This window comes from Saimiri boliviensis, chromosome 14, assembly GCF_048565385.1.
Source record: "Saimiri boliviensis isolate mSaiBol1 chromosome 14, mSaiBol1.pri, whole genome shotgun sequence".
Classification (NCBI taxonomy): domain Eukaryota; kingdom Metazoa; phylum Chordata; class Mammalia; order Primates; family Cebidae; genus Saimiri; species Saimiri boliviensis.
In genome coordinates this window covers 44,123,137-44,343,700 of record NC_133462.1, presented here as the reverse complement: position 1 = coordinate 44,343,700, position 220,564 = coordinate 44,123,137, and the positions used below count along the sequence as shown (strand labels likewise).

The 220,564-nt window shown below is 58.0% G+C and overlaps 10 protein-coding genes across 28 annotated transcripts; 5 read left to right on the top strand and 5 right to left on the bottom strand.

Annotated features, from left to right (window-relative positions):
- The first annotated feature begins 26,240 nt into the window (after positions 1-26,240).
- Positions 26,241-95,886, top strand: DOT1L (DOT1 like histone lysine methyltransferase). Of its 13 annotated transcripts, none has more exons than XM_039465565.2 (30): positions 26,254-26,569; positions 44,440-44,589; positions 44,992-45,035; positions 48,714-48,788; positions 52,521-52,584; positions 53,321-53,549; positions 57,754-57,848; positions 58,251-58,313; positions 65,020-65,075; positions 67,787-67,866; positions 71,772-71,840; positions 72,606-72,712; positions 73,912-73,953; positions 75,107-75,217; positions 75,323-75,557; positions 75,763-75,876; positions 76,343-76,434; positions 77,995-78,096; positions 78,304-78,441; positions 78,872-78,997; positions 80,665-81,149; positions 81,348-81,483; positions 82,156-82,302; positions 83,957-84,071; positions 86,061-86,647; positions 87,043-87,248; positions 89,365-89,429; positions 89,989-91,209; positions 91,394-92,030; positions 93,339-95,886. In XM_039465565.2, exons 1-29 carry the CDS (start codon positions 26,489-26,491, stop codon positions 91,993-91,995), a joined length of 5,637 nt encoding a protein of 1,878 aa, XP_039321499.1. In that variant the 5' UTR covers positions 26,254-26,488; the 3' UTR covers positions 91,996-92,030; positions 93,339-95,886. The 13 variants fall into 13 exon arrangements, with proteins under 13 accessions (XP_039321510.1, XP_039321499.1, XP_039321501.1 ...); XM_039465570.2 differs by having other exon boundaries at positions 26,255-26,569; positions 89,989-90,933; positions 91,105-91,209; positions 91,394-95,886; XM_039465567.2 differs by having other exon boundaries at positions 86,064-86,647; positions 91,394-95,886.
- Positions 94,163-100,039, bottom strand: PLEKHJ1 (pleckstrin homology domain containing J1). Of its 4 annotated transcripts, none has more exons than XM_010339251.3 (7): positions 99,797-100,039; positions 99,561-99,628; positions 99,399-99,465; positions 97,379-97,469; positions 97,226-97,289; positions 97,074-97,133; positions 94,163-96,858 (listed from the first exon to the last, which is right to left on the bottom strand). In XM_010339251.3, the coding sequence occupies exons 1-7, from the start codon at positions 99,933-99,935 to the stop codon at positions 96,757-96,759; spliced, it is 591 nt and encodes a 196-aa protein (XP_010337553.2). In that variant the 5' UTR covers positions 99,936-100,039; the 3' UTR covers positions 94,163-96,756. The 4 variants fall into 4 exon arrangements, with proteins under 4 accessions (XP_010337553.2, XP_074240939.1, XP_074240940.1 ...); XM_074384838.1 differs by having other exon boundaries at positions 99,842-100,035; XM_003928604.4 differs by lacking the exon at positions 94,163-96,858 and having other exon boundaries at positions 96,960-97,133; positions 99,842-100,032.
- A 38-nt stretch (positions 100,040-100,077) lies between these two features.
- SF3A2 (splicing factor 3a subunit 2) lies at positions 100,078-113,275 on the top strand. Of its 2 annotated transcripts, none has more exons than XM_074384837.1 (9): positions 100,078-100,330; positions 107,965-108,127; positions 109,153-109,224; positions 109,341-109,387; positions 110,033-110,142; positions 111,397-111,446; positions 111,530-111,670; positions 112,227-112,295; positions 112,391-113,275. In XM_074384837.1, exons 2-9 carry the CDS (start codon positions 108,002-108,004, stop codon positions 113,168-113,170), a joined length of 1,395 nt encoding a protein of 464 aa, XP_074240938.1. In that variant the 5' UTR covers positions 100,078-100,330; positions 107,965-108,001; the 3' UTR covers positions 113,171-113,275. The 2 variants fall into 2 exon arrangements, with proteins under 2 accessions (XP_074240938.1, XP_039321512.1); XM_039465578.2 differs by lacking the exon at positions 100,078-100,330 and adding an exon at positions 100,384-100,557.
- An 88-nt stretch (positions 113,276-113,363) lies between these two features.
- AMH (anti-Mullerian hormone) lies at positions 113,364-116,630 on the top strand. Of its 2 annotated transcripts, XM_039465580.2 has the most exons (5): positions 113,364-114,314; positions 114,899-115,041; positions 115,222-115,330; positions 115,417-115,576; positions 115,667-116,630. In XM_039465580.2, the coding sequence occupies exons 1-5, from the start codon at positions 113,903-113,905 to the stop codon at positions 116,517-116,519; spliced, it is 1,677 nt and encodes a 558-aa protein (XP_039321514.1). In that variant the 5' UTR covers positions 113,364-113,902; the 3' UTR covers positions 116,520-116,630. The 2 variants fall into 2 exon arrangements, with proteins under 2 accessions (XP_039321514.1, XP_074240937.1); XM_074384836.1 differs by having other exon boundaries at positions 114,899-115,330.
- A 171-nt stretch (positions 116,631-116,801) lies between these two features.
- On the bottom strand, positions 116,802-122,624 carry JSRP1 (junctional sarcoplasmic reticulum protein 1). The gene is made up of 7 exons (XM_039465579.2): positions 122,572-122,624; positions 121,403-121,537; positions 119,302-119,345; positions 119,031-119,157; positions 118,493-118,666; positions 117,476-117,567; positions 116,802-117,347 (listed from the first exon to the last, which is right to left on the bottom strand). The coding sequence occupies exons 2-7, from the start codon at positions 121,500-121,502 to the stop codon at positions 116,880-116,882; spliced, it is 1,005 nt and encodes a 334-aa protein (XP_039321513.1). The 5' UTR covers positions 121,503-121,537; positions 122,572-122,624; the 3' UTR covers positions 116,802-116,879.
- A 9,159-nt stretch (positions 122,625-131,783) lies between these two features.
- Positions 131,784-135,597, top strand: OAZ1 (ornithine decarboxylase antizyme 1). The gene is given in 6 exon segments (XM_039465581.2): positions 131,784-132,019; positions 133,492-133,549; positions 133,551-133,637; positions 133,940-134,112; positions 134,844-134,929; positions 135,091-135,597. Coding segments are annotated over 6 exon segments (684 nt in total). The 5' UTR covers positions 131,784-131,873; the 3' UTR covers positions 135,225-135,597.
- A 1,086-nt stretch (positions 135,598-136,683) lies between these two features.
- On the bottom strand, positions 136,684-144,062 carry PEAK3 (PEAK family member 3). Its single transcript, XM_010339419.3, is given in 5 exon segments — positions 136,684-138,640; positions 140,512-140,804; positions 140,807-141,040; positions 143,318-143,403; positions 143,953-144,062. Coding segments are annotated over 4 exon segments (1,383 nt in total). The 5' UTR covers positions 143,400-143,403; positions 143,953-144,062; the 3' UTR covers positions 136,684-137,866.
- A 5,485-nt stretch (positions 144,063-149,547) lies between these two features.
- LINGO3 (leucine rich repeat and Ig domain containing 3) lies at positions 149,548-173,144 on the bottom strand. Its single transcript, XM_074384832.1, has 2 exons — positions 173,046-173,144; positions 149,548-154,763 (listed from the first exon to the last, which is right to left on the bottom strand). The coding sequence occupies exon 2, from the start codon at positions 154,715-154,717 to the stop codon at positions 152,939-152,941; it is 1,779 nt and encodes a 592-aa protein (XP_074240933.1). The 5' UTR covers positions 154,718-154,763; positions 173,046-173,144; the 3' UTR covers positions 149,548-152,938.
- Positions 173,145-186,206: 13,062 nt separating this feature from the next.
- On the bottom strand, positions 186,207-191,432 carry LSM7 (LSM7 homolog, U6 small nuclear RNA and mRNA degradation associated). Its single transcript, XM_010339262.3, has 4 exons — positions 191,352-191,432; positions 191,178-191,268; positions 187,881-187,952; positions 186,207-186,575 (listed from the first exon to the last, which is right to left on the bottom strand). The coding sequence occupies exons 1-4, from the start codon at positions 191,355-191,357 to the stop codon at positions 186,433-186,435; spliced, it is 312 nt and encodes a 103-aa protein (XP_010337564.1). The 5' UTR covers positions 191,358-191,432; the 3' UTR covers positions 186,207-186,432.
- On the top strand, positions 191,419-212,667 carry SPPL2B (signal peptide peptidase like 2B). Of its 2 annotated transcripts, none has more exons than XM_003928606.4 (15): positions 191,419-191,577; positions 197,124-197,243; positions 199,743-199,925; positions 201,022-201,111; positions 201,344-201,483; positions 202,133-202,275; positions 202,387-202,483; positions 203,192-203,308; positions 205,444-205,525; positions 206,178-206,252; positions 206,485-206,547; positions 206,675-206,774; positions 207,352-207,429; positions 210,023-210,183; positions 210,941-212,667. In XM_003928606.4, exons 1-15 carry the CDS (start codon positions 191,428-191,430, stop codon positions 211,202-211,204), a joined length of 1,863 nt encoding a protein of 620 aa, XP_003928655.4. In that variant the 5' UTR covers positions 191,419-191,427; the 3' UTR covers positions 211,205-212,667. The 2 variants fall into 2 exon arrangements, with proteins under 2 accessions (XP_003928655.4, XP_010337563.1); XM_010339261.3 differs by having other exon boundaries at positions 210,023-210,246; positions 210,941-211,023.
- The last annotated feature ends 7,897 nt before the right edge of the window (positions 212,668-220,564 follow it).

Genomic DNA, 220,564 nt, shown 5'->3' with positions numbered 1-220,564 from the left:
CTGACAGGTATGGGCGGGACGCACACGTGGAGCTTGCCGGCAAGTTCCCGGGGAAGACTGGAGCTCCGCCTTTCCTGAATGTAAAAGCTGACGCGGCCTGAGAGCCTCCAAACCCAACGCGTGGGCGAGGGGGACGGATCCTGTGGTTCCCGCAGCCTCACAACATCTTGTGAAATGAGCAGGGCAGAGATTAACATGCCCACAGAAAGAAAATGAGGCCAAGGACGGTACTTCAACATTGTCATTCATTCATTAAACGTTTATCGAGGGCCCATTGTGTGCCAATCACGCAGCAGTGAATGAGAGGTACTGAGTCCTTGCCCTCCAAGATACATCATTAAGATTGTAAAAAAACTTTCGAGGCTTGGCCAGGCGTGGTAGCTCACGCCTGTAATCCCAGGACTTTGGGAGGTCGAGGCAGGAGGATCACTTGAGGTCAGGAATTAGAGACCTGCATGACCAGCATGGTGAAACCTCATCTCTACTAAAAATATGAAAATTAGCTGGGCGTAGTGGCAGGCTCCCAGCTGCTTGGGAGGCTGAAGCAGGACAATCACTTGAACCCGGGAGGCAGACGTTGCAGTGAGCCGCAACTGCACCACTACATTCCAGCCTGGGTGACAGAGTGAGACTGGCACATCCATGCACGTGCACACACACACACACACACACACACACAAACTTTGGATACCAAGGCACGAGGATCACCTAAGCTCAGGAGTTCGAGACCACACTGGCGACATAGTGAGACCTCAGCTCTGCGCGCGCGCGTGCACACACACACACACACACACACACACTAGCCAGGCATGATAGTGCACACCTTTGGTCCCCGCTACAGTAGAGGCTGAGGCAGGAGGACCACTGGAGCACAGGAGGTCAAGGCTACGGAAAGTTATGATTTTGCCACTGCAATTCAGCCTTAGCAACAAGAGTGAGAATCTGTCTTTAAAAAGAGAGAGAGAGAGGGCTGGGCACGGTGGCTTATGCCTGTAATCCCAGCACTTTGGGAGGCCGAGGCGGGCAGATCACCTGAGGTCAGAAGTTCGAGACCAGTCTGGCCAACTGGTCTCTAAAACCCAGTCTCTAAAATAAAATTTTTTTTTAAGTATAAAAAATAAAAAAAAAAGAGAGAGAAACTAACAGCAATAAAAACTGGGGTAAAATATTTACAACAAGGCCGAGCGCGGTGGCTCACACCTGTAATCCCAGCATTTTGGGAGGCCAAGGCAGGTAGATCACGAGGCCAAGAGATCGAGACCATCCTGGTCAACATGGTGAAACCCCATCTCTACTAAAAATACAAAAAATTAGCTGGGCATGGTGGCCCGTGCCTGTAGTCCCAGCTACTCAGGAGGCTGAGGCAGGAGAATTGCCTGAACCCAGGAGGCGGAGGTTGCGGTGAGCTGCATTGCACTCCAGCCTGGGTAACAAGAGCAAAATTCCGTCTCAAAAAAAAAAAAAAAAAAAAAAAAAAAAAGATATTTACAACACATATATCTGACAAATAACTTACATCCTGGCACACAGGATGGCTGACATCTGTAATCCCAGAGTTTAGGGAGGATCACTGGAGCCCAGGAGATGAAGGCCAGCCAGGGCAATATAGTCAGACTCCTCATCTTAAAAAAAAGGGGTGGTGGGCAGGGAGGCCAGGCACAGTGATTCATGCCTGTTATCCCAGCACTTTGGGAGGCCTAGAGAGACGGATCACTTGAGGTCAGGAGTTTGAGACCAGCCTCCCCAACATGATGAAACCCCATGTCTACTAAAAACACAACAAATTAACCAGACATGCTGGAGGGCACCTGTAAGCCCAGCTACTCAGGAGTCTGAGGCAGGAGAATTGCTTGAACCCAGGAGGAGGAGGTTGCAGTGAGCCAATATCACACCACTGCACTCCAGCCTGGGTGACAGAGTGAGATTCTGTCTCAAAAAAAAAAAAAAAAAATCAATCGGGCATGGTGGTGGGTGCCTATAATGCCAGCTACTGGGGAGGCTGACGCAGAAGAATCGCTTGAACCCAGGAGTGAAGGTTGCAGTGAGCTGAGATTGCCCCATTGTACTCCAGCTTGGGTGACAGAGTAAGATTCTGTCTCAACGGTGGCTCACGCCTATAATTCCAGCACTTTGGGAAGCCGAGGTGAGTGGATCATGAGGTCAAGAGATCGAGACCATCCTGGTCAACAGGTGAAACCCCGTCTCTACTAAAAATACAAAAATCAACTGGGCATGGTGGTGCGTGCCTGTAATCCCAGCTACTCGGGAGGCTGAGGTAGGAGAATTGCTTGAACCCAGGAGGCGGAGGTTGCGGTGAGCCGAGATCGCGCCATTGCACTCCAGCCTGGGTAACAAGAGCGAAACTCCGTCTCAAAAAAAAGAAAAAAAAAAAAGATTCTGTCTCAAACAAATAAAAAAAAAGGGATTGTTGGGCATGGCGGCTCCATATCTTTAGTGAATGAATTCATGCATTTCTATTGGGGTCAGTAGAGGAAGAGCTGGATGATAAAATATATGTGCACTAGCATTGGAAGCTGCTGACACACAGTTTCCTGATGTCCTCATGAGTTCCTTTTGTACCCCACCCCCGAGAGGGAGTCTTGCTCTGTCGCCCAGGCTGGAGTGCAGTGGCGTGATCTCGGCTCACTGTAACCTCTGCCTCCCAGGCTCAAGTGATTCTCCTGCCTAAGCCTCCCCAGTAGTTCAAATTAGAGGGGTAGGCCACCACACCCGGCTAGTTTTTGTATTCTTTTTTTTTTTTTTTGAGATGGAGTTTTGCTCTTGTTACCCAGGCTGGAGTGCAATGGCGCGATCTCGGCTCACCGCAACCTCCGCCTCCTGGGTTCAGGCAATTCTCCTGCCTCAGCCTCCCAAGTACCTGGGACTACAGGTGTGTGCCACCACACCCAGCTAATTTTTGTATTTTATTTTTTAGTAGAGACAGGGTTTCACAATGTTGGCCAGGCTGGTCTCAATCTCTTGACCTCGTGATCCACCCGTCTCAGCCTCCCAAAGTGCTGGGATTACAGGCTTGAGCCACCGCGCCCGGCTTTTTTTTTTTTAAGACGGAGTTTCGCTCTTGTTACTCAGGCTGGAGTGCAATGGCGGAATCTTGGCTCACCGCAACCTCCACCTCCTGGGTTCAGGCAATTCTCCTGCCTCAGCCTCCTGAGTAGCTGGGATTACAGGCACTCGCCACCATGCCCAGCTAATTTTTTGTATTTTTAGTAGAGACGGGGTTTAACCATGTTGACCAGGATGGTTTCGATCTTTTGACCTCGTGTTCCACCCGCCTCGGCCTCCCAAAGTGCTGGGATTACAGGCGTGAGCACCGAGCCCGGCCATTACTTTTTTTTTATTTTATTTTTTTAAAGACAGGGTTTCACCATATTGGCCAGGCTGGTCTTGATCTCTTGACCTCGTGATCCACCTGCCTCGGCCTCCCAAAGTGCTGGGATTACAGGCATGAGCCACCACGCCCGGCCACACATGGGTTCTTTAGTCCTCAGGCAAAGGCCTTGGGGAAACGAAATCTCTCTCTGACTTTCTGCCCTTCTTTCCCTACCTGAGGCAGGACTCTGATTGGGAGCCCAAAGACCTCATTCCAGAGAGGGTCATGCCCCATGCCCTGGAGGAAGTAAAGCTGCACAGAGACCAGGAGGAATCTGGACACACAGGGCCCACCGGGTTCCATCTACTAATACGAGATCTCACTAATTTTGGGCATAATCACATTTCTTCATGATTGTGAATCACGCCTATTTATTGAATCCACCATTAAAACCCAAAAGGACACCAGGTGGGGAAGCTCCCAATCACCCCCTCCCCCCATTGGGATACAAGTTCCAACCTGAGTCCCAGCTACTTGGGAGGCTGAGGCAGGAGAACTGCAAGAATCCGGGAGGCAGAGGTTGCAGTGAGCCAAGATCGCACCACTGCACTCCAGCCTGGGTGGCAGAGCAAAACTCCATCTCAAAAAAAAAAAAAAAAAAAAAAAAAAAAATTATGGGCTGGGCGCGGTGGCTCATGCCTGTAATCCCAGCACTTTGGGAGACCGAGGCGGGTAGATCACGAGGTCAGAGATCAAGACCATCCTGGTCAACATGGTGAAACCCCGTCTCTACTAAAAATACAAAAAAATTAGCTGGGCATGGTGGCGCGTGTCTGTAATCCCAGCTACTCAGGAGGCTGAGGCAGGAGAATTGCCTGAACCCAGGAGGCGGAGGTTACGGTGAGTGAAGATCGCGCCATCGCACTCCAGCCTGGGTAACAAGAGCAAAACTCCATCTTAAAAAAAAAAAAAAATAGGCCAGGCACGGTGGCTCAAGCCTGTAATCTCAAAAACAAACAAACAAACAAAACTTAGCCAGCCGTGGCGCATGCCCATAGTCCCAGCTACTGGGAAGACCTAGGTGAGAGGATCGCTTGAAACCAGGAGGCGGAGGCTGCAGTGAGTGGAGATGACACCATTGCACTCCAGGTGGACACAGAGTGAGACCCTGTTTCCAAAAAAAAAAAAAAAAATTCTTCTTAGGTTGGATGCAGTGGCTCACACCTCCTTTGGGAGGCCAAGCACTTGGGGTCAGGAGTTCAATACCAGCCTGGCCAGAGAGCCAAGATCAGCCTGGGTGACAGAGGGACACTCTGTCTCAAAAAAACACAAAACAAAAAAAAAACAGCCTGGCTCGGTGGCTCATGCCTGTAATCCTAGCACCTTGGGAGGCCAAGGCAGGCGATCACATGGTCAGGAGATTCAGACCATGCTGGCTAACACAGTGAAACCCTGCCTCTATTAAAAATAAACAAAACAGGCCGGGCGCAGTGGCTCAAGCCTGTAATCCCAGCACTTTGGGAGGCCGAGGCAGGTGGATCACGAGGTCAAGAGATCGAGACCATCCTGGTCAACATGGTGAAACCCCGTCTCTACTAAAATACAAAAAAAATTAGCTGGGCATGGTGGCGTGTGCCTGTAATCCCAGCTACTCAGGAGGCTGGGGCAGGAGAATTGCCTGAACCCAGGACACGGAGGTTGCGGTGAGCCGAGATCGCGCCATTGCACTCCAGCCTGGGTAACAAGAGCAAAACTCCGTCTCCAAAAAAAAAAAAAATAAATTAAAAAATAAATAAATAAATAAACAAAACAGGCTGGGCATGGTGGCTCAAGCCTGTAATCCCAGCACTTTGGGAGGCCGAGGCCGGTGGATCACGAGGTCAAGAAATCAAGACCATCCTGGCCAAATGGTGAAACCCCATCTCTACTAAAAAGACAAAAATTAGCTGGGTGTGGTGGCGCGCACCTGTAGTCCCAGCTACTCAGGAGGCTGAGGCAGGAGAATTGCCTGAACCCAGGAGACAGACATTGCAGTGAGCCGAGATTGTGCCACTGCAGTCCAGCCTGGCATCTGGCAACAGAGTGTAACTCTGTCTAAATAAATAAATAAATAACCAACCAACCAGCCTGGCCAACGTGGTGAAACCCTGTCTTTAATAATTACTGAAATAATCCACCCATAATTAACTGCCAGCCTGCACAAAGTCCGATGTTCTTTATTTTTTTATGAGACAGAGTCTCACTCTGTTGCCTAAGCTGGAATTCAGTGACTCCATCACAGCCCACTGCAACCTCTGCCTTTTGGGTTCCTGTGATCCTCCCACCTCAGCTTCCTGAGCAGCTGGGATCTCAGGCACCTGCCACCAGATGGAGCTAATTTTTGTTTGTGTGTTTGCGTATTTATTTATTTATTTGAGACAGCGTGCAGTAGCAAGATCTCAGCTCGCTGCAACCTCTGCCTCCCAGGTTCAAGCGATTTTCCTGCCTCAGGCATCCAAGTAGCTGAGATTATAGACACCTGCCGCCACGCCCAGCTAATTTTTGTATTTTTAGTAGAGACAGCGTTTCACCATATCGGCCAGGCTGGTCTCCAACTTCTGACCTCAGGTGATCGCCCTGCCTCAGCTTCCCAATGTGTTGGGATTACAAGCATGAGCCAATTTTTGTATTTTTAGTAGAGATAGGTTTTGCCGTGTTGCCCAGGCTGGTCTTGAACTCCTAGACTCAAGGCATCCACAGGCAAATTCACAAGGAAAAGTGGTCAATAAAAAGTTAGTAGCTAGGGGTTAAAAAAAAGTTAGTAAAGGTTGGGCGCGGTGGCTCACGCCTATAATCCTAGCACTTTGGGAGGCCGAGGCGGGTGGATCACTCGAGGTCAAGGATAGAGACCATCCTGGTCAACATGGTGAAACCCCGTCTCTACTGGGCAAAAATTAGCGGGGCATGGTGGCACTCACTTGTAGTCCCAGCTACTCAGGAGGCTGAAGCAGGAGACTCACTTGAACCGAGAGGTGGAGGTTGCAGTGAGCTGAAATGGTGCCACTGCACTCCAGCCTGGGCAATACAGTGAGATTTCCTCTCAAAAAATTTAAATAAAATAAAAGCTGGGTGCAGTGGCTCATGTCTGTAATCTCAGCACTTTGGAAGGCTGAGGTGGGTGGATCACTTGAGGTCAATAGATCGAGACCATCCTGGTCAACATGGTGAAACCCCGTCTCTACTAAAAATACAAAAAATTAGCTGAGCATGGTGGTGCATGCCTCTAATCCCAGCTACTCAGGAGGCTGAGGCAGGAGAATTGCCTGAACCCAGGAGGCGGAGGTTTCGGTGAGCCGAGATCGCGCCATTGCACTCCAGTCTGGGTAACAAGAGCAAAACTCCGTCTCAAAATAAATAAATAAATAAAATACTTGGCCGGGCACAGTGGCTCACATCTGTAATCCAAGCACTTTGGAGGCTAAGGCGGGCGGATCACCTGAGGTCGGGAGTTCAAGACCAGCCTGACCAACATGGTGAAACCCCGTTTTTATTTATTTATTTTTTTATTTTTATTTTTATTTTTATTTTTATTTTTATTTTTATTTATTTTATTTTATTTTTATTTTTATTTATTTTTTTTTTTTGAGATGGAGTTTCGCTCTTGTTACCCAGGCTGGAGTGCAATGGCGCAATCTCGGCTCACAGCAACCTCCGCCTCCTGGGTTCAGGCAATTCTCCTGCCTCAGCCTCCTAAGTAGCTGGGATTACAGGCATGCGCCACCACGCCCAGCTAGTTTTTTGTATTTTTAGTAGAGACGGGGTTTCATCATGTTGACCAGGATGGTCTCGATCTCTCGACCTCGTGATCCACCCCCCTCGGCCTCCCAAAGTGCTGGGATTACAGGCTTGAGCCACCGCGCCCGGCATATTTTTTTTTTTTTTTTTTTGAGACAGAGTTTCGCTCTTGTTACCCAGGCTGGAGTGCAATGGCGCAATCTCGGCTCACAGCAACCTCCGCCTCCTGGGTTCAGACAATTCTCCTGCCTCAGCCTCCTGAGTAGCTGGGATTACAGGCACATGCCACCATGCCCAGCTAATTTTTCTATTTTTAGTAGAGACGGGGTTTCACCATGTTGACCAGGATGGTCTCGATCTCTTGACCTTGTGATCCACCCGCCTCGGCCTCCCAAAGTACTGGGATTACAGGCTTGAGCCACCGCGCCCGGCTATTTTTTTTATTTTTTATTTTTATTTATTTATTTTTTTTGAGACGGAGTTTCGCTCTTGTTACCCAGGCTGGAGTGCAATGGCGCGATCTCGGCTCACCACAACCTCCGCCTCCTGGGCTCAGGCAATTCTCCTGCCTCAGCCTCCTGAGTAGCTGGGATTACAGGCACGCGCCACCATGCCCAACTAATTTTTTTGTATTTTTAGTAGAGACGGGGTTTCACCATGTTGACCAGGATGGTCTCGATCTCTCGACCTTGTGATCCACCCTCCTCGGCCTCCCAAAGTGCTGGGAATACAGGCTTGAGCCACCGCGCCCGGCTGAAACCCCGTTTTTAAATAAAAAAAGAAAAAAAAATACAAAAAAAAAAATTAGCCAGACGTGGTGTCGCAAGCCTATAATCCCACCTACTCAGGAGGCTGAGGCAGGAGAGTTGCTGGAACCTGGGAGGTGGAGGTTGCAGTGAGCCGCAATCGAACCAGTGCACTGCAGCCTGGGTGACAAGAGAGAGACTCCATCTCAAAAAGTAAAATAAAGCCAGGCGCAGTGGCTCACACCTGTAATCCCAGTACATTGGGAGGCCGAGGCAAGTGGATCATGAGGTCAGGAGTTTGAGACCAGCCAGGCCAAAGTAGTGAAACCTGGTCTCTATTAAATATACGAAAATTAACTGGGCATGGTGGCAGGTGCCTATAATCCCAGCTACTTGGGAGTAGCTGAGGCAGGAAAATCACTTGAACCTGAGAGGTGGAGGTTGCAGTGAGCTGAGATCTCCCCATTGCCCTCCAGCCTGGGCAACAGGAGCAAAACTCCTTCTTAAAAAAAGAAGAAACGGCCGGGTGTAGTGGCTCATGCCTGTAATCCAAGCACTTTGGAGGCCAAGGTTGGCGGATCACCTGAGGTCGGGAGCTCAAGACCAGCCTGACCAATATGGTGAAACCCTGTATTAAAAAAAAAAAAAAAAAAAAAAAGGCCGGGCGCGGTGGCTCAAGCCTGTAATCCCAGCACTTTGGGAGGCCGAGGCGGATGGATCACGAGGTCAAGAGATCGAGACCATCCTGGTCAACATGGTGAAACCCCGTCTCTACTAAAAATACAAAAAAATTAGCTGGTCATGGTGGCGCATGCCTGTAATCTCAGCTACTCAGGAGGCTGAGGCAGGAGAATTGCCTGAACCCAGGAGGCGGAGGTTGCGGTGAGCCAAGATCGTGCCGTTGCACTCCAGCCTGGGTAACCAGAGCGAAACTCCTCAAAAAAAAAAAAAAAAATTAATTCCCCGTCACACTCCCTGCCCCTTTCCCACTGGAGTTCTTCCCTTGTTATTTTCCAACCCATTGTATTTTCTGGTTAGTTATTTTGTTTATTATTAGTCTCCACTTCCTGCTCCCACCTGAATGCAAATTCAGTGGTATCGGGATTTTTGTCTTTTTGTTTGCTGTATGAGTGGGCATTTAAAAAATGTTTAACTTGGTGAAAAACAAAGAAAGGTTTTTTTTTTTTTTTTTTTTTGGCGATGGAGTTTTGCTCTTGTTACCCAGGCTGGAGTGCAATGGCGTGATCTTGGCTCACCGCAACCTCCGCCTCCTGGGTTCAGGCAATTCTCCTGCCTCAGCCTTCCGAGTAGCTGGGATTACAGGCACATGCCACCATGCCCAGCTAATTTTTTGTATTTTTAGTAGAGACGGGGTTTCACCATGTTGACCAGGATGGTCTCGACCTCTTAACCTCGTGATCCACCCGCCTCGGCCTCCCAAAGTGCTGGGATTACAGGCTTGAGCCACCGCGCCCGGCCTTTTGTTTGTTTTTTTGTGTTTTTTTGAGACGGAGTTTCACTGTTTCGCTCTTGTTACCCAGGCTGGAGTGCAATGGTGCGATCTCGGCTCACGGCAACCTCTGCCTCCTGGGTTCAGGCAATTCTCCTGCCTCAGCCTCCTGAGTAGCTGGGATTACAGGCACATGCAACCATGCCCAGCTGATTTTTTGTATTTTTAGTAGAGACGGGGTTTCACCATGTTGACCAGGATGGTCTCGATCTCTTGACCTCGTGATCCACCCGCCTCGGCCTCCCAAAGTGCTGGGATTACAGGCTTGAGCCACCGCGCCCGGCTCAGAAAGGTTTTTTTAACAAGAGCGCTGATTTTTTGATCACTGGGCGTTCATGGGCTGGCTGCAACCTCCAGGGCAGACAGCAGAGGGCAGTGCTCTCCAGGCTCAAACAGAGAAGCTTCTCCCTGGACTGTTCCTGGCCTGCAGCCCTGAGCTCTGGCACGTGGCAGGAGATCAGGACATCTGTCATCAGTCCCAACTCCAGCACGAATCAGTTCCCTTGTCCCTAAATGATCCATCCTTTCATCTATCCGTCCACCTCTCCATCCACCCAGCCACATATCAAATCATCCATTCATACATGTATGCATCTACCCACCCACAATCCGTCAATCCACCAACCCACTCATCCATCCATCCACCTACCCACCCACCCACTAACCTATCCATCCATCCATCCATCCATCCATCCACCCACCCATCCACCTATCCACCACCCACCCATTCATCCACCCAAACACTAACCCATCCATCCACCCACCCATCCACCCATCGACAGCCTTCGTTGAAAAAAAATATCCACCTACCCATCCATCCCCATCCACCCACCAGCCCACCCATCTATCCTTCCACTCATCCACGCATCCATTCATCAACATACTAAGTATCTACCGTGTGCTACTTTGGCAAGGAGCAGTAACAGAGAACAAAGCCGTAGGCAGGAGAAGGATTGGGGAGAAGTGGTCCAGGTAGGTGGCAGAGCAAAGGGAAGACTTTGCTGAAGTTCGTCATGTGGAGGAGCAGAGAGGAGACTGGCGGGGCGTGGTGGCACCTGCCTGTAGTCCCAGCCACTCAGGAGGCTACTACTCCTGGTGGGGATGGAGGAAGTCGAGCTTGGTGGGTTGATAAGAGCCAAAAATCAGACATAATTTTACAGAAGCATTCATTTAACAACAATGGTGTACCCCAAATGTGTTCTTTTTTTTTTTTTCCCCTCAACTGCTCAGCAAAAAAAAATTTTTTTTTTTTTTGAGACGGAGTTTCGCTCTTGTTACCCAGGCTGGAGTGCAATGGCGCGATCTCGGCTCACCGCAGCCTCCGCCTCCTGGGTTCAAGCAATTCTCCTGCCTCAGCCTCCCGAGTAGCCGGGACTACAGGCGTGTGCCACCATGCCCAGCTAATTTTTGTATTTTTAGTAGAGACGGGGTTTCACCATGTTGACCAGGATGGTCTCGATCTCTTGACCTCGTGATCCACCCGCCTCAGCCTCCCAAAGTGCTGGGATTACAGGCGTGAGCCACCGCGCCCAGCAAACCCTGCCTTAAAAAAAAAAAAAAAAAAGGCCGGGCACGGTGGCTCACGCCTGTAGTCCCGGCTACTCGGGAGGCTGACGCAGGAGAATTGCTTGAACCCAGGAGGCGGAGGCTGCGGTGAGCCGAGATCGCGCCATTGCACTCCAGCCAGGGTAACAAGAGCGAAACTCCGTCTCAAAAAATTAAAATAAAAATAAAAAATAAAAAAATAAAAATAAAAGGCAGGGTTTCATCATGTTGGCCAGGCTGGTCTTGAACTCCTAACCTCAGGTGATCCACATGCCTCGGCCTCCCAAACTGCTGAGATTACAGGCATGAGCCACCGTGCCCGGCCAAAAAACAATTTTTTTTTTTTTTTTTGAGACGGAGTTTCTCTCTTATTACCCAGGCTGGAGTGCAATGGCACGATCTCGGCTCACCGCAACCTCCGCCTCCTGGGTTCAGGCAATTCTCCTGCCTCAGCCTCCTGAGTAGCTGGGATTACAGGCACGCGCCACCATGCCCGGCTAATTTTTTTTTTTTTATTTTTAGTAGAGACGGGGTTTCACCATGTTGACCAAGATGGTCTCGATCTCTTGACCTCATGATCCACCCGCCTCGGCCTTCCAAAGTGCTAGGATTACAGGTTTGAGCCACCGAGCTCGGCTTTTTTTTTTTTTTTTTTTTTTTTTTTTTTTTTTTTTTGAGACGGAGTTTCGCCCTTGTTACCCAGGCTGGAGTGCAATGGCGCGATCTTGGCTCACCGCAACCTCGGCCTCCTGGGCTCCGGCAATTCTCCTGCCTCAGCCTCCTGAGTAGCTGGGATTACAGGCACGTGCCACCATGCCCAGCTAATTTTTTGCACTTTTAGTAGAGACGGGGTTTCACCATGTTGACCAGGATGGTCTCAATCTCTCGACCTCGTGATCCACCCGCCTCAGCCTCCCAAAGTGCTGGGATTACAGGCTTGAGCCACCGCGCCCGGCGCTTTTTTTTTTTTTTTTTTGAGGCGGAGTTTTTTGCTCTTGTTACCCAGGCTGGAGTGCAATGGCATGATCTCGGCTCACCGCAACCTCCGCCTCCTGGGTTCAGGCTATTCTCCTGCCTCAGCCTCCAGAGGAGCTGGGATTACAGGTGCCCACCACTACACCTGGCTTATTTATTTATTTATATTTTTATTTAAATTCATTAATTAATTTGTTTTTTTTATTTTGAAATGGAGTCTTGCTCTGTCACCAGGCTGGAGTGCAGTGGCGCAATCTCGGCTCACTGCAACCTCCACCTCCTGGGTTCGAGTGATTCTCCTGCCTCAGCCTCCCCAGTAGCTGGGACTACAGGCGTGGGCCACCATGTCCAGCTAATTTTGTATTTTTATTAGAGATGGGGTTTCCATGTTGGCTAGGATAATCTCGATCTCTTGACCTCGTGATCCACCCGCCTTGGCTTCCCAAAGTGCTGAGATAACAGGCGTGAGCTACTGCACCGGGTCGACATTTTTTTTTTTCTTTTTCGAGGTGGAGTCTTGCTCTGTCCCCAAGGCTGGAGTGCAATGGCATGACCTCAGCTCACTGCAACTTTCGCCTCCCGGGTTCAAGTGATTCTTCTTCCTGAGCCTCCCACGTAGCTGGGATTACAGGCATGTGCCCCCGCACTGAGCTAGGTTTCGTATTTTTCGTTGAGATGGTGTGTCACTGTATTGGCCAGGCTGCTCTCGAGTTCCTGACCTCGTGATCTCGTGATCTGCCTGCCTTGGCCCCCAACAATGCTGGAATTACAGGCATGAGCCACCGTACCCGGCCTGGTTTTTTGTTTTTGTTGTTTTTAGAGACAGGGTCTTACTCTGTTGCCCACGTTGTAGTGCAATGGCACCATTGTAAGTCACTACAGCATCAATGGCTGGGCTCAAGCAGGGCCCAGCCAATTTTTTTTTTTTTTGAGACGGAGTTTCGCTCTTGTTACCCAGGCTGGAGTGCAATGGTGCGATCTCAGCTCACCGCAACCTCCGCCTCCCGGGTTCAGGCAATTCTCCTGCCTCAGTCTCCTGAGTAGCTGGGATTACAGGCACGCGCCACCATGCCCAGCTAATTTTTTGTATTTTTAGTAGAGACGGAGTTTCACCATGTTGACCAGGATGGTCTCGATTTCTCGACCTCGTGATCCACCCACCTCGGCCTCCCAAAGTGCTGGGATTACAGGCGTGAGCCACCGCGCCCGGCCTTTTTTTTTTTTTTTTTTGAGATCGTCTTGCTCTGCTTGTTGCCAGGCACCAGGCTGGAGTACAATGGCACGATCTCGGCTCACTGTGACCCCAGCCTCCTGGGTTCAGGCAATTCTTCTGCCTCAGCCTCCTGAGTAGCTGGGACTACAGGCGTGCACCACCATGCCCAGCTAATTTTTGTATTTTTTTTTTTTTTTTTTTTTTTTTGAGACAGAGTTTCGCTCTTGCTACCCAGGCTGGAGTGCAATGGCGCGATCTCGGCTCACCGCAACCTCTGCCTCCTGGGTTCAGGCAATTCTCCTGCCTCAGCCTCCTGAGTAGCTGGGATTACAGGCACGTGCCACCATGCCCAGCTCATTTTTTGTATTTTTTTTTTTTTTTTTTGAGACGGAGTTTCGCTCCTGTTACCCAGGCTGGAGTGCAATGGCGCGATCTCGGCTCACCGCAACCTCCGCCCCCTGGGTTCAGGCAATTCTCCTGCCTCAGCCTCCTCAGTAGCTGGTATTACAGGTACGCGCCACCACGCCCAGCTAGTTTTTTGTATTTTTAGTAGAGACGGGGTTTCACCATGTTGACCAGGATGGTCTCGATCTCCTGACCTCGTGATCCACCCGCCTCAGCCTCCCAAAGTGCTGGGATTACATGTATTTTTTAGTAGAGAGAGGGTTTCACCATGTTGGCCAGGATGGTTTCGATCTCTTGACCTCGTGATCCGTCCGCCGCAGCCTCCCAAAGTGCTGGGATGACAGGCGTGAGCCACCGTGCCCAGCCAATTTTTATTTTATTTTATTTTATTTTATTTTTTTGAGACGGAGTTTCGCTCTTGTTACCCAGGCTGGAGTGCAATGGCGCGATCTCGGCTCACTGCAACCTCCGCCTCCTGGGTTCAGGCGATTCTCCTGCCTCAGCCTCCCGAGTAGCTGGGATTACAGGCACGCGCCACCACGCCCAGCTGATTTTTTTGTATTTTTAGTAGAGACGGGGTTTCACCATGTTGACCAGGATGGTCTCGATCTCTTGACCTCGTGATCCACCTGCCTTGGCCTCCCAAAGTGCTGGGATGACAGGCTTGAGCCACCGCGCCCAGCCTTATTTTATTTTTTGAGACAGAGTCTCACTCTGTTGCCCAGGCTGGAGTGCAGTGGTACAGTCTTGGCTCACTGCAACCTCTGCCTCCCTGGTTCAAGCCATTCTCCTGCCTCAGCCTCCTGAGTAGCCACCACTGCACCCAGCACCAACCAAAATTCCTAATCTCATAGCTAATCTGTTAGTCCTGAAAAGGCGTTCTAGTCCCCAGGCAAGAAGGGGGTTTGTTTGGGGAAAGAACTGTTATCGTCTTTGTTTCAGAGTTAAAACACAAACTAAGTTACTCCCCAAATTAGTTTGGGCGAAGCCCAGGAATGAAGGCCCGTTTTGATGTTAGAAGCAAGGTGGATATACCTGGGTCAGATACCTTTCACTGTTAAAACTTTCTGTTGTAGGCCGGGCGCGGTGGCTCAAGCCTGTAATCCCAGCACTTTGGGAGGCCGAGGCGGGTGGATCACAAGGTCGAGAGATCGAGACCATCCTGGTCAACATGGTGAAACCTCGTCTCTACTAAAAGTGCAAAAAATTAGCTGGGCATGGTGGCGCGTGCCTGTAATCCCAGCTACTCAGGAGGCTGAGGCAGGAGAATTGCCTGAGCCCAGGAGGCGGAGGTTGCGGTGAGCCGAGATCGCGCCATTGCACTCCAGCCTGGGTAACAGGGGCGAAACTCCGTCTCAAAAAAAAAAAAAAAAGTCAGTCTTGGTGGCTCACACCTATAATCCCAGCACTACTTTAGGAGGCCAAGGCAGGTGGATCACCTGAGGTCAGGAGTTCAAGACCAACCTGGCCAAACATAGTGAAACCTTGTCTCCAGGAAAAATACAAAAAAATTAGCTGAGCCTAGTGGCGAAAGCCTGTAATCCGAGAGGCTGAGGCAAGAGAATTGCTTGAACCCAGGAGGTTGCGGTGAGCCGAGATCAGGCCACTGCACTCCAGTCTGGGGGACACAGTGAGACTCTGTCTCAAAAAACAAAAAAGGTGAAGAGTTACAGGTGGTCACATCTGGAGTCCAGTTCAACCTCCATCCGTTCTGAGCAGTGTGTACGAGGGGCACAGGCAACGGTCCATTCATCCCCAAAGTGTGTGCGCCCAGATGCCCCTTGCTAGGTCATCCTGAGGATACAGACTATAGACAGCCTGCTCACACAGGATCCTGGAGGGATTAGCTGCTCAGAATGTTAGTGCAGGGTCTCTTCCCTGGGGAACCGTGGACATCAGGGCCAGATTGTTCTCTGGGTGGGGCTGTCTTGGTCACTGCAGGGTGCTGAGCAGTGTCCCTGACCTCCACCCAGTCCATGCCAGGAGCTTCCCTGCCGCCTAGCTGTGACAACCACAGATGTCCCCAGACATCGCCCAGCATTTCCTGGGGACAGAATCACCCTGGTTGAGACCCCTGGGTTGGGGGATTCCAAGGGCCTCCAAGAGACTGCGTCCCGTGGTCCTCTGCCCTGTTGAAGTCCCAGGAGGCTGCCCACATTGAAATCCACGCCCTGAGTGGGGAGGGAGAGAGGAGGTCAGTCCCAGGAGCTGGGGTCCCCCTGGTTTACACAGTCTGCCCTGTCAGGAGTTTCTCCTACTTTATAAGTGGAGGTAAAATTAGGGAATTATGGTTTCAGAGTCATGCCGCTGGAGACCTCCCCAATTCCTCCTAGGAATAACATCCTCTTTTTTTTTTAGATGGAGTCTCATCCTGTCGCCCAGGCTGGAGTGCAATGGCTCGATTTCTGCTCACTGCAACCTCTGCCTCCTGGATTCAAGTGATTCTCCTGCCTCAGCCTCCTGAGTTGTTGGGATTACAAGCACATGCCACGGCCCCCAACTAATTTTTTTGTATCTTTAGTAGAGACGGGGTTTCACCATGCTGGCCAGGCTAGTTTCGAAATCCTGACCTGGTGATCCACCGGCCTCAGCCTCCCAAAGTGCTGGGATTACAGGCGTGAGCCACCGCGCCCAGTGAACAGCCTTTCTTTTTTCCAAATAATTAACGTGGATTTTCCATCTCTGTGGACTTCGGCAGCCCTGGGGCTGGATGGTTCTCTGGGGTAGGGTGTCCTGGGCACTACAGGGGGCTGAGCAGTGTCCCTGGCTTCCAACCGCTCCATGGCAGGAGCACCCTCACCATATGGAACGACCACAAATATCCTCAGACATTGTCCCATGTCCCCTGAGGGTAGCATTGCCCCAGCATGAGACCCCTGTGTTCAGGCCACCTGCTTATTGTTTAATTTCCTGCAGGTAAAGCTGCCCTAGCAGGGAGCCGTGGCTCACGCCTGTAGTTCCAGCACTTTGGGAATCAGACAGAAGATTGCTTGAGCCCAGGAATTTGAGACTGGCCTGGGCAACAGAGTGAGATCTTGTCCCTACAAAACATATTTTGTTTTATTTTTGTTTTTCTCTCTGCGTATATTTTTTGAGTCAGAGTCTCACTCTCTCACCCAGGCTGGAGTGCAGTGACGCGATCTCAGCTCACTCTGTCCGCTGCCTCCCGGGTTCAAGTGATTCTCTTGCCTCAGCCTCCTGAGTAGCTGGGACTACAGGCATCTGCCACCACACCTGGCTAATTTTTTGTGTTTTTAGTAGAGATGGGGTTTCACCATGTTGGCCTGGCTGGTCTTGAACTCCTGACCTCATGATCTGCCCACTTCGGCCTCTCAAAGTGCTGGGATGACAGGTCTGAGCTGCCATAACAGGCAAAAAAATCCTGTGTTTTAAAACTGTCGCTGGGCGCGGTGGCTCAAGCCTGTAATCCCAGCACTTTGGGAGGCCGAGGCGGGTGGATCACAAGGTCAAGAGATCGAGACCATCTTGGTCAACATGGTGAAACCCCGTCTCTACTAAAAATACAAAAAAAATAGCTGGGCATGGTGGCACGTGCCTGTAATCCCAGCTACTCGGGAGGCTGAGGCAGGAGAATTGCCTGAACCCAGGAGGCGGAGGTTGCGGTGAGCCGAGATCGCGCCATTGCACTCCAGCCTGGGTAACAAGAGCGAAACTCCGTCTCAAAAAAAAAAAAAAAAACAAAAAACTGTCGCCACAAAAGTCACAGGATGATGTAAGTCTGTCACAAGCTGAGAAACCGTCTTTGTGCTTGCTACAAGCTGATAAATGACCTCAGTGCTGAAACTCCCTCACGCCCCCTTGCCCACTGTCAACTCCTCGTTTTTTTTTTTTTTTTTTTTTTTTTTTTTTTTGAGACGGAGTTTCACTCTTGTTACCCAGTCTGGAGTGCAATGGTGCGATCTTGGCTCACTGCAACCTCCGCCTCCTGGGTTTAGGCAATTCTCCTGCCTCAGCCTCCTGAGTAGCTGGGATGACAGGCACACACCACCATGCCCAGCTAATTTTTGTATTTTTAGTAGAGACAGAGTTTCACCTTGTTGACCAGGATGGTCTCGATCTCTTGACCTCGTGATCTACCCGCCTGGGCTCCCAAAGTGCTGGGATTACAGGCGTGAGCCACCGCGCCCGGCCCTTGTATTGTTTTTTGAGATGGAGTCTTGCTTTGTGCCCAGGCTGGAGTGCAGTGGCACGGTATCAGCTCACTGCAACCTTCACCTCCCTGGTTCAAGCAGGCAACACGGTGAACTCTGTCTCTACTAAAAATACAAAAAATTAGTCGGACATGGTGGTGGGCGCCTGTAACCCCCAGCTACTCGGGAGGCTGAGGCAGGAGAATTGCTTGAACCAGGGAGGCAGAGTGGTCAATATCTCACCAATGCACTCCAGCCTGGCCACAGAGAAAGAATCTGTCTCAAAACAAAACAAAAACGGGCGGTTTGAATGGGGTGGGAAGGGCGTGAGGGAGGTTTTTTTTTTGTGTGTGGAGGAGCTGTGTGTGAGGGAGTTTTAGCACTGAGATCATCTATCAGCTTGTTACAAGCACAGAGACGGTTTGTCAGCTTGGGACAGACTCAAACCATCCTGGGACTTTTGTGGCGGCAGTTTTTTTAAACTTTTTTTATTTTTTTGAGACAGAGTTTCGCTCTTGTGACCCAGGCTGGAGTGCAGTGGTGTGATCTCGGCTCACCGCAACCTCAGTCTCCTGGGTTCAAGCAATTCTCCTGTGTGGCGGCAGTTTTTTTTAAAAAAAACAGGGTTTTGGCCGGGCTCAGTGACTCAGGCCTGTAATCTCAGTACATCGTACTTTGGGAGGCTGAGGTGGGAGGATCACAAGGTCAGGAGTTCGAGACCAGTCTGGCCAACGTGGTGAAAACCCGTGTCTACTAAAAATACAAAAATTAGCTGGGCGTACTGCAACCCCAGCGTGTTTGCAACCCCAGCTACTCGGGAGGCTGAGGCAGGAGAATTGCTTCAACCCAGGAGCGGAGGTTGCAGTAAGCCGAGACGGCACCACCGCACTCCTGCCAGGGAGAGAAGAGCGAGACTCTACCTAAAAAAAAAACCAAAAAACCAGGCCGGGCGTGGTGGCTCACACCTGTAATCCCAGCACTTCGGGAGGCCGAGGTGGGTGGATCACGAGGTCAAGAGATCGAGACCATCCTGGTCAACATGGTGAAGCCCCGTCTCCACTAAAAATACAAAAAAAAAAAATAGCTGGGCATGGTGGCACGTGCCTGTAATCCCAGCTACTCAGGAGGCTGAGGCAGGAGAATTGCCTGAACCCAGGAGGCGGAGGTTGCAGTGAGCCGAGATCGCGCCATTGCACTCCAGCCTAGGTAACAAGAGCGAAACTCTGTCTCAAAAAAACACAAAACAACAAAAAAACCAGGATTTTACAGGTATGTGTAAAACAGGAGTTTGAAAGTATGTGTAACAAACAGTTGTTTTCCGTGATTTCCCCAATCTGCCCTGGGGGCTGTAATCAGGCTTTGCTTAATCGGACTGTGTGTGGCTGCCTGGCTGCGGCTCCTAGATACGGAGAGTTGAGGATTGCAGCTGTAGAGCATGCGGGGTGGGGGGTGGGGGGAGGTGGGGTAATGGGGGGTGTGGGGAGGTGGTGGGGGGTGTCAGCCTGCTCATATCGGGTTTTCTGAGGCAGCTTGTCCCGAACACTGACCATAAGCAATTTCCAGGTCTTAGGCTCCCAAAGTGCTGGGATTCCAGGCGTGAGCCACCCCGCCTGGCGGCTAGAAAGTTATTTTGGACTAATCTCCTGCATTAGGGCCCCACAACCCAGACTAAAAGTCAAAATGCGCCCTGAGGCTCCCGGTTGCTGTGAAAGGAACAGAAAATCCTTTACTTTCACTCTGGCAAGAGGAAAATATTAAGCTGAGAGCTGAGTCCTGCAAGAAGCTGCCTTTTCTTTCCTTCCTGAGCTGATCCCTCCAGTTAAGAGGTTACACATCTCCACAGGTAGCTACTCCATGCTCACCTCATCTACTGAGTGCCAGAGGAAAACCCAACTGACCATACCCTGCTTCCTGTCTCCTGTAACCTGTGGATGACCACACCCTCCCTCTTTCCCCTTAGACCGCTTTTCCCACGTTAAATATTGAAGTCCTAAGAGAGACTCGGGGGCTCCTGCCTGTAATCCCCACACTTCTGGAGGCTTCAGTGGGTGGATCACCTGAGGTCGGGAGTTCAAGAGCAGCCTGGCCAACATGGTGAAACCCTGTCTCTACTAACACAAACACACAGGCTGGATGCGGTGGCTCACACCTGTAATCCCAGCACTCTGGGAGGCCGAGGCGGGCGGATCATGAGGTTAGGAGTTCAAGACGAGCCTGGACAACATGGTGAAACTGCGTCTCTACTAAAAATTCAAAAATTAGCCGAGGTTGGTGACACCTGTAATCCCGGCTACTCAGAAGGCTAAATACAAAATTAGCCACCATGCCCAGCTAGTTTTGTATTTTTTAGTAGAGACGGGGGTTTCACCATGTTGGTCAGGCTGGTTTTGAACTCCTGACCTCAGGTAACCTGCCTGCCTCAGACTGCCAAAGTGCTGGGATTACAGGCGTGAACCACTGTGTCTGGCTCTATCTGTATTTTTTTTTTTTTGAGATGGAGTTTTCACTCTTTTTTTTTTTTTTTTTTTGGGACGGAGTTTCACTCTTGTTACCCAGGCTGGAGTGCAATGGCGCGATCTCGGCTCACCGCAACCGCCTCCTGGGTTCAGGCAATTCTCCTGCCTCAGCCTCCTGAGTAGCTGGGATTACAGGCACGCGCCACCATGCCCAGTTGATTTTCTGTATTTTTAGTAGAGTCGGGGTTTCACCATGTTGACCAGGATGGTCTCGATCTCTCGACCTCGTGATCTACCCTCCTCGGCCTCCCAAAGTGCTGGGATTACAGGCGTAAGCCACCGCGCCCAGCCAATTTTTTGTATTTTTTTTTTTTTTTTTTTTTTTGAGACGGAGTTTCGATCTTGTTACCCAGGCTGGAGTGCAATGGCGCGATCTCGGCTCACCGCAACCTCCGCCTCCTGGGTTCAGGCAATTCTCCTGCCTCAGCCTCCTGAGTAGCTGGGATTACAGGCATGTGCCACCATGCTCAGCTAATTTTTTTGTATTTTTAGTAGAGACGGGGTTTCACTATGTTGACCAGGATGGTCTCGATCTCTTGACCTCGTGATCTGCCCGCCTTGGCCTCCCAAAGTGCTGGGATTACAGGCGTGAGCCACCGTGCCCAGCCTCTGTATTTTTTTTTAAAGGCTGGGCACGGTGGGTCACTCTTATAATCCCAGCACTTTGGGACGCTTAGGCGGGCAGATTGCTTTAGGCCAGGATTTCGAGACCAGCCTGGCCCATTTGACAGAACGCTGTCTCTACTAAAAATACAAAAATTACCTAGGCGTGGTGGTGCATGCCTATAATCCCAGCTTCTTGGGAGGCTGACGCACGAAAATTGCTTAAATCCAGGACACAGAGCTTGCAGTGAGCCAAGATAGTGCCATTGCACTCCAGTCTGGGTGACAGAGCAAGACTCTGTCTCAATGAAAAATAAATAAATAAATAAAAAGGCCAGGTGAGGTGGCTCACGCCTGTGATCCCAGCATTTTGGGAGGCCAAGGTGGACAGATCACCTGAGGTTGGGAGTTGGAGACCAGCCTGACCAGCATGGAGAAACCTTGTCTTTACTAAAAATATAAAAAATTAGCCAGGCGTGGTGGCACATACCTGTAATCTCAGCTACTCAGGAGGCTGAGGCAGGAGAATTGTTTGAACCCGGGAGGCGGAGGTTGCAGTAACCCAAGATCACACCATTGCACTCCAGCCTTGGCAACAAGAGCCAAACTCCATTTCAAAAAAAAAAAAGTAATCTTGGCCGGGTGCAATGGCTCATACCTGTAATCCCAGCACTTTGGGAGGCTGAGGCAGGCGGATCACAAGGTCAGTAGTTCGAGACCAGCCTGGCCAATATGGTGAAACCCTGTCTCTACTAAAAATACAAAAAAATTAGCTGGGTGTGGTGGTTCACGCCTGTAATCCCAGCTACTAGGGAGGCTGAGGTAGGAGAATTGCTTGAACCTGGGAGGTGGAGGTTGCAGTGAGTCGAGATTGTGCCATTGCACTCCAGCCAGCCTGGGGGACAGAGTGAGAGTCTGTCTCCAGATAACAACAACAAAAAAAGTCATCTTTGGATAGATTAAGGCTTGCTTCAAATAATTTTTGGTTTATATCACCAAATCCTAACTCAGTTTTATCCTGTCTTCCCTAGAAATCAGGAGAGTGGTAACAGACAAATTTCCCAAATAGTCCAGTTTCAACAGGCATGATCATAAAGGGGTTTTTGGCCGGGTGCAGTGGCTCAAGCCTGTAATCCCAGCAGTTTGGGAGGCCGAGGCGGGTAGATCACGAGGTCAAGAGATGGAGACCATCCTGGTCAACATGGTGAAATCCCGTCTCTACTAAAAATACAAAAAATTAGCTGGGCATGGTGGCACGTGCCTGTAATCCCAGCTACTCAGGAGGCTGAGGCAGGAGAATTGCCTGAACCCAGGAGGCGGAGATTGTGGTGAGCCGAGATCGCGCCATTGCACTCCAGCCTGGGTAACAAGAGTGAAACTCCGTCTCAAAAAAAATAAATAAATAAATAAAAATAAATAAATAAACAGGTTTTTGGGCCAGACGCAGTGGCTCATGTCTGTAATCCCAGCACTTGGGAAGTCAAGGTGGGTGGCTCACCTTAGATCAGGAGTTCAAGAGCAGCCTGACTAACATGGAGAAACCCCGCCTCTATTAAAGATACAAAATTAGCTGGGTGTGGTGGCGCATGCCTGTAATTCCAGCTACTCAGGAGGCTGAGACAGGAGACTTGCTTGAACCTAGGAGGCGAGGTTGTACCCTCTCTCTTGAGCAGAGAGATCTCCACATTGCACCTCAGCCTGGGCGACGAGCAAAACTCCATCTCAAAAATAAATTTAAAAAGGGGCTTTTGTTGTTGTTTAGACAGAGTCTTGCTCTGTTGCCCAGGCTGGCGTGCAATGGCGGGATCTCAGCTCACCACAACCTCCACCTCCCAGGTTCAAGAGATTCTCCTGCCTCATCCTCCTGAGTAGCTGGAATTACAGGAGCCCGTCAGCATGCATGGCTAGTTTTTGTATTTTTAGTAGAGACGGTGTCTCACCATATTGGTCAGGCTGGTCTCCATCTCTTGACCTCGTGATTCATGGGCCTCAGCCTCTCCAAGTGCTGGGATTACAGGCGTGAGCCACTGCACCCAGCCTAAATTTTATTTTTCTTAGAGATGGGGTCTTGCTATGTTGCCCAGGCTGGTCTTAAACCCCCGATCTTTTTTTTTTTTTTTTTTTGAGATGGAGTCTCTGTCACCCAGGCTGGAGTGCAATAGCACAATCTCAGCTCACTGAAACCTCCGCCTCCTGGGTTCAGGGGATTCTCTGCCTCAGTCTCCCTTGTAGCTGGGATTACAAGTGCCTGCCACCACACCCAGGTAATTTTTAAAATTTTTAGTAGAGACAGGGTTTCACCATGTTTGACAGGATGGTCTTGATCTTTTGACCTCATGATCTGCCCACCTTGGCTTCCCAAAGTGTTGGGATTACAGGCGGGAGCTAGCGTGCCCCGCTAAACCCCTAGTCTTTTTTTTTTTTTTTTGAGACGGAGTTTCGCTCTTGTTACCCAGGCTGGAGTGCAATGGCACGATCTCGGCTCACCGCAACCTCCGCCTCCTGGGTTCAGGCAATTCTCCTGCCTCAGCCTCCTGAGTAGCTTGGATTACAGGCATATGCCACCATGCCCAGCTACTTAAACCTCTAGTCTTAAGTCATCCTTCGACAGGGACCTCCGAAAATACTGGGGTTACAGGTGTGAGCCAACACACCAGCCGAAGCGGTTTGTAGCTCAGAGAGAGCGAGGGTGTGATCGGTGGCTCAATTTAATGTCTGTCTGGGCCTCATAATGAAAAAGAACTTGCATTCCTCAGATAAATGATGTCCTTTTCTTCCCGCAAGGAAAAAATGTCTAGGTCAAAATAAAAATGTAGAGATGAATCTCTCAAGCGAATGTTTTATTTGGCAAGAGAGAATTGCAATTTGAGGCATACATGAGACCAAAGAGGTTGGGGGCTTTATAAAAAAAAGAAGAACGCCTGTAATCTCAGCACTTCTGGAGGCCGAGGTTGGCAGATCACCTGAGGTCGGGAGTTCAAGACCAGTCTGACCAACATGGAGAAATCCCATCTCTACTAAAAATACAAAATTAGCAGGGCGTGGTGGCATATGACTGTAATCCCAGCTACTCTGGAGACTGAGGCAGAAGAATCCCTTGAACCTGGGAGGTGGTGGCTGCAGTCAGCCTAGATTGTGCTATTGGATTCCAGCCTGGGCGATAGAGCCAGAGCCAGAATGTCTCAAAAAACAGACCAAAAACCAACCAACCAACCAAACAAATAAAAAAACAGTAAAAGGGACTGTTGTGCTTGACACTCAAAGGCTTTAATCACCAGGTGCTGTGGCAGTGACTGTGGGACTCCACTGCTGAGCGGAAGAAAGCCTCAGAGGTCAAGTGACGCTCCCAAGGTCACCCAGCATGGAAGGGGTGGGGCAGGGCTGGAACTTGGCCAGGCTAGGAGGGTGTTGGTCTTTCCTGGGGACTTGGGGAGGTGCTGGTGGTGAAACTGCCTTTGCAAAATGACAGCTGCAATACTGAAAGAGCTCTGTCTAACCCAGCTGACTCTCACTTCTAACCTCCATGCTGTCCTTGTTCACACCTGGGCATAGGCTGAACTCACTTTGGAAGAAACTTCGTTTATTTTTTTTTTGTTTTTGTTTTTTTACTTTTTTTTTTCAGTCCCCGTAGAGACTGCCAAAACTTGCCAATGCTGACTATATTTCAGGTCATCATGGCGGGGTATTGGTGGTGCATGCCTATAATCCCAGCTATTCAGGAGGCTGAGACAGGAGGCTGGCTTGAACCTGGGAAGCGGAGGTTACGGTGAGCCGAGGGTTAGGGTTAGGGTTAAGCGGAAAAGTTTTCAGTTAGCCATAATCGCGTCTCATTTAAACCTCATTGGCGGCCGGGCGCGGTGGCTCATGCCTGTAATTCCAGCACTTTGGGAGGCCAAGGCGGGTGGATCACGAGGTCGAGAGATCGAGACCATCCTGGTCAACATGGTGAAATCCCGTCTCTACTAAAAATACAAAAATTAGCTGGGCGTGGTGGCGTGTGCCTGTAATCCCAGCTACTCAGGAGGCTGAGGCAGGAGAATTGCTTGAACCCAGGAGGTGGAGGTGGTGGTGAGCCGAGACCGAGCCAGCCATCGCACTCCAGCCTGGGTAACAAGAGCGAAACTCCATCTCAAAAACAAACAAACAAACAAACAAAAAACCTCATTGGCTATACGATATTGCCACTGTGCAAGGCTGTTTTATTTATTTATTTTTGGTGACAGAGTCTCCCTCTGTCGCCCAGATTGGAGTGCAGTGGTGTCATCTCGGCTTACTGCAACCTCCGCTGCCTCCTGGGTTCAAGTATGACCCCAACTCTTCTCTCAGTTGCTTCCTTTATCCCCAGCCCCCTTCAACCTCCCAATTTGTCCTTATGTCCACCAGGGGAATTTATTTTATTTATTTATTTATTTATTTATTTATTTATTTATTTATTTATTTATTGTTTTGAGATGGAGTCTCGCTCTGTCACCCAGGCTGGAGTACAGTGGCTCGATCTTGGCTCACTGCAACATCCGCCTCCCGGATTCAAGTGATTCTCCTGCGTCAGCCGCCGGAGTAGCTGGGATTACAGGCGCCCACCACCACGACCGGCTAATTTTTGTATTTTTAGTAGAGACGGGGTTTTACCATATTGGCCAGGGTGTTCTCAAACTCCTGACCTCGAGTCTATCCACCCGCCTCGGCCTCCCAAACTTCTAGGATTATAGGCGTGAGCTACCACGCCTGGCCCAAATACTAGATCTAATTCATTTTTTTTTTTTGAGATAGAGTTTCGCTCTTGTTACCCAGGCTGGAGTGCAATGGCGCGATCTCGGCTCACCGCAACCTCCGCCTCCTGGCTTCAGGCAATTCTCCTGCCTCAGCCTCCTGAGTAGCTGGGATTACAGGCACGCGCCACCATGCCCAGCTAATTTTTGTATTTTTAGTAGAGACGGGGTTTCACCTTGTTGACCAGGATGGTCTTGATCTCTCGACCTCGTGATCCACCCACCTCGGCCTCCCAAAGTGCTGGAATTATAGGCGTCAGCCACCTCGCCCGGCCTCATTTTTTTTTTTTTTAATTCAATAAACAGCATTGTGGTCGAATGAGTCCTGGGCTTGGAGTTTGAGCGGGTCCTGGACCGTGGCTCTTACAGAAAATGAGGATTTTTGGTTTTACTTAGCAGTGTGTGAGTAGGTGTTCGGCCTCCTACTCCTCGAATGGGATTCGAACTCGCTACCACAGGGGCCCGCCCACAGGATCTCCCCGGGTCCCCGCTTCGGGCCGGCGAGTGGGGGGAGGGGACGGCCGAGGGCAACCGAGGACGTGCGTGCGTGCGTGGATTCGGGCGGGCGGGCGAGTCCACGGGGCGGGGCGCCGGGGGGGTGGCGCGCGCGGGGCTGCCGGTTGGGCGGCGGGCGCGCGCCGGCCTCTTCGCTCCGGGACCCCCCTCGCGCGCGCGGCGAGTGGTTCCGCCCGGCCCCCGGCTCATTGTGCTCGCCTCACGCCGGCCCAAGATGGCGGCGGCGCTGGAGGCCCTGGGCCTGTGACCACAAAGAGGGAGCCGGGGGCCGGACCGGAGCGCGGCGGTGGCGGCGGCGGCGGCCGAGGCCGAGGCCAGGCCCCCTCCCCTCAGCCTCCCGCCCCTCCCTCCCGCCCGCCCTCCTCCGCCCACCGGCGGCCCCGCCCCTCCCCCAACCGCCCGCCTAGCATGGTGCGGCGGCCGCGCGCGCGGACATGGGGGAGAAGCTGGAGCTGAGGCTCAAGTCGCCCGTGGGGGCCGAGCCCGCCGTCTACCCGTGGCCGCTACCGGTCTACGTGAGTGCCGCTCCCCCGCCGTCCCTCCCTCCCGGCCTCCCCTTCCCCGCCGCCCCCGGGGACGCCCCAGCTCTCGTAGCCGCGCGCGCCGGTCCCCCCTGCGGAACAGAGCTCCTGAACTGTCGCTGCCCGGGACCACCGTTGCTTCCCCGCCGAGGGCCCGGCGGCCGTTTCCCCCAGGGTGGGAGCCCCTCGTGCCCGGCGTGGGAGCAGGAGCCGGCGCCCCCCGAGCCCGGCCGCGCTGCCGTTGCCCCCGCCGGGCTGTCCCGGGCGCGGAACGGGAGGGGTTTTTCGTGCCAGCCGCGTTTTGACGGGAAGCCCGGCCGCCCGGCTCGTTCCCGGCGCTGTCAGTGTGCTCCGCTGCCTCGTTTCGCTTTTTGAGGGCACCCTTTCCTGTCCCCGCTCCTCTTTTTACAATCAGGCGTTTGCCCCACTCTTGTTACTCGGGCACTGCGGGCCCGACCCTGGGAAGGTGGGAAATACCGTTCCCTTGAGTGGTCGGGAGCGGTCTGACCTTTGGAAATTGGGAATTTTTGCCCCCCTCGTCTTGATCGGGTGTGGGCTTCCTTGGCCCTGGGAAATTAGGAATCTGACCTTTTAATCGTAGTGGGTGGGACTGGCTTGACCCTTGGAAATGGGGAGTTCTTTCTGTCCCCCGATCGTAAGTGGGCAGGACTGGGCTGACCCCCGGGAGTTAGGTTAATTTTGTCTCCTTCATCTTGGTGACCGTTGGAAAATGACAGGCTGGGTGGAATGTTACAGAGGCACCCCCCCCCGCCACCCCCAGTGGCTCCAGAAACTCGCGTGCGGCTCCCGGGGTGCGCGTCCCGGCGTGGTCCCTGGGGAGGCGGGGCGCGTGCGTCTGCGCTTGGGACCCTCTGGTCAGGCTGCGGGCCGGGCAGGGATCGTTTTAGGTGAAAAGTGAAGCAGGCAATGTCGGCCAGCGTGTCTGGGTCTAGTGTTTTGGGGGACGCGCCTGCGGGGCCCGCCCGGGCATCCCCGCGCGCGCAGGGACTCCCGCGCGCGCGCTCGGCTTGTGTCAGTTTTTGGAAACGTGCTTGCCGGGGGCGGGGTCAGGACGCTGCGAGCGCTAGGGAACCCGGGCTGGCTCTGGGCCCTGGGTCCCTGCGAGCGGGAGGGAGGCAGCGCGGTTTCCAGCCTGGCCGCACGTCTCGTGCGCGCTTGTCTTGCTCCTGGAGCTGGCGGGGTCGGGCCATGGGGCTCTGGCTTCTCCGGTTGGGCGGCTTTAGTTGTGCCCCTGAGCAGCCTGAGTCGGGATCCGGACTGGGAGACGTCCTAGGACAGAAACTGAATGCAAGGCAGCGCTTCTGTGACTCGACTGGTTTCCTCCCTCTAACGTTCAAACTCCAGAGCCCTTCCAACCTCCACTTCTCTGTTGGGCTCTCATCGTTGTAGGTGGTACAAGGCGTCTGATCTTTTTTTTTCTTTTTTTCTTTTTTTTGAGACGGAGTTTCGCTCTTATTGCCCAGGCTGGAGTGCAATGGCGCTATCTCTGCTCACTGCAACCTCTGCCTCCCGGGTTCAGGCAATTCTCCTGCCTCAGCCTCCTGAGTAGCTGGGATTACAGGGACGCGCCACCATGCCCAGATAATTGTATTTTTTTTTTTTTTTTTTTTTGAGACAGGGTTTCGCTCTTGTTACCCAGGCTGGAGTGCAATGGCGCGATCTCGGCTCACCGCAACCTCCGCCTCCTGGCTTCAGGCAATTCTCCTGCCTCAGCCTCCTGAGTAGCTGGGATTACAGGCACGCGCCACCATGCCCAGCTAATTTTTTGCACCTTTAGTAGAGACGGGGTTTCACCATGTTGACCAGGATGGTCTCGATCTCTTGACCTTGTGATCCACCCGCCTCGGCCTCCCAAAGTGCTGGGATTACAGGCTTGAGCCACCGAGCCCGGCTATAGCTAATTGTATTTTTAGTAGAGACGGGGTTTCACCATGTTGACCAGGGTGGTCTCGATCTCTTAACCTCGTGATCCACCCGCCTCGGCCTCCCAAAGTGCTGGGATTACAGGCGTGAGCCACCGCGCCCGGCTGCGTCTGATCTTAACATTATTATTATTATTTGTATTATTATTATTTTTTGAGATGGAGTCTTGCTCTGTCAACAGGCTGGAGTGCAGTGGCGCAGTCTTGACTCACAGCAACCTCTGCCTCCCAGGTTCAAGCGATACTCCTGCCTCACCCTCCCTAGTAGCTAGGACTACAGGCAAGTGCCTGGCTAATTTTTGTATTTTTTTGTAGAGACCGGGTTTTACTATGTTGGCCAGGCTTGTCTCAAACTTCTCACCTCAAGTGATCCACACACCTCGGCCTCACATTTATAAGCGTGAGCCAACCCGCCCGGCCTCACATTTATTTTTATTTATTTATTTTTCAAGTCAGGGTTTCACTCTTGTTGCCCAGGCTGGAGCGCAATGGCTGTCTCTCCACTCACTGCGACCTCCGCCTTCCCTGTTCAAGGGATTCTTCTGCTTCATCCCCTGTGTAGCTGGGATTATAGCACTACCACGCCCGGCTAATTTTGTATTTTTAGTAGAGGTGGGGTTTCTCCATGTTAGTCAGGCTGGTCTCAAACTCCCAACCTCAGGTGATCCGCCTGCTTTGACCTCCCAAAGTGCTGAGATTATAGATGTGAGCCACCACGCCTGGCCTCGCATTTATTTTTATATCTTCCTCTTTTAGTTTACCTAGGGCGTTGTTGATTGTTTGCAGGGTACAGTTCTACACGTTTGACAAATGGGCCGGGTGGTGGCCTGACCGGCGCTGCCGCCCGGGTTCAGAGCCCCCAGCTTCCCTGTGCGCCCCTGTCCTCAGCCTGCCTGGGAGTTCTGGGCTGTTGCCTGTCTAGCCTTACCCATAGTTATACCCTTCTCAGAAAGTTGGGTAAATGGAATCAGCTGGACTTTGCCTTTTGGTCCTGGTGGCTTTCAGGCGGCAAAATCCATGTTGCTGCAGTTTTCAGAAGTTACCCTGTGTTTTTTGCTGACTGTAAATCCACTGGACGGTTGGAACACAGATTGTTTATCCGTTTGCCTGCAGGTCACAGGACCGTGGGCTGTTTCCAGTCCTTGGTGATTAGAATGAAGCCTTGCTAAACTCCGCTGGCGGGATTTTTTGTGGAAGTCAGCGTTCAAATGGCAAGGCTCTCACGAGCGGACTGCCTGTGTGTGCTAAGTGTCTGTTTAAATCTCTGCATCCTAACAGTTACCATTTGTCGGTGCTGAGAAACCCACTGGACCCTGATGTTAGGGCCTGGGGGCGTGGTCTTGCCAGGTGCCTGTCGTCTTTTCCCTGATAGTGAAAGTTGAAGTGAAGGCAGCCCTCCCACGCCGCCCCAGTGTGACCCTGCCTGGCCAGCGCCCCATCGTAAATAGCAAGGGTGAGGACTGGCGGAGCGGGCTTTCTAGGGGTGGGCGGGCCTGTGCTGCTGGGCCGCGTCTTTCCCTTGCCCTCGCTGGCCGGGCCCTGGCTTGGCAGGGTGTGCTGCCCTGGTTCCCTTTTCGTCCCATTCCTGCTCTGGTTGGCCCGCTGCCGGGCCCAGCATGTTCATTCGCCCAAGTGCCAGAGGCAGCCTTCCGACAGCTCGCCGTGAGTGACGCTTGTCATATTCTGAGTTCCTGTTTAAGAATTTTGCTTTCTCACAAGAAGTGAGGGGCAGTTCTGATTTTTTTTTTTTTTTTTTGAGATGGAGTTTTGCTCTTGTTGCCAAGGCTGAAGTGCAGTGGTGCAGTCTCGGCTCACTGCAACCTCCGCCTCCCAGGTTCAAACAATTTTCCTGCCTCAGCCTCCCCAGTAGTTGGGATTACAGGCATGCGCCACCACGCCCACCTAAGTTTGTATTTTTAGTAGAGACAGGGTTTCTCCTGTTGGTCAGGCTGATCTCAAACTCCCAACCTCAGGTGACCTGCCGCCTTGGCCTCCCAAAGTGCTGGGATTACAGGCGTGAAGCCACCTTGCCTGGCCCTCGGTTCTGATTTTCGTGTGAAGAAAGTGGACTGTTGGAGGAGTGTATAGTCTCAGGGTCTGAGGACTGATGACCACACATTTGAAATGGCAGCACATTTACTCATGATTCATGATTCATTCCAGCAGCACTTACTGAATGCTCCATGTGGTGGGGGCACAGGGGACAACGGGCCAGTATGCTTCTTCCCCCCGTGTTTAGTCTCAAGAAACCTGTCGAATAGACAGGGCGGCTGCAGGGGCTTGTGCCTGTAGTCCCTACACTTTGGGAAGCCAAGGTGGGAAGATCGCTTGAGCCCATTAGTTTGGGAACCAGCCTGGGTAACATAAGGAGAACCCCCTTCTAAACAGTGAGGTTAAGTAGATTATAAATAGGAGTTCAGCAGAGATGCTGTACTGAGGAGGTCAACCGAGGTCCCCAGGGAGGGGCTGCCACTTCTGCCCTGGGGAACCTGTGGGTGGCTGCTTGGAGGAGGGGCTGTCCGGAGGAGGAAACAGAAATAGCCTACTGTCCACAGTCGGAAATGAGCAGTTTGGAAGGGATTTGCCCTATTGACGAACACAAGGGGGAGGAAGGGCGATTTTTGTTCTTACATGGCCTTGGAGTTCCTGGATAGCTGCTTTTCGCAGCTGGGTGTGGCATTTCTTTTTTCTTTTTTCTTTCTTTCTTTTCTTTTTTTTTTTTTTTTTCTTTTGAGACGGAGTTTCGCTCTTGTTACCCAGGCTGGAGTGCAATGGCGCGATCTCGGCTCACCGCAACCTCCGCCTCCTGGGTTCAGGCAATTCTCCTGCCTCAGCCTCCTGAGTAGCTGGGATTACAGGCACGCGCCACCATACCCAGCTAATTTTTGTATTTTTAGTAGAGACGGGGTTTCACCATGTTGACCAGGATGGTCTCGATCTCTTGACCTCGTGATCTACCCGCCTCGGCCTCCCAAAGTGCTGGGATTACAGGCGTGAGCCACTGTGCCCGGCCTCTTTTTTTTCTTTTTTGAGTCTCACTTTGTTGCCAGGGTGGAGTGCGGTGGCATGATCTTGGCTCACTGCAGCCTCTGCCTCCTGAGTTCAGGCGATTCTCCTGCCTCAGCCTCTCCAGTAGATGGGATTACAGGCGCGCACCACCGTACCGGCTAATTTTTTTTTTTTTTTTGAGACGGAGTTTCGCTCTTGTTACCCAGGCTGGAGTGCAATGGCGCGATCTCGGCTCACCGCAACCTCCGCCTCCCGGGTTCAGGCGATTCTCCTGCCTCAGCCTCCTGAGTAGCTGGGATTACAGGCACGTGCCACCATGCCCAGCTAATTTTTTGTATTTTTAGTAGAGACAGAGTTTCACCATGTTGACCAGGATGGTCTCGATCTCTCAACCTCGTGATCCACCTGCCTCGGCCTCCCAAAGTGCTGGGATTACAGGCTTGAGCCACTGCGCCCGGCCGTACCGGCTAATTTTTTATGTTTTTAGTAGAGACAGGGTTTCACTATGTTGGCTAGGCTGGTCTTGAACTCCTGACCTCGTAGTCTGCCCGCCTTGGCCTCCCAAAGTGCTGGAATTACAGGCATGAGCCACTGCGCCCTGCCCGGCATGGCATTTCTAGGGCAGGATGGCGCTGCTCTTCTTCTGGTGGGAAGGACACAAGTGGCATTTTTGGTTGTTTGCGTGGAAAGAACCTGTAAGGGCCATGGAGCGGGACCTTCCCTTTGGTGACTCACACGCTGTGGGCGGGCAGGGGCGGCCCCTACTGGCCAAGGGTCCTGACTCTCCGACTCCCATTAATGAGTGAGAGCACCATCCGCCTGACAGCCTGGCCCCAAGCCCGCTGTGGGCGGCGGCGAGTGGGCAGCCAGCAGTGAGTAACAGCCAGGGGTGGGGTGAGTCGTTCCCACCGTGACTCATAAGGTATTTTCTGCAGCTGACCTCTCGGCATGAGTGTTCTGAGTTCCTGAGTAAATCTCGCCTCCGCCGGAGGCAGATTAACCTTGAGGCAGCTATGTGTGAGTAAAGGATTCAGTTTAAAAAGGAAGGAATATTAGAAAAAAACCCGGTGCTTAATTTTATGACAAATGCACACTGCTCTGTTCCTGGTGGCCTAAAAAAGGTTGCAGGGGGTGCTGGCCGGGGGTTGTCCAGAAACTCTGCAGATGATACAGGGACACTCCAGCCCAGCTTCTGGGGAGGTTTTTTTTTTTTGAGGACAGAGTCTCACTGGTTTCCCAGGCTGGAATGCAGTGGCCCAATCTTGGCTCACTGCAGCCTCCGCCTCCCAGGTTCGGGCGGTCCTCCTGCCTCAGCCTCCTGAGTAGCTGGGATTACAGGCACGTACTGCTACGCCTTTTTTGTATTTTGTAAAGACATGATGTCCTTATCTTGCCTAGGCTGGTCTGAAACTCCTGGGCTCAAGTGGTCCTCCCACCTCTGCCTCCTAAAGTGCTGGGATTGTGGGGGTGAGTCACGGTGCCCATCTCTTTTTTCCTTTAAAAATCTGCTTGTAGGCCAGGCGCAGCGCTCATGCCTGTAATCCCAGCACTTTGGGAGGTTGAGGAGGGTGGATCACCTGAGTTCAGGAGTTAAAGACCAGCCTGACCAACATGGTGAAACCTCATCTCTACTAAAAATACAGAATTAGCCGGGCGTGGTGGCGAATGCCTCTAATCTCAGCACTCGGGAGGCTAAGGCAGGAGAATCCCTTGAACCTGGGTTGTGATGAGTTGAGATCATGCCATTGCACTCTAGCCTGGGTGACAAGAGGGAAACTCGGTCTCAAAAAAAAAAAATCTGCTTGTAACTGCCACTCATGGGAATGTAAATTCCGAGTAATTTGAGTCTGTGCTGCCAGGTTGCAGTCCTGAAACATTGCCCAGATAAATGCTCTGCTCATGTAGGACCTCTGCTTCAGTTCCTTTCCTTTAGCTCCACAGTGTGAATCTACAATTATCTCAAAATAAAAAGATTAATTTAAAAACACATGGCTTGGGCCGGGCGCGGTGGCTCAAGCCTGTAATCCCAGCACTTTGGGAGGCTGAGGCGGGTGGATCACGAGGTCGAGAGATCGAGACCATCCTGGTCAACATGGTGAAACCCCGTCTCTACTAAAAATACAAAAAATTAGCTGGGCATGGTGGTGTGTGCCTGTAATCCCAGCTACTCAGGAGGCTGAGGCAGGAGAATTGCCTGAACCCAGGAGGCAGAGGTTGCGGTGAGCCGAGATCGCGCCATTGCACTCTAGCCTGGGTAACAAGAGCGAAACTCGTCTCCAAAAAAGAAAACAAAAACAAAAACAAAAAAACATGGCTGGCCGTCCAGGCACGGTGGCTCACGCCTGTAATCTCAGCACTTTGGGAGACCGAAGTGGGAGGAGCACCTGAGGTCAGGAGTTTGAGACCAGCCCTGGCCGACATGGTGAAACCCGTCTTTACTAAAAATACAAAAAGGTAAAAAAAAAAAAAAAAAAAGTAGCTGGATGTGGTGACAGGTGCCTGTGATCCCAGCTACTGTGGAGGCTGAGACAGGAGACTCACTTGAACCTGGGAGGGGGAGGTTGCAGTGAGCTGAGATCAAGCCATTTGCACTCCAGCCTGGGTGACAGAGACTCTGTCTCAAACAAAATTAGATAAAGGCAGGAAGAATTTGTGTTACAGTAATATTAGCCATTGATGGCTGTACGATGTTTTTGGTGTCACAGATTCCAGGAACAGGAAGATAGTGGTGGAGACCGGGAGGCAGGAACACATAGATGCCTTTCCACTCTGACCCCTGGTGTGGTTGGGAGGCGTGGCTGACAGCCCTGCTCTTGTTTCTCTGGGCCTGATAAATTTTGCATGCCTTACTGGGCACAGACAGCTTGGAGCTATTTTCTCTTCCAGCACTGTGGTGTATAGGAAAATCCCCAGTGCGGTTCTTCCTGCTCCTCCAGCAGTCAACACAGAAGCCTTCTGTAACTCGCTACGTGGGGCTTTTCCTGCGTACCAAGGAATTTATCAGTTCTGTTTCCAACTGCATATCCCTGATGCAGCTCACTTCCAACACATCTACCTGGAGACAGGCTCGTATCCCACAGGCTGAAGGCTCAGTCCCCAAGACTCCCCGACTTTCCATGCCAGTTAGAGGCCCCAGGTTGTGGCCTGTGCTTCTGAGTGAGTGGCTAAAAATCTGGGTTCCCGTCACCCCTTCCTGGGTTTGGTTATATTGCCTCAGTGGCTGACAGCACTCAGGGAAACACTTAGGTCCTCTGGTTAATGCTAAAAGATCCCTAGGATGCCCATGAATACTGATAAATAGACCCTCAGGGCAAGGCGTGGGGAAGGGCGTGTCATTCTCCATAAGTCTCCCAGAACCTGTCCTTTTGGATGTTACTGATCTTAATGTTATTTTTGAAATAGGGTCTGTTGCCCAGGCTGGAGTGCAGTGGTGTGATCTCTGCTCACTGTAATCTCCGCCTCCCGGAGTGAAGTGATTCTCCTGCTTCAGGCTCCTGAGTAGCTTGGATTACAGGCGTGAGCCACCATGCCCGGCTCAATTTTGTATTTTTTTGTCAAGGTGGGGTCTGGGTGTGGTGTTGCCCCAGGCTGGCAGTCACTTTGAGAACACTTTTTCCTCCAGCTTTGGGCTTCAGCCTCAGGCAGTGTGGTGGAGCCTGAGGTGCTGCCGGAGGGGGGCCCCAGTGCAGTCCTGCGGGAAGACTGCGAGAATGCTGTGGCCCTGGGTGGTCTTTTTCCTGGAGGATCCTGATGTTTGAGAGCTCTTCTGGTCCCTATTTGCACCGAGCTCCCCTCTTCCTGCCTTGCAGGCAGAAAGAATGAAATCCTGGCCCTGGGAGGTTCAAACAGCAGTTCTGGGGCGGAGGTGGCTCTGCCCCCAGGGGACACCTGGTGGCGTCAGGAGACCTTTGCGGTTGTCACCCCGGGGTGGGGGAAGCCCAGGGATGTTGCTCAGCACCCACAGGGCTCGGGACAGCCCCACCACCCAGGGCAGGCGCCAGATGGAGACACGAGAGCTGTGACTTCCGCCGCCTTGGGTGTCACTCGGAGTTTGTGTCGACGACGTCGCTGGGGTCAGCCCGCCTTTATTTCCTGGGTGCTTCCTGGGACCCTGCGTGTTCGGTAAGCCCTGACCAAGATCCAGGCTTGCTCCGTGCAGTCCCCGCCCACTGAGGAAACTGTCGCCCTGAGGAAAGGACCTGAGGCCAAGTTCACCTACAGTTTATTTGCGCCACGTTCCTGGACTACAGCTCTGGATACCCAAATTCAGGTTCCAGGATCGTATGCGCAGCGGCTGCCGGTTGGGGCTTCTCCGAGAAAAGAAGGGGCAGCTTCTGCCTGGAAATGGCAGGAGTGATCTCGGGCGCCGTATCCTTCCTGGCATGTCACCCTCCAGGGACGTGAAGATGACAGACGGTCACGTTGTGCAAATGGCGGTAACCTTGTAGGTAATTCGTCAGCTGGCGTGGAAACGGCAGGGCCGGAAAGAAGCAGCAAACCAGCGCGGGCCGTGGCGGGGGCTGGCGGCTGGCTCGGAGGCTCTCCGGGCCTGTCGAGTTCTGCACATCACGCAGCTCCCACTGCTCGGAGCTTTTCTTTCTCAGTTTTATTTTTTGGAGACAGGGTCTCAGTCTTTTTGGTCCAGGCTGGAGTTTAGTGGTGCAGTGTTGGCTCACTGCAGCCCCTGCCTTCCGGGTTCAGGCCATTCTGCCGAAGCCTCCCGAGTAGCCGGGATTGCAGGTGCACCCGGCCTCTTCCTTGGTTGGTTGCGGCAGACAGGCGTGTGCTGACTGGCTGCGTTTGCATCCTGCGCTCCAGCAGGAGAGACGGTCTGGCCCAGGGCTTAGAGGTGGCCTTGCTGGAGAGGGCTTGGGGGAGTGAAGGGGTGCGGGGCAGGTGCCTCACCCAGTCAGGGGCTCTGCAGTGGCTGTACTTTTGTTTCTCCTTTTTTTTTTTTTTCTGAAATAACAGCCTTATTGCAACAATTCACATATCACAAAGTTCTCCCGTTTTAAGTATATGCTTCAGTGGTTTTTAGTTTATTCACAGTTTGTGCAGTTATCACTACTGTCTAATTCCAGAACATTCTCATCACCCCTAGAGGAAGCGCTGCCCGCCTCAGCACTCCTTGGCCTCAGGCTAGAGGGTCGGTGGCTTATGACGGCTAGAAGAGTTCTGGCCTGTGCATCCAGCCTCCCTCCTGTGACGCTTTGCTGCTAGAAAAAGAGGGTCCGGATGCAGACCCCAAGAGAGGCTAGAACTCGGGGTGACCTGCAGATTACGGTGAGAGCAGCAGGTTTATAAGAAGCCTCGAAGCTGCTCCCTTACAGAGCAGGGCTCCCTGGCAGAGCAGGGTGTCCTCACGGAGCAGGAGGAGGGTGCCTGTTCTTCCTCAGCGTCTCTGTGTGTGAGAAACGGCTGGGGCTGTGGTTCAACCTGGAACATGCCTCTACATGCTCACAAGAGGCTAGCAGGGTGGCGCATCTGACCCCCTCAGCCCAGCCTGCCCACCAGCCCTCAGTACAGTGGGCATGCGTTGCGAGGGCTGCCCCGGAGGAGTCTCCTAGAGCTGTGGATGCTCTGTGGTCGTCCTCAGTGGTTGGCTTAGAATGTGACTCATAAGTGTGACCCTTCCAGGAGCCTTGCGGGTGCCTAGCTACGAACTTTAAGATGGAGTCACTCTGGTCATGTTTTATTAAACCAGTGTCCTGGTGAGCAAAGCTTCCTCTCACAGCTTCACAGCAGCCTGTGTGGGTGGCCTCGGCCCCTCCTGAGCACCTCCAGTGTTAAGTTGCTTTGCATGTTTACAGGGAGCTCCTGTGGTTGCTGGGTAGCTCAGGCAGGCTGTTTGTTTGTTTGAGACGAGCTTTCTGTCGCCCAGGATGGAGTATTGGAATGTCATGGTGTGATCGTAACTTACTGCAACCGTGAACACCCTGGGTCAGGCGATCCTCCCACCTCAGCGTGCCGCTGTGCCCGGCTGGCTGGGGCTGTTGGAGGTGGGCTAGTTATTATCAAGTCGTCTGAAGTCTTGTCAACCATCCTTGGTTTTAGCTGTCGCCCGGAGCTCTCGGGTGGCACTGTTCTTCTGCCCAGGTCTGAGTCTCCTTTTCACACTGTCTTCTGTCTTGCAGACAGGTGCTCAGCCAGGAAGCAGCATGCTCTGACGTACGGGCCGAGCTCTGCTGTGAGTTAGCTGCAAGGTCTTGGGCCAGGCCCTGTGTGGACTTTGGGTTTAGGGTCAAGTCTAAAAATGCTCGGTCAGGTCAATCATGGTGGCTCACACCAGCATTTTGGGAGTCCAAGGTGGGCGGATCACCTGAGGTCAGGAGTTTGAGACCAGCCTGACCAACATGGAGAAACCCCATCTCTACTAAAAATATGAAGTTAGGCAGGCATGGTGGCACATGCCTGTAATCCTAGCTACTCAGTAGGCTAAGGCAGGAGGATCACTTGAACTCTGGAGGGGGAGGTTGCGGTGAGCCCAGATCATGCTATTGCACTTCAGCCTGGGCAACAAGAGCGAAAGTCCTGTCTCAAAAAAAAAAAAAAAAAAGGCTGGGTACAGTTGCTCACGCCTGTAATCCCATCACTTCGGGAGGCCAAGGCAGGTGGATCACCTGAGGTCAGGAGTTTGAGACCATCCTGGTCAATGTCATGAAACCCTGTCTCCACTTTAAAAAAAAAAAAAAAAAGGGCCGGGCGCGGTGGCTCAAGCCTGTAATCCCAGCACTTTGGGAGGCCGAGGCGGGTGGATCACGAGGTCGAGAGATCGAGACCATCCTGGTCAACATGGTGAAACCCCGTCTCTACTAAAAATACAAAAAATTAGCTGGGCATGGTGGCGCGTGCCTGTAATCCCAGCTACTCAGGAGGCTGAGGCAGGAGAATTGCCTGAACCCAGGAGGCGGAAGTTGCGGTGAGCCGAGATCGCGCCGTTGCACTCCAGCCTGGGTAACGAGCGGAACTCCGTCTCAAAAAAAAAAAAAAAGAAAGAAAAGAAAATGCAAAAATTAGCTGAGGGTGGTGGTGCATGCCTGTAATCCCAGTTACTCAGGGGATAAGACTGGAGAATTGCTTGAATCAGGAAGTTGAAGATTGCCTTGAGCCAAGATTGCACCACTGCATTCCAGTCTGATGACAGAATGAGACTCCCTTTCAAAAAAAACCAAAACAACAAAAAAACAAGGAAACAACCCACAAAAATTAGCCAGGTATGGTGGCGTGTGCCTGTAGTCCCAGCTGCTCAGGTGATAGTCCCAGCGGTAGAAGAATTGCTTGAACCTGGGAAGTGGAGGTTGCAGTGAACCGAGATCCCACCAACACACTCCAGCCTGCGCAACAGAGCGAGACTCCATCTCCTGCCCCCCGCCCCGCAAAAAAAGTCCTCTGTCACCTAAGAAGGTGGAATTAGGTCCTGTGAAGTAAGGCTGCAGAAACACCCCATAAGCCGCCTGTGTGATTTTACTATTTCTAGTAGCCACATATTTGAAAAGTTGGAGATAGGGTCTTGCTGCTCACCCAGGCTGGGATGCAGTGGTGCGACCACAGCTCACTGCAGCTTGGAACTCCTCGGCTCCAGATCCTCTCCCTCAGCCTTCCAAACAGCTGATGATGCCGTGCACACCCCCATGCCCAGCTAGTGAAACCAAAACGTCGGGTTGCGTGTGGGGGCTCACGCCTGTAATCCTAGCACTTCGGGAGGCCAAGGTGAGCGGACCGCGTGAGCGCAGGAGTTTGAGAGCAGTCTGGGCAACAATATTTGTACTAAAATACAAAAATTGGCCAGGTGTCGCGGTATATGCAGTAGTGCAGCTACTTGGGAGGCTGAGGCAGGAGAATTTTGCTTGAATCCAGGAGGCAGAGGTTGCAGTGAGCTGAGATCACCACACTGCACTCCAGCCTCGGGGACAGAGTGAGATGCCATCTCCAAAAAACAAAAGTTTTTTGAAGAGACAGGGATCTCAGTATGTTGTTCAGGTGGGATTACAGGCGTGAGCCACTGTGTCTGGCCTCTTCTTTAATTTTTAAATGTTTTTTATGTTTTTTTTTTTTTTTTGAGACGGAGTCTCGCTCTTGTTACCCAGGCTGGAGTGCAATGGTGCGATCTCGGCTCACCGCAACCTCCGCCTCCTGGGTTCAGGCAATTCTCCTGCCTCAGCCTCCTGAGTAGCTGGGATTACAGGCACGCGCTACCATGCCCAGCTAATTTTTTGTATTTTTGGTAGAGACGGGGTTTCACCATGTTGACCAGGATGGTCTCGATCTCTTGACCTCGTGATCCACCCGCCTTGGCCTCCCAAAGTGTTGGGATTACAGGCTTGAGCCACCGCGCCCGGCATGTTTTTTATGTTTTTAGAGTAGAGATCTAGCCGTGTTGCCCAGGTTGGAGCGCAGAGACGATGATGGTTCACTGAGGCCTTAAATTCCTGGGCTCCAGTGATCTTCCTGCTTCAGCCTCCAAGGCGCTGGGACACCAGGTGTGGGCCACTGCATCAGGCCAAGGAGATAACTTTTTGTAACATATCTAACCAAGTATAACCAGAATATTATCATTTTATCGTGTAATTAGAAAATTGTTCCTGCTGGGTGTTGTGGCGCACGTCTGTAATTCTAGCACTTTGGGAGGCCGAGGCAGGTGGATCACCTGAGGTCAGGAGTTTGAGACCAGCCTGGCCAACATGGTGAAACCTCATCTCTACTAATAATACGAAACTTAGCTGGGCATGGTGGCACACATGTAAGCCTCTAATCCCAGCTGCTTGAGAGGCTGAGGCAAGAGATTCGCTTGAACCTGGGAGGTGGAGGTTGCAATAAGCATAATGCATTCTAGCCCGAGTGACAAGAGTGAAACATTCTCAAAAAAAAAAAAAAAAAAAAAAAAAAAAAGTTTTTCCCCACGTGATTTGACTGCGTGGGTGTGTGCGAGTGTATGTGTGGTTGTTTCCTGTATATTTTGCGCTCTGAACAGCTCCATCCTGCCAGCCACACGTTGGGTGATCTGTACGCCTCTCTGTGGGGGTCTTCTTTCTGTAGACCCCCACGGAGTGCTGTGGGATACTGCAGGGTTCATCTGGAAGCGCTGGGTTCTGCGCATCTGGAGTGAGACCCAGAGGGCTGGCCTCCTCCCTTCTGGTCAGGGGCTGGGGGCGGGAGGGTCGCCAGGCCTGCTGCCTCCCGTTGGGGTCCTGCTCCCTCCCGTTGGGGTCCTGCTTCTGCGACGAGGACGAGACGTCTTTCCTCCTGCTCACAGTCAGGACCCATGGCAGGGTTCCCGTCTCCCTCCTCAAGCTGGAATTCCAGCCTGCTGCGGTCCCTGTGGTTCCTGTCTCTCCACAGCGTCTTCCCTGGTGATCATTTGACCGAGGGCCCTGCCTCCCCTGGTTTTGGGGTTTTTTTGTCACAGGGAGTCACTGTCTCAGAGTGGTGGCTGCGGGAGCTGCAGGTCCGGCTGAGTGTTTTCGGCTGTGGTCTGTGCATCCTGAGGCTGCGCAGGTCGGAGGGGGCTGTGTGGGGGTCTGGCTGAGTTCCTCTTCCCAGGATTCACAGCCAGGCGCTTCTCATAGGTTCTGGGCTTTACTGGGGCAGAGAACGTTCCCGGGAGCTGATGACTCACGGGTGTGAGGGCTGGGAACACTCTGATTTACTGGGGTGTCACCTGCCCTGGCCTGCTCTCCTTGGCAGTGTGACATTATTTTAGGGGCTGCATAAGTGTTCTAAAAATGAGTGCCCCACAGAAGCAGTAGCAGGGTGAACTCGCCTCTGTAGCTGCCGTGAGCCGGGCCCTTTGCCCTGCTGCCTGTACCGCCATGGTGCCTCGTTCCCTGTCATTCAGCTGGGGAAACTGTCCTTACTAGGCAGTGCGCCCTGAGTTACTGCCCCCGTCCCCTCCTTCCTTGTGCTGCCTCCTGTCTAGAGCTACCTTGTGGTGTGGGCTGCTGTGTAGACCAAGGGCTGGGGTCCTGGGCTTTGTGCAGACTTCACCAGGCTTTTCTGAATCCCGAAGGCCTAGTGGTGACCTTCCCTCTCATGGTGGGTGGGGAGGACCCCTGACTGAGAGTGGACATCTAGGAAAAGGAGTCTTGGCTCTGAGGCCTTTCCAGCACAGGCCTGTTCCTGGAGGGCCCAGGGAACAAGCGGAGCCGGCCACAGAGCTTGGGTGTCCGTCCCAGGGCCCATGGCTGGAGCAGCGCGGTTGCCTCATAGTCCTGGGGTGTGGGGTGGGAGCCTTTGTGCGGAAGAGCCCGGCGCTGGCTTCCAGCTCTCTGTTGGAGTTCTTTTATTTATTTATATTTTATTTATTTTTGTTATTTATTTTGAGATGGGGTATTGCTCTGTTGCAGTGGCTGTTCACAGGTTTGATCCCACTACTGATCGGCGTAGAGTTTTGACCTGCTCCGTTTCCGACCTGGGTCGGGTCACCCCTCCTTAGGCAACGTGGTGGTCCCCGGCTCCCGGAAGGTCACCATATTGATGCCGAACTCAGTGCGGACACCCAGTCGGCATAGTGCACTATGGCCCAGAACTCCTGGGCTGAAGCAATCCTCCAGCCTCAGCCTCCCAAGTAGCTGGGACTACAGGCATGCGCCACCCTGCCTGGCCCGGCCTTTTTTTTTTTTTGAGGTGGAATTTCGCCCTTGTTGCTGAGGCTGGAGTGCAGTGGCGCAGTCTCGGCTCACTGACACTTCTACTTCCCGGGTTTAAGCGACCCTCCTGCCTCATCCTCCCAAGTAGCTGGGGTTGCAGGCTTGTGCCACCACACTTGGCTACTTTCGTATTTTTAGTAGAGACGCGGTTTCTCCATGTTGGTCAGGCTGGTCTCGAACTCCTGACCTCAGGATCCACCCACCTTAGCCTCCCAAAGTGCAGGGATTACATGTGTGAGCCATCATGCCTGGCTCGTGTTGGAGTTTTTTAGCCACCTGTCAGCAAGGGGCCGCATTTTCACTTTGCCTGGGCCCTTGAGTTCCACTGCTCCCTCACCACCCTCTCCTGCTCTGCTCTCTTCTCTGCCCTGCCCGGCTCCTGCCTCCTCCCTTTTCTTTTTATATCCCTCTGCTGCCCAGATTGAAAGTGAAGTGGTGCAATCTGGGCTCACTGCAAGCACTGCTTCCTGGGTTCAGGAGATTCTCCTGTCTCACCCACCAAGTAGGTCACATCACAGGTGTGTGCCACCACATCTAGCTAAAATTTTTTTTTTTTTTTTTTTTTTTTTTTTTTTTTTTTTTTAAGAGATGGAGGAGTTTTGCTCTTTTTTTTTTTTTTTTTTCTCTTTTGAGTCTTGCTCTGTCGCCAGGCGCCAGGCTGAGTGCAGTGGGGCAGTCTCGGCTCACTGTATCCTTTGCCTCCTGGGTTCAGGCAATTCTCCTGTCTCAGCCTCCCGAGTAGCTGGGACTACAGGCGCACACCACCAAACCCAGCTAATTTTTGTATTTTTTAGTAGAGATGGGATTTCACCATGTTGGCTGGGATGCTCTCAATCTATTGACCTCGTGATACATGCACGTTGGCCTCCCAAAGTGCTGGGATTACAAGCGTGAGCCCCTGTGCCCGGCTGGAGTTTTACTCTTGTTGCCCAGGCTGGAGTGGAATGGCATGATCTTGGCTCACCTCCACCTCCACCTCTTGGGTTCAAGCAATTTCCCTGCCTCAGCCTCCCAAGTAGCTGGAATTACAGGTGTGCACCACCAGGCCCAGCTAATTTTGAATTTTTAGTAGAGCCGGGGTTTCTCCATGTTGGTCAGGCTGGTCTTGAACTCCTAAACTCAGGTGATCCACCTGCCTCAGTCTCCCAAAATGTTGGGATTATAGACGTGAGCCAGTGTGCCTGGCCACTGTGTGTGTGTGTGTGTGTGTGTGTGTGTGTGTGTGTGTGTGTGTGTGTTTTGTAGAGATAGGGTTTCGTCATGTCTTTGAGAGGCCAAGGTGGACAGCTCGCTTGAGGCCAGGAGTTGGAGTCCAGCCTGGCCAACGTGGTGAAACCTTGTCTCTGCAAAAAAAGAAAAAGAAAAACCAAAAACCACTTCACTTTAAAATGTTTTCTCTGAGACAGTTTCTCTTTTGTTGCCCAGGAAGCTGTAGTGCAGTGGCATGATCTTGGCTTACCTCAGCCTCTACCTCCTGGGTTCAAGCGATTCTCCTGCCTCAGCCTCCTGAGTAGCTGGGGTTACAGGCATGCCCCACTATGGCTAGCTAATTCTGTATTTTTATTAGAGACAGGGTTTCTCCATGTTGGTCTTGCTGGTCTTGAGCCTCCAACCTCAGGTGATCCGCCCTCCTTGGCTTCCCAAAGTGCTGAGATTACAGGCATGGGCCACTGCACCCGGCCTGAAATGGTTTTAGACTTAAGAAAATGTTGCAAAACACCACACAGAGAGTTTTCACGGAGCCCACTTCGCTTCCTTGCAGCACCCCGATCTGAACCAGGAGGCGTCCCCAGCCCAGCACCGCCGTGAGCCCTCGTCTTTCCTGTCTCCCCCATCCTGGCTGGTCCCTTCCTGCATAAGGAAAGCCAGGGGTCTCCCGTCGTCTGGACTTTGGAGGAGAGCCAACCGGGGGCTCTGTCACAGTCGGGCCAGGCTGGTCTTCTCTGTGTTATGCTGAGGTTCTGCGTCCTGGCAGGAGCCCCGCAGATGGGGCTGGGCCTTGGGAGGCTCGTGGCGTCTGCATGTCTCACTGTGGTGACGCTGGCCTTGCATTTTGTCAGGTGGCGTCCACAGGTGCCCCGTTGGTTGGTTTTCTTCTGCCCTGGGCGAGGCATGCTGAGGCTTCGAGGCTGCCTGGGCCGCCTCTACGGTTCGCCGTGGACCTCAGCCTCCTGCAGCTGTGATTACTACAGTGGTTGCCTGATGGTGATTTTTTTAAAAAGTGTTTATTTTTATAAAAAAGACATGTGCTCTTGCTGTTTCTTAGGCCGGTCCTGTGGAATCAGGCCCCATGGAGGCTCCATCACCTGCAGTCACGTACCGGGCCTTTGCAGAAGCAGGATTCCCAGCCAGGCTGGAGCTCCCAGGCTGGAGCGGTTCCTGGTGGGCCTGTGGAGCGTGTCCTCAGGGGCTCGGGGTGTGTGGAGGAATCATCTGACCTCCAGGGAGAAAAGGGGGAGACACGTGGAGTGGAGCTTGGGGCGGCCGTTTGCTAAAGGGTGGGAGAGGAGCAGGGTGGGGGCTATAGACTCCACCCCAGGCCTCTCCCTATTCGCTGCCTGTGGTAGGACACGGCGTGCCAGGAATAGGTCCCCAGCAAGGTCCGTGTTCCCTGTGTGGTCCAGGGTCTAGGAGTGTCTCTGGTGGTCCCGGCTGGGCGGTGGGCTTGTCTGGTGGTCCTGGCTGGGTGGTGGGCTTGAGAGCTACACCAGTTGGGGAATGAGACGGGAAGTTGGCGGCGGTGCTGGTCCGGCAAGAAGCAGTGGGGTCCCAGGGGTAAAGGATGGCTCTGCGTCTCTGACCTTTCTCTCTCTTTCAGGACAAACATCACGATGCTGCTCATGAAATCATCGAGACCATCCGGTGAGTGCAGGCCCGAGGGCCCGTCATGGGGTGTCTTCAGTGCTGTGGACACCCGTGCTCTGCAGACTCTGGGGCGGCTCCCGAGGGGGAGGCTCCTGGAGGTGTTGCAAAGCCGAGCGGGGTCTTCTCCCAGCTCCCTTCCTGGCCAGTTGGTGTAGAAGTCCTGAGTTGGGGCGTCCAGCGGGGCCTCCAGGGGCACTGCCCTGCCTTCTTCTGCCTTCTTGTTAGTCTCTGCCCTGTGGGCTTTGCGCTGAGCTTCACTCTCACGCGCCCTCAGTGGCCTCCTGTGTCTGTGTCCCAGGGGTACAGAGAGGTGCATTCCGGGGGCGACTTGGATGGGCAGGAGGAGGAGGCCGCCCCATCCTTGTGAGCTCCCAGCCTGGGTTCCGGAGTCTGCGGTGACAGCACAGGGAGGCCTTCCAGGGTGCCGCTCTGCTGCCCACTGGGAAGCTGCCCATGGTGACTGGCATTCTGTGTGTCTCAGGTGCTCAGAGGCGCAACCCTCATTGTGTCCACCTGTAGGGAGACCACATGTGTCTGTGGGGCCCTGGCGTCTTGCTGGGCTGCTCCTCAGCATGCTCTGCTCTGAGGCCACCGTCCGTGCACACGCCCAGCATCTGCCCAGGCCTGCAACTGTCACGAGGGCCATGCCGAGCTCCTCTTGGCCTGTGGCTCTGTGCCAGGCCCCTGGCTCCCAAGGCCCTGTGGTTCACTGTTGGGGCCGGGCGGCATCCCCTGGCCAAGCTGTTGGAGGATGAAGAAAAACCATTGTTGTCTAAGTCGGCCAGAGTGGGCCTCACCCAGGGTCCATGCTTAGAATGTGCGATCTGCTTTTTTTTAAGTCACCATCTGTGGACCAGGCAGTGGAGTAGGGGCTCCTTTGTTCTTTGTAAAAGAAGCCTGGTGTTATGGTTGGAGGGAGGGTTCTGCATCAGGCAGCTGGGCCACGGCCCAGCCTCAGCCCAGCTGCAGTGTGCTCCTGGGAGCCGGCTGCCTCGCTGTGCCTGGGTTTCTGTTGTCTGCATTCAGGGGCCGAGATCGTGCTGGCCCATTACTGTCCTGTGCGTTTTTCCGTGCCTGCCCACGCCAGGCTGCTCAGATCTCTGTCCTGGTTCCTTTGGTGCATTGCAGTGACTCATTTTAGAGTGAAGCAGCTTTTCCTCCCTGGGACGTGCCACCGTGCAGTTTCCTCATGTTTTTAAGGGATTGTGGGGTGTGTTTGTAAGGGATGTTGGTCTGCCATTTCTTTTATTTTCTTTTTTTTCTTTTCTTTCTTTTTTTTTTTTTTTTTTTGAGACGGAGTTTTGCTCTTATTACCCAGGCTGGAGTGCAATGGTGCGATCTCGGCTTACCGCAACTTCCGCCTCCTGGGTTCAGGCGATTCTCCTGCCTCAGCCTCCTGAGTAGCTGGGATTACAGGCACACGCCACCACGCCCAGCTGATTTTTTTGTATTTTTAGTAGAGACGGGATTTCACCATGTTGATCAGGATGGTCTTGATCTCTTGACCTCGTGATCCACCCACCTCGGCCTCCCAAAGTGCTGGGATTACAGGCTTGAGCCACCATGCCCGGCCCTTATTTCTTTTATTGTCTTGACTTTTTTCCCAGTCCTTTGTGTGTCTACAGTTTTAGTGTCAGGGTGACGCTGGCTGCATGAAACTCTGAAGAAGTTTCCGTAGGTTTAGTGTTACATCTTGTAAGGGTTTGAGAGAATTCACCAGTGAAGCCATCAGGGCCTGGAGCCGTCTTTGTGGGAAGTAAAATCTTTCTCAGGTGCAGAGCTTTTGGAGATGTCATTTCTTCTTGTGTCCGTTTTGGTTTGGTAATTTGTGTCCTTCAGCTCTTGGGATGCCTTTTTCAGCTCTTGGGATGTGTTCCTTTCATTGAGGCTGTTGGATTTATTGGCATACCCTCTCCTCTCCTCCCCTTTCCCCCTCCCTCCTTTTTTGAGAGACTCTTGCTCTGTTTCCCATGCTGGAGTACAACGGTGAGATCTCAGCTCATTGCAACCTCCACCTTTCAGGTTCAAGCGAATCTTCTGCCTCAGCCTTCCGAGTAGCTGGGACTACAGGCGTGTGCCACCGTGCCTGACTAATTTTTGGGTTTCGTTGGCCAGACCTCCGTTGAACTCCTGACTACAAGTGATCCGCCCATCTTGGCCTTTGAAAGTGCTGGTGCTATAGGCCTGGCCCAATTTTCTTAGTGTCACTGATTTTCCTCACTGCCTGTAAGTTCTGTAGGGACAGCACCCCTTTCATGATAATTTTCAGTGTCGTATCAGGACCCAAGTGAGGTGGAAGCATTGTGATGCGCTGGTATGTGGCCATCTCTGGGTCTGTAGCCCCTCTGGCTGGTTTTTTCCTGGCAGTGTTTGTTGATGAAGCTCAGCCTATTTTGGGATTAGTTAATTCTTCAAATTACAGTTGTCTTCAGCTTTTTTTTTTTTTTTTTTGAGGCGGAGTTTCACTCTTGTTACCCAGGCTAGAGTGCAATGGCGCGATCTCGGCTCACCGCAACCTCCGCCTCCTGGTTCAGGCAATTCTCCTGCCTCAGCCTCCTGAGTAGCTGGGATTACAGGCACGCCCCACCATGCCCAGCTAATTTTTTGTATTTTTAGTAGAGACAGGGTTTCACCATGTTGACCAGGATGGTCTCGATCTCTTGACCTCGTGATCCACCCGCCTCGGCCTCCCAAAGTGCTGGGGATTACAGGCTTGAGCCACCGCGCCCGGCCTGTCTTCAGCTTTTTGTCAGCCAGTTGCTTTTCAAACTCTGATGTGGCCAGTGGCTTCCTAGACCATTGCTGTAGCGTGTGAGTTCACTTAGCTCCCCAGAGCCACCCATATGTGACCTTGAAGCCACGTGAAATCTGTGTGACTCATTAACAGCTTCATGGTAAACATCATAGCCTTTGTTTTGAAGTCACACCTCCTTTCTCACTCCACTTTGAGTGGAATGGTGGGGATGTTTATTTTCTGCTCGAGAGGACGCAGTGCTTAAAAGCAGGTGTGGGCCGGGCGCGGTGGCTCACACTTGTAATCCTAGCACTTTGGGAGGCTGTGGCAGGCAGATCATGAGGTCAGGAGTTCGAGACCAGCCTGGCCGACACAGTGAAACCCTGTCTCTACTAAAAAATATAAAAATTAGACCGGGCGCGGTGGCTCACGCCTGTAATCCCAGCATTTGGGAGGCCGAGGCGGGTGGATCACGAGGTCAAGAGATCGAGACCATCCTGGTCAACATGGTGAAACCCCGTCTCTACTAAAAATACAAAAATTAGCTGGGCATGGTGGCGCACGCCTGTAGTCCCAGCTACTGGGAAGGCTGAGGCAGGAGAATTGCTTGAACCCAGGAGGCGGAGGTTGTGGTGAGCCGAGATCTCGCCATTGCACTCCAGCCTGGGTAACAAGAGCAAAACTCCGTCTAAAAAAAAAAAAAAAAAAAAAAATATATATATATATATATATATATATATATATATAAATTAGCTGGCTGTGGTGGCACACGCCTGTAGTTCCAGCTACTCGGGAGGCTGAGGCAGGAGAATCACTTGAACCCAGGAGGTGGAGGTTTCAGTGAGCTGAGATCGCAACACTGCACTCCAGTGGGGCGACAGAGCGAGACTCCATCTCAAACAAGCAAACCCCTCATGATTGTTTCTGCTGCTGTATTTCAGATGGGTCTGTGAAGAAATCCCGGATCTCAAGCTCGCTATGGAGAATTACGTTTTAATTGACTATGACACCAAAAGGTAAGCAGAGTCCTGCCCGGCTGCTCCTCTCCCAGGACAGGCTCGGCTGCTGGGGAGGGTGGGACGACGCAGCCTATAATTAGCTCTTCTTAGATGCTGCGAGCTGATCTGAAATTTCCTTTTAGAGTTGGCTGTGGCCACCATCAAGTTATTTTGGTAGGAAATGTTTATCAACTCTTGGCAAAGGCGGTCAGAGCCAGGACAGAATTGGAAACTCCGGTTGTGGAAAGTGGAATTGGCATGTGTGGAGTCAGCCCGCGTTAGTAATCGCACTTTTTATAGCTGGGGGCTGACGGCCAGAAGTCCGCGTTCCTGCTCGGGGCCGTGTGGCTGGCCAGGCCTGGGCGGCCTTAGGCTCCTTGGCAGCTCTGTTTGGATCTCAGTTGGGTTTGGTCTCCCTGAGTCTCCAGCCCTGTGGCTGCCTTAGCAGGCGTTAGCAGTGCTCCCTGGCGGCTCCTGGGGCTTTGAGGAGGGTCTTGTGGGTGGAGAGGGGCAGGGCTGTCTCTGGAATGCTGGCTGGGAAGTGCTTTGTTTTTCTTTGAGTAGGAAGACATTCCAGGCTCCAGCCTTTTTCAGCTCTTGGGAGGTCCGAAATCAACAGTGTTGTCCTCCCTCGAGAGCTCTGCTCCACCGAGAGTCAAACCCGGGGCCCTTGACGCCCTCACGGGCTGAGCACGCCCTGCCTGCTCTCCGGCCTCACGGGCGTGTGGCAGGGACTCTCTGTCTGCCATCAGGGTCTCAGCCTTGGTACACCTGGAGGGCCTGTGCCTCTCCCTCGAGCCCTGCTGCCCCACAAGCGGAGAAGCACATTGCGCTCACTTGGGGCTCAGCTGCTGGCAGAGGTCCTCCGTGCTGACCTGCTGCTGTGGACGTTACGCCACTTGCCCTGCACGTTGGGACCTCCTGTGACCCCTCCTCAGACGTGATGGTGTGCTGGGCTCTTCCTGGTGTGATGTGGCATGCAGATGAACAGCCACGTGGCAGGGTGCACAGAGGGGGTCTGCAGGGCCACACAGAGCTGTCTCCGTGGGGGCGGGATGCACCAGCCCGGAAGCGCTCTGCATCCTGTATTTTTGGGTTTCTTGTCGGCCTCTCTGAGGCCTTGCTGATGTCCGTGGAGTGGGGATTCACTAACCCGGAAGCGCTCCACATCCTGTCCTGGGTTTCACGTGAGCTTCTTGGAGGCCTGGCTGATGACTGCCTCCATCTCCAGTTCCCTGTCTAAGCCTCTTACTGCAGCTTGGGCTTTACCCCACCCAGGGGGCCCCCACAAGTTGCCTCCTTAGAACAGAAGATGCTCCTGTCACCTGGCAGTTCCCAGGAAGCAGGAGCTCTGTCAGGCACTGGAGACGCCTCGGGTGGGTAGTGTCCGGACTGACCCCTTTGGTGGTAACCCAGGGGTTGCTGTGCCTTGCCTCACTTGTGTGTGGCTGGCCTGTGCCTTGGCTCTGAGCAGCAAGTGTGTCCGACGCTGTGCTCACGGCGCCCTGGCACGTGGGTGTGTGGCATCCTTCCCCTTCTCAAGGCTAAAAAGACATCAGGGACCGGCTGGGTGGTGGGCGGTCCTCATTCTCTCTCCATGCCCCTGAAATGCTGGCAGGGGCACCTAAGGGACTGAGCCATTAGGGCGTCAGGCCAAGGGCAGCCCTGGTCTCTCCTGTATCTGCATTTGTACCTCCTGCCAGGACATGTCTCCCAGGGAGTGCCTAGAGGTACTTTGGGAGGGATGTGGTTGTCAGCCGAAGATGAGTGTGGAAGTTGGCGGCCAGTACTTCTCCTGGGGCTGTGGGGAGGGCGGGAGGCAGTGGGCTGGCTCTGCCACCACGTCCTTCTTCCCGTGGCGGGAAGCTCTGCCACCGCGTCCTTCTTCCCGTGGCGGGAGGCTCTGCCACCGCGTCCTTCTTCCCGTGGCGGGAGGCTCTGCCACCGCGTCCTTCTTCCCGTGGCGGGAGGCTCTGCCACCGCGTCCTTCTTCCCGTGGCGGGAGGCTCTGCCACCGCGTCCTTCTTCCCGTGGCGGGAGGCTCTGCCACCGCGTCCTTCTTCCCGTGGCGGGAGGCTCTGCCACCGCGTCCTTCCTCCCGTGGCGGGAGGCTCTGCCACCGCGTCCTTCTTCCCGTGGCGGGAGGCTCTGCCACCGCGTCCTTCTTCCCGTGGCGGGAGGCTCTGCCACTGCGTCCTTCTCCTTCCCATGGCGGGAGGCAGGCCCTGGCCAGATGCTGCTCCCAGACCCAGGCCCACCCCACCTGCTGGCCCATCGCTCTGCCTGGGCTGCCTCCGCCCTGTGTCCTTCATGCTCCACGTGATCCCGGTTCCATGTGGCTGTGCCTCCCAGGGCTGTTGCAGGGCCTTGTGCTTGGCGTTTACTGCTCTTAAGTTCTCTTGCTTTATCCTTTGAGCTGCTGGTTAAGGAAAGTGTGACCTCAGCCTTAGTGCTCGGGTTTTCCTGTGAGGAAGGCAGTGTGTGAACTTTGGACACCTGCAGTGCCCAGGTTAATTCAGGGCAGCCAGGGTGGAGCAGGAAGAGCATGGGGCTGGGGCTGGGGCGGGAGGAGGTGGAGGAAAGAGCCCCCAGCCCCCTGCCCTCCCACAGCTGCAGACCCCCGGGCGCTGGGGACGTGGACATGGGGGTCAGGTCGTTCTCTGGGAGGACCATCCTGGACACTGCAGAGTGCCAAGCAGTCCCTGCCCCCGTCTTTTGCTTGCTTCGCCACATTCCTGGGGTCCCTGGTGAGAGCCACCGTGTTTTACAGTGTTCCCAGGACAGGCCACCCTCCTCCTCCTGTCTCTCAGTCTTCTCTGGCACCTCATGAGGAGGTGGGACGGACGCCGTTGCCCGCGTTTTGCTGATGGGCCTGGCAGCCTAGGAAGACTAGGTCCAGAGCGGACAGACTGGGCTAGGCTGACCCCAAAGCGGGCCTGTCCCCGACCCCCCCGAGCCCAGGCCTGGCTGGGCAGCGTGGCCCACGTTTCCTATGGCTCACGTGCCCCCCGGACATTGGGTACTCCCTGCTGCCAGGTGGGCTCTGCCCTGGAGGGCTGTTGGGCACACGAACTTGGGTAGTGAAGGCTGGCCCTGTGGCCCAGGGCTCGGGGCAGAACTGCTGCCAGTGGAGGCGGGGGCTGAGTCTCACTGTGGTCCCTGTGTGCTGTGTCTGACGTGACGCACTGCTCATACATGAAAGAGTTGGGGCTTCAGAGGGATGTACACACAGAGCAGTGTGGGCAGGGTCGGGGGGCACCGACTGACCTTTCTGTAGTGCTCCCTCCTCCTGCACCTGCCCGGGCAGAGGCCTGCTGCTCCCCAGGACTGCGGCTGTTCCTCTGCCTCTAGTGCGGGTGGCTCTCCCCAGCCAGGGGAAGGAAGACCCTGTAAGGCCAGACCCATGGGTTCCCACTCTGGGGGGCTGGCCTTGGTCCCCCTTGAGCCCTCTTCCTCTCCTCACGCCTCTAGCTCACCTGGACCTGGGCTTTGCGCTGGTGCCTGGGCAGGTGCAGCTGCCTCAGGGTCCAGTGCTTCCTTGCACGGGATTCTGGGGGTCCCCTTGCCTGTGCCCAGACCTGAGGTCCCCTGCATCAGGCTGGAAAGCCAGGCTTCTGCTGGAGGAGTCTGGGCCAGCTGGCTGTTGGGCGGGGACCACACCTCGGAGCCTGCCCTGTCCGCGTGCCATCCCCTCTGTGCTCGGAGCTGGTTCTGGCCCGTATGACCAGGCCCTTCCCTTGCTTTTTTCAGCTTCGAGAGCATGCAGAGGCTCTGTGACAAGTACAACCGTGCCATCGACAGCATCCACCAGCTGGTAAGTGGCTCGCCCTGCCCCGGGGAGGGGTCAGCAGTGCCTGGCTCCCAGACCCCTGACGTCATCTTCTAGGGGCACAGGGCTCCCCCTTATAGCCCTTGGGCATTGGAACGTGCAGCGAGGGGGCCTGTGGCCTGTGGGTGAGTGGGGGTGCTGCTGAGGCCGGGCTGTGTGCCTGTCGGCTGGGCGAGCTGCACACTGTAGCCATGTGGCATCGCAGAGCTGTCTATGGTTTGTGTGCTGAGGCAGGGCCCTGAGGCTGTGATGTCCGCACACGCCTCTGCAGCCCTGGGCGGTCCCCGAGGGCCCCAGCAGAGGCGCGGTCCTCCCTGGGCCATGTGAGTGCGGCCTTCCCCTAGGACCTCCCCCATGCTGCCCACCTTCCTCAGGTGGGATGCGGCCTGGGCTGCACCCTGGGGCTCCCCGGTCCTGCCATGTCTTGTGAAGCTTTCCTCACAAAGGATGGGGGACACACCAGCTGGGGTGTAGCGGGGAGTGTGCTGCTTCCCGTGTTCTAGAAAGCGCTGTGGTCCCTGGTGTGTGAGGGCAGGAAGCTCTTAAAGGTCTTGCTGTGGAGGGAGGCCCTGGTGGGGACAGCATGGCCTCACTGGGCCCTCCTGAGTGGGGCTGGCGAGGCTGCTTCCACTGGGAAAGGGCCCAGGGCTCGGGCAGAGGGGCTGGGGCGGCCTGTGGCCAGGCGGTTCATGTGGCGTGGCCGGCCACCCTGCGTCCGCAGTGGAAGGGCACCACGCAGCCCATGAAGCTGAACACGCGGCCGTCCACCGGGCTCCTGCGCCACATCCTGCAGCAGGTCTACAACCACTCGGTGACCGACCCTGAGAAGCTCAACAACTACGAGCCCTTCTCCCCCGAGGTGTACGGGGAGACCTCCTTTGACCTGGTGGCCCAGATGATCGACGAGATCAAGATGACCGACGACGACCTGTTTGTGGACCTGGGGAGCGGTGAGTGTCGCCTGCCACGCGCTCAGGCACAAGCTCTGTGCCTGCCCATGCCTGCTTGGAGAAGAGTTGAACAGGGTCTGGCGATGCTGGCGTAGACGGCGCTTCCTTCCCCACCCCTCTGCCCTGCTGTGGTTCCGTTCGTTTTCCCGGCTCCGACCTTCCTGGAGCCCGGGGCTCTACCCAGAGGGAAGAAATCAGGGAACCCAGCGGTTCCCAGACTGTCCCCCTCCTTCCAGGTGCCTGGAGACTACTTTTCCCCTGCTCCCTGCCAGCAGGGGAGCAAGACCTGTGTACCCTCTGCGCTCACTCCCAGGAGCTGTGCTCTTTAGCCTGGGCCCCAGCCACGCCTGCAGCCTGCAGCTGGCAGCGGCCCCTTCCCGGGCACATCTGCTCCCTCCACAGCAACTGGAAAGGTCCCGTGCAGAGGAATACCCCAGGTCCCTGGGGCTCCTGGAGGGCCTTGTGCCCTCCCTGCATCCCCAGCCTCCCTCGGTACCCCTACGTCTGGGCCATGTCCTGCCCCTCCCAGGTTAGGGCTCAGGGTGGTCTCGGCAAGTCCCCACAGACCACCTTCCAGCTACTGGCATTGTTTCAGCCTCTCCCTGCACTGAGACTCTGACAGGCTCTGCTTGTGAGGTGTCATCCCCTCTTGCAGCACAGTAGGGCTCCTTGAGGCAGGGCCCCAGGTGTGGGTTCATGGCTCTGTCTTCAGTACCCATGTGGCCTGAACGAGGCACAGGTGAGCGGTCAGCACATGAATAGCCACGTTAGCCTGATTTCTTTCTTTCTTTTTTTTTTCTTTTTTTTTTTGTTTGTTTGTTTGATTGATTGATTGATTTCTTTCTTTCTTTCTTTTTTTTTTTTTTGAGACGGAGTCTCACTTTGTCACCCAGGCTGGAGTGCAATGGCTCGATCTCGGCTCACTGCAACCTCCGTCCCCTGAGTTCAAGTGATTCTCCTGCCTCAGCCTCCCGAGTAGCTGGGACTACAGGCGTATACCACCACGCCTGGCTAATGTTTTTTTTCAATAGAGATGGGGGTTTCACTGTGTTAGCCAGGATGGTCTCAATCTCCTGAACTTGTGATCCGCCCACCTCAGCCGCCTAAAGTGCTGGGATTACAGGCGTGAGCCACCATGCCTGGCTAGCCTGATTAATTTCTGATAGGACGCAGGGCTGACTGGGTCACCAGCTGTCAAGGGTTAGGCGGTGGAGGCCCCTTCTCCGCAGTGTCTAGGCTGTCACTGGGCCCCTCGAAGCTCAGTGGACATGTAAACGTGTGCCTGTAGGTGTGTGAGCCCCGCTTCCAACAGTTCTAGCTCTGATGTAGGGGAGGGGGGCCCTGAGGGTAGGGACCAAGAGGACTTTGCAAAGACTGGACGTGGTGGCTCATGCCTGTAATCTTAGCAGTTAGAAGGCTGAGATGGAAGGATCGCTTGAGGCCAGGAGTTCAAGACCCACTTGGTCCGCATAGCAAGACTCCCATCTCTGTCTGTCTTTCTATCTGACAGAGTCTTGTTCTGTCATCAGGCTGGAATGCAGTGGCATGATCTTGGCTCACTGCAACCTCCGACTCTCTGGTTCAAGTGATTCTCCTGCCTCAGCCTCCCAAGTAGCAAGGACTACAGGTGTGCCCCGCCACGCCCAGCTCATTTTTGTATTTTTAGTAGATAAGGGGTTTCACCATGTTGGCCAGGATGGTCTCGATCTCTTGACCACATGATCTGTCCGCCTTGGCCTCCCAAAGTGCTGGGATTACAGGCATGAGCCACTGTGCCCGGTCTTTTTTTAAATGTTTTTTAAAATTTTTAACTTTTATTTATTTTTTAAATAAAGACGGGGTTTCACCATGTTGGTCAGGCTGGTCTTGAACTCCCGACCCCAGGTGATCCGCCCGCCTTGGCCTCGAAAGTGTTTGGATTACAGGCGTGAGCCACCATGCCTGGCCTTTTTTTTTTTTTTTTTTGAGACGGAGTTTTGCTCTTTTTACCCAGGTTGGAGTGCAGTGGCGCAATCTCGGCTCACCGCAACCTCCGCCTCCTGGGTTCAGGCAATTCTCCTGCCTCAGCCTCCTGAGTAGCTGGAATTACAGGCACGCACAACCATGCCCAGCTAATGTTTTGTGTTTTTAGTAGAGACGGGGTTTCACCTTGTTGACCAGGATGGTCTCGATCTCTTGACCTCGTGATCCACCCGCCTCGGCCTCCCAAAGTGCTGGGATTACAGGCTTGAGCCACCGCACCTGGCCCTGGCCTTTTTTTATTTTTTATTTTCAAGCTAAAAAACCTACAATAAAATAATGAGTATTGGTTGGGTGCAGCGGCTCACACTTGTAATCCTGGCACTTTGGAAGGCTGAGGTGAGTGACCTCCTCATCCGAGGTTAAGTATTTGAGACCAGGTGGCTAATCTGGTGAAACCTAGTCTTTACTAAAAAGAAAAAAAATTAGCCGGGTGTGGTGGCGGGTGCATATACTGCTACGGGGAGGCTGAGGCATGAGAATCGCTTGAACCTGGGAGGCAGAGGTTGCAGTGAGCCGAGATCGTGCCGGGTGGGTTCTGCGTGTAATCCCAGTGCTTTGGGAGGGTGAAGTTGGAGGGCCACTTGAGTCCGGTTTAAAACCAGTCTAGGTGACATAGTGAGACCCCATCTCTACTACAGAGAGCAAAGGATGAGCTGGGTGTGGTGGTGCTGGCTTGCGGTCGCAGCTGTTCGGGAGCTGAGGTGGGAGGGTTGCTTGAGCCCAAGAGGTGGAGGAGACTGCAGTGAGCCAGCATCACACCATGGCAGTGCAGCCCCCTGGGGAACAGGACCAGACCCTCTGTCAAAAAAACCAAAAACATTAAAAAGGCTCCTGTGTTTTAGACCATGTCCTAGCACTCGTTGGCGAAGCTCCGGCCTTCTTTCTGTGTGCCTCCCTCCCTGCTGGTGTGGTGCCCGTCTGTGCCTCCCTCCCCGCTGGTGTGGTGCCCGTCTGTGCCTCCCTCCCCGCTGGTGTGGTGCCCGTCTGTGCCTCCCTCCCCGCTGGTGTGGTGCCTGTTTCTCCCTTCCCGCTGGTGTGGTGCCCGTCTGTGCCTCCCTCCCCGCTGGTGTGGTGCCCGTCTGTGCCTCCCTCCCCGCTGGTGTGGTGCCCGTCTGTGCCTCCCTTCCCGCTGGTGTGGTGCCCGTCTGTGCCTCCCTCCCCGCTGGTGTGGTGCCCGTCTGTGCCTCCCTCCCCGCTGGTGTGGTGCCCGTCTGTGCCTCCCTTCCCGCTGGTGTGGTGCCTGTTTCTCCCTTCCCGCTGGTGTGGTGCCCGTCTGTGCCTCCCTCGCCGCTGGTGTGGTGCCTGTTTCTCCCTTCCCGCTGGTGTGGTGCCCGTCTGTGCCTCCCTTCCCGCTGGTGTGGTGCCCGTCTGTTTCTCCCTTCCCGCTGGTGTGGTGCCCGTCTGTGCCTCCCTTCCCTCTTGTGTAATGGTCACCGTCTGTGCCTTCCTTCCTGCTGGTGTGGTAATGGCGGTCTGTGCCCATCGTGGTCGTGCCCTGGTTCATGCTCAGTCTCTGGAGGGCAGAGCTGCTTAGCAGGGGAGGAGAGGGGTCTTGATGCCCCTGGTGTGTGTAGCTGCTTCCGCCATCCTATTGCTGACGCATCTACAGCCCCAGTTCCCTCCTCCTCCCTCAGAACTGGGTACTGCGTTGTGCACTGATGCTGTGAAACCACAGTGGCTGGGAGCCTGTCCTGGCTGCAGGGCGCTCCTCACTGCCTCTCCCACCCCACGTCGAGCCTAAGATCCCACTCATGATTCTTCCTGGGCACCATCAGATTTCATTATCCATGTTGCTATGTGTCTCTGTGGTGGTGACGCAGGGATGATTTGGGGTGGGCAGGAGCCTTTCCAGACCTGCCGAGTCTCAGGCAGCCCTGTCTGTCTGAACATTGAATCCCACATGGGGCTCTTAGATTCAAGATGGAATCTGGTTCTGGGGGCCACCAACTCATGTTCATGGATGATGTGTTATAATGGCTGTTTGCTCACGGGGGCTTTGCTTGGGGCCTGGTCTTTGTCATGTATCCTAAGTGACCTCGGAGCATCGCGTGTGTGAGGAGACCCGTGGCCTCCCCTGTGGGTCTCCGTGGCCGTGATTTTGTGGCCTGTGTCCCTGAGCTGGCATGGCCTCCCAGATGACGTCCGAGCGTGTGTTGTATCTGATGGATCTCTCTGATCACAGGTGTGGGCCAGGTTGTGCTCCAGGTCGCTGCCGCCACCAACTGCAAACATCACTATGGCGTCGAGAAAGCAGACATCCCGGCCAAGTATGCGGAGGTGAGCGGGGCTGCAGGCTGCCGCGTGTTGGAGGCAGGGGACTCTCAGAGAAGGCGACGCCCTGGGTTCCTGTCTCCCACTGCTGTGAGACTTCGAGTCTGGGTGGTATTCTTTCCAGGCTTGAGATGTGGCTGCCTGCAGGGTGTGCCTGTGAGTGCAGTGCCCGGGCGCCCTCAAGGCTCATCCCAGGCCGGCCCTCCAGGCCTGCCCCAGCGTCGTGGGGGCGGCTCCGAGCCCGTTTCACGCAGCGTGCCACCAGTGAGGCAGGAGGTGCTCGGCTCCACCTTGTGGCACAATCCGCCGACAAGCGCCCAGGGTGGTTTGGGCACCGGTGTGGGCAGACACGTTGAGGCCCCGCTGCCCTGTAAGTTTGTAACGGGCGTTTGGTTTCTTTCTTTCCAGACCATGGACCGCGAGTTCAGGAAGTGGATGAAATGGTATGGAAAAAAGCATGCAGAATACACAGTGAGTGCCATCGCTCCGCCCCTCCCATCACTGGCCCCGTCCCCGCCCCGCCCCCTTCCAGCCCCTCCTTTCTGACCACTGTTGGCACGTGGCTGTTGGCACATGGTGCCCCCTGTGGAGTCCTCTCTGGTTGTCGTAGGGCTGCCTGGGCATGGCACCTCTGTTGGCGCCATCCCTCTTGTTCTCTCTGATATGGCCTCTGTCCCTTGGCAGCCTGTGGTGCACAGAGGTGGTGCAGGAAACGGGCTTGGGGCTCTACGGAGCGGAGGCCTGTGGGGCCGGCCAGGTTGTAGGTCGGCTGCAGCGTCCTTGGGGTGTCATGCCTCACTGAGGACAGCGTTGTTTGGACGGGTTCCTGGTCCTCGGTGCCATGTTCTTCATGACAAGCCCGCGACCTTGGGGTGGGCAGTGTTCTCTCTGCCCTTGCCAAGGAAGCTGTTCCTCCCGCGATCCTGTGGATGGTGCCTGCATGTGGCTGGCCTCTGTGGGGTTTCTCCCGTGGACCCTGTGGATAGTGCCCGCATGTGGCCGGTCCCTGTGGGGCATGCGCTCCTTGTTCTATGTCTGGCTGAGTGGCGGTGGGAAGAGGATGCTCTTTAGAGAGCAGGAAGGTTGGTTTTCCCGGTCCATGGGGTGATTACTGGGCCAGAGCTTCTAGGAGCAGCTGCCACTCTTGCGTCGTCCTCAGACCTCTTCCCAGCCCATGCTGAGTCCTTAGACCCCAGGCTCCGCCCTGGACCTTTCCACACAGCGGCTGGCTTGCAGAACTGGCTCCTTCCTCCACCTGTGTTCTCTCCCTCCCAGTCCTGGTCGCTCAGGCACTCACCTGTGGTGTGGGCTGACAGCGCCCAGCCTCTCAGCAACGCCCTTGACCTGCGGATTCCATCCGTGCCACGCCCTCGTGCGGTATGGCTTGGTGCTGGTGACCTGTGGATTCCATCCGTGCCATGCCCCCGTGCGGTATGGCTTGGTGCTGCTGCAGCTGCTCCTGTGATGTGGATTGGTGGCAGGTTGGAGTCTGGAGGCTGCGGGAAGGAGGATGCTTCCTGCTCTAGACCTGGAGCCCCTGGAGCACAGGGCAGCCCCAGAGCCTGTAGCCCCTCGAATCCCCAGGAGCCTCCCTGAGAAGTTGGAAGGAGTGCTGGGCAGGGCGAGTACCGGGTCACCACCTTGGGAGGAGATGGCCCAGGGGTTTAACTGCCCACAGAGCAGCTTATGATGGAATGTGGCAAGGCCTGATCTCAGGTGGCCCTGATGACAGTTCCCGGGTGGAATCTGCAGGTTTGCAGAAGCAGCAGAATCAGACTCCCCAGGGGTCCTGTTGTCCATCGATTTTCTCAGTTCAGAGGGATGCCTGATGGACACAGGCGGCTTACAGGTCCAGCCCCCTGCCTGGCAGGGCTGCCCAGTGTCTGCCTCTCTGCCGGGTGGGTGGAGGCATGGCTGGGGCTGTCTGTTGGGAGCTCCCTGCTGAGGTACCCTCTGTGGGCCTGTCTGTTGGGCCTCCCTCAGATCGCTGTGAGGCCTCGGCCTTCCTGCCATTGCCACCACCTCACAGGGAGAAGGAGGCATTGAGCGGGTGAGTGGGTATGTGTCCTGCCCAGTGTGTGCCCCGGCACCCAGCTCAGACCCCTCCACACTATCCCCTAGCACAAGTGAAGGCTAGAGTCAGGGCACTGGGACCCGACCCCTGGTGTACCTGACCAGGATCAGGAGCCTTTGCTGGCTGGTTCTGCCCCAGGTTTCCTGGCTGTGGTGGTCGGAGCAGATCCACCTGGGTGGGGAAACGGATGCATGGTCCAGGCGTGTCTGTTTTCGCTGCGGGGCTGACACGGGCTCTGGTGGCAGGGACACCGGGGTCAGGCAGTGTCCCTGTTTGCCTCCTCAGGGAGGGAGTTGGCTGGAAACATTTTTAGAGGCAGGGCTCCCCGGTCCTCCAGGCTGGAGTGCAGTGTTGTGATCGTAGTTCATTGCAGCTGTGAACTCCTGGGCTCCAGCGATCCTCCCACCTCATCCTCCTGAGTAACTGGGACTGTAGCCATTAACCACCACTCCTGGCTAATTAAAAAAAAATTGGGTCATACCTGTAATCCCAGCACTTCAGGAGGCTGAGGCCAGGTGGATCACTGAGGTCAGGTAGATCACTAAGGTCAGGAACTCAAGACCAGCTTGGCTATCATGCTGAAACCCTGTCTCTACTAAAAATACAAAACTGGTTGGGCATGGTGGTGCACGTCTGTAGTCCCAGCTATGTGGGAGGCTGAGGCAGAAGAATCATTTGAACCTGGGGAGCGGAGGCTACAGTGAGCCGAGATCGTACCACTGCTCTCTGCCTTGGGCGATAGAGCCAGACTCCATCTCACCAAAAAATAAATAAATAAATAAATAAACAAACAAACAAACAAACATACCAACGGAGTCTCACTGTGTTGGCCAGGTTGGCCTCAAACTCCTGGGTTCAAGCGATCCTCCTACCTTGGCCTCCTTAAAGTGCTGGGATGACAGGCGTGAGCGTGCTCAGCTGCCCCTATGTCTTTTTTTTTTTTTTCCCCGAGACGGAGTTTCGCTCTTGTTACCCAGGCTGGAGTGCAATGGCGCGATCTCGGCTCACCGCAACCTCCGCCTCCTGGGTTCAGGCAATTCTCCTGCCTCAGCCTCCCGAGTAGCTGGGATTACAGGCACACGCCGCCATGCCTAGCTAATTTTTTGTATTTTTTTAGTAGAGATGGGGTTTCACCATGTTCACCAGGATGGTCTCGATCTCTTGACCTCGTGATCCACCCGCCTCGGCCTCCCAAAGTGCTGGGATTACAGGCTTGAGCCACCGCATCCAGCCTGCCCCTATGTCTTCTTGGGGCTTGACACCCCATTTCTTTCTTTTTTTTTTTTTTGAGACAGAGTTTCGCTCTTGTTGCCCAGTCTGGAGTGCAATGGCGCGATCTCAGCTCACCGCAACTTCTGCCTCCTGGGTTCAGGCAGTTCTCCTGCCTCAGCCTCCTGAGTAGCTGGGATTACAGGCACGCGCCACCATGCCCAACTAATTTTTAGTATTTTTAGTAGAGACGGGGTTTCACCATGTTGACCAGGATGGTCTCGATCTCTTGACTTTGTGATCCACCCGCCTCAGCCTCCCAAAGTGCTGGGATTACAGGCTTGAGCCACCGCGCCCGGCTCAACACCCCATTTCTTTTCATTGCTGCATAGTATTCCATAGTCTGGATATGCCACAGTTAATTCACCCACTTACTTGCTGAGGACATCTTGGCTGCTTCCGTGATTTGGCGGTTATGAACAACACCGCCGTAAAGATCCGTGCGTCGGTTTCTGTGTGGACGTAAGAGCTGCACTCCTGTGGGCAGAGAGCAAGCAGCACGATTGCTGGATCGTGTGGAGAACACTGCCAGACTGCCTCTCAGTGTGTCTGTACGAGCTGCGTCACCCCCAGCAGTGAACAGGAGCTCCTGCTGCCCCAGGTTCTGGCCAGCACCTGGGAGGTCACTGATGCTTTATCTGCAGCCCTGCTGTGACGTGGGTCCTCGAGTTCTTGTCGATTCCTGGGGGTTTTCTGCGTTGACGGTTGTGTTGTCGGCGAGCATGGACCACTTTGCCTTTTCCTTCACAGCCCGTGTCCATTTCCTCCCCCTTTCCCGTCCCCTCGTGCTGGCTGGCATTTCCCAGGCAATGTGAGTTGTCGGGGCAAGACGGTTACCCTTCCCTGCACTGCTCCTGGTGGGCAGCTGAGCCCCTGGCTGCGGAGCGCCGTGGTAGTGGCCGGCTTGTGTGGACGGTCTTCGTCAGGTGGGTGACGCGCCCTCGGCCCCGAGTTTGCGGTGTGTGCTGGTTTGGTGCTGTTTCTGGTGTCGGCTCGATGCCGTGCTTTCCATTCCTCACCCGGTTGCTGTGATGGGTTTCAAGTGTTGGCTTGGCCTCCGTCAGCCTGGAATACATCCCCTTCGATGGGCCTGGGATCCTGTGTATCCGAGGCGGGATTCTGCTGGCTGATGCTCCGCTGAGGGGTTTTCTGCCGGGCCGGAGCCGTGGTCTGCAGTGCTCCCTCGCAGACGCGCCTGGCTGGTTTGGCCTCCAGGTGGCGCTCCCTCGGCTTCTGTTCCACTGTTCTTTGCTTTGATTGGGACTTGCACCCTCAGCGCTGTGGGCCCAGCTCTCCTTCCCTTTCTCGTGGTGGTTGTTCCGGAGTCCCCTGCCCTCTGCGGAAGCTGTGTGGTGCCGTGGGCCCTGTGTCCACCTGCACTCTGGTGGGAAGTTCCCCCATGGGTTCTTGGCTGTGGCAGGAGAGCCACGCAGGTCCTGGCACAGAGGGTGAAAACCCTCACCATGGTTTCCGGTGACAGCCAGGGGGCCCCACGGTGCCTTCCTCCGTGAGGTCAGGCTGGGCTGTGCCTTGCTTAGGAAAGGATAGGTGTGAGGTGGTGGGGCCACCCCGACACTGCTCCCCCTCCTGCCTCATGTTGTCATCGTTGGGATCAGCGCCCCACCCGCTGGGGCCTGGGTCCCCGACATGGCTGAGGCGCGTGTCTCGTGTGGCGCAGGCACTCCTGGCGTGGAGCTGCTTTTCTGGTCAGGATTCCATGCATGTTTTAGGTGTGTGTGGTCATGCCAGCGGCTCCTGAGGTGTGCCAGGAACATGATTTGGGGGAAAGGATGGCATTCCTCATGGCTTGGGCAACACTCCTCAGAACCTGGTGGTAGGGAAGGCGGGTGTCAGCGTCGGCCTCTGCCTCTGGCATCTGTCCTGCTGCGGAGGGTGGGTCAGAGAGGCTCTGCCTGACCACTTGGTGCCCTTTTTGGTGGGCACTTCACTCCGATGTTGGAAGAAACCCTTGGAGGGGCTTGGCCGTGTTCTGCTTGACAGGCTCCAGGTCCTACTACCTGAAGCACTGTCACAGGAAGGCTCCCGGAAGACCCAGCTACCCAGTTCCTATGGGGATCGCGGACTCCAGAGGGAAGCAGCGCTTGCCCGGGAGCCACGGTGCTTGCAGGAGCAGCTTTGGCTCCAGAGCCTCTGGTCATTGAGCATGGGGGTCCCAGGGCAGGTTTCTGGTCCCAGGCCTGCGATGTGGGCCTGGATCTGCTTGGTGCTGCTAAGGACTTGGAATTTGAATTATTTCCTCGGTGGCTGGTCCACGGGGAATGAGGGGTGTTGAGAGGGTCAGTCCGTCAGATGTGGAGAGGGAGGAGATGGGCGTGGAGGGCGGCTCAGGAGGGCGGCTCAGGAGGGCCAGCCTGTGCCCCTCCCATCCCGTCCCCTCCTTCCTGGGGCTTTCCCGGCCCTGGAGAGTGGAGGACGTGCAGCTGCTCCTGGCCGGGGCGGGCAGCCCTGTCCTCTGGATCTGGGTCTGCATGGACGGGTGGCCCTGTCCTCCCAGCCTGGGGTGTGTCCTTCTGTCTCTGGGCCTGGATGGGTGGGTCACCCTGTTGCTTGGGGCAAAGGCTTGCTTGTGGGACCTTCTCTGCTCAGGGACTCCCTCCCCATCCTGAGAGAGACTCTGGGTGGGGCACCAGGCCTGTGGCTGCGGTATAAAAAGGAGTGTCCTTTGTCCTCCCTCGGCCCTTGGGTTCAGGCATGGGCTTCTACCCTGACTGAGGTGCCCTCACCCCCAACTTCTCCAGTCCCCAGCAGGAATCCCCTTCCTGTCTCTGGGTGGGCCTGTCCTGGACATTTCACAGAAATGGGATCACACACTGTCCCCAAGGTGCATCCGTGCTGTGGCTGGGTCGGTGCCTGGCTCCTGCTCCCGGCCGGGTCCCGTCCCAGCGTGTGGATGGCCATGCGGTGCTGTGTTGGTCTTTCAGCTGCTGATGGACAGCTGGCTGCTTCGGCCTTCTGGCTGTGGCAGGTGGTGTTGGCTTTTGCAGGATTTGTGTCCGGGCCTTTGCTTGGACGTGTTTTTGTCTCTCCTGGGTGTGTTACCTGGGAACGGAGGTGGTAGTGTCTTTGAAGGATTTAAAAGGAGGTGTCTTGGTTGTCCAGGTGCTTGGACAGCTAGGGTGATAAGAGCTTTTTTCTCCTGGACGGTGCTTGGTCTTGAGGTCTGGAGGTAGGCTGGCATTGGGCTGCCGCTGGCCTTGGTATGAGCGTGGCATGGAGCTGTGGGGACAGCGCTGCTCTTACTGGGCCATCGGTGCTCAGGGCAGATGCCCATGGGGACAGGTGGCTCAGCTTCCCCATGCGCGTGTTTCCTGTGGTTGCTGAGGAGGGACAGAGCTCGGCGTGGGGCTTTCCCGGCCTCGCCGTGTTGCTGCCTGTTGCGCAGGGTGCCCGCCCCCAGCACCCCCAGCCTCCCTCAGGCCCTACCTGGAACCCAGCATGGTGGAGACTGCAGGTCCTGCCTCAGGGCGCCCCTGCTGGCCGCCTCCTGTCCTCTGATTTGGAGGAGCCTTCAGTGTGTGGCCTGTAGGTGTGTGTGGGTGTGGCCGCAGTCACCTTTGCCGGGCCTGGCCTCCCTCAGTGGATGCTGGAGCACGGGGACCTGTCCCGGCTTCTCGGGAGGCCCTGCCTGTCCTCTGCGTGTCCCTCTCACCTGCCCTCTGCCTGCAGCTCCCAGGGCTGCGCTGACAGCACCGGGTCTCCTGCTCCTCCCTGCGAGCGGAGCTGGACTCATTCCATTCTTTTCTTCACAGCGGCTGGGCGGTCTGGGGTGTCCAGGAGATGGGCGTCCACGCTCACGCCTGTCCTCTCTTTCAGTTGGAGAGAGGCGATTTCCTCTCGGAAGAGTGGAGGGAGCGAATTGCCAACACGAGGTATGGCCGGCATGGGGTGTGCAGGGCATGTGGGGTGCGCTCATGGGCGGTCGGGGGCCATGGCACTGGGGACCAGGGACGGGCCCTCTCTTCTGCACTGATTGTGGCAGAAAAGAGGTCGGCGGGGACAGCAGGGGCACCTTTCCCTCACACTGGGTCCCTGTGAGCCTGCAAAGCAGATGTGCCCGGCGGGTGGGGCCCTCAGAGTCCCAGCAGCCCCTGTCGGCATGAGCCTGCTCCCGCTGCCTGGCCCCTTGACTTCAGGACACTGTGGGCCCCTCTCGCCTGGGTCCTGGGCTTCCTCCCCACTCAGGCATGGTCTGGGGGTCTTCCTGTCTCTCTGTCTTTGCATCCTGAAGTAGCTGTCACCCATACAATGGAATGAGTGGTGCTGGAGGGAGCGGCCCCTCCTGATCCCAAGCCATCCCTGCCCGGCCCGGGCTTGCCCCTCTGCTCCCTCACACCTGGGCCCGGGAGCTCAGGGCACTGTCCAGGTCTGTTCCCACCGCCGCCTGTTTGTCCTGGTAGCTGGTGGCGGCTGGCTCTGTGGGAGTGAGCTGGGCCACTGTGCTCTCCACCAGGCAGCCTGTGTATGGCTATGGTGCCCCACTGTATCCACCAGGGACCCTAGAGGTCCAAAGGCGCTTGTGGGGGATGCTGGGGAGGTGGGGTCAGCAGCTGGCCAGGCCCTGTTCCCCAAGTCCCGCCATCCTCCCTGCCCCCCTCGTCCTCCCTGCCCCCCTCTTCCTTCCCACTGCCTCGCTTCTTCTGTCTTCCGTGTGTCCCCCTTCCTCCTGAGTGTGCTCGTGGCTTGTGGTTGAGTGTCCCCCATGGACAGGGTTTTGGGTATAAGTAGAAAATGAGGGTTTCTTGGCCAGGCATGGTGGCTCACGCCTGTGATCCCAGCACTTTGGGAGGCCAAGGTGGACAGATCATGAGGTCAGAGATCAAGGCCATTCTGATTAACATGGTGTAAAACTCTGTCTCTACTACAAATACAAAAATTAGCTGGGTGTAGGGTACATGCCTTTAATTCCAGCTACTCGGAAGGCTGAGGGAGAATCGTTTGAACCCAAGAGGCGGAGGTTGCAGTGAGTCCAGAATGCGCCACTGCACTACATCCTGGCAACGGAGTGAGACTCCATCTCAAAAAACAAAAAAGGCTGGGTGCAGGGGCTCACGCCTGTAATCCCAACACTTTGAGAGGCCGAGGCGGGCGGATCACCTGAGGTTGGGAGTTTGAGGGCAGCCCAACCAACATGGAGAAACTCTGTCTCTACTAAACATAAAAAATGAGCCGGGCATGGTGGCACATGCCTGTAATACCAGCTACTCAGGAGGCTGAGGCCAGAGAATTGCTTGAACCCGGGAGGTGGAGGTTGCGGTGAGCCGAGATCTTGCCATTGCATTCCAGCCTCGGTAACAAGAGCGAAACTGTCTCAAAAACAAAAACAAAACCAATCAAAAGAAAATAGGAGTTTCTTTTCCCAAAAGTTTCCTGGGTTTGCTGTTTTGTGTGAACTTGCTTTGGGTTGGGGCACTGTGCCCGCCGACGGGTGTTCTGCCCTCTGGAGGGAGTCGTGCTGACCCTGCGGTGTCCCCATCCCGTGGGGCTGTGGTGGGAGCGCAGGGCGATCCACAGTCAGGCCGTGATTGCTGTTTTGTAAGAAAGTCTGGAGAAGTCAAGAGGTTTCCTGGCATCCCATTGACATCTGGGCTCGGCCCGGACTCTCACAGTTCCTCTCCAGGAGCTGCCACTCACTGCCTTATCCGGCAGCCCCGGCCCTGGGCTCAGCCCGCTCTAGCTCCAGGCAAAGTGTGCAGGCCTTGACCAGGAGGGGTCCCTACCCCAGGCTGCCCACTGGTTACAGGACCTTGTACTCTGTCTGGCCTCAGCCTGTTTTCCCTTACCCGTGTCTGACCCGAGATGGCGGTGGCTGTGGAGGTGGCCTCGTGGAGCATCCTTCTCTGAACACCAGGTTCCCCCGGTGTTTCTGGCTCGTGCCTCTCACCTGCCTTGGCCACCTGAGCTCAGTCAGCTTCACTTCTAGCCTTCCTAAGTTCAGTCCTGAGTGAGGATACAGGGCCCCACGACCGTCATTTGGGGACAGTGGTCTGGGAGAGCAATGCTGGGCCTGGAAGGGAGCCGTTGGTTCCCCCGTCATTGCCAGGGTGTCTGAAACGCTGCGAGGACGCCTCGTCCGGGCCCACCGTCCGCAGTCTCTACAGCAGTTGAGTGGGAGCCTCTGCTTTGCACTCTCTGTTGCAGGGTAGCCCCTGCTGGGCCTCTGCTCCTGGCCACCGCCTTCTTCCCTCAGCCTGTGGGTTCGTCACGGCTGCTCTTCCCACCCCGTGAACCTTCCCCAACCGCTGGACTCCAAAACCACCGAGATTCGAAACAAGTGACTTGGCCACGAAGCCTGCCCCCTCTGATTTCAACTCCCTTCAAAAGAGGCCGAATTTGCCTTTTCCTTGCACCTGAAACCTACACCATGAGTTCGGCCGCGTGGGCTCGGCCTTGTGAGCTCAGCTGCGTGGGCTCGGCCTTGTGAGCTAGGTCGTGCGGGCTCAACTGCGTGGTCTTGGCTGCGTGGGCTCAGCTCTGGAGGTGGCGGGCGGGTGTGGGCAGGGCCTGGCGCTGGCAGCAGTAGCTGCTGGCTGCGCCCGTGAGCCGAGCTTTCATGACACTGAACTGGAGTATTGTTTTGCAGTGTTATATTTGTGAATAACTTTGCCTTTGGTCCTGAGGTGGATCACCAGCTGAAGGAGCGGTTTGCAAACATGAAGGAAGGTAAGGCGCCCTCCTCGTTGGTCCGTGTTGTGACATGGTTGAGGAAGGGTGGCCTGGGGGTCCCCGCAGGGTGTCCTGCAGAAGGCAGCTCAGACTTGGGGTCCTTAGTCCCCCAGGAGCCAGGCGTTCTTTCTTCATTCTTTTTTTTCTTTTTTTCTTGACACAGTCTTGCTCGGTCACCCAGGCTGGAGTGCAGTGACATAATCTTGGTTCACTGCAGCCTTTGCCTCCCAGGTTCAAGCGTTTCTCCTGCCTCAGCATCCCAAGTAGCTGGGACTACAGGTGTGCACCACCACGTCCAGCTAATTTTTGTTTTTATTTTACTTTATCTTTCATTTTTTGAAACGGAGTCTCACTGTATCCCCCAGGCTGGAGGGCAGTGGTATAATCTCAGCTCACTGCAACCTCTGCCTCCTGGCTTCAAGCAATTCTCCTGCCTAAGCCTCCCGAGTAGCTGGGATTACAGGTGCCCACCACCACACCCGGCTAATTATTGTATTTTTGGTAGTGATGAGGTTTCACCATGTTGGCCAGGCTGGTCTCGAACTCCTAACCTCAGGTGATCCGCCTGCCTCGGCCTCCCAAAGTGCTGGGATTACAGGCGTCAGCCACTGCGCCTGGCGCTGGAAGCTTCTTGAGTTGAGCCTGCAACTCGCTTAAGGCCAGCTGACCACCGAGGGGCAATAGTCCCCTTTATTCTTGACCCAAGCACGTGGTGCTCGGCATTCATACTGAGCAGGAGTGAGGCTCTCAGGTGTTCTATTTTCTCCCTCTGGGGAAAGGTCGCCAGGCCCGTGCAGAGCCCTTGACACTGTGTTCTGAACCTCAGGCCCTGGCGTAGTTTCAGGAGCAGCCAACTGAACCTGCTGCCTGGATTCCAGTCTTGCAGACCAGGGTGGGACCCAGACCACAATGTGTGGACTGCCCCTTCCCCTAAACATGGAGACTGAGCGTGCCGTTGCTCCCTAGCCCCCGCCAGCCCTCTGGCAGGACGCAGGGCAGGCTTGGGGTCGTTTTGAGGAGATTGCGCTGCCTCCCTCCCAGGCTCTTTGCCAAGCCCTGCAGAAGCGTCACCTCATATTGTACTGGGAGACGTGGCTTCCACAGCCACCGCTGGGCTCGGAGATGGGCGCTCTGGGGGTGCCCCCTCTCTCTTCCGACTGCTTCCCAGCCCTCCACTCCAGGGAGACCTCCAGAGGCCAGGGAAGAAAGGAGGTCTCCCTGGAGTGAGGGAGGTCTTCCAAACAAAACCCAGAGGGTCCGTGGCTGCCTTCAGCACTGCCCCACGGCCATGGGGGTTTGAGGGGTGCTTGTGTGCCTGTGTCTGTGCATGCCTGTGTCTGTGTCTGTGTGTGTGTGCGCCTGTGTGCCTGCCTGTCTGCGCATGCCTGCGTCTGCATGTCTGTGCCTGTGTGCATGCCTCTGTGTCGGTGTGCATGCTGGCGTGTGTGCGCGCCCCGTGCCTCTGTGTCTGCGTACGTGTCTGCTTGTGTGTCTGTGTGCATGCAGGCCTGCGTGTCTCTGTGTGCGTCTGTGTGCCTTGCGAGTTTATTTGCATATCTGTGTGTGTGCGCGTGTGGCGATGGTGTTTCTGAATTCTCTTAGAGCTCCACGAGGACACCATGCTTTCCCGCCCAGTTACTCCCACACCTCAGGAACGCTCCAGCCTCCCTGAACCCTGCGGCCCCATGCGGAAAGGCAGCCTTGGCTTCCTCAGCTCCTGTCACCTCCTCTGTGGTTTCCATCCCCGCTGCCCTAGAATGCTTCTTTCGGCTGTATCTTGCCAGCTTTCTCTGCATGCTCAGCCGCAGTGGCTTGGTCAGGGTACTGCGGTGGTGTCTCCTGTCCGGACCCTCCCCCGAGGGGCTCTGATCACCCTACACGTGCCCGTGAGCACCTGTCAGCCTGGCTCTGCAGCCATTAGTTGTGACCCCGCTCATGTCTGAGGTCCTGTCTTAGGGATCCTGGCATAACCTGTGTGTGTAGCCTGGCCCTGGAATCACCCTTCCTGCTTCTCCCGAAGGGAGTGGCGCCTGCAAAGCCAGGCCTTGGCCGGCTCGGCGTCCAGGAGAGTAGAGCTGCAGAGCTGTGAGGGGCTCTGCGTGCGCCTGTACGTGTGGATCCGTTTTGACTTTTCCAACTCAGATGTCGTGTTATTTTCTTTATATGTACAGAAACAGAGACTGTTTCTTTCAACACTGCAGAGTTTGGCTCCTAAGAGCATTAGCACGAGGTTCTCCCTGCAGCACACACGAGCTAGCCCCAGAGCGACTGTCCACAGTGGCCCTGGCACCCCGCAGCAGCCTTGCAGAGGGAGGCTGCAGGCTTCCTTCCAGCCTGTCTGCACCTGTTGCTGACAGGACAGTTCGAATCCCTCGGGTTAGAGGTATTGGAAGGAATGCTTCTGCATGGCTGGCGACAGTTGATATCCACAGTTGGGTTCTGTTCCTGTTTCTGTACGTCTTGGGGGTTTGCCCTTCTTCCTGCCTCTCAGACCTAGGTTTTTTGTTTTTGTTGGTTTTTTTTTTTGAGACATGGTCTCCATCCTTGGCCCACGCTGGAGTGCAGTGGTGTGATCATAGCTCCCTGCAGCCTTGGCCTCTGGGCTCAAGTGATCTTTCTGCCTCAGCCTCCCAAGTAGCCAGGATCACAGACCTGCACCACCATGCCCAGCTAATTTTTAATTTTAATTTTTTTGTAAACATGGGGTCTCTCTGTGTTGCCCAGGCTGGTCTGGACCTTCCCAGCCAGTCTCTCTGCCATCTCCCGTAGTGCTGGGTTTACAGGTGTGAGCCTCTGCGCCTGGCAGCACAGTGTCGGCTGGCCTTGCCTTCCTCACTTAACAGGAGATCCCGGGAATCACGCCGGACAGCGTGGGCTCCTTTTCTGGCCACATCTCGTAGCGGTGGCTGCCCAGGCACTTCTGCAGCCGAGTCCCCAGCCAGGCCGAGTCACCCCCGCTTCAGGAGGCTCCTCTGTAGAGCCCACTCCACCCGGGGAGATGCTGGCTCAGGGTTCAGGCTGCTGGGACTTTTGTGAGGACTTGAAAATTTTTATTTTTGAGATGGAGTCTTGTTTTGTTGTTCAGGCTAGAGTGCAATGGTGCGATCCAGCTGACTGCAACGTCTGCCTCCTGGGTTCAGGAGATTCTCCTGTCTACCCTCCTGAGTAGCTGGGATTACAGGTGTGCGCCACCACGCCTGGCTAACTTTCTTGTATTTGTGGTAGAGACAGGGTCTCACCATGTTGCTAAGGCTGGTGTTGAACTCCTGACCTCAGGTGATTTACCTGCCTAGGCTTCCCAAAGTGTTGGGGTTATAGGCGTGAGCCATTGCGCCCAGCTGAGAAGGTTTTTTAAAGAAACGTTATTTGTAGGAGACCAGGCGCAGTGGATCACTTGAGGCCAGGAGTGCCAGACCAGCTTGGCCAACATGGTGAAACCCTGTCTCTACTAAAAAAAACCCAAAAATTGGCCAGGTGCAGTGGCACATGCCTGTAATCCCAGCGCTTTGGGAGGCCAAGGGCAGGCAGATCACGAGGTCAGGAGATTGAGACCATCCTGGTCAACATGGAGAAACCTGTTTCTACTAAAAATACAAAATTAGTTGGGCGTGGTGGTGCATGCCTGTAGTCTCAGCAGGGGAATCGCTTGAACCAGGGAGGCAGAGGTTACAGTGAGCCCAGAGACTCTGTCTCCATTAAAAAAAAAGTTCCTTGTAGGATAGGCTTAAGCTTGGAAGGTGTTCCATAGTTTTGCTTGTAGGCAGGTGGACGGGACTCGGAGCGCAGTGTGTGCGTGCGTCTGTGTGTGTTCTGTGGCGTCATTCCTTCTCTGTCACCTTGATTGGTGTCTGCACTTCCGTTTCCTCTCCCCTGTGTGGCAGTAAGCAGCGTCTGTGTTTCAGGTGGCAGAATCGTGTCCTCGAAACCCTTTGCACCTCTAAACTTCAGAATAAACAGTAGAAACTTGAGTGGTAAGGAGCTTTCCCGTTGTTAATTACTAACATGGGTGATTCTAAGCATCTGACACGCCTTATTCCCAGGTCCCTCCCCCTCGGCCCCGTGGACATTGAGGCTGGATCCTTTTATGGGGTGGGGCCATCCTGGGCACTGCCGGGTGCTGAGCGACGTCCCTGGCCTCCACCCACTTTATGCCGGAAGCACCCTGGTCATGACAACCACAAATGTCCCCAGACAGCACTGTGTGTCCTGGGGGCCGGAGTCACACCTGGGGGAGGCCTGTGGCTTCGAGGGGAGGAGTGAAGGATTTAAGGTACTCTTGCGGACAGGGACGGCCCCTCGGGGGAAAGTAGCTGTAGCCGGCCCCTCCTGCGCCCCCTGCCAGCCTCGTGCATGGCGTGCTCTGTCGGGTCCTGGTCCCTGTCCCTGAGGAGTGCCTGCCCGGGAGGTGCCTGTGTTGCTGGGTGCTGGCCAGGTGCAGCCACCATCTAAGTTGCCTCCAGATCACCTCCCCCTCCTTTCCCATTCCACTCAGCTGGGCTTGTGGCCGTTCTTCTGAGGCTAGAGGTGCCCAGGCCAGGTGCTGCTCCAGGGTGTGCCTCCCTGGCCCGGCAGTTGAGGCGGCCTCCCTGGGCCGCTGTGGCCTGACTCAGTGTGGGAGCAGAGGGAGGACGTGTGCAGCTCAGGGTTCTATCCCCTGGCTCGCCCTTGGTGGGTGAGGTGGGCGTCGAGGGGCTGCGGGCGGGCTGGGGCCTCACCTTGGTCTGTGGCTCCCACAGACATCGGCACCATCATGCGTGTGGTGGAGCTGTCGCCCCTCAAGGGCTCGGTGTCGTGGACGGGGAAGCCAGTCTCGTACTACCTGCACACTATCGACCGCACCATAGTGAGTATCCGGCCCCACCCCGGCCGCAGGGCCGCCCTCGCCTCCCCCCAACCGCGTCGCACCTCCCGCCTTCTCACGGGCCTCTGAGACCCTCACCCCAGAGCCCCGAATGCCCCGCGCCTGCCGCCCCGAGCCCGGGCCCAGCTGCTCAAGGACTCTTGGCACTGCTGGCACCGCAGGACCCGTGAGGTTCTCCCAGCCACCGGGCATGTCGTGGGTGAGGGCTGAGCCCTTGTCTGCTCCCAGCCCCTGGGGTAGGGTGGTGCCATGGCAGATGCGTGGCCGTAAGGGTCCTGGCCACCACATCCAGAGGCCCCTGTGAACGGGAATCCCACGTCCGTTTCCCAGTTCCTTCGATGTCAGAGGGTCCAGTTGGTGGAGACGCTAGGGTCCATGGGTGGGGGCTGGGGTGCCTCTTCCCTCCCTGTGCTTCCCGGTGTCCTCTGATGCGGCCCTGGGCCAGCATGGGGCCTGCCTCCCTCTCATGGTGCTTCCCCGACGGCCCCTTTGCGCGGGTTCCCCGAGCCTCCTGTCGAGGAAGGTGTGGCCCTCGACGCTGGGAGGCTTTCCCTGGTCTCTTTCCCGTCCTTTGGTTGGGCACTGAGTTTCTGTTTTTTTTGGGGTCTCGGTGGTTTTCCTCACTGTGGTGCTGGTGTGTCCAGACCCTCACTGTCGGGTGCTTGGAGCCTCCACCTCGGCCTTCCTGGGGAGCACTGATGCAGCCTCGGGCCAACCGCCCTGGGCAGATGCACCCCGCCCCTCCCACTGCTCCCCTGAGGGCCCTGGGACGAGAGGCAAGGTGAGCGGAGGTTGAGGCTCTGGGGGCTGTGCCCCCCGTGCGCCCCCCCCCAACCCCGGCAGTGCTGCTCAGCTCGGCCCCTCGCCTTCCTGGGAGGCGGGTGCGGTGTGTCAGTGCACCCTCTTCCAGAACTCACATCCCAGGCCTATGTCCGTCCTGATGGCTTAAAGCAGCCCCACCCCAGCTGGCGTGTGCTGGTGAATTGGGGGTGATGTCTGGCCATAGCTGGGTCAGTCACATCTGAGTTTGCTGCCGGGGGCTCCAGCTGCATGCCTGGTGTCCCCAGGTACCAGAACAGCCTGCCCCGCTCTCTGAGGAGCGGATGTTACCTGGGTGTCCAGGCAAATCCGAGCAGAGATTGGGACTCCCTTCTAATGAGGTTTCTCTTTCTTCTTTTTAGCTTGAAAACTATTTTTCTAGTCTGAAAAACCCAAAACTCAGGGTAAGTTTGTGTATTTTCTCCGACGTGGGAGAGGCAGAGCGCGTGGTGGGTTCCCAAGCCGTGATGAGCGCAGCCCTGCCCCCTCCCGCCACTCCTTCCGTCCTCCCCGGCCTCCTCCCACCTTTCCCCCGCTTCTCTCTCCCCATTGAGCCTCTGTCTCTGTGCTTTGCCTTGTCTTTGATGGTCTGGCCTGGGCCATCCTTTTCCTTGTTGATACCCATTTTGGGGGAGGTGGCTGGGTTAGTTCTGGCGATGGGGTGAGTTGCACTACAGGGCTGGGTGGTGAATGGCCTGTGCGCTCTGCTGGCCGCTTTCTCGTGAGGCCTGGGGGGGCCGCACGTTGCACTTGTACCCCCTCGATGTCGAGTACCGCTCCCGTGCCGCCACCACTCTGCGCTTCTGAGGCAGGCTGTTCCCCCCTTTTGCATTGGTGCGAAGCCTGTCTTGGGAGCTGCAGTGACGGCCCTGCCACTGGTGCTTCTGCAGCTTCAGACTCACCTGCTTATTTGCCGCCAAAGCTGAGAGGCTATTTGTCCAAGCGTCCTTTCCTTTTGGAGGGTCAGAGGAGATCAGTGTGCGGAGAACCCCACCCACAAACAGCTGTGTCACTACCTGGACTTGTAGCTGGGCCTGGGCCGTAACCTGGCCTCAGAGCGTGGTACCCCTTGGGGGTCCCGTGTCCTGCCCACTGTGCTCAGGGGGATGCAAGTCTTCTCTGGAGAGCAGGGAACAGCCCAAGGTGGCTGGTGCGTCCTGTGTTCTCCCCGTGTGTCACAGCATCCCACGCGTGGGCGTTGGCGCCTTTCACTGAGAGGAGAGAGGGCAGGGGAGGCTGTGGGCTGCGGCTGCTGGGTCCTGCTGCCTGAGGCTCCTCTCGTCTCGTTTCTTGGATGTGGCTCTTTCTCTCCGTGGCCCACAGTCAGACCTCTTACTGACGGGGGTGTGTGATCCTGGGAGTGGCTGTGAATACAGTCATCTGTGTCCATGGGTCACGTCCTGGCCTATGGGGCCCCAGGTAGCCCACTGCTGTCTCTGGGCCTCAGCTTAGAGTTGGGCCTGTGGCCCCCTCGAGTCTGAGCTCCGCGTGCCCCTGGGTGCAGGAGGGCTGTGGGCAGTACCGGGGCTCCCCGGGGCTCACTTACTCTCCTTCCAGGAGGAACAGGAGGCAGCCCGGCGCCGCCAGCAGCGCGAGAGCAAGAGCAGCGCGGCCACGCCCACCAAGGGTCCCGAGGGCAAGGCGGCCGGCCCTGCCGAGGCCCCCATGGTGAGCCTCACCTGCCACCGCCGCTGGAGGGCACTGCCCTGACGTGGGAGACCCCATCGGTGGGAGGCTTTGCGCTCACCCCTCCCCTCCCCGTGGGTCCTCCAGGACTCTGGTGCTGAGGAAGAGAAGGCGGGAGCAGCCACCGTGAAGAAGCCGTCTCCCTCCAAGGCCCGCAAGAAGAAGCTGAACAAGAAGGGGAGGAAGATGGCCGGCCGCAAACGTGGGCGCCCCAAGAAGATGAACACTGCGAACCCCGAGCGGAAGCCCAAGAAGAACCAAACTGCACTGGATCTCCTGCACGCGCAGACCGTGTCTCAGACGGCGGCCTCCTCACCCCAGGGTGAGTCACCCCTACCCCAGGGCGCCCCCTCTCCCCGAGTGCGGAGGCCTAGGGGCCCCTCTGCTGGGACGCCGCCCTCCTGAGCCCTGGGTATCTGGGGGGTCCTGGGAGCCTCTCTGGTGTGGCTATGCCTTCGGGGCGGCCCCGTCCTAAGGGGTACTGGGCACTTGCCCCATGCTGACGCCTGCCCACTGCTCTGCCCCAGATGCCTACAGGTCCCCTCACAGCCCGTTCTACCAGCTACCTCCAAGCGTGCAGCGGCACTCCCCCAACCCGCTGCTGGTGGCGCCCACCCCGCCTGCGCTGCAGAAGCTGCTAGGTGAGTTCGCGAGCACGAAGGGGCCAGCGGAGGAGGCTGGGCTTGGGGCGGTCCCGGGAGGACCATGGGTCGTGACTCTGACCTTGCGGCAGCCCTCATGACCCCCGTGCTTGACCCCACTGAGGTTCACCCAGGGTTGGGGGCTGCCTGCTGCAGGGGTCAGGAGAGGCTGAGATAAAGCTCGTGGGTTGTTTGAGGTTTCACTCTGGAGACGCTGGGTGACACTTGGGACATCTGTGGTTGTCATGACTGGATGGTGCTGCTGCCCCGGGGTGGGTGCTGGCTAGGGATGTTGCTCAGGGCCCTGCACTGCCCTGCGAGGTGGACATTCGGCGGAGCAGGGGTCGGGGCGTGTGGTGTGGGCCCCGCGGGCTCTGCCAGGCTCCTGCCTCCTGAGCGCCTGCCTGGCCCTGTGCTGTTCCTCACGGCTGCCCTCGCCTCACCTGTGCTGCGCCTCTCTCCCCAGAGTCCTTCAGGATCCAGTACCTGCAGTTCCTGGCATACACGAAGACCCCCCAGTACAAGGCCAGCCTGCAGGAGCTGCTGGGCCAGGAGAAGGTGGGTCCCGGCCCCCCGATTCCTCCTGCTCGCACGGAGGCAGGCCGGTTCCTGTTCCTGGGCGTCCGTTCCCACAGCAGAGGCCCTGGAGCACAGGCCTGAGTGGCTCCCTCCTCCCCTCAGCTGCTGCGAGAAACAAACTCACCTGTTTTAAACCCAAAGAATGGACTGAGAGACCAAGAGAACAGCGAATCGGGACTCTTCATGTGGTTTTGCCAGATCCGGTGTCTCAGGGCCACACCCAGCAGTGTCAGCCAGTGTGTACCCCAGTCCTCCCGGGCATCGCCTGGTGCTTGTTGGGCAGGCGCTTTAGGTGTTTTCTCTAGGGTTGTCTTGCTGCATTTTGTCGCTGCCCACAATGCATTGCAATCCTAGTCAGCTCAGGGGCTCTTCGAGTAGCTGACTCGTGGCCTGAGTGGGGGCAGGCTCGTAAGAACGGGCAAAGCAGGCTACTGAACGTTCATCTTACGTTCATCTTACTCCACTTCTTTGGTTTGAGCGAGGCAACTAAGCAGGGGAGGGGGCTGGCGAGGCCGAGAAGCAGGCATCAGATCCAAGCAGGGGCCTAGTATATGCTGTCTCCTGTGGTGTCCTGACCTAAGCCAATTCAAGGCACTTCGTCTTGGAAATGGACCACTGTATACATGATTTCCTGCACCTGAGGTCCCCGCTGTGGGGCACCCCCCACACCCCTGATCTCCCCCAGGGAGCTGTGGAGGACCTGCCTCAGTGCGGAGCTAGGGCCAGGCTATGGGTGGAAGTTCTGGCGGCCCAGAGGCAGCTCCAGAAGCCACTGGAGCCATGAGAGCGCCTGTCTCTGAGCCCTGGTTTGCATTTTGGACTTAGGTTTTGCTTCAAAAAAGCTTACAGGGCCGGACGCAGTGGCTTGCGCCTGTAATCCCAGCACTTTGGGAGGCTGAGGCAGGCGGATCATGAGGTCAGGAGTTTGAGACCAGTCTGTCCAACATGGTGAAACCCCGTCTCTACTAAAAATACAGAAATTAGCTGGGCATAGTGGTGGGCGCCTGTAATCGCGGCTACTCTGGAGGCTGAGGCAGGAGAATCACTTGAACCCGGGAGGCGGCGGTTACAGTTACCTGAGATCGCACCATTGCACTTTAGCCTGGGTGACAGAGGCTTCGTCTCAAAAATCGAAAGCCTCCAGGGTGCTTTGAGCACAGGCACACACATCGCTTCCTGTAGCTGACAGCAGGCCCGGCCGGGGCTATGTTCTTGGCCGCTGTCTGGGTGTTGTCCCATGGCAGTAGCTCCTGGCTCTTCCCTTCAGGGCACTGCAGCAGGCCTCCTTGCAGATCAGTGTCCAAAGTCCATCTCCTGGTATTGCCTTGGGGCAAACTCCCTAGATGCCGGCTTCCCTCTGCAGTGAACCAGATGCAGAGCTGGTCCCTCCCACCGCAGCCTGAGTGTTACTGGGCATCTCAGCCCAGTGTAGGTCCCCTCAGGCGTGTCTGTCCTTGAGCGCATCTGCAGGGAGGCGTGACAGGCAGGGCGTGGGCCTTGGCTGCGGGCCCTCAGTCACCTGCCCCATCTGTCCTGCAGGAGAAGAATGCCCAGCTCCTAGGCACAGCTCAGCAGCTCCTCAGCCACTGCCAGGCCCAGAAGGAGGAGATCAGGAGGCTGTTCCAGCAGAAATTGGATGAGGTAGTGGCTCCCGGAGGGTTGATGGCAGCTGGGGCGCAGCCTGGGGCGGCCTTCCTGTGGCTCAGCCTGGGGCGATCTTCCTGTGGCTCCTGTCTGGGCCTCTGTCCTGCTATTTCTCCTGGGCTGGGCTGCAGGGGTTTCCATGCCTGGGGCTTCCTTCGCGCTGGAGGCCACCAGCGTGACCGCTAACCCACCCCGTGTCCCCAGCTGGGTGTGAAGGCGCTGACCTACAACGACCTGATTCAAGCGCAGAAGGAGATCTCCGCCCATAACCAGCAGCTGCGGGAGCAGTCGGAGCAGCTGGAGCAGGACAACCGCACGCTCCGCAGTCAGAGCCTGCAGCTGGTGGGGGCCGCCGTGCCGGGACAGGGACATAGAGGGAGCCAGAGGGACCCCGCCTGGGCGGGTGTGTCCTCTGTGCGGGTGGGGGGCTCTGGAAGGCCGCCTCTGTTGTGGGGTTGGTTCCCAGACGCATCGCAAGACCTGTGAAAGCTGTGGAGCCTGTCACAGCAGGCCAGCTGTGGCAGGCTTGAGGTGTGGGGTCCCGTGAGCACCCCGTGCCGTAGTGTGGGTGCCAGAGCTGCCTCATCTGTCTGTGGGGGCCACAGTCGTCACTGGTTCCCCATCCTCAGCCTGCTATCCCAGAAGCAGCTTCTGTTCCCTAAGCACACAAGCTGTTGGCTGAGGCTGGCCCAGGGAGCCCTTGCCCTGAGGGTGCGCATTGTGCCGGGCTGCCAGTCAGCCAGTTGACGCTGTCCCGTCCCTGTCCTGTCAGCTCAAGGCTCGCTGCGAGGAGCTGCAGCTGGACTGGGCCACACTGTCCCTGGAGAAGCTGCTGAAGGAGAAGCAGGCCCTGAAGAGCCAGATCTCGGAGAAGCAGAGGCACTGCCTGGAGCTGCAGGTGGGCTGGGCGCGGCTGCACTCCGTGGTGCCCAGGAGGCTCCCGTCGGCTTCCCTGTGACCGCATTGAGGCCCTGGGGTGGTTGTGGATGTAGCAGCCTAGGAAGAGGATGGAGGAGGCTTGTGGACCCTTCTCTCCTGGGCTGCAGGCTGGCCGTGTGGACGGCTGCGCCTCACTCTGGCCCTCAGCGCTCTGGGGCACCTCGGGTGTGCTCAGCTGAGTGCACAGCGTTCTTGGCTTCCTCCTTCCTGACTGCCTCTGCAACAGTCATGGGCAGAATTTGCTCTAGAAAATAGCTGGAACAGATCATGGGCTCATGTTTGTAATTCCAGCACTTTGGGAGGCTGAGTTGGGTGGATCACTTTGAGGTTGGAGACTAGCCTGGCCAACACAGTGGGACCCTGGCTCTCCCAAAAATGCAAAAGTTAGCCGGGTGTGGTGGGACGTGCCTATAGTCCCAGCTACCGGGGAGGCTGAGGCAGGAAAGTTAGCCGGGTGTGGTGGTCCATGCCTATAGTCCAGGCTACTGGGAAGGCTGAGGCAGGAAAGTTAACGGGGTGTGGTGGTGCGTGCCTATAGTCCCAGCTACCGGGGAGACTGAGGCAGGAAGATCATTTGAGTCTGGGCGGGGGAGGCTGCAGGGAACTGAGATTTTGCGACTGCATTCCAGCTGGGGTGACAGAGCCAGGCCCTGTCTGAAAAATAAAATAGCTCATACTTTCTGACGCCGAGAAACGCGTTTGTGGAGGCCGCGTAGAGGAAGCACGGAGCAGGACGTGTGGCAGAAAGGTGCTCTCCTCCCGGGCAGGAGCTCGCGCGCCGTGCCCATCGCTGCCCTGCAGTCTGGAAAGCAGCAGGTCTCGGGCTTTGTTCTCACAGCCCTGTGCCTTCTAGGCTGTGTCCGCTGAGCTTACCTGTCCCCAGCGTGGTTTCACCGCTGATGGACATGGTGCCTTGTCGCCAGCCCTCTGTTGCCCTTTCAAAGGCCTTCACCAAAGCCTTGCTGCGAGGCTGCCCTGAGAGGCAGGAGCCCACACATGCTGGCATTGGGAAGCACCACCCACATGCGGCCTAGCTGCTTGCTCACGTGTGTGGCCCTGGCGAGCCTCACTAGCATACCTTAGAGAAACAGAGGTCGTGACCTTGTTCCCACAGCCAGGCCGCATGGAGTAGAGGCCTTGGGAGGAGCATATTTGGCTTCTAACCCTTTTTGTCATAATCTTTTTTCTGCAATAAACGATATGTGTTTGTTAAAAAAAAGGAAAGCAGAGAAACAGAACAGGCAAACCAAAAGGAAAAAGCGCTTCCCAGACTCAGCGCCAGGGGAAGCACTGCCACGCTCCAGTGGCGTGTCCTGCCACGGGTGTCTGCGTGTTTCACACTTAGAGTCTATTTTAAGAGACCAGAGCGCTCTGTATCTTCCTGTTACTCTTTTTGGAGAGTGTGTTTCCATGTCGATGGAAGCCATCCTCGGCCCTCCACGTTGCTTAATTTGACGTCCCCGAGCTTCCCAACCCCGCCTGCAGGTGTTTGGTGGTTTCGGTTTTTCCATCCCACATGAGCACCAGGGTCCTGGCCGCCCCTCCGGGGGTCCGTCTGTGGCACAGCCCCAGGTCCCTGGTGTGGGCCCAGGCGGGGCGGGTCTGACGCCGCCTCTCCTTCTGCAGATCAGCATCGTGGAGCTGGAAAAGAGCCAGCGGCAGCAGGAGCTCCTGCAGCTCAAGTCCTGCGTGCCACCGGATGACACCCTGGCCCTGCACTTGCGCGGGAAGGGTGCCCTGGGCCGCGAGCTCGAGTCTGACGCCGGTCGGCTGCATCTGGAGCTGGACTGCGCCAAGTTCTCGCTGCCTCACTTGAGCAGCATGAGCCCAGAGCTCTCCATGAATGGCCATGCTGCCAGCTATGAGCTGTGCAGCGCGCTGAGCCGGCCCTCGCCCAAGCAGGACACGCCCCAGTACCTGGCCTCACCCTTAGACCAGGAGGTGGTACCCTGCACCCCTAGCCACGGCGGCCGGCCGCGCGTGGAGAAACTGTCTGGCTTGGCTGTGCCCGACTACACCAGGCTGTCCCCGGCCAAGATCGTGCTGAGGCGGCACCTCAGCCAGGACCACACGTTGCCAGGCAGGCCAGCTGCCAGCGAGCTGCACCCGAGGTAAGTGCCCTGGCAGGTGGGGGTCTGCGCCTGGTGCCTGCGGACTCCGCCTGGTGCACTTGGGCTGTTGGAGGTCTCTGCAGGAGGCCATCTGTTGAGGAGACTAAGGTGGGGAGGTGTTGGGCCAGGCTGCTGCCCCTGAGCACCAGCCGGGGGCACCGAGTGGCCCTTCAGAGTGACTGCAGCTTCTCATTCCAGAGCTGAGCACACCAAGGAGAATGGCCTTCCCTACCAGAGCCCCAGTGTGCCCAGCAGCATGAAGCTGAGCCCCCAGGACCCGCGGCCCCCATCCCCTGGGACCCTGCAGCTTGCTGGAGAGAAGAGCAGTGAGAAGGTGTGGGCTGCAGCCCCCACCCGGTGCTCATGGGGGTGCTCAGCAGAGGCAGCCCTGGCGACTTGCTAGCAGGGGGCTTGTCTTGGTTGACCTTGGGGCACAGTGAGGGACTGGGGCTGCCCAGAGGACCTCGTGGCTGAGTTGGGGGGGCAGCCAGTAAGGACAGGTCACAGGTGACGCTGGGCAGGTGCCATGGAGGGTATAGGGTTTGTCGGGGTGTCCCTGATGCCCTGCTATTCTCAGTGATGGGTGGTGAGGGCTGGTGGAAACTCAGAGCCCAGTTTGGGAGGCTGCTGCCCATGAGGACTGCCTGGGGGCACTGGCCTGTGAGTGCAGGGATGGATGGTGATGTTGCATGGACTTGGCAATGATGGATACAGGCCCAGGCAGGCTCAGTGGCCCCACAGGTGACAGCCCACCAAGCTGGGCGGGCAGGCTGGAGGGAACACATGGGCATGGCTTTCAGACACGACACCAGGAACGTGCTATGCCTCTGGAGTGACCCAGAGCTGGTGTCCAGGAGTTCCCGACTGTGTGGGGCAGGTTGTGGGGCCTTGGCAGCCTGGGGGTGGTCTTGAGAGAGCAGCCGCAGGCCCCTGTGTCATGGCTGTGGTTCCTGTGTCCTGGAGGGGTGTGTTGACCTGCGGCCGGGGGTCCGGCGTTCGTCCGCAGGGCCTGAGAGAGCGTGCCTACGGCAGCGGCGGGGAGCCTATCACCAGCCTCCCCATCAGCATCCCGCTCAGCACCGTGCAGCCCAACAAGCTCCCGGTCAGCATCCCCCTGGCCAGCGTGGTGCTGCCCAGCCGCGCCGAGAGGGCGGTGAGTGCTTCCCAGGAAGGTCCCCAAGGGCCACATCGAGGCCAAACGGCGTGGGGTTCCCGAGCGCCGACTCGCTCGTGAGAAGTCACAGGTTGTTAACCGTTGTGTGTGAGACGGTGCAGTGAAGGGGGCCGTGCACAGCCGGTGCGGCCGCTCAGCTCTGTGCCGTTATCGCCAGCCTTCTGCTTTTGGGTAAAAGGTGGGTGCGCAGGTCGTTGAGGAGGAGCTCAGAGGCCCAGCCTGGCTGCCAGCCCCCTCCTCACGGGGCCCCGTTGCCTGTTGTAGCCCCTGTCGTCACGGCCGCTCCTGGGTTCTCCCACACCACACTGTGCCCTCAGAGAATCTCATCCTGTGGAGCATGGGTGGGGTTTTCTGGGCATTAAGCTCTTTCTTTTTTAAAAATTTTGTGTTTCAGGTGTACGTTTTCATGGTTTTTAGCTTTTTTTTTTTTTTTTTTTTTTGAGATGGAGGCTTGCCCTGTCACCCAGACTGGAGTGCAATTGTGTGATCTTGGCTCACTGCAACCTCCACCTCCCAGGTTCAAGTGATTCTCCTGCCTCAGCCTCCCAAGTAGCCGAGATTACAGGTGCCTGCCACCATGCCCAGCTAATTTTTGTATTTTTTGTAGAGATGGGGTTTCACCATCTTGGCCTGTCTGGTCTTGAACTCCTGACGTCAGGTGATCCACTGGTCTTGGCCTCTCAAAGTCCTGGGATTATAGGCATGAGCTACCACACCTGGCCAATTTTTGTATTTTTCATAGAGGTGTGGTTTCACCATGTTGGTCAGGCTGGTCTCGAACTCCTAGCCCTCAAGCAATCCACTTGGCTCAGCCACCCACAGTGCTGGGATTCCAGGCATGAGCTCCGGCACCCAGCCGGGTTTTCTATTTTTATACACCTCTGTCTAATTCCGGGGCATTTTTTTCACCCCAGAAGCAGCGTTACTCTGCTCAGTGCTCACTCCTTAGCTGAGTTGTCATCTGAGAACAGGAGGGTGGGAGGCCACTGAGCCATAGGCTTTCCTTGTGACGTCTCTGAGATCACAGGGGCAGAGAGGACCTCACTTAGAGGTGACTTGGCGCGTGATGGCATTCCCCGTGTAGATGGAGTGTGCTGTCGTCATCCCAGCCCAGCTGATGGGCACCGAGCTGGATCCACGTTTTGGCAGTTGTGAATCCTTGTGCTGCGAGTGTTGGGTCCAGGGTTTTGTGTGGATGTAGGCTTGTTCTTTGGCCCAGGGTCACTCTGTGGACCTTTTTTGAACCTGCAGTGTGGCGGGTTGTGGCGGCTGGTGGGTGTGTTCTCGCGTGGCAATCCTCCCCCAACGTGACTGCTGACATTTGTCTGTGCTGCTCAGAGAAAGCAGCCCGTTTCCCTGTTGAGGGTGGGTGGGGGTTCTTTGGGTTGTGCCCAGTACCCCTGTCCCACAGCCGGGACTCCCACCTCCTGACCTCCCTGCCTCAGGCCTGCCGCCCCATTCACACGCTGGTGCCACCCACCCTGGCTGTGCCACCCACCCGGGGCCCTGCTGCAGTCCTTCACCCGCTGCCCTCTTCCCACCCCGGACTGGACAGTGACCCCGGCCAGCTGCATTCACTGTTTCCAGCTGGGTTCTGGGCCTCCCCCTGACACACTGGCTTTTCTCTCTGCAGAGAAGCACCCCCAGTCCTGTGCTGCAGCCCCGAGACCCCTCGTCCACACTTGAAAAGCATATTGGTGCTAATGCCCACAGTGCTGGGAGCAAAAGCCTTGCCCTGGCCCCCGCAGGTAACGTCCCTCCTGTGTCCTACCCTCGGGACTTTGCTGCTGCCGCTGCTCTTCAGAGCAGGAGGGCTGGGTGCTGGGAGCGGAACGGGGCTTCCCGGGGTGATCATAGGGCCATCCTAGACCGCTGGGCCTCCTTCCCAGCATCCTTTCCTTTCTCACAAGCTGGGATGAAGCTCGGGCTCAGCTTCGGCCATGATGCCCTCAGGCCTGCGTCTCCCGACACTGACACCTCACACCTGTCTGTATTGATTCCGCCGTGGGGTCAGCCCCAGCCCTGTTGGGGCTCCTGCAGTCGCAGCTGGGAGGCCCCTGACTCAGTGCACAGTGGCACATGGCCGTGGGCCTCCATGCTGGCGGCAGCGTGGTTTCGGGTTCCATGACCAGTCTCTGCTGGTAGACCAGTTTCTGTAAAGAGTCAGAGGGGGCCGGGCGCGGTGGCTCACGCCTGTAATCCCAGCACTTTGGGAGGCCGAGGCGGGTGGATCACGAGGTAAAGAGATCGAGACCATCCTGGTCAACATGGTGAAACCCCGTCTCTACTAAAAATACAAAAAGTTAGCTGGGCATGGTGGTGCGTGTCTAATCCCAGCTACTCAGGAGGCTGAGGCAGGAGAATTGCCTGAACCCAGGAGGCGGAGGTTGTGGTGAGCCGAGATCGTGCCATTGCACTCCAGCCTGGGTAACAAGAGCGAAACTCCGTCTCAAAGAAAAAAAAAAAAAAAAAAAGCCAGAGGGGATGCTGCACTGGCCTCTGTCATGACCGTGCAGGCCTGTCTAGTGTGGAAGCCACAGAGACACTTGTCAGTGAGTGTGGGAGACACTTGTCAGTGAGTGTGGCTGTGTACCAATGAAACTACTTAAAACAGTGGAGGGCTCAGGCTCTCAGGCTCGTCTGCTGGCCCGGTGTTGACATGTGGCATGATGTGGCATCTACTTTTTTAGGAGTAAAAAGTAAAATGTGACCCACACCTGTAAGCCCAGCACTTGGGGAGGGAGAGGTGGGCGGATCACCTGTGAGACTGGCCTGGCCAAAAATGTGAAACCCCGTCTACTAAAAATACAAAAATTAGCCTGGTGTGGTGATGGTCACTTGTAATCCCAGCTAGTCGAGAGGCTGAGGCAGGAAAATTACTTAATCCTGGGAGGCGGAGGTTGCAGTGAGCCGAGATGATCCCTCTGCACTCCAGCCTGGATGACAAAGAGGGAAACTCCGTCCCAAAACCGAAACAAACAGCACAGCAGTAGCAAAGTGCAGGACGCACGGCTGCTGTCGGGACCGGAGGCTCCAGCGTGGCTGGGCGGCATCACATTTGACTGTGTGAGGGCCCTGGAGAGGCCACCCAAGCCCGGCAGCTCTGCTCTGGCAGGCTTGTGCCCTTGAGATGAGGTCTGGTCTGTGAGAGGCAGTGACAGTATCGGGAGGTGTTCACCTGGGTCACAAACAGGCGTCTAACTCCAGCCACCCTTTGTCCCAGGTGGTCCCAGAAGTGCACTGCTCACTGTAGGCTGGGAAGGGCGGCCTTAGCCTTCAGGGCAGCCATAGCTTGGAGGGTCCAAACTGAGTTGTCATCTGAGAACAGGAGGGTGGGAGGCCACTGAGCCATAGGCTTTCCTTGTGGCATCTCTGAGATCACAGAGGCAGAGGGGACCTCACTTAGAGGTGCCCAGCTCAGCCACACCGGGCTTCTTGAGGGGAGGTAGCATCTCAGCCGAGACCTGCAGGGCACAGGCAGCCCAGATGAATGGGAGGAGGCACAGGTCAGCCCTGAGCCCTGAGGTTGCCCACAGAGTCTTCTGGTTCCACCGCAGAGAGGCCGTTTCAGCCTCCTAGCCCTGTTCCCTGCTTCACCGCCTCTCCTGGAGCACACAGAGCTCCTAGAGGAAGGTACTCCCACAGCCTGGCTTCCTCTTCGGCCAAGGTGGGGCCCGGCATCTCCCCTGTGGACTGAGGCTGTCCTGCATCCCCTGAGACCCCCATGTCCTTCCCAGCAGGCTTCTCCTATGCTGGCTCAGTGGCCATCAGCGGGACCCTGGCAGGCAGCCCAGCCTCTCTCGCCCCTGGAGCCGAGCCAGCCACCTTGGATGAATCCTCCGGCTCTGGGAGTCTTTTTGCCACTGTGGGGTCCCGCAGCTCCACGCCACAGCATCCCCTGCTGCTGGCACAGCCCCGGAACTCGCGCCCGGCCTCTCCCGCCCACCAGCTCTCCTCCAGTCCCCGGCTCGGTGGGGCTGCCCACGGCCCGCTCCCCGAGGCCAGCAAGGGGGACCTGCCCTCCGATTCCGGCTTCTCAGATCCGGAGAGCGAGGCCAAGAGGAGGATCGTGTTCACCATCGCCACCGGCGCGGGCGGTACCAAGCAGTCGCCTTCCAGCAAGCACAGCCCCCTGACCGCCAGCACCCGCGGGGATTGTGCGCCAAGCCACGGCCAGGACAACCGCAAGCGTGGCCGGCGGAAGCGAGCGTCAACGGGGACGCCCAGCTTGACCACAGGCGTGTCCCCCAAGCGCCGAGCCCTGCCATCTGTCGCCGGCCTCTTCACGCAGCCTTCAGGGTCTCCTCTAAACCTCAACTCCATGGTAAGGATGGGGACTGACCAGAGGGAGGTGGGGGGCCATGACTGAGGCAGGTCGTCCGTCCCCCACCATGTGCGGCTGTGGCAGCCTGGGAAGAGGCGGTCGACAGCTGCCCCTGGGCTTCAGAGCAGCGCTGAGCTGCCTGAAAGCTTCATCCTCGGCGGTGGGGCCTTGGTGGAGGTGGGCACACGAGGAGTGGGCGTGGGGGGCTCTGGGCTTGGGGGTGGTATGTGAGGACCAGAAGGAACCAGGACTTAGGCGGCACTGGCCACTGGGCAGGGCATCCGTTTCCTCAGGAACCTCTGGGGTACAGGCAGGAGCCTCCTGGGTCGTGGGACTCTCCTGCCTTGGGATCCTCGCCTGTGCTGTGTGCATCCACTGTGTCTGTCTGCCATCAGGTCAATAACATCAACCAGCCCCTGGAGATTACGGCCATCTCGTCCCCTGAGACCTCCCTGAAGAGCTCCCCTGTGCCCTACCAGGACCACGATCAGCCCCCCGTGCTCAAGAAAGAGCGGCCCCTGAGCCAGACCAATGGGGCGCACTACTCCCCGCTCACCTCCGACGAGGAGCCAGGCTCTGAGGATGAGCCCAGCAGCGCCCGGCAAGTCCTGGGTCCCTTCTGGGGGCAGGGCCCAGCAGCAGGGGAAGGAGGCGTGCACTCACCATGTGTGGGTGGGGAGGGCCAGAAGACTTCGAGGGGGTGCCCTGGAGGGGAGAGAGACATCTGTTTTGTGAGGGGCCTCCCTGCAGGTCCTGGGCTCTGTTCTGGGCAGGGCCGGCCTCCTGAGCCATTTAGGGTGGGGTCCTGGCACACGAGCAGGGACACCCGTAAGAAGAGGCCACACTGTCCAGGCAAGGTGGCTCACGCCTGTCATCTCAGCCCTTCGGGAGGCCAAGGTGGGCAGATCACCTGAGGTCAGGAGTTCCAAATAGCCTTATTAACATGGAGAAACCCTGTCTCAACTAAAAAGAAATTAGCTGGGCGTGGTGACGCACACCTGTGATTCCAGCTACTCGGGAGGCTGAGGCTGGAGAATCACATGAACCTGGAGGCGGAGCTTGCAGTGAACCAAGATTCTGCATTGCACTCCAGCCTGAGCAACAAGGCAGCTAAACTCTGTCTCAGAAAAAAAAAAAATGCCAAGCTCAGTAGGAGCTGAGCGCAGCAGGAGAGACCTTTCAGCAGTGAGGCGTTTGGGGCTCATCTGCACGCCCTACTCGGTGTATTAGAGCAGCTTTACTGAACTTCACCTGTCATATCCCCCATTTAAAGCGTGCATTTCAGAGGTCTTTGGTATGTCTGCGTTACCACTGTTGACCTTCCATCCTCTCCAAAGGAAATCTTACCCCTTGAAACACTCACCCCCCATCCCCTCCCCAGAGCCCCTGGCACTACCCATCCTACCTTCTGTCTCTGTGACTGAGGGCTCGAGGGACCTCCGAGGAGTGGAACCACAGAGGGTGTGTCTGTTGGGGTCTGGCATCTCTCCCTGATCCTCAAGGTGACTGGAGGTGCCTCGCCATCCATCCGCCTGTTGCTGGGCTTGGCATTCTTGGCGGTTGTGAGCGGTGCTACTGTGGCCGTGGGTGTGCGTGTTGTGTTTGAAAGTGAGTTTCCAGGTGCCTGGGCGGAGGAGCTGGGTGGCCCAGCCCTTGTGCTCCTCAGCAGCCGCACCATTCTACCTGCCGCCATGGGCACACGCGGGGCTAAGGTCCCCACATCCTTGCCACAATGAATTTCTGTGTTTGATTCTAGCCGTCTGAGTTGTTGCGAAGTGGTATCACATTGCAGGGTTTTTGCTTTTTTTTTTTTTTTGAGACGGAGTCTTAACTCTTGTCACCCAAGCTGGAGTGCGGTGGCACAGTCTCAGCTCACTGCAACCTCCACCTCCTGGGTTCAGGTGATCCTCCTGCCTCAGCCTCCCGAGTAGCTCTCGCTGCAGGTGTGTGCCACCACCATGCCTAGTTCATTTTTTTGTTTTACAGAGATGGCATTTGGCCATATTGCCCAGGCTGGTCTGAAACTTCTGGCCTCAAGCAGCCGGTCTGCCTCTGCCTCCCGGCCTGCTGGGATTGTAGGCGTGCACCATCGCAGCCAGCCCTGAGAGCTCTTGGTGGTGTTTAGAGTTAGTTCATTTTGCTCCGCTCCAAACACGCATGCCCGTTAAATAGAAAACATCCGAGCACGTGGGTGCTCTTTGCGTTGGGGTTGCTCAGCTTAGTGTTTGCAGAGTCTTTGGGGATTCTGGTGTCCCTGCTGTGTTCTTGGGACTCTGGATGAAACCAGCCCCGTGAAGTGTGTGGGTGGACGTGGCTCTGCGCGCCGGCCTGCGAGGCGGTGGCATCGTTTGCCCCCCGAGGCACCGAGGTCTGGAGGGCAGCAGAGGGAGGTGGGAAGAGAGCTCTGGCTGGACGCACACGCTTCCCGGGTGCTGGGAAGTGGCTTCTCCCATTCACCTGCCATGCTCGGGCTCTTGGCCCCTTGTCCCAGCAGAGGCCCTGGAGCCTCTGCCAGGACAGTGCCCTTCTGGCGCAGTGTGGGTGGACCCCAGGGCCCAGCTGCACAGTCCGGGCCCGACCCGGGGTGGCTGCGTGGATCCCCTGTCCGGCCCAGGTGCTGCTGCGTCCCCCAACTCCTGGCTGTTCACCGTCAGCACTAGCGTCGCTCTTAGTGTGCACCTGGGTTTCAAGCATTAATGACGTTTCTTTCTTAACAGAATTGAGAGAAAAATTGCAACAATCTCCTTAGAAAGCAAATCTCCCCCCAAAACCTTGGAAAACGGTGAGTAGCAAGTGCTCTGGGACGCGGCCAGGCCTGTCCATTTGGCCGTTAGTGCTGCCAACACTGGGGGCGCTGGGCTTCTTGAACTGCCTCCGGGAGGGCCCCCGGGCACATGCCACACTCTTGCAGTGGGTGCTCACCTGCGGGGGTTGCCACCTTGGGTACCTTGTTCTTTTTGGACCCTGACCTTCCCCCGAGAGGTGTCTGCTTTCATCCTCTGTTGTGCCTGCATCCTCTGTGAGGTCCCTGGCCTGCTCAGGGACGACCCCACCCTCCGAATTTACCCCAGAGCTAAGGGTGAGCTCATCCCGCCCGGGCTCCTCTGACACCCTCTTGAGCTGCCTTGGTCCAGTCCCATCCACTCCCGTCTCATCCTGTGCTGTGCCCCGCCTGTCCCGTTTCACCCTGCCTGTGCCATCCCATCCCACCTCATCCCCTCCCCTCCGGCCCGCCCCAGCCCGGCCTGCTTGGCGTCTTGCGTGTCCGTGGCAGCCGTCTGTGGAGTCGCTCGTGCTGTGGCAGCAGCCCTGGTTAGCCTCATGGCTTTCTTCCTTGCCAGGTGGTGGCGTGGCAGGAAGGAGGCCCGCGCCGGCCGGCGAGCCGGTCAACAGCAGCAAGTGGAAGTCCACCTTCTCACCCATCTCCGACATCGGCCTGGCCAAGGCCGCGGACAGCCCCCTGCAGGCCGGCCCCACCCTGAGCCAGAGCTCCCTGTTCGCGTTCCGGCCTGCCCTGGAGGAGACCCCCGCCGATGCCAAGCTGGCCGCCCACCCCAGGAAAGGCTTTCCCAGCTCCCTGTCAGGGGCCGACGGACTCAGCCCCAGCACCAACCCTGCGAACGGCTGCACCTTCGGCGGGGGCCTGGCCGCCGAGCTGAGTTCACACAGCTTCAGTGATGGTGCTTCTCTCACCCACAAGGGCCCCGAGGCGGCCGGCCTGAGCTCCCCGCTGGGCTTCCCCTCGCAGCGCGCCAAGGAGGCCTCGGACGCCAACCCTTTCCTGAGCAAGAGGCAGCTAGACGGCCTGGCCGGGCTGAAGGGCGAGGGTGGCCGCGGCAAGGAGGTTGGGGAGGGAGGCCTGCCGCTGTGCGGCCCCGCGGACAAAACCCCGCTGCCCGCTGGCAAGGCCGCCAAGGCCCGGGACCGTGAGCTCGACCTCAAGAACGGCCACAACCTCTTCATCTCCGCGGCCACCGTGCCCCCTGGGGGCCTCCTCAGCGGCCCCGTCCTGGCCCCGGCGGCGTCCTCTGCAGGCGGGGCAGGGTCCTCTGCCCAGACGCACCGGCCCTTCCTGGGCCCGTTCCCGCCAGGGCCGCAGTTCACGCTGGGCCCCATGGCCCTGCAGGCCAACCTGGGCTCCGTGGCCGGCTCCTCCGTGCTGCAGTCGCTCTTCAGCTCTGTGCCGGCCGCCGCCGGCCTGGTGCACGTGTCGTCCGCTGCCACCAGACTCACCAACTCGCACGCCATGGGCAGCTTTTCCGGGGTGGCAGGCAGCACAGTTGGAGGTAGGTCGCCTTCCTCTGCAGGTGTCCTTCCCCGCCCTCTGGGCCAGGAGCTGAGCAGCTGGTCCCCACCGTCTGGGCACGGTCCGGAATCCAGTCCTGCGGGGAGAGCGCTCCCGCTGAGTCCGTGTGTCTCGGGTTCTCTGGTTATAACGGCGTCCCTCTCGTTTTCAGAAGGCCACGGTGCGCAGGGTCACCAGGGCATTCCTTTCTCCCGTGGAGGTCACCTGTTAGGTGTGGCCGCCCGGGCTCTGGCAAGGCTCTGGGAGCTGGTGTTGGGTAAGAGCGAGTCCCCGCAGTGCCTGCCCGGACCGGGCGGAGGAGCCTCGGGGCTGCTGCTTGCGCTGGGTGCCCGCACGCCGGCGCCGCCGATCCGCTTCCCTTCGTGAGCCTGCGGCTGCTGCTCTGCGCTTGACTGGATGCTGCCGCCTGTTGAAGCTGCCTTTTTCTCTCCTGTTTGCAGGTGTCTTTAACCACGCGGTGCCTTCCGCCTCTGCTCATCCGTTTGGAGCCCGTGTCGGCCGCGGGGCTGCGTGTGGCAGTGCCACGCTGGGCCCGAGCCCGCTGCAGGCGGCGGCCAGCGCCTCGGCCTCTTCCTTTCAGGCCCCGGCCTCGGTTGAGACCCGGCCGCCCCCTCCGCCTCCGCCTCCCCCGCTGCCCCCGCCTGCGCACCTGGGCCGGCCCCCCGCGGGGCCTCCCGTCCTCCACGCTCTCTCACCTAACGCCGCCTTGCCTCCTCCCCCGACGCTGCTGGCCTCTAACCCTGAGCCCGTGCTTCTGCAGAGCCTCGCGTCCCTCCCGCCTAACCAAGTTTTCTTGCCCCCCGCCTCTGCTGCCTCTCTGCCGCCTGCTAACGCCTCTTTGTCTATCAAGCTCACCTCCCTCCCGCACAAGGGCGCCCGCCCCTCCTTCACGGTGCACCACCAGCCCCTGCCCCGGCTGGCCCTGGCACAGGCCGCACCCGGGATCCCGCAGGCCAGCGCCACGGGGCCGTCCGCTGTGTGGGTGTCCCTTGGCATGCCGCCTCCTTATGCCGCGCACCTTTCAGGGGTTAAGCCGCGATAAAGACCTTGCTTAGCTAGCAGTGCGTATTGTGTAAGGTAAGGCCAGAGCCCCACGCGGTGGCTCCCTCCAGACACTGAACTGTCCTTCCTTTGGCAGAGAAGACAGCCACAGGGCTCGGCAGAAGGGCCGGGGGTCCTGAGGAGGGACTGCAGGACGGGTACCGGCCGTGGCGTGGCCTGAGCGTGTTGGCTTCCAGCTGCCTGCAGCTGGGTCCCTGCGGTGATGCCGCGGGTCCGAGGCCAGCCCTGAGGGCAGCTGTGCCAGCCCCTGTGGGTGAGGCTCACGGGTGCTGTGCCAGGGATGGGTGCAGCCCCTCAGGGGGCTGGGAGTGGCCTCCAGGGCTCCATCTGCACCAGGCCCAGGTCACTTGGGACAGGTGGCGTGGTGCGGTGCTGACATCCCATTGCAGAGGCCCTGGGAAGCCAGGTTGACAGGACGGATGCCTCTGGTCAGGGCTGTCTGGCTGGTGGCCTCGGATACCTCTCATAGGGAGCCGGTGAGGCCCCTGGTATCCCACCTGCCTGGGGGGCTGATGGGTTCCCCCTGGGGCTGAGAGGCAAGCTCTGTGCCTTGTGTGATGGGGCTGCCCCTGGGACACGGCTGATGGTGGCCGCACTGCTCTGTGGCTGTGGCCGAAAGCCGAGGGCTTCCAGCCGCTCAGATGTCGGCACCGAGGCGTACAGGCTAGTGTAGACAGCGCCCGCCTTTGCACCAGAGGAAGTGGGAGGCAGGAGTGAGTTTGTGGCCGTGAGGCCTTCAGGGAACATCCCGTCCACTCCTCCTCCGAGAGGTGGTGGAAACTGGCTGCTGACCCCCGAGGGCAGGTGGCCCTCTGTGCCCTCCCAGGACATGGCGTGCCGGGCAACAAAGTGCAAAGGTGCCCTCTGCTTGCCCCTGACCACCTGCCTCGGGGGGCCCTGGGACGCAGGCCTTCACGGGCAAGTCCACATCTCGCTGGGCAAGGAGAGGTGGTCTGGGAGCGGAGGCGGAGGCAGGGCCAAGTGTACTGAAGTGGAAGTAGGAGCGGGCCTGGCGGGTCAGTGCGGGCACCTGTGGGCTGGACAGGTACAGGTCTCACAGGTCCCACAGGAGATGAGCTGCAGGTGGCTTTAGTGGGACTCGGCTGTGCGTCTCTGGAGGAAGGCCGGAGCCTGGCTGGCGTGGCCAGGGGTCGGGCTCCCTGGGCCTGCTGTGGTTGGAGGGGCTGGCGCCCTGCCCGTCACAGGTGCTGGCCCCAGGTGGCGAGTTTGCTCGTGGGAGGCCTCGGTCCCCGGCCCGGGTGAGTGTCGGGCTCCCCAGGCTTGAGGGTGACAGACTGCCCTTCCCGCTGTGCCCTCCTGCAGGTAACTAGGATTTCTACCTCAACCGCGAGACCTATGCAAGGACGGTGTGGACCAACTGCGCCCGCGGCCCCCGCCCGCCGGCCTCCCCCGACGGCAGAGCGAGGACGACGGGAGCTCCACTGTGAATCGGCGGCAGCGCCAGGAGGCTGGGGCTGGTCCAGTTTGTACTGTCGATAGTTTTAGATAAAGTATTTATCGTTTTTTAAAAAGTATAAACAATTCTGACTTATTTTATTCCATCTAAGTGGTAAAAGGCAACTTATTGAGAAATATAAATATCTATATATGAGAGCTCTATATAAAGACACGTGTCTGCAGGGCGGGCCCGCCAGCGGATTCGCCGACAGCCTGCCCCGGTGCTATCTCGTCCCCAGGCCCGCGCCTGCCTCCGCCCGCTTGGTGCTGACTAGACGCTGACGCCGCCGAACCCGGTCCTCGGAAACGCCGCCCGGCCGGCTCCCCCGACGACGCACTGCTCCCGTACCAAAGGCAGGCCCGCCGCTGCCACATTCCTCGGAGGCCTCGCGGCCCGCGCCCCTCCCCGAGCCCCTGGCGCCTGCCTTGAGCGCTCCGCCCCCGCCCCGTCACTGTGAACCCCGGACTGTTCACCCTGCGTGGAGGGCCCGCGCCGCGTCGCTGCGATGGTGCTGTGAGGACGGCCGGCGCCGGACAAGTGCATTTACTTTTGTATTTCTCGGCTTCCGTGGCTCGCCGCGCGCCCTGCGACGCGGGCAGGCCTGTCGAGGGTTCCCTGGTGTTTCTGTACAGGAGAGTCACACTAAGGAGTGGCAGTATTTTATAGAGATGTGATAAGAATTTATAAATTTCATAGATTTGACAGCTTTTATTTTTAGACGGTATAATGCACAGTGAAGAGGAAAGAAAGGCGAGGGGAAAACCTTATTTATTCAGAGTGTACAAAATGGCCGCAGGGTCAGCCCCCCCCCACCACCACCACTCAAGTTGCAGCCCACTGTGGTCCAGACAGCCGCCTGAGCTTCTGCCTGGCCCACGTCCCTTCCTGTCAGGGTCCTGCCTGGCACCCGGCCCTCCAAGTGGGTGTGCCGGGGCCGGGGTGTGCTGCTGAAGCCTGGCCTCTCCGGCCCTAGGCCCTGGGATGACATCTGTCCCCCATTCTGCAGTCTTGGGGGTGCCTGGGACTGGGTGTGGAAGCAGAGGGCGAGGCCAGGCTGTGGCGGGCGGGCAGAGCCACTCAGGTGCTTGTGGAGCCCCGAGCGGTCAGTGCCTGGCCTGTCCGGCAGTGCCGTCTCCACGCACTCCCTGGAGGGTGGGATGTGGGAGCCCTAGCTCCCTGCACACAGGACCCAGGCTGTCACACCCGTTGAGCCCACCTCCTCAAGTTGCTGCTGTGAGAGGACAAAGGGCAGCCCTTCCCCAGGTGTCACAGAACCACCCTCCAGGGAGCTGCCAGCCCTGCATTCTGGTCCCCACCACGTCTTCCTACCACGTGGCCTCCGGAGAGGGAGCCACGGAGGAAAGCCTCCTGTGGTTGCTGGGTGGGGGCAGTCCTGTGTGGGAGGGCCTGGAAGACCCCTGCTTGTGTCTGCTGGGGGGGTGCTGCCTCCCTCTGGCCCCCAACAACCTGTCTCTCAGACCCCTGGCCCCCCAACATAGCTGAGTTTTGCAGATGGTGCTCCAAACCCGTCCTTCCCACCCCCACGTTGGTGCTCTCAGCTTGAAGGTGCTGTGCCTCTGCCCGAGCCCAGCCTTCAGGACAGGTAGCCCGCTCCGTGCCGCCACCGGCCGGAAATGCTCCAGGGTTGACGGCAGAGAAGGCATGGAGTCCCCTGGTCTAGAACAAGACAGACTCTTGAAACACTGTATCACTTCTGCCTCCCCCCAGGGGATAGTGGCTGCCGGGATGCCACTGTGGCTCCTGCCCACGTACACCACCGCGTGTTCAGGACACGCACTGGGTCTCGGAGCCACTGGCCCAGGCAGAAGTCTCCTTGAGCCCCCTGGGGCACATGTGAACTAGCGTACTGCTGCCCGCAGACGCCCTCCCGTTCTGAGCCCTGGGCCATGTCCTCCTCAGACACTCCCAGACGGGGGTTGGTGGCGGTTGACAGTGGAAGCTCCTGCTGGTGCATGGCCTGAGCTTCCATGGGCAGCCGGCGGGGACCTGCTGCTGCTGACCATGGGCGGGCGGCGCCTGGGAGCGGCTGTTGCTCAGGAATTGATAGGAACCCTGATGACTACGACGCCCCCGCCTTGGCCCGTGAGGCACGCTCGGTGACTTATTTAAGACTTGCCCCTTAATTTATCCGCCCCAGGATGCGTCAGTCTGTTCAGTGGTCAGCAGGGCCCCCTCCCCCGTCATCAGTGGTCAGCCCCCCACGCGCTGCTGCTCTGTGTCGGCCCTTGTCTGTTGCCCTCGGGAGGCTCTGCTGTCTTCTTGGTGAACTGTGTTTGGATTGCGCACATTGTCACGGTCTGCCCCTGGGCTGTGGGCGCCCCTTCCTCTGGGCACCCCTGCATTCTGCTTCCCCATCTCTAGACGCTGTAATAAACAGACCATTTCCACTTGGACCTGTGTGAGCGGCAGCCTTTCTTCGGGTGGCCTCAGGTGCGTCCTGGCGGCAAGGGAGTCTTCGCTGAAGCCGGGGATGCAGGGTCTAGGGGTGCTCTTAGCAGAAGCTCTGAGGGCTGACACCAGAAGGCCCTGTCTCGGGGAGGCCTGAGCCTGATGGCATCAGGCTGCGGGCAGACTGCCTTCGGATGAACGCAAAACCAGATCTGCAGGCCCGACAACACAGGCAAAGTCCTTTGCCCCCTCAGAGGGACAAAGCCAGCCCAGGCCCCATCCACACTTGGGGTGGGGGGGGGCAACGAATGCCAGGGTGGGGACCACAGGACTCCCAGTACCACACAGCGGCCCCATTCTCCCGGGCCTGGGTCTCAGCCTCCACCTGTCGGGGCTTGGGTTTCAGGCCTCCCCTCGGCACAGGAGACCCAGCCCCGACCTCTCAAGACCCCAAGCCTTGCTTCCCTGGGGTGTGGACTTCCCAGCTGCCCCTCCCTTCTCCTCTACTGCACCACCATCCACTGTGAAAAAGAGGTACCTTTATTTGAACAGGACAAGCACTTCCCCAGCCCACAGCCGGGGCTCCTGTCTGCAGGAGAATTCACAGCTGGTGGGGGGACTCAGCCCCCACGCCATTCACAGCTTCATCTGGCCCTGTACATTCATTCAGTGCAGGGCGGAGGGGCCACACAGCCGAAGGCCTGCCAGACACTGGATGCACAGAACTCAGGCGTGGCATCGTGGGAGCGTGCACGTCCCGGCAGCAGCACGTAGCACCAGGTGCCAGGCCAGTCGGGTGGGTCCTGGGGCCCCGAAGAGGGCGGCCTGCTGGGCAGTTTCACAAAACGCAGCGCCTGCCCACACCCACCAGCTTCAGGCTTTGGATGTCTCCAAACCAAAAACCTCCCGCTGCAAATCCAGGTGTGACGGCTGGGTGTGGGGGCTCGTGCCTGTGGTCCCAGCCGACTTGGGAAGCTGAGGCAAGAGGATCAAATGAGCCCAGGTCAAGGCCACAGTGAGCTATGGCACCACTGCACTAGCCGGGGCAACAGTGAGGCCCTGACTCAAAAAAAAAAAAAAAAAAAAAAAAAAAAACAAAACAAAAATCCAGGCATGGCCAATCGACTCAGGGCTGGGCAAAGGCCAGTCCCACCCAGCTCAACGCCAACCACCATGCCCTGCACTCATGCCTGCAAGCCACTCAGCTGGAACCTGGCCTCCTCGGATATACCGAACTGCTCCAGGGGGTCCTGTGGGGTGGACAGATGGCCATGAGCCAGGGCCAGAGGACTCCCTCTGCCACCCACAGCCTCACTCTGGCCACCCAAAGCCCTGTACACACCTTGCCTGTCACCTTCTGGATTTCGTTCCTGTAGAAGATGAGGCTTCTCCGCATGAACTCATAGCTGGAGAAGTGGGAGACACGGGGGTCAGAGGCCTGCACTGCATGGCTGCTGTGCCCACCCCAGCTGTGCCCATGGCCGCCTGGCCCCACCTGGCCCGACGGAGAGCCTCCATCCACTCCTGACACTGCTCCTCGCTGCTGCACTCAAAGTGATACTTCCTCTCGGGGTCCTCGACGAAGCCTGGGGAGGGAGCACCCATGTCAGTCCTGCCCACAACCACAGGGACAGCTTCCAATTGCCAGTGCCCAAAACCACTCCCTTATGGCCCCCACAAAGATGTGTTCACGTCCTGACCCCCAGAACCTAGAGGAGCGTGGCCCCATTTGGAAATAGGGCCTCTGCAAATGAACTAGTTAAAATGAGGTTGTCGCCGGGTGCAGTGGCTGACGCCTGTGATCCCAGCGCTTTGAGAGGCAGAGGTGGGAGGACTGCTTGAGCTCAGACCGTCTCTGCAAAACAAAAATCAGCTGGGTGTGGTGGTGGGGCCTTGTAGTCCCAGACATTCAGGAAGCAGAGGTGGAAGGATGGCTTGAGGCTACAGTCACTTGTAATTACGCCATGCCACTCCAGTCTGGGTAACGAGATCCCGTCTCAAAAATAAAATCAAGAGGGCTGGGTGCTGTGGCTGATGGCTGTAATCCCAGCATTTCAGAGGCTCAGGCAGGCGGATCACCTGAGGTTGTGAAATCGAGACAAGCCTGGCCAACATGATGAAACCCTGTCTCTGCTAAAAATACAAAAATTAGCTGGGCATGGTGGCAGCCATGTATAATTCCAGCTACTTTGGAGGCTGAGGCAGGAGAATTGCTTCAACCCGGGAGGCAGAAATGCAGTGAGCTGAGATGGTGCCACTGTACTCCAGCCTGGGCGACAGAACAAGACCCTGTCACAAGAAATGAAATAAAACAGGGTTGTCAGGATAGGCCCTCAATTCTGTTTGGCGTCTGTGTAGTAGGGGAAACGTGGACCCAGACGCGATGCAGGGAGCACAAGGTGAGGATGGAGGCAGGGGTGAGGTGATGCCTCCACAAACCAAGGAGGCTGGAAGATGCTGGCCATCACCAGGAACTGGGATCCTTTCTGATACTGAAGCCACCTGGCCTGTGGAATTTTGACAGCCACTCTGGCAAACTCCATCTTTCCCCGAAGATGGGAATCTCTTAAAACCCAGGAGAGACCGGGCGTGGTGGCTCACGCCTGTAATCCAAGCAAGCACTTTGGAGGCCAAGGCAGGCGGATCACCTGAGGTCGGGAGTTCAAGACCAGCCTGACCAACACGGTGAAACTCCGCCTTTAAAAAAAAAGGCCGGGCGCGGTGGCTCAAGCCTGTAATCCTAGCACTTTGGGAGGCCGAAGGGGGTGGATCACAAGGTGAAGAAATCGAGACCATCCTGGTCAACATGGTGAAACCTTGTCTCTACTAAAAATACAAAACATTAGCTGGGCGTGGTGGCGCGTGCCTGTAATCCCAGCTACTCAGGAGGCTGAGGCAGGAGAACTGCTTGAACCTAGGAGGCGGAGGTTGCGGTGAGCCGAGATCGCGCCATTGCACTCCAGCCTGGGTAACAACAACAACAAAAAAACACAGGAGAGACCGGTCGCGGTGGCTCACGCCTGTAATCCAAGCAAGCACTTTGGAGGCCAAGGCGGATCACCTGAGGTCGGGAGTTCAATACCAGCCTGACCAACGTTGTGAAAATCCCATCTTTAAAAAAAAAAAAAAAATCCAGGAGAGCCACACCCCTCTCACTCCCCGACCCCCACGTGGGGTTTCCATCCCAGGGCCATACAACAATGTAGACCCATGCTAACCACGACAGCTGGGGAAACGCTGTGCATGCTGGCGTGAGTACAGCCTGGGCCCACAGGAAGAAAGAGCAGACTCTGGGAGAGACCCAAGATTCAGTGGACTTGGCAGGTGGGCAGGGCGGTGCCCGCCAGAAGGACCTGACCTTGAGCTGGCTGTGGACAACGCACTCTTGTGTCTGGGGAGGGTGGCGCCAAGCTGGGGACACAGAGGCGGCCTTGGGCGCCTGGGGAGGGGACAGTGCGGCGCTGCGGGTGCCCCGGGCTGCTGGAGGCGCCGCTGGCCTCTCCAGCCGCACTCACTGATGGAGAAGGTGCCGGGCTCTTCCCGGGTGACTCTGCAGCGCTCCAGCAGCAGGGCTCCGACGGGCTGGAGGAGACACGGGCGCCAGGACGCGGCGGTGAGCGCCCAGCCTCCCGCAGGGCGCAGCCTGGCACCCGCCCGCGCGCCCGGGGCGCCCCTACCTCGGCCTCGTCTGTCCGGAAGTAGAAGAGGAAATTCACCACGAGCTTCACCAGCCGCCGCTTCAGCACTGCGAGCACAGCGCACGCTCAGGGGCGCAGGGAGTCCCCGCCCGGATCCCCGCCCTCCACCCCCAGCGCCCTCACCCGGAGCCCTGACCCGGTCTCCCGCCCAGGCCCGGACCTCGGCCCCCGCCTCCAGTCCCTAGCACCGTCCCGGTCTCCCGGGTCCCGCTCACCGCTGCCCAACCTAGCACCGTCCCGGTCTCCCGGGTCCCGCTCACCGCTGCCCTTCTTGGGGCCCCTCATGCCCAGCTCGGCCGCCATCTCGGCCGGCTGCCGGGACAGCGCCTGCAGCTCCTTCTCGTTGTACCGCATTGTTCCGCGGGGAACGGTAACCCGTGCCGCGCCCTCGCGGCCGCCGTCCCCGCTCGCGCCGGGGCCGGCGCCAAAAATGTCCCAGGGCGCAGACGCGGAAGCGCTGGGGCTAGTGCGCCTGCGCGCCTTGGGCCGGCCATGTCGCCCATCCCCGCAGGGTGACGCTGGCGACCCAGGGAGGTGGGTGTACCGGTTGGTTCGGGAGACGGGCCGTCGTTCCTAAGTTAACTGAAATACACCGGACCAAGGTGGAGCAAAATCAACGCACCCCCCGCGATGGCTGGCGCCCCTTCTTAGAACGGCCAGGCGCAGGCGGAGGGAGCGATAACATCTCCCGGAGAGAATCAGCCGCGCTCTAGCGAAAGTTGGGCCCACGCGCCCGCCGCGGACCCAGGGTTCGTTGGAAGCGTTCTGCGCACGCGCGCTTTGTTTTCCAGGCCGCACTTTCAGACCCGCCACCTTCAGCCCTCTGCCTCGCGCCGCCGGGCGGGCCGGGCATGCGCACACGAGAGGCCCCGCCCCATTTGCCCCGGAAGTGCTTTCTTTGCCCGCGACGCGCGTGCGCCGAACGAAATCGCGGCGGTGGCGGATCAAGGTGGTGATAGCGCGGCCTTGGGCTCTGGTGAGAGCGTCGGTCGACGGGGACTGGGGGTTCACTGGAGGGGAGCGGACGTGGGAGAGAGGCGCTTGCGACGGGTCGCGGGCTGAGGGGCGGGCAGCGGGTTCGCGCCCCTTCCTCCTCCCTTGAGCGTCCGGCCTTGTGCGTTTGCAGGCCCCGCGCTGGGCGGGCCCGCTCGGAACTCTTATTTCCAAACACCTGTTGGGGGTCCGAGCACCGGACCTCACGCGTGTAATCCCAGCGCTCAGGGAGGCCTCGGCCGGAGGATCGCTCGAGGCCAGGAGTTCGAGACCAGCCTGGACAACACAGGGTGACTTCTCATCTCTACAAAAAAATTTTAAAAATTAGCCAGGAGTGGTGGTTGCGCTTGTAGTCCCAGCTCGTAGTCCCAGCTGCCCGAGAGGATCGCTTGAGCCCAGGATGTCGAGACTGCAGTGAGCATGATCGCATCACTGCACTTCAGCCTGGGCAACATAGCGAGACCCCATCACTGCAAATTTTTTTTTTAAAAGATTAGCCGGGCGTGGTGGCGGGCGCCTGTAGTCCCAGCCACTCTGGAGGCTGAAGCGGGAAGACCGCTTGAGCCCAGGAGATCGAGGCTGCAGTGAGCTGTGATTGCGCCACTGCACTCCAGCCTGGGCGACAGAGCAAGATCCTATTTCATAAAATAAAAAATAAACAACCAAGACTCGTTGGGGTCGGATCAGGATCGCGGCCGAAATGGTTTGGGTCGCCTTTGTTGTAACCCAGAACGCTTCTGCATGCTAATCTATACCTATTAGTTGACTGGGGCTGTCTGATGTAACTCCTTTCAGCTTCAGTTCCTTTAAAACGGGAGTGGGGCCGGGCGCGGTGGCTCAAGCCTGTAATCCCAGCACTTTGGGAGGCCGAGGTGGGTGGATCACAAGGTCGAGAGATCGAGACCATCTTGGTCAACATGGTGAAACCCCGTCTCTACTAAAAATACAAAACAGCTGGGCATGGTGGCGCGTCCCTGTAATCCCAGCTACTCAGGAGGCTGAGGCAGGAGAATTGCCTGAACCCAGGAGGCGGAGGTTGCGGTGAGCCAAGATCGCGCCATTGCACTCCAGCCTGGGTAACAGGAGCAAAACTCCGTCTCAAAAAAAAAAAAAAAAAAAAAAAAAAGCACAGGAGTGACAGCGTCAGCACCATGCCGAAGGCGACCAGAAAACCTTAGCTGGCCCCATTTTGCAGGTCACCTCAGGCAGTTAGATGCCTGTGACCGTTACTCCTGTGTGTCCTTGGACGGCACCAAACAGCTACGGGAGTTGTGGAAAATAGGTTGTTTGCTAGGTTTAAGGAGAGAATGCTGTTGCCACCAAAAACTAAGATCTGATCAGTGGTCCAGCTCCAGGCCCCAGGCCTTTCCTCAATTCTTAAGTGCGTTTCCCCCGTCTTTTTTTTTTTTTTTTTTTTTTTTTTTGAGACAGAGTTTTGCTCTGTCACCCGGGCTGGAGTGCAGTGGTACAGTCGCACGCCGCTCCCTGAAGCCTCAAACTTCCGTTCTCAGGCCATCCTTCCGCCTCAGCCTCCTGAGTAGCTGGGACTGCAGACACTCACCACCATACCCGCCTAATTTTTGTATATTTTGTAGAGACTGGGTTTTGCGTTGTTGCCCAGGCTGGTCTGGTACTCCTGACCTCAGGTGATCGCCTGCCTCGGCCTCCTAAAGTGCTAAGATTACAGGCATGAGCCATCATGCCCGGCTCGGCTAATTATTTTATATTTTTGTAGAGATGGGGTTTTGCCATGCTGGTCGGACTGTCCCCTAGTCTTTTTTTTTTTTTGAGACGGAGTTTCGCTCTTGTTACCCAGGCTGGAGTGCAATGGCGCAATCTCGGCTCACCGCAACCTCCGCCTCCTGGGTTCAGGCAATTCTCCCGCCTCAGCCTCCTGAGTAGCTGGGATTACAGGCACGCGCCACCATGCCGAGCTAATTTTTTGTATTTTTTTTTTTTAGTAGAGACAGGGTTTTACCATGTTGACCAGGATGGTCTCGATCTCTTGACCTCGTGATCCACCCGCCTTGGCGGGTGCTGGGATGACAGGCTTGAGCCACCGCACCCAGCTGTCCCCTGGTCTTTACCTTTGTAAATAACACACTTCTTCCCGGATTGATCTGCTGATTTCATGTCAGGGTGGTTGAGACTGCCTCCCTTCCGTCCAGCCCCTGCACCTTCACCTTCACCTTCACATCTTGAATGAGCTTATGTTGTGAGCCGGGAGTAGGTCTGGTTGTGTTTTCTAAATAAGATGCAAACATTGCTGGTTGCTGAAACAAGTAATATGTTCAGCTGGGCTTTACTTTTATCACTCTTTCTTCCCTTAAAGCTAATTAGGTAGGTTTTTTTTTTTTTTACCATTAGCCTGGTTTTCTTTTTTTTTTTTTTTGAGACAGAGCCTTGCTCCGCTGCCAGGCTGGAGTGCAGTGGTGCTATCTCGGCTCTCTCTCTGCAGCCTCTGCCTCCTGGGTTCAAGCAATTCCCCCGCCGCAGCCTCCCGTAGCCTGGTTTTCTTTTACCTCTTTGTGGTGGTCCTCACAGAGCCCCAACATGTCACACACCTATCAGTTGTATTTCGCACAGGTGTAAATCAATCCATCTCTCCGTCACCACTTTCCTCCACGACCCGCGTTATCCCCTCCTCCAGGTGGGACTGGTTGTTGTGCTCCGCCCTAGAGATGGGGCTGTTGTCCCAGAGTGTCCGGTCCTTGCTGCCTGGGGCCTGCCTCGATGTCTCCAGTGTGGCCATTCCTTCCTCTCCATGCTGTCAGAGCAGAACATCTGGTAGCTTTTGAAGAAACAGATGATTGTTTTGTTGAGGGAGTGGTCCTTGATTGTCTGAAAATGAGTTTATTTATCATAGGAATTTGGTGGGGTATAACAATCTAGATTGAAAATCTGTATTTGTAGATGGGGCACAGTGGCTCACGCCTGTAACTCCAGCACTTTGGGAGGCTGAGGTGGGTGGATCACCTGACTTTGGAGTTCAAGACCAGACTGGCCAACTTCACGAAACCCGATCACTCTAAAAATGCAAACATTAGCCAGGTGTGGTGTTGCACGCCTGTAATCCCAGCTACTCGGGAGGGTGAGGCAGGAGAATCGCTTGAACCCTGGAGGCGGAGGTTGTAGTGATCCCAGATTGCACTGCTGCCCTCCAGCCTGGGTGACAGAGTGAGAACTCATCTGGAAAAAAAAAGAGAGAGAGAGACGAAGGAAGGAAGGGAAGGAAGGAGAAAATCTGTGTGTGTTCACAACCGTGAAAGCTCTGTTCTCAGTGCTGTTCTCAAAAGATGGCCAGGACGCTGGCTTCTGACGGCCGGGGCTGTTCTCTGTCTGGCAGAAACCTCACATTCTTCTTGGAGTGAGATTTCCTGATTTCCCTGTTGACCAGGGTGGGTCCTTGCTGTCTGGACAGTTTGGTTCTTTTAGTCCTGGGTTTTGTTTTTGTTTTGAATTTTCTCATTAACGTTCTTTTACTGTTTCTTTGATAAGGTTTTTCGTGTTTTATTTTGTGGGGTATTCTTTTGTTCCCCCTCCAGAGTGTCGTCTGGGTTCTTGCTTTTCCTCCTGTGTTTTCAACTTCTGGCTTTCTTTGTGAAAGCTGTGTCTGGCTCGGCTTCAGACTCCTTGAGGGGATCTTTTTGTTTGCATCGTCCCGTCTGTATTTTATATGGAATTTTTTGTTTAGATTGTCCCGTCTGTGTTTTTCTTCATTCTTTTTCTCTTTTTTGTTTTCTTCTAGAGCTCCAGGAACACTGATAGATTGTCCTGTCTGTATTTTTCAAGGGCAGCTTTTTGGTTGAATTCAGGTTGTTATCATTTAGCGCCCTGTTCTGGTTTTCCGGTGCGTCAACTTCCCCGAGGACAGAGGAGGGTGTCCGGGATCTCACGTTGGGGTTCCCATCCAGTCTCTTTGTTCTCGGAGGCGTGTGTTTCTCTTTAAGAACAAAGCGGCTGGCAGCCCTGTGTGAGCTCTGCTCCTCATCCGGAGAGACCTGCCCAGTGGCCCGGCGAGGAGTGGGGCTTTTCTTTGAGGTGTGGGGGCCCTGAATGTCAGTATTTGAGAATTCTTCCTCTGGCACTGTTTCCCCAGAAAAGACTCCTGGCCTCCCCCTGGGTGGGGGTTTGGGCTAGGTGGAACCCCAGGGGTTCCTGCTGCCCAGTCGGCAGGACTCAGCCCCGTCTTCAGCTTGCCCCGGGGCCCCTTGCTCTGCTGGGCCTGCCTCCCTAACTGCCGAGGACCTTATATGCCACTTCTGGGAGGAACATTCTGATCTACCACAGGGTGGTGGGGGATCGGAGCGTGTGGCCTTCCCTAGGGCGCTGCCCCATCTCAGCTGCTGAGGGGGACGGTGCGGGTGTCGAGTGCCCGTGATGGCCAGGCTTGGGTTCGGACGGTTTCTGGTTTTTGGATCAGAGTTTATTATGTGGTGAGCGCTTGAGTACTGATCTGGGTTTCCAAGGGCCAGTCAGACTCCACAGGTGCCCCTGTGACAGTTGGAGCTCGTGTCCTGAGGCAGCCATGGGCCACTTGAGTGTTCCATCTGGCTGGTTTAAGAAGTACCTGGGCAGACAGACACGGTGGCTCACAGCTGTAATCCCAGCACTTTGGGAGGCCGAGGTGGGTGCATCATGAGGTCAGGAGATAGAGACCATCTCGCTGTAACACAGTGAAACCCCGTCTCTACTAAAAATACAAAAAATTAGCTGGGCATGGTGGCATACGCCTGTAGTCCCGGCTACTCGGGAGGCTGAGGCAGGAGAATCGCTTGAATCCAGGAGGCAGAGGTTGCAGTGAGCCAAGATCATGCCACTGCACTCCAGCCTCAGTGACAGAGTGAGACTCCGTCTCAAAAAACAAAGGAAAAAGAAGTAGCACCTGGGCTCCCCCTAGATCGATTTGAACTCTTGGCTTCGTTCGCATTTAGCATCTGAGTTTCTTTTCCAGGTCCGTCCAGCCACTGAGTCATTAAAACGTTCTGGAAATGTCACTAAAATGTGAGGGGTTAATAAGTGTATGAGGATACGTTGGTGGCTCTTGCTGTGGCCACCTGCAGCTGTCCTGGCCCAGAAGCTGGGCGCCTCTTCATGCTTGGAGGAGCAAAGCGCAGGCCACTCCTGCGACAGAGCTCCATTCCTCCTGGGCCCTGGGGCCTCCGAAGACACGTCCTGTCCTCTGCTCTTCTGTCTGCCAGCAGCCTCTGGCACTGGCCATGAGGATGCCACGGCACTGTGGGGGAGAGCACAGGCTTGGGGGTAGAGACCAGTGATGGCTCTGCAGAGCTCAGCCTCAGAATGGCAGCGTGGTCCCGGAGAGGCCACGGCCAGGGCCAGCGGGGCATTCTCATAATGCTGAATTCCTTCCTCATGAAAAGAATAGGCCATCCTCCTGGGAGAGTGGAGCGCTTGATGACTCGGAGATCTGGGGGTGTGCCTCCCAGCACCAGGCCCCTCCTGGGTTCTTGGGGTACATCTGTGAAAGGCGGCCAATTCCCTGCCTTCCCGCACGGTCCCCGGCGGGGGCTTCTCGGCACTGAGGTGCATGGAGGACGGGTTTGTGCGGGTGGAGACGCAGGTGCCGCCTGGGCCTGGCGGGAGGCTGCTCGCGGGGCTCCCCAGGCTCATCCCTGCTGTGAGTTTCATGCCCCTTGACCAGGAAATGCTTGAATGTCCTCCAGAGAGAAATGAGGCACGTCACGAATATGTCCAGGCGGCACCCACTAATCCCGCCCGGCCTGTGGGCCAGGCAGAGACAGAGCCTCCCAGGCAGCCGTGGCTGGTGCTGCAGCGGGGACTGTGGCTGACGGCCCCAGCGCCAGCACGGTGGGGTGCGGTTCCCCGGTCCTGAAGAACGCGTGGCCAAGAAGCCCGAGGCAGGGAGGGTCCCGCGGGCCAGAGGGTGGCGTTCCCGGCAGAGGACAGTCCTTCCGGCGCCGCCGTCTCCGTTTTCACATTGGAATGTTCTTTGTGAAGGGATAGCGATGGTCATGATGGTGGTTTCTTGAAGTTGACGTGACAATATGTAATGACGGGCATCTCTAGGTGGGCTTTTGGGGTGCCTGAACTCCCTGTGATACTGCAGTGAGCTCGGCAGCCCATCCCACCGGTCCCACACTTGATCATTGTCATAAACTTGTCTGGGGAATAAAAACTGGGTGGGGAGGGTCCTGGGCCCCCATAGATGAGGAGTGACCTCAGGTCCCACCACAGGTCAGCAGCACAGCTGGCCTGTACCTCCGCGTGCACCCGCACACCTGTGGCCGCTGCGACAGATCACCGCAGACACGGCAGTTCCGGTGACGCGGCTGCATCCGCTTCTGGATCTGGGGCCAGGAATCCAAACAGTCCACGAGGCTCCATCCCTTCTGCGAGCAGAACTCTTCCCGCCTTTCCACATGTCCTCCTTGTTCACAGCCACAGCCCAGCCTCTCTGCCCCTCAGCCTCCCCCTCCTCTCAAGAGGATGCTGTGCTTCCTTTTCCTGCCGTGCGAGGCGATGGGTTCACAGGTCCCAGGGATTCCCATGTGGACGTCTTTGGGGGGCAATGAATGATTCACTCGGTCTCCTGGGTCCCGTCTCTGAGCTCACCCAAGGCCTTTAAACCAGGGCCCGGGGCAGGTGTCGAGCAGGTAGGGGAACAGCGGCAGGAGAGAGAGGAAGCTGCGTGGAGCCTGAGCGTGTGGAACAGCGGCAGAGGGCTGCGTCGGGAGGCGGGTGTTTGGGACTCAGGAGAGCCCTCTGCGCCACGGGCAGATGTGGCTGATCTCCCGGGTGTTACCCAGTGAGGACTGGAAGATCCCCGTCTCCCTCGCCATCCAGAAAATTCACTCACAGCCGATTCCGAGAGAGAGAACTCAGGCTGGGACAAGTAAGCGTAGCCAACCCCAGAGGGAGCTGAGAGGAAGGCAGAACACTGGGGGCTTGGGCAGTCCCGATGGCTTCCTGGAGGTGGTGACTCGGTGAGAATTTGGCCTCGTCTTCCCTGGTTGTGCCTTGTCTGGCTCCCCGTCGCCATTTCAGGTCTACAGGCCTTGGCAGTCTGGGCTGGAACGGCTTCCCCTCCACCCTCCTGCGCCGTCAGTTGGACGCAGGCTCCAGCTTCCTCATGTCTGTGCCTGGCCCACAGTGGGCCCCGGCCCCCTGGCTGAGACTCAGTGCACTAGCGGGTGGTCCCCTCAGGGCTGCTGAGAGCTTGGCGCTGGGAGTACAGGGGGAGGAGCAGTCTTGCTCCCCCCGACCTGACGGCCCAGCCCCGGGAGGTCGCAGCAGCAGCCCCGCGTTCTAGCCGTCCCCTTCACTCTCCTCCTGGCCTCCACAAGCTGGGTACCCGGGGAGGTCCCAGCAGCAGCCCCGCCTTCTGAGCCATCTTCACACTTCTCCACAGGTGTCTCCCAGTCTGCTGAAGCCCGGAGGCCAACACCATGGACTTCCAGCATCGCCCTGGGGGCAAGACCGGGAGCGGGGGCGTGGCCTCCTCCTCCGAGAGCAACCGTGACCGCAGGGAACGCCTCCGGCAGCTGGCCCTGGAGACCATCGACATCAACAAGGTGGGCGGCCGACCGGGCTGGGCCATGCAGCCCCAGGGCCACCGAGCAGCCGCCGCTTCCGTCTGGCCACCTCAGACCGCAGACCCTCTGTGACTCTGAGCCCCGGGTGGAAATGGTTTGCTCTGTACCAAGCCCCCTTTTGGGCATCATTCAGTTTTTGGAAATGGGGAGAGCTGATGTCGGTCCAGTGAGATGCAGTGAAGGCTTTGATTTTACCTTGTGCCGAGGCAGAGGGAGCCGGGTCCCCCGCAGCACTGTGGACGTCCCGGCTGCAGCACTCTGGGCTGGGGGCGTCCCGGGCACTGCAGGCTGCCAAGCAGCATCCCTGGTCCCCACCTGCTCCGTGCCAGGAGCTCCGCCATCAGGACAAACACAGATGTCCCCAGACATCGCCCGGGTCCCTGTGAGGGTGGGTCCCCAGCCGAGACCCTGCCAGCGTGCGCTTCCTTAGACTTTGAACTCCACCAGGATCCCCCAGGGCCGTGTTCCCTGACGTGCCCCACGGGCCTGGCCTGCAACGTAGTCTGTGTGACTTTCCTTGTCTTCCAGATGAAATCACGGTGGAGGGGTGCCAAGCCGCAGGGGTGGAGTTAGGGTTTGAACTCCAGGGTCTGAGAGGGGCAGTGTGTGCCCGCCTGCCCCAGCTCAGGGCCTGCGGATGCGTGTGGCCATCCGTGTCACCCATTTGCTTTTCTCATGCCTGTGTCTGCCTTGTGCTGACCCCTGGCATAGAGGCTTGGGCAGCGGACGGCTCCCTGCATCAGGCGTGACGGGCGCTGCTGTCCTGGCTCTATGTCCGTGTCTCAGAACCTCCAGGAAGGTGGTGCCGGGGCTCCCTGGGAACCCCTGCTGCTCAAAGCCTAGGCCACAGCCCCAGGTGGCCACACGCGTGCTCACGAGGCCCCTCGCCAGATCCGTCAGGGACAGCCAGGCCTCCACAGAAAGGGGGTCCCGCCTCTGAGGGCCCCGACCACAGAGTAGGCCATGATCTTCTGTCTAACAGGATACCTGTTCTTCCCCTCCAGGACCCATATTTCATGAAAAACCACTTGGGCTCCTATGAATGCAAGCTCTGCCTGACACTTCACAACAACGAGGTGCGGCCGGCTTCGGGTTTGGGGATTGGGGTGGGCTGAGTGGCTGACAGCTGGGGGACTGCCCTGTGTCTGTCCCCTCGGTCTCAAGTCACGTGTGTTTCCTTTCCACTCCCCAGGGGAGCTACCTGGCACATACCCAGGGGAAGAAGCACCAGACCAACCTGTGAGTACCTCCCCCCCGTCTCATGCCTGCTGCTCCAGCAGCTCCAATCTCCATGAGCCCTCCGGGCCACGGCTCTGCAGCGGGGAACCAGCCTGGCCTGGGCCTCCCTGGGCACTGGAGTAAGGTCTCTGGGGAGCATTAGGGAACATAGGCTGTATTGCTGAGGTGGGCGGATCACCTGAGGTCAGGAGTTCGAGACCAGCCTGGCCAGCATGGTGAAGTTCCATCTCTGCTAAAAATACAAAATTTAGCTTGGCACGGCAGTGCACAGCTGTAATTCCAGCTACTCTGGGGGCTGAGGCGGGAAAATCTTGAACCTTTGAGGTGGAGGTTGTGGTGAACCAAGATGGTGCCATTACACTCCAGCCTGGACAACCAGAGTGAAATTCCGTCTCAAAAAAAAGAAGAAAGCAGAGGCGTGGGGTTGTGGGAGGGGCCCCAGGCAGGGACGGTGAGCAGCATGACAGGAAGAGAACATCCCTGTCCCACCCCTGTCCTGGTCCAAACCCCAGGGCCCCTCCCTGGCCCCTGGCCCTCATCCCTGGGTTTGTAGTGAGCTCTGAGGTCGGGGCTGCCGGTCCCTGGGCCCGTGTCCCTGGCGCCTGTGCGTGGAGGGCTCCAGCGCCATGTCCATCCTGCCCGCAGGGCTCGGCGAGCGGCCAAGGAAGCCAAGGAGGCCCCCGCACAGCCCGCGCCCGAGAAGGTCAAGGTGGAGGTGAAGAAGTTTGTGAAGATCGGCCGTCCGGGCTACAAAGGTGAGTCTGCCCCCGCGTGAATGGGTTCTTTGGGCTCCGGCGCGGGAGCCACAGCCCGAGACCCTCATCCCTGAGCTGCTGTTTTATGCTTGGTGACCATCCCTCACCCGCCTGCAGCGTCTGGCGCTGTGTCTGGGAGCCATCAGGCTGGGCCCGATAAGCACCTGTCTCACCCGGTGGCCCCTTTCCCAGCAGAGGCCCGGCCTGTGCCCTCCTTGCCCAGCCACCTCTGTGCCTGGGGCTCCTGGTGTGTGAGTGGTGGCCCCTCTGTGCCTTGCAGTCCAGTGTTGTGGAAGCTTCTGGGAATTCTTGCCAAGCAAAAGAGTGGAAGTGGGGCTGTGGTGAGCCTGACACCTCTCCCGTTAACCTTGAAACTGGTTCCACTCCTCTTAGCCTCAGAAGGAAGAGGATGGGGAGAAGCGGCTGTTGGGGGCAGCTCCCTCTGGGACCCTCAGCAGTGGAAATGGTTGCCGGTGACCTGGTTCAGAAAGCTGGGAAGCAACAGAGTAGAAGATAGAGATGTGTGTCCGTAGGGGTCGGGAAGGCGGGCAGGCTCCCCGCCACGTGTTCTTCACAGAAGGTGGGGACGTCCTGTGTGCCCGGCCTCCTGGCAGCAGCCTGTAGGGCAGAGGCCCGGGGCAGGTGCACTGGATGGCGAGGGCAGCTAGAGTGGCGGCCCCGGGCCGGGAGGCCCTGACAGGTCCTGGGCTTGGGCTCAGGGCAGTGGGGAGACAGGGAGCTTGTGTGTGCACATGCTGGAGGCTGCGGAGAGCCGGGGGGCCCGGCAGGGACTCGGCAGCCCCCCAGCAGCCGCTCCTGGGGTCCAGGCGGCTGAGCTCTGGTGGGAAGGGTGTCCTCCCTCGATCACCCCACACACCCTGTGGGCCATGTTCAGGCAGCCCCGCTTGAATCCCAGAGCAGGGTGGTGAAAGGCCCTTCCCGCTCGGTGACCCTGACACTGGCTGGTCGTGTCCCAGCACCTGGGGTGAAGGGCTCTGGGGATGGGGACAAAGGAGCACCCACCTCGGTCCCTGCCTGAGTGACCCCGCAGGTAGCTCAGCCTTGGCACACCTGTGCCTTCCCTATAGCAGTGTCCCAGACACCGAGAGCACGGGCACCGAGTCCAGCGGCTGCCTGGAGCCCCAGGGCCTCCCCCAGGGTCCTGCCCTCTCAGTGGGTGGCACTAGCCCGGTCCAGGTCCCTCAGCTTCAGGGAGGGCAAGCGGCTGGGACCTGAGAACCTTCTGTGTTGCAGTGACCAAGCAGAGGGACTCGGAGATGGGCCAGCAGAGCCTCCTCTTCCAGGTGAGCTCAGGGGTCTGGGCGTGGGGGGCGGCCACAGGTGTCCGTCCGACAGGCGGCCCTGCCACCCGGCTGTGTCTCCGCAGATCGACTACCCTGAGATCGCTGAGGGCATCATGCCGCGCCACCGCTTCATGTCTGCCTACGAGCAGCGGATCGAGCCCCCGGACCGGCGCTGGCAGTACCTGCTGATGGCCGCCGAGCCCTACGAGACCATCGCCTTCAAGGTAGCGTGGCTGTGGGGTCCCGGGCCCCCTGAGACATGGGAGCCAGAAAGGTCTGTGCAGGCTGCGCAGGGCGCCCCTCCCATCAGGCTTCCTGGCTTTGGGGGAGGGCGCCTTCTTGGACTGCACAGTGCCCATGGAGAAGGGAGAGCCGGCAGGGCTGAGCGCCGGGCAGTGAGACCTTCGCCAGGTGATCCCCGTTCCTGGGCCATGCTTTTGGGGGGCTTCCTTCTCCAGGTGACCTCCGTTCCCGAGCCAGGCTATTGGGGGGCGTCCCGAAGCCTGCGCCCACGCCTGGCCAGGGCAGCCGTCACTAAACAATGTAGACAGTGACTGCGCAGCGGGGGGCTGGCAGCGAGCTGGCATTGAGGCCAGCTCTGTTTCACTCCAGACTGAACCCTGTGTCAGGAGGGTCGTGTCAGGCCAGGGCCTTCCGCTGGGCTCCCAGGGTGTGGCCAGGCCAGAGCGGCTGGGGCCTCAGGCTGCGTTGACCTCCCTGCCCGATGGTGGTCCTGAGGTCGCAGGGACCAGGAGCCCTCTCTGTCCCCTGCCCTCCCAGGTGCCAAGCAGAGAGATCGATAAGGCAGAGGGCAAGTTCTGGACCCACTGGAACCGGGAGACCAAGCAGGTCAGTGGCTGGCCTGGGCACCTCGACTCCCGCCCGCCCGGGCCCTGGCAGCCCAGTCCCCAGCCGCGCCTGCTGAGCCTTTCTCGTCTCTCTAGTTCTTTCTCCAGTTCCACTTTAAAATGGAGAAGCCCCCGGCTCCACCCAGCCTCCCTGCTGGACCCCCTGGGGTGAAGCGGCCTCCACCCCCGCTGATGAATGGTCTGCCCCCTCGGCCACCGCTGCCTGAGTCTTTGCCACCACCCCCACCAGGAGGCCTGCCCCTGCCACCCATGCCCCCCACGGGGCCTGCGCCCTCAGGGCCCCCAGGACCACCCCAGCTACCCCCGCCAGCTCCAGGGGTCCACCCCCCGGCCCCAGTGGTGCACCCCCCCACATCTGGGGTCCATCCTCCAGCTCCTGGGGTCCACCCCCCAGCTCCTGGCGTCCATCCCCCAGCCCCTGTGGTCCACCCACCAACCTCTGGGGTCCACCCCCCAGCCCCTGGAGTCCACCCTCCAGCCCCTGGGGTTCACCCACCAGCACCTGGGGTTCACCCACCAGCCCCTGGAGTCCACCCACCAGCCCCGGGGGTCCACCCTCCCCCATCAGCAGGAGTTCACCCCCAGGCCCCAGGGGTGCACCCAGCAGCCCCGGCTGTTCACCCTCAGGCCCCAGGGGTGCACCCACCAGCCCCAGGGATGCACCCTCAGGCCCCAGGGGTCCACCCCCAACCTCCCGGAGTCCATCCGTCAGCTCCTGGGGTCCACCCTCAGCCTCCTGGAGTTCACCCCTCAAATCCTGGGGTACACCCCCCAACTCCCATGCCCCCAATGCTGAGGCCCCCACTCCCCTCCGAAGGCCCAGGGAACATACCTCCCCCTCCCCCAACCAACTGAGAAGCTGCTCCCTTCCCAGCAATCCCGGCCCAGGTGCTCCTGCCTCTCCCGTGGAGGGAAGGCTGCTCTTTTGTACTGTCCCGGCTCATTAAACGGCCTCCCCCAGCCCTGAGTGCATGGATTCCGCAGCGCCGCCCGCCTGTGTGAATGCTGTGTGGGAGGGCCAGGCACGGCGCCATCCCGCATTTAGGCGACTGGGGAGGGCCTGGGCCCACCTAAGAGGCAGCTGTGCCCTGAAGGTAGCCTGGTGGAGGACAGACCCCACCAGCCAGCTAGGGGTACGTCTGGGGTCGGGTCCTGAGGAGGGAAGAGCAGAGACTCGAAGATACCGTGGGGGTCTCCAGTTAGCCCACTAGGGGTGGGGAGGGTGAACAGGGGACAGGGAGCCCCTGCTGACTTGGGACCCTCCTTCTCGAGGCCCAGCACCCAGGACGTCTGGTTCCCTGCCCCCCAGCGCTGTATGGTCTGGCTGCACTCCTGTGCTTTCTGGGCACGGGCCCTCAAGGACAGCGTGTTGACACATTAGGCCCCGCTCTATCACTACCGGGGAGGGAGATAGGCTGCCGGCGACAGAAAGGGACCTTTGAGAAGGCCACTTTGCCTGGAGTGTGGGCGCCGGGCACTGTCCCCAAGGTCACCGCAGAGGAGATACGGCCCGTCCGCCTGCACAAACACCACACCTTCCACTTGGCTCACTTAAGGCAGGCAACCCAGCCCCTCGCATCACCCACAATGCGGGGCCTGCCTCTCGCCCACCTGGCCCTGGTGCTGTCTGCCCTGGGGGCTCTGCTAGGGACTGAGACCCTCGGAGCAGAGGAGCCAGCTGTGGCCCCTGGTGGCCTCATCTTTGGAGAAGACGTGGACTGGCCGCCAGGCAGCCCCCAAGAACCTCTGTGCCTAGTGGCACTGGGTAGGGACAGCAACGGCAGCGGCACCCCCCTGCGGGTGGTGGGGACTTTGAGAGGCTATGAGCAGGCCTTCCTGGGAGCTGTGCAGCAGGCCCGCTGGGGCCCCCAAGACCTGGCCACCTTCGGGGTCTGCAGCCCCGGCGACAGGCAGGCTGCCCTGCTCTCTCTGCAGCGGCTAGGGGCCTGGCTGCGGGGCCCTGGTGGGCAGCGCCTGGTGGTCCTGCACCTGGAGGAAGGTATGTGGGGCCCAGCCCTGAGCTTGGCACGGCCAACCTGGTGGTCCTAGGGGAGATTGGGGGCTAGCAGAGCCCCCACCCTGAGCCAGGAGGCTGTGGTCTTGCTCCTGGGTCGGCTGTGGTTCTGTGGCCTGGGAGGTGGGCACCACTCTGTCCTGTCCCTGAAGCCCAGTTCTCAGACCTGTGCCTGCCACAGTACCAGAGACAGGTGTGCCCATCTCGCCACCCACGAAGAAGCCGCAGGGCACAGGGACCTTCCTCCCCACAGCTCCATGCCCAGGCAGCCTGTTCTCAGGCCCACTACCCTGGGAGACTCCCTAGGGGGAAGGGCTTCATTGGGAGCCCCAACCCAGAGACCGCAGAGGGGGGGCAGCCCCACCCACAGCCTCAGACTCGGCCCCTGCCCGCCCGGTTGTCACTGCTCCCTGGCTGCAGGAAGGCAGCAAAGAGAGGCGCCCTCATACCCCCTCGGGTCCCCTGACCAGCGGCCAGAGCGGCAGGGATGGACCCCAAAGGCTTCCAGAGGGATGTGGAAGGATCCTGGCCTTCAATGGCTTAGGTGTGTCCTGCTGTCCTGGCTGCAGTGACGTGGGAGCCGACACCCTCGCTCAGATTCCAGGAGCCCCCGCCTGGAGGAGCTAGCCCCCCGGAGCTGGCGCTGCTGGTGCTGTACCCTGGGCCTGGCCCCGAGGTCACTGTGACGAGGGCTGGGCTGCTGGGTTCCCAGGTACCGGGAGTTTCATGGGGCACTTTCCCGGAGGCAGCAGGGGTGTGGGTTTGTTGCAGGGTCCATGGTGCTGAGAGCAACTTACAACCAGTGGCGAGGGGAGGAAGGGGGCGGGTCGGGGCGGGTCGAGCCAGACTCGGTGAGCCTCCACCCAGCTGGGCTGAGCCCTGCTCTCCGCAGAGCCTCTGCCCGTCCCGGGACACTCACTACCTGGTGTTGGCGGTGGACCGCCCCGCGGGAGCCTGGCGCGGCTCCGGGTTGGCCTTGACCATGCAGCCTCGAGGAGAGGGTAGGTCCGCGTGGAGAGGGACAGGGCGCTAGGTCGGCTGTCCCCGGCCCCCAGCCCCTGAGCCAGCCCCCGCCCACCCACCGCAGGCGCCCCCCTAAGTACCGCCCGGCTGAAGGCGCTGCTATTCGGCGACGACCGCCGCTGCTTCACGCGGATGACCCCGGCCCTGCTCCTGCTGCCGCGGTCCGAGCCCGCGCCGCTGCCCGCGCACGGCCAGCTGGACACCGTGCCCCTCCCTCCACCCAGGTGCGCGCAGGCCCGGGGGCATGGGACAGGAGCAGGCGGGCGTGGCGAGGCCTCGCGCCCGCCCCCAACTTTCCCCACTGCGGGTTCCAGGCCATCCGCGGAGCTCGAGGAGTCGCCGCCCAGCGCAGACCCCTTCCTGGAGACGCTCACGCGCCTGGTGCGGGCGCTGAGGGGCTCCCCGGCCCGGGCCTCGGTGCCGCGCCTGGCCCTGGACCCGGATGCGCTGGCGGGCTTCCCGCAGGGTCTGGTCAACCTGTCCGACCCCGCGGCGCTGGAGCGCCTGCTCGACGGCGAGGAGCCGCTGCTGCTGCTGCTGCCGCCCGCCGCGGCCACCGCCTCCGGGGACCCCGCGCCCCTGCAGGAACCCACGTCGGCGCCCTGGGCCACGGCCCTAGTGCGCCGCGTGACCGCCGAGCTGCAGGCGGCGGCTGCCGAGCTGCGCGGCCTCCCGGGTCTGCCTCCAGCCGCAGCCCCGCTGCTGGCGCGCCTTCTCGCGCTCTGCCCAGGCGGCCCCGGCGGTCCCCTGCGAGCGCTGCTGCTCCTGAAGGCGCTGCAGGGGCTGCGCGCGGAGTGGCGCGGCTGGGATCCGCGCGGACCGGGGCGGGCGCAGCGCAGCGCGGGGGCCACCGCCGCCGACGGGCCGTGCTCGCTGCACGAGCTCAGCGTGGACCTCCGCGCCGAGCGCTCGGTACTCATCCCCGAGACCTACCAGGCCAACAATTGCCAGGGCGCGTGCGGCTGGCCGCAGTCCGACCGCAACCCGCGCTATGGCAACCACGTGGTGCTGCTGCTGAAGATGCAGGCCCGCGGGGCCGTCCTGGCGCGCCCTCCCTGCTGCGTGCCCACCGCCTACGCCGGTAAGCTGCTTATCAGCCTGTCGGAGGAGCGCATCAGCGCGCACCACGTGCCCAACATGGTGGCCACCGAGTGTGGCTGCCGGTGACCCCTGCGCCGCGCGGGCCCCTGTCCCGAGGGGCCGGAGGCGCCCCAGCTCGCACCCCTTCCCATATTTATTCCGCCCCCAAGCATGCCCCCAATAAAGACCAGCAAGTGACCGGTGGGGTGTCCTTGCGTGTTAGGGAGCCGGATGGCCTCTCCTCCCGCGCACGCCCGGGTCCGCCCCATCGGCGCTCACTGTCTCTCCCCTGCCTGAAGCGCCCCACCACCGTCTTTGAGGCCTCGGACTCGGTGCCGGGTCCGGGCGTAAAGGAGCAGGTGACTCGGCGACCGCAGCACTCGCTTTATTTCGCCAGAGCCGCCGGGCGTCGAGAAGGGGGTCCCTGGGCTGGTGCGCGGGGCTGGCTCAGTCCCGCCCCTTGCCTGCGCGGAGCTTCAGGCTACTCCGAGGCCGCTCCTCCTGGTCCGGACGCCGCGGGGAGACCCAGACCTGCCTCTTCCTGGGCTCCGCGTCGCTGGAGTGCCGCGCCCACGGCCTGTGGCTCCCTTCGCGCGACTCCCAGCGCCGGGGAAGGGCTTCCCGGGGCTCCCTGGCTGCCCGTGGCTTTTCCTCCTTCCGCGGCCTCTCTTTTTTCGGCCGCTCCTCCTTCCGCGGCTTCTCCTTCCGCGGCTTCCCTTCTCTCCGAGGCCTCTCCTTGGGCCCCCGGTCGTCGAGGGGTGCTCTGTCCTCCCCGGCGGCCCCTCCGGTGGCCTCACCAGGCTCCCCTTCGTCCTTCTCTGCAGCCTCCCGACTCCTGGGAACCTTGGGTCTGGCCTCTGCCTCGGCCGGGGGCGCGGGCGGCACGGCTGGGGGCGCCGAGGCCTCCAACTTCGGCTGCAAGGCAGACACAGTGGGGTTCTGGGGTGAGCGTCCCCCTTCCCCCCCGGCCCGGGCTCCTTCCGGGAGGGGAAGGATGGGGATGAAGGCCTCACTGTCTGCGGTCACTGGAAGGAAGCGCTTACCAGCGGCGACGATGGCTCCCTCGGGGCCGAGCTTGGTAGGACCCAGGGCTCGGGCGCAGGCGCATGGACTGCAGCCTCCCCAGCCACGGCGTCTACAGCGACAGGGTCAGGACCCGAGTCAGCCGGGCCGAGGCTCGGACCACACTGTTCGTCCTCCCTCGCCCCTAGAGCCCCCCCTCCCCAGACAGGTGGAGTGAGGCTCCCCCGGCTACGGCCGAGGCCAAGGATGCCCCCAGCCATGGGAAGGGACTCCAGGACTCTGCGGAGCGCCCCTCCTCCGACCCTCGCTCTTTCTTTTCTATTTATTTATTTATTCTGAGACGGAATATCGCTCTTGTTGCCCAGGCTGGAGTGCAATGGCACGATCTCCGCTCACCGCAACCTCCGCCTCCTGGGGGCAAGCGATTCTCACGACTCATCCTCCCGAGTATCTGGGATTACAGGCGCCTGCCTCCACGCCCAGCTGATATTTTTGTACTTTTGGTAGAGGCGGAGTTTCCCCAAGTTGGTCAGGCTGGTCTTGAACTCCCGGCCTGAGGCGATCCACCCGCCTCCGGCTCCCAAAGTGCTGGGATGACAGGCGTGAGCCACCGCGCCCGGCCGGAACCTCGCTCTTTCAATTGGTTATTCTCCCCTCGAGGCTGTGGGAGACCCCTAGCAAGGGAGGGGTCACAGGAGTTGCCCCGGGAGGCGCTCGCGAGCCGAGCCATCCCCAAAGAGGGCGCAGGAGGACGGCGGCGGAACGCTCCGCGGGAGGACGGGGTGCGTGAGGTCCATCCGGAAGCCAGAACCTCCTCGCGGCGGGGGGAATGGGCCCCGCGCGAGGTCCACCGGGGTGACAGGGGCGCGCGAGGTCCGTCACTTAAGGGAAGCGGCACCAACTATGGGGGCGCGCAAGACCCAGCCCCGAGAAGGCGGCGCCCAGACCCCACCCTCGCGACCCAGGGCCCTTCCCTGGAGGAGACAGCGCGCAGGTGGACCCCAGCCCTGCCCCACCCCTGGGGAGCCCGCGCTCACCGCGGCACAGCTGAAAAGCCGAGCCCAGCAGCGCCACCAGCGAGGCGAGCACCAGGCACTGGTTGAGCGACAAGTCTCCCCAGGGCAGCTCCTCGCTCGGGGCCGGGGGCGGCGGCGGCGGCTGCGGGGGCGGCGCGCTCTGCGCCTTCTTGCGCGCGGGGACGCTCCGAGGGCCTGCGGGGGTAAGTGCGCACTGCGCTGTGACCGCTGGTTCCGCGCCGCCCCTTCCCCGCCAAGAGGGAGGCCCGCGCCCTGAACCCGGCCCTGGGCGCAGGTGAACCCAGCCTCGGGTGCCCCGCAGCTGCCTGGGGATGCCCAGAGTTTCTGGAAGAGAACTTCCCAGAGCTGAGTGGCTTAGCGGGTATTAGCAGGAATTAGTGGAGGCTCTCGGCCCGTTTCCTCCTGCCTGCCACACTTCGACACCACTCAACCAGGACACCCCCCACCCTTCCCCATATCCAAGGACCCAGCTCCCGGTCCTGGGCCTCACACCAGTCGCACCCACCCCACACCGCACCCAGGCCTCTTGCAAACTCACTGGCCCCGGCTTTCAGCCTCTCCTTCCCCGTTCCTGGGGTCCCTTTGGCGGCAGGTTCTTTTTCCTTTTCCGTCTTCTTCGGCCTGGTGTCCACACTGCGACCCTCAGCCCTCGGCTCCTGAGAGTCCTGTGGGAACCATGAGACTTTCTGCCTGTTTCCTTCCAGTGCCAAAGCCTCCCCGTGGGCTTTTGAAACCTTCCTCCCTTGGCCAGCGTGCCCCCAACTCTCCAGACCTCCTGGGTTAAAGGCTGAGGGGTCCCAGCTACTCACAAGGGACAGGCTCCCGTTCCCGGAGTCAGCCAGCCTGGGTGTCCCTGTGGAAACAGAGGGAGAGTCAAGGTTGTGGGGGCCCCCAGGCCAATCCCACCCTCTCCCCCGGCTCTGCTGGGTGATGTGCTGGTGACTATCCCCATCTTATAGATAAGAAAGTAGGCGGAGGCCAGGCCTGGTGGCTCACACCTGGAATCCCAGCACTTTGGGAGGCTGAGATGGGAGGATCACCTGAGGTCAGGAGTTTCAGAGCACCCTGGGCAACACAGTGAGACCCCATCTGTGCAAAAACAATTTTTTTTTTTTTTTTTTTTTTTTTTTAAAGAAAATAGCGGCCAGATGCAGTGGCTCACACTTGTAATCCCAACACTTTGGGAGGCCGAAGCGGGTGGATCACCTGAGGTCATGAGTTCAAGACCAGCCTGGCCAACGTGGTGAAACCCCATCTCTACTAAAAATTCAAATATTAGCTGGGCATAGTGGCACATGCCTATAAACCCAGCTACTCAGGAGGCTGAGGCAGGAGAATCGCTTGAACCTGGGAGGTGGAGGTTGCAGTGAGCCAAGATTGTGCTGTGCTGCTGCACACCAGCCTGCATGACAGAGACTTTGTCTCAAAAAATAAATAAATAAATAAATAAAATAAAAATAAAAGAAAATAGCCAAGCATGGTGGCACACCTGTGGCCCCAGCTACTTGGGAGACTGAGGCAGGAGGCTCGCTTGAGTCTGGGAGGTTGACGCTGCAGTGAGCTATGATCATACTACTGCACTCCAGCATGGAAGACAGAGTGAGACTCTGTCTCAAAATAATAATTAATAATAAAAATATAGCCAGGCGCGGTGGCTCAATCCTGTCATCCCAGCACTTTGGGAGGCCGAGGCGGGTGGATCACGAGGTCGAGAGATCGAGACCATCCTGGTCAACGTGGTGAAACCTCGTCTCTACTAAAAATACAAAAAATTAGCTGGGCATGGTGGCGCGTGCCTGTAATCCCAGCTACTCAGGAGGCTGAGGCAGGAGAATTGCTTGAACCCAGGAGGCGGAGGTTGTCGTGAGCCGAGATCACGCCATTGCACTCCAGCCTGGGTAACAAGAGCAAAACTCCGTCTCAAAAAAAAAAAAATAAAATAAAATAAAATAATAATAATAATAATAATAATATATTAAAAATACAAAGAGGCCAGGCGCGGTGGCTCACGCCTGTAATCCCAGCACTTTGGGAGGCCGAGGCGGGTGGATCACGAGGTCAAGAGATCGAGACCAGCCTGGTCAACATGGTGAAACCCCGTCTCTACTAAAAATATAGGGCTGGGCGCGGTGGCTCAAGCCTGTAATCCCAGTACTTTGGGAGGCCAGGGCGGGTGGATCACGAGGTCAAGAGATCGAGACCATCCTGGTCAACATGGTGAAACCCCGTCTCTACTAAAAATACAAAAAAAAAATTAGCTGGGCATGGTGGTGCATGTCTGTAGTCCCAGCTACTCAGGAGGCTGAGGCAGGAGAATTGCCTGAACCCAGGAGGCGGAGGTTGCGGTGAGCAGAGATTGCGCCATTGCACTACAGCATGGGTAACAAGAGCGAAACTCCGTCTCAAAAATAAATAAATAAATAAATAAAAATAAATTAAAAAAATATAAAAAAATTAGCTGGGCATGGTGGCGCGTGCCTGTAATCCCAGCTACTCAGGAGGCTGAGGCAGGAGAATTGCCTGAACCCAGGAGGCGGAGGTTGCGGTGAGCCGAGATCACGCCATTGCACTCCAGCCTGGGTAACAAGAGGGAAACTCCGTCTCAAAAAAAAAAACCAAAAAAACAAAAAACAAAGAAAGCAGACAGGCTGGGAGACAGCTTTGCCTGAAGACGCACAGGACTTCAGTGGCAACGTGGGATTCGAATCTAGTTCTGTGAGGCCCAGCACGTGGTATCCTTGGGGTTCCTTACAGACCCCTGAGGCAGCAATGAGGGCCAAGGGTTGAACGTGGGAGCACAGTGGAAGCCAGTCCCGGGTGGGAGGCTGAGCTCTGCTCTCTGAAGATGGGCCCCCCAGCTCAAGGGGGCCACCAGCGAGGGGCTTCCTCCCGCCAGCGCCACAAGGGTACCTGGATCCCTGTCCTGGGACTTGGCCAGCGCCGAGTGGTCCTCCAGGGCCTGGCAGCTGCCCAGGCCCCCATCCAGCTCCTCCCAGGCTCTGGTTGTCATGGAGACGGCCGGAGCAGCAGCAGGTCCAGGCCAGGCTGGGAGGGGTGGGAGCAAAGCCTTGCCTTTACCGAGCCCCTGCACGGGCCTAGGCCTGACCTGTGGACCAACAGGCCCCGTCCTCCCCCACGCCCAGCCTGTGATCTCTGCCTGGAGCACCCCTCACTCGGCAAAGACGAGGCTTGGCGCCCACAGGCACCTCCCTGACCCTGCATGCCTGCCCTGGGGCCCCTCCCTCGAGCCCAGCCTCGCAGGGGCCCCTTATCCATCAGCACAGCAGCCATGGCTGTCCTGGCCCAGAAAGGGCAGGAGCTCCCACAAGGCCACAAAGCACTGAGTCCAAGACGCAACCGAACCGAGACTCTTGGCCCCAGCGCCAGCTCATGTTCTCTGAGACCAGGGACTATTTTTATCTGGTGCCAGAGGCCAGCGGGACAGGCTAACAGGTGCCCCTGCCCCTCCCAGGCCTCTGCTCTCATGGGGTCCCCCTCTGAGCCATCCTGACCTGCCATTTTGGGCACCCACATCCCCCCCTTGTGACCCCGTAAGGCTACAGGCTCAGGCCCCAGCAGCAGAACCATCCTGGCTCTGGCGGTGACAGGCAGGGCAGGGGAGGAGGGTCCCGAGAGGAGGGCCCTGGGAGGAGGGTCCCGGGAGGGCTTCTGATCCTGACACACAGTGGCTGCCTCACTGTTCCACTAACTCCGTTCCCATATGACAGATGAGACAGAGCCATGGGCTGGAGGTCGCAAGGGACTTCAAGTCAGACCCAAAGCCGTATTCTTCAGGGTCACCATGGGCTCCGGCTGCTGGAATCATGGTGCCCCTGTCTCTAGGCTGAAAAACCACCCACCCCTGGGGCTCCAAGACCTGGAAGGGGCCTGTCACGTGGTGGTGGGGGAGGGGCCCGACAAACAAGGGAGGCTGGTGTGCGGGCCCCCAGATGTGTGTGGGGGCAGCTCCAGTAGTAGGGGACTCTCACGGTCCTCCGCAACACCCTCCCACACCCCAGGAGCCCACACCTCTGCCCGGGACTCCCCCAGCCTCACTTCCTCACCGCAGCCTCACTCACCCGCAGCCGCTGCGAGGAGTCTTGGGGACAGGATGGAGGTGGGGAGGGTGGCCCCGTGATGGATGGCAACAGGTGGCCAGAGACCTCGGGAAGGCCAATCAGCATGGCCGCCGGAGTGAGGTCACTGCCGGGGAGTCCCCCACCCGTCCCTGCCATCCCAGCAGGGAAGGGGTTGCTGTTAGCGCTTACCATTGCCCCACCAGGGAGAGGTGGCGCCGGCAGCTGGGACTTCGGGCGGGCACCACCACACCAGGCTGATTTTTGTATTTTTAGTAGAGACGGGGTTTCATCATGTTGGCCAGGCTGGTCTCGAACTCCTGGGCTCGGGTGATCCGCCCACCTGGGCCTCCTAAAGTTCTAGGATGACAGTAGGATTACAGGTGTGAGCCGCCATGCCCGGTCTCCACACCTAACTTTTCCAAAGTGACGGCACAGTACTATCTACCCAGCAACCATCTGGGAGCCTTCCTGCTTCTCTTTATCCAACTTGTCATTTTCCAATTGCTTTTTAAATTTTTTTTATTGCCAGCCTAGCGGGTGTCAACGGCATGATGTCATTGTGGTTTTGATTTGCATTTCCTTGGTCAAAATAAATAGCTTTTTTCTTTTCTCCTGGCTCACTGCAACCTCCACCTCCAGGGTCCTTGTTCAAGCGATTTATTCTCCTGCCTCAGCCTCCCAAGCAGCTGGGATTATGGGAGCACGCCACCGTGCCCAGCTAATTTTTATATTTTTAGTAGAGACGGGGTTTTACCATGTTGGTTAGGCTGGTGTGGAATTCCTGACCTCTTGATCCACCCGCCTCAGCCTCCCACAGTGCTGGGATTACAAGCGTGAGCCACCTCCCCGGGTACCTTTTTTTTTTGTTTTTTAAAGACAAGGTCTCCATATGTTAGCAAGGTGTTGGAAATAGATGCTCGGTGCCACAAAGAAAAATCAGCACTGAGACAAAGGATCTTTCAGCAACAGAATGTTTACTTCCTGGACTGCAGGAAGGGGACCCTCATTAGCCATGTTGCCACGAGAGTCCAATGAACAAAGGAAAAGCAGACAGATTTCTCCCTTACACATTTGGGGTTGTCCTCACTGCTGTGTCTGATCTCCGTTGGCTGGACCCAGACCCTACAATTTAAACTAAAACCTGATTGGCTAACAACTTAAAACTTTCCTAAACAGGTAAAAGGCGTGGAGAGCTGGGACATGCCTGTGAGCACGTCCTGCACAGATATCCTGGTTAAAGTACAAGGACATAGAGTGTACTACGTGCCTGTAAGCGTGGCGTGTCTAACAGCTACGTAGGACAGGGCTTCACAAAGTTATTAGCACACTTATTCTTTAACAAGAAGGGGAACTTTAAAAAGGAACTTTTCTACTTCCCACACAAGGCTAGTCTTAAACTCCTGGCCCCAAGCAATCCTCCCGCCTTGGCCTCCCAAAATGCTGGGATCACAGGCGTGAGCCAACATGCCCAGCCTCAACAGCATTTTCATCTGCTTGTTCTCATACTGTCTCCCCTCCGGCTCCTTTCCTGGAAGGCTCAGGCCTCCCAGAAGCAAAGCCTGGATGCAGGGCCTCTGTGGGGCTTTTTTTTTTTTTTTTTTTTTTGAGACAGAGTCTGCCCAGGATGGAGTGCAGTGGTGCGATCTCAGTTCACTGCAACCTCTGCCTCCCAGGTCCAAGTGATTCTGCTGCCTCAGCCTCCTGAGTAGCTGGGATTACAGGTGTGCAAACACCACACCCAGCTAATTTTTATATTTTTAGTAGAGACGCGATTTTATCATGCTGGCCAGGCTGGTCTCAAACTCCTGACCTCAGGTGATCCTCCAGCCTCGGCCTACCAAAGTGCCGGGATTACATGAGTGAGCCACCATGACTGGCCTAGTTTTGCTAATTTTGTGAAGAACAGTGTCATCTGAGGGCACTGACTCTCTGCTCAGGTTCTGACTCTGACTCCACAGCTGCCTGGCTGTGGCTCAGTTTCTTTTCCCGTAAAATGGAAATATAATGGCGATCCCACCTCTTGGGTGTCTTGTGAGTATAAAGCCAGGCATGGGGACAGGTGTCTTGAATTCTTGGACTCAAGCTATCCTCCCACCTCTGCCTCCCTAAGAGCTGGGGATTATAGGTGTGAGTCACCATGCCTGGCCAGTTTTGTTTTCTTTAAAGAAATAGGGCTGGGTGTGGTGGCTCACGCCTGTAAATCCAGCATTTTGGGAGGCTGAGGCCAGTGGATCACTTGAGGATGGGAGTTTGGAAGCATCCTGGGCAGCATAGCAAAACCCTGTCTGTACAAGAAAAAGAAAAAAAAAAGAAAAAGAGAAGAAAAACAAGAAAGGTCAAACTCCGTGAAAATAGAGACACGGGCCGGGTGCGGTGGCTCACGCCTGTAATACCAGCACTTTGGGAGGCCGAGGTGTTTGTATTACCTAAGGTCAGGAGTTCAAGACCAGCCTGGACATCATGGTGAAACCCTATCGTTTTTAAAAACAAAACAAAACAAAACAAAACAAAAAACGGTGGCTCACGCCTGTAATCCCAGCACTTTGGGAGGCCGAGGCGGGTGGATCACGAGGTCAAGAGATCGAGACCATCCTGGTCAACATGATGAAACCCCGTCTCTACTAAAAATACAAAAATTAGCTGGGCATGGTGGTGCATGCCTGTAATCCCAGCACTTTGGGAGGCCGAGGCGGGCGGATCACCTGAGGTCGGGAGTTCAAGACCAGCCTGACCAACATGGAGAAACCCCGTCTCTACTAAAAACACAAAAAATTAGCTGGGCATGGTGGTGCATGCCTGTAATCCCAGCTATTTGGGAGGCTGAGGCAGGAGAATTACTTGAACCCAGGAGGCAGAGGTTGCAGTGAGCTAAGGTTGTGCCATTGCACTCCAGGCTGGGTAACAAGAGGAAAACTCCATCCCAAACAAAAACGAAAACAAAAAATATATGTATGGCTGGACGTGGTGCCTCACGCCTGTAATCCAAGCACTTTGGAGGCCAAGGCGGGTGGATCACCTGAGTTCGGGAGTTCAAGACCAGCCTGACCAACATGGTGAAACCCGGTCTTTAAAAAAAAAAAAAAGGCCAGGTGCAGTGGCTCACGCCTGTAATCCCACACTTTGGGAGGCCGAGGCAGGTGGATCACAAGGTCAAGAGATCGAGACCATCCCGGTCAACATGGTGAAACCCTGTCTCTACTAAAAATACAAAAAAAAAGGCCGGGCGCGGTGGCTCAAGCCTGTAATCCCAGCACTTTGGGAGGCCGAGGCGGGTGGATCACGAGGTCGAGAGATTGAGACCAACCTGGTCAACATGGTGAAACCCCGTCTCTACTAAAAATACAAAAAAATTAGCTGGGCATGGTGGCGCATGCCTATAATCCCAGCTACTCAGGAGGCTGAGGCAGGAGAATTGCCCGAACCCAGGAGGCGGAGGTTGCGGTGAGCCGAGATCGCGCCATTGCACTCCAGCCTGGGTAACAAGAGTGAAACTCCGTCTCAAAAAAAAAAAAAAAAGGGGGCCAGGTTTGGTGGCTCACACCTGTAATCCAAGCACTTTGGAGGCCAAGGTGGGCGGATCACCTGAGGTCAGGAGTTCAAGACCAGCCTGACCAACATGGTGAAACCCCGTTTAAAAAAAAAAAAAAAGTCAGGTGTGGTGATGGTCGCCTGTAGTCCCAACTGCTTGGGGGGCTGAGGCAGGAGAATCGCTTGAACCCGAAAGGCAGAGGTTGGAGTGAACCGAGATCTTGCCACTGCACTCCAGCCTGGGGAACAGAGCAAGACTCCATCACAAAAAAAAAAAAAAAGGAAAAAAGAAAAAAACCTAAGTACAGTAAAGGGAAAAACAGCAACCTGCCCATGATAAGGCCTCGCTTTTCCGTGTGTGTTTGCACAGCTCGTCTTGAGGTTGCCCGCACAGCCATGGGTCCCTCTTTATCACCCAGCGGCAGACGCCCTGGCGGCTCTGTGGCCAAACCCCAGCCCTGCGCAGCCTCCCGTGGCCGGAGCTCATGGCGGGCTGCTCCGAGCACGTTAAAAATGGGCAGTTCCTGTTTACTCCCCCTTTTCTTCCCCACAACGTTTGCTGAAAAGGGTTCAAAGGCCCTCTGAGTTTTTCTTCAAGAGGCAACACCGGGACACAGAGCCAGGCTTGAACACGAGGCCAGCCTGCGGCACACGGAGAAAAGGAGGCCCAAATCCTTCCTGGTTTTCCTACTTTCTTTCCTTTTTCTTTTTTCTTTCTTTCTTTTTTTTTTTTTAGAGACAGGGTTTCTCCATGTTGGTCAGGCTGGTCTCGAACTCCCGACCTCAGGTGATCCTCCCACTTCGGCCTCCCAAAGTGCTGGGATTATAGGCGTGAGTCACCACGCCCAGCCTCCTTTTCTTTTTGTTTTTTTTTTGAGACAGGGTCTTGGTCTGCCACCCAGGCTGGAGTGCAGTGGTGGGATCACAGCTCACTGCAGCCTCGACCTCCTGGGCTCCAGTGATCCTCTCGGCTCAGCCTCCTGAGTAGCTGGGACCACAGGTTCCCACCCCAAGCCCAGCTAATTAAAATTGTTTTTTGGCTGGGCGCAGTGGCTCACGCCTACAATCCCACCATTTTGGGAGGCTGAGGCAGGCAGATCACGAGGGCAGGAGATTGAGACCATCCTGGCCAACATGATGAAACCCCACCTCTACTTAAAAAATACAAAAATTAGCCAGGCGTGATGGTGCGCGCCTGTAGTCCCAGCTACTGGGAAGGCTGAGGCAGAATCACTTGAACACAGGAGGTGGAGGTTGCAGTGAGCTGAGATTGCGTCACTGCACTCCAGCTTGGGTGACAGATTAAGACTCCATCTAAAAAAAACATTAATTGAAAAATTTTTGGGCTGGGCGCGGTGGCTCAAGCCTGTAATCCCAGCACTTTGGGAGGCCAAGGCGGGTGGATCACGAGGTCGAGATATCGAGACCATTCTGGTCAACATGGTGAAACCTCGTCTCTACTAAAAATACACACACACACACACAAAATTAGCTGGGCATGGTAGCGCATGCCTGTAATCCCAGCTACTCAGGAGGCTGAGGCAGGAGAATTGCCTGAACCCAGGAGGCGGAGGTTGCGGTGAGCCGAGATCGCGCCATTGCACTCCAGCCTGGGTAACAAGAGCGAAACTCCGTCGCAAAAAAAAAAAAAAAATTTTTTTTTTTTAAATTCCTAGAAATTTTCAGAATTCTCAACAAAGTGAGAAGCCAGAGACGGGGGTCTGGCTATGTTGGCCAGGCTGGTCTCCAACTGCTGCCTCAAGCAATCCTCTTCCTTCAGTCTCCCAAAATGCTGGGACTACACTCGTGAACCACCACTCCTGGCCCCAATCCTCCTCCTCCCTTTTTTTTTTTTTTTAAATCAGTCTTGCTCTGTCACCCAGGCTGGAGTGCAATGGTGCAATCTCGGCCTGCTGCAACCTCCACCTCCTGGGTTCCAGCGATTCTCCTGCCTCAGCCTCTGGAGTACCTGGGATTACAGGCACCCAACGCCATGCCCCATTCATTTTTGTATTTTTAGTAGAGATGGGGTTTTACCACGTTGGTCAGGCTGGTCTCAAATTCCTGACCTCATGATCTGCCCGCCTCGGCCTCTCAAAGTGCTGGGATTACAGGCATGGGCCACCACGCCTGGCTAATTTTGTATTTTCAGTAGAGATGAGGTTTCTCCATGTTGGTCAGGCTGTCTTGAATTTCCAACCTCAGGTGATCCATCTCTGTTGGCCTCGCAAAGTGCTGGAATTACAGGTGTGAGCCAGGGTGCCTGGCCAACCCCAGCTGGTCTTGAACTCCTGAGCTCAAGTGATCTTGCCTCTGCCCAGAAAAGTGCATGCCGGGCCCACATATCCTTTTTGAAATCAGAGTTGGCCGGGTGCGGTGGCTCACGCTTGTCATCCCAGCACTTTGGGAGGCTGAGGCGGGCAGATCACGAGATCAGGAGTTCGAGACCAGCCTGATCAACGTGGTGAAACCCCGTCTCTACTAAAAATACAAGAATTAGCCAGGCGTGGTGGCATACGCCTGTAATCCCAGCTACCTGGGAGGCTGAGATAGCAGAATCGCTCAAACCTGAGAAGCAGAGGTTGCAGTGAGCAGCTGAGATCATTTCACTGCACTCCAGCCTGGGGAACAGAGTGAGACTGTTTCATAACCAAATAAATCAATAAATCAATAAATCAGAGTCATACTCTCTGCCTCCTCTGCCAGCATCTATCCCCTCAGCCTTGATTTCAGAGAAGACCCAGGGATGGGTTCTCCATTCTTGACCATCCCACATGCTCTCCTGTCCCTTTCAGACAGTTCAAGCCTCACCACCTCCAGGAAGCCCTCCCTGATGTGCCTCTGTCTCTCCCTGCTGTCTGTGGGCCCCTCACTAGTCACAGACTCCCCAGCTCCCAGCAAAGCATCTCCCACCCTGGTTCCTTGGAGCGCAGCCAGGTGGATCAGCAGGGTGCATTTGTTCATCCTAGTGCTCACCCACCGTGGCCCGGCCAGTGTGGGGGTGGCTGTTCCAGAAGCCTCACAGCGCTGGCAGGCGGCCATGAGTTAGAGGCAGACAGGAGGAGGAAGTGAGAGCTGCTGCAGTCCGGGCGGAAGGACGGGGCTCCCTGCTCGTGGCCGTTCTGGAAATCGCATCCCGCCTTGTCATTTTGGGGTGCGATTGCCTCTGTTCCCAGAGGAAGTTCTCATGTCCTTGGGGGCGTGACTCTGCCTCCAAGGGACTTTGGGTGATGTTTGGGATATTTCCCGTTGTCATGGCTGAGGGTGCCACTGGCGTGGAGTGGGTGGAGGCCAGGGACACTGCTCAGCACCCTGCAGTGTCCAGGACTGCCCATCCCAGAGAACCATCCAAGCCCAATGTCCATGGGGCTGAGGGAGGAGACCCGTCTGTCCTCTGCTCACACCAGACACCAGCATAAACTCCCAATTGGGCAATCGGTTTAAACCAGGAGGACCCCAGCTCCTGGGATTCTTCTCCTGTCTCCCTCCCCATTCAAGGTGTGGATTTCTTTTCTTTCTTTCTTTTTTTGAGACGGAGTCTCGCCCCATAGCCCAGGCTGAAGTGCAGTGGCGAGATCTTGGTTCACCCTAACCTCCGCTTCCCGGGTTCAAGAGATTCTCCTGCCTCAGCCTCCTGAGTAGCTGGGATTACAGGCGCGCGCCACCACGCCCAGCTAATTTTCGTGTTTTTAGTAGAGACGGGGTTTTGCCATGTTGGCCAGGTTGGTCTTGGGCTCCTGACCTTGTGTTCCCCTCCCCACCCCCACCTCGGCCTCCCAAGAGTGCTGAGATTACACTTGTGAGCCACTTCGCCTGGCCAGGGTGCACTTCGGCTTACTGGGACTTCAACAGGGCAGAGGAGCATGGGACGAAGAGTCCCTTGGAGGCCCGTGGAATCCCCTAACCCTGGGGGTCTCACCCAGGATGATTCTGCCCCCCACTAAGGGACACTGGGTGATGTCTGGGGATACTTCACGACCGGGAGTGCTCGTGGCATGGTGGGTGGAGGCCAGGGACGCCGCTCAGCACCCTGCAGTGACCAGGATGGCCCCAAATGTGAACAGCAGGAGTTAATTTCTACCTCGACACCCGAATATCGAATGTTCATAGCAGAGATGCAACAGCAGTCTTCTAGTGCAGAGTGAAATCTGAAAAGAGGGCCAGGTGTTGTGGCCCAGGGCGGTAATCCCAGCCCTTAGGGAGGCCGAGGCAGCTGGATCATCTTAGGTCAGGAGTTCGAGACCAGCCTGGCCAATATGGTGAAACTCCATCTCTACTAAAAATACAAAAACGAGCCGGGTGTGGTCTTGGGTGCCTATAATCCCAGCTCCTCGGCTGGCTAAGGCAGGAGAATCGCTTGAATCCAGGAGGCGGAGGTTACAGTGAGCTGGGATCACGTCATTATACGCCAGCCTGGGTGACGGCAAGGCCCGGTCGCAAACGAAACAAAATTAAAACCATGAAAGAAAACAGGATGTGCCAGGAGTAGTATTTTTGCTTGGTAAGATCGAAATGCACTTTATACATGAAATATAAGATATTTTATTAAGCCGGGCGCGGTGGCTGACGCCTGTAATCCTAGCACTTTGGGAGGCCGAGGTGGGTGGATCACCTGAGGTCAGGAGTTCAAGACCAGCCTGGCGATCATGGTGAAACCCCATCTTAAAAAAATAAAGAAAAAAAAAAGATGTTTTATTAAACCTCATTGTGTGTAACTCCAAATGTAACTCCCAGGAGTGATATATTTGCTCATTACGTGCAAACTGCAGTTCATACCTGAGATCTTTTTTTTCCCCTGGATTTAACCAGGAGGGGAAATATTTTCGTTGGATAAATCCACATTTTAGCTCACAGGAGAAACAGTTCATCGAACTTAACCGCTGAAGAAATCGTTTTTCCCTTGGGAGATCCACATTTTAGTTCATCCATGAGATGTGTTTCTGAGTTTTAAGTGTCAGGAGTAATGTTTCTCCTTAGCGGAAGTTTGGATTTCCACAGGAAAAATCTGAATTTATCCTCAAGGAGTAAAATTTTTGCTTGAGTCCAAATTGTACACGAAATATTTTGCTGACTTTGAATCATATCTTTAACATTGGAAGTTCTTTTTTAAAACATCGGAAGCTTTTTAAGAACAGCAAGACCAAATTAAAAAGTAGTAATAATCACCGATGATGACCAGGTGTTACTTGAAATAATTTTGTCCTATGGGGGATGGGCGCGGTGAGAACCCCCCCCCAATACCCGGGGGACTTTGTTGCCCCCAAGCCGCCAGGAGAGGGGTCCCGCTGCGTGAAGGGGCCCTAGGGAGGGTGACGTGGACCACGATGGACAAACTGGCACTCGGAAACCACCAAAAACCGGCCCCAAAGAGCCGTCCCCGCCCCAAGGCCCTGTTGTGGGGGCGGGGATGGCTTAGGGCGCGCGCAGCGCGTGCCTCGCGCTACGGCAGCCCCGCCCCCGGGCGCCCGCAGAGTGACGCGCAGAGGGGGCGTGCCCCAAGGCTCAACAACCAATCTTCAGAGGCGCCTTGCCCTGGGCCCCTCACCTTTCACCAATCAGACCCTGGGAGGGGCGGACGCGACTTTTTTTTCCCCGGCAGCCCCGCGCTCCGCCCCTTGTGCGGCCGCGTTCCCGGCGGCGCAGGGGGCGTGGTCCGGACGCGGCGTCTATAAAGGCGGGCGGCGACGACGACGCCATTTTGCGAACGGCGAGCAGCGGCGGCGGCGCGGAGAGGCGCAGCGGAGGTTTTCCTGGTTTCGGACCCCAGCGGCCGGATGGTGAAATCCTCCCTGCAGCGGATCCTCAACAGCCACTGCTTCGCCAGAGAGAAGGAAGGGGATAAACCCAGCGCCACCGTCCACGCCAGCCTCACGATGCCGCTCCTCAGCTTGCATAGCCGCGGCGGCCGCAGCAGTGAGAGGTGAGCGCCCCGCCCCCGTCCGAAGCTTCCAGAAGCGCCGGCCGCGCAGGCCCGCGGGGGGCTGGCCTCGGGTCAGCAGATAGGTCCCGGGCGCGCGGGATCCGCCCCTTTGTCAAGGCCAGGATCGCGCCGGGGGCGGGGCGGGCCTGGAGGTCCCCCGGGGTCGTGGCCGCGCGCTCGGGGGGTCGGGTTTGCGCGGCCCGGGTCCGGAGCCTTATTCGGGAAGGGCGTGCGGTCATGACTTAGGTTTGCCGGGCGCCTGATTTGAGGGTGAAGTCGGAGGTCTGATTTGGGCGCAGGATGGGGAATCGGGGGGAGGCGTGTGCGTGTTGCGGGGTTCGCGGGATAGGACTTTGTTGTGGAGGAGGGGAAAGGCTTCCGGTTGCGGGTCGGATTTGGGGGACGCGGAGGGCAATCTGGTTGGGGGCGGGGTCGGCCCTGTCGGGGGCTGGTCCGAGGCTACGCAGGGCTCGCGGGGCGGGTGAATTTGCACTTTTCGGTCCCAGTCGTGGAGCTCGCGGTGCGGGAGCCGTAAGTGCTTCGCGGCGGGCAGACTCCCGCGGGCCCCCCCGCGCCCCGATGTGGCCTCCGCACGCGGCCGACCTCGTGGGCCCCGTTTTTCGCCCCGGAGCGAGCGGGTCTGGATGGCCGGGGAAGCGGGGTGCGAGGCCGCGCACGTAGGCGGCACCCAGGGCTTCTCCCGCCTCCTGACACCCCGGCAGCGCTCGGTCAAGACCCCTGCCGCCGCCTCCCGGGACCACGCGTCTTGTTTTCCGGGACGCGGATGCTAGCTGCGGTGTTTGGGGGGCCCACGGGGTCTCGGCGAAGCCTCCCCGACGGCGTCCACCTAGGTGGGCGCCACTCAACCCCGGGATCGGGAAGTTTGGCCGCGGTGCTGAAGGTGCCGCCGTTTGGGGGCCGTGCAAAATGGAGGCGACTTTGGGGCCTGTTTACACTGCGCAGCAAATGGCTGCTGGCGCTGCCGACTGCGCGATTGTGAAAATCTCCCCCGGGGCGCGGGGCCGCGTCTGCCGAGATGACGCAACCGCGAGGGCCCGGGCCCGAAGCGGGGGGGGGGGGGGAGGAGGCGGCCAGGAGCGTAGCGGGGCGCGTCCTCCGCGAGGTCAGGCTAGGCCCCCACTGCCCCCCTCCCCGGGACAAGCCAGGGTTCCAGATTGTGGTCGCAGTGCAGGGTGGAAAGGGGAACCGGTGGCTGGGCTGGAAAGAGGAAGCGCTGGCGAGGGCGGGGTGAGGGGAAGGGACCCGCGCCCAGTGAGGGTTGGGCAGGCCTGGGCGATGCTGTCCGAGGAGTCGAGGCTCAGTGACTGCTGCTCTGCCCTTGGGAAGCCTAGTGTGTGGGGGCGGGGTGGGGTCTTCTGGCCGGGGCTGACTGCGACTGAAGGCCGCCCGCGCACCTTGGAGGGGTGTCTGTGTGGAGCCCGGCGCCGCCTCCTGACCCGCGTCTCTTGCAGTTCCAGGGTGTCTCTCCTCTGCTGTAGTAACCCGGGTCCGGGGCCTCGGTGGTGCTCCTGATGCCCCTCACCCACCCCTGAAGATCCCAGGTGGGCGAGGGAATAGTCAGAGGGATCACAATCTTTCAGCTAATTTATTCTACTCTGTGAGTATGGGGCCGGGCCTGCCACGGTGGAATGGGGTGCTCTGGGGCTGCTCTGGGGCCGCAGGCGCGTCGTGTGCACTTTTCTGCCCTGTACCTGCGATTTTAGTTTAATTCCGGGAACCTAAGAGTTTCGTCAGAGCTGGTGTACGGACTCCTGAAGCTCAGGCCTTGCCTGAGCTGAATAATAGCCGAGGCCTCAGCCTTAGTGCTGCCGGGGGTGGCAGGGGTCTTGGAGCCCTGTAGGGCGAGTGGGGCTTCTGAATTGAGGGGTTGTGAATTGGGCTGCACCGTCCTCTGGACAGGATGATCGGCTGAATGTAACAGAGGAACTAACGTCCAACGACAAGACCAGGATTCTCAACGTCCAGTCCAGGCTCACAGATGCCAAACACATTAACTGGCGGGCAGTGCTGAGTGGCGGCAGCCTCTACATCGAGATCCCCGGCGGTGCGCTGCCCGAGGGGAGCAAGGACAGGTGAGAGGCAAGGACAGGTGGGGAGTGCTTACCCAGGTGTGCATGGAGCAGGTGGGGGCGCTGCCCAAGGGGGTCACTGACAGATGAGGGAGGGCATTGCTCTCAGGCAGCAAATATGGGGGCTGCCGTTGCTTTTTGGGTGGGAACAGGGTCCCTTTTTATAAAGTCACTCCAGCCTGGCCACAGCGGTTCACACCTATAATCCCAGTACTTTGGGAGGCTGAGGCAGCCAGATCACGAGGTCTAGAGATCTAGGCCATCCTGGCCAGCATGGTGAAACCCCATCCGTCTCTACTAAAAATCCAAAATTTATCTGGGTGTGGTGGTGCACACCTGTAGTCCCACTTGCTCTGGAGGCTGAGGCAGGAGAATCGCTTGAACCCAGGAGGTGAAGGTTGCAGTGGGCCAAATCACGCTTCTGCACTCCAGCTTGGGCGATGGAGTGAGACTGCGTGTCAAAAAAAAAAGGTTCACTTCAAGTTACTACCCTGGGATTCCGCCCTTCAGGGGACGCCAGGCAGTGTCTGAGAACTTTTTTGACATGGGGGCTGCACGTGGGTTGGGGCAGGGGTGCTGCTCAGTACCTTGCTCTCTCAGGACAGCCCCATCTATAAGACGATCTGGACCCAGGGGGACCCCAGAGTAGAGCAGCCTTCTGGGTGGCTGTTAGCCCAGGAGGGAGGTGGACAGGTGGGTGCGTCTGGCTGTCAAGGTGCTCACTCGCGCTGTAGCTTCGCAGTTCTCCTGGAGTTTGCTGAGGAGCAGCTGCGAGCCGACCATGTCTTTATTTGCTTCCACAAGAACCGTGAGGACAGAGGTAGGTGACCGCATCTCCTGCAGCGGACGTGTGGGGGTGCCCGTCCTACCCCTTCACTCTCAACCCACAGGCTTGGTCTCCGTTCCCCCACATCCTTGGGCATCCCAGCAGGGGCTTCTGGGTACTGGTGGCTCTGACATCTGACGGCCTTTTCCCCGCAGCCGCCTTGCTCCGGACCTTCAGCTTTTTGGGCTTTGAGATTGTGAGACCGGGGCATCCCCTTGTCCCCAAGAGACCCGACGCTTGCTTCATGGCCTACACGTTCGAGAGAGAGTCTTCCGGCGAGGAGGAGTAGCAGCCTCGGTGGGGCTGCACATCAAGCCCCTGGGGTCGCCCCCATCAGCTGGGAACCGTAGACTAGCTCATCTCGCCTGGGTTTGTCCGCATGTTGTAATTGTGCAAATAAATGCTCACTCCAAATTAGCGGTATATTTCTTGAAGTTGAATATTGTGTTTGTGATACTGAAGTATTTGCTTTAATTCTAAATAAAAATTTATATTTTACTTTTTTATTGCTGGTTTAAGATGATTCAGATTATCCTTGTACTTGGAGGAGAAGTTTCTTATTTGGAGTCTTTTGGAAACAGTCTTAGGTCTTTTAACTTGGAAAGATAGGTATTCATCTCCCTTCTATTCTCTCCAAAAGCCAATAAAGTGATTACACCCCATGCACGTGGCTCCGTGGTGTTAATGCCAGCGACTGTGGGGAAGAGTGCCCCGGCCCACAGAGGGCCCTGGCCGGATGGGTCTCGGGGCACTTGTCACTTGGACAGCTGGAGGACCTTTCCCAGGGAGGACTCCCCAGGCTGGGAGGCCCGGGCTGTCAGCTCTGTGTCAGCTCTTACTGCTCACTAGGGGGCCCCTTCCTGCCTCGCGTCCCCTCCCGCCCCACCCTGGGCCTGCGCCTGGGGGCCGGTGTCCCCAGCCCTTTTTTTTTTTTTTTTTTTTGAGACGGAGTTTCGCTCTTGTTACCCAGTCTGGAGTGCAATGGCGCGATCTCGGCTCACCGCAACCTCCGCCTCCTGGGTTCAGGCAATTCTCCTGCCTTAGCCTCCTGAGTAGCTGGGATTACAGGCACGTGCCACCATGCCCAGCTAATTTTTTGTATTTTTAGTAGAGACGGGGTTTCACCATGTTGACCAGGCTGGTCTCGATCTCTTGACCTCGTGATCCACCCGCCTCGGCCTCCCGAAGTGCTGGGATTACAGGCGTGAGCCACCGCGCCCGGCCTCCCCAGCCCTTCTGGTGCGCCGAGTCAATGGCCGCCTCGGGGCTTCCGTGCCGCTCAGGGCAGGAGCGCCTCCGGTGGGGGTGTGGCCTGCAGGGAGCGCTTCCGGGTCCGCCCACTGCGAGGCCGCAGCGCCACCTGCCGGCCTTAGCCGGAAGCACCACCCTGAAAGTCATGGCCAGGCGTGGCCGGGAAACCGGCTGGAAAGAGGAGGAAAGGAGGAGCGGAAAGAGATTGGGGTAGACTCGGTGTGCGGGGAGATCCATTCAGCTGTCTGAGCGATGGTGGGGTCGGCTGGGAGGACAGACCTGGACACGGACACTCCCAGCTCGTTAGGGCAGCGCAAATGCAGGGAAGGTGCATTGGAGCTGAGGCCTTGCAGGCTGAATACGAGTCAAGCATAGTAGACGGGGCTGTTTGCAGCGTAAAAAACAACTTGGGCGCCGGGCGCGGTGGCTCAGGCGTGTAATCCCAGCACTCTGTGAGGCTGAGGTGGGCGGATCTTAAAAAAAAAAAAAAACTTGGGCAAAGTGGGGGCGGGTAGCAGAAAGTACCTCGAAGGATGAACAACATGGGGTTGGAGACTTGAAAAGGGAAGAGCCCTGTGTGCATTCCAGGGCACTGGGGAGCCATGGGGAGTGTTTGAGCTGGAGAGGGACCTCATAGGACCGCCATGGGAAATGGAATGGAGGGGCAACCCTGGGGCTCCAGGGAGGCCACGAGCAAGGCAGTGGAAAGTGGCAGAGGCCTAAAGGAAGACTCCTATTCCCCACGGGTGAGTCTCCTCTGTGCTTGTTTATTCCATCATCCAGCGGTATTAAGTGAGCACCTACTGTGCGCCAGGCCTGGCCTTTGCCTCCAGGGAGCTCACAGCCTTGGGGACAGTAACGTAAGGAGAGAGAGAGGAATAAATGCCCCTTGGTGGTGCTGCCTGCTGGGAGTGGGCAGAGAACGCAGGGTAAGGAGCTAGCAGGGCGCCCGGTGGGGGAACCTTTATTTGTTTAGAGGAAGTAGAACTGGAACGGTGTGGCGGCGGAAACAGCCTCCACAGATGCTTGGGGGCGGGAAAGAAGTTAGTGGTCACGGAGGAACAGGGAGGAGGCAGGCTGGACGCAGAGGAGCTGGGGGGAGGTGGCATAGAACCAACGGGACTTTCAGGAACAGTGAGTCCAGACCCCTCTGAGGTGGGCTGGGTGTCTAAGGTCCCAGGGGGCCTTCCCTTCCCCTGACACCATCCAGCGATTCCCCATCACACACCCAGAATCACCGGTCATCTCCGCACAGGGGGGTGCTCCAGGGCCAGGGATGCTTCTGGTCCTGGTCTTGGCCTCTCATGGTGACAGTGACAGACCCTGCTGCCAGAAGAGCGCCCTGGCTGCTGGGGAAGGCAGAACACGTTCAGATCGACAGTGATCAGCGGGGTGTCCGCTCCTGGAACAGGTGTGGGGGCCTGGCTTCAGGGAGGTGCTGCCCACACAGGAGGCGCTGGCCATCAGCCCCCAGCCCTGGACGGGCAGCTGCACCCCTGGGAAGCCCTTGACCCCCATTCTCAGCGCAGGCGGAGGCTCTGGAGCACAGGCACTGCTCTCTCTGCTTCGCCCTGGACTCCGCAGCAAGGGGATGTCCCGGCTATCACGGAGACGCTGACTTCAGCCCCAGCCCTGCCTCCTGGGCAGGCCTGGGCCAGGTGTGTTCGCCGAGGGTTGGGGTCAGTCCCACAGCAGCGCCAGGGCCTGGCCCATCGAGGACTCGGTGGCCTCAGCCAGGTACTCGCAGCACAGCCAGTCCTCGAGACCCAGCGCTTCCCCGCCTGCCGCCCGCTCTGCCAGGCGCAGGAGCAGTAGCGCGCGGCGCGCCCTGAGCCAGGGCCCCAGCGGTGCTCCCCGGCCGCGCAGCTCCGGCCCGGGTCCCCAGAGCAGCGCCCGCAGCGCGCCCCGCGTGCGGGCCGCCGAGGGCCGCCAGCGAGTCAACTGCGCGGCCAGGCGCTCCAGGCCCGAGGCCAAGGTCGAGGGCGCAGCGAGGCCGAGCAGCGCGCGGAGTAGGCGGCCCAGCTGCGGCGCGTGGGGGCCGGGGGGGCCGGGGGGCCGCCGGCAGACGCGGCCAAAGTCAGCGAGGAGCAGGCGCGGGGGCCCCGTCGCCGCACAGCCCCGCGCGGCCGCCAGCAGCAAGTTCTCCGGCCGCAGCTCGCTCAGGGCGGCGCCCCGGGCCTCCAGGAACTCCAGGGCGGCGCTCAGCTGCAGGAGCTGCAGGGCCACGGCCCACGCGAACTCCTCCGGCGGCTGCGCGCAGGCCTCCGCCAGCCACTGCGCCACCGTGCGCTCGGGCACCTCCGCTGCCAGCGCCACCGCGCCCCTCCAGGGCGCCCCGGGCAGCGTGCCTTCCGGCACCAGGCCACACAGCCCCTGCAGATTGAAGTGCGGGGACAGGGAGGCCTGCAGCTCCAGGCCCCACGGGTGGGGCACGTCCGCCCCGGGCTTGGGCACCTGCAAAGCAGAGGGGTATCAGGACCTGGATTACTGATCCTCCCAGCACCGCCTGCCCCCGTGCCGCCTGACCTGAAGCCTCCCCCCGCACCCCAAACCGCCCCCACTACGGCTGGGGAGGGGCTGCCTTGCATCCCTCCAGAAGCAGAGGGTCCATGTGAATTTGGAAGTTAGTCACCTACTGTAACGACTTTCAGGAAAATTAAGCCAGGGCGGAAGATGGTGGCAGAATGTCCCTGGGCAGTGAGTTCCAAAGAAGATTCCTGGGCCCGGCGCGGTGGCTCACGCCTGTAATCCCAGCACTTTGGGAGGCCGAGGTGGGTGGATCACCTGAGGTCAGGAGTTCGAGACCAGCCTGGCCAACGTAGTGAAACCCGGTCTCTAAAAAAATAAAATAAAAGTAAGAGTAAAAAAAAATACAAAACTAGCCAGGCGTGGTGTAGAGACATGTAATCCGAGCTACTCAGGAGGCTGAGGCATGAGAATCGCTTAAACCCAGGAGGCAGAGGTGGCAGTGAGCCGAGATCATGCCACTGCACTCCCAACCTGGGTGACAAAGTGAGATTCTGTGTTAAAAAAAAAAAAAAAAAGGCCAGGTGCAGTGGCTCACACTTTGGGAGGCTGAGGCAGGCAGATTACCTGACGTTGGGAGTTCGAGACCAGCCTGACCAACATGGAGAAACCCCATCTCTACTAAAAATACAAAATTAGTCGGTGCGGTGGTGCACGCCTGTAACCCCAGCTACTCGGGAAGCTGAGGCAGGAGAATCACTTGAGCCTGGGAGGTTGAAGTGGCCGTGAGCCAAGATCGTGCCACTGCACTCCAGCCTGGGCAACAAGAGTGAAACTGCGTCTCAAAAAAAAAACCAAAAAACAAAAACCCAAACAAAAGCAGATCCTGGGCCCCTGAGAGGTGTGGGAGGGGCTTTCACAACCGCTTGCAGGAAATAACTGTGGCGCCACACTTTAGAAACATGGTTTCCTGGGTTCACTGCGTTGATTCATGTGTTAGTTACAAAATAAGCAATGAAGTTTGGCCCAGCACGGTGGCTGACGCCTGTTATCCCAGCACTTTGGGAGGCTGAGGCGGGCGGATCACCTGTGGTCAGGAGTTCGAGACCAGCCTTGCCAACATGGTGAAACCCCATCTCTATAAATAAATAAATCAACAGTGAAGTCTAATATGGTTCGGATGTGTCCCCAGCAACTCTCACGGAAATTGTAACCCCCATGTTGGAGGTGGGGCCTGGCCTGGTGGGAGGGGACTGCCTCTTGGGGGTGGTTTATGGTGCGTGGCTCAGCACTGTGGCTGGGATAGAGAGTGAGTTCTCTTGTGGTCTGGCTGTGTCCCCGTGTGCGGCCCTCGCCCGGCTCTTCCTCCCGCTCCCACTGGGTGGCACATCTGCTGCCTGAGCAGCAGCCACCAGAACCAGGAGCCAATTAAGGCGCTTTTCTCTGTAAATTACTCATTACCCAGTCTCCAGTATTCCTATTTTTTTTTTCCCCTAGAGACAGAGTCTCACTCTGTTGCCCAGTCTGGGCTCCCTGCAACCTCCGCCTCCCGGGTTGAAGCGATTCTCCTGCCTCAGCCTCCCGAGTAGCTGGGATTACAGGCGCCCACCACCACGCCTGGCTATTTTTTTGTATTTTTAGTAGAGCTGGGGTTTCACCATGTTGGCCGAGCTGGTCTCGAACTCCTGACCTCAAGTGACCCTCCCGCCTCGGCCTCCCAAAGTGCTGGGATGACAGGCCTGAGCCACCACGCCCGGCTTCCACGTGCGGTGCAACTAACACAAGGCTGGGCCAAACAAGCCCTGGGTCATGCTAAGATGGGAAGGGACGCCTCAGAGAAGGTGGGGCGAGGGGCTCACCTTGGCCGCCAGGATGTGCCAGGCCTCCTCGTGCACGCGCACCACGCGGTAGTACAGGGCGTCCCCGCTCTCCGCGCAGGGCGAGCTGTCCAGGAGGCGGAAGCCGTGGCCGGGGCGGCAGGGCCCGGGGTGGCCTCCCATCAGCCGGGCGCGGAGCCGGACGTAGATGGCACGGAGGCCCTCCAGCTGCTGGGCAGCCAGTGCAGCCAGCACGGCCTCCGGGCTGTGCAGATCGCGGAGGGAGAGGCGCAGCGGGGCCTCGGCCAGACCGAAGGTCAGCTCTGCAGGGGACCGGCTGGTCTTGCCTCGGCCTGGCTCTCGTCCACACTGTGGGACCCCAGAAGGGGCCTCCGGGGCGGCTTTACTTGGGTAGAGCTGGGGTGGAGGCCCCTGCGTGTGGGCAGTGACTGCGTCCGGGTTAGGATCTTCTGGGGCAGGGGTGGGGGCAGGGGCTGTGGGTCGCTGGAGGGGGACCCAGGGGTCCGGGGGCGGCAGGCCTTGGAGGGCAGCAGGTGGGCACGGACCTCACCTGCAGGGGGAGACAGTGGGGAGGGTTGAGGACAGGCGGAGTGGGAATGGGACATGTGACTCCACCTCTGAGCCTCGGTTTCCCCATCGCTAACAGCGAAGTCATAAGGTGGGGCGCCGGTGGCTCATGCTTGTAACCCCAGCGCTTAGGAAGGTGGAGGCCGAGGCAGGAGAATCAGTCTGGCTTGGGGTTCGAGACCAGTCTGGGCAACACAGGGAGACTCTGTCTCTGAAAAAAATTTTTAAAAAAATTTGCTACAGAGCTGGGCGCGGTGGCTCACGCCTGTAATCCTAGCACTTTGGGAGGCCGAGGTGGGTGGATCACCTGAGGTCAGGGTTTCAAGACCAGCCTGGCCATCGTGGTGAAACCCCATTAAAAAATAAATAAATAAATAAATAAATAAAATAAAAATTTTGCTGGGTAAAACAAAGTTTGCTACAATTCAAGATGGGATTAAAAAAAAGTATCATTAAAGAAAAATAAATAAATAAATAAATAATAGAAAACATTTGCGGGGGCCAGGTGTGGTGGCTCATGCCTGTTATCCCAGCACTTTGGGAGGCTGAGGCAGATGGATCACCTGAGGTCAGGAGATTGAGACCATCCTGGCTCACATGGTGAAACCCTGTCTCTAAAAAAAAAAAAAAAAAAAAAATGTGCTGGGCACTCTGGTGCGTATCTACTGCCCCAGATACTCAGGAGGCCGAGGTGGGAGGATTGCTTGAGCCCAGGAAGCAGAGGCTGCAGTGAGGTAGGATGGATCCACGGCACTCCAGCCTGGGTGGCAGAGTGAGACCCTGTCTCAGAAAAAAAAAAAAAAAGAAAAGAAAAGAAAGACAATAATATTAACCGCTCTGTGCCTTGTAGGAGAGGATCCCACCCCTAGGTCACAGAAGGGGAAACTGAGGCTCATAGGAGGCTGGATCAGTTTCAGAGAGTGGTGCAACCCAGCCCTCAGTGACTCCTGTTGACCTCCGTGGCTTTGGGCAGGTATCTCTCTCCCTTTTTTCTTTTCTCTTTCTTTTTTTTGAGACGGAGTCTTGTTCTGTCGCCCAGGCTGGAGTGCAGTGGTGCGATCTTGGCTCGCTGCAATTTCCGCCTTCCAGGGTCAAGCGATTCTCCCACCTCAGCCTCCCGAGTAGCTGGGACTACAGGCGCCCGCCACCATACCCGGCCAATTTTTGTACTTTGGTAGAGACGAGGTCTCACCGTGTTAGCCAGGCTGGTTTTGAACTCCTGTCGCCCAGGCTGGAGTGCAGTGGTGCGATCTTGGCTCGCTGCAATTTCCGCCTTCCAGGGTCAAGCGATTCTCCCACCTCAGCCTCCCGAGTAGCTGGGACTACAGGCGCCCGCCACCATACCCGGCCAATTTTTGTACTTTGGTAGAGACGAGGTCTCACCGTGTTAGCCAGGCTGGTTTTGAACTCCTGACCTCAGGTGATCCACCTGCCTTGGGCTCCCAAAGTGCTTATACAGGTTGGAGCTATGGCGCCTGGCCATTTTTTTTTTTTTTTTTTTTGAGACCAAGTTGCTCTGTTGCCCAGGCTGGAGTGCAGTGGCGTGATCTCGGCTCACTGCAACCTTGGCCTCCAGGGTTCAAGCGATTCTCCTGCCTCAGCCTCCTGAATAGCTGGGATTACAAGTGTGCCCCACCACATCCAGCTAATTTTTGCATTTTTAGCAGAGATAGGTTTTGCCGTGTTGGCCAGGCTGGTCTTGAACTCCTGGTCTCAAGTGATCCTCCCTCCTTGGCCTCCCAAAGTACTGGGATACAGGGTGTGATTACAGGCATGAGTTACCGTGCCCAGCCTCCTCTCTCTCTCTCTCTCTCTCTCTCTCTCTCTCTCTCTCTCTCTCTCTGAGATAGAGTCTTGCTCTGTTGCCAGGCTGGAGTGCAATGGCGCAGTCTTGGCTCACTGCAACCTCCGCTTCCTGGGTTCAAGTAATTCTCCTGCCTCAGCCTCCTGAGTAGCTGGGACTGCAGGCGCCTGACACCATGTGCATCTAATTTGTGTGTGTGTGTATTTCTTATAGAGATGGGGTCTCGCTGTGTTGCCCAGGCTGGTCTTGAACTCCTGGGCTCAAGCCATCCACCTGCCTTGGCCTCCCAAAGTGCTGGCATTACAGGCGTGAGCCCCCGCGCCCTGCCCACCAACCCACAGGTTCTTTTTCAGCCCTTGCCCCCTCTGGGCCTTCCTCTGATGTGATGCCTGGCACACCCGCCCCCACCATGCCCCGCCCTCCCCCCAGCCCAGGGCTCCCAGGGGAGCTACTCACCGAGGTTGCTGTACGTGGGCTGTGTCAACCCGGTGGGGTCATCAGGCTCAGGGAGCTCTGTGGGTGGCTCCGGGCTGCTCATGTTGCTGGGGGAAGGTCAGGCAGGGGCATGTGTGGGGTGATGTGCAGGGTGATGTGGGGGATGGGTGCATGGGTGTGGGGGAGTGTGTGTGGGTGTGGGGGTGCGTGGGTGTGGGGGGTGCCTGAGTGTAGGGGGATGGGAGACCCCGAGGCTCCCTGCTCCAGGGCCCTTGGGAGAACAGGGCACCCACACTCCGCTCCCTTGTCCGCTCGTGACCCTGCTGTGTCATCCTGAGTGGGTTTCTTGCCCTCTCTGGGCCCACTTCCTCAAATCAGGAGGCAGTGAATCTTCCAGGGTGGTGGGAAGGACCCCTCCTCCGCACGTTTGGGATGGGGACAGATGTTCAGCCTGAGGACAGGCCTTTGGGGGTCAGGTGCGGGGCAGACAGTGGCCAGGGACCAGGGACCCGGGACCCAGGCATCCATGCTCAGGCCTGGTCCCCGAGAGCTGTGTGGTGGCTGCCGGCAGCCAGGCCCCAGCCCACCCCCGCCCAGACCCCCAACCTCGAAAAGTGGCTGTCTCTGTCCAGCTCCCTACTCCAGGAGCCCCCTACCTTCAAGACTGGTGTGACCTCCAGAGAGGAGGGGTCCTTAGGGACAAACTCCCAATGGCCACAGCCCCCCGCCTCGCAGGAGGGGTCTGACCCGGCACCAGCAGCCGACAGGAAAAGGTCCGGCCGACTGTCAGACCGCAGCCCGGGGAGGGGTGGGGGGCCTTTGGGCAACACTTCCCCACCCGCTGGGGCCGCCTCTCCCCCACCCACCCGCAGAGGAAGAGCATCCCGGGCGGAGGGAACAGCCCGGACGAAGACCGGGAGGTGGCATCTGAAAGTCAGTAGTGCCAGGCCTGATAGCCGGGTGGGTGCAGGTGGCAGGGAGGCCGAAGCCTCAGAGGCCAGGCTGGGGTGGGAGGCAGTGGGGAGCCCCGTGAGATGGGGGGCAGAGCTCACCCGCCGTAGGGGAGGGCACAGAACAAGGTGACAGCTGTCCCGTGTTCAGTGCAAGAGGGGTCTGTGGCTTCCCCTCCAGCAGCAGCATCTGAGAAGCCCCAGCAGCCCCCCGCCCCATCCCAGGGCCCCCGAATGTGGAGTGTGGGTGAGGACCCTCCCGGCTCCGCCGCGCCCCGCCGTGTGACTGTGGGCAAACCTCCACCCTCTCCCTGCTCCGGCGAAGAAAGAAAAGCGTCTCCCACATCCATCCTGGTAGCAGCCGCCGCGGGTGGGTTTTTCTTTGAAAAAATGTAATCGTCTCCCTCTTCCCCTTCCTCCTTCCTCACTGCCTTGAGGCATTTATTTAGAAAAAGACGTTTTAGATATAATCACCATAAATGGGAAAATCAAGAATGGAAAAAACCTGAAAGCAAAGCAGCCACGCCGGGGAGCAATTCCAGCTGAAGTGCCTGCCTGTCAAAACTGTCTTTTTTTTTTTTTGGAGACAGGGTGTTGCACTGTTGCCCAGGCTGGAGCCAGTGGTGCAATCACAGTTCACTGCAGCCTGGAACGAACCCCTGGGGCGATCCTCCCGCCTCGGCCTCCCAAAGCGCTGGGATCACAGGTGTGAGCCGCGCCGCCCCGCCCCAAGGATGGTCTTGCTGTGTGGACGGAGTACATTTCTTTTCTTTTTTCAAATATTTATTTTTTCCCTTTTAAAGAGACGGTGTTTTACCATGTTAGCCAGGCTGGTCTGGAACTCCTGACCGTAAGCAATCCACCCGCCTCGGCCTCCCAAACTGCTGAGATTACAAGCGTGAGCCACCGGGCCTGGCCGACTGAATGCATTTCATGTGGGGTTCCCCCATCCCGTTTCCCTTAGGGGAAAGGGGCCCAGAGAGAGTAGGGGGTCCGGCCAGGCACAGTGGCTCAAGCCTGTAATGCCAGCACCTTGGGAGGCCAAGGTGGGCAGATCACCTGAGGTCAGGAGTTCAAGACCAGCCTGGCCAACATGGTGAAACCCCGTCTCTACTAAAAATACGATGTATATATATATATATGTGGTAGGCTGAGGCAGGAGAATTGTTTGGACCCAGGAGGCAGAGGCTGCAGTGAGCTGAGATCACACCATTGCACTCCGGCCTAGGTGACAGAATGAGACTTTGTCTCCGAAAAAAAACCAAAACAATACAAAACCAAAAGCCTGTTGGCAGTGTGGTGTGGCCCCCGGATGGGACCCATCCAGACCCTGCAGTGTCCTACCCTTTCATTAGAGAAGCCCTTACTGAGCCACGGGAGCTGGGGCCACATTCTCTCTGGGTCCCCGGCATCCGCCAGTGCGGGGCAGGGATGCCACATGCGGATGGATTTCACATGACATTGGCCTTTTTGAGAAAATGCCTGTGTTTTGTGCAGTGGCGTGATCTCAGCTCACCGCAACCTCTGCCTCCTGGGTTCAAGCGGTTCTCCTGCCTCAGCTTCCAGAGCAGCTGGGATTACAGGCGCCCACCTCCATGCCAGGCTAATTTTTTTTTTTTTTTTTTTTTTGGTACTTTTAGTACAGATGGAGTTTCACCATGTTCGCCAGGCTGGTCTTGAACTCCTGACCTCAAGTGATCCCCCCCTGCCTCGGCCTCCAAAGTGCTGGGGTTACAGGCAGGAGCCACCACGCCCGGCCCTCTGTTTATTAGTAAGCAGAGTAGCAGCCCCCAAAGGCTCCTGTGTCCTGATCCCTGGAATCTGTGACGAGGTGACTGTCCAGGGGGATCAAAGTTGCAGATGGGGACCTCCCTATCTCAGCTGCCCTTGAGATAGGGAGGTCCCCATTTTTGGGGGCCCAATGTCCACACAGGGGTCCTTATAAGAGGAAGGCAGGAGGCTCAGGGTTAGGGGAGATAAGAACACTGAAGCAGAGGTCAGGGTGGTGCGGCCACAAGCCCAGGGATGTGGGCAGCTCTGGAGCCGGAAAAGGCGGAAGGCGGATTCTCCCCTGGAGCCCGCTCAGGAACCAGCTCTGCTGGCTGATTTTAGACTCTGGGGCTCCAGAACTGTCAGAGCATCATTTTAAGTTGTTTTAAACCCCTAGGTTTGTGGCCATTTGTAACTTTGGTTGTAGGAAGCGTGTGTGTGTGTGTGTGTGTGTGTGTGTGTGTGTGTGTTGAGAGGAGTCTTGCTCTGTCCCCAGGCTGGAGTGCAGTGGCACGATCCCGGTTCAGTACAACCTCCGCCTCCCGGGTTCAAGCGATTCTCCTGCCTCAGCCTCCTGAGTAGCTGATCCTGCGTGACACAGGACTATCGCAGGATTATCATTATTTGAGGTAGTTTCACTCTTGTCACCCAGGCTGCAGTGTAGTGGTGTGATCTCAGCTGACTGCAGTCTCTGCATCTGGGGTTTCTCCGGCCTCAGTCTCCCGAGTAGCTGGGATTACACGTAGCCACCACCACGCCCAGCTAATTTTTGTATTTTTGGTAGAGATGGGGTTTCGCCATGTTGGGAAGGTTGGTCTCGAACTCCTGACCTTAGGTGATCCACCCGCCTCAGCCTCCCAAAGTGCTGGGATTAGAGACGTGAGCCACCGCGCCCAGCCTATTGCGGGGCTGTTATCTTCCAAATTACAGACAAACAAATGGAGACCCAAAGAGGAGCAGTGACTCGCCCCAGGCCACACAGCAATGGAGGCCGGAGGCCTGGCCCCACAAGCAAAAGCTTGCATGTGGTAATCGTGCCTCTGTCCTGGAGTAACTGGAGGGAAGTGAATTTGCAGGGCTCAGGGAATCGCCTGGAAAAGGTGGCAGCTTGTTGGGGGACGTGAGAGAGAGACACCCCAATCGTGTGTCTCTCAAGTAGCTGGGACCACGGGCTCCCGCCACTACGTCCAGTAGCTGGGGTGAGAGACCCACGGGTGTGCAGGTGTGGGCTGGGGCACCCCACGTGCTGTCCTAGCTCCATCTGGGAGGGGAAATCAAGGCAGGCTCGGTCAGAAGCCACCCAGACATGGGGTGTGGGGATGGCTTGGTCCAGTCCTGTGTTTAAGGGTCCCTGCTTGGGTTTCCAGTCGCCAAGGAGACAGGTGTGACTTTAGCTGCGTCTTGGCTCCCTGAAAAGGGAGGGCCTCTCAGCTGGGGTCTCCCCTGTCCCCCACCCAGTGCACCCCACAAATGAGACACGATTCATTGAAACCGTGGAGACCGCAGCTGGTTCACGTCGGACGTGCAGAGCATTGCGCAGGGCGCGGCCGGCTCTCCTGGAAGGAGACCGCGGCCCACGGGGCAGTGGTGTCACCGGCTTTGCTGCGGGAGAGAACGGGACATCGGCCTCTATGGGGGCGTCCCACGGCCCAGAGCCGCGCCCTGCAGCCGCCTGGAAACCAGGCACGGCCGGGCCTCTGTTCTGCCCCTGAAGGGCAGGGAAATAAAGGACGCTTCGTCCCAGGTTCACACGGGGAAACCGAAGACGGACAGCGACACCGGGGCAAGGGAGAGGCTGCCCTTGGCTGGAGCGTCTGTGTCCCGGCTCTGTGCGTCTCCTTCCTAAAAAGCACAAGCTCTCCCTGTGCCTTCCTGGGCAGGTGGGGTTTGAGCCCTCACAGCCACTGCGCGTTACCATTCTGTGCCTTAATTTCCCCACTTGCCACTGCTCTGTGCCTCAGTTTCCTCACCTTCCACCTCTCCGTGCCTCAATTTCCCCACCTGCCCCCACTTTGTGCCTCAGTTTCCCCACCTGCCACCGCTCAGTGCCTCAGTTTCCCCATCTGTTGCTTCTCTGTGCCTTGGTTTCCCCACCCGCTGCCTCTCCGTGCCTCAATTTCCCCACCTGCCGCCTCTCCATGCCTCAGTTTCCCCACCTGTCGCCACTCTGTGCCTGTTTCCCTACCTGTTGCCACTCTGTGCCTCAGTTTCCCCATCTGTTGTCTCTCCGTGCCTCAGTTTCCCCACCAGTCGCCTCTTCGTGCCTCAGTTTCCCCACCAGTCGCCGCTCCGTGCCTCAGTTTCCCCACCTGCCGCCTCTCCGTGCCTCAGTTTCCCCACCAGTCGCCTCTTCGTACCTCAATTTCCCCACCAGTCGCCTCCCCGTGCCTCAATTTCCCCACCAGTCGCCTCTCCGTGCCTCGGTTTCCCCACCTGTCGCCTCTCCGTGCCTCAGTTTCCCCACCTGTCTCCTCTCCGTGCCTGTTTCCCCACCAGTCGCCTCTCCGTGCCTCAATTTCCCCACCAGTCGCCTCTCTGTGCCTCAGTTTCCCCACCAGTCGCCTCTCTGTGCCTCAGTTTACTCACCTTCCACCTCTCCATGCCTCAATTTCCCCACCTGCCCCACTTTGTGCCTCAGTTTCCCCACCTGCCACCGCTCAGTGCCTCAGTTTCCCCATCTGTTGCTTCTCTGTGCCTTGGTTTCCCCACCCGCTGCCTCTCCGTGCCTCAATTTCCCCACCTGCCGCCTCTCCATGCCTCAGTTTCCCCACCTGTCGCCACTCTGTGCCTGTTTCCCTACCTGTTGCCACTCTGTGCCTCAGTTTCCCCATCTGTTGTCTCTCCGTGCCTCAGTTTCCCCACCAGTCGCCTCTTCGTGCCTCGGTTTCCCCACCAGTCGCCGCTCCGTGCCTCAGTTTCCCCACCTGCCGCCTCTCTGTGCCTCAGTTTCCCCACCAGTCGCCTCTTCGTGCCTCAATTTCCCCACCAGTCGCCTCCCCGTGCCTCAATTTCCCCACCAGTCGCCTCTCCGTGCCTCAATTTCCCCACCAGTCGCCTCTCCGTGCCTCGGTTTCCCCACCTGTCGCCTCTCCGTGCCTCAGTTTCCCCACCTGTCTCCTCTCCGTGCCTGTTTCCCCACCAGTCGCCTCTCCGTGCCTCAATTTCTCCACATGTCGCCTCTCCGTGCCTCAGTTTCCCCACCAGTCGCCTGTCCCTAGCTGGGGCCTCAGAGCGGCTTCCCTCCATCCTCTGCCCCTCGCTCGACCCATCTGTAAAATGGGTTCATAACAGGACCCAGCTCACAGGGCTCAGCGTGAAAGCGGTGAACGCACACCGTGCCTGGAACAGCGCCGGGAACATGGGCGCTGCGGAGGTGTGGCCTGTCACATCGTCACTGTGTGGAATTCTCTCGGGGACGACTTTAGGGCTGGAGCTTCGGCAGCACCCCCTGGGGACCCTGGCAACCCTTCATCCCTCAGCCCTGCCCCCTGCCCCCTGGTGTTCCCATGGGCGTAAGAACAAAATCTGAGGTTATTAAACCGGTTCCATTTTTATTGGACTTGGGACCAAATACAGCAGGATGAGGGGTGGGGGGCTCAGGGAGCTGAGAAATCCTAATATACGGACGCTCTGTGAACCCTAACATGGCTGAGAACACGCCCCTTCCTGTCTTTGACAGGCTAAAGGCACTTGGATGTCAATTTTGGGGGGGCCCTTGGGGTTGTCATGGTAACCAGTCAGGCAGGTGCTAAGAAAAAAATAGTTGGGGCCAGGCGCGGTGTCTCACGCCTGTCATCCCAGCACTCTGGGAGGCCGAGGTGGGCAGATCATGAGATCAACAGATCGAGACCAGCCTGGCCAACACCGTGAGACCCCGTCTCTACTAAAAATACAAAAAACAAGGGCCGGGCGCGGTGGTTCAAGCCTGTAATCCCAGCACTTTGGGAGGCCAAGGCGGGTGGATCACGAGGTCGAGAGATTGAGACCATCCTGGTCAACATGGTGAAACCCCGTCTCTACTAAAAACACATAAAAGTAGCTGGGCATGGTGGCGCGTGCCTGTAATCCCAGCTACTCAGGAGGCTGAGGCAGGAGAATTGCCTGAACCCAGGAGGCGGAGGTTGCGGCGAGCCGAGATCGCGCCATTGCACTCCAGCCTGGGTAACAAGAGCGAAACTCCGTCTCAAAAACAAAAACAAAAACAGCCCGTGTGGTGGCACGCACCTGTAATCCCAGCTACTTGGGAGGCTGAGGGAGGAGGATCAGTTGAACTTGGGAGGCGGAGGTTACCATGAGCTGAGATCGCGCCACTGCGCTCCAGCCTGGCAGCAGAACAAGATTCTGTCTCAAAAAAAAAAAAAAAAAAAAAAAAAACACACACACACACACACAAACAACACACAAAAAACTGTTTTTGCCCAATTCAGGGGTGGCGGGTTGGGGTTGCAGGAACGTCACGCCTCACTCACATCGAGCCTTGCTGGGGCCGGCCCGGACCCTCCCGGCCACAGCTCAGGGAGATCTGGTGTCTCCTTCCAGCTCCGTCTGAAACCTTCGCTCAAAGCTTCCAGGGCTCAGCCGTCTTTCTGTCTCTCTCTGGCTGATCTCAGAGCAGGCTGGAGGGATCCAGGACCCCAAGTGTAGCTGTCAAGCCCGCCGGCAGGCCTGGCCTCTGAATACAGGGTCGCGGGTTTGACCCTCAGACCCGTCTTACAGATGACACTGATGGTCCCGGTGGTCCTCGGTCGCTAGCTGAGATGACACAGCTGGGCAGCAGCAGAGCTGCCTTTGAGCCCTTCCTGCAAAGTCCTGGAGGGTCCGTCCTAACCTCTTGGTCGGCGACCAAGCCCTTTCTGGCTGAGGTTTTGGCCTAATAATGGTTCCTGTACCTGCCCCCAGCAGTGTCCTAACTCCTCTGGCGGATGTGGAAGGGAGGGGCAAGAGGTAGCTGTGGGGAGGCCGGTCACAGACGGTCCCTATGGTCCCTCTGTGGTGTCTGAATCCTGCAAAACCTCAGCTCCTGCTTGCTTACCCCCCGTGACAGGGAGCTCACTACCTGCAGAGTGACAGAGCGGTGGACTGGGGGAAGCTCTTCCCTGACCTGAGCTGCAGTCGGCCTGTGACTCCTGCTTTGGTCCTAGATCTGCCCCGCCCCTGCAGGTGCAGAGACCAAGGTTCCTCCGTCACCCTCTCCCAAGAACCGGGGTCCAGGCCTCGCTGCACGGTGACGCCCTTGCTGCAGCCCTGTTCTTCTCACTGCCTCTGCAATGCACATGGCAGGGCCCCCCGAAAATCCCGTGCTCCCTGGTCTCGTTCCCCAGCTGAGTCCTGGGTCAGCAGGGCAGGGCATGATGGTGCCACGCTCAGGGCCTGTCTGAGGTCCCTCCAGTAGACGCATTTAGAGGGACACACAGCACCCCAGAACCCATGCTCCTGGGCTGGGGCCAAGGTGGCCCCCTCTTGCCTGCTGTTCCGGGAAGCAAGTGGCAGCGAAGGGAGGTGGAGGGACCCGGTGATGGCTCCTCCCTGTGGACACCCCTGCTGGGCTGTGGGGAGGACAGAGGGCGGGGTGTGGGGACCCCTGACCGGAACCATCGCGTGTGCTGGGTCCTCAGCAAGACCTGAGCCCACGCCCAGAGGTCGGCTGGGAGATGCTCAGCTGAGCCGGCCCTGGGGTGGGCCATGTGTCCCAGGTGTGAGCCGAGCATGTTCTGGGTGTAAGCTGAACGTGTCCCAGATGTGAGCTGTGTGTGTTCTGGGTGTGAATTGAGCATGTCCCAGACATGAGCTGTGTCCCAGGTGTAAGCTGTGCTCTCATGAGAGCCCTGCTTGCCCCTGTGGTCAGCTCTGGTGCCCAGGGCCTGGTTTTATTATCAGCTGGGTGCAAGGTGTGTTTCACCTGTGTGACTGTGTTCTGGGTGTGTCTCTGGGTGTGAGGTGTGTTTCACCTGTGTGACTGTGTTCTGGGAGTGTCTCTGGGTGTGAGGTTTCACCTGTGTTACTGTGTTCCCGGTGTCTCTGGGTGTGAGGTGTGTTTCACCTGTGTGTTCTGGGTGTGAGGTGTGTTTCACCTGTGTGACTGTTCTGGGTGTCTCTGGGTGTGAGGTGTGTTTCACCTGTGTGACTGTTCTGGGTGTCTCTGGGTGTGAGGTGTGTTTCACCTGTGTGACTGTTCTGGGTGTCTCTGGGTGTGAGGTGTGTTTCACCTGTGTGACTGTTCTGGGTGTCTCTGGGTGTGAGGTGTGTTTCACCTGTGTGACTGTGTTCCGGGTGTCTCTGGGTGTGAGGTGTGTTTCACCTGTGTGACTGTTCTGGGTGTCTCTGGGTGTGAGGTGTGTTTCACCTGTGTGACTGTGTTCCGGGTGTTTCTGGGTGTGAGGTGTGTTTCACCTGTGTGACTGTGTTCCGGGTGTCTCTGGGTGTGAGGTGTTTCACCTGTGTGGCTGTGTTCCAGTGTCAGTGTGTCTCTGCGTGTGAGGTGCAGGACGCCCAGGTGTGAACAATGAACCCTCCCCTGGGGTCTGGGTGCCCACAGTCTCCCCCATGTGACCTTCGTGCCAAGGGCTGGGGAGCGGAAGCCATGTGCCTCCTGGGTGTGGACTGCGGGCCTGAGACCACCCCCCAGCCGTCCCGGGTTGGCAGAAGGCAGCCCATCCCCCCATCCTTGCAGCCCGCACTCCCTCCCCCAGCTCAGCCACCATAGCAGGGACAGGAAGACGGGTTGAAACCTTTAGAAAACGCTTGAGAAACTGCAAAAAGACGCAGGCTGATGAAACCCAGTCCTGCGGTCGGGCGTCTACAAAAAAAGGGGAAATTCTGCCGGGGGAGCCGCCCCGCCCCCTCCGGAAGATGCTCGGGCGGCGCGGTGGGTGCGCGGGGAGGGGGAGGGCCCGGCCCCGCCCCGCCCCGCCCCCGGGGCCCCTCAGATCATCTTCATGTTGAACTTGCGCGCGCCCCCCTGGCCCGCCGCGGCCGCCGGCCCGTCCACCTTGCGGAACGAGTACTCCACGGAGAAGTTGTTCTTGTGCTGCCCGCGGCCGCGGCTCCACACAAACAGCAGCACGAAGCAGAAGAGGACCACGCCCAGGAACGTGATGCAGCCCATGGCGGTGGACACCAGGATGGTGGTGAGGTCCAGCGGCGCGCGCAGGGCCGCCAGCGTCTCGTTGCGCGCCTCGCCCGGGGTCCGGTTGGCGGCCGGCTCGGGCCGCACGCTCAGCGTGGCGAAGTAGGTGTCGTTGCCGCCCGCGTTGCTGGCCACGCACGTGTAGGTGCCGCTGTCCTGCGGCCGCGCGTCCCGGATCTCCAGGGTGCCCCCGGGGAGCACGCGCGCCCGGCCCGCGCTGGCGGCCGTCACCGCGCGGTGCTGCGGCGTCACCCAGGCCACGCTGGGCGCGGGCTCGCCCTCGGCGCGGCACAGGAAGCGCACGTCCTCGCCCGCGGCCGCCGTGACGCGCTGCAGCCGCCGCTCGCGGATCTTGGGCTTGCGGCACACGAAGTACTCGAACAGCACCGAGTCGGGCAGCTTGCGCAGCGCGTCGCCGCGCACCTCGGCGGGGGTGGCGCAGGCCGGCAGCCGCCCGTCGAAGTTGAGCGTCTTGCGCCGCTGCACGATCCACAGCAGGCGGCAGTCGCAGGCCAGCGGGTTCCCGTCCACGCGCAGCGTCTCCAGCGTGTTCACCGAGTGGAAGGTGCTCTCCTCCAGCGTGGACAGCAGGTTGTCGGACAGGTTGAGCAGGCGGATCTGGCGCAGGCCCAGGAAGGCCTGCGGCTCCACCACGGCCAGCAGGGCCCCGGCCAGGTGCAGCTCGCGCAGGCGGACCAGGTCCCGGAACGAGCCGCGCGGCACGGTGCTGATGGGGTTGTGCGAGAGGTTGAGGCAGGTCAGGTGCGCCTGGTGGCGCAGGGCGGCGGCCGGCACGGCGCTGATGTTGGTGTGGGTGACGGACAGCGAGCTCAGGTTCAGGCCCCGCAGGCTGCCCGCCGCCACCTCCTCCAGCAGCGGCCAGTTGTCGATCTCCAGGTGCAGCAGCCCGGGCAGCCTGCGGAAGTTCTGGTCCTCCAGGGCTGCGATGGCCAGGTGGCGCAGCCGCAGGGCGCCCAGGCCGCGCAGGTGGCCCAGCGACTCCCCGGATAGCGCCGTGAGGTTGCAGCGCTCCAGCGTGAGCTCTTCCAGCGCCAGCAGCCCCGCGAAGGCCCGGCGCGAGATGAAGACCAGGTCGTTGTCGCCCACCTCCAGGCGCCGCAGGCTGCGCAGGTCCTGGAACGCGTAGTCCAGCAGGATCACCAGCTTGTTCTCGCTCAGGTCCAGCAGCGTGAGGTTGTCCAGGCGCGTGAAGACCCCGGGCGGGATGAGCTTCAGCTGGTTGCCCCGGAGACGCAGGACGCGCAGGCGCGGCAGGTTGGCGAAGGCGCCGGGCTCCACGTGCGCGATAGCGTTCTCGCTCAGGTCCAGCTCCTCCAGTGCGGGCAGCGCGGCCAGGTCGCCCGGGTTCAGGCAGCGGATGCGGTTGCGGCTGAGCTCCAGCAGGCGCGTCTCGGCCGGGATGCCTTCCGGCACGGCGGTCAGGCGGCGGCGCGCACAGGCCACGGCGCGGGTCTGCGGGGTGCACTCGCAGCGGGCTGGGCAGCCTCCGGCCAGGGGCGGCGCCGCGGGCAGCAGCAGCAGGGGCAGACTCAGGACGCACAGCCAGCAGGTCATGGTGCGGAGCGTGGGCCTAGGGCCGCGCCACCATCCTCCTGCGCACCTGCGGGCGGGGAGCGCGCAGCGTTAGCACCCAGTGGCACCGCCCCCCGCCCCCACTCCCGGGGCGCCTCCGCACCCAGCCCTCACCCCTAACCCGCCCCAGCACAGTGGCTCACACCTGTAAGCCCAGGGTTTTGGGAAGGTGAGGTGGGAGAGTTGCTTGAGTTTGAGAGTTCGAGACCAGCCTGCACGAACACAGCGAGACTCCCATCTCTACCAAAAAATAAAAGATTTAGACGCAAGTGGTGGTGTAGACCTGTGGTCCCAGCTGCTCAGGAGGCTGAGGCAGGAGGATCGCTTGGGCTGCTCAGGAGGTTGAGGCTGCAGTGAGCTATGCTTGTGCCACTGCAAGCCAGCCTGGGCGACACAGTGACGCCCCTGTCTCTAGGAAAAAATTTAAAAAAAAATTAGCTGGTTTGCAAGTAATTGTGAAATATTTAAAAATGTACCCAGGCACGGTGGCCTGTACCTGTGGTTCCAGCTACTTGGGAGGCTGAGCTGGGAGGACTGCTTGAAGCCAGGGGTCCAGGCCACAGTGAGCTGTAACCACAGCACTGCACTCCAGCCTGGGAGAGGGCGCCAGACCCTGTCTCAAAAAAAAAAAAAAAAAAAAAAGCAGTATTGATCAAATTCCAGTCCTTGTGATGCTGCAATTCCACTCCTGGGTTTTTTGTTTTTGTTTTTGCTTGTTTTTTTGAGATGGAGTCTCACTCTGTCACCTAGGCTGGAGTGCAGTGGTGCCATCGTGGCTCACTGAAACCTCCACCTCCCAAATTCAGGAGATTCACCTCCCTCAGCCTCCTAAGTAGCTGGATTACAGGCACACGCCACCATGCCATGCTAATTTTCGTATTTTTACTATACACAGGGTTTCACCATGTTGGCCAGGCTGGTCTCGAACTCCTGACCTCAGGTGATCTGCCCGCCCCGGCCTCCCAAAGCACTGGGGTGAGCCGCCACACTGCCCCCAGCCTGCTCCTTGTTATCTTTACACAAGGGAATGGCACACACCGGGCGCAGAGTACCCGCACGGGAGCATTCACAGCCGCATCTGTCACAGCCAAACAGTGGGAAAGGCTGGGAGGCGCACCAGGGGCTGGGGAGTCCACACAGCGCAGCCATCCACACGTGAATGTGGCTCGGACGAAGGAAGCAAGGCTCTGACACAGGCCACAGAGGGGAGGTACCTTGAGGACCCCATGCTCTTGAGAGACGCCCGACACAAAAGGCCACACAGTGTGTGATCCTGTTTCTTTCTTTCTTTCTTTTTTTGAGATGGAGCCTCGCTCTGCAGCCGGTCTGGAGTGCAGTGGCACGATCTCGGCTCATGGCGACCTCCGCCTCCCAGGGGTTTAAGCGATTCTCCTGCCTCAGCCTCCCGAGTAGCTGGGACTACAGGCGCCCACCACCACGCCTGGATAATTTCTGTATTTTTAGTAGAGGTGGGGTTTCTCTCTGTTGGCCTTGCTGGTCTCAAAACTCCTGACCTCAGGTGATCCACCCACCTGGGCCTCCCAAAGTGCGGGGATTACAAGTGTGATGCACTGAGCCCTGCTGTGTGATCCCATTGCTATAAAATGTCCAGGACAGGGAGATGACATTTGATCTCAGACCCTGTTGTGGGTGGAACTGTGTCCCTACAAAAGATACGTTCAAGGCCGGGTGTGGTGGCTCACGCTTGTAATCCCAGCATTTTGGGAGGCCGAGGCAGGTGGATCACCTGAGGTCAGGAGTTCAAGACCAGCCTGGGCAACATGAGAAAACCACATCTCTGCTAAAATACAAAACTTAGCCAGGTGTGGCGGTGTGCGCCATAGTGCTAACTACTGGGGAGTCTGGGGTGGGGGGATTGCTCGACCACAGGAGTTGAATTGCGCCACTGCACTCCAGCCCCTGGGAGACACAGTAAGACTCTGTCTCAAAAAAAAAAAAAAAAGGAAAAAAAGGCTTGGCTTGGTGACTCACACCTGTAATCCCAGCACTTTGGGAGGCTGAGGTGGGCGGATCAAGAGGTCAGGAGATCAAGATCAGCCTGGCCAACATGGTGAAACCTCGTCTGTACCAAAAATACAGAAATGAGCTGGACGTGGTGATGCACGCCTATGTAGTCCCAGCTACTTGGGAGGCTGAGGCAGGAGAATCGCTTGAACTCAGGAGGCGGAGGTTGCAGTGAGCCGAGATCGTGCCACTGCACTCCAGCCTGGGCGACAGAGGGAGACTCAGTCTCCAAAAAAAAAAAAAAAAAAAAAAAGAGCCCCTGGTTTTTCTGGAGGAAGGGTTTGGGGCTGGGGGAACGGCCAGTGCAAAGGCCCTGGGGTACAGTGGTCATCTGGTGGAGCTAAGGGAGAGAGTGGAGTGGGGCAGGGAGCTGGGTTACGAGGGACCTCTGGGTAGGGGGCAGATGGCGTGGAGCCATGGTGGCTGAGAGGAGCAGGCGCCAACGCTCCGTGGGTCCCGGTGGCTGCGTCTTCTGGGCTGCTTCCATCTCTCCTGGGAGCCTGCTGTACCTCCATCGATTCTTTGGCTACAGCCCAGATTCTGGGGGCTGGGGCGGGAGGTGGAGGTGGGGTTGGAGGGAGCGGGAGGACGGAGCCGGAGCTACCCGGCGGCATTGCCAGCCTCTTCTGTTTGGCCAAGTCCCCGCCTGCCAGCCGGCTATTTTTGGCATCTCAGCAGCTGAGTCCCCTCAGGCATCCCCCCAGGCCCCTTGGCCCAAGCCAGGCTTCGCGTCTCCTCACTGTTCCCATTGGCCGTCGATCCTCATCTGCTAAATATCTAGGAAGGCAGCTCCTGCCTTCCCAGTGCCTTCCAGAGCGCACAGACGCGCGGCCCCAGGAGGCATCATCCATTAAGTGAGGACAGAGTTTGTATTTTTCGGCTGTAATTCATTAAGAGGAGGTCACGAGGGAGCGGGGGAGCCCTGATTCCGTGGCTGGCGTCCTTATCAGAGGGAAATCTGGACACAGAGACCCAGGCAAAGGCCCGGTGACAACCCAGGCAGACTGGAGTGATTCCTCCACAGGTCAAGTGACACCAGGGATGGCCGGGTACCACCAGAAGCTGAATGGGTCAGAAGGGGTCTCCCTGAAAGCCCCCAAATGAAGCGTGGACCTGCCTGAGCTTGGACTTCCAGACTCCAGGACGGTGAGAGAAATTCCTCCCGCCGGGCGCGGTGGCTCAGGCCTGTTTTCCCAGCGCTTTGGGAGCCCCAGGCGGGTGGATCACGTGAGGTCAGGCATTCCAGAGCAGCCTGGCCAATGTGGCAAAGCCCCGACTCTACTAAAAATAGAAAAATTAGCCCACACGCCTGCAGTCCCAGCCACTTGGGAGGCTGAGGCAGGAGAATCGCTGGAACCCGGGAGGCGGAGGTTGCGGTGAGCTGAGATCGTGCCATTGCACTCCAGCTTGGGTGACAGAGCGAGACTCTGTCTCAAAAAAAAAAAAAAAAAAAAAAAAAACAACCCACTATCCACGATTATTATGAAATGCTGAAAGATACGCGCCCAGCGGGAAAGGTGGAGGAGACGGTTTCACAGGCGGAGAAAAATCAAGGTTGCCAAACAAGACCATATGGTGTGATCCTATTCACGGCAAAATCAAGGCAAACGCCAAACTGAATTCTGGATTTGGGTGGACGCGTACGCACGGGGACAGATGCCAAAACTGGGAATTCACAGGCCGCATGGAACAGCATGGAGCGTGGCGGGAAGGAAGCTGTCTGGGTCCCACCGAGAGGACCCAGAGGAGCCCCTGGTCTCCTGGAGACCTCGGTCCCCCCACCCCAGTGTGGGGCCCCTGGGGAACTCGAGGAAGGGAGGGAGTGAGGTGGGGGGCATGAGCCCCACCACAGAAATCACCTTTAATCCTGACCTGGGTGTTTCGCCGGGAAGGCAATCCTTCCCTCCCAGCGGGCTCCCTCCCGGCACTGATTTTCTGGGTCATTCTCTTCCGAGCTGCCGCTGCTCCCCCACCCCGTGACAGCACACTTACGAGAGCCCTAGGGCGGTGACGGCCCTTTTACCCGCCCCCCTCCACCTCCTACCTCCCCGCTTACTGTCCTCTCCACAGCGTTTCCAAAACCACCGCTGCAAACCTGCCTACAGGCTGGGCGCAGCGGCTCACGCCTGTAATCCTAGCACTTTGGGAGGCCGAGCGGGGAGGTTCGCTGCAGCCCGCGAGGTGGAGGATGCAGTGAGCTGAGACCGTGCCACTGCACTCCAGCTTGGGCAACAGAGCGAGACCCTGTCTTTTTGTTCTTTTTTTTGGAGACTTTCACTGTGTTGCCCAGGCTGGAGTGCCGGAGTGCGATCACTGCAGCCTCCACCTCCCGGATTCAAGCGATTCTCCTGCCTCAGCCTCCCGAGTAGCTGGGGTTACAGGGGCCTGCCACCACACCTGAATAATTTTTGTATTTTTAATGGTGACAGGGTTTCACCATGTTGGCCAGGTTGGGCTCGAACTCTTGACTTCAAATGATCCGCCCACCTCGGCCTCTAGCGTTCTGGGATTTCAGGTGTGAGCCATTGTGCCTGGCCTCAAGATCCTGTCTTAGAAAAAGAAGAAAGGCCGGGCGCAGTGGCTCATGCCTGTAATCCTAGCACTTTGGGAGGCCAAGGTGGGTGGATCACCTGAGGTCAGGAGTTCAAGACCAGCCTGGCCATCATGGTGATACCCCATCTTAAAAAGAAAGAAAGAAAGAAAGAAAGAAAAGAAAAGAAAACCTTCCCCCAGCTCTCAGGCAAGAAACATCCGTCTGTTGGCATCAAGACCATGCAGGAACCTGCCCTCACCTGACCCTGGCGTCATCCAAACAGTGCAGGCCCTTGCCTCTCAGCGCAGAACCCCATGCTACTCTGTCGCCCCGGTTCTGGGCAGGCACCCTCCCTCCTCTCCTGTTTTTTTTTTTTTTTTTTTTTGAGACGGAGTTTCGCTCTTGTTACCCAGGCTGGAGTGCAATGGCGCGATCTCGGCTCACCGCAACCTCCGCCTCCTGGGTTCAGGCAATTCTCCTGCCTCAGCCTCCTGAGTAGCTTGGATTACAGGCACGCACCACCATGCCCAGCTAATTTTTTTTGTATTTTTAGTAGAGACGGGGTTTCACCATGTTGACCAGGATGGTCTCGATCTCTTGACCTTGTGATCCACCCGCCTTGGCCTCCCAAAGTGCTGGGATTACAGGCTAGAGCCACCGCGCCCGGCCTCCTGTTTTTTTTTTTTTTTTTTTTTTTTTTTAAGACAGAGTCTTGCTCTGTCGCCCAGGCTGGAGTGCAGTGGCGTGATCTCAGCTCATTGCAACCTCCGCCTCCCGGGTTCAAGTGATTCTCCTGTCTCAACCTCCCGAGGGGCTGGGATGACAGGTGCCTGCCACAATGCCTGGCTTATTTTTGTAGATTTGGTAGAGACGGGCTTTCACCATGTTGTCCAGGATGGTCTCCATCTCCTGACCTCATGATCTGCCCGCCTCAGCCTCCCAAAGTGCTGGGATTATAGATGTGAACCACCATGCCTGGCCTTTTTTTTCTTTTTGAGATGGAGTTTCGCTCTTGTTACCCAGGCTGGAGTGCAATGGTGCGATCTCAACTCACCACAACCTCCATCTCCTGGGTTCAAGCGATTCTCCTGTCTCAGGAGAGGAGAAAACTAGCTGGGTGGGTATTACGGGTGCCCGCCACCACGCACAGCTAGTTTCTGTATTTTCAGTAGAGACCAGGTTTCACCATGTTCGTCAGGCTGCTCAGGGGATCCGCCTCACCAGGCTGGTTTGTGTTCTGAGCCAGGGTCTTGCTCTGTCGCCCAGGCAGGAGTGGCATGAGCTTCTGGGAGGCATTTGCCTTCAAGGTTCAAGCAATTCTCCTGCCTCAGCCTCCTGAGTAGCTGGGATTACAGGCACGCGCCACCACACCCAGCTAATTTTTTGTATTTTCAGTGGAGACGGGGTTTCACCATGTTGGCCAGGCTGGTCTCGAACTCCTGACCTCAAGTGGTCCGCCCGCCTTGGCCTCCTAAAGTGCTGAGATTACAGGCGTGAGCCACCGCGCCTCAGCCCCATTTTCTAAATTAGAGGTTTCTTTTTAAGTTGGAAATACCTATTTATTTATAGACAGGGTCTTGCTCTGTTGCCCAGGCTGGAGAGCAGCGGTGTGATCTCGGCTCACTGCAGCCTCCACCTCCCCGGCTCAAGTGACCCTCTCACCTCAGCCTCCCAAACTGCTGGGATTATAGGCATGCACTAACACATCCGGTGAATTTTTTCTTTTTTTTCTTTTTTTGTGGAGATAGGGTCTCACTCTCTTCTTGCCCAAGCTGGTCTCGAACTCCTGGGGTCAAGCAATTCACGTGCCTTAGCCTCCCAAAGTGCTGGGAATATAGGCATGAGCTACTGTGCCAATTTTTTTTTTTTTTTTGGCTCTTTTTCCCAGGCTGGGGTGCAATGGTGTGATTGCTGCTCACTGCAGCCTCCGCCTCCTGGGTTCAAGTGATTCTCCTGCCTCAGCCTCCCGAGTAGCTGGGACTACAGGCGCCCGCCACCACATTCAGCTAATTTTTCTTTTTTTTTTTGAGATGGAGTTTCACTCTTGTTACCCAGGCTGGAGTGCAATGGCGCGATCTCGGCTCACTGCAACCTCCGCCTCCTGGGTTCAAGCAATTCTTCTGCCTCAGCCTCCTGAGTAGCTGGAATTACAGGCACGTGCCACCATGCCCAGCTAATTTTTTGTATTTTTAGTAGAGACGGGGTTTCACCATGTTGACCAGGATGGTCTCGATCTCTCGACCTCGTGATCCACCCGCCTCGGCCTCCCAAAGTGCTGGGATTACAAGCTTGAGCCATCGCGCCCGGCCTCAGCTAATTTTTCATACATTTAGTAGAGGCGGGGTTTCACCATATTGGTCAGGCTGGTCTCGAACTACTGACCTCAGGTGATCCACCTGCCTCGGCCTCCCAGAGTGCTGGGATGACAGGCGTGAGCCGCTGCGCCTGGCCAAGAATTTTTTTAAAAGCACTTCCCACAGAGCACAGATAAGGGCGAAATCAGGAAGTTTCCTGGGAAGATGATAGGTCAGGAATGACTCGGTCACAGCCACACTGATCCAGTGGCGGAGGTGCCAGCGGGAGGCCTCAGTCCGGATGCGCTGTGTGACCTCCTCGGAGAAACCTACCCTCTCTGGACCTCGGCTGTCACGGCACAGGCACAAGAGCCCTGCGGGGCGCCCTGCAAGCTCTGGCTCTATAATTACTCCTGGGATAAGAGGACAGCTGATCCCTCTCGCCCAGCAGGGGCCACTCAAGCTGTGACCTAGTTTTTCAACCCTACCTCCCTCCACAACAGCCTAGCCCCATCACTTCCTCCGCAGGGTGCTGCGGGGAGGTGGGGGGGGATCTGGCAGCTGGACTGAGGCTTCTGACATGTCCCCTGAGGGTCTAGTGCCCCCCAACTTGGGAGGAAGAACTGGTTCCTGGAGAGGGGATGGTGGGACATTCGATTCTCTCTGCAGGACCCCCATCTCCTCACTGTGCGCCCTCAATGAATCTCACTGGCCTCTCTGGTCTCCTCCAGCGGGGTGTCTCTTTGGGGGAGGGCTGTGGGGGTCTTCAAGATGTCAGAGAACCCCCTCAACTCCTGCAACTCTTGGGTGACGAAGGGCTGGGTGCTCTGAGCAGGGGGTGACCCTTTCTGGGTCGGTTCCCTCATCCTGGAGCCCTGGGCCGTAGGTAGGATGGGGTTAGAAGGCCAGGAGCCCCCACTGCTTTTTTTTCTTTCTTTGAGACAGGGTCTCACTCTGTTGCCCAGGCTGGAGTGCCGTGAGTGGCTTTCAATCAGAGGTCACCACAGCCTGGACTTCCTAGGCTCAAGCGATCCTCCTGCCTCAGCCTCCGGAGAAACTGGAACTGCAGCTGTTCAACACCAGGCCTGGCTAATACGTAAAATGTATTAAGGCTGGGAGCGGCGGCTCACGCCCGTCATCCCAGCACTTTGGGAGGCCAAGGCAGGCGGATCACCTGAGGTCAGGAGTTCGAGATCAGCCTGGCCAACATGGCAAAATCCCGTCTCTATTAAAAATACAAAAACTAGCCGGGCGTGGCGGCGTGTGCCTGCCTGTGATCCCAGCTCCTTGGGAGGCTGAGGCAGGAGAATCACTTGAACCCGGGAATCGGAGGTTGCAGTGAGCCGAGATTGTGCCACTGCCCTCCAGCCTGGGCGACAGAGTGAGCCCAGCTCCACCCTTTCTGTCCCGCAGGCCGGAGTCCTCCCTGGATCCGTGCCTCCTCCCACTGCCGGCCCATGTCTCCCACCCCAAACAGCCCTCCAGCTTGCCCCAGTATTCACCTCTCTCCTCCTGTTCTGGCCGCGGTACCCTCGGTGCAGAATGGAACTAGGGTTGGGGGGGGGATCAGGCCAGCCCCCGCAAACCCGCATCTCCTGGGCTCTGTGAACGTCGGGGCCAGGTCATTCTCTGGAGTGGGGCCATCCTGGACACTTCGGGGTGCTGAGCACTGGCCCTGGCCTCCACCCATTCTATGCCAGGGGCACCCCCTGTCGAGACATCCAAAGATGTCCCCAGACATTTACCAAATGTCCCCTGGGAGCAGAATCACCCTGCCTCAGATCCCCTCCCGGGTTAAGAGATTCCACAGACTCCCCCATGATTCTCTGGGGTCCCGGGAGGCTGCACTCATTGAAATCCACAGCCAGGGCTGAGCGAGGCGGCTCACACCTGTAATCGCAACACTTTGGGAGGCCGAGGTGGGCTGATCACCTGACGTCAGGAGTTTGAGACCAGCCTGACCAACGTGGTGAAATCCCGTCTCTGTTAAAAATACAAAAATTATGGCCGGGCGCGGTGGCTCAAGCCTGTAATCCCAGCACTTTGGGAGGCCGAGACGGGTGAATCACGAGGTCAAGAGATCGAGACCATCCTGGTCAACATGGTGAAACCCCGTCTCTACTAAAAATACTAAAAATTAGCTGGGCATGGTGGCGTGTGCCTGTAATCCCAGCTACTCAGGAGGCTGAGGCAGGAGAATTGCCTGAACCCAGGAGGCGGAGGTTGCGGTGAGCCGAGATCGCGCCATTGCACTCCAGCCTGGGTAACAAGAGCGAAACTCCGTCTCCAAAAAAAAAAAAAAAAAAAATACAAAAATTAGCCGGGCGTGGTGGCGGGTGCCTGTGATCCCAGCTACTCAGGAGGCTGAGGCAGGAGGATCACTTGAACCTGGGAGGCAGAGGTTGCAGTGAGCCGAGATCGTGCCGTTGCGCTCCAGCCTGGGCAACAAGAGCAAAACTTCGTCTCAAAGAAAATAAATAAATAAAAAGAAATCCACACCCTGAGTGGGGAGGGAGAGAGAAGGTGAGTCCCAGGAGCTGGGGACCCCCCTGGTTTACACCGTCAGCCTCATCGGGAGTTTATCTTGGTGTTTTGGGTGAGGAGGGGACAGATTAGGTTGTGGCTGGTTTTTTTTTTTTTGGTAATAATGAATGCAGGCCTCTCTTTTTGGCCCCGAGGACATCTTGTGTGGGCGAGTCTCTGTCCTGGGCACTGCAGGGTGCTGACAGCATCCTGGCCTCCACCCATGCCGAGCCAGGAGCACCCCCTTCCCGGTCGTGACAGCCACAAGCGTCCCTGGACACGGCCCAGCGTCCCCTGCGGGGCAGAACCTCCCTGAGTAAGAGTCCTTGCTGTAGAGGACGCTGGCACACCGAGGGCATCCAGTCCATGCCCCGGGAGAAGCCAGGGTGATTCAGCCTGTTTACACGGGGAGGCGGAGACCCAGAGAGGGCCAGCAATGCGTTCACAGCCACACAGCAGGGAGGAAGCAGTTACAAGACGCGACCTCGCACCTGCACACCCCCTGTTCCTCCTGTGGCTTTGCTAGGGCTCGGGGGGACCTCATGCCCCAGGGGACCTGACCACTGCCCATCTCGTGCCAGCCTGGCTGAGCTGCGAGGTCTCTGGGAGCTGCCTAGGCTGAGCAAAGCTTCCTCCTCCCACACCTGCCAGGCAGCCCCATCACAAAAGCATCAGGGTCCCTGAGCACAGGCCCAGTCTTGAAGATGTTTAAGAGTCATGCAAGGGATGGCCGGGCGCGGTGGCTCACGCCTGTAATCCCAGCACTTTGGGAGGCTGAGGCGGGTGGATCATGAGGTCAGGAGATCGAGATCATCCTGACCAACACGGTGAAACCCCGTCTCTACTAAAAATACAAAAAGAAAAAAAAAAAAAATTAGCCAGGTGTGGTGGTGGTCCATGCCTGTATTCCCAGCTACTCAGGAGGCTGAGGCAGGAGAATCGGTTGAACCTGGGAGGCAGAGGTTGCGGTGAGCTGAGAATTCGCCACTGCACTCCAGCCTGGGTGACATAGCCAGACTCCATCCCAAAAAAAACCAAAAAACAACAACAAAAAAACTGGGCGTGGTGGCTTATGCCTGTAATCCCAGCACTTTGGGAGGCTGAGGCAGATGGATCACGAGGTCAGGAGATGGAGACCATCCTGCCAACATGGTCAAACTCAGTCTCTACTAAAATGCAGAAAATTAGCCGGGCGTGGTGGCACGTGCCTGTAGTCCCGGCTACTTGGGAGGCTGAGGCAGGAGAACTGCTTGAACCCAGGCAGTGGAGGTTGCAGTGAGCCAAGATCATGCCACTGCACTATAGTCTGGGTGCCAGAGCGAGACTCTGTCTCACAAGGAAAAAAAAAAAAAAAGGCCGTGGGCAGATCACTAGGTCAAGAGATTGAGACCATCCCGGTCAACATGGTGAACCCCATCTCTCCTAAAACTACAAAATGTAGCCAGGCGTGGTGGCATACACCTGTAGTGCCAGCCATTTGGGGCGCTGAGGCAGGAGAATTGCTTCAAAGGAGACATGAATGGAAGCCGGGGAGCCCCCAGGGCCAGCCTGCACCTGAGTTTCCTCAGCCCTGGCCCTGGATGCCGCCTTCCTGGACTGCGGCTGTGGTCAGTGTGGGGGTTGGGGTCCTTGTTGCCCACAGGGGCCCCGAGGTGTGCCTGCCGATTCCCCGTCAAGCCCTCCAGACATGAATAGTGTCTCTAGCATCCCAGGGCCCCAAACACTCAAAGCCCCTTGCAGGACCACATGGGGACACTGAGGCTCAGAGAGACATGAGATTCGCCCAGGCCACTCCCGATGGTTCATCAAAGACTTCCGGTTGGCCGGGCGCGGTGGCTCAAGCCTGTAATCCCAGCACTTCGGGAGGCCGAGGCGGGTGGATCAGGAGGTCAAGAGATCGAGACCATCCTGGTCAACATGGTGAAACCCCGTCTCTACTAAAAATACAAAAATTAGCTGGGTGTGGTGGCGTGTGCCTGTAATCCCAGCTACTCAGGAGGCTGAGGCAGGAGAATTGCCTGAACCCAGGAGGCGGAGGTTGCAGTGAGCCGAGATCGCGCCATTGCACTCTAGCCTGGGTGACAAGAGCAAAACTCCGTCTCAAAAAAAAAAAAAAAAAAAAAAAAAAAAGACTTCCAGTATGCCAGGTCTCAGGATGCATCCCACTTCCCTCCCTCCTTCATTCACCCGTCTCATGTGCCAGGCTTGCTGGGCACAGAGGCGCACACCTGCCATCCCAGCACTTTGGGAGGCTGAGTGGACAGGATTGCTGAACCCAGGAGTTCTAGACCAGCCTGGGCAACAGAGCCAGAGCCCATCTCCACAAAAAAAAAAAAGTTAAAATTAGCCAGATCTGGCGGGGCACACCTGTGAGCCCGACTACTTGGGACGCTGAGGCAGGAGGATTGCTTGAGCCCAGGAGGTGGAGGCTGCAGTGAAACTCGCAGTGATTGCACCACTGCACTCCAGCTCCACCAGCTGGACAAGATGCTGTCTCAAAAAGGGGACGGGAGGGGAGGGGGGAGGGGAAGAAGGGGGGAGGGGAGGGGAGGGGGAGGAAGGGGATGGGGGAGGGGGAGGGGGAAGAGCCAGGTGCTCTTCCACAAACTAGAAATGCATCAGAGAAGACAGTCCAGGAAGTCCCTGTCCTTTATTTATTTATTCACTGAGATGGAGTCTTGCTCTGTTACCCAGGCTGGAGTGCAATGGCGCGATCTCGGCTCATTGTAACCTCCACCTCCCGGGTTCAAGCGATTCTCCTGCCTCAGCCTCCCGAGTAGCTGGGACTACAGGCCGTGCGCCACCACACCCAGCTAATTTTGTGATTTTTAGTAGAGACGGGGTTTCACCATATTGGTCAGGCTGGTCTTGAACTCCTGACCTCTAGCGATCCGCCCACCTCAGCCTCCCAAAGTGCTGGGATTACAGGTGTGAGCTACCACTCCTGGCCTATTTATGTTTTGAGACAGAGTCTCGCTCTGTTGCACAGGCCAGAGTACAGTGGCACGATGATCTCAGCTCACTGCAGCCTCCGCCTCCTGGGTTCAAGTGATTCTGCCTCAGCCTCCCGAGTAGCTGGGACTACAGGCCATGTGCCACCAGGCCCAGCTAATTTTTTGATTTTTAGTAGAGACGGGGTTTTGCTATGTGGGCTAGGCTGGTCTCGAACTGACCTCAGGTGATCCGCCTGCCTCGGCCTCCCAAAGTGCTGGGATTACAGGCGTGAGCCACCGTGCCTGGCCCCCTGTCCTTAAGCAGCTTACACTCTGGTGCAGGTGACGCCGTGAAATCAGCATACGGCACATCAGCTGCTACTAAACACCACGGAGGTGAGAACAGCTGTGTCTTCGGGTGACGTCACCTCCTCAGCTCAGCGTCCCGCCGTCCGCGGGCGTGAAGCTGGAGCTGGGGTCGGCGACCGAGAGCCTTCCTGCCTCCCCTCCCTGCCAAGGGGCGCGTCCCATCAGGCCCGGGACCGCTCGTCTGCCCCGGAGGACGCCCTGCCCTGGTGGCCGTCTCGGTGAGCTCTGCCGCCTGGCCTTGGGGGTCTGAGTGAGCGTGGCGTCGACCCCTGCGGAGGGAGGACGCGTGTTTCAAGGACAGAGTCTCATTGCCATGCACGACCAGCTGCGGAGGCCTTTGGCAGGGGGGCCGGGCGGCGGCAGGGCCGGCGGTGGTGGAGGTGGACGGGAGTGGGGGGCTGTCCTGAGCGGGCGGGGGTGGTCCGCGCGCTGAAGCCCGCCTGCCATCGCACCCCAGGAGGCCGGTCCTCCTCCTGAACCCCAGCATGTGCCGTGGGCTGCGTGGTGCTGGCGGCGTGGCAGCTTCCACGGCAGCCTGTGCCCGGCGCCTGCACAGCCCATTACAGCTGTTCCATTCAGCGCCTTCCAGCACATGCACAGATTGTCCACCGGCACCTCGAGTTCCAGAACATTCCATCACCCCCAAAAGGAAGCCCCGTCCCCCATCAGCAGTCACTGCCACCCCCTCCCCAGCCGGGTCCCCCACGCGTCTGCCTCCCACCTCTGCGGATAGGCCTGTCCTGGACATTGCCAATCAATGCGGTCGGCTGTCTGTGGCCTCCGGGGACTGGCATCTCTCCCTGAGCGCCATGTCGGGGGGGACACACGGGCGAGAATCACGCAGCCCAGCGAATGGGCAGATCGTCTGCAAACAGCGCTGGGGTGGGGGGCGAGCAGGGAGCTGTGGGCCTCTGCTGTGGGCTGCGGCTGTGTTTGACCGGCCCAGGAAGACCCTGTCTGAGCTGAGACGGGGATGGGGAGCCGGGGTCAGCAGGGTACAGCAAGGCGAGGGGGGATGATGGCGGCGCGGGGGGGCGTGTCTGAGCTTGGTGGGGCAGGAGCAACGGCCAAACCACACGGGGCACTGAACCGCGAGGGAGGTGTCCCGACATGCGTCCACGGGCAATAGGGAGCCACGGGAGGATACTGAGCGGGAGCATGGCAAGCTCTGGGTTGCAGTTGGAAGGCGCGTCCAGCTCTACGTGGTCTGACCCTGTGGCGCCCTCCCTCTCCCAAGCCTTGGAAAGTCTTGACTCTGGGCTGCACCTCCATCTCCAGGAGAGCGGGATGGTATTATCTCCCTCTCCGCCCCGTCACCGACACGCAGAGCTGGAGAGGCTGAACTGAACACCAGGCACCGAGCCAATGTCCACTCCGGAGCCAGGACAAGAACATGTGGGTCCCCACCTGAATCGGCCGCTGACCGCCTTGGGCAGAGACACTGAAGTCTCTGAGCCTCAGTTTCCTCTTCCGCAAAAGGGAACTGCAGGGTCCCAGTCACCTCCTGGGCTGAGCCAGTGAGAAGTCTCCACTGGGTGCCGGCGGGGGTCAGGAGCCCCGAGTCCCAGGCCCTGGTCTGCTCCTGGCTATGTCTTTACCTCATTCATTCATCCAACAAGCATCCATCCATTCATTCATCAACAAGCATTCATTAATTCATTCATTAATTCATTCAATAAGCACTTAAAAGCAATGTCTGTGTGCCAGGCACTGGTTTTAAGAGAAACAGCACTGAGCAAAACAGACAAATCCCTGCATTCTGTCTACGGGTGAGAGACAGAACGAACAAGGAAAGCCGACTGTCACAGGGCGGGCCACGGTACGGGGAGAAATAAACAGGGAAGGGGGGCCGGGGGCTGGCAGAATAGAGGCCTCCCCACAGCCAGCCCGTTCTAATCCCCGGAACTGCAGATAAAGCCACCTTACATGGAAAAACGGCCTCTGCAGATGGGATTAAGTAGGAATTGTGAGATCCGGAGATCATCCCGGATCATCGGGAGGCGGACATCCTCACGGGGTCCTCTGGAGGGGAGGCGGGAGGGTGAAAGTCGGAGAGAGACTGGAAGAGGCCGCGCTCAGGCTGTGAAGGGGGAGGAAGGGGCCCCGAGCCAAGGGACGCGGGGAAAGATGGGAACCAGACTCTCACCTGGAGCCCCCAGGAGGGCCCAGCCCTGCCCATGTCCTGTTTTTATTTTTATTTTATTTTATTTTCTGAGACAGAGTCTGGCTCTGTCACCCAGGCCGGAGTGCAGTGGCGCGATCTTGGCTCACTGCAACTTCTGCCTCCTGGTTTCAGGCAATTCTCCTGCCCCAGCCTCCTGAGTAGCTGGGATTACAGGCATGAGCCACCACGTCTGGCTAAGTTTTTGTATTTTTAGTATATACGGGGTTTTGCCAGTTTGGCCAGACTGGTCTCGAACTCCTGACCTCAGGTGATCCTCTGCCTTGGCTGCCCAAAGTGCTCGAATTACAGGCGAGAGCTGCCATGCCCAGCTAATTTTTGTATTTTTGTATTTTTTTTTTTTTTTTTTTTTTTAGTAGAGATGGGGTTTCATCATGTTGGTCAGGCTGGTCTCGAACTCCTGACCTCATGATCCGCCCGCCTCGACCTCCCAAAGAGCTGGGATTACAGGTGTGAGCCACCGCACCCGGCCTCATGCTCTGGTTTTATGCCAGTGAGGCCCATTTTGGACTCCGGCCTTCAGGGAGTCTGTTAATAAATGTGTGGTTCTCAGCCAGGACTCATACCGGGTCACTGCAGTCTTGAAGAGGGAGGTCTCCCGAGGCCTCGCACCTGGCTTCTGGGGTGCAGAAGGCGAGGGCCACTGGCCTCTCCGTGGGGTCTGCCACCTCCATCAGCCTCAGTGCAGGCACTGGCCTTGGGCACCCCCGAAAACTGTCCCCCATGGCAGGACCTGGGAAAGGGCGGCCCCTCTTTCCTGTGTCCCCAGCTGACCTTAGAGCCTGGACTCACTGTCCAGGAAGCTCTTCGCCCAAGGAAGAGGCAGAGTGTGGCTGGGAGTGGTGGGGTCCCTCCCTGGAACAGGGGCGGCCCTGCCCGCTAGGTGCCTGGTGGGCAGCTCCCCGCCTCGGCTCCCAGCCAAGCCATCGCCTCTTTTCTTTGCTGTTCCCCTCCGCCCTCTTGCAAGGTTACCTCCAACCCATCTTCCCTCCAGTCCGTGCCCAGGGCAGGGATGCGGACGTCTCCCTTGGGAAAGGCCCTCCCGGAGGCTGGCCGAACCCAGAGCGGGCCGGGGTGAGAGGCGTGATAGCGGCCCCCTCCGTACCCCGGCCCACAGCGACCTCCATCCCCGCTCCCTCTGCCCCCCACCACAACTGGGGCGCTGGGAGTAAGGGGAGTGTGGTCTGGAACCGACCCCCATTTGAGCTTCTAAGACAGATATGGGAAGAGGGGTCCAGCCCCTCACAGCACGCTGCCCTGCAAGGTCTGCTTTTGGGGACAGGCCGCTGGCCCCCCAGGACCCTGCATCCTCTGTCCTAGATCCAGGCCCTCCCGGGGCTTCATCCATGACAACTCATTAAGCCTTAATTAGCTTCCATCTGCTGTTAGTCCCTGTCATCCCTTCGAGGGGCTGGGGGCCTCCCGACCCACTTTCCTTCCCAGCCAGAACACCGGCCATGGACTGCCCTCTGCAGGAGGGACCCCTAGATTTGGAACCAGTTTTGGAGCATCCACTGTCTACACCGGCCACTTTACCCACTAGCCCAGCCCTGAGAGGGAAAATAATAAAGTTCATTTTGAAGACAAGGAGACTGAGGGTCAGAGTGGGCCCCAGATCACCGCATCACTTAGCTAGAACCTGAATCTGACACCAGCTTCTACCCACAAAATCCCAGCTCCCTCCTGGAGGGTGGAGGGCACTCTTTGGAGGCCCGGGATTGACATGAGGTGGTGGGCGGCTCCAGGGAGGCCCACCGGGGGCAAATGTTGCTCTCGGAGTTCTTCAAGAGGCTCTCTACCTGGTGACTAGGTGGTGACTCAGGGGCGCCCGGGAATGACAGCACTGTGGGAAGAGACATCAAACCGCCTCTGTTCCCACTCAGCATGGGACCTGCAGGTCCCTCGTACCCTGGGGGTGGACGGCAGTGGCCTCCTGCACCGGACGGAGGGGAGCACAGAGGCTGAGGGGGGGCTGGGCAGGGCTGCTGCTGTGACCGTCGTGACTTAAGCATCTGTTTAATGGCGGCACCCCGAGCCGGAGTGGAGGTGGGCAGCATCTCATTTAATTCCGCGTGGGGTGAATCGGAGGGAGAGGATCATTTGCTGGAAGTCACCAGTGGAGACCAGTCAGGGCGGGGAAGGCCGAGTTGAAGCCCGGTAAGCCCCCGTCCCACTGCCCAGCGGACCCCTTCCTGCCACCGCACATGATCCAGGTGGACGTAGGAGCTGGGCCGACAGGGGAAGCCGGTGGGCCCTTCCCACCCAGACCCTGTTTCCGATGATGGCTGCTGCTTTGGCTCAGAGAAGAGCCAGAGTAAGATGCCCTGGCAGCCCCCCGGGCGCCAGCCTCCTCATAACGCCAGTGCCACCCTCTCTGAACCTGTTTCAGCCTGCATCCTCCACCTGGCCACTCACACATCACACCTTTTCCATCCTCTCCACACCACTTCCAGGGAGCCCTCCTGGGTTGCTCTGGTACTCACAGCTCTGTCCTCCCCGAGGTTCCCCCGAGCCAAGCCCCAGATCGTCCCTCTGCGAATACCACCGAATACCACCGCGCACCAGACGGTCGCTCCCCACCCCCGCCGGAGGGAGAGGTGCTGCAGCCTCACTGTGCGTCCATGCGCTCGCCAGGGACCGCCTGCTACCGCGCAGGTTCTGGGGCCCATCGCCTCGGAAGTTCCGACTCCTCGGATCTGGGGCGGGGGTGTGGGATACCAGCCCCGTTAGTGCCCGAGGCACATGCTGAGAAACCTGACTAGAAGGGGGTCTCCAGCGCAGGGACCCGGGCTTTTCTTGAGCCTCGACCAAGACGCAGGGTGCTGCTCCCCCAAACTTGTTGAATGGGGCTCAGGGCCTCCCCTGGCCAGGCCCCAGAGGCCCGGGAGGTCAGAGAGAAGCCCCTCCCATCCCTGGTGCTGTTGAGACGCAGGCCCCCAGAGCAGGGGACTCAGCCCTGTACCCCCAGATCCCTCCCCGCCAGGCCGGGCCGCCAGCTCCAGGGATGGAGCAGGCTCCGGTGTGGACCCCAGACACCCTGTGCGTCTTCCTGCTTCGCACCCCCAGGCTGGACCAGACCCGGCTGCGGGCTCTATCCGGCCCGTTCCCCACACCCCAGACCCAGCCGGTCCCCCCCTTCATCTCCTCCTGGAGAGGAGCGCATCCTCCTCCCAGGCGTCCCCACTGCCGGGGAAGATGCCCACCCGGTTCGCCGCTCCTCGGAGCCCCAGGGAAGGGGCGGGGGGACCCCAGGGTGGGGAGTTTGCCCCCAAAGTTTCCAGCGGGAGCGTGGGGGGCCTGGCAAGGAGCGATCGCCCGGGAGGGGTGCGCAGGGCAATTTCCCCCGACTGAAGACGGGGTCGCGGGCTGGGGGCTCTGGGCGCGGGGTGCGGGGTGCGGGGTCCCCAGGCCTGTGGGCGCTCCCCACGCCGGGCCCGGCGCAGCCACTCACCTGGGCGGCTCCGCCGCGGACACGGCGCGGGCTGCGGCGCGGGGGCCGCCCGGAGCCGACACGAGCAGCCGCCGCCGCCGCCGCCGCCGCCGCCGCCGCCGCCGCCGCCGCCGCCTCCCGGGCTCCGCCGTGCGCGCCGCCGCCGCGCGCACCCGCCCGCCCGTCTCCTCGGCGCGCCTGGCGGGAGCGCGCGGGGGCTGCACGGGACCGCGTGCGCGGCGGCTGGGGCCGCAGGTGTGCGAGTCCACGTGGGCGCAGGTGCGGGGGGCGTCGGGAGGGCGGGTGCGTGGCGCCTCCGTGCGCACCCCGCGTGGCTTGAGTCCGAGGACCCCCCTCCCCACGGCCTGGGTGCGAGAAAGGAAGGGGTGCCCCGAGTGCAGCAGGTTGCTCCGCGTAGAACCTTCTGGAAGCTGCCATCGCCGCCTCTGCCCCAGCCCTCCGGGTCCGTTGCTTCTGTGGCCTCAGAGGAAGCTCAGCCGCTGGGCTCCAGAGCCTGCCATGGCTCCCTTTTGCCGCGAGGGTCCCGTCTGCTCTCCACCTATGCTGGCTTTTTAAAAAATTATTATTTTTGAGATGGAATCTTGCTCTTTTTTTTTTTTTTTTTTTTTTTTTGAGAGGGAGTTTCGCTCTTGTTACCCAGGCTGGAGTGCAATGGCGCGATCTCGGCTCACAGCAACCTCCGCCTCCTGGGTTCAGGCAATTCTCCTGCCTCAGCCTCCCGAGTAGCTGGGATTACAGGCACGCGCCACCATGCCCAGCTAATGTTTTGTATTTTCAGTAGAGACGGGATTTCACCATGTTGACCAGGATGGTCTCGATCTCTTGACTTTGTGATCCACCCGCCTCGGCCTCCCAAAGTGCTGGGATTACAGGCTTGAGCCACCACACCCGGCCTCTGTCTTTTTTTTGAGATGGAATCTTGCTCTGTCGCCCAGGCTTCATTGTGGGGGCACCATCTCGGCTCACTGCAACCTCTGCCTCTCGGGTTCAAGCGATTCTCCTGTCTCAGCCTCCTGAGTAGCTGGGATTACAGGTGCCCACAACCAGACCTGGCTAATTTTTTGTATTTTTAGTAGAGACAGGGTTTCACTATATTGGCCAACCTGGTCTTGAACTCCTGACCTTGTGATTCGCCCATCTTGGCCTCCCAAAGGGCTGTGATTACAGGTGTGACCCTCCGCGCCCGGCCGCCTGCACTCTGGCCGCCTCACTTACTCCTTCCCCGGCTCTGTCCCCTCCAGGCCCAGGCCCTGGACTTCCTGTGCTCAGCTTGGACGGCCTTTCCCTCCGTCCTTCCGTGGAGCAGTTTGGAGCCTCTCAGTGTGTGGATGGGGCTTGTTCCCCAGCGGGGCTTCCACCCGGCACATGGAACTGCGCACGCTAAGTGTGCCGTGAGTGCTTGTGGAAAGAAAGCTTTTAGCCGGGCGCGGTGGCTCACGCCTGTAATCCCAGCACTTTGGGAGGCTGAGGCGGGTGGATCACGAGGTCGAGAGATCGAGACCATCCTGGTCAACATGGTGAAACCCCGTCTCTACTAAAAACACACAAAAAAAGTAGCTGGGCATGGTGGCGCTTGCCTGTAATCCCAGCTACTCAGGAGGCTGAGGCAGGAGAATCGCCTGAACCCAGGAGGCAGAGGTTGCGGTGAGCTGAGATCGCGCCATTGCACTCCAGCCTGGGTAACAAGAGCAAAAAAACTCCGTCTCAAAAAAAAAAAAAAAAAAAAAAAAGAAAGCTTTTTACCTTGTTTTTGTTTTTTTTTGAGACGGAGTTTCACTCTTGTTCCCCAGGCTGGAGTGCAATGGCGCGATCTCCGCTCACTGCAACCTCCGCCTCCTGGGTTCAAGCGATTCTCCTGCCTCAGCCTCCCGAGGAGCTGGGATTACAGGCGCGCACCACCATGCCCGGCTAATTTTTGTATTTTTAGTAGAGACAGGGTTTCGCCAAGTTGGCCAGGCTGGTCTCAAGCTCCTGACCTCAGGTGATCCGGCTGCCTTGGCCTCCCAAAGTGCTGGGATCACAGGCGTGAGCCACCAGCCCGGCCGCTTACTGCGCCTTCTGAAGGCTAAATGTCACCTCCCCATCTCACAGATGAGCAAACCAAGGCTGGGAGATGCCATTTGTCCCTAGTGAGGGGCGGGAAGGAGGCCTCGGGAGCCCGTGTGTGTAACCTTGCTCGGTCCACCCCCTCCGCCCTCCCGCAGTCCTCCTGCCTGCTGTATACTCCCAGTGGCTTTGGTGGTGGCCTGGCATCCGCGCAGCCACCTGTGACTCAAGCAGGCGCTGTTCCCAGACTGTCGCGTTGGCTGGAGGCCCAGAAACCGAGTCCCCGGAGGCTGCAGGCCAGGCCCCCGACGGGATGCTGCAGGAGGGGGGGCGGGTACGGGTCACTTCCTGGCCCCGGAGCTATTTGGAAGGACTTTGTGACCCTCCGACCCTCTCCCCGCTAGCTGGCGGGCCCTGGGCTGCTGCCCTGCCTGACCCCGGTGGCGGCAGTAGGGGGGGTCTCTTTCTCTCTCTCTGATCGTGTTTCTCCCTCTGTAAAGTGAAGCTCCTGATAGCTGCCTCTCAGGATTCTTGGAGGAAGGTGTTCATTGAGCACCTGCTGTATACCAGGGCAAGAAGAGCTGGAGGAGGAGGCGCTTCCAGGCTCAAGGGGGATTTCCATGGATACAGGGAGCAGAGGCCTTAGATACGAAATGATCACAAAGCGTTGTGGAAGGGGCAGTAGCGACACTTGGCCCTGGACCTCAGCCAGAAGCCAGGGAGGCTTCCCAGAGGAGGGGGCACTTGTTGTGAGTCCTGGTGGGTCAGGGATGTGAGCTGGGTTCCAGTCTGGGGCTTGCCTGTGTGACTGTGGGGGAGGTCCCTCCAGCCTCAGTTTCCACCTCTGCAAAATGGGGGTGAGAACAGTTCCTGTCTTCCTCCAGGGCTGCAGAGACTCTGCAGTGGTTCTGCCCGGCTTGTGGCCACTGCTCCAGGGACCTTGCAGGCCGAGACTGGGCCAGGCTCCCACCTCAGGGCCTCCCCCCAGACCTCTGCCTGCCCGCCCCTCCCCTCCTCTTCACCAGGGCCTCCACCACCACCCTCCCCTCCTCCGTCTGTCCCTCTCTCCCGGCCTGGGTGGCACATGCCTGCTAAGATGTCCTATGCTGTTTTTGCTGATGTATCCCATGCTCCACACAGGCAAGCCCCGAGATCGCGCCATTGCACTCCAGCCCGGGTAACAAGAGTGAAACTCCGTCTCAAAAAAAAAAAAAAAAAAAAAAAAAGACGGAATTGATTCCTGCCACAGAAGAGCTCCTGCCATTTTCCCAGGCAGGAGAGCACGGGACAGGGACCCCTCAGCCCCACCGTGCCCCTCCCCAGAAGGATGCCCTCCTCGGGCTGCTGCCTCCCTGTCCCCAGCCTCTCCCACGGCTTCCCCGTCTGCAGCCGCCCTCTCCGCCCAGGTGAGTCTCCATGGCAACGTCTCATCACAGGTGGTCGTAACCTTAGCAACCAGGTGCTTCCCGCCCCAAGGCCTGGGAGGCTCAAAGCCGTGCCTGTATCCCCTCCCACGCTCCCATGTCCCCCAGGGGCACCTCTCCAGGAGGAACTGAGGGAGATGCTCAGACTTGAGGGACACCCCAAGGTCACCCAGTGGCTGAGAGGCTGGGCGTGGGGCTCCAGGGGACATCAAACCCCCCTCCCTGATCCTGCAGAAGGCAAAACAGCCTGCCCTTCCTGGCATCTCTTGAACTGCTGCTATGTGCTGGGTCCATGCCAGGCTCAGGCATGGTCCCTGCCCTCAGGAGGCTCCCACTCAGGACAGGGGGTGGGGAGACACTGACCAAGGACAGAAAGGGGACAGTGGCCAGGCACGGTCCCAACACTTTGGAAGGCAGAGGCAGGAGGATTGTTTGACCCCAGGAGTTTGAAACCAGCCTGGGCAACACATCGAGACCCTCTTTTCTAAAAAAAAAAAAAAAAAAAAAAAGCCAGGTGTGGTGTGGTGGTGCATGCCTGTAGCCCTGACTATTTGGGAGGCTGAAGTGGGAGGATCACTTGAGACCAGAAGGTCGAGATTGCAGTGAGCCAGGATCTCACCACCGAGTTCCACTCTGGATGACAGAGCAAGACCCTGTCTCTAAAAGTATATATGCACATGGGCTGGGTGCTATGGCTCATACCTGTAATCCTAGCACTTTGGGAGGCTGAGGCGGGTGGATCGGTTGGCATCAGGAGTTTGAGACCAGCCTGGTCAGCATGATGAAAATACAAAAATTAGCCAGGCCTGTAGTCTCAGCTGCTCAGGAGGCTGAGGCAGGAGAATCACTTGAGGCTGGGAGGCGGAGGTTGCAGTGAGCTAAAATTGTGTCACTGCACTCCAGCCTTGGCAACAGAGCAAGACTCTGTCTCAAATATATATACTTGAGTGAGTTCTCACTGTTCATTTCCACCAGAACTGATTTTTTTTTTTTTTTTTTGAGACGGAGTTTTGCTCTTGTTGCCCAGCTGGAGGGCGGTAGTGCAATCTCGGCTCACTGCAACCTCGGCCTCCTGAGTTCCAGTGATCCTCCTGCCTCAGCCTCCTGAGTAGGTAGGACTACAGGTGCCCGCCACCACACCCAGGTAATTTTGTATTTTTAGTAGAGACGGGGTTTTGCCATGTTAGTCAGGCTAGTCTTGAACTCCTGACCTCAGGTGAGCCACCTGCCTCGGCCTCCCAAAGTGCTGAGATTACAGGTGTGAGCCACTGCGCCTGGTCACCTTTTTTTTTTTTTTTTTTTTTTTTTAAGGCAGAATTTCAGTTGCCCAGGCTGGAGTGCAATGACGTGACCTTGGCTCACTGCAGCCTCCACCTCCGTGTTCCAGTGTTCTCCTGCTGCAGCCTCCTAAGTAGCCGGGATTACAGGTGCCCACCACTACGCCCGGCTAATTTTTGTATTTTTAGTAGAGACACGGTTTCACCGTCTTGGCCAGGGAGCGCTGGGTGTTAGGAGGAGAAACAGAGGACAGAGGAGGAAAGGGAAGAGGAGGCCTGACGGTCCCTAGCTGAAGGCGGGAGGAGCCACAGCGTTCTAGGCAGGGGAGGTGAAGCGTGGATTTGTGTGGCCATGTGAGAGGATTCTAGGTAGAGAAGCCAGGAGCTTCCAGAACTGTTCCCACAAACAAGCGACCCCCAGAGTAAATTCTAGGTTCAGAATGAAGTTTATCTACCATTAAAAACAATCTCTCAGCTGGGCACGGGGGCTCACCCCGGTAATCCCAGCACTTTGGGAGGCTGAGGTGGGCAGATCACCTGAGCTCAGGTGTTTGAGACCATCCTGGCCAACATGATGAAACCCTGTCTTTACTAAAAATACAGAAATTAGCAGGGCGTGGTGGCGCATAGTCCCAGCTAGTAGTCCCAGCTACTCAGGAGGCTGAGGCAGGGGAATCGCTTGAACCCGGGAGGCGGAGATTGCAGTGAGCCGAGATCACCCCACTACGCTCCATCCTGGCAACAGAGGGAGACTCTGTTTCAGGAAAACAAGAAACAAAACTGAACCAACCAAACACAGCCAACAATTCCATTATAATTTTTTCAGAAAATTGACAGTAATTCCCTAATATTCTCAAATATCCAGTCAGTGTCCAATTTCCCTGACTGCCTTCTAAAGTTTTTTTCACACTTTGGTCCATTTTTGCATTTGGTTGATCTCTCTCTCTCTCTCTCTCTCTCTCTCTCTCTCTCTTTTCTAGAGACAGGGTCTCACTTTGTCATCCAGGCTGGAATGCAGTGGTGCAGTCATAGCTCCCTGTAGCCTTGAACTCCTGGGCTCAGGCAGTCCCCCCTGTCTCAGCCTCCTGAGTAGCTGGGACCACAGGTACATGCCACCATGCCCATTAATTTTTTTCTTTTTTCAGTAGAGACAGGGTCTTGCTATGTTGCCCAGGCTGGTTTTGAACTCTTAGGTTCAAGTGATCCTCCTGTCTCAGCTTCCCAAAGTGCTGGGATTATTGGCATGAGCCACGGAACCACCGTGCCTGGCCTTAGTTCTTTTTTTCTGCTGTTTTGTTTTATATGTCATTTTCCTCTATGATTGCACTCTGTGGGACCTCTAGCACAATACTGAAAAGAACCAGTGAAACTGAACCTCCTTGGCTTGTTTCTGCTCTTAAGGGTAGAGCACCCAGTCCTTCACCATTAAGGATGGCAGCTGTAGGGTTTTTGTAGGCACCTTTTATCTGGTTGAGGATATTCCATTCTATTCTTAGTTGCATGTTTATAATGTGCATGAGTGCTGAATTTTGTCCAAGTGAGTGTTGAATTTTCTGCATCCACTGAGATGATCATATGGTTTTCCTGCCTTATGCTACTGTGGTTAATCACGTTGATTCTAGGGTATTGAACCAACCTTGCATTCCTGGAGTAAACCCCACTTGGTGGTCATGATGGAGAATCCCTTTTATAGACAGCTGGATTCAATTTGTTGATATCTTATTAAGGATTTGTGCATCCATATTCATGAGGGATTGGCCTCTGATTTTCTTTTTCTGTAATGCGTTTTGGTTATTCTGGCCTCATAAAACATGTTGTGAAATGTTCCCTCCTCCTCTAGTTTCTGAGTTTGGGTAGGATTGGTGTTATTTGCTCTGTAAAAGCTTCAGAGTCAATTCTGTTGTTGTTTTTTCCAGAGATGGGGGGTCTCTCTTATGTTGCCCAGGCTTGCCTTGAGCAGGCATCCTGGGCTCAAGCCATCCTCCTGCCTCGGCCTCCCAAAACACTGGGATTACAGGCGTAAGCCACTGTGCCTGGCCTGGGAACAATTCTAAAGGTAGAGTTTGCAGCATTTATTGATGGGTGGGCTGTGGGAGGCCAGAGAAACAGCAGGGAATGGGACCCTTGGGTTGGAGCCTATTTATGGAGATGTTTCCTTGGATACAGAAAGGTGGAGAGGCAGCAGTGGAAGGAACATTGGTTTGGGGTGTGCATTAATGTTGGGGTGCCTCTCTGGTGCTGGGGCAGAGATTAGGTCAGGGAAAGGGAAGTCAGAAGCATTTCAGCACTAAAAGTGGAACCCACAGGTGTCTCTGTCCCTGGCTTTGTGCCCATTACCCCCGACTTCCTGTTCCCCCAGTTTCCCGTCTGTGCTCACTGTGCAGTGTGCAGGAACTCTGTCTCCTGTCCCGCACTGGAACCCCAGCAGCCTCGTGCCCTTCATTCCTGGGTGAATCCTGACCCCTGCTGGCTCCGGTCAGCACGGCCAAGGCCTGCGTGGCTGGGCAGTAGCTGGAGTTGCACAGAATTGGGTCCTGAAGGTACGTAGAGAGTCTGGGAATCTGGAGGCAGAAGGACCCGGAGTTCACAGACAGACCTAGGACCCCCACCCCAACAAAGCCCCTGTTGAATGGCAAGGTGGGGGAGCAGGGATTTATTCCCTTGGACAGTGGGGGCTTTGGGGTGGTGTGAAGTGAGGGGGCCCTGGTGAGATCCGGGAGCTTGAGCTCTGGCTGTGAAGCTGGCACCCCCAGGAGTGTCCTTTTTATTTTGAGACAGGGTCTGGCTCTGTCACCCAGGCTGTAGCGCAGCGGCACAATCATAGATCACGGAAGCCTCGACCTCCTAGGCTCAAGCAATCCTCCCGCCTCGGCCTCCCTAAGTGCTGGGATGACAAATCTGAGCCATGGCACCCGGCCTCAGGGGTGTCCTGACTTCTCTCACCCTGGGTGGTCCCCCAGGCTCGAACCATCAAGTCCTGAATCCTAGGAGTGCTCCTCATGTGCATGGCTTCTTCCATTTACAAACCTTCTTCCCTTCCTATGTGTGTCCTCGTCTGAGTCCAGGCAGGAAATCGAGACCCAGAAACAGGTGGTGACGATGGGCAGCAGGGGCTTCTGCGGCAGAGGGTGTCGTGCTACACGGCACTGTCTGGGTCCTTGCACGGGGGTTCCAGGGGTGCAGGGAGGCCTCCCCTTGGTCGGTTAAGGCAGGAATGAACGTTCCCCCGGCGTGAGGCTGACGGTGACTTGCTTTCTACCAGCTCCTGGGGCCAGGGCGTTTCATGACCTTTTTTTTTTCTTTCTTTGAGACAGAGTCTCGCTCTGTCGCCCAGGCTGGAGGTCAGAGGTGAAATCTCAGCTCTCTGTAACCTCTGCCTCCTGAGTTCAAGTGATTCTCCTGCCTCAGCCTCCTGAGTAGCTGGGACTACAGGTGCCCGCCACCACGCCCAGTGGATTTCTGTATTTTTAGTAGAGATGAGGTTTCATCTCTTGACCTCATGATCCGCCCACCTCGTCCTCCCAAAGTCTTGGGATTACATTCCCTTTTCTTTTTTCTTTCTTTCTTTCTTTTTTTTTTTTTTTTGAGATGGAGTCTTGCTCTGTCGTCAGGCTGGAGTGCAATGGCGCGATCTCGGCTCACCACAACCTCCGCCTCCTGGGTTCAGGCAATTCTCCTGCCTCAGCCTCCTGAGTAGCTGGGCTTACAGGCACGTGCCACCATGCCCAGCTAATTTTTTTTGTATTTTTAGTAGAGGCGGGGTTTCACCATGTTGACCAGGATGGTCTCGATCTCTTGACCTCGTGATCCACCCACCTCGGCCTCCCAAAGTGCTGGGATTACAGGCGTGAGCCACCGCGCCCGGCGTCACATTCCCTTTTCTCTTTGCCTCTCTTAGGCACTGGGGCTTCGGATTTCTGTGTCCACAAGATGCGGGTGGTTTGGGGCAGAGTTAGGGCATGGTCGGGGAGATGAAGCAGCAGGCAGCCCACCTCCTAGGCTGGGATTCTGGCTGTGTTACCCTGTGCAAGCTGCTTAACCTCTCTGGGTCCCCGCACTTCATCTGCAAACGTGAATAAAAAAGGACCCGCCTGAGGGTTTGGGGGAGGGTTCCGTGAACCAGAGATACCTTGGAGAAGGCACTGCAGTCGGGGAGGTGCCAGGCTGACCTTCAGCAACGTCCGGCTCCCATTGTCCTTTGGAAGCCTCTGGAAGATGGAGTGAGGCTGTGCCTTGGGACCTCTGGCTGGTCTGAGGCCTTGATGGGGGCCCATCCGTCTTATCTACCGGAGTCTGCGCCAGCGTCTCCCAGTGTGGGGCCTCCAAGAACAGGACCCGGCGGCTCCCGGCCAGCACCCAGAAGCCGTGGGCTGGTAAGCGTGGGCATGTGCCACAAGGCTGGTTTGGGGGCCAATGGCCACAGCCCCTGCAGCGTGATCCGAGGCCTGCACTGACCATGGGCAGGGAGTTGGAAGGGTGGGGTCTGGGTCGGGGTCAGTGGGCAGCCTGCAGATGGCATGACGGGCTGGCTGGCAGGACCCGCTGGGGCTTGGGACTTATTTTTATTTTTTTATTTTTTATTTTTTTATTTTTTTGGGGGGGGAGCGGAGTTTCGCTCTTGTTACCCAGGCTGGAGTGCAATGGCGCGATCTCAGCTCACCGCAACCTCCGCTTCCTGGGTTCAGGCAATTCTCCTGCCTCAGCCTCCCGAGTAGCTGGGATTACAGGCACATGCCACCATGCCCAGCTAATTTTTTTTTTTTTGTATTTTTAGTAGAGACGGGGTTTCACCATGTTGACCAGGATGGTCTCGATCTCTTGACCTCGTGATCCACCCGCCTCGGCCTCCCAAAGTGCTGGGATTACAGGCTTGAGCCACCGCGCCCGGCCTAATTTTTGTATTTTTAAGTAGAGACAGGGTTTCACCATGTTGGCCAGGCTGGTCTCAAACTCCTGACCTTGTGATCCGCCCGCCTCAGTCTCCCAAAGTGTTGGGATTACAGGCATGAGCCCCTGCGACTGGCTTGGGGCAATTTATCCAGGGCCAGGAGGATGGAGGCCTGGGGGCTTCAGTGTGCCCTGCCCTGCCGGCCGCCGTGTCCCCGTTTCTCTCCTGGTGCCTTCTCTCCGTCTCTGCCTCTGTTTCTGCCTCTCTGTGCCACTCTCGAAATTTCTTTGCACCTCCCTATGTGTAACCGGGTTTTTCTTCTATCTTTGTAAAATATTAAATTTTAGATGTACTATGGAATGTAAAATGTTAAATATTAATTTTCTCCTTTTAAAATAGTGAAAGCCGGCCAGGCACAGCGGCACCTGCCTGCCATCCCAGTGCTTTGGGAAGTCGAGGTGGGAGGATGCCTTGCGCCCAGGAGGTCGAGGCTGCAGTGAGCTGTGCTCATACCATATTGTTCTAGCCTGGGCCACAGAGCGAGACCCCGTCTCTTTGTTTGTTTGTTTGTTTGTTTTGAGACGAGGTCTCAGGCTGGAGTACAGCGGCACAGTTTTAGCTCACCACACCCTCTGCCTCCCGGGTTCCAGCGATTCTCCTGCCTCAGCCTCCCGAGTAGCTGGGATTACAGGCATACGCCACCACACCTGGCTGATTTTGTAATTTTAGTAGAGACGGGGTTTCTCTATGTTGGTCAGGCTGGTCTCAAAATCCCGACCTCAGGCCATCCGCCCGCCTCAGCCTCCCAAAGTGCTGGGATTACAGGCATGAGCCATTATACCTGGCTGAGACCCTGAGTCTTAAAAATAAACACATAGCCAGGCACGATGGCTCATGCCTGTAATCCCAGCACTTTGGGAGGCCGAGGTGGGCGGATCATGAGGTCAGGAGTTCAAGACCAGTCTGGCTAACACGGTGACATGCCGTTTCTACTAAAAATACAAAAATTAGCCGGGTGTGGTGCTTGCGGACCTGTCGTCCCAGCTACTCAGGAGGCTGAGGCAGAAGAATTGCTTGAACCTCGGAGGTAGAGGTTGCGGTGAGCCGAGATCGTGCCACTGCACTCCAGCCTGGGCGACAGAGTGAGACTCCGTCTCAAAAATAAAAATAAAAAAAAAAAAATAAATACATTGGTAAGATTAAAAGTGGCTTTGTAGTTGGCTGGAGGTTCTGGGGACTTCTCCAGCGGATCCTCTAATGATGGGCAGCGGGGATACTTCCAGTCTTTTCCAAGCAGGTCAGAGTGGCTGAGGGGTGGAGATGGTTGTGGGGCACAGGCTTATTCTCGTCTGTTCTGTGCGGAGTTCTGCCTGTGTCCCCAGGAAGTTGACCTCCGCCCTCTCCCGGCCCACACAGCATTCTGTTTTTGTCTTTGGGCCTCAGTTAAAAGCTTGTGCTCTGAGCCGGGCGCGGTGGCTCATGCCTGTAATCCCAACACTCTGGGAGGCTGGGATGGGTGGATCAACTGAGGTCAGGAGTTCAAGACCCACCTGGCCAACATGGGGAAACCCTGTCTCTACTGAAAATACAAAAATTAGCCAGGTGTGGTGGTGTGCGTATGTAGCCCCAGCTACGCAGGAAGCTGAGGTGGGAGAATTGCTTGAACCGGGAGGCAGAGGTTGCGGTGAGCCGAGATCACAGTACTGCACTCCAGCCTGGGGACAGAGCACGGCTCCATCTCAAAAAAAAAAAAAAAAAAAAAAAAAAAAAAAAAAAAAAAAGCTTTGTGCTCTGAACTCTCTCCCCAGAGGACTGTGGCTGTGTGCCCAGCAAGAGGGGAGACTCAATACCTTTTTCCACACCTAAGACATAAGGAATTGGATTTCAGAGAGGTTGGGACACCTTCCCTAAGCCACACAGCATGTGGTGGGAGGAGACTTGAGCTCAGGGCCTTGCGGCTGCAGAGAAACACTTTGCAAACTTCCATCAGCTCACTAGGAGGTGACAGGAGTGGGCAGAGGGCAGTCTGCAGTGTGGGGGCTGTTTTGAGGGGCACAGCAGTCAGGGCAAGCTTTGCCTCCTCTGCGGGACAAACCGTGGGGCTGGAAAACCAGACTTCTTCCTCTCCTGCCTCTCGCTGTTCCTGGAGGTTCTAACTAGGCCAGTTAGCCTCCAAGGCCTTGATGTGTTGCCCCACCGGGGGCTGAGGCCTCTGGGCCACTGGGCCCCCGGGTTTCAGCGTTTGTGTCTGGCTCAGACAGGACAGGCAGGTGTGCCGTGTGAGCAGCGCGTGGGTTTCCAGGGCGGCTGGCTCTGGTGTGGGGGTTGTGTTTCTCCATTGTGTGACCTCCAGGCTTGCCGAACCCCGATTCCCCACCTGGCAAATGGATGTAGGGAACTGCTCCCCCACATTGGGGCTTGTGGGTTGAACACTGGCCATCCGGGCACACCTGGGCTCTGGCTGTCCCTCGCTGGAGGCTGGAACCCGGCAGCTACCCCCATGGGCCCCAGTGCGAGGCTGGAGGCTGGGGCTTGGGGTGAGGCTTCTGAGAAGGAGGCCAGTGGTGGCAGGGCTGGGCCAGGCGGCCGGGGCGGGGAGAGATGAGGAGCAGATGCAGGGGTTGGCCACAAGACCTGGTAATGAATTCCCCAGCCGCAGGAGAGAATGCCACGGGGCCCAAGCAAAGCCGGCGTCTACAGGGCTCAGATACCCCTGCGGGTAAGCCCGAAAGCCAGCTGGTTCCATTTATTCAGGCGTGAGCCCATTCGGACCCAAGGCTGAGCTCCATCCTGTTCGGCTGCTAGCTTCCCAGCACCCAGGAACACATGCTGCCTCAGTTTCCTGAGCTGGGGATGAAGAGGTTAGTGGCCAGGATGACCCTCTCACAACCAGCGCACAAGGGACACCCCAACCTCTCTCAGCCTGAGGCATGAATCACACAGATAGGCTGCGCCCTCCTCTGGGATGCTGGCACACAGGGGACAGAGGTGCAACCAGGAACCGAGTCCGGGAGGATGGCCCGCTGTCAGGAGGAGACATTTCGGGGCGCGCCTGATGAGCTGTTGGGAGACGTTTCGGGGCACGCCTGATGAGCTGCCCTGCAGTGCGGGAGGTCCCAGTGCCAGGGCCTGGGTCTGTCTGCTCAGGACGTTTTTAAAATCTTTTCTTGTGGGCCAGGCACAGTGGCTTCTGCCTGTAATACCAGGACTGTGGGATGCCACCCTGGGATTGGGGAGGAGTGAGGGAACAGGTGTTTGCGGGATGGGCTGTGGGTTCCGGCCTCCTGATGTACCCGGCTCTGCTGTCGTGGGTGGGGGCTGGGGTTCCACAAAGCCCCTCACCAGACCGAGGCTTGGGACTTACATGTCCCCATGCCCTGGCCTTGGCTGTGCCCACCTTGGTCAGCCCTGAACTGCCACACCCAGGAGGGACCAGGGCTGGTACTGATGGACTCCGGGGGCGGAGTCCCACTCCAGGAATCTCGGTTTCCGCAGGTCCAGGGAAAAGCAGATGCTGGGGCTTGGACACAGTGAGGTTTGCAATTTTATTAAGAAAACAAAAATTCAACCTATACAAAAAGGAAGGGGCTCGTGTTCCAGCAGGTGGCACCACGGTGGGAGCGGCAGCCAAGTCAGAGGGAGACAGCTTCTCAGGCCGGCCTCGCACCCTGCGGCCACCGGCCACCGCCCTGCTGCGGGGTGAAAGGGTTGGGGACGGCCTCCATGCTGCCCCGCCCCCGTCCCCGGGCCGGCTAGGCGTCCTGCTGCTGGATGAAGGGGTTGGGGATGGCTTCCATGCCGTCCTGCGGGCAGATGAGCACCACCGACGTGCCCCGGCACACCACCAGGCCCAGCTGCCGGGTGTCCTCTGTGAGCTTGTACTGGTCGTCGGGGTCTGGGGCAGAGCAGACAGAGGACTCAGGGAGCTCCGGGAGGCGTCCGAGACCCCCGACCCACCCCAGACCCTTGCTCCCACCTCCCCACCTGCACCCCTCGGGCACCACAAGCGCGCGGGGACCTCAGAGGGCGCAGGCTGTGGTGCAGGGCCACGGTCCGACAGTCCCTGGAGGAGCCCAAGCTGCGGGCACAGGGAGGCCCGGGGGATGGCCGGCTACCCTGGCTCTTGGAGCTCACTGGGGTTCAGGTACCAGGGCCAGAGACCAGGTTATTAGACATTAGACAGGCGGCCAGAATACAGCATCGCAGGCCTCCTGATCTCTGCAAGGTCCCCGGAGCCCAAGGGGGCCAACATTCATCCGAGAAGAAAGAGGCTGGGCCGGGCGCGGTGGCTTACTCCTGTAATCCCAGCACTTGGGGAGGCTGAGGAGGGTGGATCGTGAGGTTAAGAGATCGAGACCATCCTGGCCAACATGGTGAAACCTCAGTCTCTACTAAAAATACAAAAAGTTAGCTGGGCGTGGTGGTCCATGTCTGTAGTTCCAGCTACTGAGGAGGCTGAGGCAGGAGAATCGCCTGAACCCCGGAGGCGGAGGTTGTGGTGAGCCGAGATCGCGCCATTGCACTCCAGCTTGGGCGACAGAGCGAGACTCCATCCCCAAAAAGAAAGAAAGAAAGAAAGAAAGGCTGTTGATATGGGATGGGGACCCTAGGGAAGTGCCAGCAAGGAGGCTGGAGGCGAAGGCAGGACCTCACTTCTTTGGGCATGCGCTGGAGGGGCAGGGGAGAGCCATGGCCCCAGGTTTTTCACATCTTTTTTAGAGACCAGCTCACCCGCTGGTGTCTACACACTGACTGGGCACTTCAAGGGTGCCTGGCACAGTGAAATTTCTTATTTTAATTTTGTTAGAGGTGAGGTGAGGGGCCAGGAACGGTGGCTCATGCCCGTCATCCCAGCACTTTGGGAGGCCGAGGCAGGAGGATCCCTTGAGGCCAGGAATTTGAGACCAGCCTGGACAACACGGGAAACCTCATCTCTGCTAAAAATAGACAAAGTTAGCCAGGCGTGGTGGCGTGCACCTGGAGTCCCAGCTGTTTCCACTCTCCAGCTCCCCCGTCTCTGCGCCCCGGGAAGACGGAGTTTCCAGCTTTGTGAAAACGCCTAGGAACAGTAAGTGCTCAAGCCCGTCCTCCAGCCGCCATGGGGCTTCACGTCGGTAACTCGGAGTCAGGTTTTGTGCGTCTGAGAGGAAGAGCCAGCAGGCAGCCCACGGCCGGCCCCTCACCTCGCCGTCCCCCTCACCTCGCATGTACTCGATGGTGCCGTCCAGCACGAGGTTGAGGAGCGGGTCGAAGCCCTTCAGGATTCCACTGGCTTGGAGAAACCACCGGGGGGAAGAGAAATGAGAATGCGTGAGATGCATCCCGGGCACGAGGCCCACCCCAGTGTGGATCATGTGTGGTGCCAACTTCTCCAGGGGTGGAGGACTGAGGGTAGGTGAGGGCTCCCGGGGTGGTGGCGGGGGGGGGGGGGGGGCAGATGACAGCGGCCTCCAGAGCGACACCCCCGATGGACAGCAGACCCCGTCTGCAGGGGACGCGATGGCAAACACCAATGGCTGTGTGGGCCCAGGGTGCCGGCCGCAGCTGCTGGCTCGGCCTGCCTGCTCATCAGCAGCCTCGGTGATGAGGCCGTGTGTGGCTGACTGCGGCCAGACAGCTCTAGGCACAGGCACTGAAATGTGAATTTCATGTAATTTCCACATCTGAGACAGTCTTCTTTTGATCCCTTTCCAACTATCTAAAAGCCATGAAAACGATCGTCAGCTCAAAAGCAGGCGAAAAACAGGCGGCGGCACGTGCGGAGATGGAACCACCAGCCGGGAGCTTGGGGCTCGCAGGGAGCAGGCAACGGAAATGCTCTGAGCCCTGGGTACACAGGCTTCAGGGCTTGAGGCAGTCGCTGTGGCTTCTCTCTCCATGCTGCCTGCCCTGCCCCTCAGGCCTCGCTGCCTTACGTCCAGACCCCTGCCCCTCAGGCCTGGCTGCTTTAGGTCACGCCTCGCCGCTTAGGTTAGGGCTCTGACCCGGTGGTGACCTCTGCCATCTCATCCTGCTCCCAGTGTCTGGTGACCCGCCCATCCTCCCTGCCTGGGACGCCTCCCTCTGCTGACGATGTACTTTTGTGCTCACTGAGGGGCTTCCCAGCGGCCCGCCCCACCCTCCTTCTCACCCCTTCCATCTTTCAGGTGCTTCCTCCAGACACCAACCCACCCACACCTCTTAGGGTGCTGCCCACCGTACCATCCCCCAATCCCAGGAAGCAGGCACCCTGGGCATTATTCTGTCTGCCTGTCTCCCCGCAAGGCAGAGCCTAGTGAGCTGGCCCACGGCCGCTCCCCACACACCCAAGGCAGCCCTGTGCAGGGGTGCAGGGTGAGGGTCTGCAAACCATGACCCTCGGGCCAACCTGGCCGGCCACCCGTCCCGTAGTCAAAGTCCCAGGGCCCGGCACCACCCTCGCTGCTCCAGCGCTGACCACGGCGGCTCTCCCTCTCCCTGCATAGTTCAGTGGTTTCAGAGACCTTCTGGGATGCAAAGCTGAAGGTATTTGCCGACCAGCCTTTGCCTGCAGAGGAGGTCTGACTGCCCAGGCTTGGGCTCCCCGCTCCCCGGCTCGCTCTCTCTGCCCTCAAGTTCCTCCCCTGCAAAATGAAACTCATCACCTACACAACGGGGTCAGATGCAGCTGTTCAGGTGCCCGGCACTGGCCTGACCAGTGAGTCCCCCTCTCAAGGGGACAGACGTGAGCACCGAGGCAGGTGGGTGCAGCCAAGTTTCCCCTCCCCTGGAAAGTGGGCTGGGGCTGGTGACTCTGACGGGACAAGATGTCACTCTAGCAGGTAAGTGATGTGACGAAGACAAGGAACTCTGCAGCTGTGATTGAAACCCCAGAACCAGCGGACTGTGAGCCAATCTGGAGGGAAACAGCCTGGGTGAGTCTGAGGGCATCAGGTGAGCCCTTCAGGAGCTAGACCTTTCTGCTCTTCTTTTTTTTTTTTTAAGACAAAGTCTAGTTCTCTGTCATCCTGGCTGGAGTGCAGTGGCGTGATCTCGGCTCACTGCAACCTCGGCCTCTCATGTGCAAGTGATTCTCCTGCCTCAGCCTCCCCAATGGCTGGGACTACAGGCATGTGCCACCGTGCCTGGTTGATTTTTGTGTTTTTAGTAGAGTCGGGGCTCTGCCATGTTGGCCAGGCTGGTCTCAAACTCCTGAACTCAAGTGATCTGCCCACCTCAGCCTCCCAAAATGCTGGGATTACAGGCGCCTACCACTACAGCCGGCTAATTTTTGTATTTTTAGTAGAGACAGGGTTTCACCACATTGGCCAGGCTTGTCTCGAACTCCTGACCTCCTGATCTGCCCGCATCGGCCTCCCAAAGTGCTGGGATTATAGGTGTGGGCCACTGCGCCCGCCATGTCTGAGGCTATTTAGGTTGTCACAACTTGGTGGAGGCCAGGAATGCTGCTCAGAACCCTGCAGTGCCCAGGACGGCCCCAACCCAGAGAATGATCTGGCCCCAAATGTGTCCATACTGTTGGTGCAGGGAGAGATCTTGACATGGGTGGGGGAGGAACAGAAGCCAGGAGATCTGTGGGGAGCTGGGGCAGTCCCTGGACACACAGGACTGCTGAGAAAGCCAAGCCTCAAATCCCAATCCCTGCTACGCCACTGTGACTTTGGGTTACGTTTGTTTCCCACTCGGTGCCTCAGTTTTCCTGCCTGCAAAATGGGCATACCAGTTCCTACCTCCCGGTGTAAGTAGCGAGACTGCACAAGGTGGTGAGCGTCAAGCATGTAAAGAGGGGCCTGCGAGGCCGGGCGCGGTGGTTCACGCCTGTAATCCCAGCACTTCGGGAGGCCGAAGGGGGGGAGAATCAATTAAGGTCAGGAGTTCGAGACCAGGCTGGCCAACATGGTGAAAACCCCCGTCTCTACTAGAAACACAAAAATTAGCCGGGCATGGTGGCCGGCGCCTGTAATCCCAGATAATCGGGAGGCCGAGGCAGGAGAATCGCTTGAACCCGGGAGGCGGAGGTCGCAGTGAGCCGAGATCGCGCCACTGCACTCCAGCCTGGCAACAGAACGAGACTCAGTCTCAAAAAAAAAAAAAAGAATAAATAAAAGAGGCGCCTCCGCATGCATGCGTCCTCATCATCGCTCTTGCTGGGTTTATTTCAATTTGTTTTTTTTTTTTTTTTTTTTGAGACCGAGTTTCGCTCTTGTTACCCAGGCTGGAGTGCAATGGCGCGATCTCGGCTCACCGCAACCTCCGCCTCCTGGGCTCAGGCAATTCTCCTGCCTCAGCCTCCCGAGTAGCTGGGATTACAGGCACGCGCCACCATGCCCAGCTGATTTTTTGTATTTTTTTAGTAGAGACGGGGTTTCACCATGTTGACCAGGATGGTCTCGATCTCTTGACCTCGTGATCCACCCGCCTCGGCCTCCCAAAGTGCTGGGATTACAGGCTTGAGCCACCGCGCCCGGCCTGTTTCAAAATATTAAAAGAGGGGCGCCGACGGCGGGAGCCTCCTCACCTTCGCGGCCTCCCTGGAACTTCACCCGGATCGTCTTGTCGATGTACTTGGACAAGTCCAAGATGCTCTCCTTCTTCTTCTTCTCCTTATCCTGCGGGGAAAGCAGAGCGCGTGAGGCGCAGAGCGCGGCCGGAGCCCCACGCCCCTCGGCTCCGGATATCGCCGCGCGCTCACCGCCATCTTGCCGCGCCGAGCCGCTCTTCGCAGGCACCGCCCCGCGCCCTTTGACCCCTACCGGCTTCACGGGCGCATGCGCGGCGCATGCGCGGTCCGGGGGCTCGAGGAGTTGCTGGGAAACATCTGTCGACGGTTGCGGTGGGTACCGGCCGACATGGCGGCGGCGGCGGCGGAGGCTGCGCTGGCGCGGCTTGTGGCGCCCTTTCTGCTCCTCGCGGCCCAGGTGAGCGCGGCGTCGGTTCCAACGGCCCCGCAGGCTGCGGCCCCTCGGCCTCTCGGCCCCCGGGCTACGCCCAGGAACGACCCAGGTCGTCTCGGGGGGTCCAGCTTCGGGGATCCGCGGTCACCGCGCTGTTGGCCGGCGGTGCTGGGGACTGGCCGTGACCTTGCGGGGCTGTCCCCGGCTCGTCTCCCTTCCCTACCTCGGAGGTCCTCCGCCGCTGCAGTGCCCCTCACTTCCGGGTCTGAAGCTTGTGCCCACTCCATCCTTCCGTTCTGCCTGTTCTTTTCGGGGTCTCCAGCCGCCGCCGGGGTCGCCTGTCTCTGGTTCTGTGGCCTTGGGCCGGCGGCTGCCCACCCCGCGCCGAGCCTCAGTTTCCCCTTAGGCGGAAGGGCGCGGTGCTGGCTAGCCTCACCCTAGGGGGTGCGGTGGGGAACCCAGAGGCGTCCCGCGCGTCCCCCAGTGTCTGGCAGTCCCCTGGAGAGGCCAAGAGTCCAGCCCTGCACTGGTGCAGCATCCCTGCTCCATCTTTCACTCCGTGACCTTGGATAAGGGAATTCCCTGCTTGGAGCGTCAGCTGCTCGTCCGCAGGAGGGCTGGCCATGGTGTGGATTCTGGAGATGATGCCCAGGGTGACCAGCGCCCAGGGCCAGCACGCCCTCGTTATGTTAATTGTGTGTCATTTGATGTAAAGGGCCTCAGGTTCTCGTGGGGACAGTCTACGAGATAGCACTGTCCTAACTGCGTTTCTTATTTTCTTATTTCCAAGTCTTCCCTCTCTCCTGAGTTCGGGGGCCCGAGCAGCCCTACAAATGCGGCCCTTAACCTTGACTCCTCCCTCCGAGTTCTCACTCTTAAGGCGTCGCTGCCACCGCCTCCTTCTCAGTCCCACTCCTCCAGCCCCACTGTCCTTCCCCTGCTGTGGCTGCCTTTGTCCCCCGTGTCCCCGGTCCAGCCTCGACACAGCAGGAGTGACCCTGTCGCATCCAAATGAGCGTGGCCGTGCATTTGTGGGCTGGCTATTAGAAGCCTGCAGTTCATTGCAGGCGCTGTGCTCTCTGGGCGTTTCTCTTACCCTGGAAGCCCCCCACGCAGAAACTTTCGGACAACCCCACCCCCACCCCCAGCTGCTCTTTTGGCCTCCTGGACTCCCCTCGTTCTGCAGCCAGGGACCTACAGCTCCCCAGACATTTGGAAGGAGGGAAGAACCAAAGGTGAAAGGAAGATCCTGAAATACTGTGGATGGAGGGACTCAGTTTGCCTGGAAAGGCTTTTATAAAGCAGGTGTGTGTGTGTGTTTTGAGAGGGAGTCTCGCTCTGTCGCCGAGGCTAGAGTGCAGTGGTGCCATCTCAGCCCACTGCAACCTCCGCCTCCTGGGTTTAAGTGATTCTCCCACCTCAGCCTCCCGAGTAGCTGGGATTACATGCGTGCACTGTCTCGCTTGGCTAATTTTTGTATTTTTAGTAGAGATGGGGTTTTGCCATGTTGGTCGGGCTGGTCTCGAACTTCTGACCTCAGGTGATCACCCGCCTTAACCTCCCAAAGTGCTGGGATGACAGGCGTGAGCCACCGTGCCCGGCCCCGAAGCAGGTGTTCCCAAGGTTGAGTAGGAGTTTGCCGCGTTCGCAGGAGGGGAAGGGTATTGGCAGCAGAAGCAGCATGGGCAGGGGCTGGGAGGAGTGAGAGCTGTTGGGCTATTTGGGGCTGGAAAGGGGTGAATGCGGCTGGAGTGTAGGGTGGGATAATGCTGGAATGGAGGGTTTCCATCTTCCACCTGGAAGATGTCACCACCTGGGAGGCCTGCGGGTGGGCCGTGGAGAGAGGCTGGGGCAGGGGCACAGAGGAGGGGGCCGTGGTATGAGTGGCCCCAGGCAGAGGGTGAAGGCAGAGCATTGGGCCTCCTGGGCTGGAGGACAGGCCGTCAGGTTGAAGCCAAGTCGTGGAAGGCGCCGGGTGCTGGGGCGCGTGGACTTTACCCTGGGCGGGCTCAGGAGCTTGAGCTTTATCCAGAGTGTGGAGAGCCAAAGGCCGAGTCAGAGGTGCTCCTGCCCCTCCCAGAACCTCGATTGTAAATACACCGAGACCGCCCGCACCTGGAGGGGGCGGGGCTTCCTGCATTGGAAGTGGGAGTCTGTTGCCCAAGAATGAGGCTTGCTCTCGGGGCAGGAACCTGCTTGGTGACAGTCCTCAGCTCACTTGCTACCATTGGGTGACCCTGAGCAAGAAAATCGACCTCCCCAGTGAGACACCCCCCACAATGGAGCCATTCCCCAGCAGGTCTGAGCTGGAGCCGGTGGACCTGGCTGGACCTGGCCTGGCTCCTGGAACTCCTCAGTTCCAGGTTCTGGAGTCACGTGCTTCTTTCTTTTCTCTTTTCTTTTTTTTTTTTCTGAGACAGTTTTGCTCTTGTTACCCAGGCTAGAGTGCAATGGCGCAATCTCGGCTCACCGCAACCTCCGCCTCCTGGGTTCAGGCAATTCTCCTGCCTCAACCTCCTGAGTAGCTGGGATTACAGGCACGCGCCACCATGCCCAGTTAATGTTTTGTGTTTTTAGTACAGACGGGATTTCACCATGTTGACCAGGATGGTCTCGATATCTTGCCCTCGTGATCTCCCCGCCTCAGCCTCCCATAGTGCTGGGATTACAGGCATGAGCCATCGCGCCTGGCCGTCACGTGCCTCTTTCAAAGGCCCTTGACTTGGATGTTTTCACAGTCATTCTGAAGCAGGGTTTCTAAGCCTCCTAGAAGGTTTTAAAGCTGTGTTTAGTTGCGAAGCATCTGCGCTGCAGTTGGGGGGATTCCGAGCTGGAGGCCTGGACTTTGAGCCTGTCTTCGTAGCCTGCCCCAGCTTTTGCTGGCCTTTCACATTTCTGTGAGCCCGACTGGAACTCAGGGCCCTATTAGAGCTGTGGCGCTTGAAGAATTGCTCCCTGTTCCTTTAACTCGGCAGGTGAGGAAACTCTTCACAGTGAGATGCTGCTTTCTCTGGCCTTTGATAGAGGCACAGGCTTGTTTTTTAACGGAAAACCAGTTTTGCGAATTGTGCAGAGGAAAATGCATGAATGTGCTTTTGTGCTCTTAAATGACCCTTTTAGAGAGAAGCAGTTCTGTGGGTTCCCATTTTACACAAAAGACACTTTTCACCGAAGTCCCTGATCCCGTTGAACCAAGCTTGGCAAGTGTTTTCTGGGAAGGGCCGGACAGTACTTCTGCTGGGATTTGTGGCCCATGTGGCTTCTGGTGGGGTCACTTGGTTTCTCCTGTTGTACCTCCGAAGTGGGAGACTCTTCCTTAGGAATGGGCTTGGCTGCGTTCCAATAAAACTTTATTTACAAACACAGAAGGTGGGCCTTGACTGTGGATTCTTGGCCTCTGCTGTGACCCATAACATCCCTCCTGGAGGAGGTGCGAGGGGTTCTGAACACTGGGAGGCTGTGTTGGAAGGGGGGCCCTCACGGGCAGGCAGTCTGATGGGCAGAACTGGGAAGGGGCTCCTGACTCTGCCTCGGCTCTGGAGGTCACATGTGAGGTGCAGGGGGTTGGGCTGGGTCAGGTGCAGGAGGGACGCAGTAGCCAAGTGCTGAGACCCCCAGGGGATTGCAGGGACTGGGGCTTTCACCAGGCTGCCACCCCGAGGCCTTGAGGGCCTTGCCCCAGAAGCTCCCAGACCAGGCCAGAACCCTGTGTGATTTCAGTGAGGGCCCGGCGGTTGGCGAGCCAGTTTGTGCCCGGGTGCTAGGGTTGGTGTCCGGCGCCAGGGACCATTGGGACCTTTGGCCGAGCCAGAACTCCCCGTCCCCAGCCCCAGCTTGGCGGGGCTGCGTCTGCAGTGTGGGCCTTGTGTGAGGTGGAGTTGTCCAGACGAAGGCTTGCTCTCCTCTTCCTCATGTGGTGAATGGCTGTGGCCTGTTTGTTTCCCTGGCAGGTCCTCTGGGGACCAGTGGATGTGGCTGTCTCTCTGCCTGGGAGGTTTACAGCCTGGCAGGAGCCCCGCAGCCCCAGCGGGCCTGGGCCAGGAGCCCGCCCTGTGCAGCTGAGCCCTGCAGCCCCAGTGGGCCTGGGCCAGGAGCCTGCCCTGTGCCAATGAGCCCTGCAGCCATGGAAGGCTGAGGGCTGGGCGCTCCTGAGGGCTGGGCGGGCCTAGGGCTCGGGGGTGGGTCTCCTTGCCTCGCCCATGGCTTTTCTCCTGGGACCCCTCCTCTCTACACACTGGGCACCCCTGGGGTTCCGCACCGAGGGTCTGCAGTGTGGGAGAGCAGCTGGGACCTGCGCCTCATCCCTGCGAGACCCTCTGGTGACCAGCATCCTTGAGAGATGGAGATGTCTTTGTTAGATACTGGCTGGGGACCCTGGGCAGGGGAGTGAGAGGAAGGGGGATGGTGCAGGCAGCGGGCAGCTGCTGGGGGAATCGGGGGAATCGGAGCCCGCAGTGCCCGCAGTGGGAAGCATGGTAAGCGGGGTCAGCTTCCTGCGTGTGGAATCGCGTCTTTCCTCATAGCTCCATCCTGCTCTGTGAAGCCTGAAATTGAAGAGACAGGGGTTGGCCCTTCCTGTCCAGGCCCGTCCCCTCTGTGGCCCTCCTGGGAGGTGTCCAGGGCGTCAGGGCCTGGTCCTGCCCCCACCTGGTTTTGAGAGCACTGTGAGTGCCCTGGCCCGCTCTGTCCCTGGGTGCAGTGGCCCCTGCTCCTCTTGGCTGGCTTCTGTCCCTCGTCCCTGTACCGGGTCAGGGGTTCCTGCCGGAGGATCTGGGCCTTCTCCCTGTGGCCCTTCCTGAGCAGCTGCTACTGCAGGCTGGGAGTGCAGGGACTGAAGCCCTGGCGATTCTCCCTCCTGGAAAGTGAGCTGCTGTGCTGGACGCTGCGGGCTTGGGGCTTTGCGGGGAACGAGACAGTGTCCTGTGTGACGGCATGTCCTGTTGCAACCTTAGCCTGCCCCACTCAGGACCTGGTGCCTGTAGGCCTCTTGGCCCAGCTGCTTCCTGCTGTTCTTCCAGCAGGAGCTGAGGGGCACCGACCTGGGGATCTTCCTGTTCTGGGACCTGCCATGTGACTGGGCCCTCATGTGCCCCTGGAGTACCAGCCAACAGGCAGTGCTCATGGGACTGTGGGTCCAAGGCCACTCAGACCTAGTAGTGTGGAGGCTCGTCCAGGCCTCCCGCCCAGGCCCAGGGCCAGGTCTGCTGGGGCCTGCTCTCCTTTCCCACGGAGGGCTCTGCCCGTGGCTGTTGTCCTCCTGCCGTGCCCACTGGTCCTGGGAGGCGCAGGAGGTGGTAGGACCCCTGTTGTTTGGTGCAGAAACTCGTGGGGCCACAGAGTGGTGACCTGACATACCTGTGGTCACCAGCCCGGGGCTCCCTGAGGAAGGTGAGCTGGTCTGCATCCTTGCTATAAACCATGTACGGTCACGTCCCTGTCTGTCCTGTCGAGAGGGGAAAGCATCCCAGACCACCTCATGAACATGGGCCCCCTTCCTGCGCTCTGTTTCTCGGGCAGTGCGGCCCTGGGCCTCCTGTGCTGTGGTTCTGATCCCCAGCCTTGTCCTGCAGGTGGCCTGTGAGTATGGCATGGTGCACGTGGCCTCCAAGGATGGGGGCCCGAAAGGCAAAGACTACTGCATTCTCTACAACCCGCAGTGGGCCCATCTGCCGCACGACCTCAGCAAGGCAGTGAGTACCTGCTGGCCGGGCGCCCCTGCGGAGAAGCGTGCGTGGTGGCCAGGGCTCCAGAGACTTATCGGGCAAGGGCTGCAGGAAAGATCTGGAGGCAAGAGGCAGGCCCTGGCCCAGTCTGGGGGACCCTTGGGTGGCCCCCAGTTCCCCTAGGCCTCCCTAGTCCTGGTCATCAGTGAAAGCTGTCCACGGGGCCTTGGGATGCGGACTGAGACACCAGCTGAGCCCCATGTGCTGGATAAGTGTCTCTATTGCTCCATGCCACAGTTCACGTCTTGTGGGCCCAGACACAGGGGTCCTTGGAGGAATGACACCAGAGGGCACAGTGGGGTCCCAGGGACGAGACCCATTCCTTTCCCCATCTTCCCAGCTGGGGCACTAGCAACTGTTGCTGGGTGGGTCTCCTCAGTCCCCACCTCCTTTTCCACCGCATCCCTCAGGCCCTGCCTCCTTTCCCCGCTGTGCCTCAGGCCCCGCCTCCTTTCCCACTATATCTCTTAGGCCCCACTTCCTTTCCCACTGCATCCCTCAGGGCCTGCCTCCTTTCCCCTAGTGTCTCTCAGCCCTGCCTCCTTTCCCACTATATCCCTTAGGCTCCGCCACCTTTTCCTGCTACATCCCTTAGGCCCCGCCTCCTTTTCCACTATATCCCTTGGGCCCCACCTCCTTTCCCACTATATCCCTTAGGCCACAGCTCCTTTCCTTTCCCACTATATCCCTTAGGCCCCGCCTCCTTTCCCACTATATCCCTTAGGCCCCGCCTCCCCTCCCCGTGCCTCTCAGACCCCACCTCCTTTCCCACGATATCCCTTAGGCCCCGCCTCCTTTCCCACTGCATCCCTCCGCCTCCTGGATCCCTTGAGGCCTGTCAGCTAAGAGGCACTACCGTCTTCCTGTCTGCTTTGTGCATAGTGTGTGTGTGTGTATGTGTGTGTGTGTGCACGTGTGTAATTGGTATGTGTCTGGATGTGTGCATGTGTCTGAATGCATGTTCTGAGTTCACATCAGTGTGTGTGCATGTGCCTGTTTTTTGTGTGCTTGTGAGTGTGTGTAATAGGTATGTGCCTAGACATGTGCCTGAGTACATACTTCTGAGTTTGTGTGAGCACACGTGTAATATGTGTGTGGGTGTGTGTGCCTTAGTGTGTATATTTGTGGATGCATCAGCATGTGTGTGCGTGATCACGTGTGTGATAGCTGTATGGTGGGAGCATGGGCCCGAGTGTGTCTGTGTTCGTGTGTGCATGTAAGTGTGTGTGCAATAGGCATTTGTACAGATGAGCGAGTGCATGTGTGTGCACGTGCGTAAACACGTAACAGGTATGTGTGGATGTGTGCATGTGCCGAGTGTGTGTACGTGTGTGTGCACATATAACTACGCAATAGGTGTGTGGATGTGTGCATGTGCCGAGTGTGTGTACGTCTGTGTGCACATATAACTGCAGTACGTATGTGTGTGGATGTGTGCACATGCCTGCGGCGTGTGACTCCACATACATGCGTGTGTGTAATAGGTTTGTGTGTGGATATATGTGTGCCTGAGTGTGTGTTTATGTCTCTGTGTGTGTGCATGAGTGTGTGCACCGTGTGCTTAGGCCTGGCTGTATGAGAGTGCATGTGTAATAGGTATGTGCGTGTGCCTGAGAGCGTTTGTGTGAGTTCGTGTGGTGTGTGTGATAGGTGTGTGTGTCTGCCCGAGCGTGAGTACACATGTATGTGGTTGTGTGTATGTGTGTGTGCACACTGTGCTCGGGCCTGGCTGTATGAGAGTGCATGTGTAATAGGTATGTGCATGTGCCTGAGAGCGTTTGTGTGAGTTCGTGTGGTATGTGTGATAGGTGTGTGTGTCTGCCCGAGCGTGAGTGCACATGTTTGTGGTTGCATGTACATATGTGTGTGCATGTGTGTGTGTGCACTGTGTGCTCGGGCCTGTGTGTGAATGCATGTGTAATAGGTATGTGTGTGTGCCTGAGTGTGTGAGTTTGTGTGCTGTGTGTGATAGGTGTGTGTGTCTGCCCGAGGGTGAGTGCACATTATGTGGTTGTGTGTACATGTGTGTGCGTGTGCTCGGGCCTGGCTGTGTGTGAATGCATGTGTAATAGGTATGTGCATGTGCCTGAGAGTGTTTGTGTGTTTGTGTGGTGTGTGATAGGTGTGTGTGTCTGCCTGAGCATGAGTGCACGTGTATGTGGTTGCACGTGCGTGTGTGTGCCGTGTGCTGGGGCCTGGCTGTGCACCGGGGATGGTGCATGCTGTCCTTGTGGACACAGCCGCAGCGGTCCTGGAGGCCCTGGCCCCCTCAGATGAGGCAGCCCAGCCCATGGTCCAGGGCCCACTGTGGGACCCACCGTTGGGATGGCTGTGCCTAGGTGGGGCTGAGGCCGCACGGGCGAGGGCCGGGGCCTAGCTCAGTGCAGGCTTCGGGTAGGGGAAGGAGTAGCTGGGCCCTGCGGTGACTCATATCAGCGAGACGACACCATGCCCTGGCCTTTCCAGCCTCCCTTGCAGCTGCGCAACTGGACGGCCTCCCTCCTCTGCTCTGCAGCCGACCTCCCCGCTCACGGCTTCCACGACCAGATCCCGCTGGTGGCCCGGGGGAACTGTACCTTCTATGAGAAAGTGAGGCTGGCCCAGGGCAGCGGGGCACGCGGGCTGCTCATCGTCAGCAGGGAGAGGCTGGTACGGCCCTGTGCGCCCCTCTCCACCACGGGGCCCGGCCTTTCTTGGTCTACTCTCGGGGGCAGGAGGGGGCGGTGGCAGGGGCAGGGGCAGGGGCAGGGGCTGGTTTTCCTGCATCTCCCTAATGGCAGGCCTGTCTGTGGGGAGGGTGTGGGCAGAGATGGGTCTTTGCTCCCGAGCCGCTGGCTGGGCTGTGGAACACTGGCCGTGTCTTGTGAGGCGCCTGTCCTAGAGCATCCCCCAGGGTGACTGGAGACCACACCCTCCTCGGGGATGGGATTGGGGTGGCTTCTGAGGAGCAGGTGGTCTAGCCCTGAGCTGGTCCCTGAGCTGGTATCGGGGACCCCGGTAACCTGGTCCTCGAACCGACAGGGCTGTGCTCACCTGTGTGGTCCTAGCCAGGCGGCCTGAAGCTTAGCCCCTGTTCCCTCTCCTGTGAAATGGGGCTGTGGCTGAGAGCTGGGGGCCTGATGGGGCCAGCTATAGTACCGGGACATGCCGCCTGCTGGCTGGGCAGGGTGCACGGCCTCCCTTGAAGTGTAGTTTTGGGATAAGAAGAAAACGGGGTTCAGGAATGCCCTCATAGCCCTGCCTGTGGCTCTGGGCTGGCCGCTGCCTATGCTGTGGCCTGAGCCTGCCAGCCGAGGTGGGCCTGGTGCAGGGGCTGAAGGCTGAGGGCAGAGCGGGCCTCGGAGCGCCGGGGTGCCATCCCCTTCACTTGTGCTGCCGTCGAAGTTGAGAGAGGGCCTCAGTGGGTGCAGGGCTCAAGGTGGCTTAGTGGGCAGGCATGGGCCGTGGCTTTTCCTCTGGGGATAAGTGTCACTTAGGACATGTGTGTGCAGTTAGGGAGTCCCACGGCCGAGGGAGGAATCGTGGCTCTTGAAGCCTGGGGCCCTGTCGTCAGGTGGGGAGGACTTGGTGACTTTGGTCCTCCTGGGAGGCCGGAGGTTGCTGGGTACAGAGGGGAGCATGCAGACGCCCCAGCCTGGCCTGAGCCTCGAGTGAGGGTCCCAGGAGAGGAGGCGAGTGGGCACAGAGCTGGGGGCCCACCTACTGCCGCCGGTGATGCCTGCTGCTCCCTCCTCTGGGCCCCCAGGTCCCCCCGGGGGGCAATAAGACGCAGTATGACGAGATTGCCATTCCCGTGGCCCTGCTCAGCTACAGAGACATGCTGGACATCTTCAGGGTAGGTCCCGGCCTGCTCACACCCGTGCTCTCGTGGCGTTGGGGCTTCGGGCCGGCTGCCGGGGGTGCGGGGGGGGCTCGTTTGTCAGTTGGTGGGATCGGGGTGGTGGGGGAGGCGTGGCCCCTGCAAGCCTGGGTCCCCAGTGCTGCCCCGTGGCTCACGGCTGCCTGGGCATCCACGCTGAGGGCTGGCGGTGGCCCTGACGCCACCTCTGCTGTGTTCGCCGAGGCAGCGTTTCGGCCGCGCGGCGCAGGTGTCGCTGTATGCGCCTAATGAGCCGGTGCTGGACTACAACATGGTCATCATCTTCATCATGGCCGTGGGCACCGTCGCCATCGGCGGCTACTGGGCCGGGAGCCGGGACGTGAAGAAGTGAGTGCCGCGCCGTTTGTGTGCCATGACGTGCGGGGCAGGTGGTTCTGACAGTGGGGCCGGGACAGCCAGCCTTCCCGTCCATGGCAGCAGTGAGTGCTTTGGGTGCGGCGGGCACAGCTCACCCCGTGGAGCCCTTCCTGTTGTCCTCAGGAGGTCGAGGGACAGAATCAGGCTTTTTTCCTGCCTGGGTAGGCTCCGGGACCTGGTGTGGGTGTGACAGGTGTGGGCGTGGCGGGTGCGGGTGTGGCATTTGGGGGGCTGGGCGGGTGTGGGTGTGGCAGGTGCAGGCTTGGCAGGTGACTGGGGCCAGCTGCCCTCTCCTGCTGAGCCACCTGGGTCCAGGGTGGCCCCTTGTTCAGGGATCTTTATGCAGATACAAGCTGTGGTCGCTGCCCACACGCCAGCCTCTGGCCCCGCCTAGTGGTTGCCCCGGCCCAACCCAGGGACGTGGGCCCTGCGGCCCTCTGCTGTGTGGTCTCCTCTGTCCTGGGGATGCTCAGGACGGTTCCTTGTGCTTCGGTTCACTCCCACCGCTTCCCCTCCTGCTCTTGGGTTTTCTGTCCCATGTCCCTGGGTGGCTGTGGGCTCGTGGCCTCCTGTCGGCCAGCTGGCCCCAGTGCCCCGTGACCCCGTGGTGTCTCCCAAGAAGGTACATGAAGCATAAGCGTGACGACGGGCTGGAGAAGCAGGAGGACGAGGCGGTGGACGTGACGCCGGTGATGACCTGCGTGTTCGTGGTGATGTGCTGCTCCATGCTGGTCCTGCTCTACCACTTCTACGACCTCCTCGGTGCGCCAGGCCTCCACGGGCACTCGCCCCGGGCGGGTGGCCAGCCAGCCCCGGGTGGAGGGAGGGTGGCGTGCGGGCCTGGCCCCTGACATCATGGCCCTGCCCCTGCAGTGTATGTGGTCATTGGAATCTTCTGCCTGGCCTCCGCCACTGGCCTCTACAGCTGCCTGGCGCCATGTGTGCGGCGGCTGCCCTTCGGCGGGTGCAGGTGAGGCTGCCTGGGCCCGTGTGCCTGCCTCTGTGCTGTGACGCCCACAGCCCCCATGTGTGGTATAGCCCAGGGTATACAGCAGGTGCTCACTCAGTGCCGGCCTAGGGCCCCTACGCCCCGGAGCAGGGTGGAGTCGGGGTGAGCTCTTAGCGGAGCCGACCAGCAGCCAGGCACGAGGGGCAGTGGGGGAGGGTGCCCTCGTCCCCAGGAACTCTGCCCTGGTGTCAGGCTGGTGGGGGCACAGGAGGGTGCCAGGGTTCTCTGCAGAACCCGGAAGGTTTCCCTCCACCCAGAGCTTGGCCTGGCTCTCAGGGGTAAAGGGAACTGCCAGGGGGCTCTCAGACAAGGTCAGACCTGGGTCTAGGAAGCAGGACCTGCCCAAGGGGAGACCTTTTGGGTTGCCGTCCCTGGGTGGAGGTGGAGGCTTGGAGCAGGCAGGGCCAAGGCAGAGGGAGCCCAGCACAGGTGAGGGGGCTCTTGGGTAGAGCCAGTGGCCCCTAATGCCTGCCCCAGCCAGGCTCTGCCCTGCTCCGCCCCACCCCGGGGGCACCTCCTTTGTCATCGTGTGGGGATGTGGAGTTTCATAGGAGGACAGAGTGGGGGCTGCCACTCTGAAGGGGGTGCCTGGACAGGGCCCAAAGGCAGTGGGCAGTGGGATGAGGCCGGGGCTGGAGGGCTTCACTCTGACTGCCCTGTGCCCCCCAGGGTCCCCAACAACAGCCTGCCCTACTTCCACAAGCGCCCGCAGGTGCGAATGCTGCTCCTGGCGCTCTTCTGCGTGGCCGTCAGCGTGGTGTGGGGCATCTTCCGCAACGAGGACCAGTAAGTGCTGCTCCTGGGCCCTGGCAGGTGGTGGCGTGCCCACCCGGGTGTCCTCAGACGCTCCCTCCCTCCAGGGCTTCCGGGGCCCTGACTCCCTTCCCTCCTTGGAGGCTGCCCAGCCTGGAGCCACTTGAGCGCCCTTAGGAAAAGCTCTGGCCCCAGGCTGCCCCGACGGCGTTTGTCCCGGGCCATAGGAACCCTGACTGGATCTGGGAGGAGAGGCCGAAGCCCCATGGCCCTGGTGCCACGTCCTCCGGCACACCTGGCTGGGACTCCTGTGCGGGGCAGTGCTGCCCAGAGCCACTGTCTGCCCCTGCTGTCCCCGTCCTGGTGCCCGTGGCACAGCACAGGTCTGAGGCCCAGGGCGCGGGTGCCAGGGTCCCCGACCCTCTCGGTCATGCCTGCTGCGGCCCCGAGCAGTGACGGAGGTGCCCGCACTGCTCCCCACATCCTCACCTCCCACACGGCCTGGACTGTGGCTGCCTCCCGCTGGCCAGGCCTCCTCACGAGGGCGAGCGCCTGGCACAGTGTTGGGAGGACAGAGCCGGTCTGTCCCCGCCCGGCCCCCACCGCTGTCGCTGATTCCATCTGGCACTTCCTCCCAGCTTTCCCGAGGCAGCCAAGTGCGCTTGGCTTTAGTACGGCTTGGAGCCACGGCACGTTTAACTGGCAGAAGGAAGACGTGAAAATATTTTGAATCCTTTGTACACAAAGAGAAAATGAATTTTTCAGTTACATCCGAGCCAGGAACTTGCTCCAGCACGTGAAGTTAGAGCAGGCCGGGGCCGGCTGGGCTGTGATCCCTTCATCTGGGAGGCCAAGGCAGGAGGATCACCTTACCAAGGCGTGCAAGGCCAGCCCGGCAGCAGAGCGAGCCCCCGCCTCTATTGCAGAAGTAATGTAAAATAAGAAAACATAGCCGGCCGCAGCCCTCTGGGTGTTGGCGGTGCCTGGTGCCTGCAGTCGGCTGTGCTGGCGTCTCCTGTGGAGCCCTCTGTTCTTAGCAGCCGCCCTGCCCGGGAGGTGTTTTTATCCCATTTTCAAATGAAGCCTTTGATGTTCGAGTCGCTGTGGAAGGTGGGGAAGTTGTCCAGCAAGTGACAGGCAGAGCCGGCGTGGGGGTCAGGCCAGCGAGGAGGGGCTGCGGGTTCTGCCTGGGGCCCGGAGAGAGCATGAGGTTGCAGCTGGCCAAGGGGGCGGTGGCCTTCTGCAGGAGGCAGTTCTGTGCTTTGCCCTGGGGACACCAAGTGCGTGGCGGCTCCACCCACTGTGGACCGACAGGCTGTGAGGAAGCCTGGTGTGGTACGGGTTTTTCTTTAATAAGCAGTTTGGGCCGGGCACAGGGGCTCACATTTGTGATCCCAGCACTTTAGGAGGCCAAGGCAGGTGGATCACGAGGTCAGGAGTTCAAGACCATCCTGGCCAAGATGATGAAACCCGTCTCTACTAAAACTACCAAAATTAGCTGGGAGTGGTGGCTCATGCCTCTAATTCCAGCACTTTGGGAGGCCAAGGTGGCAGATCACTTGAGGTCAGGGGTCCGAGACCAGCCTGGCCAACACGGAGAAACCTCATCTCTACCAAAAATACAGAAAAATTTGCCTGCCATTGTGTCGGGCGCCTGTAATCCCAGCTACTCAGGAGGCTGAGGCAGGAGGATCCCTTGAACCTGGGAGGCGGAGGCTGCAGTGAGCTGACACCATGCCATTGTGCTCCAGCCTGGGTGACAGAGTGAGACTCCATCTCAAGAAAACCCAGTTTGGAGGGGTCAGTGCTCAAGCCCTCCAGCGCATGCACCCTCTGCCTGGCGCCTGCCTCCAGCTTGATGCCCACCGTCTGGGGACAGTGACTGAGGGGATGCAGCTGGCCAGGCCTGTGTCCACTGTCCTGGCTGCAGAGTGGCCGCTCCTCCACCTGCTTCCACAGGGTGGGCCTGGGGCTGGAGCTGTGACAGCCGAGGCTCCTCCCACAGGCCTGGGTCCTCAGGGTCATCCCGTGGGCAGGTGCAAGGGCAGCGTGGCCGCCCGCTGGCCGAGAGCAAGGGCCAGTGAGCCTTGCTTGTGTGGCTCGTGGAGGTGGCGTCCCTGGGGGTCAGCGAGCTTCCGCCCCGGCGGGGCTGCTGCTTTGTCTTGCAGGTGGGCCTGGGTCCTCCAGGACGCCCTGGGCATCGCCTTCTGCCTCTACATGCTGAGGACCATCCGCCTGCCCACCTTCAAGGTGAGTGAGGGGGGCGCGGCCTCGGGGCAGCATGGGGAGGGGGGTTGCAGGGCAGCGTGGGGAACAGGGCTTCCCCCGGGCCTGGCCTGTGCGGGGCTGTGGTCCTTGCAGGTCTGTTCTTCCGCTCACTGTCCTGGGGACGGCCACCGAGGCCTGCTGCAGAGGTTGGGGCTTGAAGATTGGGTCCCACGGCCCCTCCCAGGTGGCATGGGCGGGTGGCTCTGGGCGGTGGTTCCGACGGGCACCTCCCGTGTCTGGATGAGGTGATGGGGAGAGCAGTTGAACAGAGCTGAGGCAACTGGCCTCTGGGTGGTGCTGGGAGCGGCTGCACTCCTGTGGTGCCGGCATTTGCATGCCTGGGACGCCCTGGTATCCCAGAGCCCGCGTGGTCCCGGCCTCCGCCCTCCTGTCCCCGTTGTCGTGTTACGGGGAGAGTCTACGAGCCGGACTTTTGTCCTCCAATCCCACCCCGATGTTGCTTCCAAAGTGCGCTTCCGCGTGGCGTGTCCCCAGCACTGGGCGCGCTGTGCTCAGGTTCCTTTAAAGGCTTCCTCCCCAGGAGGAGGTACTGGGCCTCGTGAGATAGGAGTGGAAGTGGGGATTCGGGGAGGCGCAGGCGGGGTGGGGCCGCCCTCAGCCGTGGGCTCCGCAGGCCTGCACGCTGCTGCTGCTGGTGCTCTTCCTCTACGACATCTTCTTCGTGTTCATCACGCCCTTCCTGACCAAGGTGGGCACCCGTGCCGCCCCCCAGCTCCATCACCCCGATCCCCACCCCGTCACCCCACCTCCGCTCCATTACCCGGCTTCACCCCGCCGCCCTGCCCTAACACCCCTCCTCCGCCCCATCACCTTGTCCCCCCACCCCATCACCCTGCTCCCGCCACCCCATTACCCACTCCCCCCACCACGTCTCCCACTCCCCACTGCCTGTAGTCCTCACTCCACCCCCTTCTGTGCAGAGTGGGAGCAGCATCATGGTGGAGGTGGCCACTGGGCCCTCGGACTCAGCCACCCGCGAGAAGGTGCGTCCCCTGACTGAGAGGCTCAGGTTGCACGGGCCAAGGTGTTGCGTGGAGTGGGGTGGGGCTTGAGGCACCCGGCTGTCCGTAGAGGGTCCTGGAGGATGTCTTCCTCTTTGCATCTTCACAGCTGCCCATGGTCCTGAAGGTGCCCAGGCTGAACTCCTCGCCTTTGGCTCTGTGTGACCGGCCCTTCTCCCTCCTGGGCTTCGGAGACATTTTGGTGCCAGGTACTGAGGCGGGTGGCACGTGTGGGTGGTGCTGTGGGGCAGGGCCCCGGGTGATTGAGGTTTGTCTCTGGGTGTGAGGGGCCCGGGCACCGTGGGCTGGAGAGGAAGCCCTGAGTGTCAGGGTCAGCGAGGGTGGGGCTGTCGAGGCCCGGGTGCCTGGGCAGCGAGGGCAGTGCCTGGGTGGGATGGGGACCCCCTTGGTGCCCAGGGAGTGGGGAAGGCCTCCTGATACACACAGCCTCACCCCATCCTGCTCGGGGCTACACAAGGGTTCCTGCAGGGCCTGGGTCCCGGTGAGCTGCTGCAGAAGACAGAGACCAGACACTCCCAGCCTCAGTGTCCCCGGGGTCTTGCCGGGCGTGTCTGCCTGGCCTTTGCTCTCACTGTGGTCTCAGCTTACCCACTCAGAGTCACGGCAGTTCTGTCCTAAGTGAGTGTGTGTGGCCCGTCTGAAATGACAGCAGCCACCAGGCGCAGAAGGCCACGGCACCCACAGGTGCTCAGGCGCCTGCCGCTCCCTGGGAGCCCCTGCTCTGAGGCTCTGTGGCTGGTGGGCCTCCACCCTGTTCCTCCCCAGGGCTGCTGGTGGCCTACTGCCACAGGTTCGACATCCAGGTCCAGTCGTCCAGGGTCTACTTCATGGCCTGCACTGTCGGTGAGTGCCTCGGCCCGGCCTGTGCTGGCTGCCCCGGCTCCAACCCCGTCCTGACTCAGCCTGTATCCTGACCCTGACCCTAACCCCAACAACCCCGCCCTGACTCAGCCTGTATCCTGACCCTGACCCTAACCCCAACAACCCCGCCCTGACTCAGCCTGTCTCCTGACTCTGACCCTAACCCCAACCCCAGCTCCAACAGCATGACCCCATAACACCCGACCCTAACCCTAACCTCAGCTCCAACAGCATGCCCCGTAGCACCCTGACCCGACCCTGGCCGCTCCGGGAGCCGGCCTGTGCAGCGCCCCGCTTTCTCATTCTCCTTGGCTTCCATTGTTCTGTTCTGTTCTGTTCCTTTTTTTTCTGTTTTCCCCTTTTTGTCTTTTTTTCTTTACCTTGTCTTCTACTGTTCTTGTTACGAAAGTATTTACACAAAAGTGCCGTTTTCTGATGACCCAGATTGTTTTTAAAAACGCCCCCTACCGCAGCCAGCCCCCAAGAAACCGTCGTCTGGCGCTGGTGCTTCAGGTCGGCAGGCAGGCTGCCCTGCTGAGCCACGCCCGACCCGCCCGTCTGCGTGGTCCCAAACGCCCGCTCCCGGGCTGGGAGGGCTCAGGCGGCCTGCGGTGCCCTTTGGTTGGCGGTGTCCCCCTCATCCCTGCTTCCTGCAGCTGCAGGTGCCCCTGGCCTTCCCCTTGCCCCGTTGTACCGTCTTCATACTTACCCTTTAAAATCATGGCTGAGGCCAGTCGCAGGGTCTCACGTCTGTGATCCCAGCGCTCTGGGAGGCCAAGGTGGGTGGATTGCTTGAGCCCAGGAATTCAAGACCAGCCTGGGCAACGTAGTGAGACCCTGTCTCTACAGAAGAATACAAAAATTAGCCAGGCATGGTGATGTGTGCCTGTAGTGCCAGCTACTCAGGAGACTGAGGTGGGAGGATCGCTTGAGTCTGGGAGTTCAAGGCTGCAGTGAGCCGTGATCGTGCCACTGCACTCCAGCCTGGGCAAAGGGGTGAGACCGTGTCTCGAAAAAATAATAAAATGAAAGAAAAAATAAAACAGCTGCAGAGATGTCTCTCCTGAACCGTAATTTGTAGAGTTGTCCCCGTAAGTCCTGAAATTGAAGCCGTTGAGGTGTTTTATGGGTGCCAGCTCTTCGTCTCTGCTTCTGTTGACGATCGCTGATGGATGCGTGGATGGTCTGAAATGGACGAATAGGGATGCCCCTGTGCCATGGTGTCGGAAATACGGAGATAAGTGTTGGGAAAAGTGCCAGGAGCTATAGTGAACTTGCTGGACACAGTGGCTCTGTTTCTGTAGTGTTCTAGTAAAAAGTTAATTTTCTCGGCTGGGCGCAGTGGCTCACGCCTGTAATCCCAGCACTTTTGAAGGCTGAGGCAGGCAGATCATGAGTTCAGGAGTTCAAGACCAGCCTGGCCAATATGGTGAAATCTTGTCTTAAGTGAAAATACGAAAACTAGCCAGGCCTGGTGGCAGATGACTGTAGTCCCAGCTACTCAGGAGGCAGAGACAGAATCGCTTGAACCCGGGAGGCGGAGGTTGCGGTGAGCCAAGATCGCGCCACTGCACTCCAGCCTGGGCGACAGAGTTTTCTTACCTTTGCCTTGAAATCATTTCAAATTGCAGTTGCAGGGTCAGTACAGAGAACTGTGTGTCCCTTCTCAGAGGGACTGGTGATTTTGTCACACCCGCTCGACTCTGTTCTTTCTCTCCACACTCACACTCACACCCACGTGTGCAGCTGGCCCTCCCCACCCATGCGGTCCACATCTGTGGACTGAAAAGACTTGAGGACAGATGTCGCCTCTGTGCCGAACGCAGATTCTCTTGGTCGGTATTCCCTACGCCGTGCCGTGGGACAGCGAGTGCCTGTGCTGATGTCGTGTTTGTGTTTGTAGGAACCGAGGGTGATTTACGGTTTGTGGGGTGTGCGTGGTTCTGGGCAGACGCTGTGCCAGCTGACGCCAGGGAAGTGAGCACGGGGCTCGCAGCCCTCTGCGGCTGCTGGGGCGGCCGTGTGCCCATCTGTGTACTTGAACGTGGGAGTCATGGCAGTTCTGTCCTGAGTGACTTTAAAGAACGGGCGGGCACCCGCCCCCGACCCCAGGCCCAGCGTTTCACCAGGCGTCTCCTGAGAACGCAATGTATACGCCCACGGCTCGGTGTCGCGGGGTGGGCTCTCTGGTCAGGCACGTGTCTCCTGCTGACTTTCTCGTGAGAGGTTCATAGAAACTGAGTTCTGTTCATGTCTCTCAGCCCCCTCCACGCTGCCCAGAGCCCGGCCTCCCTGTCCTCTTTCTCACCCTGGCCCTTCCTTCCATGTCTTTGGGGACCCTGACGTCTCTCACTGGCCCTGGCGGGGGCAGGGTGGGAGTACAGCCCAGGAGGTGCCAGAAGGATCTGCATACTCTGGGGAGCCCGTGGCCCTGTTGGCTGAACCCCGCTCTCCCTCTCCCGTCCTTCCACACCCCTTTTCCTCCACTGCCCCCGCAGCCCGCTCTGGCCTTCCAGGGACATGGGTGGTGGCCCCCGAGGGCCAAGCTGAGGTGACACCCCCTCTGTCCCCACAGCCTATGGTGTCGGCCTCCTCGTGACGTTCGTGGCGCTGGCCCTGATGCAGCGTGGCCAGCCCGCCCTCCTCTACCTGGTGCCCTGCACGCTGGTGACGAGCTGTGCCGTGGCACTCTGGCGCCGGGAGCTGGGCGTGTTCTGGACGGGCAGCGGCTTTGCGGTGAATACCAGTTTGCTCTGACTGTGAGAAATACTCGCCTAGTGAGCCCTAACTAGAGTTAAAGTTGAGTGAGATCTCCAGCAAAGAGGGGTGACTTCCTGGGTTCCTGGGACTCAGGGACATGGCCCTCCGGAGCTGACCTCGCCCCTCCGGGCAGCGCCTCTTGGAGGCCATGAGCCCTGGGGGAGCGTCCTGGGCATCAGTGCGGCTCCTCCCGTAGCCGCCCTCCCTCTGGGGGAGATAACCGTGCCGCTGCGTGGCAGTCCTGCAGCTTGTTTTGTGGAAGTTAAGCCACACGCATCCCTCTGCACTGGTGTGATGTGTTGGGTTGAGCTGGGCTTGTAGGTCCCACAGCTGGAACCATGGCCTGAGACCAGGCCCGAGGTCTCCTGGGGCCAGCACCCCCACACTAAAGGTCTCCCCATTCTGATGGGCATTTTAGAAGGTTCAGGAGAAGCCAGGGACCAGGCCCCAGCAAGGAGAGACGTGGGGTCCAAGGTTTTCTTTGGAAGGGGCTTGCGTAGCTCCCGGCCTCTGCTGGCCTCGGACGGCCCCTCTGTGGTCCCTGTACCGACGGGGTCCTGGGCGCCTCCCTCGGGACACTACTGCTCATCCCAAGCCCAGGTCCAGAGCCCCTGGGGTCAGCACCTCATTTTAACCCTGCCGCCGTGGCCTGCGGGTACTGGGTGTGGTGGCCCCTGCCTGGGACTCCTCCGGGTTCCTGTCGCTGCCTCACCTCCGCCTCCCTCTCCTGCAGAAAGCCCTACCTCCATCTCCGTGGGCCCCAGCGCCTGCCGACGGCCCGCAGCCACCGAAAGACCCTGCCACGCCGCTGTCCCCGCAGCCGCCCAGCGGAGAACCGGCTACGTCCCCCCGGCCTGCTGAGCGGTCCCCAGAACCAGGCCCGCCCGAGGAGATGGGGCCTGGAGCCCCCACACAGGAGCCCGGGAGCCCGGCCGAACTCGAGGGCCCGGACCAGGCCCAGCAGCACCCCGTGGCCCCGCCCGGCACCGTGGTCTAGGGGAGGGGTGAGACGCTCGCAGCTGTGCTGTCCACCAGGATGGTGGGGATGCCTGGCGCCTGCCGGAGACAGACAGACAGACGCCTGCTCCCGGGACTGAGCCTGCGCCGGCCCTGCCCACCCTGACATGGTGCTGATCCTCACCAAGGCCCCCGCGGTCCGCGCCCAGCCCCGCCCAGCTGCCCCGGCTGCCCACCTGCTGCTCCAAGCTCACCCGGCTGCCACAGGCCTCCTGTGGTCCGTCCTCCTCGCCGGGTCCGTCCTCTCTGCAGACCTCCAGCGCCGTCTGCACGAGGGAGCTGCCCACGGCCGCACTGGTGCTTACCGGCTGCTCCGTCCTTCTGGTGACCTTCCTCACGGTGTCCAGCTCTCCGGGCTGAAGAGCGGCTCTCTGCCTCTGGGAGGCTAGCCTTTCCCTCCTGCGCGGACTGGAGACCCGTGGGGCAGGGTTTCGGGCGTGAATGAGGCCGGCCTCACGTGAGCAGACGAGCTGCTCCCCTGGCCAAGGCCCCGCCACCCTCAGGCAGTCCCGGGGCGCCTGGCCGCGCTGCACACTCCTCCCCGTCTTAATAAACGGTCGCCACTTAATAAACGGTCGCCAGCGTTGCCTGGTGGGGCGGCAGTCTCAGACTGCCCTTCTGACAAGGGGGATGGGCGCCAGGCAGGCCGGGTCAGGCCCTTGGGGGTCCCTGGGGCTGAGGGAGGGAGGGTCTGGGCCGCAGGAGGCCGCAGCAGCTCCCGGCACCCGACCTCGCTTCCCGTGTGGGCCCCGTGTGGCTTCCGCGGAGAGGGGCTTGGCCCTCAGCTCTCCCTGTGGCGAGGGCATTGGTGTGTGAGTTCCTAACCCTCTGGACCCCGCGGCCAGGAGCTTCTGGAACCTATATCCTGCCACTGGCGTGGTCTCCTCACCAACCCTGCTGGTTCTCCCGACCCCGTGGCAGAGATGTCCGCGCTAGAACTGACCGAGGCGTGGCCCTGGCCTCCTCCCATCGCTGCACGTGGTCACTTCCAAAGCAATGGAGCCGCATTGCACGGTACAGGGCTGCCCGCCGTGCCAGGACCCTGGCCCTGCCCACTCCCGCCCCTTCCACGCAGCCTGCATCCAAGTCCGCAAATCTGTGTCTCGATGTTAAGCCAGGCGCCCCCAGCTGCACATGGGACTGCTGAACGCTGCGCTGTCTGGCGGGTCTGTTTCAGACAGGTGGCCGGGGTGAGCCCCGATCCCTTCCCAAAAATACCAGCAGGAGACTCGCAGGCACCTTTGAGCCGCGTCCCGGGGAGTAGTGGCGCCTTCCCTGAAGCCATTTTGTACATGGGACGGGGTGGGGACTTCTCTTTTCTGGTGTTGGACCTTTGACCAGTGTGGAGGGGTCAGAGGTGGCGGTCCTGGCCTCGTCTCTGGCTGTCTGTTTGGCCTCGCTGCCGTTCAGTCTGATCATTAAACTCAGCTTTTGATACACGTGGCCCGGCCTCTGCTTCCACGGTGCACAGCCCGTAGCATCTGCTCCGTGCAGGTCCTGGTGAATGGAACTGAGAACAGGCAGGCCGCCGGGCTGTCCTGCAGAGGACGGACGGGAGCTGCTCCCGCAGGGCCGGCCAGTGCCATGAGGTGCCCAGCGTCACTCCCGCGGGCTCTGTGGGCCGTGGTCCCTGTCACGCTTCTCGCTCAGCCGCTGTTGGCTGGAAAGCATCACAGACCACATGTAACATGGGCCAAACTTGAGATGGGGTCTTGGAGTGTTGCCGAGGCTGGTCTCGAACTGCTGAGCTCAGGAGGCCCTCCCACCTCCGTCTCCCAGAGCGCTGCAGTTACAGACATGAGCCACCACACCCGGCCCCCAAATAACTCATCATGCCAAACCTGACGTTGGAATTGTAGGGCATTCTCACATCCCAAAAGAGTTTGTTACTCTTCTCTCTCTTTACAAATGCGAAGACCTGTCTCGGCTGCTTCGGGACAAGGTTTCGTTTCCAGCTACTGCTGGCCGGCCCTGGGCCTGTGGGGAGCTGGGTGATGGGTGATGGGCGCAGGTTTGTGTGCGGGCCGAGAGGCCAGTGTGTCCGGAGCATCTGCCAGGCATCAGGGACTGTGTGTGTCATTCTAGTCTCACAAAGTTCCCTGTCACATTAGAGAAGGTGAGTCCCAGGCCGGGCACAGTGGCTCACACCTGTAACCCCAGCACTTTGGGAGGCTGAGGCCGAAGGAGTACTTGAGTCTTGGAGTTCAAGGCCAGCCTGGGCAACATAGCAAGACCCCATCTCTACAAAAATTAGCTGGGCGTGGTGGTACACGGCTGTAGTCCCAGCTGTTCAGGAGGCTGGGGTGGGAGAATTGCTTGAGCCCAGGAGGTCAAGGCTGCGGTGAGCTGTGATCGCACCACTGCACTCCAGGGCGACAGAGCGAGACCCTGTCTCAAACAAAACAAGACCAAACCCAGCAAGCCTCTGAGGCCATGTGGCTCTGAGGGACCAGAGACATGGCTTCCTGCAGGCCCTGAGCCAAACCCCACCTGCCTGACTGCGTGATGCCCTTGGCCTTAGTGTGAAACGGGGTGAGGATGCAGCGAGAGGTTGGTGCTCAGGCCTCCCCACACACGGAAAAGCTGAATTCAGACCCACTGGGGAAGGGACGGCTTCATCACGGAAAGAAAGCAGATTCCAGAATACTTGAAGTCACAGTTGCATTTCATTTTTGTTTTGTTTTGTTTCCTGAGGCAGAGTCTTGCTCTGTGGCCCAGGCTGGAGTGCAGTGGTGCCATCTCGGCTCCCTGCAACCACCACCTCCTGGGTTCCTGTGATACTCCTGCCTCAGCCTCCTGAGTAGCTGGGACTACAGGTCGGCACCACCATACCAGGCTAATTTTTGGATTTTTCGTAGAGATGGGGTTTCACCGTGTTGGCCGGGATGGTCTTGATCTCCCGACCTCATGATTCGCCCACCTTGGCCTGCCAAAATGCTGGGATTACAGGCATGAGCCACCACGCCCGGCTGCGTTTCGTTTTGTAACTTGAGCCGTTCACCAATACACTCCCGAAAGAGCACCACCATGGCCTTTGCAGGGGGGAGGCACTGCTCAGAGGCTCCTCGGCGATGGCTCTGAACACTCCTCCCCTGGGGGCCGCTAGTGGTGATTTGTCCTGTCCAGGGAAGGAAAAACTTGCTGTGTAATTAGCTCCAGTGGACTCGAGCCCCAGGGCTGAAGGTTACAGTTCAGACTCAGCGCATGGAACCCTGGGCTCACACCACGTCCACCCGTCACCTCCTGCGGTCGTGGGCAAGTCACTCTGCCTCCAACTCCCTGTCTTTTGGAAAGTGGGTTAGTAATGGACCCACCGCAAGGCACAGCAGCCAGGATGCCACCACATCAACCATCTGGTAGGACGCTTAGAAGCAGTCATTACTTTCGCGTTGGTGACACACTTGGTTCAGGAAGATAGGCTCGTGGCGGACCCGGCACGTGCCGGAGCCCGGGGGTGTGTGCGCCTTGATTGCCCAGGTCACACAGGGCCCGGGGATGTCAGGGAGAGGTGGAGCTGGGGAAGTGACAGCAGGCTGCTGGCTGGCACTGGGGAGAAGAGTTTGTTTCTTTTCGTGGGGAGCACACCTCTGACTTGCAGTTTAAGTTACAAAGTGGCACGGTATGGTAATAATAGTGATTTTCTTTCACTAAGGTGACCATAGCGTCCACATTTTTCATCCACCCACCTATCCATTTATCCAACCAGCCATCCATCCATTCATTCATCCATCCACCGACCCACCCACTCACCCACCCATCCACCCATCCACTCATTTATCCAACCATCTTCCCACACACCCACCCACCCATTTATTCATCTTTTCATCCACTCATCCATCCACCCATTCACCTATCTACCCACTCATCCATTTATCTAACCATCCATCCACCCATCCACATACCCATGCATCCATCCATCCACCAAACCACCTAGTTATCCAATCATCCATCCACCTATCCACACAGCCACCCTTCTGTCCACCTACTCATCCACCCATCCATCCATTGATCCACCATCCATTTACCCATCCACACACACATCCATCTCTCCCTCCATCCAACCGTCCATCTACACATGCATGCCTCCCTCCATCCATTTATCCGACCATCCATCTACACACCCATCCATCCATCCAACCACCCATCCATCCATCCATCCATTCATCCACCCACTTATCCAACCATCCATCCACTCACCCACACACCCATCCATCCATCCATCCATCCACCTATCCACATACCCATTCATCCATCTACCCATCCATCCATCCATCTACTTATCCATCCATTTGCCCATTCATTCACCCACCCATCCATTTACCTATCCATCCACCTATCTAGTCACCCACCCACCAATCCATCCATCTACCTGTCCATCTACCCATTCATTCATCCATCCACCCACCCTTCCATTTATCCATCAACTTACCCATCCATCCACCCATCTGTTTACTCACCCATCCATCCATTTATCCACTCACACATCTGTCCATCTATCCACCCACCCATCCATCCGTCTATCCACCCACCCATCCATCTATCCACCCACCCATCCATCTATCCACCCACACATCTGTCCATCTATCCACCCACCCATCCATCCATCTACCCACCCACCCACCCATCCATCCATTTATCCACCCACACATCCGTCCATCTGTCCACCCACCCATCCATCCATCTATCCACCCATCCATCCATCCATCTATCCACCCACCCATCCATCCATCTACCCACCCACCCATCCATCCATCTATCCACCCACCCATCCGTCCATCTATCCACCCACACATCCGTCCATCTATCCACCCACCCATCCATCCATCTATCCATCCATCCATCCATCCATTTATCCATCTATCAGTCCATCTGTCCGTCCATCCAACCAACCATCTATCCAAACATCCATCTACCCATCCACCCATCCAACCATTCATCTATCAGTCCATCTGTCTGTCCATCCACCCATCCACCCATCCACCCACCCATCCACCCATCCACCCACCCATCCATCCACCCACCCATCCACCCATCCACGCATCCACCCACACACACTCATCCACCCACCAGTCTTCACTGCTGTGTGTCAGGTCCTCTACTAAGAACCCCCTATGGCCCAGGCAGAGAGCTGCTAGCTGCATGAGGAATTGGGACTCAGTGTTTGGGGCCAGGTGGGAAGTCATCAGAAGGTGAGAGGGTGGAGTTCTAGAAAGTGCGCACCAGTGGCCCTGAGGAAGAGAGGAGTGGGGTGCCCACGGGGTCACAGGCTCTTCTCCACGTGGCTCAGAGCAGGTTAGAACTGCCTCTTGGGAAGCACCCGCAGCCCGCAGCCCCACAGAAGGGTGGGCAGGAGAATGCAGCAATGGGAGGTCCTGGGTGTGGAGCCCCAGCTTGCATCCCAGGAGCTGGGTGATTCTGGCTTTCAGAGCTGTAGCCACCTCCTCTGCCTAAAAGGGGGTGACAAATACTTTGATGAGGTCATCACGAGAACCTAGTTGAGTCCCGCTGTGTGCCAGGTACACAGCACATACTCAACAAACTGGACCATTCTGCAGGCAGCTGGGGAGTGTGCCCAGGTGCTGGATCCTCTGGGACTGCTCTCCCTCCAGCACCAGGCTTGGCTCCCCAGGGCTTGCAGCATTTCTCAAAAGCAAGTCACCACTTAAGGCACAAAGATGTTGCTGCCAATGGTAGTAAAATGGGCTGGTATCTAAAGGCAGTCCCAAAAAAATGTCCCCAAAGTCTCCTGAGATAAGAGATAAGACAATGGTTTTTTTTTTTTTTTTTTCTTTTTCTTTTTTTTGAGACGGAGTTTCGCTCTTGTTACCCAGGCTGGAGTGCAATGGCGCGATCTCGGCTCACCGCAACCTCCGCCTCCTGGGTTCAGTCAATTCTCCTGCCTCAGCCTCCTGAGTAGCTGGGATTACAGGCATGTGCCACCAGGCCCAGCTAAGTTTTTGTATTTTTAGTAGAGACGGAGTTTCACCATGTTGACCAGGTTGGTCTCGATCTCTTGACCTCGTGATCCACCTGCCTCAGCCTCCCAAAGTGCTGGGATTACAGGCGTGAGCCACCGCGCCCGGCTCTTTTTTTTTTTTTTTTTTTTTTTTTTGAGACAGAGTCTTGCTCTTTCGCCAGGCTGGAATTCAGTGGCACGATCTTGGCTCACTGCAACCTCTGTCTCCCAGATTCAAGCAATTTCCCTGCCTCAGCTTCCTGAGTAGCTGGGACTACAGGCACACGCCACCATGCCCAGCTGATTTTTTGTATTTTAGTAGAGACGTGGGTTCCACCATGGCCAGGATGGTCTCGATGACCTTGTGATCCACCCACCTCGGCCTCCCAAAGTGCCAGGATTACAGGTGTGAGCCACTGCACCCAGCCAAGACAGTGGTTCTTTTTTTTTTTTTTTTTTTTTGAGGTGGAGTTTCGTTGCTTGTCACCCAGGCTGGAGTGCAATGGCGCAATCTCGGCTCACCGCATCCTCCACCTCCTGGGTTCAGGCAATTCTCCTGCCTCAGCCTCCTGAGTAGCTGGGATTACAGGCACGCGCCACCATGCCCAGCTAATTTTTTTGTATCTTTAGTAGAGACAGGGTTTCACCATGTTGACCAGGATGGTCTCGATCTCTTGACCTCATGATCCACCCGCCTTGGCCTCCCAAAGTGCTGGGATTACAGGCTTGAGCCACTGCGCCCGGCCCAAGACAGTGGTTCTAATGACATGGACTGCCTCCTGCGACTTCCTCCTTGAGGCATGTCCTACAAAACACCTTACCTGCCTTCCCCAGGAGTGTGCGGGGTGTCAGAAACACACTGGTGGGCTCTTGCCAGAACTCCACTCTCACCTTCTGATGACTTCCCACTTGGCCCCAAACACTGAGTCCCAATTCCTCATGCAGCTGGCAGCTCTCTGCCTGGGCCAGTGGGGGTGCTTAGTAGAGGACCGGGCATACAGCAGTGAAGGCTGGTGGGTGGATGAGTGTGTGTGGATGGATGGATCGATGGTTGGATGGATGGATGGATGGATGGATGGTTGGATGGTTGGATGGATGGAAGGATGGAAGGATTGTTGGATGGATGGTTGGATGGTTGGAAGGATGGAAGGATGGATGGATGGATGGATGGTTGGATGGATGGTTGGATGGATAGATGGAAGGATGGATAGATGGATGGTAGGATAGATGGATGGTTGGTTGGTTGGATAGATGGATGATGGAAGGATGGATGGATGGATAGTTGGATGGATAAATGGAAAGATGGATAGATGGATGGTTGGATAGATGCTTGGTTGGATGAATAGATGGATGGAAGGATGGATGGATGGATAGTTGGATGGATGGATGGTTGGACGGATAGATGGAAGGATGGATAGATGGATGGTTGGATGGATGGATGGTTGCTTAGATGGACAGATGGATGGAAGGATGGATGGATGGATGGATGGATGGATGGATAGATGGGTAGATGGATGGTTGGATGGATGGATGGTTGGATGGATAGATGGGAGGATGGATGGATGGATGGTTGGATGCATGGATGGAAGGATGGATGGATGGATGGTTGGATGGATGGATGGAAGGATGAATGGAAGGATGGATGGATGGATGGAAGGATGGATGGATGGTTGGATGGATAGATGGAAGGATGCATGGATGGATGGTTGGATGGATGGATGGATGGTTGGATGGATAGATGGAAGGATGGCTGGATAGATGCGTGGATGAATGGATGGAGTAATGTGAACAACCTCATGACCTAACCAGAAGGGGCAGCCAGCCTAGCAGTGGGTAGTGCATCAGAACTGAGGCCACCCAGTCTGACCATGAGGGAATAAAACACCAGACAAACCCACCTGTGAGGGGTGTCCTACAAAACACCTTACCTGCCTACCCCAGGAGTTTGCAGGGTGTCAGAAACAGGGACCGCTGAGAAACTGCGATAGCCCAGAGAGATCCTAGGAGGCGTGATGCCTAGATGCCATGTGGGGTCCCCAGTGGGGCCCTGAGCTGGAAAGGGCATTGGGGAAACTAAGGAAACTGGAATTAAGTGTGGACTCAACAGTGATGCACCAATATTGGCTCATTGGTTGTGACAAATGTGTGACACTGGCATGGAGGCCAGTAATGGGACCCAGGATGTGGTGGACAGGGGAGTTCTCAGCTATTTTTGCACATTTTATGGAAATCTAAAACTCTTCTAGCTGGGTGTGGTGACTCACACCTGTAATCCCAGCACTTTGGGAGGCCAAGGTAGCGGGTCATGAGGTCAGGAGTTCCAGACCAGCCTGACCAATATGAAGAAACCTTGTCTCTACTAAAACTACAAAAATTAGCCAGGCATGGTGGTGCACACCAGTAGTCCCAGCCACTCAGGAGGCTGAGGCGAGAGAATTGCTTGAACCCAGGAGGTGGAGGCTGCAGTGAGCCAAGATCGCACCACTGCACTCTGGCTTGGGCAACACAGCAAGGCTCTGTCTCAAAAAAGTAAATAAAAGCCGGGCACGGTGGCTCAAGCCTGTAATCCCAGCACTTTGGGAGGCTGAGGCGGGTGGATCACGAGGTCAAGAGATCAAGACCATCCTGGTCAACATGGTGAAACCCCGTCTCTACTAAAGATACAAAAAATTAGCTGGGCATGGTGGTGTGTGCCTGTAATCCCAGCTACTCAGGAGGCTGAGGCAGGAGAATTGCTTGAACCCAGGAGGCGGAGGTTGCGGTGAGCCGAGATCGCGCCATTGCACTCCAGCCTGGGTAACAAGAGCGAAACTCCGTCTCAAAAAAAAAAAAAAAAAGTAAATAAAAATAAAACTCTTCTAAAACGTTTAGGCTGGGCATGGCGGCTCACTCTTGTAATCCCAGCACTTTGGGAGGCTGAGGTGGAAGGATGGCTTGAGCCCAGGAGTTCGAGACCAGCTGGGCAACATGGTGAGACTGCATCTCTACTAAAAATACAAAAATTAGCCCGGTGCGGTGGTGGGTGCCTGTGGTCCCAGCTACTGGGGATGCTGAGGTGGGAGGATCCCCTGAGCCTGGGCGGTGGAGGCTGCAGTGAGCTGAGATTGGGCCATTGCACTCCAGCCTGGGCGACAGAGTGAGACCCTGTCTCAAAACAAAAACAAAAAACAAAAAACAAGGCCGGGTGAAGTGGCTCACACCTGTAATCCCAGCACTTTGGGAGGCCGAGGTGGGTGGATCACAAGGTCAAGAGATCGAGACCAGCCTGGCCAACACGGTGAAACCCCGTCTCTACTAAAAATACAAAAATTAGGCACCCATAATCCCAGCTACTTGGGAGGCTGAGACAAAAGAATCCCTTGAACCCGGGAGGCAGAGACTGCA

Bases quoted from the DNA above. Each gene is read 5' to 3' on its own strand.
- PLEKHJ1 (XM_010339251.3), bottom strand. From the start codon at position 99,935: ATGCGGTACAACGAGAAGGAGCTGCAGGCGCTGTCCCGGCAGCCGGCC. The intron at 97,134-97,225 runs GTGTGTACAGGG...TCCACCCCACAG, and splicing joins TCCAGAAGGTGACAGGCAAG to GACCCCCTGGAGCAGTTCGG. The intron at 96,859-97,073 runs GCATGAGTGCAG...CTCTTGCCTCAG, and splicing joins TCCAGCTGAGTGGCTTGCAG to CTTCCCAAGTCGGCTGGGAC.
- SF3A2 (XM_074384837.1), top strand. From the start codon at position 108,002: ATGGACTTCCAGCATCGCCCTGGGGGCAAGACCGGGAGCGGGGGCGTG. The intron at 109,388-110,032 runs GTGAGTACCTCC...TCCTGCCCGCAG, and splicing joins AAGAAGCACCAGACCAACCT to GGCTCGGCGAGCGGCCAAGG. The intron at 111,671-112,226 runs GTAGCGTGGCTG...CTGCCCTCCCAG, and splicing joins ACGAGACCATCGCCTTCAAG to GTGCCAAGCAGAGAGATCGA.
- JSRP1 (XM_039465579.2), bottom strand. From the start codon at position 121,502: ATGACAACCAGAGCCTGGGAGGAGCTGGATGGGGGCCTGGGCAGCTGC. The intron at 119,158-119,301 runs GTGAGTAGCTGG...TGGTTCCCACAG, and splicing joins GGAACGGGAGCCTGTCCCTT to GACTCTCAGGAGCCGAGGGC. The intron at 118,667-119,030 runs GTGAGTTTGCAA...TTACCCCCGCAG, and splicing joins GAGGCTGAAAGCCGGGGCCA to GCCCTCGGAGCGTCCCCGCG.
- AMH (XM_074384836.1), top strand. From the start codon at position 113,903: ATGCGGGGCCTGCCTCTCGCCCACCTGGCCCTGGTGCTGTCTGCCCTG. The intron at 114,315-114,898 runs GTATGTGGGGCC...TCCTGGCTGCAG, and splicing joins GGTCCTGCACCTGGAGGAAG to TGACGTGGGAGCCGACACCC. The intron at 115,577-115,666 runs GTGCGCGCAGGC...TGCGGGTTCCAG, and splicing joins GTGCCCCTCCCTCCACCCAG to GCCATCCGCGGAGCTCGAGG.
- LINGO3 (XM_074384832.1), bottom strand. From the start codon at position 154,717: ATGACCTGCTGGCTGTGCGTCCTGAGTCTGCCCCTGCTGCTGCTGCCC.
- DOT1L (XM_039465565.2), top strand. From the start codon at position 26,489: ATGGGGGAGAAGCTGGAGCTGAGGCTCAAGTCGCCCGTGGGGGCCGAG. The intron at 71,841-72,605 runs GTAAGGAGCTTT...TGGCTCCCACAG, and splicing joins AAACAGTAGAAACTTGAGTG to ACATCGGCACCATCATGCGT. The intron at 75,218-75,322 runs GTGAGCCTCACC...TGGGTCCTCCAG, and splicing joins GCCCTGCCGAGGCCCCCATG to GACTCTGGTGCTGAGGAAGA.
- SPPL2B (XM_003928606.4), top strand. From the start codon at position 191,428: ATGCGCGGCGCATGCGCGGTCCGGGGGCTCGAGGAGTTGCTGGGAAAC. The intron at 197,244-199,742 runs GTGAGTACCTGC...TGGCCTTTCCAG, and splicing joins CGCACGACCTCAGCAAGGCA to CCTCCCTTGCAGCTGCGCAA. The intron at 207,430-210,022 runs GTGAGTGCCTCG...CTGTCCCCACAG, and splicing joins CTTCATGGCCTGCACTGTCG to CCTATGGTGTCGGCCTCCTC.
- LSM7 (XM_010339262.3), bottom strand. The intron at 187,953-191,177 runs GTGAGGAGGCTC...GGTTTCTCCAAG, and splicing joins GTTCCAGGGAGGCCGCGAAG to CCAGTGGAATCCTGAAGGGC. The intron at 186,576-187,880 runs GTGAGGGGGACG...GCTCTGCCCCAG, and splicing joins CACCATCGAGTACATGCGAG to ACCCCGACGACCAGTACAAG.